This window comes from Thalassophryne amazonica, chromosome 3 (genome assembly GCF_902500255.1).
Source record: "Thalassophryne amazonica chromosome 3, fThaAma1.1, whole genome shotgun sequence".
Classification (NCBI taxonomy): Eukaryota; Metazoa; Chordata; class Actinopteri; order Batrachoidiformes; family Batrachoididae; genus Thalassophryne; species Thalassophryne amazonica.
Genome location: NC_047105.1, coordinates 126,891,081 through 127,154,011, shown reverse-complemented (window position 1 = coordinate 127,154,011; position 262,931 = coordinate 126,891,081). Strand labels below are relative to the sequence as shown.

Genomic DNA, 262,931 nt, shown 5'->3' with positions numbered 1-262,931 from the left:
AAAGAGAGATGGGGAGAAAGAGAGGCTGTGATGGAAGTCTGGTTCCCGAAACAGTGTTTTACAGACTTATCTTTGGTTTTGTGATAGTTGTCAGTTTAGCCTGTTAGCATGAGTGGTGCAAGCAACAGTCTTCAGGCTGGGAAGCATCACCGGTTTAGAACTGATTCACATAACTATAGTTACACCCATCCCGTCAAGGTGGGACGTAGCACAGGTAAACTAATGCCTCTGTGTTATTATCTTGCAAATAAGAGTTTATAACATGAAACTCTACTTTCATCAAATGCTTAGACACGGTCCTTTTCATAAATCTTTGCATAAATCAGTACACTATCTGTAATCTGGAAATACCGCATTTTATTATATAGCTATAACTGTACGCTTGCTCTGATTGGCTGATTTCTGCTCTGACATTTTCCCATATCAGACCATTACTGTGACAGTCTGTCCGGATCATGTATCAGATTTGATTTTTTTATTTGTCACATCTTAGTTTAAGATGTGTTAAGCCATAAAGTTTTGTAAATTTGGGGCTGGGGTTATTTTGAGTGACAGCTTCTGTTGGAGTGTTGCTATGTCTCGTCTTTCACTTGTCTGCTAGCTGCGACTGGTTGTGGAGACTCTGCTTCATTGGGGTATTTTATTACAAACACCTGGAAAAATAAATAAAAGTACTTAATTCTTTAACCAAAACTTCAAATCTAGGCTTGCATCATAGATGTACCTCCTGGCAAATTGTATCTGAATATTTAGATCTTCTTTTGAAGAAAATCCTTCTCTAAACACTTCCATCATGAAGCTGTATAACTGGGAATACAAAATATCCTCATAAAATCAACAATAATAATAATAATTCATAATTAGTAATAGTAGTAATAATAATAAAGCAAACAGCTCTGGTATCGGAATAGTATCAGTATCGGAAGATATCCAAATTTAGGCATCACGTTCTGATCGGAAGTGAAAAAATGTGGATCGGTGCATCCCTATTTGACACTGGTGAGTAAACAGTGTTGTGGGACTCGTGCTTCATGTTCTTCACTTGCCAGATGTAGCAAGTTCATTTTCAGCCACATATAGAATGAAATCTGCTTAAAAAGCAATGTGTTTCAGTGATGTTAATGGTGCGGCAGAAGCATTTATCTGATTCAGGGTTCGCGTTTACACTGTCCTGATGTGAAATCAATAAGACAATGTATTTGTAACACATCTCCCAGGACATGTAGCTCCAAGTTGGGGGTAAAAGGAAATGTCATTTCTCTGTGTCTCACAGCGCAGTGGTGACGTGGGTTTTACAAACATATTTACATTTGTTTTCTTTTAAACTCTGTGCCATTGACTGTGTGTATATATACTGGACAGAGGGTGTGAGATGTCACCCTTTGGTTTTCTATAGAGACCCAGAAAAGCAGAAATGACCCCTTTTCTCAGTGTCACCACATTGAGAGCCACGCCCACACTGATTCATGATAAATCCATGAATGCATAAAGGGGCGGAGTGTGGGGGTTGGGGGGGCTCTGTGTCTGACTGCAAAAAACCTGAACACGATGATTTGCTTGGTGTGGACAGAAACAGTTATGTGCCACGCATTTCTTTGGTTGCTGTGCATTAAGCCAACCTATCAACAGCTGCTAAACTTGGTAGCACCGTTAGCATACAATATTAAATAAGAGAGTTTCAGTTTGCATCAATATTGCAACAGGGATGTCTGAGACGATCCATTAGAATGTTTCACTGAACAACAAGTCGTATTATTCCAGGTGTTTGTAATAAAATACTCCAAACAGACAAGCGAGTGGCTCCATTACGGTCCGAGATTAGGAGAGGAGGAGTCAATGGACACAAACACTGTCACTCAAAGCAACCACGCCCACAATTGTAAAGAATTTTATTAATTAAAACATCTGAAACTAAGATGTTTGAAAAAAAATTCACTCAAGTAAAGGTGTCATGGAGGAGGAAACTACCTGTAGAGACCAAAACTGTTTTTTGTACTAGGCTGTAAACGTTTATTTCTGCTCTAAAGTTGGATGTTTTAAAATGGGCTTCTATGGGAACGTGCACTGTGTTTGATCCAGCCACGAGTGGGCAGTCAAGGAACTGCACAGCCTTTAAACAGTAGAAAAAAAAAACCTGTCATTTATTTATTTGAGCAAAACCAGGTGACTTGGCACCACTTTTTTTTTCTTCCTTGTCAAAGATAAAACTGCCCATTTTGAAAGTTTCCCTTTTGACAGTACGTGAGATCTTTCATCGCTCAGTCTAAAAAAGGAAACAAAACCTTCACATTCTGTGAGATACTGTCCAGTGATGACCGTATCAGCTACAAAAAATTGACAAGCCAACATTAGACACACAAGTTTTCAAGCCAGTCAAGGTGAAGTACGCGATGCAGCCGACACACAATGGCATGAGTCTGTAAGTACATGAAGAAAATGTGAAATGTGCAATGTGAAAGCAAACTATTGTGACCAAACATATACAAACATGAACCTTTTTTTCAGAGCTTGTTCCTGACTTTGATGTGTGAAAAAGCCATAGATTTATTTAGTTTGTTTAATTTCACAGGGATCTGAACATTTTTGGAAACCAGGCATGAGAGTTTAAAGTCACGGACTTGATAGCAAGGGATCTTCATTTCCCTGTCACATGAAAATCACAAAGGCTGTTAAATGCCAAATTGATCCTGTTTCATGACAGTAGGATAAGATAATTATTTAATGGTCCCACAGCAGTGAAATTTATGATGTTGAAGCAGAACAGAAACAGTCACAGAAGAACAATGCAGATATGCAAAAATAAGTTAAAAGGAAAACTAATTACCAAAATATGGAAGTCATGTTCTGTGCAGAATAACAATATATACAGTAGAATAAATTACACAAATTACACACTTTTTTTTGCCAGCTTGCACTCGGCCGAGACGGACGCACTTTTCTCTTCTCCCTCCCTCCTTATCTTTCCTGCTTCTGTGGCGTGTTGTCTGTGAGGCTGCAGCTTTGCTCTTCTGGAAAACGACAAAAATGGATCTGTTAAAGTGGTCTCTGAACGCAATTGACACTATTTTTTCTACAAGACATTCGGGGGCGGAGGACCCGACCTGTCCTGCCGGGATGCATGTGATGGGTTACGTGATGGACTCGTGGAGGAGATGGCAGGTCATGTGCCTTTACATGCTTTCTGTGGAGGACGTCGAAGATGTGTACATATTCTGCTTGGTGGTGACCGGCTTTCTGATGTGTGGAGCGGGCACTGTGCTGGTTTACCGGAAAATCAAGAAAGTGGAAGCAGCTTTGATTGGTCCTTCCAGGCTGCCCTACATGATTGATTTGATTGGGAAGGCAGTGGCTGCGCAGTCGGCGGGGGTTAACCGCGCGTTGGAAAACATCTTGAGCAGGATTGCAGCCCTGGAAACCCGCTCTGACCGTCTGTGAAGACCACATTCTACATTCAGATGCATTGAGAGCCACTCTGTTCTCAGAACTGTGGAATCTTTCAGGCGTCTGCTAATCTGGCTATTCATTTGGCTTCCCCAAATACAGCTGCACTTCAAGGTCGCTGTGATAAAACCTCCTCAGAAGATCAACACTTAAGCCTCACTCCCTGGTCTTCCCCCCTCCCCTCAGCTTCTCCAGCTCTGACGTTGACTGTGTTAGGACTGTTCAGGACTGCTCAGACTGCGCAGGGCTGCCCCCTCCCCTTCCAGGATTGTAGGACAAGGCCGTTGACGGCGCCAAACAGGCTGCCTCCGGAGTGTTCTGATAAACTGGACCTTTTCAAATCTCGGTTGTCATCCTGTGTCCTTGTTTTTGTCTGTGTGATTATTGTTTTTCTGTGCTGATGGGGATTTTTTTTTCCTCATTGCCGCTGTGTAATGCAGCGGCTATGAGGGTTTTTTTTTTCTCCTTTTCCCTTGTGTTTTGCTTTCATATATATGTTTTATGTACCGGGCTGGCCTATGTGTTGTGTGTTGTGTGTGTGTTGTTTGTTATGGGTCGGTGTTGATTTGCTCAGCCCTGCTGTTGACCAAGGCAGGGATGTACATCTGGAGCTGGTCCCTGGGCGCCTAATGGGGACTTCTGCTCCTACTGGCAATTAGGATGGGTTAAATGCAGTAGACACATTTCATTGTGCAGGGAACATGTTCTTCTGTGCATATGACAATATTGTCATATGCACAGTCAAGTCATTTCAAATGGCAACTTTCTGGCTTTAAGAAACACTATAAGAAATCAGGAAAAATAATTGTGGCAGTCAGTAAAGGTTACTTTTTTAGACCAAGCAGAGGGAAAAAAATATGGACTCACTCAATTCTGAGGAATAAATTATGGAATCACCCTGTAAATTTTCATCCCCAAAACTAACACCTGCATCAAATCAGATCTGCTCGTTAGTCTGCATCCAAGTGGACTGACATGAATCATGGCTCCAACACGAGAGATGTCAGTTGAAACAAAGGAGAGGATTATCAAACTCTTAAAAGAGGGTAAATCATCATGCAATGTTGCAAAAGATGTTGGTTGTTCACAGTCAGCTGTGTCTAAACTCTGGACCAAATACAAACAACATGGGAAGGTTGTTAAAGGCAAACATACTGGTAGACCAAGGAAGACATCAAAGCGTCAAGACAGAAAACTTAAAGCAATATGTCTCAAAAATCGAAAATGCACAACAAAACAAATGAGGAACGAATGGAAGGAAACTGGAGTCAACGTCTGTGACCGAACTGTAAGAAACTGCCTAAAGGAAATGGGATTTACATACAGAAAAGCTAAACGAAAGCCATCATTAACACCTAAACCGGGAAAACCAAGGTTACAATGGGCTAAGGAAAAGCAATCGTGGACTGTGGATGACTGGATGAAAGTCATATTCAGTGATGAATCTCGAATCTGCATTGCGCAAGGTGATGATGCTGGAACTTTTGTCTGGTGCCGTTCCAATGAGATTTATAAAGATGACTGCCTGAAGAGAACATGTAAATTTCCACAGTCATTGATGATATGGGGCTGCATGTCAGGTAAAGGCACTGGGGAGATGGCTGTCATTACATCATCAATAAATGCACAAGTTTATGTTGATATTTTGGACACTTTTCTTATCCCATCAATTGAAAGGATGTTTGGGGATGATGAAATCATTTTTCAAGATGATAATACATCTTGCCATAGAGCAAAAACTGTGAAAACATTTCTTGCAAAAAGACACATAGGGTCATTGTCATGGCCTACAAATAGTCCGGATCTTAATCCAATTGAAAATCTTTGGTGGAAGTTGAAGAAAATGGTCCATGACAAGGCTCCAACCTGCAAAGCTGATCTGGCAACAGCAATCAGAGAAAGTTGGAGCCAGATTGATAAAGAGTACTGTTTGTCACTCATTAAGTCCATGCCTCAGAGACTGCAAGCTGTTATAAAAGCCAGAGGTGGTGCAACAGAATACTAGTGATGTGTTGGAGCGTTCTTTTGTTTTTCATGATTCCATAATTTTTTCCTCAGAATTGAGTGATTCCATTTTTTTTCCCCCCTGCTTGGTCTAAAAAAGTAACCGTTACTGACTGCCACAATTTTTTTTCCTGATTTCTTATAGTGTTTCTTATGTTGTGAAGGTGTAGGAACACGGACCCACAACAGGGTGCGTTAAATGAATGTGTAACACTTAAGGTGCTTTCTTGACCCTTTTATAGTATTTGGAAGTGGCAATATATTTACCTCTACCGTATGTACCAGCAGGAAAGGGAGAAATGGGCCGGATCAGACAGATTATAGATTCATAAGAGCCTAGGGGTGTATCAACATAAGACATAAACAGCACTTTGATTTAAAGTGAAGAATTATTTATATAGAATTGATTGTCAATGAACTCATGTGAACTAACAATACAATGGCAAAAAAATAAACAAGAGCGCTCTTTACCCAAAATAAAATAAAATATACCCGGATATAGTCCTTTAGTCATTTTTCAATGTCTGTTGTAGTCTAAGTGTTTTTATATATATATATATATATATATATATATATTCATTTTTTTTTCTTCTCATTTTTAACACTGGGTTACACCTTCCCCCCCTAGAATCATGCAAGTCCCTTTGCATGGGATCGGTTGCATAGAAATAACAGGTGCTTGTGCAGTTTCAGTGCTTGTGTCACTTCCTCTGTCAGTTGAGTGTGTTTTGTTTTCCTTTATTCCACTTCCACATTTCCTTCCTCTTCACAGGTAGGTATGTCAGGTAAGTTGGTTCCACTTTCAGTTTCTTTGTCATTGCTTGATTGTTCTCCATTTGTTTCATTTTCCTCCGGGATTCCACAATCAGGTGAGATGTCGCAATCAGGTGAGTTGTCACAATCAGGTGAGATGTCGCAATCAGGTGAGTTGTCGCAATCAGGTGAGTTGTCGCAATCAGGTGAGTTGTCACAATCAGGTGAGATGTCGCAATCAGGTGAGTTGTCGCAATCAGGTGAGATGTCGCAATCAGGTGAGTTGTCGCAATCAGGTGAGTTGTCGCAATCAGGTGAGATGTCACAATCAGGTGAGTTGTCGCAATCAGGTGAGATGTCACAATCAGGTGAGATGTCGCAATCAGGTGAGTTGTCACAATCAGGTGAGATGTCGCAATCAGGTAAGTTGTCACAGTCAGCTGAGATGTCGCAATCGGGGTTTAGAATCTTTTGGGCATGCCATTGGTTTTGGAATTTCATAGACCCGAGTGAATGTCTGGGGAATTTGCACTGGTTGCTCTTTGTACCAATAGGCATCCGCAAGTTCTGGCTCTGAAAGGTCATGTTCCTCATTTTGTTCAGGACTTTGTCGAGTTTTTGGCCTGGGGCCACGTTTTGGTTTGGCAGGGGTCTCTTCGGCAGGTGCCAGAAAACTGCAGGGAAGCAAGAGATCGCGGTGGACTGTGCGGACTGGGCCTTGGTTTGTTTCAGGCTTGATAGTATAGACTGGTAAGTCGCCTGCTTGATCCACCACAGTGTGAATGTCGGCTAGTTTTTTGTGTTTACCCCTGAGCCGAACTGCACGGACCAAAACTCGGTCGCCAGGTTCCAACTTGGAGGGTTTGACACGCAAGTCAAATCTTGTCGTGTTTCTTTCAGCCATTTTGTGTGCATTTTCAGCTGCTAGTTTGTAGCTTTCTTGGAGAGTTGTCTTGAGATTTTCTATGTACTGAGAGTGTGACTTGAAATTTTTGATGTTATAGGGCAATCCGAATGCTAAATCGACTGGCAATCTTGGCTGACGCGCAAACATTAACTCATATGGGGCAAAACCAGTTGTGTCATTTTTTGTACAATTGTATGCATGTACAAGTGGTTTGACAAAGTTGTGCCACTGTGACTTATCTTTTTCTTCCAAGGTACCAAGCATGCTTAAGAGAGTTCTGTTAAAGCGTTCTACCGGGTTACCTCTGGGGTGATACGGCGTTGTTCGGATTTTGCGAATGCCCATGATTTTGCAGAGCTCTTGTATCAGGTGGGATTCAAATTCTGGCCCTTGATCACTTAGCAACTGCTCAGGAACTCCATAATGGACAAGGAAGTGGTCCCAGAGGGCTTTTTGGGCTCTTTGATTTGCAGTGGGAATGGCAAGTGAGCATTTTGTGAAGTGATCAGTTAGTACGAGCACATCCTTTGTGTTGCTGTGATCGGGTTCAATGGACAGAAAGTCCATGCACACTAGTTGGAGGGGCCTGGTGGACAATAAAATCGGGTTCTCGCAAGATCTAGGGTGCGTTCAGTGCCTAGGTGGCCCATATCACAATGGAGGCTTTTGAAGACTGTGTAACGGAGCTGTTCAGGTAAGACAAGTTGGTAAGTAACATTTCCTCCATCTTGACGTGTTCGGTACAAGATATTTTGAATTTCAAGTCTATTCAACTCTCTCAGTAACAGATTGATGTCAGGGAGTTCGGTTCGTACTGTCGGAGGTACTTTTTCACCTGTTTCAATTTGTGTTATGACTTCTCGCAAGCAAGGGTCTGTTCTTTGCTCATTTCTGATTTGTTCAAGGGACAAGTGGGGCACAATTGGAAGACCACCACAAGCTGTTTCATTGACAAAATCATCTGGGATGGCAGCTACATTAGCAGCTAGTAAGTGTATAGGTGGGCTGGTGTCGCTAGGAGAACTGACAAGGACAAGGTGTTTCTCGCAAACTGCAGACACTACTTCTGGACTTAGGCTGTTCTCTGTTGGGGACAGGTGAGTCTGTGTGAACTGCTGTATGCGGTCAAGTTCTTTTTGGGACACTGCATCATTTACTAGCTCGCCATGTGGTCGCCTGGAGAGACCATCTGCGTCGGAGTTAAGCTTTCCTGCTCTGTACTGGAGCTTAAGGTTAAACGTGGACAGAGCAGCTAGCCACCGATAGCTCATGGCATCCATCTTAGCTGTAGTCAACACATACGTCAAGGGGTTGCTGTCAGTCATGACAGTGAACTGGTTTCCATATAAGTAGTCAGCAAACTTTTCAGTGACTGCCCACTTGAGGGCTAGGAATTCTAGCTTATGAGCGGGGTAACGGGACTCGCTCTTTGATAGCCCCCGACTTGCATAGGCTATAACCCTAGTCTGACCATTTTGCTGCTGATAGAGGGCGGCGCCAAGTCCTGTAGTGCTAGCATCTGTGTGGAGCGTGGCAACTGAGGGTCAGCAAAACCTAGGACAGGCGCACTAGTGAGCTTCTCAATGATTGTGCGGAAGGCAAGTTCACATGCAGGAGTCCATCTGTCACCGAATGCCATTTTGGGATCATGATACTGCACAGATTTTGCTTTGGGCTTTGAACTTTTGCGCAAAGGTGGGTAGCCGGCAGTGAGGTCAGTGAGCGGCTTTACAATGCTAGAGTAGCCTTGGATAAATCGCCTGTAGTACCCTGAAAAGCCTAGGAAGGAGCGGAGCTGTTTAAGATCACGAGGGGCAGGCCAGGTACTCAGGGCTTTAACCTTCTCAGGGTCTGTTTCTACCCCTTGGTGGGACACAATGTGGCCAAGATATTTGACAGATCTTTGAAAAAACCTACACTTCTCAGGCGAGAGTTTGAGGCCGTACTCTTTGAGCCGATTAAAAACTTTCATCAAACGGACCTCATGTTCTTCAGGTGTCTTTGAGAAAACTATGATGTCATCGAGAAACACAATCACCTCTTTTAGGTTCATGTCACCCATACATCTTTCCATAAGGCGCTGGAAAGTGCTGGGTGCGTTTGTGATGCCTTGGGGCATTCTATTGAATTCCCAGAAGCCGATGGGACACACAAACGCCGTTTTTGGTTTGTCCAGCTCCTCTACCTCAATTTGGTAGTACGCTGACTTTAAGTCAAGGACGGAGAACCATTGCGAACCTGTCAGGGTGGAGAACGTCTCCTCTAAGTTCGGGAGGGCGTAAGCATCCTTTACAGTTTGCATATTAAGCTTTCTGTAATCTATACAGAGACGGACTTCGCCATTTTTCTTGCGCACTACTACAATGGGCGAAGAAAAAGGAGAGGTGGACTCTCTGATTACGCCAGCTCGTTGGAGCTCTTGCAAGTGCTTACGAACCGCTTCCAGGTCGCTGGGATGTATGGGGCGCATTCTGTGTTTGAATGGTGTTTCGTCTGATAGTTTGATTGTGTGTTTCACTTGATCTGTTTTACCAAAGTCAAGGTCATTTTGTGCAAAAACCTCTGGCATTTGACTTAGTTTTTGTGTTATGCGTTCTTTCCATTCAGCGCTGATAGGTGAAGACTCAAAGTTGAAAGTGATGTTTGTTTTCTGTTCAGTTTGGCCTTTTGGAGGTTTCACTGTGTGCTCTTTTGACAGGACTCTTTGGTATGCACTGATTTCACCGATTACACATTTTTGCGGGATTGTCACATCGTGTTGGGATTCGTTGGTAAGTATAACCGGGACAAGGTAAGGTGCTCGTTCAGGTAGGTCGAGGAGGCAAGACTTTACAAGGATGCCACCAGGTAAGGCAGACAATTTCGGGTGCTGTAACAGGACTGACTTCTCATTGTTGCAGGCTGATGCAACAACACAGCCTTCCAGGACTACAGTTTGACCAGCTTGGACTAACTGGGGCTCTTTGTTGTGCATGGTCACTAAGCTGAGATTACCATCTTTGGACTGATTGTGCCGTACCTCAAGTACTTTTAACACTGCCTTATAGCCATGGGACATTGTAGGCTGCAGTTCAGAACAAGCATTATAGTACATCTCATACAGTACATCCAATGTGTTCGTGCCAATTAACACCAGGGACTGTGAAGCGGCACGCACATCAGGGACAACTAAGCCAAGTGTAGGCACTTCAGCTTCGACACCCAGGAAATCTTTGGGAAAAGTAAGCTGCAACTCAATGTAGCCTAAGTACGGTACAGATTGGCCATTGGCTCCCTCAACTTCTAACAGTTCAAAGAGTGGCTTTATCTCATAAGTGGACAAATGTTGCTTGTAGTATGACTCAGGGACAGTTGTGACTTGGGAGCCAGTGTCTAACAAACAGTTCACTGAGTGGCCATTCACTTTCACTTCTGCAGTACTTTTTGTGCCAGTTAAACCAGATGGGAGCTTGAAGGTGTCTGTTTTGGTGAGTGACTTTAGTTTAGCACGTGTTTTGAAAGGCACTTTTTGGTTGGTCTGAGGGGGACGGATACAATCTTGAGCAGCCTCTGTTTGTCCCTCAACAGAGGCAGCCTTTAGTTTAAAGGGGCAAGGCTGTTTTGGCTGTCCCAGATTTGTCTTTTCACTCTTAGTTCTTTTCGTTTTGCAGCCACGAGGGCTGGGTTTGGTTCTGACCCACAGTTAGCAACTATGTGCCCGTCCTCCCCACAGCGGAAGCAATACCAGGGTTTGGGCCTTGTACTGGGACGGCTGTGTGAAGGTTCAGGGGTGGTATGGTCAGGTTTTTTATTTTCAGGTTTCGTTGTGTTGTCTTTCTTTGGAGCGTGATGTGTCTTTTGTTTCATGACTGCAGCTAATTGGCTTTTCAGATCAGCAACTTGTTTTTCAACTCTTTTATACTGCTTGACTCTGTTTCGGTTGGGTTTGTGTTCGTTTCTGTGACGGTTTGTTCGTGAGAGACTGCTTTTTGTTTGGTGGCATTGAAGTGTTTTTTCATTCGTGTGTTTTTGACTTCTTGTCTGTTTTCAGCAGTGCGAAGGAAGAGTAATAGCTCGGCAAAAGAAGGTGGATCTCTTTGTTTTAGCTCTGACTGCAGTTCTGTCAACAGGCCATCGTCCCAACAGCCTCTATTAAACTGTTTCACAAATTGTCTGTTCATGTAATTTTGTTCAATACCTCCTCTACGCATTGCAAGATTTAATGCCACCTGCAGGCGATGCAAGTAAGCTGAAGGTCTCTCACCCGGATCTTGGAGAGTGTTCATGAATCATACAGGCAGTTCTTCACCATCTTCAACTGTGCCAAAGGCTGAGTCCAAAAGCTTAAGATAGGCTTTAGGGGTCGCTTCAGGCCCAAGAGGACGGATAACATCAGAAGCAGGAGCAAGCAAACTTTCCAGAATTCTCAGAGTTTTTCCAAGTCAGAAAGAGAAGAATCTTCAATCAGGTGGTCAACATGAAAACACCACGTTTCGTAGTCAGCTTCACTGTAAGGTCTGGGTGCTTTACCAGAAAAAGCATGCAGTCTTAATGAGGAGTGAGAACTTCGTGTCTTTTCTGCATTTTTAACAACATGCTCAACTACGATTTTCTGGATTTCAGGTGGGCTAAGATTGTCTGGACTCAACATTTGAGATGTCACATTTTGTCTGAGGGGGCTTTGATATGAGTAGTGGAAGGGTTTTGGAGTGTGTGGGGCTTCAACTTGATGTGGAGGTGAGATTGAACTCTGTGCGGGCTCAATGGGAGTGTTTGGCTCAGCATCTGCAGTACCAATGGACTTTTCAATGGTAGACATAACCTCCCGCAACACATCTTCATAGTCTTTCCCACTTAACTTGGCTAAATCCTTTAGTTCACTAAGGTACGTGTTAGTAGCACAACCCCCTACTGTCCTGCTGTACACATCTTTCAAAGCCTGAATGCAGTATTTAAGATCAGGATTGTCAGTGGGTACAAATGTGTAAGGCAAAGATGGAGCTAAAGTTTGTAGAGCTCTACCGGATTCCAACTCAATAATCCTGCTGTCTTTAAATACGGATGACTCAGGAACAGTTAACACCCTAGTAATTGTACCATGCTGCTCTAGGTACTCCAAAAGCTCTTCACCTTTTTCCTGATCCAGTAAAACCACTAACAATAAGTGCATTCGGAACTTTGACACCAAGTTTTTCGTCAAACTCCATTCTGACAGTGTTTAAACTGTTTAGTCTGATTCCTGGGGGTTATTCCTATGTTACACAACTCTCTAGGCTCCTGGCTGGGCTCGCCACTTTATGTAACACTTAAGGTGCTTTCTTGACCATTTTATAGTATTTGGAAGTGGCAATATATTTACCTCTACCGTATGTACCAGCAGGAAAGGGAGAAATGGGCCGGATCAGACAGATTATAGATTCATAAGAGCCTAGGGGTGTATCAACATAAGACATAAACAACACTTTGATTTAAAGTGAAGAATTATTTATATAGAATTGATTGTCAATGAACTCATGTGAACTAACAATACAATGGCAAAAAAATAAACGAGAGCGCTCTTTACCCAAAATAAAATAAACCCGGGTATAGTCCTTTAGTCTTTTTTCAATGTCTGTTGTAGTCTGATAAGTGTTTTGTTTTTTGTTTTTTTTTTAAGAGGTTCGTTCAGTGTTCAGTGTGTTTGTAACCAGTCGGGCTACAAGCTACCAGTTCATTTGACTCTTTGGGCTGGGGCTCGCCATCCAGTACTGGAAATCTTGATCCGTTCTTCCCTTGCACGTCTGCAATTCGAACTTTGATCCAAACCATAAAACTTGACCTATGGATCAGGTCAGAATAAAGTAGCTTAAAATATGTACTATAGAACTACAATACCCATAAACTACTGTGTACATTCATTTTTCAAAAATAAAACATGTTGTACAACATTTTGAATTCCTAAGGTTTACAATTACATCATTACCATATCAATATACCAAATAAAATAGTTGGAATGTGGTAATACAGTAATCATACTAGTTCCATCCCTTACCAAAAAATAGTACTGGTAAGTATATAAAAAGTAAACTAGAAGTATACTTGAAACATGCTTGCATATACTACTTTTTGGTAAGGGATTGTTTGGAGTGCATAGTCAGTACACATCAAAAATAACACAACACACCTTTAAAGTGCATTTGGAATACTTATTGGCTTCTCGATCTAATCATATGTACCAAAAGATTAGGAAAGTGGCAGTGAATTGCACTTGTAGTTTTCCTGCTACTGTTCCCAGTGCTTAAGAACTATGTTAACAGCTTAGCTGATAGACTGTCGCTTCAAAACGAGCAGAAATATACAACCTTTTACAACAAAAACATAAAACTTTACATTGTACCTTTTAGTTACATTGCTGATTTAATAAACCAACACACAAATAATCATTTTGGCCTAATAAAATGGCATTTTTACAGTGAAAAATGCTAGCGGAGATTAGCATGCTATGTTAGCACAATTCATTGTGTATGGGACTCACCGATACAGGGCACAATGTGCTAACAAGGCTACGGGGTTTCCAGAGGCTTCCGTGGGCACTCGGCACTTCAGTATCTTAAGATTTAACAAAGGCTTTGTCACAAATATGCAACGTATGATAATTCAGGCAGTTATAGCATTGGTTTGTGCTTACCAAGCAACAACTGTATCAGTAGAAGAAAACCAATTTCCACACGTTAGCTCTTACAACACACGAGCAGGGAGTTCTCTGGTCAGCGTCTGATGAGAGACTGAGCAAGGCGCAGCATTGTGCAATGCCCCGTGGCTCAACCGTTGACCTTATTGGTTAATATCACACCAGACTTAACTGCTATTGGTTGCTCAGTGTGTCAATCAAAACAACATTTTAACTTAAGCTTACAACTTTTTAACTCTTTTTTTTAGCATGTTTATGTCAACATATTTATGAACTTATATTTGTTATTTTATCACTATTTATGCTCTTGTGATTTTTTTCTTTTTAACCAAGTGTTTATGAATATATATATTTTTTTCTCTCATTTTTAACACTGGGTTACAAACGGACAATGGATAAGCCAAACAGTAACAATTTAATGTTGTGAAGTGCACAACGGAATACAGACAAACAGTTTTGGTACCACAGACAATTATATGTAGCGTGACATGTGGGCAGGCTTGAGGATAGGAGACATCCGTCCCGAACCGAGCCGGATCCCACACGGCCTTCACCGCCAACGGATCTGAAGAACACCGGAGCTGCCAAGTCCTGGATCCCCAGGTGGCCACCGTCTCCAGCTGTCAGACCTGGTACTGCTGGCAGAGAACAGAAACAGTATTGATGAGTGTGAGTTCGCACACTCAGTAATCCCACAGTCTGTGTTCTTTTGGGAGGGAGCACCTCCACCTCCAGTCATACACTCGTGCAGCTCCTGTCTAACCACTTATCTGGTTGGAGTGTGAAGCAAAGCCGTCGCTGATCACACCAAACGCCAATCCTTCAGATAAGGCACACCACAGGAAAACAGCTGCAAAGAAGTTCAGACTCTAAGTCAGAGTTAAGTGTAGCAGAGAAATTACCTCTCTAGTGGCTGATTTCTCAGCGGGGAGGTGGAGTTGTAGTCCGGCCTTTATGGTGGTGGTGATGAACTGTGGATGAGTGACAGCTGCCACTCCCGGTTGCTCCGACGCCCTCTCCTGCTTGAAGCCCGCACTTCAAGCAGGGCGCCATCTGGTGGTGGTGGGCCAGCAGTACCTCCTCTTCAGCGGCCCACACAACATCTTAAAGCCAGAAAGTTGCCATTTGAAATGAATTTAGTTTTGTGTCATGTCTGTGATCTGCTTTTTTCTACAAAATTAAACAACTGAATGAACATCCTCCGAGGCCGGTGATTCCATAATTTTTGCCAGGGGTTGTATGTAAGTCCCACCGGAGTATAAGTTGCAGGGCCTCCCAGACTAGTGAAAAAATAAAAAGCAACTTAAACTCCAGAAAATACTGTAATTAAATTAATTGGCTTGTACGAGGGCTGTCAATAAAGTATAGGTCCTTTTTATTTTTTTCAAAAACTATATGGATTTAATTCATATGTTTTTACGTCAGACATGCTTGAACCCTCGTGCGCATGCGTGAGTTTTTCCACGCCTGTCGGTGACGTCATTCGCCTGTGAGCACTCCTTGTGGGAGGAGTCGTCCAGCCCCTCGTCGGAATTCCTTTGTCTGAGAAGTTGCTGAGAGACTGGCGCTTTGTTTGATCAAAATTTTTTCTAAACCTGTGAGACACATCGAAGTGGACACGGTTCGAAAAATTAAGCTGGTTTTCGGTGAAAATTTTAACGGCTGATGAGAGATTTTGAGGTGATACTGTCGCTTTAAGGACTTCCCACGGAGCGAGACGTCTTGCAGCATTCCCAGGCGCCGTCGTCAGCCTGTTTCAAGCTGAAAACCTCCACATTTCAGGCTCTATTGATCCAGGACGTCGTGAGAGAACAGAGAAGTTTCAGAAGAAGTCGGTTTCAGCATTTTATCCGGATATTCCACTGTCAAAGGAGATTTTTTTTAATGAAAGACGTGCGGACGGGTCCGTGCGTTGGGACGCAGCCGGCGCGGTGCGGCGGCACAGGAAAAACACCTCCGTGTTGATAACCATTTGTAAAATCCAGGCGGCTTTTGATGGCTTTCAGTGGAGTGAGTATATGAGAAATTGTTTAACAGCTGGACATGTTCCAACTTGTCCTTAAGGCTTCCAACGGAGGTGTTTTTCCTGCGGCGGAGCGTCGCAGCGGCTGCGAGCCGACGCTGCAATACGCCCGCACGTCTTTCATTAAAAAAATCTCCTTTAACAGTGGAATATCCGGATAAAATGCTGAAACCGACTTCTTCTGAAACTTCTCTGTTCTCTCACGACGTCCTGGATCAATAGAGCCTGAAATGTGGCGGTTTTTAGCTTGAAACAGGTTGACGACGGCGCCTGGGAGCGCTGCGTGACGTCCCGCTGTGTTGGAAGTCCTTAAAGCGACAGTATCACCTCAAAATCTCTCATCAGCCGTTAAAACTTTCACCGAAAACCAGCTTAATTTTTCGAATCGTGTCCACGAATGACGTCACCGACAGGCGTGGAAAAACTCACGCATGCGCTCGAGGGTTCAAGCATGTCTGACATAAAAACATATGAATGAAATCCATATAGTTTTTGAAAAAAATAAAAAGGACCTATACTTTATTGACAGACCTCGTATATGTTTTCATGAGTTGTAATGTCACTGTAGATGTGTTCATATCATATTTCACGAATTTTGGCATCTTGTTCAAGTCGTGATAATAAATTAATGAAGCATTTTAAATGGGGGAAACTCAACAAAGTGCTGCACATTTCTCCAGAAGAACATTGAACAAAAATCCCCATATCTCAAAGTAAAACCAATTAAAACCACAAAAGAAAAACTCAGCAGTGGGTCACCATTCTGACTCTGGCCTGCTTCAGGTTTCTTCTTCAGTGTCATCAGAGGGAATTTTTCCTTACCACTGTTGCCTGTGTGCTTGCTCTCTGGGTTACTAAGGTTAGACCTTACTTGTGTGAAACACCTTAAGGCAGTTTTGTTGTGATTTGGCCCAGTATCAATGTAATAATTGAATAGTAATTGAATTGAAAACTAATTTTACGCAGTAGAAAATAAATGTTTTACAAATCATCTTAAAGTTGCCTTTCTAATGTCAACAGGCAGCCTGTTCCACAAGGTACAAGCATGGCAAGAAAAGGCTCTGAAGCCAGCTGACTTCTTTTTAACATTTGAGACACAGCAAGTCTGCGTCCAAGGACACGAGGAGCCACATAAGGCTGAACAGGTTCAGCAAAATAGTTGAGTTCATGACCATTTAAAGCCTTATATGTCAGCAACAAAACCTTGAAATCTGCTCTTTGAGTCACATGGAGCCAGTGAAGCGAAGCCAGAACGGCTGTGATTAAATCTCCTGGTTTTCTTCAAAACTCAAGTGGTAGTATTCAGTGCCATCTGTAGATATCTCATATCATATTGTGGCAATCCAGAAAATAATACATTACACAGGCTGAATTAAAATGTGTGAAATGTAAAACCAGTCCTCCTGATGTACATTTCCACTTTTAGTCTAGGCAACTGGTGCAGAGGGCGACACATTTCAAAATGCCGCCACATGTGAAAATTATTAGTACTCCCTAAAATATCATTGTGCCAAGTTTCATGCTTTTGTCACTAACTGAGCAATTCTGGCACCTTCCGCCTGGACTGTTTATCAATTCCATCAGTGCAATAACTCACTGTTGTCAAGCCAAACTCACCACTCTATTTTAATGTTTTGTTCAAACATTTGTTAATTTAATTGTTTCTTTGCAGACATGCAGCCGTTGTTGGTGATTAAAGAAGAAACTCTCCCTCAACACCAGGAATGGAATCTGAGTGTTGACCAGCAGGACATTAAAGAAGAGAAGCTGTGGATAAGTCAGCAGGGAGAGCAGCTTCAGCAGCTGGAGGAGGCAGATCTCACCAAGTTTGGTTTCACTGCCGTCTCTGTGAAGAGTGAAAATGATGATGAAAAACCAGAGTCTTCACAGCTTCATCAAAGTCGAAGTAATGAGAGCACAGAGGCTGAGCCTGTAGCCAGCAGCTCATCTGTACACAGAACACTGACAGCAGAAGCTGATGAAGGACCACAACCAGCCAGCAACTCAGGTCCAAACAGTCATTTACAACCAGGAACCAGTGGTAGGAGTTCAGACAGTTCTGGAAGTGAGACTGATGACAGTTATGACTGGAAACAGTCCAGAGTATGTCAGAAAAGTTTTAACTGTCAAAAAAATGCCAATATTGTTCATTCAGGCAACACTGATGAGAAACAATTTAAAGGCTCAAAATATGGAAGAGCATCTGGTCACATGAACAACTCAGAGCAACAGAGCTGTTCTAATTGGGATAAAACACATACACAGAAAGGCACTGTGAAAATACACATGAAAAGTCATACAGTACAAAAACCATTTAGCTGTTCTGAATGTGGTCAAAGATTTGGACTAAAGGGCAACCTGAAAACACACGTGAGAATTCATTCAGGACACAAACCATTTGGCTGTTCTGAGTGTGGTAAAAGATTTGGACAAAAGAGCGATCTGAAAAAACACATGATAATTCATTCAGGACACAAACCATTTGCTTGTTGTGAATGTGGTCAAAGATTTGGACTAAAGAGCTACCTGAACAGACACATGAGAATTCATTCAGGACACAAACCATTTGGCTGTTCTGAGTGTGGTAAAACATTTGGACAAAAGAGTGATCTAAAAAAACACATGATAATTCATACAGGAACCAAACCATTTGGCTGTTCTGGGTGTGGTAAAAGATTTGGACAAAAGAGCAATCTGAAAACACACATGATAATTCATACAGGACACAAACCATTTGGCTGTTCTGAGTGTGGTCAAAGATTTGGACAAAAGGACAACCTGACAACACACATGATAATTCATACAGGACACAAACCATTTCCTTGTTCTGAATGTGGTCAAAGATTTGGACAAAAGGGCAACCTAAAAACACACATGAGAATTCATTCAGGACACCAACCATTTGGCTGTTCTGAGTGTGGTAAAAGATTTGGACAAAACAGCGATCTGAAAACACACATGATAATTCATCCAATACACCAACCATTTTGCTGTTCTGAATGTGGTCGAAGATTTGGACGAAAGGGCAACCTGGAAACACACATGAGAATTCATTCAGGACAAAAACCATTTGGCTGTTCCAAGTGTGGTCGAAGATTTGGACAAAGGGGCAACCTGAAAAGACACATGAGAATTCATTCCGGACAAAAATAGACAAAAGTTTTACAAATTGGAATTAACACCAAAGAACAAAATCGCAGCCATAAACCTATTTGCAACACCAGTGGTGACCTATGGGTTTGGCATAGTAGACTGGCCACAGCATGAGCTTAATGAGTTAGATACTAAAACCAGGAAGATGCTCACCCTCCGCAAAGTTACATAGAGAAATCAGTGCATGGACAGAATATATCTCCCTCATAGAGATGGCGGTCTGGGTCTCACTGAAATCAACCAGGCCTACAGAGCATCGATAATAAGTAATGATCAGTCCTTGAAGTGTTCTGAAGCAGAAATCATGAAAAAGGTAGCACAACAATGAGACATTTTCTCAACAACCTCCATTATAAAATTGGCAGATAACCTTGGCGGAGCCCTTGTAGAAGAGAGAGAAAGCAACAAAAGTTGGCTAATTATAGCCAGAAAAGCTACCGTAATTGAGCCTATAACTAGCCTAGCACACCTTGCTGATGAAAAATGCTAAAGCCGATAACTAGAGCATAAAGCCCAATAGTGTCGCTGCACCCTACAATAACAATCGTAACAACCAATACATATAACAACAAACTATTAACATTAACTTAAACAGAACCGGCTATGTTGTACATGCCTGGAAAAAGTCCTCACCTTGTCATTTAGGTCCAAATGACATGGTCATTTTGTGTCATTACACATGCATTTTAATTTGTTTAGGGCATTTCTAATACAAGAAATGTGAAAATATAAAAAATTCTAAAATTATCAGAGGAAACTGCTCCTTGAGTGAGGACCAGCGTCCCCCCACTCTCGAAATTAATTTCTGCTCGTGTGCAGTGGGTTTCTGCTCTCTCGCTTGAAAGTTGGGGGAGGGTTTTAGCACTGTCGAGAGGGAACAAGGGATTGGTACTAGCTCTGCTGTGCTTGGTAGTTTCTGAAGAGCAAGATTTGATTGACAGCCTATTTCTCTGACACAGAAGTCAGTCTGCTAAAATGAAGACAGTGGCATTAATCAATTATCGCCCCATTTCTGCTTAAAACTTAACTCCAGTCATCATCTATCTCAGCGACAGATCTCTGAACCTTCTGTACAAAAATCACTTCCACATAAATTCAGCATTATTGAATAATAAATTACAGAAAGTACTAAAAGTCACCTGAGGTTAATGAAACCCGGCGTGTCTGAGTCTGACTCTCTACACCAAAACTGATCAAAGGGACATCAGATCATCAGATGACAATGTCAAACCTCTTAAATCACATCAAACCATTACACCTCCACCTCCCTGAAGAAGACAACGGTATCTCCCTTTGATCAGAAACAACCAATCACAGCAGAGCTAGTACCAATCCCTCATTTCCTCCCCCAGGTTTTGAGCGAGCAAGCAGGAACCCACTGCATGTGAGCAGAAATTAACTTTGAGAGGATGGGGGGGCGCATTGGTCCTCGCTCACAGTGTGTGCAAATTATCTCTGCGTGTGCACACAGTTAACACTAGGACTCCCAGAACTTTAACACAACAAGAAATGCCAAGGCCTTCAGTTTAACATGTAGCATTCTGAAGGGTTGGAATGTGTGGGCGGTAATGGTGTCATCGCATTCCATTTGGCAGAATGCTAAAGGTATTCATGCACGCTATAAAATGATGGTTTGGAAAAGGTTGTATATTGTATATTTCTTAGCCCATTATCAGTACCTTGAATTGATGTTTCTCCAGGGCCAGTGAGCTGGAAAGCAGGGTTTATTGTGGGGGACTGGGCCCCTGCGCTGATTGTGGCATTGCTATATATAGTACATAAATCATTTTTTACTAATCTGTTGACTACAGCCTAAAATAATGTTGTTGTCCATTCGGCTGCTCCCGTTTTTGTTCAGGGTCGCCACAGCGGATAGATCCGCATTGGTACTTGGCACAAGTTTTACGCCGGATGCCCTTCCTGACGCAACTCCAATGTTACCTGGAGAAACACACACAGCCGCTGGTGTTCCAAAGAGTTCTCCCATCCAAGTACTAACCAGATGCCGTACTGCTTAGCTTCTGAGATCTGACGGGATCACTCTGACACAGAACAGACCGACTGCACTTTCTTTGCCTTGTAATTTACCCCCAAACAAAATACAGCGAAAGTGCCATGTTTCTGATGGGGACATACAGTAGTGTTCAGAATAATAGTAGTACTGTGTGACTTAAAAGATTAATCCAGGTTTTGAGTATATTTCGTATTGTTACATGGGAAACAAGGTACCAGTAGATTCTCGCAAATCCAGTAAGACCAAGCCTTCATGATATGTACACTCTTAAGGCTATGAAATTGGGCTATTAGTAAAAAAAAGTAGAAAAGGGGATGTTCACGTAGTAGAATCTGCTTTTGACGCTACAAACTCAAAACTATTATGTTCAAACTGCTTTTTTAGCAATCCTGTCAATCACTAAACTAGTATTTAGTTGTATAACCACAGTTTTTCATGATTTCTTCACATCTGCGAGGCATTAATTTTGTTGGTTTGGAACCAAGATTTTGCTTGTTTACTAGTGTGCTTGGGGTCATTGTCTTGTTGAAACATCCATTTCAAGGGCATGTCCTCTCAGGCAACATGACCTCTTCAAGTATTTTGACATATCCAAACTGGTCCATGATACCTGCTATGCGATATATAGGCCCAACACCATAGTAGGAGAAACATGCCCATATCATGATGCTTGCACCACCGTGCTTCACTGTCTTCACTGTGAACTGTGACTTGAATTCAGAGTTTGGGGGTCGTCTCACAAACTGTCTGTGGCCCTTGGACCCAAAAAGAACAGTTTTACTCTCATCGGTCCACATAATATTCCTCTATTTCTCTTTAGGCCAGTTGATGTGTTCTTTGGCAAATTGTAACCTCTTCTGCACATGTCTTTTATTTAACAGAGGGACTTTGCGGGGGATTCTTGCAAATAAATTAGCTTCACACAGGCGTCTTCTAATTGTCACAGCACTTACAGGTAACTCCAGACTGTCTTTGATCATCCTGGAGCTGATCAATGGGTGAGCCTTTGCCATTCTGGTTATTCTTCTATCCATTTTGATGGTTGTTTTCCATTTTCTTCCACGCGTCTCTTTTTTGTCCAATTTAAAGCATTGGAGATCATTGTAGATGAACAGCCTATAATTTTTTGCACCTACATATAAGTTTTCCCCTCTCCAATCAACTTTTTAATCAAACTACGCTGTTCTTCTGAACAATGTCTTGAACGTCCCATTTTCCTCAGGCTTTCAAAGAGAAAAGCATGTTCAACAGGTGCTGGCTTCATCCTTAAATAGGGGACACCTGATTCACACCTGTTTGTTCCACAAAATTGACAAACTCACTGACTGAATGCCACACTACTATTATTGTGAACACCCCCTTTTCTGCTTTTTTTTTTTTTTTTACTAATAGCCCAATTTCATAGCCTTAAGAGTGTGCATATGATGAATGCTTGGTCTTGTTGGATTTGTGAGAATCTACTGGTACCTTGTTTCCCATGTAACAATAAGAAATATACTCAAAACCTGGATTAATCTTTTTAGTCACATAGCACTACTATTATTCTGAACACTACTGTACGAGGGCTGTCCCCGGAAGTAGAATTATACCCTTTCAGTTTACCCCTTTAGCACTCACCCTCAAACGAGACTACAGTACCCAACTGAAACTGAATTGTAACCTGTGTGCAGCAGCAGCTTGACAGCCTGTGGCCCTGGTACTACAAGCTAAATACAGCGGCGTCCCGCACACCGATTCGTCCACGTCAAATTCACCTCCATGAGACAGCATCGCTTCTACACTCTGTCACCTATCCTAAAATAATATTATATCAGATACTCTTTTACTACCTTGAAAAAAAATGTCGTCATCACCACCTCCTGGTGACGGGACAACTCGTCTCTTTTTCGCTGATGCCGGACCAAGAGTTGTTCAAATCCCCCTCACCCCCAGAATCCTCCTCATCTAAATTTTGTAGCATTTCCAATGCTTCTTTTAAAGAAAATCATTGTCTAGAAGCCATTTCTTCTCAAACAGCATGCCAGAGCGGTGGTTGCTTGGCGACGCTCGTGCCCACACTCAGCCACGGGAAAAAAAAACCAATGCAAATAATAGGGCCATCAAAATAGCGGCTGTGGAAGTTAGAGGTAGAAATACTTATATCTTCTTTTTCCTTTTTTTGAAATAGAGACACAGGAACAAACGGGACAAAGGTTGAGACAAAGTCAGGATGCCAGGAAGAGAATGGTTTTAATTAACTAGTTATGACAGATCAAACTTTCAGAAACATCAAATTGACTACCCTGGTACTGTCATGTGTCGGACGCGGTCGGACCACCGACCCAGCGTTTGACAGGACCCAGCACGGTTCAAAAGATAACAGAATTTAATAATTATAATAAGTGCAGTGATAAACCAAAAATGTCCGTGGTCTGGTGAGGTGAAAACACGGCGCGCTCTCAGCAGCGCAAACGGTCTGGAGCCACAGCAGTTCGGACCCAGGGACCCCGCCGACACCCCCCAGGTGGCCGCGACAAACTGAGTCTGTGAAGAAAGAAAACATGAGGTGAGTCCAACACTCTCCACCCAGAGAGACACAGCTCAAAAGGTGCACACAATAAGCAAACACTTCATGGCTTAAATATATATCAGCTTCTCACCCTGCAGGCACGGAACAATTCAGTTCAAATCTCCACTGCAGCAGAAGCTGATTAGACAATTAGCATAACATGACAGCTCAATAACACAAGGTGTGAGGGACACTAAATCCACTGTCATTACTTCATAAAAGTCACCAAAACCAAATTACCTCAGGAAGTGTGCTGAAGAGCATGTGACCTCACCCAATCCTCCTTCACAGACTGTGGCGTCAAACCTGGAGCGGTCTCTGCGTCCGTAATGGTGAGATTGTTCTGACGTCGATCTCACACGTCTGCTCACAAGGTCGAGTCTCTGGCAATCACACACTGTGCATTCAAGGTTTAAATGCAGCAATCTCTGATCAAGACAGAATACACCACAGCTGTGAGTCCTGATGACCTGCACGTGAAAACAAGCCTCAGGTGTTCAGGGTGAGGTCCTAATGCTCAGCCACTCAGTCCTGAATGCCTACCACCTGGTGGGAGAAACAGAAAAACAAAAACCAAGCCAGCCAAACAACCCAGCACACAACAGGTACTTATATTTACGCGTGTGAAATAATATAATGCGCTTGGGTGCATTTTTTACGCGAGAGTGGTTTTGGCACCGATATGACACTGTATCCTTTTCTCTGAGTGTAATAATGTCTTGATGTTAGAATTGTAAATTTTGAGGAAAAAACACTTTTTAGGGTGAAAACTGAAATTCACCCAAATGTTCTCCTTTTTTACTTCTTGATGGATTTGGTTATTGTTTTTGTTTGCTTCATCTAAATACTGAGTTACAACCCTTACACAATATTGAACTTATGAATTGTTTTGGAAATTGTAGATATTTTTATGGTGAAAAATGTGAACTTCACCAAAACCCTATTTCTCTTTGCTTCTGATAGATTTTAATTCTGTTGGTTTGTTCTTTTAAATACTGTTCGCAGTTCATCATTGCGGATCTATGAAATAATAAATTTGAGTAAAAATATGGACTTCTTTAAGGTGAAATTCATGCAAAATGTTTCATTTTGATTGACATTAGTTTGATTAATTTAAACACTTCACAATTCTTCCTCACAAAATTTACAATTTTATTGGAAACAAATGCTGTTTGTTAGGAAAACAAGACATTTTTTTCATCCAGTTTCTAATACATTTAAATTCTGATGGTTTTGTTTGTAGTTCTGTTCTTCACTGTTAATTTTTGAATTTGGGCAAAATACTAACTTTTGGCAATGAAAACCATGAAATTCATTCAAAGTTGGACAAGTTCCCAAACTGCAAGAAAGAGAAAAAAATTCATCAAAAGAAGATGGCATTCAAGAAATTTTAAACGATCATTAAAATTTTGGAGGAGAACCTCAGCTTCCAGCAAAAATAATTCCAGCAAATTTCTGTCCCCTGATACAGTTGACACACTGCTGTCAGTATTTCAGCTGGTACTTCAGGTTTCATTCAAGTCTATTTACACAATAGTGTAAACACTTAAATGACTCTTAGAAAATTTGCAGCTGTTTGTAAAGAATTTTATTTGGGGTGTGTCATCGTTTTCTTCGCCTGCATAGTGTGGGGAAATAGTTGGGAGAAAAAGCCCGGGTGAGCTCTGGTTATTAACTAAAACCGGTTCATGATGTCTGCTGCTATACCTGTAAGGTCAGAGGTCAAACCATTAGTGGTGACAGAAGTCGATTATGCAGGAGGAACGAAGAGTGTCTTAAAGGTGAACAACATTTTTCCTGAATCAGCGGCATTTCTGATTCTGTAATGACAATTTGGCAGCAGAAATGCTGGAAGATCAACATGACAGAAGAGACGGACACAAATTGAGGACAACAGGGTGTCCAGATTTACAACGCTGCTGTTCAACTGCTCTGATCATTGTCAGTTCTGCATTTTCTGTAGTGTTAAATTGCATTAATTTACTAGTTTGGAGGTTCTGGGACTGAAACTCCGTTGTGACTTTTATACTAATAAATCACACATTTTTCACTATGAATAAAACTAAACCAAACACATAAAAATGAACCATTTTTTGTCATGAAACCTTTGTTTATTTATGTAAAAAAATATGTAAATTGTACAAAAATCTATCTGCAGAAGTGTTTGGAAGACTGTCACTTGTTCTGCCTTTATAATTATAAATACCTTTATCGGACACACGTGGGCAGCATTTCACCAAAAATAAAGGTGGTATCATGATTTTTTTTGAAGAAACCATCAATTTGTTTGAAAGTACCAAATTTGGTGTTTATGTTGATGAAACAGTTCACGAGCCGAGGAGGTTTTCTGTCCTGTTTAAGGAGAATACGTAAATTCTCTCATAAAGATTCTATAACCGTATAGTTTAGACTATTTATGAATGTTCTGGAGTTATGGGTTAAAAGCAGCAGAAAAGGTGACAAAGGTCAACTTCAGTACACACAGAGATTAAGAGGGGATAAAAATTAAAGTTACTCCAAATTTATTACAAAAGGTTTCAAATTATTATAATCAGTCAAATAATGTGGTATATGCTTCAATGTGATTGGAGTATTTTTAAATGTTGACCCCTGTGTAACCCTTGGTTGACCTCTACCTGGCTCCAACTGCCACCAAGGGACGGCTCCATGTGTTACTGAACCACAAGACAAAAGGTCACGTCGGACAGAAATGAAATTAATGGTGATGAATTTGTCTACTGTTGTCTCCAAACAACAAAGTCACTCATGTTACATGGGAAACAAGGTACCACTCACTTGACAAATACTAGGATGTTGACCTGTGGGGAATCACGGGTTCTAGATGTGGCCATTTGTACTATATACAGAGGACAGCTGACTTTTTGGAAAATCTCTTATAGTTATGCTACTTTTTTAAAGTCGACATCAAAAAATGTCTTTGCTTTTATGAAAGTCTTTATTGAAGGTTTAATCTGTTTTCAGTTGTGTTCAGTTTTCTAAAATGAATTATTGTTGTCGATAAGCTTTTCTGGAGCTGCTTAACCAGGACAATATTCCATGTAAAGAAATTACGTGTAACTGAAATTTTATATTTGCACTATGACAGTGATCAAAATTTTTTTTTCTCCACACTGTTGAAACACAATTCTACTGTTTTGTCCAGAGTGTGAACATGTTAATTCTGGGTTTGAGATCACATGCAGACAGAAAATGTCCAGATTTGAATCTGCTGTCTGGGATATTAGAGGACGGACAGACTGATGAACTGTCAGGTCTGCAGAATCCTTGAAGGCTTTTATTTTGAAATACAGGCTCTTATTGTGGAAGTGCGACATTAAACAGGCTTGCTGTTTTCAATAAATTACCGATTTCTAATAAATAAATATTGTTATAATCACCTTGCTGTTTTCACAACTTGAATTCTCATGAAAAAATACATGAGGAGGCCAAAGGACGAAAGTCAACTCTGCTCTCGATACACAAACACAGAGGACACTTGTCCACAATATGTCCATAATGTAGTCCAGGAGGTGGCGGACTTGCACATAAAAACTGGTTTGCCCTCCGCCATTAAACACAAAGAAGTCACAACAATCCAACGAAGAAGAATTTTCCTGTTGTCTTCCAAGGCTAAAGCTAGTTAGCTGGAGACGCTGGAAACTCTTCTCTGAACAGATCAAACTTCACTCTGTGATCCTCGAATATGATTTTTGAAGCGCTCCAGAAGCACAAAGATAGAAAATAAACCGGAAGAAAAGGCGAAGTTCGCGCGAAAAGGTGGAACAGCGGCTAACTGGTGCTAATGTCGAGACATTTGAGTTGGTAGAAACAGATCGCAGAGCAGCAAGAAGAAACGAGTGGATTTAAAGAAGAGAAGAAACTAGTCAACGTGCTGGATGCTGTTTTCAAGCCTGAAGTTCGCTGATCCAGAGCAGGTTTGTCCACTAAACTTTATTTCAGACCAGCTTTCTGGTTAAGTATCAAGTTGTTTTTATTTGCCCTTCAGGGGCAGTTTGTTGTGCAGCCAGCAGTAGAACACATTCATACATACGTAAACATAACACGATCTTAAATATGGCACGAAAACTCACCAAACAGTAAACATAATAAAATATAAGAAAACCTAGTTAAAAATGACTCACGTGATAATATTTCAAAATCTAGAGATAGTGGGAATAAAAGAGTTCTTGTATCTATTGGTCTTTACATCTCTTGGACATAAATCTACGACCAGACGGAAGCATTTTGAACTCGGGGTACAAGGGGGTGACTGGGATCGTCCAATATCGACCTTGCCTTCTTAATGGATCTGTTTTTATATATAGATGGAAGGTCGTTTAAGGAAACGCCAGCAGTCTTGTTGCACTCATTTACAATACGATGCAGACGGTTTTTGTTTTTCAAAGTTAAAAACCCATAACAGCAGATAAAAGAAAAGGTAAGAACAGATTCAATAAAACAACAATAAAACATAAAAGTGCTGTCTACATTAAAATGCCTGAGTTTACTGTAAAAATGCATGCGTTGGTGAGCTTTCTTCCAAAGTATTTACTTCTACAGCCAGTCCATTAATAACTACAGGAGAAATGTCACCCTAGCTTTTTCCTAAAATCAATGATCATCTCTTTAGTTTTGTTCACGTTGATATCTAAAAAGGACAATTTACACCAGCTGATAAAATCTGACACCACGGGGCCATGGTCTTGATCATCTGAATTTAACAGACACAATGACAGAATCATCTGCAAATTTAACAATAAGTCGTCCTTGAGGGTGACTTTGACACATATTAGTATAGAGAACAAATAAAAGAGGTGAAAGGACACAACCTTGTGGTGAACCAGTGGAAGAAATAAGAGCATCCGATAAAACGTCATTGACTCTAACCCATTGAATCTATTAGTTAAAAAAATCCATAAGTCAACATAAAATTACTGGGTCAATGTTGTGCTCATTTTTTAACCTCTCTGCTAGAATGTGTGGCTGCATACAGTTAAAAGCAGAAGAAACATCAATGAATAAAAGACGTACAAAGGTTTTAGCCCTCTCTAAATGTGCAATTACTGTATTCAGTAAAGTGCATAGTGCATCATCAGTTCCCCTACCTGACCTGTGTACAAATTGAAGAGAATCCAAATTATCTTTGACAAAGTCTAAAAGAGTATTTTTCACAATTTTTTCAAATGTCTTCATCACGAAGGAGGTAAGTGCAACAGGCCTATAATCATTAAGCTGCTTCGGTACACTGATTTTTGGCACAGGAACAATTAAGAAGTCTTTCCATAAACTGGGGACCTTGTAGAGATAAAGAGAACATTCAAAGATGAAAGACAAGATCTCTGCCAGCTGATCAGCACAGTTCCTAAGAATGCAGCCACCAATGCCATCTGGCCTGGACTTTTCCTCTCCTTTGTGGTCCTGAAAAGCCTCTGGACCACGTCCTTACTGACATGGATGGAGTTCTGTCCAGGAGCTGCATCCTTGACGAGGGACTGTTCTTTACTAAAATCATTAATGTTAAAACGATTATAAAAACCATTCAGTTGGACAAAGTATTGTTGGACTTATTCCCAAGGGAGATTGGGGCTGTCCTGGACTGCATTCCCATCATTGCCTTTACCCCATCCCAGGCTGGGTGGGAATTATTGTTGCAGAGAAATGACTCCACTTTCTCTTTATAGTTATGTTTAGCAAGTTTAAGTTCCCTCTAAACTTGTTTCTGTAACTCTCTGTACCTAGTGGTGTCACCTTGGTTATAACAGATATTGCACTGATTAATTATATTTTTAATAGATTTGGACACCCAGGGTTTATTATTAGGATGGATGGAGATAGGTTTACAGGGGATAACAAGTCCTCACAAAAAGTTATGGATGCAGTGACTGTCTCTGTGAGATCATCTAGATCAGGGGTGGCCAAGTTCGGTCCTCGAGAGCCACCTTCCTGACACTCTTAGTTGTCTCTCTGCTCCAACACACCTGAATCCAATGAAAGGCTCATTAAAAGTCTGCTAACGAGTCTTTCATTGGATTCAGGTGTATTGGAGCAGGGAGACAACTAAGAGTGTCAGGAAGGTGGCTCTCGAGGACCGAACTTGGCCACCCCTGATCTAGATTGTTGCATACACTTTTAGTTATTGATTTGTTCAGATGTCGGTGCGTTCGTTTAATACGTCGGACTTGAGGTTGAACGAAGATTAACAAAGTTGGACGAAACGCTAACGTTACAAAAACTAAGTACACAATAAGAAATCATCAAAAATGACAGCAAAACGAAAATGGATGAATTGAGGTTGTAGGCAGCATTCATTCAAATTTTTTGGCTGTTTAAAAATTCTGACAAAGCGCCAGCTGCAGGAACGAAGCTGAGCGAAGGTTAAATGGTGCCAACGAAAGTCCAGATTTCGAATTTGCATTTGGGCTTTGTTGTCCTTTGTTAGTGCCGCGTGACCGGGGCTTTAGCAAAACATTCATGTCAGGTGATGTCTGGGATTAGGGTTGGTGTCTCCTGCTTTAGGACGTCTGTCCCAGCACAGGGACATTTCAGTGTTGTCTCACACTTGTGATTGGTCAGCCTGGGCAGCAGCAGATGATTAAATCGGCCTGTTTTTGTCTTTCCTCCACTTGGTTGTTGACTCTCTCTTTCTTTTGTGTGTTTTAAAGTCTTTCCACAAATATGTCTGAAGTCCAACAGCTCAGTGACACGTTGAAACTACAGCTAACACCTGCTGATGAAGGAATGATCACAGACCAGGGAGAAGAAATGTGTCATTTAAAACAAGAGAACAAAAGAGGTAAAGGGCTGGATGCCAGTTTTAATCCTTCAAATCTCTTCTACAGAACAGGTTTGTTCATTCAGCTTTGTTTGTGTTACTGATACTTTATAACATGTTGTGGTGAAATATTTTCCTCATCGGGTATTCCTCCACTGATTCTGTCAATACTTACACAACAGGATGAGGAGGATTTTGATGAAAGATGCATGTAAATTTTCTCCATATTCTGTAAAATCTCTGGATAATTTATTCCTGAAGGAAAGTGACGTCACCGCCCTCAATGTTTCGACTTGTCCAAGATCAGCAGGGACTTTGAATTTGGAAATGAACAAAGGTAGCTGAAAGGATTCTGGTGGCAGTGATTTGTGTATTCTGGCACATAGAGGTTTTGATTTATTTTTATCCAACACTTGGCACTAAAAGGTCAACATCAGTAATCTGTTGTATACTTGTAAGAGCAGCTCTGATTATGAACAGACAAAGAATAATTATCTTTGCTCCCAGAATTTATTCATCACTGCAATATTCTTTCAAATCAGCATGACTTCCAATGAATAAAATCCGTTATTTTCTACAGCTCCCATCAACAACCCAAACTATGCAGTGATGAAAGTTTTCCGGAAATTACCGTAAATCCAAGTCTTTCCTCACGTGGTGAACGTTTCAGGGTTATTTTTGACAACGTACGCCAGAATCCATTCATTCAGTTTATTTCAGTTCCACGCCCAAACAGTTGGTGGCGGTAATCTGCTGTGTTGGATTGCAAGCCACCGATAATTTCCAAAGAAGAAGAAGGGTTTTTTTTTTTGTTTTTTTGTTTTTTTTGTTTGTTTGTTTAGGTTTTGAAATATCTTAAGTCATATTTTGGGGGACTGTTGATGGTTTTCCTCAAGCTTTGCTTTGTTGTGGACAATAAAAGTTATGAGTTGCATTTTTCCTCCAGTAATCATGCATTAAGTGGAGATAACAGGTGAAGCTCCCAGCTGCTAGGGATGCTGACGCCGTTAGCATACAGACGTGAGTTTAACTCTCTGCAAGTCGAAACTGTTTCAGCTTGTTCTGTCTGTCAGTGACTCCACACACTGTACGTTTGAGCATTACCCCTGCTCACAGGGAACCTTTATTCAGAGGCTGGCTCGACAATACAGCATTACTCAGCCTGTGTAACTCTAACTCATCTGGGTCCCAACCAAGAACATAAAAGCAATTCCTATTGCTACATCCCCTTTCTTTTCAAAACAAAGTATTCTTTGTAATTCATTATTCAAAGCAGTGTTGTTCTCCATTTACCTGAGCTATCAAAACAGCATATATTTGCTACTTATTTACATCATAGTACAAAACAATGTTCTTTCAGTGTTTGAAATTGAAATTGGAAATTGGAGTAGTAATCCACAATGAGTAGGTACTCTCTGTTCTCAAATGTGAACAGGTCCGTTCCAACGTTAACCCACGGTCGAGTAGTGATCACATGTGGCTGTAGTGTCTCTATTTGTTGTTTTGTGTCCACAGCTCAAAATGTGTCACAACTGGCAACATGCTTTTCGATATGGTTATTCATTCCGTGCCATTAAACACAGTCTCTTGCCCTCCTGAGTCATCCCTCCGTCCGCAGGTGAGAAGAGTGAATCTGCTGACTGATGTCCTTTTGGAGTGAGTCTGGGATTACAACTCTCTCACCCCTGAAAACTAGTCCATTTTTGGCACTCGGTTCATCCTGCAAAGAGTAAAAGTTACTTATTTCCACGGGGAGATCTTTTTAATCTTTTGGCCAGCCTTGTTGGATTGTTTTGATCAGAGTCTGTAATTTTGGGTCTGACCCAGTTGCTGTGCGTATGTCGTCCATTCTTTCAGCTGAGATTGGTACGTAATCAACCGTGTTGATACATTCAGTCTCCAATTCTGTCTGAGTTTTTTTTTGCGTTTTGCAGGTAAGCTCTACTCGAAGTGTCAGCAAGTAGCATGTCACGTCCAGGCACATAAATGATGTTCAAATCATATTTTTGTAATCTCAGTAGCATGCTTTGCAGTCTCTTAGAGCATTTATCAGTGGTTTTTTTGATGAAAGTCCATGGGTTAAAGCAATAAATTTTCATCCAACTGAAATTTTTTTCCTGGCAATGCCAGCAATTCCTTAAAATGTGGCATAGTGGGGCCACACACTTTTTTTTTTTTTTTCCTCAATAAATACAATAAACACATTATACAGTATACAAATCTATTCTAAATAGCCTCTAAGGAGAGAGAGACAAAGCATAACAAGAATGCAAAACCTAAACATAAACGTACATAAAAGGGTGGTGGGGGGTGGGGCGTAGTCTTGATTCTGGGGGGTTCTGCGGGATCTCCCCAAGAACATTTTTAAAAGAGCCAGTCAAATTTTGTGTATTCTGGTTAATTTTAATATGTATGAAGGCCTGTAAAACAAAGAAAACCCACTTCAAACTGTGACGTAAAATCACAGTATTGATTATGGGGGGTGTCGGGGATCTCCCCCAGAATTTTTTTTTTTTTTTTTTTTTAAAGACCAAGTCAAATTTTGTATATTCTGGTGAATGTTGATGGGTATGAAGCCCTCTGAAACAAAGAAAACTCACTTCGATCTGTTAAGTAAAAACACAGTACTGATTATGGGGGGTCTAGGGGATCTCCCCCAGAAATTTTTTAAGAGCAAGTCAAATTTTATATATGCTGGTGAATATTAATGGGTATGAAGCCCTCTGAAATAAAGAAAACTCACTTCAAACTGTCAAGTAAAAATTCTTTGTCTTCTGTAGTATTTTGATCGGTTCTATTCCGGTAAATGCGCCAAAAGGGTGCTGTGTTGCTGGCTGTACAGTCAATAAAATACAAAATTAGGGCCTAAAGCAACTGACAACATTGTTTTGCTGTGTACAAAGTAACACCGTCACTCGTTTTGAAAACGCATGCGCACTGAGAAACTCAAAACTGGGTTACTCATATTTAATCGGTAAAATGCTCTCACTCATAAAACAAACTCGGGCTGCAACTAACGATTATTTTAGTAATGGATTAATCGGTCGATTATTTTTTTGATTAATCGTTTTTTGTTTTTTACTTGTGAGTTTTGCCATTATTTCTTTAAGTGAGTTATGATTAAAAGGCCTTTATCACGCAGCATCAACATTTGACCTTGTAACAAAGTTATGATGTTATATTCTCGTCAAAAACATACCTGGAGTAGTGTTTTGTTTTATGTTGCACATACATACATCACAGACACACCACAAAGAGGTTTCCGTCAGGTTTCACCCTTTTATGAGCCTTTTTCGATGCCTACAGAAACCACTGACAACATATTACAGCAAGAGTCCACTAAAGTATTTTAAAGGCCTGACTAAAGTGTAATATGTGATTTTTAATAAGATATTTTCATGAAAAAATATTCTTGTGTAAAAACACAGCTTAGATGTGGTTTGACCAAAACAAATTGTCATTAAACTTAAATAAAACAGGGATGAAGTAGAGGTGTAAGAGTCACTAGGTGTTCACAGGAAACAGTTATTTATTTATTTATGTTCATTGTTAGGTTGTTTTATCTTTTCTGTTGTTTTGTTTTATCAGGTTCTTTTTGTCTGTTTCTCTAAAATTGTATTGTAGCATTATTAGTTATTATTGCTATTATTGTTGTTGCTGCTATTATTATTATTATTAATATATAAATAAAAATTACAATTTGTAATATATCTGACTCTTTTACGACAACAAACACTGAGCCATTAGTTATTATACAGAAAACAAATGCACAGAAACGTGCTGAGATGCAAACAGCTTAATGCTAACTTTAACGTTGAGAACGCCATAGACATGCTAACGTGTTAGCATCGGCCCTATTTTTAAGTTATAAAATACATCTATCAACTGTTTCAGAAGACCGTAACAGGTCGGTTTAACATAAAAAGGTAAATATTATGCCCTTGGACCCCAGAGGGTTAAATAATAATTTTTTAACTATCAAGTAATCAAAGAAAATAGCACAGTGCTGTTTCATATTTCTTTATATTTTAAGAAATATATTTCTTGTCCCACATCAGAAGTTTAAACATTTGCTGAATGAATGAATCTACCATTACTACATGTAAACATTACTAATCATGCTATTTCATTTGTCTAAATATAAAGTTTTCTAATGTAAGAAGTTTTTTTTTCCTTCAAAATGTACAGTAATCAGAAATTAATCTTAAAGTAAAAACACATTTGTAAGGAATGAGGCTCTTAACCAGATGCTTCTGTTGCCAGACAACTTCACACATCTGTAATTGGTTTGTTTACTGTCTGTATATAATTTTTCTTAAATGCATAAAAAGTTTGCAAATTTAAGAATTTGAAAACAGAGATGATCAATACCTCCAAAGCTCCTGCCAAAATGAGGAAAACTCAGAAGTGAGTGAAGATTGGACAGGTTTGTGCCATAAATACTTCTATTGTTCCATTTGAATTGACACTGAGAATCATTATTATTTGGGTTCTTTGAATTGCCATTTCTTTTAATTTAAATTTAATTAGCTTATAATGCGCCAAATCACAGCAAAAGCCGTCTCAAGGCGCCTTACATAAAACAAGTCAACATAAAATTTAATAAATAATTAAAAATTAATACAAAAATTCAAATACATAAATAAAAACAGAAGTAAAAGAATAAAACAAATAAAAATAAGAACTATTCATAAGAAAGAATAAAAATAGGTTTTGAGTCTTGACTTAAAAATGTCCACGGACTCCGACTGCCTCACGGTCGCAGGAAGACTGTTCCACAGGGTGGGTGCACGATACGAAAAGGCTCTTTGACCTGCTGACTTCTTCTTCACCCTGAGAACACAGAGAAGTCCCGCATCCTGCGACCGCAAAGCCCAGGCCGGCACGTAGAGTTCCACCAGATCAGCCAGATAAGATGCCACCAGTCCATGAACAACCTTATAAGTCAATAGCAAAACCTTAATCTGCTGTCACAGAGACAGGGAGCCAGTGCAAAGATACCAAAATGGGTGTCAGCCATGGACAGGATGGGGCGGATTCTCGCTATATTTCTCAGATGGAAAAAAGCAGTCCTAGTAACATCCCTGATGTGGACGTCAAAAGACAATGTGGGATCAAAAGTTACCCCAAGGTTCCTCATTTTGTCTGTATGATGTATGACACACGAACCCAGGCTGAGCGCCAGCTGATCAAGCTGATGCCGATGTCTCGCTGGACCAAGAACCATCATTTCAGTCTTATCAAATTTTAAAAGTAGGAAGTTACTAGACATCCAACTTCTCACTGATAGAAGACAGTCCTCCAGGGATTTTATAGAAGTGAGATTTCCCGCAGTTATCGACATGTACAACTGAATATCATCAGCATAACAATGAAAGGCAATCCCAAAACTCCACAGTATACGCCCAAGGGGTGTGACATACAGGGAGAAAAGCAAGGGGCCTAAAACAGATCCCTGTGGAACCCCAAATCTCATGTCAGCAAGGTCAGAGGTAGTGCCATTATACAAGGCACATTGAGAACGACTGGACAGATATGACGTCAACCAGACAAGGGCACTTCCAGTAATCGCAAAAAAATTCTCCAACTTATCGAGCAAAATATGATGATCCACGTTATCAAACACAGTACTGAGATGTAACAACACCAAAACCGTAGTGGTGTCTGAGTCCATTGCTCGCAGAAGATCATTCACTACTTTAGTGAGCGCTGTCTCTGTGGTGTGATATTTCCTAAAAGCAGACTGCAGCGACTCAAAAAGATCATTCTCAGTGAGGTGGTCTACAAGCTGCCGTAAAACCACCTTTTCTAAAATTTTGGAACAGAATGATAGATTTGATATCGGCCTGTAATTTTACTAACTGTTACAGTGTAGTTTTCTGAACCACCATGTATGTTTTTTCGACTAAAGGCCAGTAGCACAATACAAGTTGTGTGAAAAGACTGGGGTGGAAAAATTGACCTGACCCAACAAAAAAAAATATTTTTTGGAGCTTTTATTGGTGGGTAAATAGACCAGAAAATGCACGAGGTTGCATCTGTCATCTCTTTAGTTTGTTGTAATTTTTGTCAAAAATTTAAGCTTTTTTTATGGCCCACTTTCATCACTGACTATGGAAATTTTCCTTGGTAACTTGGTAGCACTAATAGAGGTGTAAAACTCTGGCTTTAGAAAGTAAAAGCCCTGCTATATATTGCTTCTACCTGTGCACTTAAAACGGGTGATCTCAATAATTAGCTCATACACCTATCTGAAGAATTGAACTTAACACAATCAGCTGTTTTTTAGGAAAATGGAACAAATATGTGGTTGGTCTTATACTTTCTGAAGCCAGAGTTTTACACCTCTGGCTGACTTTCCAACCACGTGTGATATGTCAACCCAAATAGTGTAAATGTGGAAGTGTGCAGAAATGTGGGTTTGCAAAAGAGAGAGAGAGGCTGTGATGGAAGTCTGGTCCCAGAAACAGTCATTGTTAACAGAAGTATCTTTGGTTCATATCAGTCCACTTAGCCTGTAACAAAAGTTGACTCGCGTCCTTGAAACTCAAGTGCGTTCCTGTTGATGTTCATAACTGAAAATGTCTGCTCACACAAATATGTGAATCTAAAAAAACTTCAGCATTTTCTTTATCTATCTGGTTCCTCTTTTTTGGTCTTGAAGGCTTTTGATGTAAAGCAGCTCTTCTGCTACGTTCATGTCATTGTCAGAGCCTTAAAAAAACTGATTGGTGTCAGATGAATCTGTGCTTTAATTTCACGTCCGCTCCTCAGTTGTCTTTTTAATATCAGGTGATGTGTCTTCAGTCCTCTGTGCCACAGTGTTATGAGCCAAACAAACATCAGAAATTTGTTGCTTCTTCTCAGGGCAAATGTTCTCCACCAATGGTGTGACACAGTTTTGGTTAAATTCCACCTGTCAAAGGTTTGTCATGTTTTGCATATGAACTTGGCCACTTCCCAGCCTGATTTGGTGATGTTTTCATAATATCTCCACTCGAGGTAAGCGGCTCTGCACCCTCACTGAAAACCGTCTGATCTATGAACTGCCTCAACTTCGTGACTCGTCTGACTGTTTGCCAAGACCACTTTCAGGCCGAATGACAGTTATTCCCTGTGGGCTCCGTTTCCTCCCACGGCCACTCAGTTTTTGTTTTGACAACCACTAAGTTTCTGAAGAAAATCAAGACAATGGATCCAACACATCTTGTTGGTTTATTGCTGGATGCTGCCTCACTGTGATGTTGATCTTAAATTTAAATCCCACTGCTCTTAAAAAGTTTTCAGTCTTCCATTCAGCGGTAGGAACCAAAAAAAAAAAAAAAAAAATTGGTCCTCCCTGCCTTCACTGCGCATGCGTCATTTTGGACCTCAGCAGCTTGTCTGAGACAAACTATCTTCACTCAAATCAATCAAATGAATTAATGGGATTATTATCCATCAGATAACAAGGTAAAACCTCTTAAATCATTCTGAAGTCAGTTTTAAGCAGAAACGAGGAGAAATTCGGTGACCCTTTGAAATGACCAGTGGTGGACACAGCTAACCAAAAAGTTAGCTTTGATAACCGTTAATCCGCTAACTCAAAAGTCAACTTTTATAAAGCTAAACCGATAAAGCCCTATAAAATTTAGCGGAAATTACAGCTAAAAGCTAAATTGATAACTTTCAGTATTGGCTCCAGTCCACTGGCAGCTATCCAGTTGTTAAGCACGTGATAAATCTGTTTCCAGGTCCAAAGACCTTCAAGTTTACAATTAAAGTTACATCTGTATGATCCTTTTTAAGGATCTACAGTTTAAGTTTAGTTTATGTTTAAAGTGTGCGCAGACCTCCGTGTGTCCTTTCTCCCCCTTTGTTAACCGCATTCACCTGTTTCTAAGTAAGATAAAACTTAAATAAATCATTATCTAAAACTCATAAACTTAAATAATAAAACTTTTTTCTTTTACTTGATATATTTTATTATGCACAGGTAAAATATACATATCTGTTAATAAAAAAAAATGAATTCAGAATTTAGAGTGATTTGGGGATTAAAATTATTTTAGTTATTTTCAATGGGGGAAATTCATTTGAAATATGAGCAGATTGGCTTACGAGCTTGGTCACGGAACAAATTAAACTCATGAATCAAGGTTCCACCGTACTACTAAAATGTTTTTATGCTTTTCATCACGTTAATAAGAGACTGCATCCATGAGACCCTGAATAAAACAAATATTACCAATGAATGACATGAACAGGAAGCGACCGCAGCTCACAGCAAGTCCCATTGAAAATAACGGAGAAACGACCTGAGCTTCTGACATTTTTACATAAAACAAATGCAGTAACAATGTCTAAAGCCCAGTTAATATATTCAGGAAAGTTTTAGGCACAATATACAAAGAGTTTTATGTTGCGATGTTAATGCTGTTGTCCGTGTGCAACAGTTTAAGTGCAGCGCAATCAGAGCATCTCAGTGCAGTTCTCAGTGTAAATGACAGCGTGCCTTTTTTTTTTTTTTTGGTGGACCCGGAAGTTGAAAATCACATGATGCGTTACATCACACTTAACAACCAGATTGAGCCAGCACTTCTATCTCAGATCAGCCTTCTCTCAGCAAAAGAGACCTAGTGACCAGAGAGAAGAGAGAAAAAAAGAAAAAAAAATGTCTTTTTCACACCATACAGACTTACATGCTATCACGGGAGTCATGCACAGGCAGACAGTTTTGACTTATGGTTAAAATTTTAAACAAACTAATTCTGAACAAGTTATTGAAATTAATGTCACCTCTGTCATTTTACAAGCTAAAATATCAGCGACATGTTTTAGTTTTAAAGTACTACAGTAATTTTGAAGGTTTTGGCATTTAAAGACACACATGCCGCAATGCATTATGGGGAAATGAGTTTCCTGACATCGGGGCGGTTGTTCGGTAACCCACAAGTAACTGTAACGTGTGTGTGTGTGTTTGTGTTACAAATAAATCTGTATTTGTAAATATGTAATTTTTCATTTGAAAAAAAGACAATTTAAAAACTGAAAATTCTGTTTGTTAAGCAATTCAGCACTAAGAGAATGCGTGACAATGGAAGGAATCGCGATTTTTTTCCTCCCTCTTCCTTTCTTTCTGGTCATCAGCTCTTCTCTGCTGGTAGAGGATTGAGCGCTGCCACTCATACATGTCTGTCTGCTACAAAGCATGTAACAGGCAGACATTAAAATCGATGATTTCAGATTTTTAAATTGTTAAGCTTTATTCACTGTGTACATAAAAATATGTTGGCTGTCTTGAAGCGATCAGAACTAAATTTATCGGAAGCTAATTGGTCTGCTGATGGTTTCAAAGTTATCTGAAAAGCTAATCCGCTAACGAAAACGTTAGCTTCGATCATTAGCGGAGCTGTGCCTACCACTGGAAATGACCGACAAGCAGTGAACGCATCAGCTAGCAGCTCATGTAGCTGCAGCGCTCTGATCACTTCCTCCGTTTTTTATTATGAAATACTGCTGAATTTATGTGGAAATGGTTGTTATACAAAAGCTTCAAATATTGGTCTCTGAGATAGATGATGACTGGAGTGCAGTTTTAAGCAGAAACGAGGTGATAATCAGTGAAACGTGGCTGATGACACGTGCAGTGAAGACAGGGCGAGTCGATGTTGAGGGGGGACCGTTTGGTTGGCGACACCGCCATTAAAAACACATCTCCAAAAACACTTCTTTCACCTAGAGCAGTGATTTTCAACCTTTTTTGAGCCGCGGCACCCTTTTTGTATTTACAAAATCCTGCGGCACACCACCAACCAAAATAATATTATAATGCTATTACCTCTGGTTTTGCGCAGAACCCAATTATTGCAGTAGAAAATTGATACAGAAAACACGGCATTTCGAAAATCCTCAAGCATTTTGCGCTCTGATCTCAAGTAGGGCTGTCACGATTACGAATTTCTGGAGACGATTAATTGTCAGACAAATAATTGCGATTGACGAATATATTGTCTATTTTTTTTTCTTTTTCCCCCTTCTTTATATTCTACTATTGTAGTATAATTACACAACTCTGGAAGAACGTTTGGCTTCTGTGAGTGGAGAAACTGGGAATAGTGCAACATTTTTATTTTTATCTTCATTTTACATACAGTCCCAACTTTTTCTGATTTGTGGTTGTTTCTGTTGCATTTCTGAAATTGTTTCTCCTCATCAGTCACGTTTTGTGCTTAAACACTGCATTAAGCTCAAGATTGAACAAATAAATACCTTTGGAAAATAACAGCTGTTAAAGTTCAGAGTTCTCACCTGCTTTTTGTGATCTCTGCGTCTGAACATTGTTTTTTGTGGCTCAGTTCATTCATATATTCTCATTTTTTAAATATGTTTTTAAAGATATTTGACCATTTATTTAAATTCAGCATACGACGCGCACATGGTGTGAACAGGACGGTAACGGCAGAATCACACCTTTAGAGAAAGTTCAGAGAGAAGTAAAGGCAGCTTCATGTTTCCGTTTTGTTAACGTTCACTTGGTTTAAAATCCTCTCTCTGCTCTGCGCTCGCTGTGCACTGAACGTGTCGCGCCTGCATTCAGGAATCTCCCTCACCCACCCCCTCCCTCACCCACCCCCTTCCTCGCAGTCTGCAGCCTGTTAACTCCGCGCGCGCGCGCACACACAGGCACTGACACACACCAACAGCTCCGCATTTTAGACGGCTTTTGAAGGAGACGGCACTGTTTTAATCGGCCGTCAGCCTCCTTGTTATTGTCCCGCCTTAAGACGAGAGCGAGGCTGCAGCACGCGAGGCTGAGTCGTTTTATGCTTTATGGATAAAATAAATAATTCATGGTAATCGCGAATATGAAAAATACCCACGGCACCCCTGACGATCGATCACGGCACCCTAGGGTGCCGCGGCACCCCGGTTGAGAATCACTGACCTAGAGGTCTTAAAATGGTCTTGTTATTCCTGCAGTATGTTGTAAATAATGTGTAACTGTGAATATGGAGTAAGGACGCTTTCAGAAAAGATGTGCACATAAAAGCAGCTATGCATGCATGTTTGTCTGTTGTTGTGCATGAATGACAATTTTGTAATTTCTTGAAAATGCCATTTCATACAGATATGTAGCGTGTATTTTGTCTGAGAATGTGATGAAATTAGTGACACATTTTAAAAATACAAATATGAAGTGTGCTTTTACGCTTGTGGTTTCTTTATAAATAGAAATCAAAGTCTGTGACTGTCAGTAATATGTCACAGGCATTATGTACAGTAGTGTTCAGAATAATAGTAGTGCTATGTGACTAAAAAGATTAATCCAGGTCTTAAGGCTATGAAATTGGGCTATTAGTAAAAAAAAAAAAAAAAAAAAAGTAGAAAAATAATAGTAGCATCTGCTGTTGACGCTACAAACTCAAAACTATTATGTTCAAACTGCTTTTTTAGCAATCCTGTGAATCACTAAACTATTCAAGGGCATGTCCTCTCAGGCAACATGACCTCTTCAAGTATTTTGACATATCCAAACTGATCCATGATACCTGGTATGCGATATATAGGCTCAACACCATAGTAGGAGAAACATGCCCATATCATGATGCTTGCACCACCATGCTTCACTGTCTTCCTGTGAACTGTGGCTTGAATTCAGAGTTTGGGGGGTCGTCTCACAAACTGTCTGCGGCCCTTGGACCCAGAAAGAACAATTTTACTCTCATCAGTCCACAGAATATTCCTCCATTTTTCTTTAGGCCAGTTGATGTGTTCCTTGGCAAATTGTAACCTCTTCTGCACGTCTTTTATTTAACAGAGGGACTTTGCGGGGGATTCTTGCAAATAAATTAGCTTCACACAGGCATTTTCTAACTGTCACAGCACTTACAGGTAACTCCAGACTGTCTTTGATCATCCTGGAGCTGATCAATGGGTGAGCTTTTGCCATTCTGGTTATTCTTCTATCCATTTTGATGGTTGTTTTCCATTTTCTTCCACACGTCACTGTTTTTTTTTTGTTTTTTTTTGTCCAGTCTAAAGCATTAGAGATCATTGTAGATGAACAGCCTATAATTTTTTGCACCTGTGTATAAGGTTTCCCCTCTCTAATCAACTTTTTAATCAAACTACGCTGTTCTTCTGAACAATGTCTTGAACGTCCCATTTTCCTCTGGCTTTCAAAGAGAAAAGCATGTTCAACAGGTGCTGGCTTCATCCTTAAATAGGGGACACCTGATTCACACCTGTTTGTTCAACAAAATTGATGAACTCACTGACTGAATGCCACACTACTATTATTGCATGGGTTAAAGTTCTCCGTCACCACGACGGATTTCCGTCATTTGGAAAATTTAACCACACATACACGCACATGTTGTCATATGTGTTTGGGGGCCGAAATATGATAGTCTCACTGTCAAAGCAACATCTCATTCTGCGCTAATCAAAGCAGCAGCAATGTCAGTGTGGACTGCGGAGGAAGGGACTGTGTGAATTTTCACTCCTCTCCGCTCTGTTTACTGCTTGCCATGAGCCACAGTCCTTGTCTTCCCTGTCCGGGGAGGGGGGGGGGGCGGTATCAGTCGGACCTGTGGCCCGGAGGACCAACACCCAGCTGCTAACTGACGGTGGCAGCAGCAGAGAACAAGTCACTTGGAAGAAAAGCGCTTAATCAGTGAAGTTCCACAAAAACCATACATGAAGGATATATATTTTTTTCTTTCCTTTTTTACACGAGGGGTCATAACTTCAGCTTATGGGTGAGCCCATGTGACACCGGTAACACCGCGCGCATTTGAAGGAACGAGTCTCGTTTCACATAACGGAGGACATTATCTTTAACTTCATTTGATGAAGTGGCAGATATTAATGATCCAGTCCGGCTCTGAGGGTTGGCTGCCCCTCGGAAAAGCCACGTTAATGAGGAACGAATAAAACTCCGGTGGGACACAGTGGACGAGCCTCGTTTATTGATCGCACCAAAGTCCTGGTTAATGACTTTAATCCACAAAAAGGTGAGTCACGATTGATATCTTTAAATGGCTTTGATGAAGTTTACGTGCGGTGCGCTACGTTTGTTTTACGAGTGACAGCATTTTACCGTTTAAATGTGAATAAGCCAGTTTCAAGTTTCTCAGTGCGCATGCAACATTTGACTTGTTCTTTTAAAGAGATCCCCCCCCCAGAATAAATACTGTGTTTTTACTTGACAGTTTGAAGTGACTTTTATGTTTCAGAGGGCTTCATACCCATTAAAATTCACCAGAATACACAAAATTTGACTTGCTCTCTTAAAAAATTTCTGGGGGAGATCCCCAGACACCCCCCCCCCTCCAGAATCAATAGTTTTTATTTCACAGTTTGAAGTGAGTTTTGTTTCAGAGGGCTTCATACCCATTAAAATTCACCAGAATACAAAAAATTTGACTTGCTCTTTAAAAAATGTTCTAGGGGAAGTACCCCCAGACCCCCCAGAATCAGGACCCCCCCACCACCCTTTTATGTACCTTTATGTTGAGGTTTTGCATTCTTGTTATGCTTTGGCTCTCTCTCTGTCTGTCCTTAGAGGCTATTTAGAATAGATTTGTATACTGTATAATATGTTTATTGTATTTATTGAGGAAAAAACAGTGTGTGCCCCCACTACGCCACATTTTAGGAAATTACTGGCATTGATTTTTGCCAGGAAAACATTTCAGTCAGATGAAAATTTATTGCTTTAACCCATGTATTATTGTGAACACCCCCTTTTCTACTTTTTTTTTTTTTTTTTTTAACTAATAGCCCAATTTCACAGCCTTAAGAGTGTGCATATCATGAATGTTTAGTCTTGTTGGATTTGTGAGAATCTGCTGAATCTACTGGTACCTTGTTTCCCATGTAACAATAAGAAATATACTCAAAACCTGGATTAATCTTTTTAGTCACATAGCACTACTATTATTCTGAACACTACTGTATAAAGTAGAAGATATATTAATTCCACATACTGTGCATGCATTCATCTCATGCAACCATTCAACTTCGTGGTGGCAGGATGGCTGATGGAAGAAATACCACCGGTGTGTTCTCTCTATCTTGCTCTCTTTTATCCTGAGGACCACAGTGGAAACAGGTTTCTATGCTTTATTCTATTCTCGGCAATTCACCAAAGTGCTGAACACAGCTGCAGATGAAGATTAAACAAAGATCCTCATATCCCAAAATAAAACCAATTAAAAACACAAAAGAATTGAAGTACAGCAAGCAGAAATTATGAAAAGATTAAAAACCATGAAAGTAATTACAGGCAATAGAAAATATGTTTTAAAAATAGTCTTGAAGCCACATTTCAAGTGCCAACAGGCACCCTGTTCCACAAGATACAAGCACGGCAAGAAAAGGTTCCGAAGCCTGCTGACTTATTTTTAACCACTGGGACACAGAGTACGTCTACATCCAAGGACCACAGGGCATGAGGAGGCACATAAGGCTGAACAAGTTCAGTAAAATATTTGAGTTTATGACCATTTAGAGCCTTTATATGTCAGCAACAAAACACTGAAATCTGCTCTTCAAGTCACATGGAGCCAATGAAGGGAAGCCAGAAGCGCTGTGATCAAGTCTCCTGGTTTTCATCAAAAGTCGAGCAGCATCCTATAATATTATGTGACAATCCAGAATATAAAGCATTACAAGTGTCAGTTGTGGAAGACAAAGATGTGAATTAAAATTTGTGAAATTTAAAACAAATCCTGATGTACATTTCCACTTTATCAGTTCCATCAGTGCAATAACTTACTGTCATCAGGTCAAACTCACCACTCTGATACTTTATTTCAGTGAGTGTTGTTCTAACATTTATTGCTAATTTGTTTCTTTACAGATATGCAGCCGTTGTTGGTGACGAAAGAACTGAGTGTTGAACAGGAGGACATTAAAGAAGAAAAGCTGTTTATAAGTCAGAAGGGAGAGCAGCTTCAGCAGCTGGAGGAGGCAGATCTCACAAAGTTTGGTTTCACTGTCATCCCTGTGAAGAGTGAAAATGATGAAAAACCAGAGTTATCACAGCTTCATCAAAGCCAAAGTGATGAGAGCACAGAGGCTGAGCCTGTAGCCAGCAGCTCGTTTGTACACAGAACACTGACAGCAGAAGCTGATGGAGAGGACGATGAAGGACCACAACCAGCCAGCAACTCAGGTCCAAACAGTCATTTACAACCAGATACCAGTGGCAGGAGTTCAGACAGTTCTGGAACTGAGACTGATGACAGTTATGACTGGAAACAGACCAGAGAATTTAGATCACATTTTAACTGTCAAAAAAATATCAATATCGTTAGTTCAAGCAATTGCAATATTGCTGAGAAAAAGTTTGTTTATTCTAAAGCATCTGGACCCATGAACAACCCAGAGCAACACAAGGGGAGGCAAACAAGCAGAAAACCATTTAGCTGTTCTGATCAAGTGAAAAGATGGAAACAAAAGGACACTCTGACCAAAGGCATGATAATTCATGCAGGACAAAAACAATTTGGCTGTGCTGAATGTGGTCGAAGATTTGGACAAAAGAATGACCTGAAAAGACACATGGTCATTCATACAGGACAAAAACAATTTGGCTGTCCTGAATGTGGTCGAAGATTTGGACAAAAGAACGACCTGAAAAGACACATGGTCATTCATACAGGACAAAAACAATTTGGCTGTCCTGAATGTGGTCGAAGATTTGGACAAAAGAACGACCTGAAAAGACACATGGTCATTCATACAGGACAAAAACAATTTGGCTGTTCTGAATGTAGTCGAAGATTTGGACAAAAGGGCAACCTGAAAAGACACATGACAATTCATGCAGAACAAAAACGATTTGGCTGTTCTGAATGTGGTCAAAGATTTGGACTAAAGAGCTACCTGAAAAAACACATGATAATTCATTCAGGACACAAACCATTTGGCTGTTCTGAATGTGGTCAAAGATTTGGACTAAAGGGCAATCTGAAAACACACATGATAATTCATTCAGGACACAAACCATTTGGCTGTTCTGAGTGTGGAAAAAGATTTGGACAAAAGAGCTACCTGACAAAACACATGCTAATTCATTCAGGACTAAAACAGTTTGGCTGTTCTGAATGTGGTCAAAGATTTGGACAAAAGAGCAACCTGAAAAAACACATGATTATTCATACAGGACAAAAACGATTTGGCTGTCCTGAATGTGCTCGAAGATTTGGACAAAAGAATGACCTGAAAAAACACATGATAGTTCATACAGGACACAAACCATTTGGCTGTTCTGAGTGTGGTAAAAGATTTGGACAAAAGAGCTATCTGACAAAACACATGATAATTCATACAGGACAAAAACCATTTGGCTGTTCTGAGTGTGGTAAAAGATTTGGACTAAAGAGCAATCTGAAAACACACATGATAATTCATTCAGGACACAAACTATTTGGCTGTTCCGAGTGTGGAAAAAGATTTGGACTAAAGAGCAATCTGAAAACACACATGATAATTCATTCAGGACACAAACTATTTGGCTGTTCTGAGTGTGGTAAAAGATTTGGACTAAAGAGCTCCCTGAAAAAACACATGATAATTCATACAGGTTCAAAAGACCAAGGAAACACAGCGAACCAATAGGTACAAACATCATCTAAATGGCTGACAGGAATTATAGCTGATGCAATTTATAAACATCTTGACTCTGGTGGCTCCTTAGAAAATGAACAGTAAGGTTGCATGAGGAAAAGATTAAGAGCCAAAGGTCAGTTATTGATAAATAAAGCTACCATGGAGGACTGCAAAAAAAAGAACAAACCTTAACACTGCTTTGATTGATTACAAAAAGGCATTTGACAGCATGCCACACTCCTTGATAATGAGGTGCCTGGAACTCTACAACATCAATGAGGAAATAAGATCTTTCCTGAGGACACAAATGAACAAGTGGAACATCACCATCACCCTAAACCACACAGAGGGACAAATAATAATCCCAGACATACGAGTTCAATCAATCAATCAATCAATTTTTTTATATAGCGCCAAATCACAACAAACAGTTGCCCCAAGGCGCTTTATATTGTAAGGCAAGGCCATACAATAATTATGTAAAACCCCAACGGCCAAAACGACCCCCTGTGAGCAAGCACTTGGCTACAGTGGGAAGGAAAAACTCCCTTTTAACAGGAAGAAACCTCCAGCAGAACCAGGCTCAGGGAGGGGCAGTCTTCTGCTGGGACTGGTTGGGGCTGAGGGAGAGAACCAGGAAAAAGACATGCTGTGGAGGGGAGCAGAGATCGATCACTAATGATTAAATGCAGAGTGGTGCATACAGAGCAAAAAGAGAAAGAAACAGTGCATCATGGGAACCCCCCAGCAGTCTACGTCTATAGCAGCATAACTAAGGGATGGTTCAGGGACACCCGATCCAGCCCTAACTATAAGCTTTAGCAAAAAGGAAAGTTTTAAGCCTAATCTTAAAAGTAGAGAGGGTGTCTGTCTCCCTGATCTGAATTGGGAGCTGGTTCCACAGGAGAGTAGCCTGAAAGCTGAAGGGGTATGACTTAAGTGGAAGCAGAGGAAGGAACAAAAAAAAAATTGTGAGCAACTATCTGCTGTACATGGATGATTTAAACATCTTTGCCGACTCCAATCAGAGACAGATTCCATAAGTTCTCCAAAGACATTGGTATGGAATTTGGACTGGATAAATATTCTAAATGCACAATCAGAATAGGTAGGCAGGACTTAAGCAGCAGAAAACATACAGTTGCATGAGGGGAGCTACATTGAAGATTTGGTTGAGGATTCCACATACAAATACTTGGGAATTCAGGAAAATGCAGCAATAAAACATAAAAAAAATGAATAAGAAAGTAACACAAGAATACCTAAACTGCTTAAAAATGATCAAATTGGAGTTAACACCAACAAACAAGATCACAGCCATAAACCAGTTTACAGTACCAGTGGTGACATATGGGTTTGGCATGGTAGACTGGCCACAGCATGAGCTTAATAAGTTGGATACGAAAGCCAGGAAGATGCTCACTCTCCACAAAGTCACATACAGAAATCAGTGCATGGACAGAATATATCTCCCTCACAGAGAAGGCGGTCTGGGTCTCACTGAAATCAACCAGATGGAGATGGAAGTAAAGGAAAACATCTGGGAGCATCAGCCAGCACCAGTCTCATCCAACAGAAAAGTAACTGTATTCTACCTGATAAGTCACCTGGAACAAGCATGAGAAAACAACCAAAATCATCAATGTGACACTCCCCAATAACTATGGCATGAATCAAGCTGAAAGGGGAAAGATCACAAAATACCAAGACGTCAACAATGACCTACGAACAACATGGTCATTGAAAGACATCGATATCATACCAGTGGTGGTGGGGGCAACAGGCCTTATGAAGATGAACCTGAAGAAATACTTTGAGGCAATCCTGGCCACCCAAGAGAGCCCTTGGATCCACTGCCAATAATGTTTAGGGTGGAACTATCGACCCCAGGTCTGGGGCCCGTTGCATTCTATTAAAATGAAATCCAACAGAAATAAAACAGGTGGCTCAGTGTGACTGAAGATTTAGACTAAAAGGTTGTGTGAAGGTGTGATGTGTTTGGATGTTCATGGTGTTTAACCTGTCAGCAAGGTGTTGCAGTAGTCGATGTGTGAGATGGTGTCTGTCAGGAGTCCTGATGCATGCTGGGATACTTTCTGATTCTATGTTTGATGTAATGTCTTATTGCTGACATTGTAAAATTTGGGTGAAATATAGACTTTTTAGGTTAATATGTCATGGACATGAACGCGCAAAGCTCTTCAGCATCTCACCATGTCATTTAGGTCCTTCAGACTTTTTTTTTTTTTTTTTGATTAAATGCTTCGGTGGAGCATGGGCATGACAAACCTTTCATCTTCTGATGACCCCCGTCTTTTTAAACATTTTTTTTTTTGTTTTTGCCTTTCATCTTCTGGGGGAGCCCCCCGGATCCCCAGTCTTTAACTTTTTTTTCTTCTTTTTTGCCTTTCAGCTGCGGGGGGGTGCTCCTCCATTTTTAAGCCCCTCGCCTTTTTAAGCATTTTTCTTTTTTTTCTGCAATATGGCCAAATTATCATATGGCAATATTGTCATATCATTATGATATATGCGATATGACTGATTTCACACAAAGTGCAGCAACAGTGAAAATTAAACATTCTTAAACAAAACTGTAATAATACCACACTCATTTTGCACTCATCATAAGCTTGGGATACAGTGCCTTCCAAAAGTATTGGAACACTTGGTATTTCACACATATTATGTTAGCAAGATTAAAAAGAAAATAAGATTATAAAATCAAACCTTCACTGTGCCTTCTGATTGAATCATGTGATGACCGGTCCAAGATGACGGCCTCTTTTCTTGCGCCCAGTGTTGTATAAAGTACCCGAATATCACACTTAAGTAAAAGTACAGATACCCATTAAAAAAATGACTTCAGCAGAAGTTCAAGTCACTGATTGACATGGTACTCAAGTAAAAGTCTTAAAGTATCTAGTATTTATTGTACTTCAATTTCAATTCATTTTCATTTACGAGGTCTGTCAATAAAGTAACAGTACTTTTTATTTTTTTCAAAAACTATATGGATTTCATTCATATGTTTTTACGTCAGACATGCTTGAACCCTCGTGCACATGCGTGAGTTTTTTGACGCCTGTCGGTGACATCATTCGCCTGTGAGCACGCCTTGGGAAGGAGTGGTCCCGCCCCCTCGTCGGATTTTCATTGTCTGGAAATGGCGGAATGAAAAGGACTTTCCATGACAAAATCTCTTGTTAAAAGTGAAATCTGCCGGAAAATGGCTGATGTCCAGCTCTTGTGATAACCAGAGAAAGAGCACACGACGGTCTTGTATCCACAGAGCCATCCGTTTATAAATGGTCCGGTGGCTTGTGCCGCGTCGTCGGAGTGCGGTGTGCCGAGCGTCCTTAAAGGGGTCCTTAAAGCTGTAGTAACAGTCCTTATTCTCTGTGAAGCCCGTAAAATTTTCACCGAAAGCCAGACAAATTTTTCGAATGGTTTCCAGGTGCCAGTCTCTAACACAGGGGTAGGCAACCTGTTCCAGAAAGAGCCATGAGGGTGCAGGTTTTCTTTGCAGCCACTGACTCCACCAGGTGATTTCACTGATTAACTGATTCCATCTGCTCAAAATGATATTAATCAGTAAAATCACCTGGTGGAGTCAGCGGCTGCAAAGAAAACCTGCACCCTCATGGCTCTTTCTGGAACAGGTTGCCTACCCCTGCTCTAACAGCTTCTGAAAAAAATCTGATGGAAAAAAAAAAAGTCCTTTTCATTCCGCCATTTCCAGACAATGAAAATCTGATGAGGGGGCGGGACCACTCCTTCCCAAGGCATGCTCACAGGTGAATGACCTCACCGACAGGCGTGGAAAAACTCACGCATGTGCACTAGGGTTCAAGCATGTCTGACATAAAAACATGAATGAAATCCATATAGTTTTTGAAAAAAATAAAAAGGACCGTTACTTTATTGACAGACCTCGTATATAGCGCCAAATCACAACAGAGTTGTCTCAAAGTGCTTCACACAGGTAAGGTCTAACCTTACCAACCCCCAGAGCAACAGTGGTAAGGAAAAACTCCCTCTGAGAAAGAAACCTCAAGCAGAACAGACTCAAAGGGGTGACCCTCTGCTTGGGCCATGCTACAAACATAAATTACAGAACAATTCACGGACGAATATACAAGAAATGTTATTGGCACACAGGACAGGAGGATCACCAACACGAATACAACTCCCATCTCTGGATGGAGCTGCACCTTAAACAGAGAAAAAACAGAATCAGGCATCAGAAAGACAAAAATACTGTATAATTTGCCAGCATTAAACAACAAGAAAAACAGAAATACTAAGGTGATCACTGGCCACTAGCCCTAAACTTCAATAAAGACTCAGAATTTAGGTAAAGTTGAGGCCGCAGCCCACTCCAATTACTAATAAATGAATTAAAAGAGTAAAAAGCGTAAAACAAAACTGTACCAGTATGCTAGCCATATGAAAGGGAAAATAAGTGCGTCTTAAGTCTGGACTTGAAAATCTCCACAGAATCTGACTGTTTGATTGACGCAGGGACATTCCACAGAACAGGGGCACGATAAGAGAAAGCTCTGTGACCCGCAGACTTCTTATTCACCCTAGGGACACAAAGTAGTCCTGCACCCTGAGAACGTAAAGCCCAGGCCGGTACGTAAGGTTTAATTAGATCAGCTAGGTAGGGAGGTGCCAGTCCACGAATAATTTTATAGGTTAGTAGCAGAACCTTAAAATCTGATCTCACTGGGACAGGAAGCCAGTGAAGGGATGCCAAACTGGGTGTAATGTGGTCGCACTTTCTGCTTTGTGTCAAAAGTCTAGCTGCAGCATTTTGAACCAATTGGAGACCCCTAATGCTAGACTGCGGTAAACCAGAAAATAGAACATTGCAGTAGTCCAATCTAGAAGAGATAAATGCATGGATCAGGGTCTCAGCATCAGCCATAAACAGGATGGGACGAATCTTCGCTATATTTCGCAGGTGGAGGAAGCAGTCCTAGTAATATTTCTAATGTGGAGGCCAAAGGACAACGAAGGATCAAAAATTACCCCAAGGTTCCTCACTTTGTCAGTGTGATGTATGACACACGAGCCTAGGCTGAGTGTTAACTGGTCAAATTGATGCCGATGTCTCACTGGACCAAGAACCATCATTTCAGTCTTTTCAGAGTTTAAAAGTAGGACGTTTCTAGACATCCAACTTCTCACTGCTGCAAGGCAATCTTCTAAGGATTTTATGTGAACGAGATTACCAGTAGTTATCGGCATGTATAACTGAGTATCATCTGTATAGCAGTGAAAGGAAATCCCAAAACGCTGCAATATGTGCCAAAGGGGTGCTATATAAAGGGAGAAAAGCAGGGGGCCTAAGACAGACCCCTGTGGAACCCCAAATTTCATGTCACTAAGGTTAGAGGTAGTGTTACTGTACAAAACACAGTGAGAACGACTGGTCAAGTATAACGTCAGCCATGCAAGGGCACTCCCAGTAATCCCAAAATGATTTTCCAGCCTATCAAGTAGAATACAACCCCTACGGAATCACCGGCCTCTGAGGATGTTCATTCAGTTGTTTAATTTAGTAGAAAAAAAGCAGATCACAGACATGACACAAAACTAAAGTCATTTCAAATGGCAACTTTCTGGCTTTAAGAAACACTATAAGAAATCAGGAAAAAAAAATTGTGGCAGTCAGTAACGGTTACTTTTTTAGACCAAGCAGAGGAAAAAAAATATGGAATCACTCAATTCTGAGGAAAAAATTATGGAATCATGAAAAACAGAACGCTCCAACACATCACTAGTATTCTGTTGCACCACCTCTGGCTTTTATAACAGCTTGCAGTCTCTGAGGCATGGACTTAATGAGTGACAAACAGTACTCTTCATCAATCTGGCTCCAACTTTCTCTGATTGCTGTTGCCAGATCAGCTTTGCAGGTTGGAGTCTTGTCATGGACCATTTTCTTCAACTTCCACCAAAGATTTTCAATTGGATTAAGATCCAGACTATTTGCAGGCCATGACATTGACCCTATGTGTCTTTTTGCAAGGAATGTTTTCACAGTTTTTGCTCTATGGCAAGATGCATTATCATCTTGAAAAATGATTTCATCATCCCCAAACATCCTTTCAATTGATGGGATAAGAAAAGTGTCCAAAATATCAACGTAAACTTGTGTATTTATTGATGATGTAATGACAGGCATCTCCCCAGTGCCTTTACCTGACATGCAGCCCCATATCATCAATGACTGTGGAAATTTACATGTTCTCTTCAGGCAGTCATCTTTATAAATCTCACTGGAACGGCACCAAACAAAAGTTCCAGCATCATCACCTTGCCCAGTGCACATTTGAGATTCATCACTGAATTATGACTTTCATCCAGTCATCCACAGTCCACGATTGCTTTTCCTTAGCCCATTGTAACCTTGTTTTTTTCTGTTTCGGTGTTAATGGTGGCTTTCGTTTAGCTTTTCTGTATGTAAATCCCATTTCCTTTAGGCAGTTTATTACAGTTCGGTCACAGACGTTGACTCCAGTTTCCTCCTATTCGTTCCTCACTTGTTTTGTTGTGCATTTTCGATTTTTGAGACATATTGCTTTAAGTTTTCTGTCTTCCTTGGTCTACCAGTATGTTTGCCTTTAACAACCTTCCCATGTTGTTTGTATTTGGTCCAGAGTTTAGACACAGCTGACTGTGAACAACCAACATCTTTTGCAACATTGCGTGATGATTTACCCTCTTTTAAGAGTTTGATAATCCTCTCCTTTGTTTCAGTTGACATCTCTCGTGTTGGAGCCATGATTCATGTCAGTCCACTTGGTGCAACAGCTCTCCAAGGTGTGATCACTTCTTTTGAGATGCAGACTAACGAGCAGATCTGATTTGATGCAGGTGTTAGTTTTGGGAATGAAAATTTACAGGGTGATTCCATAATTTATTCCTTAGAATTGAGTGAGTCCATATTTTTTTCCTCTGCTTGGTCTAAAAAAGTAACCGTTACTGACTGCCACAATTATTTTTCCTGATTTCTTATAGTGTTTCTTAAAGCCAGAAAGTTGCCATTTGAAATTACTAGTTTTGTGTCATGTCTGTGATCTGCTTTTTTTCTACAAAATTAAACAACTGAATGAACATCCTCCAAGGCCGGTGATTCCATAATTATTGCCAGGGGTTGTATGATGATCCACTGCATCAAATGAGATCTGAGCACTGAGATCTAACAGCAACAGAACCGTAGTGGTGTCCGAATCCATTGTAAGCAGAAGATCATTCACCACTTTAGTGAGAGCCGTCTCTGTGGAATGATATTTTCTAAAAGCAGACTGCAGTGGCTCAAAGAGATTATTCTCAGTAAGATAGTCTACGAGCTGCCGTGACACCACTTTTTCCAGAATTTTAGAGAAAAATGACACGTTTGATTATTTAGCTGAAAAAGTCTGGGTGGAGTAGCCTTCTACTTAAAGAGTGAAGCCACGTTATGTGTGGTGCAAACATTTGCCAGAAATGGATCACTTTTGCCGGTTCTGGATCACAACACTGTGTCACTTTGGGGTCATTCCTGGCATCTGGCTGGAGCCCTTCTAATGCAGAATGATACACACTGTGCCAGAGAATGTGTTTTGGACACTAAATGATATAAATTATACTTATTAAATGAGAATTTGCTTAGATTTGAAAGGCGCCGTTATACGTTTTTACGAGCAAAAAATTGTGTGGAGGTGAGATTTCTCCCGAATTAAAAAGTAAAAGCCCACACATTCATGCCCATTTGTGATGTTGAGATGACCCCCAAAGTCCACATGGCTCACAAGTCCTGACACGAGGCTGCTGCTTCAGTGATCCACAATTGGCAAATTTTTGCATCGGAGATAAATGCGTGCAGCAATTAAACAGCAAGACATAACACACTGACATTTGCTACGTTAAGTAAGTATTTTCCCACTCTAGAACCAATGACACTGACTGGCTAACTCACCTTTGCTATGTCTTAGAGATCGTTACTTTCAAACTTACAGGAATGAGTGAGTCATAAAACGCGCACACCACATACACCAGGATGTTTTGATTCCTATGCTGATCACAAGGATGGCTGGATCCGGTCGAGCTTGTGGTCATTTGTAGACAAAACATTAGTCTTTCCATTGGTACCAAGTATTAGTTTATTCGTGCTGATTACAAGAAACAGTGACGCAAATACTACAGCAGTGATCCGGAACTGGGCAAGTGACTATTAGTCAAAATCCTGAAAATTGTGCACATCACACAAAAACACTTCAGAAACAACGTTTCAAAACCTAAACGAGAGTAGGCTACTCACTAGGTGTTCACAGGAAACAGTTATTTATTTCTATATGTATTTATTTATTTTCATTGTTACATGGTTTTATCTTTTCTGTTGTTTTGTTTCATTAGGTTCTTTTTGCGTCTCTCTAATTTGTATATTGTAACATTATTAGTCTATTGATTATTATTGTCTATTATGTAGACTATTATTGTTGTTGCTATAATATACGAATAAAAATAAATTAAAAAAATTACAATTTGACTCTTACAACGAATGCTGAACCATTAATTACACAGAAAACAAATCAACACAAACGTGCTGATGTGAACAGCTTAATGCTAACTTTAACATTGAAAATGCCATAGACATGCTAACACATTAGCATCGGTCCCGTTTTTAAGTTATAAAATACATCTATCAACTGTTTCAGAAGACCATAACAGGTCGGTTTAACATAAAAATATTAAATATTACTCACAGACATATGCTCTTCTGGGGCGGGGAAAATTGGGATAAAGTGAAATAAAACAATCAATCCACAAATTGTAGATTGAAGCACTGCTTCGACCTGCGAATCACTGCTTCGATTGGTTCAAGGTTCAAAGCAAAGCCGCACTGCAGAAAAGTTGATTACAGACCCGCTGCAGGTCTGTAATCAATGTAGAGAAATGATCATTTTCCTGACACAAGCCCCCCAAGTGCGCAACTGCAAAAAAGCCTATCGGACATGCCTCATGACAAATCGGCCTGACTTTGTTGCAGTCACTAGTAATCAGTGGTGTCTCGGTGAAAACACGACTTTTTTCGTGTGTGTGTGTGTGTTTGTGTTTTTTTCTTTTTTTTTTTTGTAACGAGTAATGGCATGGCGCATAGAAAATGTATCGGAGTAGAAGTATGCAATTACGGTCGGAAGTGTAGTGAAGTAAAAGTGAAAGTAAGCTGAATTTAAAAAAGTAAAGTGCAAAGTCTCCCAAAGCGTACTTAAGTACAGTAGTGAAGTATTTTTACTTTGTTACTATACAACACTGCTCTTCCCCCTCCTTGAAACAATTACAGTCTGTAACAAAACCATGTCTTTCCCAACATCTGACTGTGCTTTTTCAACAAATGATAAATACAATCTTCACAAACCCATATACTTGGAGGCGGATGCCTGCTGCCTTCATGCATGTGTGAACGTCTGTCTGCCTCTTTTGACTAGAGGTGGGCGGATCGATCCTAATATCGATACCAACGCTGGTATTGATATTGAATAATCCTTGTGTAAAAATATCGATACTCAAGCATTTTTTTCTCTCCCGCATGCACTGACTGCTGTGCATGCAGATTCATCAAAGTCTACTCTCTGTCTGTAAGAGCAGCACTGCGCTGTGTCACACAACACAGAGCAGCGCACCCTTATATTGTGGTTTGTCAGCCCTCTACCTCAGGAGATTTTGTTTTAAGTTGTGTTGAGTGATATTTTTTAAACAGAAATGTTGATTGTGATAATAAAGTATTTTGTTGTCACGTACAATGTTTAGCGAAATTCTATCCTAGGTCTTTTGGATCCTTTGGATCTATGAAGCTTAAATATGAAAAAGTATTGGTATCGATATCGGCGATACTGGGCCTGTATTTATTTGGTATTGGATCAATACCAAAATTCCCGGTATCGCCCACCTCTACTTTTGACACCTCTGGCTGGTGCAAAAAAAAAACAAAAAAGAGTCTTGCTCTTTTTCATTGGTGGAAATGCATGACAACAACAATGAAAACCATCGACCCCACGTGGGTGCAGATGTCAATCAGAGAAGGGGGTGGGGGTGGAGGGGGCCTCCAAAGGCCCAGTGCTGCCTCTGGTGGACAAGAGGAGAAAGTGTCATGTCGTTTGTTGGACTGGAATTTTTTTTTCTGAGTGGTACAAATATAATTTGTGTGGCATCTGATGGTTTTATAAATAGCTGTACAAAAAAAAAAAAAAAAAAAAAAAACGCCTGAAGCATTTCTTGCATTTAATGCAAATTGTTGCATATAACTGTTTATATACAAAATTCTACATATGTTTTTTTTTGGAATTTACAATTTATATTTGCATTCTAAGATATAAAAGTGGTTTGTTACACGTTTGTGATTTTCACAGTGAAAAAAATAACCTTTTTCCTATTGGGATTTTGTTTTTTTGTGTGAAATTTGGTTTACTGTTTTGATACTGTAAGTCAGAAAAAAATGACATCAAACAAGGCAAAGTAAATGGATTTTTAAGGTAAATTGTGAAGATAAAACCCAAAGTAGTCAGAAACACCCAATTATACCCTGGACTCCAGAGGGTGAAGAATAAAGTAATGTTGCCATAAAACCAGGAGCTTCATACACCAAATACTTTAAAGTATGTGGTGTGTTATTTTAAAATGAGTATAAATTAAAAGATACATCTAGACTGGAAATCTGACTCGGATAGACTTCACATGACCTCACTATTCATAGCGGAACTGCACGGCACCATGACGGACCCCTGCGCTGTTATTATAAGGTAGACAGGAAGACAGTTAAGATAAACTGGATTTGGATAAGATTTTAGATCTACACTATAGCTTTATGTTGTTTTCTTTGCACATTCAAAAATGCTCATTGTTAACAAATACAAGTACAAAGTATTCACTGACCACAGTACCATTTCCATTTACAGTACACAGAGGGCCTGAGCTTGTACCACATCGACCTTTTGAAGATGAGAGTTTGTGGCTGAGCTGTATACAATAAAATAATCAAAGGCGGATCTTACTATGGCAGTATAGATTTGCTTCAGAGACTTCATGCTCGCTCCCCAGCAACTTTCTGTCAAACACCTCATTATATTAGCTGCCTTTTTACATATTCTCTCTGGACACAGTTTCCAAAGGTCAATTTACAATCCATCCAGACACCCAAAAACTGTTTTCTGTTGCTTGTTCCAGATGACAATATCAGGTTTTTTTTGCACCTCCTTCGATATGTCTTCCTGCTGGGATCTCTTTGTCATAGAAGACAGTTACTTTTTGGTTGGACGAGACTGGTGCTGGCTCATACTACCAGATGTTTTCCTTGACTTCCACCTCCAGTTCCTTGCATACTTTCCAGTGGTGATATTGACAGATCTTGTTGTGTCTGGATGTACCTGTATAATGTCCGTCTGCCATAAGGATCTGGCATGCTGATGTTAGATGGTTTACACTCTCAACAGCTGTATGACAGAATTTATCATTTTGTGAGATTCCTGCCTTTTTTTGAAGCCATTTGTTAGAAGTCCCTGATCTTGTGCTCCAATCAGAATTCTTTCTCCATCAAAACCAAGTTCTCCATTTTTCAGCCACTGCATTGGTCCAACTTTGTCAATGTATTCCTTTTTGAGTTCTTCTTGGTATCATCCAGTCCTTTTGTGCTGTTTCCATCTGTCCACTCGATGTTTCCCTTCTCTTTTGCTGTATTGTTCTCTGGTCTGTCTTGCAAGTTTTGCTGTAGGCGTCAGACTGTTGCTTTCTCACTCTTGTAGCAGTTCTCTGCCAAAGTTTTTTGCCAGTTTGGTGACTGAGGTCTGTTTGGATGAGGTCTTCTCGTGATCTTGTGCAACCTTTTTCATGACTTCTTCTTCAGAGGCCCTTAAGGACCAATACTTATTATCGATGCTCTGTAGGCCTGGTTGAGTTCAGTGAGACCGCCTTCTCTGTGAGGGAGATATATTCTGTCCATGCACTGATTTCTGTACATGACTTTTTGGAGGGTGAGCATCTTGGTTTTCATGTCCAGCTTATTAAGCTCACGCTGTGGTCAGTCTGCTATGCCAAATCCATAAGTCACCACTGGTATTGCAAACTGGTTAATGGCTGTGATCTTGTTTGATGGTGTTAACTCCAATTTGCTCATTTTTAAGCAGTTTAGGTATTCTTGCATTACTTAAATCTGTTCATATTTTTAATTAATTTTAAATGTAAATATTAGCATTTTAACTCAATAGCTTCTAGGTCATGTAATCAATTGACTCAATCAGTGTGGAATCATCGTACTGCACTGGCTGCATGAGATACACCTCTTGTTTTTGCATTTTAAATCTTTAAATATTTTAAATTAATTTCAAATGCAAATATGAGCCTTTTAGCTCAATAACTTCCAGGTCATGTGATCAATTGACTCAAAATCAGTGTGAAATCATTGCGATTTTTCACAAATGGCCATTTTTTAAATTATTTTATTAAAAAAAAAAAAAACAGACAAAATTGTGCACAAACGTCCATTTTTTATTATGTTGTTATTGAAATTGACATCAAAAGCCTGCAGTCGAAAATATTCAGTAGTGGTTCTACACTGAATTACTCCCTGGGTGACACTCCGCCTGAGTGCTCCCCCCCCCCCCCCCCCACCACCACCACCACCACCTAAAAAAAAACAAACAATATGTTGCACAAACGGCCATTTTTTTTAATTATTTTATTAATAATATTTTAGAAGTGCCCCTGAAATTGCAGTTGAAATTGACATCAAAAGCCTGCAGGCTGCAATATGATTTTGTTTACACAAACATATAGGCCACTTTCTTTTTTTATTATGATCTACTCCAGCAGGTGGTGGTACTGTACACATAAACTGATTTGTCAACCGTCATAATGATCGAGCGAAGAAGAATTCTTTTCTGACCTGCCTGCCAAGCAGGCTCTGAGGCAGGATTGTATCAGTGTGTTTACATCATTTCGATTCTTGGAATACTGTAGCGTGGTGGCTCGCAAGGTGTTGAGTCAGTGGCAGCGAGAGTGGGACTTTGAGAAGAGAGGGAGGCATTACCATCAGAGCAGAAGGATGTTAAAGGTAAGACACCAGTTGGGGGAAAAGCAGGTCAAAGCAAGTGATTTTTTTTTTTTCAAGATTAAGGCTGGGACATTGTGGCCTGGATCCTGATCTGTGTTTTATTGGAAAAAGGACTAATGCACTCTGTACGTGTGGAAAAGAAGAAACTGTAAATGTCTTGATGGAGTGTGTCACCTATAAAGTGGAGTGAGGGCACCTCTATTAAAGAATCACTGAGTTAAGCATTGAAAAAATCTCTCTGAAGACTCTTCTTAGCCCAGATAGACACAGAGATGAAGTTGTGGCCGCTGTTGTATCTTTTATTTATTGCACAAATCTCCATCAAAAGATTTGAGTAAATCAGCGTAGTACTGTCAGCAACCTGTGAGATGCAGCAATACGCCTGAAGGCGTCTAGTCTGCCGGAAACATGAAAGAAGAAGAAGAACTGTTTCCTGTTGTCGTCCGAGGCTAGTTAGCTGGAGACGCTGGAAAGTCTTCTCTGAACAGATTAAACTCATTGAACTCTACATTACAGTGATCAAATGTGATCCTCGAATATGTTTTTTTTGAAGAGCTCCAGAAGCACAGAGGTCGATAATAAACCGGAAGAAGAAGAAAAGGCGAAGTTGGTGCGAAAAGGTGGAACAGCTGAGAAGGTTGTTGAAACAGCGGCTAACTGCTGCTAATGTCGAGATATTTGAGTTGGTAGAAACAAACAGATCGCAGAGCAGCAAGAAGAAACGAGTGGATTTAAAGAAGAGAAGAAACTAGTCAACGTGCTGGATGCTGTTTTCAAGCCTGAAGTTCGCTGATCCAGAGCAGGTTTGTCCACTAAACTTTATTTCAGACCAACTCCACCACATCCAAATGATAGCTGTTAGTTTGTGTTGGAGGTCTTAATTTATAGACTGAACACCAAATATCAGTAAAAATAAATAAGACAAACTGTGCTTTATGATGACAAATGAAGGACACTTCAGTTTGTTGATGGACTGATGAAGCTGATCAGTCGATACTATTGATTAATTTATAGACACAAAAATGGAACTATGCACACAATTCATAAAATATGAAGCTCATGTATCAACATCATGACTACAAACTGCTGAGCTCTGAGCACAACACCATGGTTTCACTCAAAGATTGTAAATCACAGTGATGCAGACCTCTGAACATAAAAAGCATCATTTATCAAGGTTTGTTCACTTTGTTGTAGAAATACTGAGCTTCAAAACGCAGCATCCTGTTAACCAGTTAGAATCAGACAATTTATTCTGAAGGAAACTGCTGATGTTCCAACTGCACAGATAAACAAAGATACAAGTCGACATGAAGAGCAGGAGACTGCAGAAGAAAAATAACCATTGTAAGTTCTTTCAGCTTATGGACATTAATATCTATCAATCAATCAGCTGGTTGCAGCAGGTATGTAAGGAAAACGTGCATGTCAGGTGATCTCTGGGATCAGGGTTGGTGTCTCCTGCTTTAGGATGTCTGTCTCAGCAAAGGAACATTTCAGTGTTGTATCACACTTGTGATTGGTCAGCCTGGGCAGCAGCACATGATTAAATCGGCCTGTTTTTAGTCTTTCCTCCAGTTGGTTGTTGACTCTGTTTTTCTTGTGTGTGTTTTAAAGTCTTTCTACAAACATGTCTGAAGTCCAGCAGCTGAGGGAAATGTTGAAACTCCAGCTAACGCCTGCTGATGAAGGAAGGATCGCAGACCAGGAATAAGAATTGTGTCATTTAAAAGAAGAGAACAAAAGAGATAAAGGGCTGGATGCTGTTTTTAATCCTCCAAATATCTTCTTCTCTTGTTTGTGTTACTGATACTTTATAACATGTTGCTGTAATGGTCAAATGTTTTTCTCATTGGGTATTCCTCCATTTCATAGGTAACTTGGTACATTAATAACCGGCTTTGCTACCAGGTGTGACATGTTGACCTGAATAGTGTAAATGTGGAAGTGTGCAGAAATATGGGTTTGAAAAAAGAGAGATGGGGAGAAAGAGAGGCTGTGATGGAAGTCTGGTTCCCGAAACAGTGTTTTACAGACTTATCTTTGGTTTTGTGATAGTTGTCAGTTTAGCCTGTTAGCATGAGTGGTGCAAGCAACAGTCTTCAGGCTGGGAAGCATCACCGGTTTAGAACTGATTCACATAACTATAGTTACACCCATCCCGTCAAGGTGGGACGTAGCACAGGTAAACTAATGCCTCTGTGTTATTATCTTGCAAATAAGAGTTTATAACATGAAACTCTACTTTCATCAAATGCTTAGACACGGTCCTTTTCATAAATCTTTGCATAAATCAGTACACTATCTGTAATCTGGAAATACCGCATTTTATTATATAGCTATAACTGTACGCTTGCTCTGATTGGCTGATTTCTGCTCTGACATTTTCCCATATCAGACCATTACTGTGACAGTCTGTCCGGATCATGTATCAGATTTGATTTTTTTATTTGTCACATCTTAGTTTAAGATGTGTTAAGCCATAAAGTTTTGTAAATTTGGGGCTGGGGTTATTTTGAGTGACAGCTTCTGTTGGAGTGTTGCTATGTCTCGTCTTTCACTTGTTGTCTGCTAGCTGCGACTGGTTGTGGAGACTCTGCTTCATTGGGGTATTTTATTACAAACACCTGGAAAAATAAATAAAAGTACTTAATTCTTTAACCAAAACTTCAAATCTAGGCTTGCATCATAGATGTACCTCCTGGCAAATTGTATCTGAATATTTAGATCTTTTGAAGAAAATCCTTCTCTAAACACTTCCATCATGAAGCTGTATAACTGGGAATACAAAATATCCTCATAAAATCAACAATAATAATAATAATTCATAATTAGTAATAGTAGTAATAATAATAAAGCAAACAGCTCTGGTATCGGAATAGTATCAGTATCGGAAGATATCCAAATTTAGGCATCACGTTCTGATCGGAAGTGAAAAAATGTGGATCGGTGCATCCCTATTTGACACTGGTGAGTAAACAGTGTTGTGGGACTCGTGCTTCATGTTCTTCACTTGCCAGATGTAGCAAGTTCATTTTCAGCCACATATAGAATGAAATCTGCTTAAAAAGCAATGTGTTTCAGTGATGTTAATGGTGCGGCAGAAGCATTTATCTGATTCAGGGTTCGCGTTTACACTGTCCTGATGTGAAATCAATAAGACAATGTATTTGTAACACATCTCCCAGGACATGTAGCTCCAAGTTGGGGGTAAAAGGAAATGTCATTTCTCTGTGTCTCACAGCGCAGTGGTGACGTGGGTTTTACAAACATATTTACGTTTGTTTTCTTTTAAACTCTGTGCCATTGACTGTGTGTATATATACTGGACAGAGGGTGTGAGATGTCACCCTTTGGTTTTCTATAGAGACCCAGAAAAGCAGAAATGACCCCTTTTCTCAGTGTCACCACATTGAGAGCCACGCCCACACTGATTCATGATAAATCCATGAATGCATAAAGGGGCGGAGTGTGGGGGTTGGGGGGGCTCTGTGTCTGACTGCAAAAAACCTGAACACGATGATTTGCTTGGTGTGGACAGAAACAGTTATGTGCCACGCATTTCTTTGGTTGCTGTGCATTAAGCCAACCTATCAACAGCTGCTAAACTTGGTAGCACCGTTAGCATACAATATTAAATAAGAGAGTTTCAGTTTGCATCAATATTGCAACAGGGATGTCTGAGACGATCCATTAGAATGTTTCACTGAACAACAAGTCGTATTATTCCAGGTGTTTGTAATAAAATACTCCAAACAGACAAGCGAGTGGCTCCATTACGGTCCGAGATTAGGAGAGGAGGAGTCAATGGACACAAACACTGTCACTCAAAGCAACCACGCCCACAATTGTAAAGAATTTTATTAATTAAAACATCTGAAACTAAGATGTTTGAAAAAAAATTCACTCAAGTAAAGGTGTCATGGAGGAGGAAACTACCTGTAGAGACCAAAACTGTTTTTTGTACTAGGCTGTAAACGTTTATTTCTGCTCTAAAGTTGGATGTTTTAAAATGGGCTTCTATGGGAACGTGCACTGTGTTTGATCCAGCCACGAGTGGGCAGTCAAGGAACTGCACAGCCTTTAAACAGTAGAAAAAAAAAACCTGTCATTTATTTATTTGAGCAAAACCAGGTGACTTGGCACCACTTTTTTTTTCTTCCTTGTCAAAGATAAAACTGCCCATTTTGAAAGTTTCCCTTTTGACAGTACGTGAGATCTCTCATCGCTCAGTCTAAAAAAGGAAACAAAACCTTCACATTCTGTGAGATACTGTCCAGTGATGACCGTATCAGCTACAAAAAATTGACAAGCCAACATTAGACACACAAGTTTTCAAGCCAGTCAAGGTGAAGTACGCGATGCAGCCGACACACAATGGCATGAGTCTGTAAGTACATGAAGAAAATGTGAAATGTGCAATGTGAAAGCAAACTATTGTGACCAAACATATACAAACATGAACCTTTTTTTCAGAGCTTGTTCCTGACTTTGATGTGTGAAAAAGCCATAGATTTATTTAGTTTGTTTAATTTCACAGGGATCTGAACATTTTTGGAAACCAGGCATGAGAGTTTAAAGTCACAGACTTGATAGCAAGGGATCTTCATTTCCCTGTCACATGAAAATCACAAAGGCTGTTAAATGCCAAATTGATCCTGTTTCATGACAGTAGGATAAGATAATTATTTAATGGTCCCACAGCAGTGAAATTTATGATGTTGAAGCAGAACAGAAACAGTCACAGAAGAACAATGCAGATATGCAAAAATAAGTTAAAAGGAAAACTAATTACCAAAATATGGAAGTCATGTTCTGTGCAGAATAACAATATATACAGTAGAATAAATTACACAAATTACACACTTTTTTTTGCCAGCTTGCACTCGGCCGAGACGGACGCACTTTTCTCTTCTCCCTCCCTCCTTATCTTTCCTGCTTCTGTGGCGTGTTGTCTGTGAGGCTGCAGCTTTGCTCTTCTGGAAAACGACAAAAATGGATCTGTTAAAGTGGTCTCTGAACGCAATTGACACTATTTTTTCTACAAGACATTCGGGGGCGGAGGACCCGACCTGTCCTGCCGGGATGCATGTGATGGGTTACGTGATGGACTCGTGGAGGAGATGGCAGGTCATGTGCCTTTACATGCTTTCTGTGGAGGACGTCGAAGATGTGTACATATTCTGCTTGGTGGTGACCGGCTTTCTGATGTGTGGAGCGGGCACTGTGCTGGTTTACCGGAAAATCAAGAAAGTGGAAGCAGCTTTGATTGGTCCTTCCAGGCTGCCCTACATGATTGATTTGATTGGGAAGGCAGTGGCTGCGCAGTCGGCGGGGGTTAACCGCGCGTTGGAAAACATCTTGAGCAGGATTGCAGCCCTGGAAACCCGCTCTGACCGTCTGTGAAGACCACATTCTACATTCAGATGCATTGAGAGCCACTCTGTTCTCAGAACTGTGGAATCTTTCAGGCGTCTGCTAATCTGGCTATTCATTTGGCTTCCCCAAATACAGCTGCACTTCAAGGTCGCTGTGATAAAACCTCCTCAGAAGATCAACACTTAAGCCTCACTCCCTGGTCTTCCCCCCTCCCCTCAGCTTCTCCAGCTCTGACGTTGACTGTGTTAGGACTGTTCAGGACTGCTCAGACTGCGCAGGGCTGCCCCCTCCCCTTCCAGGATTGTCGGACAAGGCCGTTGACGGCGCCAAACAGGCTGCCTCCGGAGTGTTCTGATAAACTGGACCTTTTCAAATCTCGGTTGTCATCCTGTGTCCTTGTTTTTGTCTGTGTGATTATTGTTTTTCTGTGCTGATGGGGATTTTTTTTTCCTCATTGCCGCTGTGTAATGCAGCGGCTATGAGGGGTTTTTTTTTTCTCCTTTTCCCTTGTGTTTTGCTTTCATATATATGTTTTATGTACCGGGCTGGCCTATGTGTTGTGTGTTGTGTGTGTGTTGTTTGTTATGGGTCGGTGTTGATTTGCTCAGCCCTGCTGTTGACCAAGGCAGGGATGTACATCTGGAGCTGGTCCCTGGGCGCCTAATGGGGACTTCTGCTCCTACTGGCAATTAGGATGGGTGAAATGCAGTAGACACATTTCATTGTGCAGGGAACATGTTCTTCTGTGCATATGACAATATTGTCATATGCACAGTCAAGTCATTTCAAATGGCAACTTTCTGGCTTTAAGAAACACTATAAGAAATCAGGAAAAATAATTGTGGCAGTCAGTAAAGGTTACTTTTTTAGACCAAGCAGAGGGAAAAAAATATGGACTCACTCAATTCTGAGGAATAAATTATGGAATCACCCTGTAAATTTTCATCCCCAAAACTAACACCTGCATCAAATCAGATCTGCTCGTTAGTCTGCATCCAAGTGGACTGACATGAATCATGGCTCCAACACGAGAGATGTCAGTTGAAACAAAGGAGAGGATTATCAAACTCTTAAAAGAGGGTAAATCATCATGCAATGTTGCAAAAGATGTTGGTTGTTCACAGTCAGCTGTGTCTAAACTCTGGACCAAATACAAACAACATGGGAAGGTTGTTAAAGGCAAACATACTGGTAGACCAAGGAAGACATCAAAGCGTCAAGACAGAAAACTTAAAGCAATATGTCTCAAAAATCGAAAATGCACAACAAAACAAATGAGGAACGAATGGAAGGAAACTGGAGTCAACGTCTGTGACCGAACTGTAAGAAACTGCCTAAAGGAAATGGGATTTACATACAGAAAAGCTAAACGAAAGCCATCATTAACACCTAAACCGGGAAAACCAAGGTTACAATGGGCTAAGGAAAAGCAATCGTGGACTGTGGATGACTGGATGAAAGTCATATTCAGTGATGAATCTCGAATCTGCATTGCGCAAGGTGATGATGCTGGAACTTTTGTCTGGTGCCGTTCCAATGAGATTTATAAAGATGACTGCCTGAAGAGAACATGTAAATTTCCACAGTCATTGATGATATGGGGCTGCATGTCAGGTAAAGGCACTGGGGAGATGGCTGTCATTACATCATCAATAAATGCACAAGTTTATGTTGATATTTTGGACACTTTTCTTATCCCATCAATTGAAAGGATGTTTGGGGATGATGAAATCATTTTTCAAGATGATAATACATCTTGCCATAGAGCAAAAACTGTGAAAACATTTCTTGCAAAAAGACACATAGGGTCATTGTCATGGCCTACAAATAGTCCGGATCTTAATCCAATTGAAAATCTTTGGTGGAAGTTGAAGAAAATGGTCCATGACAAGGCTCCAACCTGCAAAGCTGATCTGGCAACAGCAATCAGAGAAAGTTGGAGCCAGATTGATAAAGAGTACTGTTTGTCACTCATTAAGTCCATGCCTCAGAGACTGCAAGCTGTTATAAAAGCCAGAGGTGGTGCAACAGAATACTAGTGATGTGTTGGAGCGTTCTTTTGTTTTTCATGATTCCATAATTTTTTCCTCAGAATTGAGTGATTCCATTTTTTTTCCCCCCTGCTTGGTCTAAAAAAGTAACCGTTACTGACTGCCACAATTTTTTTTCCTGATTTCTTATAGTGTTTCTTATGTTGTGAAGGTGTAGGAACACGGACCCACAACAGGGTGCGTTAAATGAATGTGTAACACTTAAGGTGCTTTCTTGACCCTTTTATAGTATTTGGAAGTGGCAATATATTTACCTCTACCGTATGTACCAGCAGGAAAGGGAGAAATGGGCCGGATCAGACAGATTATAGATTCATAAGAGCCTAGGGGTGTATCAACATAAGACATAAACAGCACTTTGATTTAAAGTGAAGAATTATTTATATAGAATTGATTGTCAATGAACTCATGTGAACTAACAATACAATGGCAAAAAAATAAACAAGAGCGCTCTTTACCCAAAATAAAATAAAATATACCCGGATATAGTCCTTTAGTCATTTTTCAATGTCTGTTGTAGTCTAAGTGTTTTTATATATATATATATATATATATATATATATATATATATATATATATATTTTTTTTTTTTCTTCTCATTTTTAACACTGGGTTACACCTTCCCCCCCTAGAATCATGCAAGTCCCTTTGCATGGGATCGGTTGCATAGAAATAACAGGTGCTTGTGCAGTTTCAGTGCTTGTGTCACTTCCTCTGTCAGTTGAGTGTGTTTTGTTTTCCTTTATTCCACTTCCACATTTCCTTCCTCTTCACAGGTAAGTATGTCAGGTAAGTTGGTTCCACTTTCAGTTTCTTTGTCATTGCTTGATTGTTCTCCATTTGTTTCATTTTCCTCCGGGATTCCACAATCAGGTGAGATGTCGCAATCAGGTGAGTTGTCACAATCAGGTGAGATGTCGCAATCAGGTGAGTTGTCGCAATCAGGTGAGTTGTCGCAATCAGGTGAGTTGTCGCAATCAGGTGAGATGTCGCAATCAGGTGAGTTGTCACAATCAGGTGAGTTGTCGCAATCAGGTGAGATGTCGCAATCAGGTGAGTTGTCGCAATCAGGTGAGATGTCACAATCAGGTGAGTTGTCGCAATCAGGTGAGATGTCGCAATCAGGTGAGATGTCACAATCAGGTGAGTTGTCACAATCAGGTGAGATGTCGCAATCAGGTAAGTTGTCACAGTCAGCTGAGATGTCGCAATCGGGGTTTAGAATCTTTTGGGCATGCCATTGGTTTTGGAATTTCATAGACCCGAGTGAATGTCTGGGGAATTTGCACTGGTTGCTCTTTGTACCAATAGGCATCCGCAAGTTCTGGCTCTGAAAGGTCATGTTCCTCATTTTGTTCAGGACTTTGTCGAGTTTTTGGCCTGGGGCCACGTTTTGGTTTGGCAGGGGTCTCTTCGGCAGGTGCCAGAAAACTGCAGGGAAGCAAGAGATTGCGGTGGACTGTGCGGACTGGGCCTTGGTTTGTTTCAGGCTTGATAGTATAGACTGGTAAGTCGCCTGCTTGATCCACCACAGTGTGAATGTCGGCTAGTTTTTTGTGTTTACCCCTGAGCCGAACTGCACGGACCAAAACTCGGTCGCCAGGTTCCAACTTGGAGGGTTTGACACGCAAGTCAAATCTTGTCGTGTTTCTTTCAGCCATTTTGTGTGCATTTTCAGCTGCTAGTTTGTAGCTTTCTTGGAGAGTTGTCTTGAGATTTTCTATGTACTGAGAGTGTGACTTGAAATTTTTGATGTTATAGGGCAATCCGAATGCTAAATCGACTGGCAATCTTGGCTGACGCGCAAACATTAACTCATATGGGGCAAAACCAGTTGTGTCATTTTTTGTACAATTGTATGCATGTACAAGTGGTTTGACAAAGTTGTGCCACTGTGACTTATCTTTTTCTTCCAAGGTACCAAGCATGCTTAAGAGAGTTCTGTTAAAGCGTTCTACCGGGTTACCTCTGGGGTGATACGGCGTTGTTCGGATTTTGCGAATGCCCATGATTTTGCAGAGCTCTTGTATCAGGTGGGATTCAAATTCTGGCCCTTGATCACTTAGCAACTGCTCAGGAACTCCATAATGGACAAGGAAGTGGTCCCAGAGGGCTTTTTGGGCTCTTTGATTTGCAGTGGGAATGGCAAGTGAGCATTTTGTGAAGTGATCAGTTAGTACGAGCACATCCTTTGTGTTGCTGTGATCGGGTTCAATGGACAGAAAGTCCATGCACACTAGTTGGAGGGGCCTGGTGGACAATAAAATCGGGTTCTCGCAAGATCTAGGGTGCGTTCAGTGCCTAGGTGGCCCATATCACAATGGAGGCTTTTGAAGACTGTGTAACGGAGCTGTTCAGGTAAGACAAGTTGGTAAGTAACATTTCCTCCATCTTGACGTGTTCGGTACAAGATATTTTGAATTTCAAGTCTATTCAACTCTCTCAGTAACAGATTGATGTCAGGGAGTTCGGTTCGTACTGTCGGAGGTACTTTTTCACCTGTTTCAATTTGTGTTATGACTTCTCGCAAGCAAGGGTCTGTTCTTTGTTCATTTCTGATTTGTTCAAGGGACAAGTGGGGCACAATTGGAAGACCACCACAAGCTGTTTCATTGACAAAATCATCTGGGATGGCAGCTACATTAGCAGCTAGTAAGTGTATAGGTGGGCTGGTGTCGCTAGGAGAACTGACAAGGACAAGGTGTTTCTCGCAAACTGCAGACACTACTTCTGGACTTAGGCTGTTCTCTGTTGGGGACAGGTGAGTCTGTGTGAACTGCTGTATGCGGTCAAGTTCTTTTTGGGACACTGCATCATTTACTAGCTCGCCATGTGGTCGCCTGGAGAGACCATCTGCGTCGGAGTTAAGCTTTCCTGCTCTGTACTGGAGCTTAAGGTTAAACGTGGACAGAGCAGCTAGCCACCGATAGCTCATGGCATCCATCTTAGCTGTAGTCAACACATACGTCAAGGGGTTGCTGTCAGTCATGACAGTGAACTGGTTTCCATATAAGTAGTCAGCAAACTTTTCAGTGACTGCCCACTTGAGGGCTAGGAATTCTAGCTTATGAGCGGGGTAACGGGACTCGCTCTTTGATAGCCCCCGACTTGCATAGGCTATAACCCTAGTCTGACCATTTTGCTGCTGATAGAGGGCGGCGCCAAGTCCTGTAGTGCTAGCATCTGTGTGGAGCGTGGCAACTGAGGGTCAGCAAAACCTAGGACAGGCGCACTAGTGAGCTTCTCAATGATTGTGCGGAAGGCAAGTTCACATGCAGGAGTCCATCTGTCACCGAATGCCATTTTGGGATCATGATACTGCACAGATTTTGCTTTGGGCTTTGAACTTTTGCGCAAAGGTGGGTAGCCGGCAGTGAGGTCAGTGAGCGGCTTTACAATGCTAGAGTAGCCTTGGATAAATCGCCTGTAGTACCCTGAAAAGCCTAGGAAGGAGCGGAGCTGTTTAAGATCACGAGGGGCAGGCCAGGTACTCAGGGCTTTAACCTTCTCAGGGTCTGTTTCTACCCCTTGGTGGGACACAATGTGGCCAAGATATTTGACAGATCTTTGAAAAAACCTACACTTCTCAGGCGAGAGTTTGAGGCCGTACTCTTTGAGCCGATTAAAAACTTTCATCAAACGGACCTCATGTTCTTCAGGTGTCTTTGAGAAAACTATGATGTCATCGAGAAACACAATCACCTCTTTTAGGTTCATGTCACCCATACATCTTTCCATAAGGCGCTGGAAAGTGCTGGGTGCGTTTGTGATGCCTTGGGGCATTCTATTGAATTCCCAGAAGCCGATGGGACACACAAACGCCGTTTTTGGTTTGTCCAGCTCCTCTACCTCAATTTGGTAGTACGCTGACTTTAAGTCAAGGACGGAGAACCATTGCGAACCTGTCAGGGTGGAGAACGTCTCCTCTAAGTTCGGGAGGGCGTAAGCATCCTTTACAGTTTGCATATTAAGCTTTCTGTAATCTATACAGAGACGGACTTCGCCATTTTTCTTGCGCACTACTACAATGGGCGAAGAAAAAGGAGAGGTGGACTCTCTGATTACGCCAGCTCGTTGGAGGTCTTGCAAGTGCTTACGAACCGCTTCCAGGTCGCTGGGATGTATGGGGCGCATTCTGTGTTTGAATGGTGTTTCGTCTGATAGTTTGATTGTGTGTTTCACTTGATCTGTTTTACCAAAGTCAAGGTCATTTTGTGCAAAAACCTCTGGCATTTGACTTAGTTTTTGTGTTATGCGTTCTTTCCATTCAGCGCTGATAGGTGAAGACTCAAAGTTGAAAGTGATGTTTGTTTTCTGTTCAGTTTGGCCTTTTGGAGGTTTCACTGTGTGCTCTTTTGACAGGACTCTTTGGTATGCACTGATTTCACCGATTACACATTTTTGCGGGATTGTCACATCGTGTTGGGATTCGTTGGTAAGTATAACCGGGACAAGGTAAGGTGCTCGTTCAGGTAGGTCGAGGAGGCAAGACTTTACAAGGATGCCACCAGGTAAGGCAGACAATTTCGGGTGCTGTAACAGGACTGACTTCTCATTGTTGCAGGCTGATGCAACAACACAGCCTTCCAGGACTACAGTTTGACCAGCTTGGACTAACTGGGGCTCTTTGTTGTGCATGGTCACTAAGCTGAGATTACCATCTTTGGACTGATTGTGCCGTACCTCAAGTACTTTTAACACTGCCTTATAGCCATGGGACATTGTAGGCTGCAGTTCAGAACAAGCATTATAGTACATCTCATACAGTACATCCAATGTGTTCGTGCCAATTAACACCAGGGACTGTGAAGCGGCACGCACATCAGGGACAACTAAGCCAAGTGTAGGCACTTCAGCTTCGACACCCAGGAAATCTTTGGGAAAAGTAAGCTGCAACTCAATGTAGCCTAAGTACGGTACAGATTGGCCATTGGCTCCCTCAACTTCTAACAGTTCAAAGAGTGGCTTTATCTCATAAGTGGACAAATGTTGCTTGTAGTATGACTCAGGGACAGTTGTGACTTGGGAGCCAGTGTCTAACAAACAGTTCACTGAGTGGCCATTCACTTTCACTTCTGCAGTACTTTTTGTGCCAGTTAAACCAGATGGGAGCTTGAAGGTGTCTGTTTTGGTGAGTGACTTTAGTTTAGCACGTGTTTTGAAAGGCACTTTTTGGTTGGTCTGAGGGGGACGGATACAATCTTGAGCAGCCTCTGTTTGTCCCTCAACAGAGGCAGCCTTTAGTTTAAAGGGGCAAGGCTGTTTTGGCTGTCCCAGATTTGTCTTTTCACTCTTAGTTCTTTTCGTTTTGCAGCCACGAGGGCTGGGTTTGGTTCTGACCCACAGTTAGCAACTATGTGCCCGTCCTCCCCACAGCGGAAGCAATACCAGGGTTTGGGCCTTGTACTGGGACGGCTGTGTGAAGGTTCAGGGGTGGTATGGTCAGGTTTTTTATTTTCAGGTTTCGTTGTGTTGTCTTTCTTTGGAGCGTGATGTGTCTTTTGTTTCATGACTGCAGCTAATTGGCTTTTCAGATCAGCAACTTGTTTTTCAACTCTTTTATACTGCTTGACTCTGTTTCGGTTGGGTTTGTGTTCGTTTCTGTGACGGTTTGTTCGTGAGAGACTGCTTTTTGTTTGGTGGCATTGAAGTGTTTTTTCATTCGTGTGTTTTTGACTTCTTGTCTGTTTTCAGCAGTGCGAAGGAAGAGTAATAGCTCGGCAAAAGAAGGTGGATCTCTTTGTTTTAGCTCTGACTGCAGTTCTGTCAACAGGCCATCGTCCCAACAGCCTCTATTAAACTGTTTCACAAATTGTCTGTTCATGTAATTTTGTTCAATACCTCCTCTACGCATTGCAAGATTTAATGCCACCTGCAGGCGATGCAAGTAAGCTGAAGGTCTCTCACCCGGATCTTGGAGAGTGTTCATGAATCATACAGGCAGTTCTTCACCATCTTCAACTGTGCCAAAGGCTGAGTCCAAAAGCTTAAGATAGGCTTTAGGGGTCGCTTCAGGCCCAAGAGGACGGATAACATCAGAAGCAGGAGCAAGCAAACTTTCCAGAATTCTCAGAGTTTTTCCAAGTCAGAAAGAGAAGAATCTTCAATCAGGTGGTCAACATGAAAACACCACGTTTCGTAGTCAGCTTCACTGTAAGGTCTGGGTGCTTTACCAGAAAAAGCATGCAGTCTTAATGAGGAGTGAGAACTTCGTGTCTTTTCTGCATTTTTAACAACATGCTCAACTACGATTTTCTGGATTTCAGGTGGGCTAAGATTGTCTGGACTCAACATTTGAGATGTCACATTTTGTCTGAGGGGGCTTTGATATGAGTAGTGGAAGGGTTTTGGAGTGTGTGGGGCTTCAACTTGATGTGGAGGTGAGATTGAACTCTGTGCGGGCTCAATGGGAGTGTTTGGCTCAGCATCTGCAGTACCAATGGACTTTTCAATGGTAGACATAACCTCCCGCAACACATCTTCATAGTCTTTCCCACTTAACTTGGCTAAATCCTTTAGTTCACTAAGGTACGTGTTAGTAGCACAACCCCCTACTGTCCTGCTGTACACATCTTTCAAAGCCTGAATGCAGTATTTAAGATCAGGATTGTCAGTGGGTACAAATGTGTAAGGCAAAGATGGAGCTAAAGTTTGTAGAGCTCTACCGGATTCCAACTCAATAATCCTGCTGTCTTTAAATACGGATGACTCAGGAACAGTTAACACCCTAGTAATTGTACCATGCTGCTCTAGGTACTCCAAAAGCTCTTCACCTTTTTCCTGATCCAGTAAAACCACTAACAATAAGTGCATTCGGAACTTTGACACCAAGTTTTTCGTCAAACTCCATTCTGACAGTGTTTAAACTGTTTAGTCTGATTCCTGGGGGTTATTCCTATGTTACACAACTCTCTAGGCTCCTGGCTGGGCTCGCCACTTTATGTAACACTTAAGGTGCTTTCTTGACCATTTTATAGTATTTGGAAGTGGCAATATATTTACCTCTACCGTATGTACCAGCAGGAAAGGGAGAAATGGGCCGGATCAGACAGATTATAGATTCATAAGAGCCTAGGGGTGTATCAACATAAGACATAAACAACACTTTGATTTAAAGTGAAGAATTATTTATATAGAATTGATTGTCAATGAACTCATGTGAACTAACAATACAATGGCAAAAAAATAAACGAGAGCGCTCTTTACCCAAAATAAAATAAACCCGGGTATAGTCCTTTAGTCTTTTTTCAATGTCTGTTGTAGTCTGATAAGTGTTTTGTTTTTTTGTTTTTTTTAAGAGGTTCGTTCAGTGTTCAGTGTGTTTGTAACCAGTCGGGCTACAAGCTACCAGTTCATTTGACTCTTTGGGCTGGGGCTCGCCATCCAGTACTGGAAATCTTGATCCGTTCTTCCCTTGCACGTCTGCAATTCGAACTTTGATCCAAACCATAAAACTTGACCTATGGATCAGGTCAGAATAAAGTAGCTTAAAATATGTACTATAGAACTACAATACCCATAAACTACTGTGTACATTCATTTTTCAAAAATAAAACATGTTGTACAACATTTTGAATTCCTAAGGTTTACAATTACATCATTACCATATCAATATACCAAATAAAATAGTTGGAATGTGGTAATACAGTAATCATACTAGTTCCATCCCTTACCAAAAAATAGTACTGGTAAGTATATAAAAAGTAAACTAGAAGTATACTTGAAACATGCTTGCATATACTACTTTTTGGTAAGGGATTGTTTGGAGTGCATAGTCAGTACACATCAAAAATAACACAACACACCTTTAAAGTGCATTTGGAATACTTATTGGCTTCTCGATCTAATCATATGTACCAAAAGATTAGGAAAGTGGCAGTGAATTGCACTTGTAGTTTTCCTGCTACTGTTCCCAGTGCTTAAGAACTATGTTAACAGCTTAGCTGATAGACTGTCGCTTCAAAACGAGCAGAAATATACAACCTTTTACAACAAAAACATAAAACTTTACATTGTACCTTTTAGTTACATTGCTGATTTAATAAACCAACACACAAATAATCATTTTGGCCTAATAAAATGGCATTTTTACAGTGAAAAATGCTAGCGGAGATTAGCATGCTATGTTAGCACAATTCATTGTGTATGGGACTCACCGATACAGGGCACAATGTGCTAACAAGGCTACGGGGTTTCCAGAGGCTTCCGTGGGCACTCGGCACTTCAGTATCTTAAGATTTAACAAAGGCTTTGTCACAAATATGCAACGTATGATAATTCAGGCAGTTATAGCATTGGTTTGTGCTTACCAAGCAACAACTGTATCAGTAGAAGAAAACCAATTTCCACACGTTAGCTCTTACAACACACGAGCAGGGAGTTCTCTGGTCAGCGTCTGATGAGAGACTGAGCAAGGCGCAGCATTGTGCAATGCCCCGTGGCTCAACCGTTGACCTTATTGGTTAATATCACACCAGACTTAACTGCTATTGGTTGCTCAGTGTGTCAATCAAAACAACATTTTAACTTAAGCTTACAACTTTTTAACTCTTTTTTTTAGCATGTTTATGTCAACATATTTATGAACTTATATTTGTTATTTTATCACTATTTATGCTCTTGTGATTTTTTTCTTTTTAACCAAGTGTTTATGAATATATATATTTTTTTCTCTCATTTTTAACACTGGGTTACAAACGGACAATGGATAAGCCAAACAGTAACAATTTAATGTTGTGAAGTGCACAACGGAATACAGACAAACAGTTTTGGTACCACAGACAATTATATGTAGCGTGACGTGTGGGCAGGCTTGAGGATAGGAGACATCCGTCCCGAACCGAGCCGGATCCCACACGGCCTTCACCGCCAACGGATCTGAAGAACACCGGAGCTGCCAAGTCCTGGATCCCCAGGTGGCCACCGTCTCCAGCTGTCAGACCTGGTACTGCTGGCAGAGAACAGAAACAGTATTGATGAGTGTGAGTTCGCACACTCAGTAATCCCACAGTCTGTGTTCTTTTGGGAGGGAGCACCTCCACCTCCAGTCACACACTCGTGCAGCTCCTGTCTAACCACTTATCTGGTTGGAGTGTGAAGCAAAGCCGTCGCTGATCACACCAAACGCCAATCCTTCAGATAAGGCACACCACAGGAAAACAGCTGCAAAGAAGTTCAGACTCTAAGTCAGAGTTAAGTGTAGCAGAGAAATTACCTCTCTAGTGGCTGATTTCTCAGCGGGGAGGTGGAGTTGTAGTCCGGCCTTTATGGTGGTGGTGATGAACTGTGGATGAGTGACAGCTGCCACTCCCGGTTGCTCCGACGCCCTCTCCTGCTTGAAGCCCGCACTTCAAGCAGGGCGCCATCTGGTGGTGGTGGGCCAGCAGTACCTCCTCTTCAGCGGCCCACACAACATCTTAAAGCCAGAAAGTTGCCATTTGAAATGAATTTAGTTTTGTGTCATGTCTGTGATCTGCTTTTTTCTACAAAATTAAACAACTGAATGAACATCCTCCGAGGCCGGTGATTCCATAATTTTTGCCAGGGGTTGTATGTAAGTCCCACCGGAGTATAAGTTGCAGGGCCTCCCAGACTAGTGAAAAAATAAAAAGCAACTTAAACTCCAGAAAATACTGTAATTAAATTAATTGGCTTGTACGAGGGCTGTCAATAAAGTATAGGTCCTTTTTATTTTTTTCAAAAACTATATGGATTTAATTCATATGTTTTTACGTCAGACATGCTTGAACCCTCGTGCGCATGCGTGAGTTTTTCCACGCCTGTCGGTGACGTCATTCGCCTGTGAGCACTCCTTGTGGGAGGAGTCGTCCAGCCCCTCGTCGGAATTCCTTTGTCTGAGAAGTTGCTGAGAGACTGGCGCTTTGTTTGATCAAAATTTTTTCTAAACCTGTGAGACACATCGAAGTGGACACGGTTCGAAAAATTAAGCTGGTTTTCGGTGAAAATTTTAACGGCTGATGAGAGATTTTGAGGTGATACTGTCGCTTTAAGGACTTCCCACGGAGCGAGACGTCTTGCAGCATTCCCAGGCGCCGTCGTCAGCCTGTTTCAAGCTGAAAACCTCCACATTTCAGGCTCTATTGATCCAGGACGTCGTGAGAGAACAGAGAAGTTTCAGAAGAAGTCGGTTTCAGCATTTTATCCGGATATTCCACTGTCAAAGGAGATTTTTTTTAATGAAAGACGTGCGGACGGGTCCGTGCGTTGGGACGCAGCCGGCGCGGTGCGGCGGCACAGGAAAAACACCTCCGTGTTGATAACCATTTGTAAAATCCAGGCGGCTTTTGATGGCTTTCAGTGGAGTGAGTATATGAGAAATTGTTTAACAGCTGGACATGTTCCAACTTGTCCTTAAGGCTTCCAACGGAGGTGTTTTTCCTGCGGCGGAGCGTCGCAGCGGCTGCGAGCCGACGCTGCAATACGCCCGCACGTCTTTCATTAAAAAAATCTCCTTTAACAGTGGAATATCCGGATAAAATGCTGAAACCGACTTCTTCTGAAACTTCTCTGTTCTCTCACGACGTCCTGGATCAATAGAGCCTGAAATGTGGCGGTTTTTAGCTTGAAACAGGTTGACGACGGCGCCTGGGAGCGCTGCGTGACGTCCCGCTGTGTTGGAAGTCCTTAAAGCGACAGTATCACCTCAAAATCTCTCATCAGCCGTTAAAACTTTCACCGAAAACCAGCTTAATTTTTCGAATCGTGTCCACGAATGACGTCACCGACAGGCGTGGAAAAACTCACGCATGCGCTCGAGGGTTCAAGCATGTCTGACGTAAAAACATATGAATGAAATCCATATAGTTTTTGAAAAAAATAAAAAGGACCTATACTTTATTGACAGACCTCGTATATGTTTTCATGAGTTGTAATGTCACTGTAGATGTGTTCATATCATATTTCACGAATTTTGGCATCTTGTTCAAGTCGTGATAATAAATTAATGAAGCATTTTAAATGGGGGAAACTCAACAAAGTGCTGCACATTTCTCCAGAAGAACATTGAACAAAAATCCCCATATCTCAAAGTAAAACCAATTAAAACCACAAAAGAAAAACTCAGCAGTGGGTCACCATTCTGACTCTGGCCTGCTTCAGGTTTCTTCTTCAGTGTCATCAGAGGGAATTTTTCCTTACCACTGTTGCCTGTGTGCTTGCTCTCTGGGTTACTAAGGTTAGACCTTACTTGTGTGAAACACCTTAAGGCAGTTTTGTTGTGATTTGGCCCAGTATCAATGTAATAATTGAATAGTAATTGAATTGAAAACTAATTTTACGCAGTAGAAAATAAATGTTTTACAAATCATCTTAAAGTTGCCTTTCTAATGTCAACAGGCAGCCTGTTCCACAAGGTACAAGCATGGCAAGAAAAGGCTCTGAAGCCAGCTGACTTCTTTTTAACATTTGAGACACAGCAAGTCTGCGTCCAAGGACACGAGGAGCCACATAAGGCTGAACAGGTTCAGCAAAATAGTTGAGTTCATGACCATTTAAAGCCTTATATGTCAGCAACAAAACCTTGAAATCTGCTCTTTGAGTCACATGGAGCCAGTGAAGCGAAGCCAGAACGGCTGTGATTAAATCTCCTGGTTTTCTTCAAAACTCAAGTGGTAGTATTCAGTGCCATCTGTAGATATCTCATATCATATTGTGGCAATCCAGAAAATAATACATTACACAGGCTGAATTAAAATGTGTGAAATGTAAAACCAGTCCTCCTGATGTACATTTCCACTTTTAGTCTAGGCAACTGGTGCAGAGGGCGACACATTTCAAAATGCCGCCACATGTGAAAATTATTAGTACTCCCTAAAATATCATTGTGCCAAGTTTCATGCTTTTGTCACTAACTGAGCAATTCTGGCACCTTCCGCCTGGACTGTTTATCAATTCCATCAGTGCAATAACTCACTGTTGTCAAGCCAAACTCACCACTCTATTTTAATGTTTTGTTCAAACATTTGTTAATTTAATTGTTTCTTTGCAGACATGCAGCCGTTGTTGGTGATTAAAGAAGAAACTCTCCCTCAACACCAGGAATGGAATCTGAGTGTTGACCAGCAGGACATTAAAGAAGAGAAGCTGTGGATAAGTCAGCAGGGAGAGCAGCTTCAGCAGCTGGAGGAGGCAGATCTCACCAAGTTTGGTTTCACTGCCGTCTCTGTGAAGAGTGAAAATGATGATGAAAAACCAGAGTCTTCACAGCTTCATCAAAGTCGAAGTAATGAGAGCACAGAGGCTGAGCCTGTAGCCAGCAGCTCATCTGTACACAGAACACTGACAGCAGAAGCTGATGAAGGACCACAACCAGCCAGCAACTCAGGTCCAAACAGTCATTTACAACCAGGAACCAGTGGTAGGAGTTCAGACAGTTCTGGAAGTGAGACTGATGACAGTTATGACTGGAAACAGTCCAGAGTATGTCAGAAAAGTTTTAACTGTCAAAAAAATGCCAATATTGTTCATTCAGGCAACACTGATGAGAAACAATTTAAAGGCTCAAAATATGGAAGAGCATCTGGTCACATGAACAACTCAGAGCAACAGAGCTGTTCTAATTGGGATAAAACACATACACAGAAAGGCACTGTGAAAATACACATGAAAAGTCATACAGTACAAAAACCATTTAGCTGTTCTGAATGTGGTCAAAGATTTGGACTAAAGGGCAACCTGAAAACACACGTGAGAATTCATTCAGGACACAAACCATTTGGCTGTTCTGAGTGTGGTAAAAGATTTGGACAAAAGAGCGATCTGAAAAAACACATGATAATTCATTCAGGACACAAACCATTTGCTTGTTGTGAATGTGGTCAAAGATTTGGACTAAAGAGCTACCTGAACAGACACATGAGAATTCATTCAGGACACAAACCATTTGGCTGTTCTGAGTGTGGTAAAACATTTGGACAAAAGAGTGATCTAAAAAAACACATGATAATTCATACAGGAACCAAACCATTTGGCTGTTCTGGGTGTGGTAAAAGATTTGGACAAAAGAGCAATCTGAAAACACACATGATAATTCATACAGGACACAAACCATTTGGCTGTTCTGAGTGTGGTCAAAGATTTGGACAAAAGGACAACCTGACAACACACATGATAATTCATACAGGACACAAACCATTTCCTTGTTCTGAATGTGGTCAAAGATTTGGACAAAAGGGCAACCTAAAAACACACATGAGAATTCATTCAGGACACCAACCATTTGGCTGTTCTGAGTGTGGTAAAAGATTTGGACAAAACAGCGATCTGAAAACACACATGATAATTCATCCAATACACCAACCATTTTGCTGTTCTGAATGTGGTCGAAGATTTGGACGAAAGGGCAACCTGGAAACACACATGAGAATTCATTCAGGACAAAAACCATTTGGCTGTTCCAAGTGTGGTCGAAGATTTGGACAAAGGGGCAACCTGAAAAGACACATGAGAATTCATTCCGGACAAAAATAGACAAAAGTTTTACAAATTGGAATTAACACCAAAGAACAAAATCGCAGCCATAAACCTATTTGCAACACCAGTGGTGACCTATGGGTTTGGCATAGTAGACTGGCCACAGCATGAGCTTAATGAGTTAGATACTAAAACCAGGAAGATGCTCACCCTCCGCAAAGTTACATAGAGAAATCAGTGCATGGACAGAATATATCTCCCTCATAGAGATGGCGGTCTGGGTCTCACTGAAATCAACCAGGCCTACAGAGCATCGATAATAAGTAATGATCAGTCCTTGAAGTGTTCTGAAGCAGAAATCATGAAAAAGGTAGCACAACAATGAGACATTTTCTCAACAACCTCCATTATAAAATTGGCAGATAACCTTGGCGGAGCCCTTGTAGAAGAGAGAGAAAGCAACAAAAGTTGGCTAATTATAGCCAGAAGAGCTACCGTAATTGAGCCTATAACTAGCCTAGCACACCTTGCTGATGAAAAATGCTAAAGCCGATAACTAGAGCATAAAGCCCAATAGTGTCGCTGCACCCTACAATAACAATCGTAACAACCAATACATATAACAACAAACTATTAACATTAACTTAAACAGAACCGGCTATGTTGTACATGCCTGGAAAAAGTCCTCACCTTGTCATTTAGGTCCAAATGACATGGTCATTTTGTGTCATTACACATGCATTTTAATTTGTTTAGGGCATTTCTAATACAAGAAATGTGAAAATATAAAAAATTCTAAAATTATCAGAGGAAACTGCTCCTTGAGTGAGGACCAGCGTCCCCCCACTCTCGAAATTAATTTCTGCTCGTGTGCAGTGGGTTTCTGCTCTCTCGCTTGAAAGTTGGGGGAGGGTTTTAGCACTGTCGAGAGGGAACAAGGGATTGGTACTAGCTCTGCTGTGCTTGGTAGTTTCTGAAGAGCAAGATTTGATTGACAGCCTATTTCTCTGACACAGAAGTCAGTCTGCTAAAATGAAGACAGTGGCATTAATCAATTATCGCCCCATTTCTGCTTAAAACTTAACTCCAGTCATCATCTATCTCAGCGACAGATCTCTGAACCTTCTGTACAAAAATCACTTCCACATAAATTCAGCATTATTGAATAATAAATTACAGAAAGTACTAAAAGTCACCTGAGGTTAATGAAACCCGGCGTGTCTGAGTCTGACTCTCTACACCAAAACTGATCAAAGGGAATAATGTGATTATTAATCATCAGATGACAATGTCAAACCTCTTAAATCACATCAAACCATTACACCTCCACCTCCCTGAAGAAGACAACGGTATCTCCCTTTGATCAGAAACAACCAATCACAGCAGAGCTAGTACCAATCCCTCATTTCCTCCCCCAGGTTTTGAGCGAGCAAGCAGGAACCCACTGCATGTGAGCAGAAATTAACTTTGAGAGGATGGGGGGGCGCATTGGTCCTCGCTCACAGTGTGTGCAAATTATCTCTGCGTGTGCACACAGTTAACACTAGGACTCCCAGAACTTTAACACAACAAGAAATGCCAAGGCCTTCAGTTTAACATGTAGCATTCTGAAGGGTTGGAATGTGTGGGCGGTAATGGTGTCATCGCATTCCATTTGGCAGAATGCTAAAGGTATTCATGCACGCTATAAAATGATGGTTTGGAAAAGGTTGTATATTGTATATTTCTTAGCCCATTATCAGTACCTTGAATTGATGTTTCTCCAGGGCCAGTGAGCTGGAAAGCAGGGTTTATTGTGGGGGACTGGGCCCCTGCGCTGATTGTGGCATTGCTATATATAGTACATAAATCATTTTTTACTAATCTGTTGACTACAGCCTAAAATAATGTTGTTGTCCATTCGGCTGCTCCCGTTTTTGTTCAGGGTCGCCACAGCGGATAGATCCGCATTGGTACTTGGCACAAGTTTTACGCCGGATGCCCTTCCTGACGCAACTCCAATGTTACCTGGAGAAACACACACAGCCGCTGGTGTTCCAAAGAGTTCTCCCATCCAAGTACTAACCAGATGCCGTACTGCTTAGCTTCTGAGATCTGACGGGATCACTCTGACACAGAACAGACCGACTGCACTTTCTTTGCCTTGTAATTTACCCCCAAACAAAATACAGCGAAAGTGCCATGTTTCTGATGGGGACATACAGTAGTGTTCAGAATAATAGTAGTACTGTGTGACTTAAAAGATTAATCCAGGTTTTGAGTATATTTCGTATTGTTACATGGGAAACAAGGTACCAGTAGATTCTCGCAAATCCAGTAAGACCAAGCCTTCATGATATGTACACTCTTAAGGCTATGAAATTGGGCTATTAGTAAAAAAAAGTAGAAAAGGGGATGTTCACGTAGTAGAATCTGCTTTTGACGCTACAAACTCAAAACTATTATGTTCAAACTGCTTTTTTAGCAATCCTGTCAATCACTAAACTAGTATTTAGTTGTATAACCACAGTTTTTCATGATTTCTTCACATCTGCGAGGCATTAATTTTGTTGGTTTGGAACCAAGATTTTGCTTGTTTACTAGTGTGCTTGGGGTCATTGTCTTGTTGAAACATCCATTTCAAGGGCATGTCCTCTCAGGCAACATGACCTCTTCAAGTATTTTGACATATCCAAACTGGTCCATGATACCTGCTATGCGATATATAGGCCCAACACCATAGTAGGAGAAACATGCCCATATCATGATGCTTGCACCACCGTGCTTCACTGTCTTCACTGTGAACTGTGACTTGAATTCAGAGTTTGGGGGTCGTCTCACAAACTGTCTGTGGCCCTTGGACCCAAAAAGAACAGTTTTACTCTCATCGGTCCACATAATATTCCTCTATTTCTCTTTAGGCCAGTTGATGTGTTCTTTGGCAAATTGTAACCTCTTCTGCACATCTTTTATTTAACAGAGGGACTTTGCGGGGGATTCTTGCAAATAAATTAGCTTCACACAGGCGTCTTCTAATTGTCACAGCACTTACAGGTAACTCCAGACTGTCTTTGATCATCCTGGAGCTGATCAATGGGTGAGCCTTTGCCATTCTGGTTATTCTTCTATCCATTTTGATGGTTGTTTTCCATTTTCTTCCACGCGTCTCTTTTTTGTCCAATTTAAAGCATTGGAGATCATTGTAGATGAACAGCCTATAATTTTTTGCACCTACATATAAGTTTTCCCCTCTCCAATCAACTTTTTAATCAAACTACGCTGTTCTTCTGAACAATGTCTTGAACGTCCCATTTTCCTCAGGCTTTCAAAGAGAAAAGCATGTTCAACAGGTGCTGGCTTCATCCTTAAATAGGGGACACCTGATTCACACCTGTTTGTTCCACAAAATTGACAAACTCACTGACTGAATGCCACACTACTATTATTGTGAACACCCCCTTTTCTGCTTTTTTTTTTTTTTTACTAATAGCCCAATTTCATAGCCTTAAGAGTGTGCATATGATGAATGCTTGGTCTTGTTGGATTTGTGAGAATCTACTGGTACCTTGTTTCCCATGTAACAATAAGAAATATACTCAAAACCTGGATTAATCTTTTTAGTCACATAGCACTACTATTATACTGAACACTACTGTACGAGGGCTGTCCCCGGCGACGCTCGTGCCCACACTCAGCCACGGGAAAAAAAAAACAATGCAAATAATAGGGCCATCAAAATAGCGGCTGTGGAAGTTAGAGGTAGAAATACTTATATCTTCTTTTTCCTTTTTTTGAAATAGAGACACAGGAACAAACGGGACAAAGGTTGAGACAAAGTCAGGATGCCAGGAAGAGAATGGTTTTAATTAACTAGTTATGACAGATCAAACTTTCAGAAACATCAAATTGACTACCCTGGTACTGTCATGTGTCGGACGCGGTCGGACCACCGACCCAGCGTTTGACAGGACCCAGCACGGTTCAAAAGATAACAGAATTTAATAATTATAATAAGTGCAGTGATAAACCAAAAATGTCCGTGGTCTGGTGAGGTGAAAACACGGCGCGCTCTCAGCAGCGCAAACGGTCTGGAGCCACAGCAGTTCGGACCCAGGGACCCCGCCGACACCCCCCAGGTGGCCGCGACAAACCGAGTCTGTGAAGAAAGAAAACATGAGGTGAGTCCAACACTCTCCACCCAGAGAGACACAGCTCAAAAGGTGCACACAATAAGCAAACACTTCATGGCTTAAATATATATCAGCTTCTCACCCTGCAGGCACGGAACAACTCAGTTCAAATCTCCACTGCAGCAGAAGCTGATTAGACAATTAGCATAACATGACAGCTCAATAACACAAGGTGTGAGGGACACTAAATCCACTGTCATTACTTCATAAAAGTCACCAAAACCAAATTACCTCAGGAAGTGTGCTGAAGAGCGTGTGACCTCACCCAATCCTCCTTCACAGACTGTGGCGTCAAACCTGGAGCGGTCTCTGCGTCCGTAATGGTGAGATTGTTCTGACGTCGATCTCACACGTCTGCTCACAAGGTCGAGTCTCTGGCAATCACACACTGTGCATTCAAGGTTTAAATGCAGCAATCTCTGATCAAGACAGAATACACCACAGCTGTGAGTCCTGATGACCTGCACGTGAAAACAAGCCTCAGGTGTTCAGGGTGAGGTCCTAATGCTCAGCCACTCAGTCCTGAATGCCTACCACCTGGTGGGAGAAACAGAAAAACAAAAACCAAGCCAGCCAAACAACCCAGCACACAACAGGTACTTATATTTACGCGTGTGAAATAATATAATGCGCTTGGGTGCATTTTTTACGCGAGAGTGGTTTTGGCACCGATATGACACTGTATCCTTTTCTCTGAGTGTAATAATGTCTTGATGTTAGAATTGTAAATTTTGAGGAAAAAACAGACTTTTTAGGGTGAAAACTGAAATTCACCCAAATGTTCTCCTTTTTTACTTCTTGATGGATTTGGTTATTGTTTTTGTTTGCTTCATCTAAATACTGAGTTACAACCCTTCCTTACACAATATTGAACTTATGAATTGTTTTGGAAATTGTAGATATTTTTATGGTGAAAAATGTGAACTTCACCAAAACCCTATTTCTCTTTGCTTCTGATAGATTTTAATTCTGTTGGTTTGTTCTTTTAAATACTGTTCGCAGTTCATCATTGCGGATCTATGAAATAATAAATTTGAGTAAAAATATGGACTTCTTTAAGGTGAAATTCATGCAAAATGTTTCATTTTGATTGACATTAGTTTGATTAATTTAAACACTTCACAATTCTTCCTCACAAAATTTACAATTTTATTGGAAACAAATGCTGTTTGTTAGGAAAACAATACATTTTTGTTCATCCAGTTTCTAATACATTTAAATTCTGATGGTTTTGTTTGTAGTTCTGTTCTTCACTGTTAATTTTTGAATTTGGGCAAAATACCAACTTTTGGCCATGAAAACCATGAAATTCATTCAAAGTTGGACAAGTTCCCAAACTGCAAGAAAGAGAAAAAAATTCATCAAAAGAAGATGGCATTCAAGAAATTTTAAACGATCATTAAACTTTGGAGGAGAACCTCAGCTTCCAGCAAAAATAATTCCAGCAAATTTCTGTCCCCTGATACAGTTGACACACTGCTGTCAGTATTTCAGATGGTACTTCAGGTTTCATTCAAGTCTATTTACACAATAGTGTAAACACTTAAATGACTCTTAGAAAATTTGCAGCTGTTTGTAAAGAATTTTATTTGGGGTGTGTCATCGTTTTCTTCGCCTGCATAGTGTGGGGAAATAGTTGGGAGAAAAAGCCCGGGTGAGCTCTGGTTATTAACTAAAACCGGTTCATGATGTCTGCTGCTATACCTGTAAGGTCAGAGGTCAAACCATTAGTGGTGACAGAAGTCGATTATGCAGGAGGAACGAAGAGTGTCTTAAAGGTGAACAACATTTTTCCTGAATCAGCGGCATTTCTGATTCTGTAATGACAATTTGGCAGCAGAAATGCTGGAAGATCAACATGACAGAAGAGACGGACACAAATTGAGGACAACAGGGTGTCCAGATTTACAACGCTGCTGTTCAACTGCTCTGATCATTGTCAGTTCTGCATTTTCTGTAGTGTTAAATTGCATTAATTTACTAGTTTGGAGGTTCTGGGACTGAAACTCCGTTGTGACTTTTATACTAATAAATCACACATTTTTCACTATGAATAAAACTAAACCAAACACATAAAAATGAACCATTTTTTGTCATGAAACCTTTGTTTATTTATGTAAAAAAATATGTAAATTGTACAAAAATCTATCTGCAGAAGTGTTTGGAAGACTGTCACTTGTTCTGCCTTTATAATTATAAATACCTTTATCGGACACACGTGGGCAGCATTTCACCAAAAATAAAGGTGGTATGATTTTTTTGAAGAAACCATCAATTTGTTTGAAAGTACCAAATTTGGTGTTTATGTTGATGAAACAGTTCACGAGCCGAGGAGGTTTTCTGTCCTGTTTAAGGAGAATACGTAAATTCTCTCATAAAGATTCTATAACCGTATAGTTTAGACTATTTATGAATGTTCTGGAGTTATGGGTTAAAAGCAGCAGAAAAGGTGACAAAGGTCAACTTCAGTACACACAGAGATTAAGAGGGGATAAAAATTAAAGTTACTCCAAATTTATTACAAAAGGTTTCAAATTATTATAATGAGTCAAATAATGTGGTATATGCTTCAATGTGATTGGAGTATTTTTAAATGTTGACCCCTGTGTAACCCTTGGTTGACCTCTACCTGGCTCCAACTGCCACCAAGGGACGGCTCCATGTGTTACTGAACCACAAGACAAAAGGTCACGTCGGACAGAAATGAAATTAATGGTGATGAATTTGTCTACTGTTGTCTCCAAACAACAAAGTCACTCAGTTTTGACAAATACTAGGATGTTGACCTGTGGGGAATCACGGGTTCTAGATGTGGCCATTTGTACTATATACAGAGGACAGCTGACTTTTTGGAAAATCTCTTATAGTTATGCTACTTTTTTAAAGTCTTGACATCAAAAAATGTCTTTGCTTTTATGAAAGTCTTTATTGAAGGTTTAATCTGTTTTCAGTTGTGTTCAGTTTTCTAAAATGAATTATTGTTGTCGATAAGCTTTTCTGGAGCTGCTTAACCAGGACAATATTCCATGTAAAGAAATTACGTGTAACTGAAATTTTATATTTGCACTATGACAGTGATCAAAATTTTTTTTTTCCACACTGTTGAAACACAATTCTACTGTTTTGTCCAGAGTGTGAACATGTTAATTCTGGGTTTGAGATCACATGCAGACAGAAAATGTCCAGATTTGAGTCTGCTGTCTGGGATATTAGAGGACGGACAGACTGATGAACTCTGTCAGGTCTGCAGAATCCTTGAAGGCTTTTATTTTGAAATACAGGCTCTTATTGTGGAAGTGCGACATTAAACAGGCTTGCTGTTTTCAATAAATTACCGATTTCTAATAAATAAATATTGTTACAATCACCTTGCTGTTTTCACAACTTGAATTCTCATGAAAAAATACATGAGGAGGCCAAAGGACGAAAGTCAACTCTGCTCTCGATACACAAACACAGAGGACACTTGTCCACAATATGTCCTTAATGTAGTCCAGGAGGTGGCGGACTTGCACATAAAAACTGGTTTGCCCTCCGCCATTAAACACAAAGAAGTCACAACAATCCAACGAAGAAGAATTTTCCTGTTGTCTTCCGAGGCTAAAGCTAGTTAGCTGGAGACGCTGGAAACTCTTCTCTGAACAGATCAAACTTCACTCTGTGATCCTCGAATATGATTTTTGAAGCGCTCCAGAAGCACAAAGATAGAAAATAAACCGGAAGAAGAAGAAAAGGCGAAGTTCGCGCGAAAAGGTGGAACAGCGGCTAACTGGTGCTAATGTCGAGACATTTGAGTTGGTAGAAACAGATCGCAGAGCAGCAAGAAGAAACGAGTGGATTTAAAGAAGAGAAGAAACTAGTCAACGTGCTGGATGCTGTTTTCAAGCCTGAAGTTCGCTGATCCAGAGCAGGTTTGTCCACTAAACTTTATTTCAGACCAGCTTTCTGGTTAAGTATCAAGTTGTTTTTATTTGCCCTTCAGGGGCAGTTTGTTGTGCAGCCAGCAGTAGAACACATTCATACATACGTAAACATAACACGATCTTAAATATGGCACGAAAACTCACCAAACAGTAAACATAATAATAAAATATAAGAAAACCTAGTTAAAAATGACTCACGTGACAATATTTCAAAATCTAGAGATAGTGGGAATAAAAGAGTTCTTGTGTCTATTGGTCTTTACATCTCTTGGACATAAATCTACGTCCAGACGGAAGCATTTTGAACTCGGGGTACAAGGGGGTGACTGGGATCGTCCAATATCGACCTTGCCTTCTTAATGGATCTGTTTTTATATATAGATGGAAGGTCGTTTAAGGAAACGCCAGCAGTCTTGTTGCACTCATTTACAATACGATGCAGACGGTTTTTGTTTTTCAAAGTTAAAAACCCATAACAGCAGATAAAAGAAAAGGTAAGAACAGATTCAATAAAACAACAATAAAACATAAAAGTGCTGTCTACATTAAAATGCCTGAGTTTACTGTAAAAATGCATGCGTTGGTGAGCTTTCTTCCAAAGTATTTACTTCTACAGCCAGTCCATTAATAACTACAGGAGAAATGTCACCCTAGCTTTTTCCTAAAATCAATGATCATCTCTTTAGTTTTGTTCACGTTGATATCTAAAAAGGACAATTTACACCAGCTGATAAAATCTGACACCACGGGGCCATGGTCTTGATCATCTGAATTTAACAGACACAATGACAGAATCATCTGCAAATTTAACAATAAGTCGTCCTTGAGGGTGACTTTGACACACATTAGTATAGAGAACAAATAAAAGAGGTGAAAGGACACAACCTTGTGGTGAACCAGTGGAAGAAATAAGAGCATCAGATAAAACGTCATTGACTCTAACCCATTGAATCTATTAGTTAAAAAAATCCATAAGTCAACATAAAATTACTGGGTCAATGTTGTGCTCATTTTTTTAACCTCTCTGCTAGAATGTGTGGCTGCATACAGTTAAAAGCAGAAGAAACATCAATGAATAAAAGACGTACAAAGGTTTTAGCCCTCTCTAAATGTGTAATTACTGTATTCAGTAAAGTGCATAGTGCATCATCCGTTCCCCTACCTGACCTGTATACAAATTGAAGAGAATCCAAATTATCTTTGACAAAGTCTAAAAGAGTATTTTTCACAATTTTTTCAAATGTCTTCATCACGAAGGAGGTAAGTGCAACAGGCCTATAATCATTAAGCTGCTTCGGTACACTGATTTTTGGCACAGGAACAATTAAGAAGTCTTTCCATAAACTGGGGACCTTGTAGAGATAAAGAGAACATTCAAAGATGAAAGACAAGATCTCTGCCAGCTGATCAGCACAGTTCCTAAGAATGCAGCCACCAGTGCCATCTGGCCTGGACTTTTCCTCTCCTTTGTGGTCCTGAAAAGCCTCTGGACCACGTCCTTACTGACATGGATGGAGTTCTGTCCAGGAGCTGCATCCTTGACGAGGGACTGTTCTTTACTAAAATCATTAATGTTAAAATTATAAAAACCATTCAGTTGGACAAAGTATTGTTGGACTTATTCCCAAGGGAGATTGGGGCTCTCCTGGACTGCATTCCCATCATTGCCTTTACCCCATCCCAGGCTGGGTGGGAATTATTGTTGCAGAGAAATGACTCCACTTTCTCTTTATAGTTATGTTTAGCAAGTTTAAGTTCCCTCTAAACTTGTTTCTGTAACTCTCTGTACCTAGTGGTGTCACCTTGGTTATAATATATGTTGCACTGATTAATTATATTTTTAATAGATTTGGACACCCAGGGTTTATTATTAGGATGGATGGAGATAGGTTTACGGGGGATAACAAGTCCTCACAAAAAGTTATGGATGCAGTGACTGTCTCTGTGAGATCATCTAGATCAGGGGTGGCCAAGTTTGGTCCTCGAGAGCCACCTTCCTGACACTCTTAGTTGTCTCTCTGCTCCAACACACCTGAATCCAATGAAAGGCTCATTAAAAGTCTGCTAACGAGTCTTTCATTGGATTCAGGTGTATTGGAGCAGGGAGACAACTAAGAGTGTCAGGAAGGTGGCTCTCGAGGACCGAACTTGGCCACCCCTGATCTAGATTGTTGCATACACCTTTAGTTATTGATTTGTTCAGATGTCGGTGCGTTCGTTTAATACGTCGGACTTGAGGTTGAACGAAGATTAACAAAGTTGGACGAAACGCTAATGTTACAAAAACTAAGCACACAATAAGAAATCATCAAAAATGACAGCAAAACGAAAACGGATGAATTGAGGTTGTAGGCAGCATTCATTCAAATTTTTTGGCTGTTTAAAAATTCTGACAAAGCGCCAGCTGCAGGAACGAAGCTGAGCGAAGGTTAAATGGTGCCAACGAAAGTCCAGATTTCGAATTTGCATTTGGGCTTTGTTGTCCTTTGTTAGTGCCGCGTGACCGGGGCTTTAGCAAAACATTCATGTCAGGTGATGTCTGGGATTAGGGTTGGTGTCTCCTGCTTTAGGACGTCTGTCCCAGCACAGGGACATTTCAGTGTTGTCTCACACTTGTGATTGGTCAGCCTGTGCAGCAGCAGATGATTAAATCGGCCTGTTTTTGTCTTTCCTCCACTTGGTTGTTGACTCTCTCTTTCTTTTGTGTGTTTTAAAGTCTTTCCACAAATATGTCTGAAGTCCAACAGCTCAGTGACACGTTGAAACTACAGCTAACACCTGCTGATGAAGGAATGATCACAGACCAGGGAGAAGAAATGTGTCATTTAAAACAAGAGAACAAAAGAGGTAAAGGGCTGGATGCCAGTTTTAATCCTTCAAATCTCTTCTACAGAACAGGTTTGTTCATTCAGCTTTGTTTGTGTTACTGATACTTTATAACATGTTGTGGTGAAATATTTTCCTCATCGGGTATTCCTCCACTGATTCTGTCAATACTTACACAACAGGATGAGGAGGATTTTGATGAAAGATGCATGTAAATTTTCTCCATATTCTGTAAAATCTCTGGATAATTTATTCCTGAAGGAAAGTGACGTCACCGCCCTCAATGTTTCGACTTGTCCAAGATCAGCAGGGGCTTTGAATTTGGAAATGAACAAAGGTAGCTGAAAGGATTCTGGTGGCAGTGATTTGTGTATTCTGGCACATAGAGGTTTTGATTTATTTTTATCCAACACTTGGCACTAAAAGGTCAACATCAGTAATCTGTTGTATACTTGTAAGAGCAGCTCTGATTATGAACAGACAAAGAATAATTATCTTTGCTCCCAGAATTTATTCATCACTGCAATATTCTTTCAAATCAGCATGACTTCCAATGAATAAAATCCGTTATTTTCTACAGCTCCCATCAACAACCCAAACTATGCAGTGATGAAAGTTTTCCGGAAATTACCGTAAATCCAAGTCTTTCCTCACGTGGTGAACGTTTCAGGGTTATTTTTGACAACGTACGCCAGAATCCATTCATTCAGTTTATTTCAGTTCCACGCCCAAACAGTTGGTGGCGGTAATCTGCTGTGTTGGATTGCAAGCCACCGATAATTTCCAAAGAAGAAGAAGGGTTATATTTTTTTTTTGTTTTGTTTGTTTGTTTGTTTAGGTTTTGAAATATCTTAAGTCGTATTTTGGGGGACTGTTGATGGTTTTCCTCAAGCTTTGCTTTGTTGTGGACATTAAAAGTTATGAGTTGTATTTTCCTCCAGTAATCATGCATTAAGTGGAGATAACAGGTGAAGCTCCCAGCTGCTAGGGATGCTGACGCCGTTAGCATACAGACGTGAGTTTAACTCTCTGCAAGTCGAAACTGTTTCAGCTTGTTCTGTCTGTCAATGACTCCACAAACTGTATGTTTGAGCATTACCCCTGCTCACAGGGAACCTTTATTCAGAGGCTGGCTCGACAATACAGCATTACTCAGCCTGTGTAACACTAACTCATCTGGGTCCCAACCAAGAACATAAAAGCAATTCCTATTACTACATCCCTTTTCTTTTCAAAACAAAGTATTCTTTGTAATTCAGTATTCAAAGCAGTGTTGTTCTCCATTTACCTGAGCTATCAAAACAGCATATATTTGCTACTTATTTACATCATAGTACAAAACAATGTTCTTTCAGTGTTTGAAATTGAAATTGGAAATTGGAGTAGTAATCCACAATGAGTAGGTACTCTCTGTTCTCAAATGTGAACAGGTCCATTCCAACGTTAACCCACGGTCGAGTAGTGATCACATGTGGCTGTAGTGTCTCTATTTGTTGTTTTGTGTCCACAGCTCAAAATGTGTCACAACTGGCAACATGCTTTTCGATATGGTTATTCATTCCGTGCCATTAAACACAGTCTCTTGCCCTCCTGAGTCATCCCTCCGTCCGCAGGTGAGAAGAGTGAATCTGCTGACTGATGTCCTTTTGGAGTGAGTCTGGGATTACAACTCTCTCACCCCTGAAAACTAGTTTATTTTTGGCACTCGGTTCATCCTGCAAAGAGTAAAAGTTACTTATTTCCACGGGGAGATCTTTTTTAATCTTTTGGCCAGCCTTGTTGGATTGTTTTGATCAGAGTCTGTAATTTTGGGTCTGACCCAGTTGCTGTGCGTATGTCGTCCATTCTTTCAGCTGAGATTGGTACGTAATCAACCGTGTTGATACATTCAGTCTCCAATTCTGTCTGAGTTTTTTTTTGCGTTTTGCAGGTAAGCTCTACTCGAAGTGTCAGCAAGTAGCATGTCACGTCCAGGCACATAAATGATGTTCAAATCATATTTTTGTAATCTCAGTAGCATGCTTTGCAGTCTCTTAGAGCATTTATCAGTGTTTTTTTGATGAAAGTCCATGGGTTAAAGCAATAAATTTTCATCCAACTGAAATTTTTTTCCTGGCAATGCCAGCAATTCCTTAAAATGTGGCATAGTGGGGCCACACACTCTTTTTTTTTTTTTTTTTTTTTTTTTTCCCCTCAATAAATACAATAAACACATTATACAGTATACAAATCTATTCTAAATAGCCTCTAAGGAGAGAGAGACAAAGCATAAAAAGAATGCAAAACCTAAACATAAACGTACATAAAAGGGTGGTGGGGGGTGGGGTGTAGTCTTGATTCTGGGGGGTTCTGCGGGATCTCCCCCAAGAACATTTTTAAAAGAGCGAGTCAAATTTTGTGTATTCTGGTTAATTTTAATATGTATGAAGGCCTGTAAAACAAAGAAAACCCACTTCAAACTGTGAAGTAAAATCACAATATTGATTATGGGGGGTGTCGGGGATCTCCCCCAGAATTTTTTTTTTTTTTTTAAAAGACCAAGTCAAATTTTGTATATTCTGGTGAATGTTGATGGGTATGAAGCCCTCTGAAACAAAGAAAACTCACTTCGATCTGTTAAGTAAAAACACAGTACTGATTATGGGGGGTCTAGGGGATCTCCCCCAGAAATTTTTTAAGAGCAAGTCAAATTTTATATATGCTGGTGAATATTAATGGGTATGAAGCCCTCTGAAACAAAGAAAAGTCACTTCAAACTGTCAAGTAAAAATTCTTTGTCTTCTGTAGTATTTTGATCGGTTCTATTCCGGTAAATGCGCCAAAAGGGTGCTGTGTTGCTGGCTGTACAGTCAATAAAATACAAAATTAGGGCCTAAAGCAACTGACAACATTGTTTTGCTGTGTACAAAGTAACACCGTCACTCGTTTTGAAAACGCATGCGCACTGAGAAACTCAAAACTGGGTTACTCATATTTAATCGGTAAAATGCTCTCACTCATAAAACAAACTCGGGCTGCAACTAACGATTATTTTAGTAATGGATTAATCGGTCGATTATTTTTTTGATTAATCGTTTTTTGTTTTTTACTTGTGAGTTTTGCCATTGTTTCTTTAAGTGAGTTATGATTAAAAGGCCTTTATCACGCAGCATCAACATTTGACCTTGTAACAAAGTTATGATGTTATATTCTCGTCAAAAACATACCTGGAGTAGTGTTTTGTTTTATGTTGCACATACATACATCACAGACACACCACAAAGAGGTTTCCGTCAGGTTTCACCCTTTTATGAGCCTTTTTCGATGCCTACAGAAACCACTGACAACATATTACAGCAAGAGTCCACTAAAGTATTTTAAAGGCCTGACTAAAGTGTAATATGTGATTTTTAATAAGATATTTTCATGAAAAAATATTCTTGTGTAAAAACACAGCTTAGATGTGGTTTGACCAAAACAAATTGTCATTAAACTTAAATAAAACAGGGATGAAGTAGAGGTGTAAGAGTCACTAGGTGTTCACAGGAAACAGTTATTTATTTATTTATGTTCATTGTTAGATTGTTTTATCTTTTCTGTTGTTTTGTTTTATCAGGTTCTTTTTGTCTGTTTCTCTAAAATTGTATTGTAGCATTATTAGTTATTATTGCTATTATTGTTGTTGTTGCTATTATTATTAATATATAAATAAAAAATTACAATTTGTAATATATCTGACTCTTTTACAACAACAAACACTGAGCCATTAGTTATTATACAGAAAACAAATGCACAGAAACGTGCTGAGATGCAAACAGCTTAATGCTAACTTTAACGTTGAGAACGCCATAGACATGCTAACGTGTTAGCATCGGCCCTATTTTTAAGTTATAAAATACATCTATCAACTGTTTCAGAAGACCGTAACAGGTCGGTTTAACATAAAAAGATAAACCCCAGAGGGTTAAATAATAATTTTTTAACTATCAAGTAATCAAAGAAAATAGCACAGTGCTGTTTCATATTTCTTTATATTTTAAGAAATATATTTCTTGTCCCACATCAGAAGTTTAAACATTTGCTGAATTAATGAATCTACCATTACTACATGTAAACATTACTAATCATGCTATTTCATTTGTCTAAATATAAAGTTTTCTAATGTAAGAAGTTTTTTTTTTTAACTTCAAAATGTACAGTAATCAGAAATTAATCTTAAAGTAAAAACACATTTGTAAGGAATGAGGCTCTTAACCAGACGCTTCTGTTGCCAGACAACTTCACACATCTGTAATTGGTTTGTTTACTGTCTGTATTTAATTTTTCTTAAATGCATAAAAAGTTTGCAAATTTAAGAATTTGAAAACAGAGATGATCAATACCTCCAAAATGAGGAAAACTCAGAAGTGAGTGAAGATTGGACAGGTTTGTGCCATAAATACTTCTATTGTTCCATTTGAATTGACACTGAGAATCATTATTATTTGGGTTCTTTGAATTGCCATTTCTTTTAATTTAAATTTAATTAGCTTATAATGCGCCAAATTACAGCAAAAGCCGTCTCAAGCGCCTTACATAAAACAAGTCAACATAAAATTTAATAAATAATTAAAAATTAATAAAAAAAATTCAAATACATAAATAAAAACAGAAGTAAAAGAATAAAACAAATAAAAATAAGAACTATTCATAAGAAAGAGAATAAAAATAGGTTTTGAGTCTTGACTTAAAAATGTCCACGGACTCCGACTGCCTCACGGTCGCAGGAAGACTGTTCCACAGGGTGGGTGCACGATGCGAAAAGGCTCTTTGACCTGCTGACTTCTTCTTCACCCTGAGAACACAGAGAAGTCCCGCATCCTGCGACCGCAAAGCCCAGGCCGGCATGTAGAGTTCCACCAGATCAGCCAGATAAGATGCCACCAGTCCATGAACAACCTTATAAGTCAATAGCAAAACCTTAATCTGCTGTCACAGAGACAGGGAGCCAGTGCAAAGATGCTAAAATGGGTGTCAGCCATGGACAGGATGGGGCGGATTCTCGCTATATTTCTCAGATGGAAAAAAGCAGTCCTAGTAACATCCCTGATGTGGACGTCAAAGGACAATGTGGGATCAAAAGTTACCCCAAGGTTCCTCATTTTGTCCGTATGATGTATGACACACGAACCCAGGCTGAGCGCCAGCTGGTCAAGCTGATGCCGATGTCTCGCTGGACCAAGAACCATCATTTCAGTCTTATCAAATTTTAAAAGTAGGAAGTTACTAGACATCCAACTTCTCACTGATAGAAGACAGTCCTCCAGGGATTTTATGGAGGTGAGATTTCCCGCAGTTATCGGCATGTACAACTGAATATCATCAGCATAACAATGAAAGGCAATCCCAAAACTCCACAGTATACGCCCAAGGGGTGTGACATACAGGGAGAAAAGCAAGGGGCCTAAAACAGATCCCTGTGGAACCCCAAATCTCATGTCAGCAAGGTCAGAGGTAGTGCCATTATACAAGGCACATTGAGAACGACTGGACAGATATGACGTCAACCAGACAAGGGCACTTCCAGTAATCGCAAAAAAATTCTCCAACTTATCGAGCAAAATATGATGATCCACGGTATCAAACACAGTACTGAGATGTACCAACACCGTAGTGGTGTCTGAGTCCATTGCTCGCAGAAGATCATTCACTACTTTAGTGAGCGCTGTCTCTGTGGTGTGATATTTCCTAAAAGCAGACTGCAGCGGCTCAAAAAGATCATTCTCAGTGAGGTGGTCTACAAGCTGCCGTGAAACCACCTTTTCTAAAATTTTGGAACAGAATGATAGATTTGATATCGGCCTATAATTTTACTAACTGTTACAGTGTAGTTTTCTGAACCACCATGTATGTTTTTTTGACTAAAGGCCAGTAGCACAATACAAGTTGTGTGAAAAGACTGGGGTGGAAAAATTGACCTGACCCAACAAAAAATATATATTTTTTGGAGCTTTTATTGGTGGGTAAATAGACCAGAAAATGCACCAGGTTGCATCTGTCATCTCTTTAGTTTTTCGTAATTTTTGTCAAAAATTTAAGCTTTTTTTTATGGCCCACTTTCATCACTATGGAAATTTTCCTTGGTAACTTGGTAGCACTAATAGAGGTGTAAAACTCTGGCTTTAGAAAGTAAAAGCCCTGCTATGTATTGCTTCTACCTGTGCACTTAAAACAGGTGATCTCAATAATTAGCTCATACACCTATCTGAAGAATTGAACTTAACAAAATCAGCTGTTTTTTAGGAAAATGGAACAAATATGTGGTTGGACTTATACTTTCTGAAGCCAGAGTTTTACACCTCTGGCTGACTTTTCAACCACGTGTGATATGTCAACCCAAATAGTGTAAATGTGGAAGTGTGCAGAAATGTGGGTTTGCAAAAGAGAGAGAGGCTGTGATGGAAGTCTGGTCCCAGAAACAGTCTTTGTTAACAGAAGTATCTTTAGTTCATATCAGGCCACTTAGCCTGTAACAAAAGTTGACTCACGTCCTTGAAACTCAAGTGCGTTCCTGTTGATGTTCATAACTGAAAATGTCTGCTCACACAAATATGTGAATCTAAAAAAACTTCAGCATTTTCTTTATCTATCTGGTTCCTCTTTTTTGGTCTTGAAGGCTTTTGATGTAAAGCAGCTCTTCTGCTACGCTCATGTCATTGTCAGAGCCTTAAAAAAACTGATTGGTGTCAGATGAATCTGTGCTTTAATTTCACCTCCGCCCCTCAGTTGTCTTTTTAATATCAGGTGATGTGTCTTCAGTCCTCTGTGCCACAGTGTTATGAGCCAAACAAACGTCAGAAATTTGTTGCTTCTTCTCAGGGCAAATGTTCTCCACCAATGGTGTGACACAGTTTTGGTTAAATTCCACCTGTCAAAGGTTTGTCATGTTTTGCATATGAACTTGGCAACTTCCCAGCCTGATTTGGTGATGTTTTCATAATATCTCCACTCGAGGTAAGCGGCTCTGCACCCTCACTGAAAACCGTCTGATCTATGAACTGCCTCAACTTCGTGACTCGTCTGACTGTTTGCCAAGACCACTTTCAGGCCGAATGAAAGTTATTCTCTGTGGGCTCCGTTTCCTCCCACGGCCACTCAGTTTTTGCTTTGACAACCACTAAGTTTCTGAAGAAAATCAAGACAATGGATCCAACACATCTTGTTGGTTTATTGCTGGATGCTGCCTCACTGTGATGTTGATCTTAAATTTAAATCCCACTGCTCTTAAAAAGTTTTCAGTCTTCCATTCAGCGGTAGGAACCAAAAAAAAAAAAAAAAAAAATTGGTCCTCCCTGCCTTCACTGCGCATGCATCATTTTGGACCTCAGCAGCTTGTCTGAGACAAACTATCTTCACTCAAATCAATAAAATGAATTAATGGGATTATTATCCATCAGATAACAAGGTAAAACCTCTTAAATCATTCTGAAGTCAGTTTTAAGCAGAAACGAGGAGAAATTCGGTGACCCTTTGAAATGACCAGTGGTGGACACAGCTAACCAAAAAGTTAGCTTTGATAACCGTTAATCCGCTAACTCAAAAGTCAACTTTTATAAAGCTAAACCGATAAAGCCCTATAAAATTTAGCGGAAATTACAGCTAAAAGCTAAATTGATAACTTTCAGTATTGGCTCCAGTCCACTGGCAGCTATCCAGTTGTTAAGCACGTGATAAATCTGTTTCCAGGTCCAAAGACCTTCAAGTTTACAATTAAAGTTACATCTGTATGATCCTTTTTAAGGATCTACAGTTTAAGTTTAGTTTATGTTTAAAGTGTGCGCAGACCTCCGTGTGTCCTTTCTCCCCCTTTGTTAACCGCATTCACCTGTTTCTAAGTAAGATAAAACTTAAATAAATCATTATCTAAAACTCATAAACTTAAATAATAAAACTTTTTTATTTTACTTGATATATTTTATTATGCACAGGTAAAATATACATATCTGTTTGTTAATAAAAAAAAATGAATTCAGAATTTAGAGTGATTTGGGGATGTTTTACAAGGAACGGATTAAAATTATTTTAGTTATTTTCAATGGGGGAAATTCATTTGAAATATGAGCAGATTAGCTTGGTCACGGAACAAATTAAACTCATAAATCAAGGTTCCACTGTACTACTAAAATGTTTTTATGCTTTTCATCACGTTAATAAGAGACTGCATCCATGAGACCCTGAAAACTTGATAAAACAAATATTACCAATGAGCCGTGTGTGCTGCATTTGACCTGCGTGGAATTTAAAAAACCACAAACCAAATTTCAGACATCTTATATATATTACTCTGGAACAAAGAGGAAAAATGGTGTAAAGGACAATAAACAGGACGTTAAAGTGGAAACTTCACTTTCTCCCGGAATGACATGAACAGGAAGCGATCGCAGCTCACAGCAACTCCCATTGAAAATAACGGAGAAACGACCTGAGCTTCTGACATTTTTACATAAAACAAATGCAGTAACAATGTCTAAAGCCCAGTTAATATATTCAGGAAAGTTTTAGGCACAATATACAAACAGTTTTATGTTGCGATGTTAATGCTGTTGTCCGTGTGCAACAGTTTAAGTGCAGCGCAATCAGAGCATCTCAGTGCAGTTTTCAGTGTAAATGACAGCGTGCCTTTTTTTTTTTTTTTTTTGGTGGACCCGGAAGTTGAAAATCACGTGATGCGTTACATCACACAACCAGATTGAGCCAGCACTTCTATCTCAGATCAACCTTCTCTCAGCAAAAGAGACCTAGTGACCAGAGAGAAGAGAGAAAAAAGAAAAAAAAAAAGTCTTTTTCACACCATACAGACTTACATGCTATCATGGGAGTCATGCACAGGCAGACAGTTTTGACTTATGGTTAAAATTTTAAACAAACTAATGCTGAACAAGTTATTGAAATTAATGTCACCTCTATCATTTTACAAGCTAAAATATCAGCGACATGTTTTAGTTTTAAAGTACTACACTAATTTTGAAGGTTTTGGCATTTAAAGACACACATGCCGCAATGAGTTTCCTGACATCGGGGCGGTTGTTCGGTAACCCACAAGTAACTGTAACGTGTGTGTGTGTTTGTGTTACAAATAAATCTGTATTTGTAAATATGTAATTTTTCATTTGAAAAAAAGACAATTTAAAAACTGAAAATTCTGTTTGTTAAGCAATTCAGCACTAAGAGAATGCGTGACAATGGAAGGAATCGCGATTTTTTTCCTCCCTCTTCCTTTCTTTCTGGTCATCAGCTCTTCTCTGCTGGTAGAGGATTGAGCGCTGCCACTCATACATGTCTGTCTGCTACAAAGCATGTAACAGGCAGACATTAAAATCGATGATTTCAGATTTTTAAATTGTTAAGCTTTATTCACTGTGTACATAAAAATATGTTGGCGGTCTTGAAGCAATCAGAACTAAATTTATCGGAAGCTAATTGATCTGCTGATGGTTTTCAAAGTTATCTGAAAAGCTAATCCGCTAATGAAAACGTTAGCTTCGATCATTAGCGGAGCTGTGCCTACCACTGGAAATGACCGACAAGCAGTGAACGCATCAGCTAGCAGCTCATGTAGCTGCAGCGCTCTGATCACTTCCTCCGTTTTTTATTATGAAATACTGCTGAATTTATGTGGAAATGGTTGTTATACAAAAGCTTCAAATATCGGTCTCTGAGATAGATGATGACTGGAGTGCAGTTTTAAGCAGAAACGAGGTGATAATCAGTGAAACGTGGCTGATGACACGTGCAGTGAAGACAGGGTGAGTCGATGTTGAGAGGGGACTGTTTGGTTGGCGACACCGCCATTAAAAACACATCTCCAAAAACACTTCTTTCACCTAGAGGTCTTAAAATGGCCTTGTTATTCCTGCAGTATGTTGTAAATAATGTGTAACTGTGAATATGGAGTAAGGACGCTTTCAGAAAAGATGTGCACATAAAAGCAGCTATGCGTGCATGTTTGTCTGTTGTTGTGCATGAATGACAATTTTGTAATTTCTTGAAAATGCCATTTCATACAAAGATATGTAGCATGTATTTTGTCTGAGAATGTGATGAAATTAGTGACACATTTTAAAAATACAAATATGAAGTGTGCTTTTACGCTGGTGGTTTCTTTATAAATAGAAATCAAAGTCTGTGACTGTCAGTAATATGTCACAGGCATTATGTACAGTAGTGTTCAGAATAATAGTAGTGCTATGTCAATCAATCAATTTTTTTTTTATATAGCGCCATATCACAACAAACAGCTGCCCCAAGGCGCTTTATATTGTAAGGCAAGGCCATACAATAATTATGTAAAACCCCAACGGTCAAAAGGACCCCCTGTGAGCAAGTACTTGGCTACAGTGGGAAGGAAAAACTCCCTTTTAACAGGAAGAAACCTCCAGCAGAACCAGGCTATGTGACTAAAAAGATTAATCCAGGTCTTAAGGCTATGAAATTGGGCTATTAGTAAAAACAAGAAAAAAAAAAAGAAAAATAATAGTAGCATCTGCTGTTGACGCTACAAACTCAAAACTATTATGTTCAAACTGCTTTTTTAGCAATCCTGTGAATCACTAAACTATTCAAGGGCATGTCCTCTCAGGCAACATGACCTCTTCAAGTATTTTGACATATCCAAACTGATCCATGATACCTGGTATGCGATATATAGGCTCAACACCATAGTAGGAGAAACATGCCCATATCATGATGCTTGCACCACCATGCTTCACTGTCTTCCTGTGAACTGTGGCTTGAATTCAGAGTTTGGGGGTTGTCTCACAAACTGTCTGCGGCCCTTGGACCCAGAAAGAACAATTTTACTCTCATCAGTCCACAAAATATTCCTCTATTTTTCTTTAGGCCAGTTGATGTGTTCTTTGGCAAATTGTAACCTCTTCTGCACGTCTTTTATTTAACAGAGGGACTTTGCGGGGGATTCTTGCAAATAAATTAGCTTCACACAGGCGTTTTCTAACTGTCACAGCACTTACAGGTAACTCCAGACTGTCTTTGATCATCCTGGAGCTGATCAATGGGTGAGCCTTTGCCATTCTGGTTATTCTTCTATCCATTTTGATGGTTGTTTTCCATTTTCTTCCACGCGTCTGTTTTTTTTGTTTTTTTTGTCCATTCTAAAGCATTAGAGATCATTGTAGATGAACAGCCTATAATTTTTTGCACCTGTGTATAAGGTTTCCCCTCTCCAATCAACTTTTTAATCAAACTATGCTGTTCTTCTGAACAATGTCTTGAATGTCCCATTTTCCTCAGGCTTTCAAAGAGAAAAGCGTGTTCAACAGGTGCTGGCTTCATCCTTAAATAGGGGACACCTGATTCACACCTGTTTGTTCAACAAAATTGATGAACTCACTGACTGAATGCCACACTACTATTATTGCATGGGTTAAAGTTCTCCGTCACCACGACGGATTTCCGTCATTTGGAAAATTTAACCACACATACACGCATATGTTGTCATACGTGTTTGGGGGCCAAAATATGATAGTCTCACTGTCAAACTAACATCTCATTCTGCGCTAATCAAAGCAGCAGCAATGTCAGTGTGGACTGCGGAGGAAGGGACTGTGTGAATTTTCACTCCTCTCCGCTCTGTTTACTGCTTGCCATGAGCCACAGTCCTTGTCCTCCCTGTCCGGGGAGGGGGGGTATCAGTCGGACCTGTGGCCCGGAGGACCGACACCCAGCTGCTAACCGACGGTGGCAGCAGCAGAGAACAAGTCACTTGGAAGAAAAGCGCTTAATCAGTGAAGTTCCACAAAAACCATACATGAAGGATATATATTTTTTTCTTTCCTTTTTTACACGAGGGGTCATAACTTCAGCTTATGGGTGAGCCCATGTGACACCGCTAACACCGCGCGCATTTGAAGGAACGAGTCCTGTTTCACATAACGGAGGACATTATCTTTAACTTCATTTGATGAAGTGGCAGATATTAATGATCCAGTCCGGCTCTGAGGGTTGTCTGCCCCTCGGAAAAGCCACGTTAATGAGGAACGAATAAAACTCCGGTGGGACACAATGGACGAGCCTCATTTATTGATCGCACCAAAGTCCTGGTTAATGACTTTAATCCACAAAAAGGTGAGTCACGATTGATATCTTTAAATGGTTTTGATGAAGTTTACGTGCGGTGCGCTACGTTTGTTTTACGAGTGACAGCATTTTACCATTTAAATGTGAATAAGCCAGTTTCAAGTTTCTCAGTGCGCATGCAAAATTTGACTTGTTCTTTTAAAGAGATCCCCCCCCTCCCCCCCAGAATAAATACTGTGTTTTTACTTGACAGTTTGAAGTGACTTTTATGTTTCAGAGGGCTTCATACCCATTAAAATTCTCCAGAATACACGAAATTTGACTTGCTCTCTTAAAAAATTTCTGGGGGAGATCCCCAGACCCCCCCCCCCCCCCCCTTTCCAGAATCAATAGTTTTTATTTCACAGTTTGAAGTGAGTTTTGTTTCAGAGGTCTTCATACCCATTAAAATTCACCAGAATACAAAAAATTTGACTTGCTCTTTAAAAAAATGTTCTGGGGGAAGTACCCCCAGACCCCCCAGAATCAAGACCCCCCCACCACCATTTTATGTACCTTTATGTTGAGATTTTGCATTCTTGTTATGCTTTGGCTCTCTCTCTGTCTCTCCTTAGAGGCTATTTAGAATAGATTTGTATACTGTATAATATGTTTATTGTATTTATTGAGGAAAAAACAGTGTGTGCCCCCACTACGCCACATTTTAGGGAATTACTGGCATTGATTTTTGCCAGGAAAACATTTCAGTCAGATGAAAATTTATTGCTTTAACCCATGTATTATTGTGAACACCCCCTTTTCTACTTTTTTTTTTTTAACTAATAGCCCAGTTTCACAGCCTTAAGAGTGTGCATATCATGAATGTTTAGTCTTGTTGGATTTGTGAGAATCTGCTGAATCTACTGGTACCTTGTTTCCCATGTAACAATAAGAAATGTACTCAAAACCTGGATTAATCTTTTTAGTCACATAGCACTACTATTATTCTGAACACTACTGTATAAAGTAGAAGATATATTAATTCCACATACTGTGCATGCATTCATCTCATGCAACCATTCAACTTCGTGGTGGCAGGATGGCTGATGGAAGAAATACCACCGGTGTGTTCTCTCTATCTTGCTCTCTTTTATCCTGAGGACCACAGTGGAAACAGGTTTCTGTGCTTTATTCTATTCTCGGCAATTCAACAAAGTGCTGAACACAGCTGCAGATGAAGATTAAACAAAGATCCTCATATCCCAAAATAAAACCAATTAAGTATTGAAGTACAGCAAGCAGAAATTATGAAAAGATTAAAAACCATGAAAGTAATTACAGGCAATAGAAAATATGTTTTAAAAATAGTCTTGAAGCCACATTTCAAGTGCCAACAGGCACCCTGTTCCACAAGATACAAGCACGGCAAGAAAAGGTTCTGAAGCCTGCTGACTTATTTTTAACCACTGGGACACAGAGCACGTCTACATCCAAGGACCACAGGGCATGAGGAGGCACATAAGGCTGAATGTAGTCGAAGATTTGGACAAAAGGGCAACCTGAAAAGACACATGACAATTCATGCAGGACAAAAACGATTTGGCTGTTCTGAATGTGGTCAAAGATTTGGACTAAAGAGCTACCTGAAAAAACACATGATAATTCATCCAGGACACAAACCATTTGGCTGTTCTGAGTGTGGTAAAACATTTGGACTAAAGGGCAATCTGAAAACACACATGATAATTCATTCAGGACACAAACCATTTGGCTGTTCTGAGTGTGGAAAAAGATTTGGACAAAAGAGCTACCTGACAAAACACATAATGATTCATTCAGGACTAAAACAGTTTGGCTGTTCTGAATGTGGTCAAAGATTTGGACAAAAGAGCAACCTGAAAAAACACATGATTATTCATACAGGACACCAGTCTCATCCAATGGAAAAATAACGATCTTCTACGACAAAGAGATCCCAGCAGGAAGACACATAGAAGGTGCAATCAAACCTGATATTGTCATCTGGAACAAGCAAGAGAAAACAGCCAAAATCATTGATGTGACAGTCCCCAATGATTACGGCCTGAATCGAGCTGAAAGGGGAAAGATCTCAAAATACCAAGACCTAAAAAATGACCTAAGAACAACATGGTCATAGAATGACATCAATATCATTCCAGTTGTGGTAGGAGCAACAGGCCTGATGAAGAAGAACCTGAAGAAATACCTTGAGGCAATCCCCGGTCACCCAAGTGCACATGAGGTGCAGTTGTCTGCGATTAAGGGAACGATCACCATCTTGAAGAGAGCCCTCGGATACAATGCCAGATCTGGTTAAGATAACTATAGAACCTAGGATGCAACTTTAGACCCCAGGTTTGGGGCCCATTGCATTCTACTAAAAAGACATCAAAGATAAATGAAAAAACAAAAGACAAAAACGATTTGGCTGTCCTGAATGTGCTCGAAGATTTGGACAAAAGAATGACCTGAAAAAACACATGATAGTTCATACAGGACACAAACCATTTGGCTGTTCTGAGTGTGGTAAAAGATTTGGACTAAAGAGCAATCTGAAAACACACATGATAATTCATTCAGGACACAAACTATTTGGCTGTTCTGAGTGTGGAAAAAGATTTGGACTAAAGAGCTCCCTGAAAAAACACATGATAATTCATACAGGTTCAAAAGACCAAGGAAACACAGCGAACCAATAGGTACAAACATCATGTAAATGGCTGACAGGAATTATAGCTGATGCAATTTATAAACATCTTGACTCTGGTGGCTCCTTAGAAAATGAACAGTAAGGTTGCATGAGGAAAAGATTAAGAGGTAAAGGTCAGTTATTGATAAATAAAGCTACCATGGAGGACTGCAAAAAAAAAAGAACAAACCTTAACACTGCTTTGATTGATTACAAAAAGGCATTTGACAGCATGCCACACTCCTTGATAATGAGGTGCCTGGAACTCTACAACATCAATGAGGAAATAAGATCTTTCCTGAGGACACAAATGAACAAGTGGAACATCACCATCACCCTAAACCACACAGAGGGACAAATAATAATCCCAGACATACAAGTTCAAAGATGAATATTCCAGGGAGACAGCTTCTCGCCACTTTTATTCTGCTTAACCATGGACCCGCTTTGCCAGATCTTGAAGGAGTATGACATTGGGTATGACTTAAGTGGAAGCAGAGGAAGGAACAAAAAAAAATCTAAAAATTGTGAGCAACTATCTGCTGTACATGGATGATTTAAACATCTTTGCCGACTCCAATCAGAGACAGATTCCATAAGTTCTCAAAAGACATTGGTATGGAATTTGGACTGGATAAATATTCTAAATGCACAATCAGAATAGGTAGGCAGGACTTAAGCAGCAGAAAACATACAGTTGCATGAGGGGAGCTACATTGAAGATTTGGTTGAGGATTCCACATACAAATACTTGGGAATTCAGGAAAATGCAGCAATAAAACATAAAAAAATGAATAAGAAAGTAACACAAGAATAAACCAGTTTACAGTACCAGTGGTGACATATGGGTTTGGCATGGTAGACTGGCCACAGCATGAGCTTAATAAGTTGGATACGAAAGCCAGGAAGATGCTCACCCTCCACAAAGTCACGTACAGAAATCAGTGCATGGACAGAATATATCTCCCTCACAGAGAAGGCGGTCTGGGTCTCACTGAAATCAACCAGATGGAGATGGAAGTAAAGGAAAACATCTGGGAGCATCAGCCAGCACCAGTCTCATCCAACGGAAAAGTAACTGTATTCTACCTGATAAGTCACCTGGAACAAGCAAGAGAAAACAACCAATCATCAATGTGACACTCCCCAATAACTATGGCCTGAATCAAGCTGAAAGGGGAAAGATCACGAAATACCAAGACGTCAACAATGACCTACGAACAACATGGTCATTGAAAGACATCGATATCATACCAAAGGTGGTGGGGGCAACAGGCCTTATGAAGATGAACCTGAAGAAATACTTTGAGGCAATCCTGGCCACCCAAGAGAGCCCTTGGATCCACTGCCAATAATGTTTAGGGTGGAACTATCGACCCCAGGTCTGGGGCCCGTTGCATTCTATTAAAATGAAATCCAACAGAAATAAAACAGGTGGCTCAGTGTGACTGAAGATTTAGACTAAAAGGTTGTGTGAAGGTGTGATGTGTTTGGATGTTCATGGTGTTTAACCTGTCAGCAAGGTGTTGCAGTAGTCGATGTGTGAGATGGTGTCTGTCAGGAGTCCTGATGCATGCTGGGATACTTTCTGATTCTATGTTTGATGTAATGTCTTATTGCTGACATTGTAAAATTTGGGTGAAATATAGACTTTTTAGGTTAATATGTCATGGACATGAACGCGCAAAGCTCTTCAGCATCTCACCATGTCATTTAGGTCCTTCAGACTTTTTTTTTTTATTAAATGCTTCGGTGGAGCATGGACATGACTAAAACCTTTCATCTTCTGATGACCCCCGTCTTTTTAAACATTTTTTTTGTTTGTTTTTACCTTTCATCTTCTGGGGGAGCCCCCCGGATCCCCAGTCTTTTACTTTTTTTTCTTCTTTTTTGCCTTTCAGCTGCAGGGGAGGTGCTCCTCCATTTTTAAGCCCCTCGCCTTTTTAAGCATTTTTCTTTTTTTTTTCTACAATATGGCCAAATTATCATATGGCAATATTGTCATATCATTATCTTGCTGCTTGCCTCTACTGGTGGTTGGCTCTCACTGCGGTATTGTATCACTTCCTGTTCCGGAGCACAGCGGTGTTTTTCTGTATCTGTTAGCTGTTTAATCTGCGCAGTTAGATTGATCTAGTTATCTAGATTACGATTTGTTTCCCAGTGTAATCTTTACGTGCCTTAACTAAAGCACTCCTTCTGCTGAATCACCTCTAAATTATTTACACATTATTCACTTTGCGTGTTTTTAGGAATCCGCTAGCTACTAGCCCTTAGCTGATTTAGCATGGCGGCTTCTCCTGTCTCTCCCGCACTTTTCTGCTGTGGGTGTGAAATGTTTAGTTATTCCTCGGCCTCCTTTAGCAGTAACGGTACTTGTAATAAGTGTAGCTTATTCATAGCTTTGGAGGCCAGGCTGGGCGAATTGGAGACTCGGCTCCGCACCGTGGAAAATTCTACAGCTAGCCAGGCCCCTGTAGTCGGTGCGGACCAAGGTAGCTTAGCCGCCGTTAGTTACCCCCTGGCAGATCCCGAGCAGCCGGGAAAGCAGGCCGACTGGGTGACTGTGAGGAGGAAGCGTAGTCCTAAACAGAAGCCCCGTGTACACCGCCAACCCGTTCACATTTCTAACCGTTTTTCCCCACTCGACGACACACCCGCCGAGGATCAAACTCTGGTTATTGGCGACTCTGTTTTGAGAAATGTGAAGTTAGCGACACCAGCAACCATAGTCAATTGTCTTCCGGGGGCCAGAGCAGGCGACATTGAAGGAAATTTGAAACTGCTGGCTAAGGCTAAGCGTAAATTTGGTAAGATTGTAATTCACGTCGGCAGTAATGACACCCGGTTACGCCAATCGGAGGTCACTAAAATGAACATTAAATCAGTGTGTAACTTTGCAAAAACAATGTCGGACTCTGTAGTTTTCTCTTGGCCCCTCCCCAATCGGACCGGGAGTGACATGTTTAGCCGCATGTTCTCCTTGAATTGCTGGCTGTCTGAGTGGTGTCCAAAAAATGAGGTGGGCTTCATTGATAATTGGCAAAGCTTCTGGGGAAAACCTGGTCTTGTTAGGAGAGACGGCATCCATCCCACTTTGGATGGAGCAGCTCTCATTTCTAGAAATCTGGCCAATTTTCTTAAATCCTCCAAACCGTGACTATCCAGGGTTGGGACCAGGAAGCAGAGTTGTAGTCTTACACACCTCTCTGCAGCTTCTCTCCCCCTGCCATCCCCTCATTACCCCATCCCCGTAGAGACGGTGCCTGCTCCCAGACTACCAATAACCAGCAAAAATCTATTTAAGCATAAAAATTCAAAAAGAAAAAATAATATAGCACCTTCAACTGCACCACAGACTAAAACAGTTAAATGTGGTCTATTAAACATTAGGTCTCTCTCTTCTAAGTCCCTGTTGGTAAATGATATAATAATTGATCAACATATTGATTTATTCTGCCTTACAGAAACCTGGTTACAGCAGGATGAATATGTTAGTTTAAATGAGTCAACACCCCCGAGTCACACTAACTGTCAGAATGCTCGTAGCACGGGCCGGGGCGGAGGATTAGCAGCAATCTTCCATTCCATCTTATTAATTAATCAAAAACCCAGACAGAGCTTTAATTCATTTGAAAGCTTGACTCTTAGTCTTGTCCATCCAAATTGGAAGTCCCAAAAACCAGTTTTATTTGTTATTATCTATCGTCCACCTGGTCGTTACTGTGAGTTTCTCTGTGAATTTTCAGACCTTTTGTCTGACTTAGTGCTTAGCTCAGATAAGATAATTATAGTGGGCGATTTTAACATCCACACAGATGCTGAGAATGACAGCCTCAACACTGCATTTAATCTATTATTAGACTCTATTGGCTTTGCTCAAAAAGTAAATGAGTCCACCCACCACTTTAATCATATCTTAGATCTTGTTCTGACTTATGGTATGGAAATAGAAGACTTAACAGTATTCCCTGAAAACTCCCTTCTGTCTGATCATTTCTTAATAACATTTACATTTACTCTGATGGACTACCCAGCAGTGGGGAATAAGTTTCATTACACTAGAAGTCTTTCAGGAAGCGCTGTAACTAGGTTTAAGGATATGATTCCTTCTTTATGTTCTCTAATGCCATATACCAACACAGTGCAGAGTAGCTACCTAAACTCTGTAAATTAGATAGAGTATCTCGTCAATAGTTTTACATCCTCATTGAAGACAACTTTGGATGCTGTAGCTTCTCTGAAAAAGAGAGCTTTAAATCAGAAGTGCCTGACTCCGTGGTATAACTCAGAAACTCGTAGCTTAAAGCAGATAACCCGTAAGTTGGAGAGGAAATGGCGTCTCACTAATTTAGAAGATCTTCACTTAGCCTGGAAAAAGAGTCTGTTGCTCTATAAAAAAGCCCTCCGTAAAGCTAGGACATCTTTCTACTCATCACTAATTGAAGAAAATAAGAACAACCCCAGGTTTCTTTTCAGCACTGTAGCCAGGCTGACAAAGATTCAGAGCTCTATTGAGCTGAGTATTCCATTAACTTTAACTAGTAATGACTTCATGACTTTCTTTGCTAACAAAATTTTAACTATTAGAGAAAAAATTACTCACAGCCATCCCAAAGACGTATCGTTATCTTTGGCTGCTTTCAGTGATGCCGGTATTTGGTTAGACTCTTTCTCTCCGATTGTTCTGTCTGAGTTATTTTCATTAGTTACTTCATCCAAACCATCAACATATTAGACCCCATTCCTACCAGGCTGCGGAAGCCCTACCATTATTTAATGCTTCGATCTTAAATATGATCAATCTATCTTTGTTAGTTGGCTATGTACCACAGGCTTTTAAGGTGGCAGTAATTAAACCATTACTTAAAAAGCCATCACTTGACCCAGCTATCTTAGCTAATTATAGGCCAATCTCCAACCTTCCTTTTCTCTCAAAAATTCTTGAAAGGGTAGTTGTAAAACAGCTAACTGATCATCTGCAGAGGAATGGTCTATTTGAAGAGTTTCAGTCAGGTTTTAGAATTCATCATAGTACAGAAACAGCATTAGTGAAGGTTACAAATGATCTTCTTATGGCCTCGGACAGTGGACTCATCTCTGTGCTTGTTCTGTTAGACCTCGGTGCTGCTTTTGATACTGTTGACCATAAAATTTTATTACAGAGATTAGAGCATGCCATAGGTATTAAAGGCACTGCGCTGCGGTGGTTTGAATCATATTTGTCTAATAGATTACAATTTGTTCATGTAAATGGGGAATCTTCTTCACAGACTAAAGTTAATTATGGAGTTCCACAAGGTTCTGTGCTAGGACCAATTTTATTCACTTTATACATGCTTCCCTTAGGTAGTATTATTAGACGGTATTGCTTAAATTTTCATTGTTACGCAGATGATACCCAGCTTTATCTATCCATGAAGCCAGAGGACACACACCAATTAGCTAAACTGCAGGATTGTCTTACAGACATAAAGACATGGATGACCTCTAATTTCCTGCTTTTAAACTCAGATAAAACTGAAATTATTGTACTTGGCCCCACAAATCTTAGAAACATGGTGTCTAACCAGATCCTTACTCTGGATGGCATTACCCTGACCTCTAGTAATACTGTGAGAAATCTTGGAGTCATTTTTGATCAGGATATGTCATTCAATGCGCATATTAAACAAATATGTAGGACTGCTTTTTTGCATTTACGCAATATCTCTAAAATCAGAAAGGTCTTGTCTCAGAGTGATGCTGAAAAACTAATTCATGCATTTATTTCCTCTAGGCTGGACTATTGTAATTCATTTTTATCAGGTTGTCATAAAAGTTCCCTAAAAAGCCTTCAGTTAATTCAAAATGCTGCAGCTAGAGTACTGACGGGGACTGGAAGGAGAGAGCATATCTCACCCATATTGGCCTCTTTTCATTGGCTTCCTGTTAATTCTAGAATAGAATTTAAAATTCTTATAAGGTTTTGAATAATCAGGTCCCATCTTATCTTAGGGACCTCATAGTACCATATCACCCCAATAGAACGCTTCGCTCTCAGACTGCAGGCTTACTTGTAGTTCCTAGGGTTTGTAAGAGTAGAATGGGAGGCAGAGCCTTCAGGGTTTGTAAGAGTAGAATGGGAGGCAGAGCCTTCAGCTTTCAGGCTCGTCTCCTGTGGAACCAGCTCCCAATTCAGATCAGGGAGACAGACACCCTCTCTCCCACCCGCTTTGGAAGCGAGTTTGGACATGTCCAGCTCTCCACAATTTCATTGATACTTACTGGACTAGTAAGCATTGAAAGCCGAGATAGACATGTCCAAACTTGTCCTCTGACACGCCGAAACGGAGGTGTTCCTTTGTCTCGCTTCCAAAGCGAATCGGTCTTTACGCGCGAAGCCTCTGCGCGGCTTTCCATGACAAAATCTCTTGTTAAAAGTGAAATCTGCCGGAAAATGGCTGATGTCCAGCTCTTGTGATAACCAGAGAAAGAGCACACGACGGTCTTGTATCCACAGAGCCATCCGTTTAGAAATGGTCCGGTGGCTTGTGCCGCGTCGTCGGAGTGCGGTGTGCCGAGCATCCTTAAAGGGGTCCTTAAAGCTGCAGTAACAGTCCTTATTCTCTGTGAAGCCGTAAAATTTTCACCGAAAGCCAGACAAATTTTTCGAATGGTTTCCAGGTGCCAGTCTCTAACAGCTTCTGAAAAAATTCTGAAAGTCCTTTTCATTCTGCCATTTCCAGACAATGAAAATCTGACGAGGGGGCGGGACCACTCCTTCCCAAGGCGTGCTCACAGGTGAATGACGTCACCGACAGGCGTGGAATAACTCACGCATGTGCACTAGGGTTCAAGTAGGTCTGACGTAAAAACATATGAATGAAATCCATATAGTTTTTGAAAAAATAAAAAGGACCGTTACTTTATTGACAGACCTTGTATATAGCGCCAAATCACAACAGAGTTGCCTCAAAGTGCTTCACACAGGTAAGGTCTAACCTTACCAACCCCCAGAGCAACAGTGGTAAGGAAAAACTCCCTCTGAGAAAGAAACCTCAAGCAGACCAGACTCAAAGGGGTGACCCTCTGCTTGGGCCATGCTACAAACATAAATTACAGAACAATTCACGGACGAATATACAAGAAATGTTATTGGCACACAGGACAGGAGGATCACCAACACGAATACAACTCCCATCTCTGGATGGAGCTGCACCTTAAACAGAGAGAAAAAACAGAATCAGGCATCAGAAAGACAAAAATACTGTATAATTTGCCAGCATTAAACAACAAGAAAAACAGAGAAATACTAAGGTGATCACCAACCACTAGCCCTAAACTTCAATAAAGACCCAGAATTTAGGTAAAGTTGAGGCCGCAGCCCGCTCCAATTACTAATAAATGAATTAAAAGAGTAAAAAGCGTAAAACAAAACTGTACCAGTATGCTAGCCATATGAAAGGGAAAATAAGTGCGTCTTAAGTCTGGACTTGAAAATCTCCACAGAATCTGACTGTTTGATTGACGCAGGGACATTCCACAGAACAGGGGCACGATAAGAGAAAGCTCTGTGACCCGCAGACTTCTTATTCACCCTAGGGACACAAAGTAGTCCTGCACCCTGAGAACGTAAAGCCCAGGCCGGTACGTAAGGTTTAATTAGGTCAGCTAGGTAGGGAGGTGCCAGTCCACGAATAATTTTATAGGTTAGTAGCAGAACCTTAAAATCTGATCTCACTGGGACAGGAAGCCAGTGAAGGGATGCCAAACTGGGTGTAATGTGGTCGCACTTTCTGCTTCGTGTCAAAAGTCTGGCTGCAGCATTTTGAACCAATTGGAGACCCCTAATGCTAGACTGCGGTAAACCAGAAAATAGAACATTGCAGTAGTCCAATCTAGAAGAGATAAATGCATGGATCAGGGTCTCAGCATCAACCATAAACAGGATGGGACGAATCTTCGCTATATTTCGCAGGTGGAGGAAGCAGTCCTAGTAATATTTCTAATGTGGAGGCCAAAGGACAACGAAGGATCAAAAATTACCCCAAGGTTCCTCACTTTGTCAGTGTGATGTATGACACACGAGCCTAGGCTGAGTGTTAACTGGTCAAATTGATGCCGATGTCTCACTGGACCAAGAACCATCATTTCAGTCTTTTCAGAGTTTAAAAGTAGGACGTTTCTAGACATCCAACTTCTCACTGCTGCAAGGCAATCTTCTAAGGATTTTATGTGAACGAGATTACCAGTAGTTATCGGCATGTATAACTGAGTATCATCTGCATAGCAGTGAAAGGAAATCCCAAAACGCCGCAATATGTGCCCAAGGGGTGCTATATAAAGGGAGAAAAGCAGGGGGCCTAAGACAGACCCCTGTGGAACCCCAAATTTCATGTCACTAAGGTTAGAGGTAGTGTTACTGTACAAAACACAGTGAGAACGACTGGTCAAGTATGACGTCAGCCATGCAAGGGCACTCCCAGTAATCCCAAAATGATTTTCCAGCCTATCAAGTATAATACAACCCCTGGCAAAAATTATGGAATCACCGGCCTCGGAGGATGTTCATTCAGTTGTTTAATTTTGGAGAAAAAAAGCAGATCACAGACATGACAAACTAAAGTCATTTCAAATGGCAACTTTCTGGCTTTAAGAAACACTATAAGAAATCAGGAAAAAAAATTGTGGCAGTCAGTAACGGTTACTTTTTTAGACCAAGCAGAGGGAAAAGAATATGGAATCACTCAATTCTGAGGAAAAAATTATGGAATCATGAAAAACAGAACGCTCCAACACATCACTAGTATTCTGTTGCACCACCTCTGGCTTTTATAATAGCTTGCTGTCTCTGAGGCATTGACTTAATGAGTGACAAACAGTACTCTTCATCAATCTGGCTCCAACTTTCTCTGATTGCTGTTGCCAGATCAGCTTTGCAGGTTGGAGCCTTGTCATGGACCATTTTCTTCAACTTCCACCAAAGATTTTCAATTGGATTAAGATCCAGACTATTTGCAGGCCATGACATTGACCCTATGTGTCTTTTTGCAAGGAATGTTTTCACAGTTTTTGCTCTATGGCAAGATGCATTATTATCTTGAAAAATGATTTCATCATCCCCAAACATCCTTTCAATTGATGGGATAAGAAAAGTGTCCAAAATATCAACGTAAACTTGTGTATTTATTGATGATGTAATGACAGGCATCTCCCCAGTGCCTTTACCTGACATGCAGCCCCATATCATCAATGACTGTGGAAATTTACATGTTCTCTTCAGGCAGTCATCTTTATAAATCTCACTGGAACGGCACCAAACAAAAGTTCCAGCATCATCACCTTGCCCAGTGCACATTCGAGATTCATCACTGAATTATGACTTTCATCCAGTCATCCACAGTCCACGATTGCTTTTCCTTAGCCCATTGTAACCTTGTTTTTTTCTGTTTCGGGGTTAATGGTGGCTTTCGTTTAGCTTTTCTGTATGTAAATCCCATTTCCTTTAGGCAGTTTCTTACAGTTCGGTCACAGACGTTGACTCCAGTTTCCTCCCATTCGTTCCTCATTTGTTTTGTTGTGCATTTTCGATTTTTGAGACATATTGCTTTAAGTTTTCTGTCTTGACGCTTTGATGTCTTCCTTGGTCTACCAGTATGTTTGCCTTTAACAACCTTCCCATGTTGTTTGTATTTGGTCCAGAGTTTAGACACAGCTGACTGTGAACAACCAACATCTTTTGCAACATTGTGTGATGATTTACCCTCTTTTAAGAGTTTGATAATCCTCTCCTTTGTTTCAATTGACATCTCTCGTGTTGGAGCCATGATTCATGTCAGTCCACTTGGTGCAACAGCTCTCCAAGGTGTGATCACTTCTTTTGAGATGCAGACTAACGAGCAGATCTGATTTGATGCAGGTGTTAGTTTTGGGAATGAAAATTTACAGGGTGATTCCATAATTTATTCCTCAGAATTGAGTGAGTCCATATTTTTTTTTCCCTCTGCTTGGTCTAAAAAAGTAACCGTTACTGACTGCCACAATTATTTTTCCTGATTTCTTATAGTGTTTCTTAAAGCCAGAAAGTTGCCATTTGAAATTACTAGTTTTGTGTCATGTCTGTGATCTGCTTTTTTCCTACAAAATTAAACAACTGAATGAACATCCTCCAAGGCCGGTGATTCCATAATTATTGCCAGGGGTTGTATGATGATCCACTGCATCAAATGAGATCTGAGCACTGAGATCTAACAGCAACAGAACCGTAGTGGTGTCCGAATCCATTGTAAGCAGAAGATCATTCACCACTTTAGTGAGAGCCGTCTCTGTGGAATGATATTTTCTAAAAGCAGACTGCAGTGGCTCAAAGAGATTATTCTCAGTAAGATAGTCTACGAGCTGCCGTGACACCACTTTTTCCAGAATTTTAGAGAAAAATGACACGTTTGATTATTTAGCTGAAAAAGTCTGGGTGGAGTAGCCTTCTACTTAAAGAGTGAAGCCATGTTATGTGTGGTGCAAACATTTGCCAGAAATGGATCACTTTTGCCAGTTCTGGATCACAACACTGTGTCACTTTGGGGTCATTCCTGGCATCTGGCTGGAGCCCTTCTAATGCAGAATGATACACACTGTGCCAGAGAATGTGTTTTGGACACTAAATGATATAAATTATACTTATTAAATGAGAATTTACTTAGATTTGAAAGGCGCCGTTACACGTTTTTACGAGCAAAAAATTGTGTGGAGGTGAGATTTCTCCCGAATTAAAAAGTAAAAGCCCACACATTCATGCCCATTTGTGATGTTGAGATGACCCCCAAAGTCCACATGGCTCACAAGTCCTGACACGAGGCTGCTGCTTCAGTGATCCACAATTGGCAAATTTTTGCATCGGAGATAAATGCGTGCAGCAATTAAACAGCAAGACATAACACACTGACATTTGCTACGTTAAGTAAGTATTTTCCCACTCTAGAACCAATGACACTGACTGGCTAACTCACCTTTGCTATGTCTTAGAGATCGTTACTTTCAAACTTACAGGAATGAGTGAGTCATAAAACGCGCACACCACATACACCAGGATGTTTTGATTCCTATGCTGATCACAAGGATGGCTGGATCCGGTCGAGCTTGTGGTCATTTGTAGACAAAACATTAGTCTTTCCATTGGTACCAAGTATTAGTTTATTCATGCTGATTACAAGAAACAGTGACGCAAATACTACAGCAGTGATCCGGAACTGGGCAAGTGACTATTAGTCAAAAGCCTGAAAATTGTGCACATCACACAAAAACACTTCAGAAACAACGTTTCAAAACCTAAACGAGAGTAGGCTACTCACTAGGTGTTCACAGGAAACAGTTATTTATTTCTATATGTATTTATTTATTTTCATTGTTACATGGTTTTATCTTTTCTGTTGTTTTGTTTCATTAGGTTCTTTTTGTGTCTTTCTCTAATTTGTATATTGTAACATTATTAGTCTATTGATTATTATTGTCTATTATGTAGACTATTATTGTTGTTGCTATAATATACGAATAAAAATAAATTTAAAAAATTACAATTTGACTCTTACAACGAATGCTGAACCATTAATTACACAGAAAACAAATCAACACAAACGTGCTGATGTGAACAGCTTAATGCTAACTTTAACATTGAAAATGCCATAGACATGCTAACACATTAGCATCGGTCCCGTTTTTAAGTTATAAAATACATCTATCAACTGTTTCAGAAGACCATAACAGGTCGGTTTAACATAAAAATATTAAATATTACTCACAGACATATGCTCTTCTGGGGCGGGGAAAATTGGGATAAAGTGAAATAAAACAATCAATCCACAAATTGTAGATTGAAGCACTGCTTCGACCTGCGAATCACTGCTTCGATTGGTTCAAGGTTCAAAGCAAAGCCGCACTGCAGAAAAGTTGATTACAGACCCGCTGCAGGTCTGTAATCAATGTAGAGAAATGATCATTTTCCTGACACAAGCCCCCCAAGTGCGCAACTGCAAAAAAGCCTATCGGACATGCCTCATGACAAATCGGCCTGACTTTGTTGCAGTCACTAGTAATCAGTGGTGTCTCGGTGAAAACACGACTTTTTTCGTGTGTGTGTGTGTGTTTGTGTTTTTTTTTCTTTCTTTTTTTTTTGTAACGAGTAATGGCATGGCGCATAGAAAATGTATCGGAGTAGAAGTATGCAATTACGGTCGGAAGTGTAGTGAAGTAAAAGTGAAAGTAAGCTGAATTTAAAAAAGTAAAGTGCAAAGTCTCCCAAAGCGTACTTAAGTACAGTAGTGAAGTATTTTTACTTTGTTACTATACAACACTGCTCTTCCCCCTCCTTGAAACAATTACAGTCTGTAACAAAACCATGTCTTTCCCAACATCTGACTGTGCTTTTTCAACAAATGATAAATACAATCTTCACAAACCCACATACTTGGAGGCGGATGTCTGCTGCCTTCATGCATGTGTGAACGTCTGTCTGCCTCTTTTGACTAGAGGTGGGCGGATCGATCCTAATATCGATACCAACGCTGGTATTGATATTGAATAATCCTTGTGTAAAAATATCGATACTCAAGCATTTTTTTCTCTCACGCATGCACTGACTGCTGTGCATGCAGATTCATCAAAGTCTACTCTCTGTCTGTAAGAGCAGCACTGCGCTGTGTTACACAACACAGAGCAGCGCACCCTTATATTGTGGTTTGTCAGCCCTCTACCTCAGGAGATTTTGTTTTAAGTTGTGTTGAGTGATATTTTTTAAACAGAAATGTTGATTGTGATAATAAAGTATTTTGTTGTCACGTACAATGTTTAGCGAAATTCTATCCTAGGTCTTTTGGATCCTTTGGATCTATGAAGCTTAAATATGAAAAAGTATTGGTATCAGTATCGATATCGGCGATACTGGGCCTGTATTTATTTGGTATTGGATCAATACCAAAATTCCCGGTATCGCCCACCTCTACTTTTGACACCTCTGGCTGGTGCAAAAAAAAAAAACAAAAGAGTCTTGCTCTTTTTCATTGGTGGAAATGCATGACAACAACAATGAAAACCATCGACCCCACGTGGGTGCAGATGTCAATCAGAGAAGGGGGTGGGGGTGGAGGGGGCCTCCAAAGGCCCAGTGCTGCCTCTGGTGGACAAGAGGAGAAAGTGTCATGTCGTTTGTTGGACTGGAATTTTTTTTTCTGAGTGGTACAAATATAATTTGTGTGGCATCTGATGGTTTTATAAATAGCTGTACAAAAAAAAAAAAAAAAAAAAAAACCGCCTGAAGCATTTCTTGCATTTAATGCAAATTGTTGCATATAACTGTTTATATACAAAATTCTACATATGTTTTTTTTGGAATTTACAATTTATATTTGCATTCTAAGATATAAAAGTGGTTTGTTACACGTTTGTGATTTTCACAGTGAAAAAAATAACCTTTTTCCTATTGGGATTTTGTTTTTTTGTGTGAAATTTGGTTTACTGTTTTGATACTGTAAGTCAGAATGAAAGAAAAACTGTAAAGTCACACAGGTGAGGATGTGCTGAAAAAAATGACATCAAACAAGGCAAAGTAAATAGATTTTTAAGGTAAATTGTGAAGATAAAACCCAAAGTAGTCAGAAACACCCAATTATACCCTGGACTCCAGAGGGTGAAGAATAAAGTAATGTTGCCATAAAACCAGGAGCTTCATACACCAAATACTTTAAAGTATGTGGTGTGTTATTTTAAAATGAGTATAAATTAAAAGATACATCTAGACTGGAAATCTGACTCGGATAGACTTCACATGACCTCACTATTCATAGCGGAACTGCACGGCACCATGACGGACCCCTGCGCTGTTATTATAAGGTAGACAGGAAGACAGTTAAGATAAAATGGATTTGGATAAGATTTTAGATCTACACTATAGCTTTATGTTGTTTTCTTTGCACATTCAAAAATGCTCATTGTTAACAAATACAAGTACAAAGTATTCACTGACCACAGTACCATTTCCATTTACAGTACACAGAGGGCCTGAGCTTGTACCACATCGACCTTTTGAAGATGAGAGTTTGTGGCTGAGCTGTATACAATAAAATAATCAAAGGCGGATCTTACTATGGCAGTATAGATTTGCTTCAGAGACTTCATGCTCGCTCCCCAGCAACTTTCTGTCAAACACCTCATTATACACTCAACAAAAATATAAACGCAACACTTTTGGTTTTGCTCACATTTTGTATGAGATGAACTCAAAGATCTAAAACTTTTTCCACATACACAATATCACCATTTCCCTCAAATATTGTTCACAAACCAGTCTAAATCTGTGATAGTGAGCACTTCTCCTTTGCTGAGATAATCCATCCCACCTCACAGGTGTGCCATATCAAGATGCTGATTAGACACCATGATTAGTGCACAGGTGTGCCTTAGACTGTCCACAATAAAAGGCCACTCTGAAAGGTGCAGTTTTATCACACAGCACAATGCCACAGATGTCGCAAGATTTGAGGGAGCGTGCACTTGACATGCTGACAGCAGCAATGTCAACCAGAGCTGTTGCTCGTGTATTGAATGTTCATTTCTCTACCATAAGCCGTCTCCAAAGGCGTTTCAGAGAATTTGGCAGTACATCCAACCAGCCTCACAACCGCAGACTACGTGTAACCACACCAGCCCAGGACCTCCACATCCAGCATGTTCACCTCCAAGATCGTCTGAGACCAGCCACTCGGACAGCTGCTGAATCAATCGGTTTGCATAACCAAAGAATTTCTGCACAAACTGTCAGAAACTGTCTCAGGGAAGCTAATCTGCATGCTTGTCATCCTCATCGGGGTCTCGACCTGACTCCAGTTCGTCGTCATAACCGAATTGAGTGGGCAAATGCTCACATTCGCTGTTGTTTGGCACGTTGGAGAGGTGCTCTCTTCACGGATGAATCCCGGTTCACACTGTCCAAGGCAGGTGGCAGACAGCATGTGTGGCGTCGTGTGGGTGAGCGGTTTTCTGATGTCAATGTTGTGGATCGAGTGGCCCATGGTGGCGGTGGGGTTATGGTATGGGCAGGCATCTGTTATGGACAAAGAACACAGGTGCATTTTATTGATGGCATTTTGAATGCACACTGATACCGTGATGAGATCCTGAGGCCCATTGTTGTGCCATACATCCAAGAACATCACCTCATGTTGCAGCAGGATAATGCATGGCCCCATGTTGCAAGGATCTGTACACAATTCTTGGAAGCTGAAAATGTCCCAGTTCTTGCATGGCCGGCATACTCACCGGACATGTCACCCATTGAGCATGTTTGGGATGCTCTGGACCGGCGTATACGACAGCGTGTACCAGTTCCTGCCAATATCCAGCAACTTCGCACAGCCATTGAAGAGGAGTGGACCAACATTCCACCTGCCACAATTGACAACCTGATCAACTCTATGCGAAGGAGATGTGTTGCACTGCATGAGGCAAATGGTGGTCACACCAGATACTGACTGGTATCCCTCCCAATAAAACAAAACTGCACCTTTCAGAGTGGCCTTTTATTGTGGGCAGTCTAAGGCACACCTGTGCACTAATCATGGTGTCTAATCAGCATTTTGATATTGCACACCTGTGAGGTGGGATGGATTATCTCAGCAAAGGAGAAGTGCTCACTATCACAGATTTAGACTGGTTTATGAACAATATTTGAGGGAAATGGTGATATTGTGTATGTGGAAAAAGTTTTAGATCTTTGAGTTCATCTCATACAAAATGGGAGCAAAACCAAAAGTGTTGCGTTTATATTTTTGTTGAGTGTATTAGCTGCCTTTTTACATATTCTCTCTGGACACAGTTTCCAAAGGTCAATTTACAATCCATCCAGACACCCAAAAACTGTTTTCTGTTGCTTGTTCCAGATGACAATATCAGGTTTTTTTGCACCTCCTTCGATATGTCTTCCTGCTGGGATCTCTTTGTCATAGAAGACAGTTACTTTTTGGTTGGACGAGACTGGTGCTGGCTCATACTACCAGATGTTTTCCTTGACTTCCACCTCCAGTTCCTTGCATACTTTCCAGTGGTGATATTGACAGATCTTGTTGTGTCTGGATGTACCTGTATAATGTCCGTCTGCCATAAGGATCTGGCATGCTGATGTTAGATGGTTTACACTCTCAACAGCTGTATGACAGAATTTATCATTTTGTGAGATTCCTGCCTTTTTTTGAAGCCATTTGTTAGAAGTCCCTGATCTTGTGCTCCAATCAGAATTCTTTCTCCATCAAAACCAAGTTCTCCATTTTTCAGCCACTGCATTGGTCCAACTTTGTCAATGTATTCCTTTTTGAGTTCTTCTTGGTATCATCCAGTCCTTTTGTGCTGTTTCCATCTGTCCACTCGATGTTTCCCTTCTCTTTTGCTGTATTGTTCTCTGGTCTGTCTTGCAAGTTTTGCTGTAGGCGTCAGACTGTTGCTTTCTCACTCTTGTAGCAGTTCTCTGCCAAAGTTTTTTGCCAGTTTGGTGACTGAGGTCTGTTTGAATGAGGTCTTCTCGTGATCTTGTGCAACCTTTTTCATGACTTCTTCTTCAGAGGTCCTTAAGGACCAATACTTATTATCGATGCTCTGTAGGCCTGGTTGAGTTCAGTGAGACCGCCTTCTCTGTGAGGGAGATATATTCTGTCCATGCACTGATTTCTGTACATGACTTTTTGGAGGGTGAGCATCTTGGTTTTCATGTCCAGCTTATTAAGCTCACGCTGTGGTCAGTCTGCTATGCCAAATCCATAAGTCACCACTGGTATTGCAAACTGGTTAATGGCTGTGATCTTGTTTGATGGTGTTAACTCCAATTTGCTCATTTTTAAGCAGTTTAGGTATTCTTGCATTACTTAAATCTGTTCATATTTTTAATTAATTTTAAATGTAAATATTAGCATTTTAACTCAATAGCTTCTAGGTCATGTAATCAATTGACTCAATCAGTGTGGAATCATCGTACTGCACTGGCTGCATGAGATACACCTCTTGTTTTTGCATTTTAAATCTTTAAATTTTTTAAATTAATTTCAAATGCAAATATGAGCCTTTTAGCTCAATAACTTCCAGGTCATGTGATCAATTGACTCAAAATCAGTGTGACATCATTGCGATTTTTCACAAATGGCCATTTTTTAAATTATTTTATTAATATTATTTTAGAAGTCCCCCTGAAATTGCAATTGAAATTGACATCAAAAGCCTGCAGCCTACAATATTCAGTGGCGGTTCTACGCTGAATTCCTCCCCAGGCGACAAACCATCTGAGCACCCCCCCCCCCCCCACCTAAAAAAAAAAACTGACAAAATTTTGCACAAACGGCTATTTTTAAAATTATTTTATGAATAATATTTTAGAAGTGCCCCTGAAATTGCAATTGAAATTGACACCAAAAGCCTGTAGGCTACAATATTACTCCAGCACATCCATGAATTGCAAGTTTGAATCAATATGCCTTACATTAGACCAGTGGCGGTTCAACACTGAATTACTCCCCGGGCCACACTCCATCCGAGCACCCCCCCCCCCCCCCCCAATATCTTGCACAAACAGCCATTTTTAAAATTATTTTATTACTAATATTTTAGAAGTGCCCCTGAAATTGCAATTGAAATTGACATCAAAAGCCTGCAGGCTATAATATTACTCCAAAACATCCATGAATTGCAAGTTTGAATCAATATACCTTACATTAGACCAGTGGCGCTTCTACACTGAATTACTCCCCGGGTCACACTCTGTCTGAGCACCCCCCCCCCCACCACCACCACCTAAAAAAAAAAAAACAATATGTTGCACAAACGGCCATTTTTTTTAATTATTTTATTAATAATATTTTAGAAGTGCCCCTGAAATTGCAGTTGAAATTGACATCAAAAGCCTGCAGGCTGCAATATGATTTTGTTTACACAAACATATAGGCCACTTTCTTTTTTTATTATGATCTACTCCAGCAGGTGGTGGTACTGTACACATAAACTGATTTGTCAACCGTCATAATGATCGAGCGAAAAATAATTCTTTTCTGACCTGCCTGCCAAGCAGGCTCTGAGGCAGGATTGTATCAGTGTGTTTACATCATTTCGATTCTTGGAATACTGTAGCGTGGTGGCTCGCAAGGTGTTGAGTCAGTGGCAGCGAGAGTGGGACTTTGAGAAGAGAGGGAGGCATTACCATCAGAGCAGAAGGATGTTAAAGGTAAGACACCAGTTGGGGGAAAAGCAGGTCAAAGCAAGTGATTTTTTTTTTTTCAAGATTAAGGCTGGGACATTGTGGCCTGGATCCTGATCTGTGTTTTATTGGAAAAAGGACTAATGCACTCTGTACGTGTGGAAAAGAAGAAACTGTAAACATGTCTTGATGGAGTGTGTCACCTATAAAGTGGAGTGAGGGCACCTCTATTAAAGAATCACTGAGTTAAGCATTGAAAAAATCTCTCTGAAGACTCCTCTTAGCCCAGATAGACACAGAGATGAAGTTGTGGCCGCTGTTGTATCTTTTATTTATTGCACAAATCTCCATCAAAAGATTTGAGTAAATCAGTGTAGTACTGTCAGCAACCTGTGAGATGCAGCAATACGCCTGAAGGCGTCTAGTCTGCCGGAAACATGAAAGAAGAAGAAGAACTGTTTCCTGTTGTCGTCCGAGGCTAGTTAGCTGGAGACGCTGGAAAGTCTTCTCTGAACAGATTAAACTCATTGAACTCTACATTACAGTGATCAAATGTGATCCTCGAATATGTTTTTTTTGAAGAGCTCCAGAAGCACAGAGGTCGATAATAAACCGGAAGAAGAAGAAAAGGCGAAGTTGGTGCGAAAAGGTGGAACAGCTGAGAAGGTTGTTGAAACAGCGGCTAACTGCTGCTAATGTCGAGATATTTGAGTTGGTAGAAACAAACAGATCGCAGAGCAGCAAGAAGAAACGAGTGGATTTAAAGAAGAGAAGAAACTAGTCAACGTGCTGGATGCTGTTTTCAAGCCTGAAGTTCGCTGATCCAGAGCAGGTTTGTCCACTAAACTTTATTTCAGACCAACTCCACCACATCCAAATGATAGCTGTTAGTTTGTGTTGGAGTTCTTAATTTATAGACTGAACACCAAATATAAGTAAAAAATAAATAAGACAAACTGTGCTTTATGATGACAAATGAAGGACACTTCAATTTGTTGATGGACTGATGAAGCTGATCAGTCGATACTATTGATTAATTTATAGACACAAAAATGGAACTATGCACACAATTCATAAAATATGAAGCTCATGTATCAACATCATGACTACAAACTGCTGAGCTCTGAGCACAACACCATGGTTTCACTCAAAGATTGTAAATCACAGTGATGCAGACCTCTGAACATAAAAAGCATCATTTATCAAGGTTTGTTCACTTTGTTGTAGAAATACTGAGCTTCAAAACGCAGCATCCTGTTAACCAGTTAGAATCAGACAATTTATTCTGAAGGAAACTGCTGATGTTCCAACTGCACAGATAAACAAAGATACAAGTCGACATGAAGAGCAGGAGACTGCAGAAGAAAAATAACCATTGTCAGTTCTTTCAGCTTATGGACATTAATATCTATAAATCAATCAGCTGGTTGCAGCAGGTATGTAAGGAAAACGTGCATGTCAGGTGATCTCTGGGATCAGGGTTGGTGTCTCCTGCTTTAGGATGTCTGTCTCAGCAAAGGAACATTTCAGTGTTGTATCACACTTGTGATTGGTCAGCCTGGGCAGCAGCACATGATTAAATCGGCCTGTTTTTAGTCTTTCCTCCAGTTGGTTGTTGACTCTGTTTTTCTTGTGTGTGTTTTAAAGTCTTTCTACAAACATGTCTGAAGTCCAGCAGCTGAGGGAAATGTTGAAACTCCAGCTAACGCCTGCTGATGAAGGAAGGATCGCAGACCAGGAATAAGAATTGTGTCATTTAAAAGAAGAGAACAAAAGAGATAAAGGACTGGATGCTGTTTTTAATCCTCCAAATATCTTCTTCTCTTGTTTGTGTTACTGATACTTTATAACATGTTGCTGTAATGGTCAAATATTTTTCTCATTGGGTATTCCTCCATTTCATAGGTAACTTGGTACATTAATAACCGGCTTTGCTACCAGGTGTGACATGTTGACCTGAATAGTGTAAATGTGGAAGTGTGCAGAAATATGGGTTTGAAAAAAGAGAGATGGGGAGAAAGAGAGGCTGTGATGGAAGTCTGGTTCCCGAAACAGTGTTTTACAGACTTATCTTTGGTTTTGTGATAGTTGTCAGTTTAGCCTGTTAGCATGAGTGGTGCAAGCAACAGTCTTCAGGCTGGGAAGCATCACCGGTTTAGAACTGATTCACATAACTATAGTTACACCCATCCCGTCAAGGTGGGACGTAGCACAGGTAAACTAATGCCTCTGTGTTATCTTGCAAATAAGAGTTTATAACATGAAACTCTACTTTCATCAAATGCTTAGACACGGTCCTTTTCATAAATTTTTGCATAAATCAGTACACTATCTGTAATCTGGAAATACCGCATTTTATTATATGGCTATAACTGTACGCTTGCTCTGATTGGCTGATTTCTGGTCTGACATTTTCCCATATCAGACCATTACTGTGACAGTCTGTCCGGATCATGTATCAGATTTGATTTTTTTATTTGTCACATCTTAGTTTAAGATGTGTTAAGCCATAAAGTTTTGTAAATTTGGGGCTGGGGTTATTTTGAGTGACAGCTTCTGTTGGAGTGTTGCTATGTCTCGTCTTTCACTTGTTGTCTGCTAGCTGCGACTGGTTGTGGAGACTCTGCTTCATTGGGGTATTTTATTACAAACACCTGGAAAAATAAATAAAAATACTTAATTCTTTAACCAAAACTTCAAATCTAGGCTTGCATCATAGATGTACCTCCTGGCAAATTGTATCTGAATATTTAGGTCTTCTTTTGAAGAAAATCCTTCTCTAAACACTTCCATCATGAAGCTGTATAACTGGGAATACAAAATATCCTCATAAAAACAACAATAATAATAACAATTCATAATTAGTAATAGTAGTAATAATAAAGCAAACAGCTCTGGTATCGGAATAGTATCAGTATCGGAAGATATCCAAATTTAGGCATCACGTTCTGATCGGAAGTGAAAAAATGTGGATCGTGCATCCCTATTTGACACTGGTGAGTAAACGGTGTTGTGGGACTCGTGCTTCATGTTCTTCACTTGCCAGATGTAGCAAGTTCATTTTCAGCCACATATAGAATGAAATCTGCTTAAAAAGCAATGTGTTTCAGTGATGTTAATGGTGCGGCAGAAGCATTTATCTGATTCAGGGTTCGCGTTTACACTGTCCTGATGTGAAATCAATAAGACTGAATGTATTTGTAACACATCTCCCAGGACATGTAGCTCCAAGTTGGGGGTAAAAGGAAATGTCATTTCTCTGTGTCTCACAGCGCAGTGGTGACGTGGGTTTTACAAACATATTTACGTTTGTTTTCTTTTAAACTCTGTGCCATTGACTGTGTGTACGAGGTCTCTTAGATAATAAACCGACCCTTTTATTTTTTTTTTTAACTATATGGATTTGAATGACATGCGATTACACCAATCATGCTTGAACCCTCGTGCGCATGCGTGAGTTTTTTCACGCGTGTCGGTGATGTCATTTCCCTGTGGGCAGGCCTTGAGTGAGATGTGGTCCCGCCCTCTCGGCTGAATTCCTTTGTTTCACACGCTGCTCGAGACGGCGCGCGTTGCTTTATCAAAATTTTTTCTGGACCTGTGAGGAATATCCGAGTGGACACTATTCGAGAAATTAAGCTGGTTTTCTGTGAAAAGTTTAACGGCTGATGAGAGATTATGGGGTGTTTCTGTCGGTGTAAGGGCTTCCCACGGAGCGGGACGTCCTGCAGCGCTTCCAGGCGCTGTCGTCGGCCTGTTTCGATCTGAAAACATCCTAATTTAAGGCTTAATTCACCCAGGACATCGTGAGAGAACAGAGAAGATTCAGAAGAGGCCGGCATGAGGAATTTATGCGGACATTCCACTGTTTAAGGACATTTTTTTAATGAAAGACGTGTGCGCAAATTCGCCGAGTCGTTTCCGTGACGACTCGGCAAATCTGTGTGCGCCGCGACAGGAAAAACGCCTCCGTGTTGAAAACCATTTGTAGAATTCAGGCGGCTTTTAATGGCTTTCAACAAGTGAGTAACTGAGAAATTGTTTAACAGCTTGGGCATGTTCCAACTTGCCCGTTAAGATTTCCAACGGAGGTGTTTTTCCTGCCGCGACCCCCCGCGGTCGGGTCCAGCCCGACATGCGACTCTGCCCGCACGTTCTTTCATTACGGAATGACCGTTAACAATGGAATGTCTGAATAAACTCCTCATGCCGACTTCTTCTGAAAGTTCTCTGTTCTCTGACGACTTACTGCGTCAACAGAGCCTGAAATGTGGAAGTTTTCAACTTGAAACGGCGAGACGCTGCCGCCTCGAAGCGCAGATCGCCGTCAGGCGCCATGGATCGTCCTTAAAGCGACACTACCAGACCAAAATCTCTCATCAGCCGTTAAAATTTTTACCGAAAACCAGCTGAATTTATTGAATGGTGTCCACTCAGTTGTGCCTTACAGTTTTGAAAAAATTTTTATCAAACAAAGCAACAGTCTCTGAGCCATTCCTAAACAATGAAAAAAATCGACGAGCGGGTGGACGACTCCTCACTCAAAGACTGCCCACAGGCGAATGACGTAACCGACAGGCGTGAAAAAACTCTCGCATGCCCACGAGGGTTCAAGCATGTCTGATGTAATCACACGTGATTCAAATCCATATGGTTTTTGAAAAAATAATAAGGTCGGACACTTTTCTAATAGACCTCGTATATATACACTGGACAGAGGGTGTGAGATGTCACCCTTTGGTGTTCTATAGAGACCCAGAAAAGCAGAAATGACCCCCCTTTTCTCAGCGTCACCACATTGAGAGCCACGCCCACACTGATTCATGATAAATCCATGAATGCATAAAGGGGCGGAGTGTGGGGGTTGGGGGGGCTCTGTGTCTGACTGAAAAAACCTGAACACGATGATTTTCATAATGATTTGCTTGGTGTGGACAGAAACAGTTATGTGCCACGCATTTCTTTGGTTGTTGTGTATTAAGCCAACCTATCAACAGCTGCTAAAATTGGTAGCACCGTTAGCATACAATATTAAATAAGAGAGTTTCAGTTTGCATCAATATTGCAACAGGGATGTCTGAGACGATCCATTAGAATGTTTCACTGAACAACAAGTCGTATTATTCCAGGTGTTTGTAATAAAATACTCCAAACAGACAAAAGCGAGTGGCTCCATTACGGTCCGAGATTAGGAGAGGAGGAGTCAATGGACACAAACACTGTCACTCAAAGCAACCACGCCCACAATTGTAAAGAATTTTATTAATTAAAACATCTGAAACTAAGACGTTTGAAATGAAAAAAAATTCACTCAAGTAAAGGTGTCATGGAGGAGGAAACTACCTGTAGAGACCAAAACTGTTTTTTGTACTAGGCTGTAAACGTTTATTTCTGCTCTAAAGTTGGATGTTTTAAAATGGGCTTCTATGGGAACGTGCACTGTGTTTGATCCAGCCACGAGTGGGCAGTCAAGGAACTGCACAGCCTTTAAAGAGTAGAAAAAAAAAAAACCTGTCAAATTTATTTGAGCAAAACCAGGTGACTTGGCACCACTTTTTTTTTTCTTCCTTGTCAAAGATAAAACTGCCCATTTTGAAAGTTTCCCTTTTGACAGTACGTGAGATATCTCATCGCTCAGTCTAAAAAAGGAAACAAAACCTTCACATTCTGTGAGATACTGTCCAGTGATGGCCGTATCAGCTACAAAAAATTGACAAGCCAACATTAGACACACAAGTTTTCAAGCCAGTCAAGGTGAAGTACGCGATGCAGCCGACACACAATGGCATGAGTCTAAGTACATGAAGAAAATGTGCAATGTGAAAGCAAACTATTGTGACCAAACATACAAACATGAACCTTTTTTTCCAGAGCTTGTTCCTGACTTTGATGTGTGAAAAAGCCATAGATTTATTTAGTTTGTTTAATTTCACAGGGATCTGAACATTTTTGGAAACCAGGCATGAGAGTTTAAAGTCACGGACTTGATAGTAAGGGATCTTCATTTCCCTGTCACATGAAAATCACAAAGGCTGTTAAATGCCAAATTGATCCTGTTTCATGACAGTAGGATAAGATAATTATTTAATGGTCCCACAGCAGTGAAATTTATGATGTTGAAGCAGAACGGAAACAGTCACAGAAGAACAATGCAGATATGCAAAAATAAGTTAAAAGGAAAACTAATTACCAAAATATGGAAGTCATGTTCTGTGCAGAATAACAATATATACAGTAGAATAAATTACACAAATTACACACATTTTTTTTTTGCCAGCTTGCACTCGGCCGAGACGGACGCACTTTTCTCTTCTCCCTCCCTCCTTATCTTTCCTGCTTCTGTGGCGTGTTGTCTGTGAGGCTGCAGCTTTGCTCTTCTGGAAAACAACAAAAATGGATCTGTTAAAGTGGTCTCTGGACGCAATTGACACTATTTTTTCTACAAGACATTCGGGGGCGGAGGACCCGACCTGTCCTGCCGGGATGCATGTGATGGGTTACGTGATGGACTCGTGGAGGAGATGGCAGGTCATGTGCCTTTACATGCTTTCTGTGGAGGACGTCGAAGATGTGTACATATTCGGCTTGGTGGTGACCGGCTTTCTGATGTGTGGAGCGGGCACTATGCTGGTTTACCGGAAAATCAAGAAAGTGGAAGCAGCTTTGATTGGTCCTTCCAGGCTGCACTACATGATTGATTTGATTGGGAAGGCAGTGGCTGCGCAGTCGGCGGGGGTTAACCGCGCGTTGGAAAACATCTTGAGCAGGATTGCAGCCCTGGAAACCCACTCTGACCGTCTGTGAAGACCACATTCTACATTCAGATGCATTGAGAGCCACTCTGTTCTCAGAACTGTGGAATCTTTCAGGCGTCTGCTAATCTGGCTATTCATTTGGCTTCCCCAAATACAGCTGGTCACTGTGATAAAACCTCCTCAGAAGATCAACACTTAAGCCTCGCTCCCTGGTCTTCCCCCCTCCCCTCAGCTTCTCCAGCTCTGACGTTGACTGTGTTAGGACTGTTTAGGACTGCTCAGACTGCGCAGGGCTGCCCCCTCCCCTTCCAGGATTGTCGGACATGGCCGTTGACGGCGCCAAACAGGCTGCCTCTAGAGTGTTCTGATAAACTGGACCTTTTCAAATCTCGGTTGTCATCCTGTGTCCTTGTTTTTGTCTGTGTGATTATTGTTTTTCTGTGCTGATGGGGATTTTTTTCCTCATTGCCGCTGTGTAATGCAGCGGCTATGAGGGGTTTTTTTTCTCCTTTTTCCTCGTGTTTTGCTTTCATATATATGTTTTATGTATCGGGCTGGCTTATGTGTTGTGTGTGTGTGTTGTTTGTTATGGGTCGGTGTTGATTTGCTCAGCCCTGCTGTTGACCAAGGCAGGGATGTACATCTGGAGCTGGTCCCTGGGCGCCTAATGGTGGCTTCTGCTCCTACTGGCAATTAGGATGGGTTAAATGCAGTAGACATTTCATTGTGCAGGGAACATGTTCTTCTGTGCATATGACAATAAAATGTCTTTGAATCTTTGAAATTGCACAAGCAGAAAGAATGTTTTGTGATATTGCACGAGTGTTCAAGTGATGCTGTACACGAGTGTACAATTACAAGCACAAAGTGTGTGGTATTATTGCAAATAACTGAAAAACTGTTACTATAACGATATTAATGATTTGAGTGATCTGAGTGGTCTACTGGGAACAATGCTGGTTGTGGAGTCTGACAGCAGCAGGAAGGAAGGACCTGGTGTATCGCTCAGAAAAATGGCTGATGCCACTACAGAGTCAAAGATGGTCCTCAAAAAATATTACCATATTTTTCAGAGTGTAAGTCGTACCTGAGTGTAAGTTGCACCTGTCAACAAATGCCTCTTGAAGAGGAAAAAAAAACCATATGTCGCACTGCACTGTAAGTACCACCTTTTTCTGTGTTAACTTGACTTCTTTACTTTGGGATTTTTTCATAGTTAGAGTATTTTTTTTTTATACTGGCAGTTCTTTTATTGTTAGAGTTCATTGTTAGTGCTTTGATTCTTGAGAATATTTAACATAAATAGTCATTTTAATTACTCTTATGAATAACAAACTTGTGAGTTTTCAGTACAACCCCTGACAGTAATTATGGAATCACCGGCCTCAGAGGATGTTCATTCAGTTGTTTAATTTTGGAGAAAAAAGCAGATCACAGACATGACACAAAACTAAAGTCATTTCAAATGGCAACTTTCTGGCTTTAAGAAACACTATAAGAAATCAGGAAAAATAATTGTGGCAGTCAGTAAAGGTTACTTTTTTAGACCAAGCAGAGGGAAAAAAATATGGACTCACTCAATTCTGAGGAATAAATTATGGAATCACCCTGTAAATTTTTATCCCCAAAACTAACACCTGCATCAAATCAGATCTGCTCGTTAGTCTGCATCCAAGTGGACTGACATGAATCATGGCTCCAACACGAGAGATGTCAATTGAAACAAAGGAGAGGATTATCAAACTCTTAAAAGAGGGTAAATCATCACGCAATGTTGCAAAAGATGTTGGTTGTTCACAGTCAGCTATGTCTAAACTCTGGACCAAATACAAACAACATGGGAAGGTTGTTAAAGGCAAACATACTGGTAGACCAAGGAAGACATCAAAGCGTCAAGACAGAAAACTTAAAGCAATATGTCTCAAAAATCGAAAATGCAACAAAACAAATTAGGAACGAATGGGAGGAAACTGGAGTCAACGTCTGTGACTGAACTGTAAGAAACCGCCTAAAGGAAATGGGATTTACATACAGAAAAGCTAAACGAAAGCCATCATTAACACCTAAACCGGGAAAACCAAGGTTACAATGGGCTAAGGAAAAGCAATCGTGGACTGTGGATGACTGGATGAAAGTCATATTCAGTGATGAATCTCGAATCTGCATTGGGCAAGGTGATGATGCTGGAACTTTTGTTTGGTGCTGTTCCAATGAGATTTATAAAGATGACTGCCTGAAGAGAACATGTAAATTTCCACAGTCATTGATGATATGGGGCTGCATGTCAGGTAAAGGCACTGGGGAGATGGCTGTCATTACATCATCAATAAATACACAAGTTTATGTTGATATTTTGGACACTTTTCTTATCCCATCAATTGAAAGGATGTTTGGGGATGATGAAATCATTTTTCAAGATGATAATGCATCTTGCCATAGAGCAAAAACTGTGAAAACATTCCTTGCAAAAAGACACATAGGGTCAATGTCATGGCCTGCAATAGTCCGGATCTTAATCCAATTGAAAATCTTTGGTGGAAGTTGAAGAAAATGGTCCATGACAAGGCTCCAACCTGCAAAGCTGATCTGGCAACAGCAATCAGAGAAAGTTGGAGCCAGATTGATGAAGAGTACTGTTTGTCACTCATTAAGTCCATGCCTCAGAGACTGCAAGCTGTTATAAAAGCCAGAGGTGGTGCAACAGAATACTAGTGATGTGTTGGAGCGTTCTTTTGTTTTTCATGATTCCATAATTTTTTCCTCAGAATTGAGTGATTACATATTTTTTTTTTCCCCCTGCTTGGTCTAAAAAAGTAACCGTTACTGACTGCCACAATTTTTTTCCTGATTTTTTTTATAGTGTCTCTTATGTGAAGGTGTAGGAACACGGACCCACAACAGGGGGCGTTAAATGAAGGTGTAACACTTAAGGTGCTTTCTTGACCCTTTTATAGTATTTGGAAGTGGCAATATATTTACCTCTACTGTATGTACCAGCAGGAAAGGGAGAAATGGGCCGGATCAGACAGATTATAGATTCGTAAGAGCCTAGGGGTGTATCAAAATAAGACATAAACAACACTTTGATTTAAAGTGAAGAATTATTTATATAGAATTGATTGTCAATGAACTCATGTGAACTAACAATACAATGGCAAAAAAATAAACGAGAGTGCTCTTTACCCAAAATAAAATAACATATACCCAAAATAAAATATACCCGGGTATAGTCCTTTAGTCTTTATTCAATGTCTGTTGTAGTCTGATAAGTGTTTTTTTGTTGTTGTTTTTTTTTAGAGGTTCGTTCAGTGTTCAGTGTGTTTGTAACCAGTCGGGCTACAAGCTACCAGTTCATTTGACTCTTTGGGCTGGGGCTCACCATCCTTTACTGGAAATCTTGATCCGTTCTTCCCTTGCACGTCTGCAATTCGAACTTTGATCCAAACCATAAAACCTGACCTATGGATAAGGTCAGAATAAAGTAGCTTAAAATATGTACTATAGAACTACAATACCCATAAACTACTGTGTACATTCATTTTTCAAAAATAAAACATGTTGTACAACATTTTGAATTCCTAAGGTTTACAATTACATCATTACCATATCAATATACCAAATAAAATAGTTGGAATGTGGTAATACAGTAATCATACTAGTTCCATCCCTTACCAAAAAATAGTACTGGTAAGTATATAAAAAGTAAACTAGAAGTATACTTGAAACATACTTGCATATACTACTTTTTGGTAAGGGATTGGAGTGCATAGTCAGTACACATCAAAAATAACACAACACACCTTTAAAGTGCATTTGGAATACTTGTTGGCTTCTCGATCTAATCATATGTACCAAAAGATTAGGAAAGTGGCAGTGAATTGCACTTGTAGTTTTCCTGCTACTGTTCCCAGTGCTTAAGAACTATGTTAACAGCTTAGCTGATAGACTGTCGCTTCAAAACGAGCAGAAATATACAACCTTTTACAACAAAAACATAAAACTTTACATTGTACCTTTTAGTTACATTGCTGATTTAATAAACCAACACACAAATAATCATTTTGGCCTAATAAAATGGCATTTTTACAGTGAAAAATGCTAGCGGAGATTAGCATGCTATGTTAGCACAATTCATTGTGTATGGGACTCACCGATACAGGGCACAATGTGCTAACAAGGCTACGGGGTTTCCAGAGGCTTCCGTGGGCACTCGGCACTTCAGTATCTTAAGATTTAACAAAGGCTTTGTCACAAATATGCAATGTATGATAATTCAGGCAGTTATAGCATTGGTTTGTGCTTACCAAGCAACAATTGTATCAATAGAAGAAAACCAATTTCCACACGTTAGCTCTTACAACACACGAGCAAGGAGTTCTCTGGTCAGCGTCTGATGAGAGACTGAGCAAGGCGCAGCATTGTGCAATGCCCCGTGGCTCAACCGTTGACCTTATTGGTTAATATCACACCAGACTTAACTGCTATTGGTTGCTCAGTGTGTCAGTCAAAACAACATTTTAACTTAAGCTTACAACTTTTTAACTCTTTTTTTAGCATGTTTATGTCAACATATTTATGAACTTATATTTCTGTTATTTTATCACTATTTATGCTCTTGTGATTTTTTTTGTTTCTTTTTAACCAAGTGTTTATATATATATATATATATATATATTTATTTTTTTTTTTTTTTCTCTCATTTTTAACACTGGCTTACAAACGGACAATGGATAAGCCAAACAGTAACAATTTAATGTTGTGAAGTACACAACGGAATACAGACAAACAGTTTTGGTACCACAGACAATTATATGTAGCGTGACGTGTGGGCAGGCTTGAGGATAGAAGACATCCGTCCCGAACCGAGCCGGATCCCACACGGCCTTCACCGCCAATGGATCTGAAGAACACCGGAGCTGTGTGAGTTGGTTGGCTCTCACTGCGGTATTGTATCACTTCCTGTTCCGGAGCACAGCGGTGTTTTGCTGTATCTGTTAGCTGTTTAATCTGCACAGTTAGATTGATCTAGTTACCTAGATAACGATTTGTTTCACAGTGTTATCTTCACGTGCCTTAACTAAAGCACTCCCTCTGCTGAATCACCTCTAAATTATTTACACGTTATTCACTTTGCGTGTTTTTAGGAAGCCGCTAGCTTAGCGCAGCTACTAGCTCTTAGCCGGTATAGCATGGCGGCTTCTCCTGTCTCTCCCGCACTTTTTTGCTCTGGGTGTGAAATGTTTAATTATTCCTCGGCCTCCTTTAGCGGTAATGGTACTTGTAATAAGTGTAGCGTATTCGTAGCTTTGGAGGCCAGGCTGGGCGAATTGGAGACTCGGCTCCACACCGTGGAAAATTCTACAGCTAGCCAGGCCCCTGTAGTCGGTGCAGACCAAGGTAGCTTAGCCACCGTTAGTTTCCCTCTGGCAGATCCCGAGCAGCCGGGAAAGCAGGCCGACTGGGTGACTGTGAGGAGGAAGCGTAGCCCTAAACAGAAGCCGCGTGTACACCGCCAACCCGTTCACATTTCTAACCATTTTTCCCCACTCGGCGACACACCCGCCGAGGAACAAACTGTGGTTATTGGCGACTCTGTTTTGAGAAATGTGAAGTTAGCGACACCAGCAACCATAGTCAATTGTCTTCCAGGGGCCAGAGCAGGCGACATTGAAGGAAATTTGAAACTTGAAAAATTTGAAAAATTCACGTCGGCAGTAATGACACCCGGTTACGCCAATCGGAGGTCACTAAAATTAACATTGAATCGGTGTGTAACTTTGCAAAAACAATGTCGGACTCTGTAGTTTTCTCTGGGCCCCTCCCCAATCGGACCGGGAGTGACATGTTTAGCCGCATGTTCTCCTTGAATTGCTGGCTGTCTGAGTGATGTCCAAAAAATGAGGTGGGCTTCATAGATAATTGGCAAAGCTTCTGGGGAAAACCTGGTCTTGTTAGGAGAGACGGCATCCATCCCACTTTGAATGGAGCAGCTCTCATTTCTAGAAATCTGGCCAATTTTCTTAAATCCTCCAAACCGTGACTATCCAGGGTTGGGACCAGGAAGCAGAGTTGTAGTCTTACACACCTCTCTGCAGCTTCTCTCCCCCTGCCATCCCCTCATTACCCCATCCCCGTAGAGACGGTGCCTGCTCCCAGACTACCAATAACCAGAAAAATCTATTTAAGCATAAAAATTCAAAAAGAAAAAATAATATAGCACCTTCAACTGCACCACAGACTAAAACAGTTAAATGTGGTCTATTAAACATTAGGTCTCTCTCTTCTAAGTCCCTGTTAGTAAATGATATAATAATTGATCAACATATTGATTTATTCTGCCTTACAGAAACCTGGTTACAGCAGGATGAATATGTTAGTTTAAATGAGTCAACACCCCCGAGTCACACTAACTGCCAGAATGCTCGTAGCACGGGCCGAGGCGGAGGATTAGCAGCAATCTTCCATTCCAGCGTATTAATTAATCAAAAACCCAGACAGAGCTTTAATTCATTTGACAGCTTGACTCTTAGTCTTGTCCATCCAAATTGGAAGTCCCAAAAACCAGTTTTATTTGTTATTATCTATCGTCCACCTGGTCGTTACTGTGAGTTTCTCTGTGAATTTTCAGAACTTTTGTCTGACTTAGTGCTTAGCTCAGATAAGATAATTATAGTGGGCGATTTTAACATCCACACAGATGCTGAGAATGACAGCCTCAACACTGCATTTAATCTATTATTAGACTCAATTGGCTTTGCTCAAAATGTAAATGAGTCCACCCACCACTTTAATCATATCTTAGATCTTGTTCTGACTTATGGTATGGAAATTGAAGACTTAACAGTATTCCCTGAAAACTCCCTTCTGTCTGATCATTTCTTAATAACATTTACATTTACTCTGATGGACTACCCAGCAGTGGGGAATAAGTTTCATTACACTAGAAGTCTTTCAGAAAGCGCTGTAACTGTTTAAGGATATGATTCCTTCTTTATGTTCTCTAATGCCATATACCAACACAGTGCAGAGTAGCTACCTAAACTCTGTAAGTGAGATAGAGTATCTTGTCAATAGTTTTACATCCTCATTGAAGACAACTTTGGATGCTGTAGCTCCTCTGAAAAAGAGAGCTTTAAATCAGAAGTGCTTGACTCCGTGGTATAACTCACAAACTCGCAGCTTAAAGCAGATAACCCATAAGTTGGAGAGGAAATGGCGTCTCACTAATTTAGAAGATCGTCACTTAGCCTGGAAAAAGAGTCTGTTGCTCTATAAAAAAGCCCTCCGTAAAGCTAGGACATCTTACTACTCATCATTAATTGAAGAAAATAAGAACAACCCCAGGTTTCTTTTCAGCACTGTAGCCAGGCTGACAGAGTCAGAGCTCTATTGAGCCAAGTATTCCTTTAACTTTAACTATTAATGACTTTCTTTGCTAATAAAATTTTAACTATTAGAGAAAAAATTACTCATAACGATCCCAAAGACGTATCGTTATCTTTGGCTGCTTTCAGTGATGCCGGTATTTGGTTAGACTCTTTCTCTCCGATTGTTCTGTCTGAGTTATTTTCATTAGTTACTTCATCCAAACCATCAACATGTCTATTACACCCCATTCCTACCAGGCTGCTCAAGGAAGCCCTACCATTATTTAATGCTTCGATCTTAAATATGATCAATCTATCTTTATTAGTTGGCTATGTACCACAGGCTTTTAAGGTGGCAGTAATTAAACCATTACTTAAAAAGCCATCACTTGACCCAGCTATCTTAGCTAATTATAGGCCAATCTCCAACCTTCCTTTTCTCTCAAAAATTCTTGAAAGGGTAGTTGTAAAACAGCTAACTGATCATCTGCAGAGGAATGGTCTATTTGAAGAGTTTCAGTCAGGTTTTAGAATTCATCATAGTACAGAAACAGCATTAGTGAAAGTTACAAATGATCTTCTTATGGCCTCAGACAGTGGACTCATCTCTGTGCTTGTTCTGTTAGACCTCAGTGCTGCTTTTGATACTGTTGACCATAACATTTTATTACAGAGATTAGAGCATGCCATAGGTATTAAAGGCACTGCGCTGCGGTGGTTTGAATCATATTTATCTAATAGATTACAATTTGTTCATGTAAATGGAGAATCTTCTTCACAGACTAAGGTTAATTATGGAGTTCCACAAGGTTCTGTGCTAGGACCAATTTTATTCACTTTATACATGCTTCCCTTAGGCAGTATTATTAGAAGGCATTGCTTAAATTTTCATTGTTACGCAGATGATACCCAGCTTTATCTATCCATGAAGCCAGAGGACACACACCAATTAGCTAAACTGCAGGATTGTCTTACAGACATAAGGACATGGATGACCTCTAATTTCCTGCTTTTAAACTCAGATAAAACTGAAGTTATTGTACTTGGCCCCACAAATCTTAGAAACATGGTGTCTAACCAGATCCTTACTCTGGATGGCATTACCCTGACCTCTAGTAATACTGTGAGAAATCTTAGAGTCATTTTTGATCAGGATATATCATTCAAAGCGCATATTAAACAAATATGTAAGACTGCTTTTTTTGCATTTACGCAATATCTCTTTATTTCCTCTAGGCTGGACTATTGTAATTCATTATTATCAGGTTGTCCTAAAAGTTCCCTGAAAAGCCTTCAGTTAATTCAAAATGCTGCAGCTAAAGTACTGACGGGGACTAGAAGGAGAGAGCATATCTCACCCATATTGGCCTCTCTTCATTGGCTTCCTGTTAATTCTAGAATAGAATTTAAAATTCTTCTTCTTACTTATAAGGTTTTGAATAATCAGGTCCCTTCTTATCTTAGGGACCTCATAGTACCATATCACCCCAATAGAGCGCTTCGCTCTCAGACTGCAGGCTTACTTGTAGTTCCTAGGGTTTGTAAGAGTAGAATGGGAGGCAGAGCCTTCAGCTTTCAGGCTCCTCTCCTGTGGAACCAGCTCCCAATTCGGATCAGGGAGACAGACACCCTCTCTACTTTTACGATTAGGCTTAAAACTTTCCTTTTTGCTAAAGCTTATAGTTAGGGCTGGATCAGGTGACCCTGAACCATCCCTTAGTTATGCTGCTATAGACTTAGACTGCTGGGGGGTTCCCATAATGCACTGAGTGTTTGTTTCTCTTTTTGCTCTGTATGCACCACTCTGCATTTAATCATTAGTGATTGATCTCTGCTCCCCTCCACAGCATGTCTTTTTCCTCGTTCTCTCCCTCAGCCCCAACCAGTCCCAGCAGAAGACTGCCCCTCCCTGAGCCTGGTTCTGCTGTAGGTTTCTTCCTGTTAAAAGGGAGTTTTTCCTTCCCACTGTTGCCAAGTGCTTGCTCACAGGGGGTCGTTTTGACCATTGGGGTTTTTACGTAATTATTGTATGGCCTTGCCTTACAATATTAAGCGTCTTGGGGCAACTGTTTGTTGTGATTTGGCGCTATATAAATAAAATTGATTGATTGATTGAGTTCGCACACTCAGTAATCCCGCAGTCTGTGTTCTTTTGGGAGGGAGCATCTCCACCTCCAGTCACACTCGTGCAGCTCCTGTCTAACCACTTATCTGGCTGGAGTGTGAAGCAAAGCCGTCGCTGATCACACCAAACGCCAATCCCTCAGATAAGGCACACCACAGGAAAACGGCTGCAAAGAAGTTCATACTCTAAGTCAGAGTTTAGTGTAGCAGAGAAATTACCTCTCTAGTGGCTGATTTCTCGGCGGGGAGGTGGAGTTGTAGTCCGGCCTTTATTGTGGTGGTGATGAACTGTGGATGAGTGACAGCTGCCACTCCCGGTTGCTCCGACGCCCTCTCGTGCTTGAAGCCCGCACTTCAATCAGGGCGCCATCTGGTGGTGGTGGGCCAGCAGTACCTCCTCTTCAGCGCCCACACAACATCTTAAAGCCAGAAAGTTGCCATTTGAAATGAATTTAGTTTTGTGCCATGTCTGTGATCTGCTTTTTTTTCTACAAAATTAAACAACTGAATGAACATCCTCCGAGGCCGGTGATTCCATAATTTTTGCCAGGGGTTGTATGTAAGTCCCACCGGAGTATAAGTTGCAGGGCCTCCCAGACTAGTGAAAAAATAAAAAGCAACTTAAACTCCAGGAAATTCTGTAATTAAATTAATTGGCTTGTACGAGGTCTGTCAATAAAGTATAGGTCCTTTTTATTTTTTTCAAAAACTATATGTATTTCATATGTTTTTACGTCAGACATGCTTGAACCCTCGTGCGCATGTGAGTTTTTCCACGCCTGTCGGTGACGTCATTCACCTGTGAGCACTCCTTGTGGGAGGAGTCGTCCAGCCCCTCGTCGGAATTCCTTTGTCTGAGAAGTTGCTGAGAGACTGGCGCTTTGTTTGATCAAAATTTTTTCTAAACCTGTGAGACACATCGAAGTGGACACGGTTCGAAAAATTAAGCTGGTTTTCGGTGAAAATTTTAACGGCCGATGAGAGATTTTGAGGCGATACTGTCGCTTTAAGGACTTCCCACGGAGCGAGACCTCGTGCAGCACTCCCAGGCGCTGTCGTCAGCCTGTTTCAAGCTGAAAACCTCCACATTTCAGTCTCTATTGATCCAGGACATCATGAGAGAACAGAGAAGTTTCAGAAGAAGTCGGTTTCAGCATTTTATCCGGATATTCCACTGTCAAAGGAGATTTTTTTTAATGAAAGACGTGCGGACGGGTCCGTGCGTCGGGTCGCAGCCGGCGCGGTGCGGCGGCACAGGAAAAACATCTCCGTGTTGATAACCATTTGTAAAATCCAGGCGGCTTTTGATGGCTTTCAGTGGAGTGAGTATATGAGAAATTGTTTAACAGCTGGACATGTTCCAACTTGTCCTTAAGGCTTCCAACGGAGGTGTTTTTCCTGTGGCGGAGCGTCGCAGCGGCTGCGAGCCGACGCTGCAATCCGCCCGCACGTCTTTCATTAAAAAAATCTCCTTTAACAGTGGAATATCCGGATAAAATGCTGAAACCGACTTCTTCTGAAACTTCTCTGTTCTCTCACGATGTCCTGGATCAATAGAGCCTGAAATGTGGAGGTTTTTAGCTTGAAACAGGTTGACGACGGCGCCTGGGACCGCTGCACGACGTCTCGCTCCATGGGAAGTCCTTAAAGCGACAGTATCACCTCAAAATCTCTCATCAGCCGTTAAAATTTTCACCGAAAACCAGCTTAATTTTTCGAACCGTGTCCACTTCGATGTGTCTCACAGGTTTAGAAAAAATTTTGATCAAACAAAGCACCAGTCTCTCAGCAACTTCTCAGACAAAGGAATTCTGATGAGGGGCTGGACGACTCCTCCCACAAGGAGTGCTCACAGGCGAATGACGTCACCGACAGGCGTGGAAAAACTCACGCATGCGCACGAGGGTTCAAGCATGTCTGACGTAAAAACATATGAATGAAATCCAAATAGTTTTTGAAAAAAATAAAAAGGACCTATACTTTATTGACAGATCTCGTATATGTTTTCATGAGTTGTAATGTCACTGTAGATGTGTTCATATCATATTTCACGAATTTTGGCATCTTGTTTAAGTCGTGATAATAAATTAATGAAGCATTTTAAATGGGGGAAACTCAAAGTGCTGCACATTTCTCCAGAAGAACATTTAACAAAAATCCCCATATCTCAAAGTAAAACCAATTAAAACCGCAAAAGAATTAAGTACATCAACAAAATATAATGAAAAGAAGATTTAAAAACTCAGCAGTGGGTCACCATTCTGACTCTTGCCTGCTTGAGGTTTCTTCTTCAGTGTCATCAGATGGAGTTTTTCCTTACCACTGTTGCCTGTGTGCTTGCTCTCTGGGTTACTAAGGTTAGACCTTACTTGTGTGAAACACCTTGAGGCAGTTTTGTTGTGATTTGGCCCAGTATCAATGTAATAATTGAATAGTAATTGTATTGAAAACTAATTTTACGCGGTAGAAAATAAATGTTTTACAAATCATCTTAAAGTTGCCTTTCTAATGTCAACAGGCAGCCTGTTCCACAAGGTACAAGCATGGCAAGAAAAGGCTCTGAAGCCAGCTGACTTCTTTTTAACATTTGAGACACAGCAAGTCTGCGTCCAAGGACACGAGGAGCCACATAAGACTGAACAAGTTCAGCAAGATAGTTGAGTTCATGACCATTTAGAGCCTTATATGTCAGCAACAAAACCTTGAAATCTGCTCTTTGAGTCACATGGAGCCAGTGAAGGGAAGCCAGAACGGCTGTGATCAAATCTCCTGGTTTTCTTCAAAACTCAAGTGGTAGTATTCAGTGCCATCTGTAGATATCTCATATCATATTGTGGCAATCCAGAAAATAATACATTACACAGGCTGAATTAAAATGTGTGAAATGTAAAACCAGTCCTCCTGATGTACATTTCCACTTTTAGTCTAGGCAACTGGTGCCTCCACATGTGAAAATTATTAGTACTCCCTAAAATATCATTGTGCCAAGTTTCATGCTTTTGTCACTAACTGAGCAATTCTGGCACCTTCCGCCTGGACTGTTTATCAATTCCATCAGTGCAATAACTCACTGTTGTCAAGCCAAACTCAGCACTCTATTTTAATGTTTTGTTCAAACATTTGTTAATTTAATTGTTTCTTTGCAGACATGCAGCCGTTGTTGGTGATTAAAGAAGAAACTCTCCCTCAACACCAGGAATGGAATCTGAGTGTTGACCAGCAGGACATTAAAGAAGAAGAGAAGCTGTGGATAAGTCAGCAGGGAGAGCAGCTTCAGCAGCTGGAGGAGGCAGATCTCACCAAGTTTGGTTTCACTGCCGTCCCTGTGAAGAGTGAAAATGATGATGAAAAACCAGAGTCATCACAGCTTCATCAAAGTCGAAGTAATGAGAGCACAGAGGCTGAGCCTGTAGCCAGCAGCTCATCTGTACACAGAACACTGACAGCAGAAGCTGATGAAGGACCACAACCAGCCAGCAACTCAGGTCCAAACAGTCATTTACAACCAGGTACCAGTGGTAGGAGTTCAGACAGTTCTGGAAGTGAGACTGATGACAGTTATGACTGGAAACAGTCCAGAGAATGTCAGAAAAGTTTTAACTGTCAAAAAAATGCCAATATTGTTCATTCAGGCAACACTGATGAGAAACAATTTAAAGGCTCAAAATATGGAAGAGCATCTGGTCACATGAACAACTCAGAGCAACAGAGCTGTTCTAATTGGGATAAAACACATACACAGAAAGGCACTGTGAAAATACACATGAAAAGTCATACAGTACAAAAACCATTTAGCTGTTCTGAATATGGTCAAAGATTTGGACTAAAGGGCAACCTGAAAACACATGTGAGAATTCATTCAGGACACAAACCATTTGGCTGTTCTGAGTGTGGTAAAAGATTTGGACAAAAGAGCGATCTGAAAAAACACATGATAATTCATTCAGGACACAAACCATTTGCTTGTTGTGAATGTGGTCAAAGATTTGGACTAAAGAGCTACCTGAACAGACACATGAGAATTCATTCAGGCCACAAACCATTTGGCTGTTCTGAGTGTGGTAAAAGATTTGGACAAAAGAGCGATCTGAAAAAACACATGATAATTCATTCAGGACACAAACCATTTGCTTGTTGTGAATGTAGTCAAAGATTTGGACTAAAGAGCTACCTGAACAGACACATGAGAATTCATTCAGGACACAAACCATTTGGCTGTTCTGAATGTGGTCGAAGATTTGGACGAAAGGGCAACCTGGAAACACACAAGAGAATTCATTCAGGACAAAAACCATTTGGCTGTTCCAAGTGTGGTCGAAGATTTGGACAAAGGGGCAACCTGAAAAGACACATGAGAATTCATTCCGGACAAAAATAGACAAAAGTTTTACAAATTGGAATTAACACCAAAGAACAAAATCGTAGCCATAAACCTATTTGCAACACCAGTGGTGACCTATGGGTTTGGCTTAATGAGTTAGATACTAAAACCAGGAAGATGCTCACCCTCCGCAAAGTTACATAGAGAAATCAGTGCATGGACAGAATATATCTCCCTCATAGAGATGGCGGTCTGGGTCTCACTGAAACCAACCAGGCCTACAGAGCATCGATAATAAGTAATGATCAGTCCTTGAAGTGTTCTGAAGCAGAAATCATGAAAAAGGTAGCACAACAATGAGACCTTTTGTCAACAACCTCCATTGTAAAATTGGCAGATAACCTTGGCGGAGCCCTTGTAGAAGAGAGAGAAAGCAACAAAAGTTGGCTAACTATAGCCAGAAGAGCTACCGTAATTGAGCCTATAACTAGACTAGCACACCTTGCTGATGAAAAATGCTAAATAAAGCCGATAATTAGAGCATAAAGCCCAATAGTGTCGCTGCACCCTACAATAACAATCGTAACAACCAATACATATAACAACAAACTATTAACATTAACAAACAGAACCGGCTATGTTGTACATGCCTGGAAAAAGTCCTCACCATGTCATTTAGGTCCAAATGACATGGTTATTTTGTGTCATTACACATGCATTTTAATTTGTTTAGGGCATTTCTAATACAAGAAATGTGAAAAATACAAAAAGAAAATATAAAAAATTCTAAAATTATCAGAGGAAACTGCTCCTTGAGTGAGGACCAGCGTCCCCCCACTCTCTCGAAATTAATTTCTGCTCGTGTGCAGTGGGTTTCTGCTCTCTCGCTCGAAAGTTGGGGGAGGGTTTTAGCACAGTCGAGAGGGAACAAGGGATTGGTACTGTCAGTCTGCTAAAATGAAGACAGTGGCGTTAATCAATTATCGCCCCATTTCTGCTTAAAACTTAACTCCAGTCATCATCTATCTCAGCGACAGATCTCTGAACCTTCTGTACAAAAATCACTTCCACATAAAATTCAGCATTATTGAATAATAAATTACAGAAAGTCCTAAAAGTCACCTGAGGTTAATGAAACCCGGCGCGTCGGAGTCTGACTCTCTACACCAAAACTGATCAAAGGGAATAATGTGATTATTAATCATCAGATGACAATGTCAAACCTCTTAAATCACATCAAACCATTACACCTCCACCTCCCTGAAGAAGACAACGGCATCTCCCTTTGATCAGAAACAACCAATCACAGCAGAGCTAGTACCAATCCCTCATTTCCTCCCCCAGGTTTTGAGCGAGCAAGCAGGAACCCACTGCATGTGAGCAGAAATTAACTTTGAGAGGATGGGGGGGCGCATTGGTCCTCGCTCACAGTGTGTGCAGATTATCTCTGCGTGTGCACGCAGTTAACACTAGGACTCCCAGAACTTTAACACAACAAGAAATGCCAAGGCCTTCAGTTTAACATGTAGCATTCTGAAGGGTTGGAATGCGTGGGCGGTAATGGTGTCATCGCATTCCATTTGGCAGAATGCTAAAGGTATTCATGCACGCTATAAAATGATGGTTTGGAAAAGGTTGTATATTGTATATTTCTTAGCCCATTATCAGTACCTTGAATTGATGTTTCTCCAGGGCCAGTGAGCTGGAAAGCAGGGTTTATTGTGGGGGACTGGGCCCCTGCGCTGATTGTGGCATTGCTATATATAGTACATAAATCATTTTTTACTAATCTGTTGACTACAGCCTAAAATAATGTTGTTGTCCATTCGGCTGCTCCCGTTTTTGTTCAGGGTCGCCACAGCGGATAGATCCGCATTGGTACTTGGCACAAGTTTTACGCCAGATGCCCTTCCTGACGCAACTCCAATGTTACCTGGAGAAACACACACAGCCACTGGTGTTCCAAAGAGTTCTCCCATCCAAGTACTAACCAGATGCCGTACTGCTTAGCTTCTGAGATCTGACGGGATCAGGCTGACACAGAACAGACCGACTGCACTTTCTTTGCCTTGTAATTTACCCCCAAACAAAATACAGCGAAAGTGCCATGTTTCTGATGGGGACATACAGTAGTGTTCAGAATAATAGTAGTGCTATGTTACTTAAAAGATTAATCCAGGTTTTGAGTATATTTCGTATTGTTACATGGGAAACAAGGTACCAGTAGATTCTCGCAAATCCAGCAAGACCAAGCCTTCATGATATGCACACTCTTAAGGCTATGAAATTGGGCTATTAGTAAAAAAAAACAGTAGAAAAGGGGGTGTTCACGTAGTAGAATCTGCTTTTGATGCTACAATCTCAAAACTATTATGTTCAAACTGCTTTTTTAGCAATCCTGTCAATCACTAAACTAGTATTTAGTTGTATAACCACAGTTTTTTATTGATTTCTTCACATCTGCGAGGCATTAATTTTGTTGGTTTGGAACCAAGATTTTGCTTGTTTACTAGTGTGCTTGGGGTCATTGTCTTGTTGAAACATCCATTTCAAGGGCATGTCCTCTCAGGCAACATGACCTCTTCAAGTATTTTGACATATCCAAACTGGTCCATGATACCTGATATGCGATATATAGGCCCAACACCATAGTAGGAGAAACATGCCCATATCATGATGCTTGCACCACCGTGCTTCACTGTCTTCACTGTGAACTGTGACTTGAATTCAGAGTTTGGGGGTCGTCTCACAAACTGTCTGTGGCCCTTGGACCCAAAAAGAACAGTTTTACTCTCATCGGTCCACATAATATTCCTCTATTTCTCTTTAGGCCAGTTGATGTGTTCTTTGGCAAATTGTAACCTCTTCTGCACATCTTTTATTTAACAGAGGGACTTTGCGGGGGATTCTTGCAAATAAATTAGCTTCACACAGGCGTCTTCTAATTGTCACAGCACTTACAGGTAACTCCAGACTGTCTTTGATCATCCTGGAGCTGATCAATGGGTGAGCCTTTGCCATTCTGGTTATTCTTCTATCCATTTTGATGGTTGTTTTCCATTTTCTTCCACGCGTCTCTTTTTTGTCCAATTTAAAGCATTGGAGATCATTGTAGATGAACAGCCTATAATTTTTTGCACCTACATATAAGTTTTCCCCTCTCCAATCAACTTTTTAATCAAACTACGCTGTTCTTCTGAACAATGTCTTGAACGTCCCATTTTCCTCAGGCTTTCAAAGAGAAAAGCATGTTCAACAGGTGCTGGCTTCATCCTTAAATAGGGGACACCTGATTCACACCTGTTTGTTCCACAAAATTGACAAACTCACTGACTGAATGCCACACTACTATTATTGTGAACACCCCCTTTTCTGCTTTTTTTTTTTTACTAATAGCCCAATTTCATAGCCTTAAGACTGTGCATATGATGAATGCTTGGTCTTGTTGGATTTGTGAGAATCTACTGGTACCTTGTTTCCCATGTAACAATAAGAAATATACTCAAAACCTGGATTAATCTTTTTAGTCACATAGCACTACTATTATTCTGAACACTACTGTACGAGGGCTGTCCCCGGAAGTAGAATTATACCCTTTCAATTTACCCCTTTAGCACTCACCCTCAAACGAGACTACAGTACCCAATTGAAACTGAATTGTAACCTGTGTGCAGCAGCAGCTTGACACAGCCTGTGGCCCTGGTACTACAAGCTAAATACAGCGGCGTCCCGCACACCGATTCGTCCACGTCAAATTCACCTCCATGAGACAGCATCGCTTCTACACTCTCTGTGTCACCTATCCTAAAATAATAATATCCTTATATCAGATACTCTTTTACTACCTTGAAAAAATGTGTCATCACCACCTCCTGGTGACGGGACAACTCGTCTCTTTTTCGCTGACGCCGGACCAAGAGTTGTTCAAATCCCCCTCACCCCCAGAATCCTCCTCATCTAAATTCTGTAGCATTTCCAATGCTTCTTTTAAAGAAAATCATGTCTAGAAGCCATTTCTTCTCAAACAGCATGCCAGAGCGGTGGTTGCTTGGCGACGCTCGTGCCCACACTCAGCCACGGGGAAAAAATACAATGCAAATAATAGGGCCATCAAAATAGCGGCTGTGGAAGTTAGAGGTAGAAATACTTATATCTTCTTTTTCCTTTTTTTGAAATAGAGACACAGGAACAAACAGGACAAAGGTTGAGACAAAGTCAGGATGCCAGGAAGAGAATGGTTTTAATTAACCAGAGTTATGACAGGTCAAACTTTCAAAACCATCAAATTGACTACCCTGGTACTTCTATTTACGCGTGTGAAATAATATAATGCACTTGGGTGCATTTTTTACGCGAGAGTGGTTTTGGCACCGATATGACACTGTATCCTTTTCTCTGAGTGTAATAATGTCTTGATGTTAGAATTGTAAATTTTGAGGAAAAAACAGACTTTTTAGGGTGAAAACTGAAATTCACCCAAATGTTCTCCTTCTTTACTTCTTGATGGATTTGGTTATTGTTTTTGTTTGCTTCATCTAAATACTGAGTTACAACCCTTCCTTACACAATATTGAACTTATGAATTGTTTTGGAAATTGTAGATATTTTTATGGTGAAAAATGTGAACTTCACCAAAACCCTATTTCTCTTTGCTTCTGATAGATTTTAATTCTGTTGGTTTGTTTTATTCTTTTAAATACTGTTCGCAGTTCATCATTGCGGATCTATGAAATAATAAATTTGAGTAAAAATATGGACTTCTTTAAGGTGAAATTCATGCAAAATGTTTCATTTTGATTGACATTAGTTTGATTAATTTAAACACTTCACAATTCTTCCTCACAAAATTTATAATTTTGTTGGAAACAAATGCTGTTTGTTAGGAAAACAATACATTTTTTTCATCCAGTTTCTAATACATTTAAGTTCTGATGGTTTTGTTTGTAGTTCTGTTCTTCACTGTTAATTTTTGAATTTGGGCAAAATACAAAGTTTTGGCCATGAAAACCATGAAATTCATCCAAAGTTGGACAAGTTACCAAACTGCAAGAAAGAGAGAAAAAAATTCATCAAAAGAAGACGGCATTCAAGAAAACGATCATTAAAATTTTGGAGGAGAACCTCAGCTTCCAGCAAAAATAATTCCAGCAAATTTCTGTCCCCTGATACAGTTGACACACTGCTGTCAGTATTTCAGATGGTACTTCAGGTTTCATTCAAGTCTATTTACACAATAGTGTAAACACTTAAATGACTCTTAGAAAATTTGCAGCTGTTTGTAAGGAATTTTATTTGGGGTGTGTCATCGTTTTCTTCGCCTGCATAGTGTGGGGAAATAGTTGGGAGAAAAAGCCCGGGTGAGCTCTGGTTATTAACTAAAACCGGTTCATGACGTCTGCTGCTATACCTGTAAGGTCAGAGGTCAAACCATTAGTGGTGACAGAAGTCGATTATGCAGGAGGAACGAAGAGTGTCTTAAAGGTGAACAACATTTTTCCTGAATCAGCAGCATTTCTGATTCTGTAATGACAATTTGGCAGCAGAAATGCTGGAAGATCAACATGACAGAAGAGACGGACACAAATTGAGGACAACAGGGTGTCCAGATTTACAACGCTGCTGTTCAACTGCTCTGATCATTGTCAGTTCTGCATTTTCTGTAGTGTTAAATTGCATTAATTTACTAGTTTGGAGGTTCTGGGACTGAAACTCCGTTGTGACTTTTATACTAATAAATCACACATTTTTCACTATGAATAAAACTAAACCAAACACATAAAAATTAACCATTTTTTGTCATGAAACCTTTCTGTTTATTTATGTAAAAAGGAAAATATGTAAATTGTACAAAAATCTATCTGCAGAAGTGTTTGGAAGACTGTCACTTGTTCTGCCTTTATAATTATAAATACCTTTATCGGACACACGTGGGCAGCATTTCACCAAAAATAAAGGCGGTATCATGATTTTTTTTGAAGAAACCATCAATTTGTTTGAAAGTACCAAATTTGGTGTTTATGTTGATGAAACAGTTCACGAGCCGAGGAGGTTTTCTGTCCTGTTTAAGGAGAATACGTAAATTCTCTCATAAAGATTCTATAACCGTATAGTTTAGACTATTTATGAATGTTCTGGAGTTATGGGTTAAAAGCAGCAGAAAAGGTGACAAAGGTCAACTTCAGTACACACAGAGATTAAGAGGGGATAAAAATTAAAGTTACTCCAAATTTATTACAAAGTGATTCAAATTATTATAATCAGTCAAATAATGTGGTATATGCTTCAATGTGACGAGTATTTTTAAATGTTGACCCCTGTGTAACCCTTGGTTGACCTCTACCTGGCTCCAACTGCCACCAAGGGACGGCTCCATGTGTTACTGAACCACAAGACAAAATGTCACGTCGGACAGAAATGAAATTAATGGTGATGAATGTCTACTGTTGACTCCAAACAACAAAGTCACTCAGTTTTGACAAATACTAGGATGTTGACCCGTGGGGAATCACGGGTTCTAGATGTGGCCATTTGTACTATATACAGAGGACAGCTGACTTTTTGGAAAATCTCTTATAGTTATGCTACTTTTTTAAAGTCTTGACATCAAAAAATTTCTTTGCTTTTATGAAAGTCTTTATTGAAGGTTTAATCTGTTTTCAGTTGTGTTCAATTTTCTAAAATAAATTTTTGTTGTCGATAAGCTTTCCTGAAGCTGCTTAACCAGGACAATATTCCATGTAAAGAAATTAGGTGTAACTGAAATTTTATATTTTAAATTTTATATCAAAATTCTTTTTTCCCCACATTGCTGAAACACAATTCTGCTGTTTTGTCCGGAGTGTGAACATGTTAATTCTGGGTTTGGGATCACATTTAGACAGAAAATGTCCAGATTTGAATCTGCTGTCTGGGATAAGATAATTATAGTGGGCGATTTTAACATCCACACAGATGCTGAGAATGACAGCCTCAACACTGCATTTAATCTATTATTAGACTCTATTGGCTTTGCTCAAAAAGTAAATGAGTCCACCCACCACTTTAATCATATCTTAGATCTTGTTCTGACTTATGGTATGGAAATAGAAGACTTAACAGTATTCCCTGAAAACTCCCTTCTGTCTGATCATTTCTTAATAACATTTACATTTACTCTGATGGACTACCCAGCAGTGGGGAATAAGTTTCATTACACTAGAAGTCTTTCAGAAAGCGCTGTAACTAGGTTTAAGGATATGATTCCTTCTTTATGTTCTCTAATGCCATATACCAACACAGTGCAGAGTAGCTACCTAAACTCTGTAAGTGAGATAGAGTATCTCGTCAATAGTTTTACATCCTCATTGAAGACAACTTTGGATGCTGTAGCTCCTCTAAAAAAGAGAGCTTTAAATCAGAAGTGCCTGACTCCGTGGTATAACTCACAAACTCGTAGCTTAAAGCAGATAACCCGTAAGTTGGAGAGGAAATGGTGTCTCACTAATTTAGAAGATCTTCACTTAGCCTGGAAAAAGAGTCTGTTGCTCTATAAAAAAGCCCTCCGTAAAGCTAGGACATCTTTCTACTCATCACTAATTGAAGAAAATAAGAACAACCCCAGGTTTCTTTTCAGCACTGTAGCCAGGCTGACAGAGTCAGAGCTCTATTGAGCTGAGTATTCCATTAACTTTAACTAGTAATGACTTCATGACTTTCTTTGCTAACAAAATTTTAACTATTAGAGAAAAAATTACTCATAACCATCCCAAAGACGTATCGTTATCTTTGGCTGCTTTCAGTGATGCCGGTATTTGGTTAGACTCTCTCTCTCCGATTGTTCTGTCTGAGTTATTTTCATTAGTTACTTCATCCAAACCATCAACATGTTTATTAGACCCCATTCCTACCAGGCTGCTCAAGGAAGCCCTACCATTATTTAATGCTTTGATCTTAAATATGATCAATCTATCTTTGTTAGTTGGCTATGTACCACAGGCTTTTAAGGTGGCAGTAATTAAACCATTACTTAAAAAGCCATCACTTGACCCAGCTATCTTAGCTAATTATAGGCCAATCTCCAACCTTCCTTTTCTCTCAAAAATTCTTGAAAGGGTAGTTGTAAAACAGCTAACTGATCATCTGCAGAGGAATGGTCTATTTGAAGAGTTTCAGTCAGGTTTTAGAATTCATCATAGTACAGAAACAGCATTAGTGAAGGTTACAAATGATCTTCTTATGGCCTCGGACAGTGGACTCATCTCTGTGCTTGTTCTGTTAGACCTCAGTGCTGCTTTTGATACTGTTGACCATAAAATTTTATTACAGAGATTAGAGCATGCCATAGGTATTAAAGGCACTGCGCTGCGGTGGTTTGAATCATATTTATCTAATAGATTACAATTTGTTCATGTAAATGGGGAATCTTCTTCACAGACTAAAGTTAATTATGGAGTTCCTCAAGGTTCTGTGCTAGGACCAATTTTATTCACTTTATACATGCTTCCCTTAGGCAGTATTATTAGACGGTATTGCTTAAATTTTCATTGTTACGCAGATGATACCCAGCTTTATCTATCCATGAAGCCAGAGGACACACACCAATTAGCTAAACTGCAGGATTGTCTTACAGACATAAAGACATGGATGACCTCTAATTTCCTGCTTTTAAACTCAGATAAAACTGAAGTTATTGTACTTGGCCCCACAAATCTTAGAAACATGGTGTCTAACCAGATCCTTACTCTGGATGGCATTACCCTGACCTCTAGTAATACTGTGAGAAATCTTGAGTCATTTTTGATCAGGATATGTCATTCAAAGCGCATATTAAACAAATATGTAGGACTGCTTTTTTGCATTTACGCAATATCTCTAAAATCAGAAAGGTCTTGTCTCAGAGTGATGCTGAAAAACTAATTCATGCATTTATTTCCTCTAGGCTGGACTATTGTAATTCATTATTATCAGGTTGTCCTAAAAGTTCCCTAAAAAGCCTTCAGTTAATTCAAAATGCTGCAGCTAAAGTACTGACGGGGACTAGAAGGAGAGAGCATATCTCACCCATATTGGCCTCTCTTCATTGGCTTCCTGTTAATTCTAGAATAGAATTTAAAATTCTTCTTCTTACTTATAAGGTTTTGAATAATCAGGTCCCATCTTATCTTAGGGACCTCGTAGTACCATATCACCCCAATAGAGCGCTTCGCTCTCAGACTGCAGGCTTACTTGTAGTTCCTAGGGTTTGTAAGAATAGAATGGGAGGCAGAGCCTTCATCTTTCAGGCTCCTCTCCTGTGGAACCAGCTCCCAATTCAGATCAGGGAGACAGACACCCTCTCTACTTTTAAGATTAGGCTTAAAACTTTCCTTTTTGCTAAAGCTTATAGTTAGGGCTGGATCAGGTGACCCTGAACCATCCCTTAGTTATGCTGCTATAGACGTAGACTGCTGGGGGATTCCCATGATGCACTGTTTCTTTCTCTTTTTGCTCTGTATGCACCACTCTGCATTTAATCATTAGTGATCGATCTCTGCTCCCCTCCACAGCATGTCTTTTTCCTGGTTCTCTCCCTCAGCCCCAACCAGTCCCAGCAGAAGACTGCCCCTCCCTGAGCCTGGTTCTGCTGGAGGTTTCTTCCTGTTAAAAGGGAGTTTTTCCTTCCCACTGTAGCCAAGTGCTTGCTCACAGGGGGTCGTTTTGACCGTTGGGGTTTTACATAATTATTGTATGGCCTTGCCTTACAATATAAAGCGCCTTGGGGCAACTGTTTGTTGTGATTTGGCGCTATATAAAAAAATTGATTGATTGATTGATTGATGTTAGAGGACGGACAGAATGATGAACTCTGTCAGGTCTCAGCATCCTCGTAAGCTTTTATTTTGAAATACAGGCTCTTATTGTGGAAGTGCGACATTAAACAGGCTTGCTGTTTTCAAAAAAAAAAAAAAGATTTCTAAAAAATAAATATTGTTCCAATCACCTTGCTATTTTCACAACTTGAATCCTCATGAAAAAATACATGAAGATGCCAAAGGACGAAACTCTGCTCTCGATACACAAACACAGAGGCCACTTGTCTACATGTCCATAATGTAGTCCAGTAGGTGGCGGTCGTGCAGAAAAGCTGGTTTGCCAACCGCCATTAAACACAAAAGAGGGCATAACGATCCAACGAAGAAGAATTTTCCTGTTATGTCCGAGGCTAAAGCTAGTTAGCTGGAGACGCTGGAAACATTTCTCTGAACACATCAAATTTGACTATGTAATTCTCGAATATGATCTTTGAAGAGCTCCAGAAGCACAAAGATCGACAGTAAACCGGAAGAAGAAGAAAAGGCGAAGGTAGCGCGAAAAGGTGGAACAGCTGCGAATGTTGTTGAAACAGCGGCTAACTGATGCTAATGTCGAGATATTTGAGTTGGTAGAAACAAAAGACATCGCAAAACAGCGAGAAGAAACGAGTGGATTTAAAGAAGAGAAGAAAGTAGTCAACTTGCTGGGTGCTGTTTTCAAGCCTGAAGTTCGCTGATCCAGAGCAGGTTTGTCCACTAAACTTTATTTCAGACCAACTTTCTGGTTAAGTATCAAGTTGTCTTTATTTGCCCCTCAGGGGCATTTTGTTGTGCAGCCAGCAGTAGAACACATTCATACATACGTAAACAACACGATCTTAAATATGTTCGTAAATATGATCTTAACTCACCATGAAAACTCACCAAACAGTAAACATAATAACAATTTAAGAAAACCTAGTTAAAAATCACTCACGTGATAGTGTTTAAAAATCTAGTGACAGTGGGAATAAAAGAGTTCTTGTACCTATTGGTCTTTACCTATTGGTGCTCTTGCTTGCCTCTACTGGTGGTTGGCTCTCACTGCGTGTTTTGGAAATATGTCTCCCGAGGCGTCAGCGCACATCCACCGGCGCGGCTTTACCGAGGCGCCAGCGCGGAGTTATCTGACCATGGGTCCGAAGAAGGCACTGACTGCGGAGGAGGGAGACGATATCAAGAAGTCCCTGGACTTTTTGTCTGAGGAAATCTCTGTTGTTAAAATGCAGCAGAAAAGCATTATGGAGCTGGTGGAAGAAGTGAAGGCTCTCCGGATCCAGAATGCCGAGAAAGACCGGCGTCTGGTGTACCTGGAGAACCGTGTTGCGGAGTTGGAACAGTACACAAGGATGAACGACGTTATTATTACAGGAATTCATATTAAACCTCGATCCTACGCACGGGCGGTGTCAGAAGACAGCGGAGGGGAGGCCAGCGAGCAGGAGGCCAGCTCAGTGGAACAACAGGTGGCTGACTTCCTGCAATCTAAAGGTATTCAAATGGACTGTAATAACATTGAAGCGTGCCACCCCCTGCCCAGGAGAGAGGATGGAGACAAGTGAGCAGTTATGAGGTTTGTCAACAGAAAACATAAAATGGCATTGTTAAAACAGGGACGGAAACTTAAAGGAACAAACGTATTCATCAATGAACATCTGACCAAAAGAAACGCAGACATCGCCAGGAAAGCTCGTTTCTTAAAAAAGCAGGGAAAAATTCAACAGACATGGACATCCAACTGCAAAACATTTATCAAATTGAATGGAACACCAGAACAAGCGAAGGTTATGGTAATCAGGAACATCGAGGATCTGGACAAATACGACCAATAAGGTATGAGGACACAAACACATCACAACACCATGACACAGACCAGAGGAACCTATTTATCTACTACATCATCTACATCTGGAGACGAGAAGGATATAACTCAAAGGATTGCTGATCATGGAAAAGTAGAACTGAGAACATTTAAATACACAGACCACAATGTACTGGACTTGGAGCACGATATAGACCCGGACAATAATTTCTTCTCAAATATCAATGACAGTTGTTGCTATTATACAGATGAACAGTTTAATCGGATCATTAAAACGGATAACAAATTATCAATAATTCATTTCAACAGCAGAAGTCTATATGCAAACTTTAACAACATTAAAGAATATTTAAGTCAATTTAAAAAAATATTTAACATAATTGCTATATCAGAAACATGGATCAATGAAGATAAAGGAATGGATTTTGAACTGGATGGATATGAATTTAATTGTGTAAACAGAAGGAATAAGAGTGGAGGAGTGGCTGTGTATGTGGATAAGAACATGGATTATAAAATAGTAGACAATATGACAACTGTGATTGATAACTTATTAGAATGTATAACTATTGAAATATGTGAAGAAAAAAGCAAAAATGTATTAGTCAGCTGTATATATAGAGCACCAGGATCTAGTATTGAAACATTCACTGACTGTATGGGGAAAATGTTCTCAAAAACTAATCAAAAAAACTGTGTTCATTTGTGGTGACTTAAATATTGATCTGCTCAATCCAAATAAGCATAAAATAACAGATGAATTTATCAGTATAATGTACAGTATGAGTTTATATCCAAAAATCACCAGGCCAAGCAGAATTACATCCCATAATGCTACCTTAATTGATAATATATTCAGCAATGATATTGAGAATAACACTGTGAGTGGATTATTAATCATTGACATTAGTGATCATCTACCAGTTTTCATCGTTTATAATAGAAACCATCGGCGGAATCAGCCAGAGGAGAAAATAAAATACAGGCGAGTGCGGACAGAGGAAAACATGAACACACTAAAGAAGCATTTACAGGAGCAAAACTGGGAAAAGGTATACAGTGAAAGTGATGTTGATAGTGCATATGAAACTTTTTTACAAATATTTACATCATTATATGATAAAAATTGTCCAATTAAACAAGACTAAAGAAAACAAAAAATCCAAGCTCGACCATGGATGACGAAAGGGTTACTCAATGCATGTAATAAGAAAAATACACTGTATAGAGAATTCATAAAACTAAAGACTAAAGAGGCAGAAAATAGATATAAGAAATACAAAAATAGATTAACTAATATTATACGGGTATGTAGGAAGGAATATTATAGTAACATATATAATAACAAAAACAATATTAAAGGAATATGGGATATATTAAATAGCATTATCAAAAATGGTAATAAAAAACAGAGTTACCCTCAGTATTTCATTGATAATAATGTCAAGAAGGAAAATAAGGATGAGGTAGTCAACAGTTTTAATAATTTTTTTGTAAATATTGGACCAAGCTTGGCAGAAAAAAATTCCTGATTCCCAACCTGAGGATTGGGATAATAATCTCATAGAAAGAAATCCCTGTTCAATGTTCCTCACAGCAGTGGATGGAAAAGAAATTATAGACATTGTGAATAATTGTAAATATAAAACATCTACCGATTTAAATGAAATTGATATGGTGGTGGTAAAACAGGTCATTGAATGGATTGTAGAACCATTAACATACATCTGTAACTTATCATTTCAAACCGGTAAATTTCCCAATCAAATGAAAATAGCTAAGGTTGTGCCACTGTATAAGACTGGGGATAGACACCACTTCACAAATTATAGACCTGTTTCTTTGCTTCCACAATTTTCCAAATTATTAGAAAAGTTATTCAATAATAGATTAGACAAATTCATAAATAAACATAAATTACTTACTGATAGTCAATATGGATTCAGAGCACATAGTTCAACATCACTTGCATTAATAGAATCAGTTGAGGAGATTACAAACGCCATAGACCACAAATTACATTCAGTTGGAATATTTATAGACCTTAAAAGGCTTTTGATACAATCAATCATGACATATTAATCAGTAAACTTGAACAGTATGGGATTAGGGGGTTGGTGTTGCACTGGGTGAGAAGCTACTTAAGTAACAGAAAACAGTTTGTGAAGTTGGGGGAATATACATCATCATGCTTGGACAATGCTTGTGGCGTCCCACAGGGGTCAGTATTGGGTCCAAAACTGTTTCTAGTTTATATAAATGATATTGTCAATGTTTCCAAAATATTAAAATTAGTATTATTTGCAGATGACACAAGCATTTTTTGTTCAGGGGGGGATTTGCAGGAGTTAGTGAGGAGGATCAGTATAGAAATGGGAAAATTGAAAATATGGTTTGACAAACAAATTATCATTAAACTTAAGTAAAACAAAATACATGTTATTTGGCTATTGTAATACAGACATACAGGTTCAGTTACAAGTCGAGGGGGTATATATTGAAAGGGTACATGAAAATAAGTTTCTGGGGGTGATAATAGATGATAAGATAAACTGGAAGACTCATATAAAACATATACAAAGTAAACTGTCAAGAAGCATTTCAGTTCTAAACAAAGCGAAACATATTCTGGACCACAACTCACTCCGCATTCTTTACTGCTCACTGGTTTTACCATATTTACAGTACTGTGCAGAGGTATGGGGTAATACTTATAAAGGTACAACACAATCACTATCAGTAATGCAGAAAAGAGCTATAAGAATTATTCATAATACTGGCTATAGAGATCATACAAATCCACTATTTTTACAATCCAAATTCTTAAAATTCACAGACTTGGTTTATTTTCAAACAGTACAAATTGTGTATAAAGCAATAAACAATTTACTTCCAGCAAATATTAAAAATATGTTTTTTAACAGATCAGGGGATTGCAGTCTGAGGGGGAAATTTAATTTAAAGCATCAGTGGGCACGAACAACATTAAAAGGTTTCTGTATTTCTGTCTGTGGGGTGAGGATGTGGAACAGATTGGGAGTGGGGCTCAAGCAATGTCCAAGCATGAACCAGTTCAAACAGCGGTACAAAAATGTGTTTTTTTCTAGGTATAGGGAGGAGGAAGGGTAATGAGGGTTAGGGTGTTTTTGTTTTTTTGCTTCGGCTTGTAAATATATAGTATTTTGTATGTAAGTAGGTATGTGTAGGTGTATATTTATGTTTGTGTATATATATGTGTATATATGTGTGTATGTATGTTGAGATATATATATATATATATATATAATATCGGTTTAACTGAAATTTTTTCCTGGCAAAAATCAATGCCAGCAATTCCATAAAATGTGGCGTAGTGGGGGCACACACTTTTTTTTTTTCCTCAATAAATACAATAAATACATTATGGAGTACACAAATCTATTCTAAATAGCCACTAAGGAGAGAGAGACAGAGAGAGAGAGACAAAGCATAAAAAGAATGCAAAACCTGAACGTAAAGGTACATAATAGGGTGGTGGGGGCGGGGTGTAGTCTTGATTCTGGGGGATCTTCCCCAGAACATTTGTAAAAGAGCAAGTCAAATTTTATGTATTCTGGTGAATTTTAATGGGTATGAAGCCCTCTGAAGCAAAGAAAACTCACTTCAAACTGTTAAGTAAAAATACTGTACTGATTATGGGGGGTTAAAAGAGCAATCAAATTTTGTATATTCTGGTGAATTTTAATGCTATGAAGCCCTGTGAAACAAATAAGTCACTTCAAACTGTCAAGTAAAAATTCTTTGTCTTCTGTAGTATTTTGATCGGTTCTATTCCGGTAAATGCGCCAGAAAGGTGCTGTCAGTCGCTGTACAGTCAATAAAATATAAATTTAAGGCCTAAAGCAACTGACAACATTGTTCTGCTGTGTACAATGTAACATTGTTACCCGTTTTGAAAACGCATGCGCACTGAGAACCTCAAAACTGGCGTATTCACATTTAATCGGTAAATTGCTCTCACTTATAAAATCAATCAATTTCAATCAATTTATTTATATAGCGCCAAATCACAACAAAGAGTTGCCCCAAGGCGCTTTATATTGTAAGGCAAGACCATACAATAATTACGTGAATGAGTCTGTCACTCCAATTGCGCATCTCACCACTGTCACACTATTCTTGTACATGTCCTGCACTACCCTAACATACTTCTCTGCCACTCCAGACTTCCTCATACAATACCACAGCTCTTCTCTTGGCACCCTATCATAACCTTTTTCTAAGTCCACAAACACACAATGTAACTCTTTCTGTCCTTCTCTGTACTTCTCCAACAGTATTCTCAGAGCAAACTTTGCATCTGTTGTGCTCTTTCTTGGCATGAAACCATATTGCTGTTCACAGATCATCACCTGTTTTCTAAGCCTAGCTTCTACTACTCTTTCCCATAACTTCATGCTGTGGCTGATCAGCTTTATGCCTCTGTAGTTACTGCAGCTCTGCACATCACCCTTGTTCTTGAAAATAGGAACCAGCACACTTCTTCTCCACTCCTCAGGCATCCTTTCTCTTTCCAAGATTTTATTAAACAATCTGGTTAGAAACTCTACTGCCATCTCTCCTAGACATTTCCATGCCTCCACTGGAATGTCATCTGGACCAACTGCCTTTCCACTCTTCATCCTCTTCATGGCAGCCCTCACTTCTTCCTTACTAATCTCTTGTACTTCCTGATTTACTCTCACCACATCATCCAGCTTTTTCTCTCGCTCATTTTCTTTATTCATCAGCTCTTCAAAATATTCCCTCCACCTTCTCAGCACACACTCCTCACTTGTCAGCACATTACCATTTCTGTCTTTTACCACCCTAACCTGCTGCACATCCTTTCCAGCTCTGTCCCTTTGTCTGGACAATCGGTACAAGTCCTTTTCTCCTTCCTTATTATTCAACTTCTTGTACAGCTCACAATTTGCCACTTCTCTTTTCACCTTACACCGCATCTCCTTGTACTCCTGTCTACTTTCTTAATCTCTCTGACTATCCCAAAACTTTTTCACCAACCTCTTTCTCCTTATGCTTTCGTGGACGTCTTCATTCTACCACCAAGTCTCCTTGTCTTCCTTCCACTGTCCAGATGTCATACCCAGTACTGTCCTAGCTGTCTCCCTCACCACATCTGCAGTACTTTTCCAGTTGTCCAAAATTGCTTCCCCTCCAACCAGTGCTTCTCTCACCTGCTCGCTAAATTTCACACAACAGTCTTCCTCCTTCAGCTTCCACCATCTGATCCTTTGTTGAGCTCTCATGCTCTTCTTCTTCTTTACCTCTAAAGTCATCCTACAAACAACCATCCTTTGCTGTGTAACGACACTCTCTCCTGCCACCACCTTACAGTCTCTGATTTGTTTTAGTTTGCATCTCCTATAAAGAATGTAGTCCACCTGTGTGCACCTTCCTCCACTCTTATGTTACCCTGTGCTCCTCCCTTTTCTTAAAGTAGGTGTTCACCACAGCCATTTCCATCATTTTCACAAAATCAACTACCATCTGTCCTTCCCCATTCCTATCCTTGATACCATATCTACCCATTACTTCCTCATCACCTCTGTTCCCTTCACCAACATGCCCATTGAAGTCCGTGTGGTTAAAGTTTCCAAATGACGGAAATCCATCGTAGTGATGGAGAACTTTAACCCATGTGATAGTCTCTAGAGGCTTATGGTCTGACTGGATCCTGACTAGACGGCCATAGGTGTATTGGTGAAACTTTTCCATGCTGAAGACTATAGCCAGACATTCTTTTTCGATTTGTTCATTTCCTCTTTCTGTTATTGTCAAAGCTTGACTTGCATATGCTACTGGTTTGCCTCCTTGAGTTAGGGCGGCTCTTAGCCCTGTTTCACTTGCATTGCACTGTAATGTCAACTCATGTTCTGGGCTGTAGTATTTCAATACTGACTTGTCTTTGATTCTTTTGAATGCCTTTTCCTGTACATCTGTCTATTCCCAGACACTCTCTTTGTGTGTGAGTTGTCTTAGTATTTCACAATCATCTGACAGGTGCTCGTAAAACTTGGACAAATAGTTCACTAGTCCTACTACAGGAAAAAAAATTGTGGCAGTCATTAACGGTTACTTTTTAGACCAAGCAGAGGGAAAAAAATATGGAATCACTCAATTCTGAGGAAAAAATTATGGAATCATGAAAAACAAAAGAACGCTCCAACACATCACTATTATTTTGTTGCACCACCTCTGTCTTGTATAACAGCTTGCAGTCTCTGAGGCATGGACTTAATGAGTGACAGACAGTACTCTTCATCAGTCTGGCTCCAACTTTCTCTTGCTGTTGCCAGATCAGCTTTGCAGGTTGGAGCCTTGTCATGGACCATTTTCTTCAACTTCCACCAAAGATTTTCAATTGGATTAAGATCCGGACTATTTGCAGGCCATGACATTGACCCTATGTGTCTTTTTGCAAGGAATGTTTTCACAGTTTTTGCTCTATGGCAAGATACATTATCATCTTGAAAAATGATTTCATCATCCCCAAACATCCTTTCAATTGATGGGATAAGAAAAGTGTCCAAAATGTCAACGTAAACTTGTGCATTTATTGATGATGTAATGACAGCCATCTCCCCAGTGCCTTTACCTGACATGCAGCCCCATTTCATCAATGACTGTGGAAATTTACATGTTCTCTTCAGGCAGTCATCTTTATAAATCTCATTGGAACGGCACCAAACAAAAGTTCCAGCATCATCACCTTGCCCAATGCAGATTCCTTAGCCCATTTTAACCTTGTTTTTTTCTGTTTAGGTGTTAATGATGGCTTTCGTTTAGCTTTTCTGTATGTAAATCCCATTTCCTTTAGGCGGTTTCTTACAGTTCATTCACAGACATTGATTCCAGTTTCCTCCCATTCGTTCCTCATTTGTTTTGTTGTGCATTTTCGGTTTTCGAGACATATTGCTTTAAGTTTTCTGTCTTGACGCTTTGATGTCTTCCTTGGTCTACCAGTATGTTTGCCTTTAACAAGCTTCCCATGTTGTTTGTATTTGGTCCAGAGTTTAGACACAGCTGACTGTAAACAACCAACATCTTTTGCAACATTGCATGATGATTTACCCTCTTTTAAGAGTTTGATAATCCTCTCCTTTGTTTCAATTGACATCTCTCGTGTTGGAGCCATGATTCATGTCAGTCCACTTGGTGCAACAGCTCTCCAAGGTGTGAGCACTCCTTTTTAGATGCAGACTAATGAGCAGATCTGATTTGATGCAGGTGTTAGTTTTGGGGATGAAAATTTACAGGGTTATTCCATAATTTATTCCTCATAATTGAGTGAGTCCATATTTTTTTCCCTCTGCTTGGTGTAAAAAAGTAACCGTTACTGACTGCCACAATTTTTTTTTCCTTGATTTCTTATAGTGTTTCTTAAAGCCAGAAAGTTGCCATTTGAAATGACTTTAGTTTTGTGTCATGTCTGTGATCTGCTTTTTTTTCTACAAAATTAAACAACTGAATGAACATCCTCCGAGGCCGGTGATTCCATAATTATTGCCAGGGGTTGTCGTCTCTGAACACCTTTCACATCGGTCGGTGCAGGCATTTCTGTGACAGCACACACACACACCTTCTCTGGGTCAAATTTGAGTCCCTCTGCTGTAAGCAAATGACCAGTGTATGGGACTTCCTGTTTCCTGAGCTTGAGCTTGTCCACATTTAGTTTGTTTCTCTCTTTTAGTTTGTTTCTCTCTCATCTTTCCAGAAAAAGTCTCAAGTTTTTGTCATGGTCTGTGACTGCATCTTGTTTTGTGTCACCTTCACCTGTGATCAGGATGTCATCCGCAATGATATAAGTGCCAGGTAAGTTCTCTAGTGCCTGCGTGAGTTTGTTGAAAAACCTCCGGTGCTGGACTGATGCCCATTGGCATTCTCAACCACCGAAATCAACCAAAGGGAGTTGCAAATGTCGTTAGGTCGACTCCTCATCTAGCTTCACATGCCAGAAGCCATGCTTCACATCGCATGCTGTGAAAACTTTTGCCTTTCCTAGGTCTGTTTGAATGTCATCAATTGTGGAAAGCGGCTTCTCTTTAACGTTTTGTTGAGTGGTCTTGGGTCAATACAAATTCTAGGTCTGCTATTTGGTTTCTGTGCTGACACCATGCCACTGATCCATTCAGACCCGCTTTCCACAGACGCTATTGTCTGTCTCTGTCCACCAGACTGGTTAATTCCTCTTTATGTTTTGGGAGTTTGATAGGCTGCACAGTCGTGTCAATTTCCAGTTTATATTCACCTTGCAAACAGCCGTCGCCCGTAAACACATCTTGAAACTCTGTCTTTATTTCTTCCATCTGCCATGTGTCACTGGTCCCTTTTGTCACAATACTGTCCAGTGCATAAATGTTGTCGTATTGGACCTGAATGAGTTTCATTGCTTCATTTGCACTGTGGCCTAGTAGAGGTGTTTTACAGTCTTCTCCAACAACTTGAAAGTCCACTCTGTACGTTTTCTGATTCCTTGGATTGTCATTTTAACTTTGCACTTGCCTATTGGACACAGCTTTGACTTAACATAACTTGTACTTTGTCCATGTGCTCCATTTTCACATCTGGATTCAGCAGGTTGATTGGAATGACATTGCATGTTGCACCACAGTCAATCTGGAAGTTCACAATATTTTCATGAATCATCATCCCCACAAACAGTTGTTCAGTTTTACCGTTGCGTTGCTCTCTGATCTGGTTCACTTCTGCCACTGTTGAGGTTACTGCTGTGACTGTCATTATGTCCTCACATGAATTTGAATCGGTCTCTACTATAGTGTGAACTGTTTTTTGTGTCCTTTTACTCCTGTCTTGCTTCTGCATGTAACTGCAAAATAGTTGTCTTTGCCACAGTTCTTGCATTTTTTTTCCCCCAAGTTGGGCACTTTTGCTTGAGCCTTTCATGTATTTGCAGGATATTTCACCGACTCTGACTTTTATTGTTGCATGTTTGATCACATGTACGTCCTAAGTGGTATGTCCTTCTATTTTCTTCTTGTACTCACGTGAAATCTCCATTGGCCTACAAATCTGTAGACACTTGTCCAGATCCTCTTCTCTGAGTAGTCTTTCCCTCCAACTTGAGTTGTATGTACCGCAAACAATCCTGTCCGTTATTAGTGAATCTTTTAATTGCGCAAAATTGCAGGTACTTGCCAGCATTCTCAAGTCAGTCACATATTTGTCGATAGATTCTCCTGGAGCTTGGTTTCATGCAACAAACCTGTCTGTAGCTTAGCATCAGACTGGTAACAGTCATTCTTGCTTCTGAGCCTATTAACGTCCCACAGAGTTTTCTGCCCTGTTCTCCAGTGAGGTAGTAAAAAAGTTTTACTTCTGATTCCGGCATTGCTAACTCAATATACAGTGTAAATTCTTCCTTCCAAGTTTTCCATGACTTGGCAAGATTAGCAGAGTCCATACACCACTGCTGAGACGGTTTTAATCCATCCATTCTTGTACTTCTAGTGCTTCTATTTTCTTCCTGTCCAGAGCTCATGCCTGCAGCATACTGTTATGCTAGCTGCGTTAGCTTCAGTCAGCCTCATTCAAACGTTTCGTGTTGCAGCACCTTTGGTGTTCTTACCGTTCAAAATGCACCGCTGCCATCATGTTTCAACTTGTTCTATCTGTCAGTGACTCTACAAACTGTACGTTTGAGCATTACCCCTGCTCATAGGGAACTTTTATTCAGAGGCTGGCTTGACAACACAGCATTACTCAGCCTGTGGAACACTCTAACTCGTCCAGGTCCCAACCAAGAACATAAAATTAATTCCTATTGCTAAAAAACAAGATTAATGAGTTTGAGTAACAGACAAAAATTCTCTGAGGTGAGTGAGTGAAAATAATACGTGACGTTTGGGTTCTGCTAAAGTTTATCAACTAAATTAGCTTTTTAGCTGCAGCTGATGTTGAATCAGTCACTGTTTCAAGCTGAGTGTACAAACTATTTTTATTTTTACCAAATAAAACGAGAGTTACGAATGTAACTATGGTTCTATGAATTCCGGATGACCGCCAGAGGGCGGTGCTTTAGCACCTGGATAACTACATGTGCGCAGCACAGAGGTTGAGAATATATACCAACAAAGTCACACCATTGAATGTGACCTGGGTGACGTCACTGGTTGTCTTTATATACCAGACGCACCCAGCGCTCGCTTTTTTTCAGAATGAACTCGCAAGACTCTGAGTGACAAGCAACTCTGGTGGTCATCCGGAATTCATAGAACTATAGTTACATTTGTAAATCTCGTTCAATTTCATTCCTCCTGACCGCCAGAGGGCGGTGCTTTAGCACCTGGATGACTTAATACCAACAAGGTCACAAAGAGTCACACTCACCTCGCATCAGCAGTGGGGAGTGGAGGCAGACAACACCGCCGAAGTCACTGCAGGAGGAGCGGCCACATTCAGTCTGTAATAGTGGGCGAAGGTACAGGACGAAGCCCACGTAGCAGCAGCACAAATATCACTCAAAGGGACACCTCTCAGTGCACGTAACCTTAGGAGGCTGAAGACCTCTGGACCTGTATACTTCCACGACCCAATGCGAGAGTCGCTGCTTTGAGACAGCACAGCCTCTTTTGTGATCACCGTAACCCACAAACAGGGCATCCATTTTCCGGATCCCGGCAGTCGCACTAATGTACTGCTTCAACATTCGGACAGGACACAGGGAACCTGAAACAGATAATCGTGGATCAGAATGCGGGACATACACAGCCAAGGAAACTGGCTGGTTAACATGAAAAGTTGAAATTCTCTTGGGTAAAAAGGACGGATTAGGCCACAGCGTAACCCCAGATCCGTCAGAATTCCATCGCAAACAGTCCCCAGCGACTGAGAGGGCATGGAGCTCTCCCACCCGCTTAGCCAAAGACAGTGCAAGTAGAAAGGCAGTCTTCACTGACACCCATTTAAGATCAGCACTTTCAACTGGTTCGAAAGGGGATAAGCTTAAACCTTCCAGGACTAGAAGAAGGTCCCATGAAGGTACGCGTGCAAGCCTTGGAGGCCGCAAACGTAGAGCACCTTTCAAAAAACGACACACTAAGAGGTGTGAACCCACTGACCGGCCATCAACGTAGACGTGCCGGGCAGAGATTGCAGCAACATAAACCTTCAAGGTAGCGACAGAAAGTCCTTTCTCCAGCAGTTATTGTAAATATGTGAGGAGAATAGGCACAGGGTAATGCTCCGGGTCTAAGTTTTGTTTCTCACACCACCGCGCAAACAGCTTCCATCTGTTGTCATACAAAGCCCTGGTAGAAGCAGCACGTGAATTAAGGATAGTCTGAACAACAGCCTGGTCACAAGAACTTAACAAGGAGTCTGGCCCCTCAACGGCCACACATACAGTTGAAGGTGTTCTGGGTGAGGGTGCCAAATCCTCCCCTGTAGCTGTGACAACAAATCCTTCCTCTCCGGGAGAGCCCAAGGTTCTCCCTCGAGTTTGTAAATCATGGGAAACCAAATCCTCCCAGGCCAGAATGGAGCAACCAGCAGCACCCTGTGGCTGCTCTGATCTATCCTGTGCAGTGTCAACATCAGCAGCGGGAGAGGAGGGAAGGCATAAAGGAGGCAATCCGGCCACGGGTGAGCCAATGCATCCTGCCCCAGCGGGCTGTCTGGTTCCAAGAGGGAGTACCATCGTGGGCAATGTGTCGAGGTGCTTGAAGCGAAAAGGTCCACTTCCGCTGCACCATATTTCTGCCAGATCATTTGGACCACAATCGGGTTCAGTCTCCACTTTCCCGGTGGTGGTTTCTGTCTGGAGAGTAAATCCGCTGCGCTGTTCTGTACACCGGGCAGATGAACTGCTCTGACACTCTGAAGGCGAGGCAACGCCCATAAGAGAAGCTTCCGAGTTTCTGCCAGTGAGTGATTGGAGCTGGTGCCCCCCTGATGGTTTATGTGATAGACTGTTGACGTGTTGTCCGACCGGACAAGAACATGTCTTCCTCTCAGAGCTGGGAGGAAATGCTTGAGAGCCAGTCGCACAGCGCGAAGCTCCAGCACGTTTATGTGTTGGAGTCTCTCCTGGGGACTCCAGACACCCCTCACCATCCTGTGATTCCACACGGCCCCCCAACCTTTGAGTGATGCATCTGTAACAACCACCTCTCGGCGAGAAGGAACAGAGCCTAGAGGGACACCCTTGCAGATGAAGTCCACGTTCCCCCAGGGTTTGAGGTGCAGAAGGCACTGGTTGGAGAGTCGTACAAGCCTGTGCTGATGCAACTTCGAGTTGAGGCCTAGGTTGTTGATCCAAATCTGTAGGGGACGTAAGAACAGAAGTCCCAAAGGTACCACTAGCGACATTGCAGTCAGTTTGCCCATCAACCGGAGCAGCAAACCAAAAGGCAGCGTCACAGCCCGTTGAATGTGTGAGACGAGACAAATTACATTGTCCACTCTCTGCGGGGATGGCGATGCAGTCATAGTCAGGGAGTTGATGGCAATGCCGATGAAGGTCGTTTGTTGACTGGGAACAAGAGAACTCTTTGCAAAGTTCACTGTGAGTCCTAAATGAGAGACATGGTTCAGTAGAAGAGCTGTGTCGTTGTGCGCCTGCTCCTGAGTCGGAGCGCAGACAAGCCAATCGTCTAAGTAGGGTAGGATTCTTAATCCAAGAGCTTGCAGTGGGGCTAGTGCTGCAGCCATACATCTGGTAAATGTACGTGGGGCAAGAGAGAGGCCGAAAGGAAGCACCCTGAACTGGTATGCCTGACCTTCGAAAGCAAAGCGGAGAAACTGCCTGTGATGAGGCGCCACTGGCACATGGAAATAGGCGTCTTTTAAGTCGACACTTGTGAACCAGTCTCCTGGTGTGATAGTTTGAAGGACGTCTACTGTGCGGAGCATGTGAAACTGCAGCACTTTGATATAACGATTCAGACGTCGGAGATCGAGGATAGGACGAAAGCCGCCATCCTTCTTTGGAACAAGGAAGTAAATTGAATAGAACCCCCTGACCTGGTCTGATCTGTGAACTGGCTCTATGGCCCCCTTCTCCAGGAGTTCCAAAATCTCCCGTTGTAGGGCAGCAGACTGCACCGAGTTGGAAACAACAGTCATCCTCACCCCATTGAACTTTGGAGGACGACATCCGAACTGAATTCTGTAACCGTCGAACAAGGTTGAAATGACCCATGGGTCTTGAACTTGAGCCTCCCAGTGGCTGAGTTGATTTCGTGAAAAACGGCTGGGGGCCAAACATTTGCAGTCAGACCCGACCACCTCTGCCTCGCATCCCTGAGGACCTCTGGGTGCGATTACTGGAAGCTCTGCGAAACCGTTCAGTTCTCGGGGTCTGCCCCTAGGCTCACGAAAGGCAGGCTGCTGGGAGAGCTGGCCCTCAACTGCAAAAGCACGTGCAGCTCTGGGAGTCGGCGGAAGCCTGGATGTAGAGTGAAAAGCTGTAGCACGTCTGACTGGCTGAGGTCTGGAAGACCGGTGTAGGTCAACAAACTGTTGCCAAGATTTACTAGCCTCGACAGCACGCTCTAAAGTTTGTTGGGCCGCAGGTCCAAATACTTGGCCTGGAAGAACCGGCAGCGAACGGAGTGTGCCTCTCCAGGATTCGGAAAGGGGGGACTGCGCAAGCCACACCTGACATCTAGTGATGGTAAGGGTTGACATCAGTCTGCCAAGCTCTCTGGACATATAAGCAAAGGTTTGGAGTGAGGCATCACTAAGACTTTGCGTAGCATCATCAACCTCTGCCTCCCTCAAAGACTTTGAGAGGGCAAGGGCTAAATGGGACAGTGAGTTGCCTAGGCGACCGATGTGAGCAGCTATGTCATAGCTTTTGGTGAGGAGGTCATCAGTGACCCTACACGGAGGGCGTGGGCATCCGGCCGAGCAGCATCAGCTGGAGCCACAACCAGGTTCGCAATAATGCTGTCAACGGCGGGCATACGGTTCAGACCATACTGCGCTGAATCACACATAGAGCTAAGGGCTCTGCAGTCCTGTGATAGATGGGTCAATGATTTGGGGTCCGCCCAACATCGGTGGAGCTCCTCGATATATGGTTGTGAAACTGGAACGTTGAACTCAGGCTTCTGAGTGACTTTGAAAAAGGCACTTGAAGCGGTGGTTTCCGCAGGGGGATTGTCGACCTCAAGCCTGGATAAAGCCAACTGAACAGCTTGCTTGACAAAGGATAGTCCAGGTTCAGTTTGCGGCATGGACTCTGCCTTGGACGTATGAGAGCCCACTAATGAATGGCTTGGAGAAAGACTCCTCTCATCCTCATCCTCCACACAGTTTATATCACTTGTCATGTCCAAGGAATCAGTTGCAGCAATAGACACGACATCGTCCTCCTGCTGAGTAACTACATTGGTCTGTCAGCCAACATGTTTATTAGACCCCATTCCTACCAGGCTGCTCAAGGAAGCCCTACCATTATTTAATGCTTCGATCTTAAATATGATCAATCTATCTTTGTTAGTTGGCTATGTACCACAGGCTTTTAAGGTGGCAGTAATTAAACCATTACTTAAAAAGCCATCACTTGACCCAGCTATCTTAGCTAATTATAGGCCAATCTCCAACCTTCCTTTTCTCTCAAAAATTCTTGAAAGGGTAGTTGTAAAACAGCTAACTGATCATCTGCAGAGGAATGGTCTATTTGAAGAGTTTCAGTCAGGTTTTAGAATTCATCATAGTACAGAAACAGCATTAGTGAATGTTACAAATGATCTTCTTATGGCCTCGGACAGTGGACTCATCTCTGTGCTTGTTCTGTTAGACCTCAGTGCTGCTTTTGATACTGTTGACCATAAAATTTTATTACAGAGATTAGAGCGTGCCATAGGTATTAAAGGCACTGCGCTGCGGTGGTTTGAATCATATTTGTCTAATAGATTACAATTTGTTCATGTAAATGGGGAATCTTCTTCACAGACTAAAGTTAATTATGGAGTTCCACAAGGTTCTGTGCTAGGACCAATTTTATTCACTTTATACATGCTTCCCTTAGGCAGTATTATTAGACGGTATTGCTTAAATTTTCATTGTTACGCAGATGATACCCAGCTTTATCTATCCATGAAGCCAGAGGACACACACCAATTAGCTAAACTGCAGGATTGTCTTACAGACATAAAGACATGGATGACCTCTAATTTCCTGCTTTTAAACTCAGATAAAACTGAAGTTATTGTACTTGGCCCCACAAATCTTAGAAACATGGTGTCTAACCAGATCCTTACTCTGGATGGCATTACCCTGACCTCTAGTAATACTGTGAGAAATCTTGGAGTCATTTTTGATCAGGATATGTCATTCAAAGCGCATATTAAACAAATATGTAGGACTGCTTTTTTGCATTTACGCAATATCTCTAAAATCAGAAAGGTCTTGTCTCAGAGTGATGATGAAAAACTAATTCATGCATTTATTTCCTCTAGGCTGGACTATTGTAATTCATTATTATCAGGTTGTCCTAAAAGTTCCCTAAAAAGCCTTCAGTTAATTCAAAATGCTGCAGCTAGAGTACTGACGGGGACTAGAAGGAGAGAGCATATCTCACCCATATTGGCCTCTCTTCATTGGCTTCCTGTTAATTCTAGAATAGAATTTAAAATTCTTCTTCTTACTTATAAGGTTTTGAATAATCAGGTCCCATCTTATCTTAGGGACCTCGTAGTACCATATCACCCCAATAGAGCGCTTCGCTCTCAGACTGCAGGCTTACTTGTAGTTCCTAGGGTTTGTAAGAGTAGAATGGGAGGCAGAGCCTTCAGCTTTCAGGCTCCTCTCCTGTGGAACCAGCTCCCAATTCGGATCAGGGAGACAGACACCCTCTCTACTTTTAAGATTAGGCTTAAAACTTTCCTTTTTGCTAAAGCTTATAGTTAGGGCTGGATCAGGTGACCCTGAACCATCCCTTAGTTATGCTGCTATAGACGTAGACTGCTGGGGGGTTCCCATGATGCACTGTTTCTTTCTCTTTTTGCTCTGTATGCACCACTCTGCATTTAATCATTAGTGATCGATCTCTGCTCCCCTCCACAGCATGTCTTTTTCCTGGTTCTCTCCCTCAGCCCCAACCAGTCCCAGCAGAAGACTGCCCCTCCCTGAGCCTGGTTCTGCTGGAGGTTTCTTCCTGTTAAAAGGGAGTTTTTCCTTCCCACTGTAGCCAAGTGCTTGCTCACAGGGGGTCGTTTTGACCGTTGGGGTTTTACATAATTATTGTATGGCCTTGCCTTACAATATAAAGCGCCTTGGGGCAACTGTTTGTTGTGATTTGGCGCTATATAAAAAAAATTGATTGATTGATTGATTGATTAGGGACAGCAGGAACTGTCACTGCATCCTTAGGCTGTAGATTCAGAAGCAAGGACTTAATCTGAGCAAACTCAAAAGTCAACGTTTCGACCTTTTCAGCCAAAGCATGGTCATGAGTAACCTTCTTAGCAGAAGGGGCTCCTGCATGTGGGTGTTTACGGTGCTTTGGGTCCTTCCTGGGGCTGGAGGCCAAAGTCGCACTAGATAATCCACTTTCCAATGCCGCAAGTCTAGCAGATCTCTCTGCCAGTGGCATGCTGGCACAATTAAGGCAGGCATCGCCAGTCAGGGCTTCCCTCAGGTGTCCGATCCTAAGACAGGAGGGGCAAAACATATGTCCATCATCTGGGCTCAAGGGAGCCAAACAGGTACTACAGCCATGCAACAAAGGCCCTGTCAACATTGTGGACTGCGTGCAGATGGCTAACGCAAGCCCTGATGGTTACAAATGGAAAGACAAGGCGTGAATCACACGCAGTGTAAATAGTAACACGAGGCACGGAACGTGAAGCACTCACAGCCGTCGGCTTGACACGAGGCACGGAGCGTGAAGCACTCACAGCCGTCGGCTTGACACGAGGCACGGAGCGTGAAGCACTCACAGCCGCAGACTCGACACGAGGCATGAAGCACTCACAGCCGTCGGCTTGACACGAGGCACGGAGCGTGAAGCACTCACAGTGTAAAAGCTAATACAAGGCCCGGGGGCACGGCCGAAAAAACTCACAGCCCAAGTGCTAAGTCACTTAGAGCAACGACGACAACACTAGCTGCTAGCGAACCTGTTAAACTTAGCAAATGGCAGCAGTGCAGACAAAGTACTTCAAGGAGTGGAAAACACTCACGGCAAGCCCAACACAGTACTCTATACTGGTTCTGATACACACACTACCACGTAGTTAACGGGGTTAGCGACAAACAACACAGCTAATGTGCACAGAGGAAAATATCCAGCAGGGCAGCGGCAAGGCGCGCACCCGGCGTTTAGGAAGGTGTACTCACGACAGGCGTCAAAGAATACAAAAAACGGTGAAGCCGTGTTTCGCAGCCTCTGGAGGACGTGTGCAGTGCACGTAGCTTCAACCAAAGGTGGGTTGCGAGGCTACAAGCGAGAGCGGCAATCGCAGCTAAATGCGTTCTCAACCTCTAAGAATGCGAGAATGTAGAAAAGAAGCGAGCGCTGGGTGCGTCTGGTATATAAAGACAACCAGTGACGTCACCCAGGTCACATTCAATGGTGTGACTTTGTTGGTATATATTCTCGACCTCTGTGCTGCGCACATGTAGTTATCCAGGTGCTAAAGCACTGCCCTCTGGCGGTCAGGAGGAATGAAATAGAACTAGTTTTTAATTGTTACTGCCGTAACTGTAAGAAAAGTCTCCAGTTTAAATAACTTAGATTTATTTTTTTTAACTATAAAGTAATCAAAGAAAATAGCACAGTGCTTTTTTATATTTCTTTATATTTTAAGAAATGTGTCTTGTCCCACATCAGAAATTTAAACATTTGCTGAATGAATGAATCTACGATTACTACATGTAAACATTACTTGTCATGCTATTTAATTTGTCTAAATATAAAGTTTTCTAATGTAAGAAGTTATTTGTTTTAACTTCAAACTGGACAGTAATCAGAAATTAATCTTGAAGTAAAAACACATTTGTAAGGATTTTAAGGTGACCAAGAATTTGAAAACAGAGATTATCAATAGCTACAAAGCTCCTGCCAAAACTAGGAAAACTCAGAAGTGAGTGTAGTTTTCTGAACCACAATGTATATTTTTTGGATTAAAGGCCAGTAGCACAATACAAGTTGTGTGAAAAGACTGGGGTAGAAAAATTGACCTGACCCAACAAAAAAAATATTTTTTGGAGCTTTTATTGGTGGATAAATAGACCAGAAAATGCACCAGGAGGCATTTGTCATCTCTTTAGTTTTTTGTCATTTTTGTCAAAAATTTAAGCTTTTTTTTTTTCTTTTTTTTTTCATGGCCCACTTTCATCACTGACTGTGGAAATTTTCCTTGGTAACTTGGTAGCACTAACAGAGGTGTAAAACTCTGGCTTCAGTGTTTTAATTATTGAGATCACCTAAAACAGGTGATCTCAATAATTAGCTCATCCACCTATCTGAAGAATTGAACTTATTACAGTCAGCTGTTTTTTAGGAAGACGGAACAAATATGTGGTTGGACTTATACTTTCTGAAGCCAGAGTTTTACACCTGTGGTCGGCTTTCCAACCACATGTGATATGTCGACTCAAATACTGTAAATGTGTGTGTGAGAGACAGAGAGAGAGAGAGAGAGAGAGGTCTTATCCCAGAAACAGTCTTTGTTAACAGAGCTATCTTTAGTTCATATCAGTCCACTTAGCCTTTAACAAAAGGTGACTCAAGTCCTTGAAACTCAAGTGGGTTCTTGTTGATGTTCATAACTGAAAATGTCTGCTCACACAAATATGTGGATCTAAAAAAAACTTCATTTTCTTTATCTATCTGTTCCTCTTTTTTTGGTTTTGAAGGCTTTTGATGTAAAGCAGCTCTTCTGCTACGTTCATGTCATTGTCAGAGCCTCAAAAAAATCAGTAACTGATTGGTGTCAGAAGAATCTGTGCTTTAAATTCACCTCCACCCCTCAGTTGTCTTTTTAATATCAGGTGATGTCTGTTTTAATGAGCCATATTGCAGCCCGAACAGTCCCCCCCAAAAAATTGGTCCTCCCTGCCTTCACTGCGCATGCGTCATTTCAGACCTCTGCCGCTTGTCTGAGATGAACTCTCTTCACTCAAAGCGATCAAATGGATTAATGGGATTATTATCCATCAGATATAGGTAAAAGGTAAAACCTCTTAAATCATTCTGAAGTAAGTTTTAAGCAGAAACGAGGCGAAATTCGGTGACCCTTTGAAATGACCAGTGGTGGGCACAGCTAACCAAAAAGTTAGGATCTCAGATATCTTATGTACCTGAACACTGCGTATGGAAAACAGGGTTACTTCTACTTCAATTTAAAGAAAAGAGTTCCTTTAGACATTCAAGTGATAACAAAATAAGGCATATTCACAATTTTTCCAACAACATCTTATATATATATTACTCTGGACAAAGAGGATAAACGGTGTTAAGGACAATAAACAGGACGTTAAAGTGGAAACTTCACTTTCCCCTGGAACAACATGAACAGGAAGCGATTGCAGCTCACAGCAACTCCCATTGAAAATAACGGAGAAATGACCTGAGCTTCTGCCATTTTTACATAAAAAAAAACGCAGTAACAATGTCTAAAACCCAGTTAATATATCCAGGAAAGTTTTAGGCACAATATACAAAGAGATTTATGTTGCGATGTTAATGCTGTTGTTCATGTGCAACAGTTTAAGTACAGCGTGATCAGAGCATCTCAATGCAGTTCTCAATGTTAATGGTAGCGTGCCTTTTTTTTTTTTTTTTTTTTTGTGGACCCAGAAGTTGAAAATCACATGATGCGTTACATCACACTTAACAACCGGATTGAGCCAGCGCTTCTTTCTCAGATCAGCCTTCTCTCAGCAAAACAGACCTAGTGACCAGAGAGAAAAGAAGAAAAAAAATGTATTTTTCACACCATACAGACTTGCATGCTATCACGGGAGACATGCACAGGCAGACAGTTTTGACATATGGTTAAAATTTTAAACAAACTAATTCTAAACAAGTTATTGAAATTAATGTCACCTCTGTCATTTTACAAACTTAAATATCAGCTACATGTTTTTGTTTTAAAGTATTGCACTAATTTTGAAGGTTTTAGTATTTAAAGACACACATGCCACAATGGATTATGGGGAAATTAGTTTCCTGACATCAGGGGCAGTTGGTTGGTAACCCACAAGTAACTGTAACGTGTGTGTGTGTGTGTGTGTGTGTGTGTGTGTGTGTGTGTGTGTGTGTGTGTGTGTGTGTGTGTGTGTGTGTGTGTGTGTGTGTGTGTGTGTGTGTGTGTGTGTGTGTGTGTGTGTGTTGGTGACAAATAAATCTGTATTTGTAAATATGTCATTTTTAATTTAAAAAAAAAGGCAATTTGAAAACTGAAAATTCTGTTTAAGCGATTCAGCACTTAAGCGAATGCGCTGGGAGGGGCCCACATTGGTCCGCAAAAAAACTTGTGCAGCCATTTTTTTCCTCCCTCTCCCTTTCTTTCTGGTAGCCAGCTCTCCTCTGCTGGTAGAGGCTTGAGCACTGCCACTCATACCTGGCTGTCTGTTACAAAGCATGTAACAGGCAGACACTAAAATGTATGATTTCAGATTTTTAAATTAAGCTTTTTTCACTGTGCCCATAAAAATATGTTAGCGGTCTTGAAGTTATCGGAACAAAATTTATCAGAAGCTAAGTGGTCCTCTAATGGTTTTCAAAGTCATCTGAAAAGCCAGTCTGCTAACGAAAACATTAGCTTCGATAATTAGCGGTAAGCGGATTAGCTGAGCTGTGCCCACCACTGGAAATGATCGACGAGCAGTGAATGCATCAGCTAGCAGCTCATGTAGCTGCAGCGCTCTGATCGCTGCCTCTGTCTTTTATTATGAAATAATGCTGAATTTATGTGGAAATGATTGTTATACAAAAGCTTCAGATATCTGTCTCTGAGATAGATGATGACTGGAGTGCAGTTTTAAGCAGAAACAAGGTGATAATCAGTGAACCGTGGCTGATGACACGTGCAGTGAAGACAGGGCGAGTCGATGTTTAGGGGGGACCGTTTGGTCGGTGTCCCGGCATTAAAAACACATCTCCAAAAACACTTCTTTCACCTAGAGGTCTTAAAATGGTCTTGTTATTCCTGCAGTACGTTGTAAATAATGTGTAACTGTGAATATGGAGTAAGGACGCTTTCAGAAAAGATGTGCGCCTAAAAGTAATGATGCGTGCATGTTTGTCTGTTGTTGTGCATGAGTGACAATTTTGTAATTTCTTTAAAATGTTATTTCATACAAAGATATGTAGCGTGTATTTTGTCTGAGAATGTAATGAAATTAGTTACACATTTTAAAAATACAAATATGAAGTGTGCTTTTACGCTTGTGGTTTCTTTATTATCAATACAAATCAAAGTCTGTGACTGTCAGTAATGTGTCACGGGGTCACAGGCATTATGTACAGAGTAGAAGATACATTAATTCCACATACTGTGCATGCATTCATCTCGTGCAACCATTCAACTTTGTGGTGGCAGGATGGCTAATGCAAGAAATACCACCGGTGTGTTCTCTCTCTATCTTGCTCTCTTTTATCCTGAGGACCACAGTGGAAACAGGTTTCTATGCTTTATTCTATTCTCAGCAATTCAACAAAGTGCTGAACACAGCTGCAGATGAAGATTAAACAAAGATCCCCATATCCCAAAATGAAACCAATTAAAAACACAAAAGAATTGAAGTACATCAAGCAGAAATTATGTAAAGATTAAAAACCAGAAAAGTAATTACAGGCAATAAAAAATATGTTTTAAAATAGTCTTGAACCCACATTTCAAATGCCAACAGGCACCCTGTTCCACAAGATACAAGCAGGGCAAGAAAAGGTTCTGAAGACTGCTGACTTATTTTTAACCACTGGGACGAGGAGGCACATAAGGCTGAACACATTCAGCAAGATATTTGAGTTTATGACCATTTAGAGCCTTATATGTCAGCAACAAAACACTGAAATCTGCTCTTCGAGTCACATATGGAGCGAGTGAAGGGAAACCAGAACGGTTGTGATCAAGTCTCTCGTTTTCATCAAAACTCGAGCAGCATCCTATAGTATTTTGTGACAATCCAGAATATAAAGCATTACAATAGGCACTTGTGGAAGACAAAGATGTTAATTAAAATTTGTGAAATTTAAAACAAATTCTGATGTACATTTCCACTTTATCAGTTCCATCAGTGCAATAACTGAGATGAACTCTAGTAATACTGTGAGAAATCTTGGAGTCATTTTTGATCAGGATATGTCATTCAAAGCGCATATTAAACAAATATGTAAGACTGCTTTTTTGCATTTACGCAATATCTCTAAAATTAGAAAGGTCTTGTCTCAAAGTGATGCTGAAAAACTAATTCATGCATTTATTTCCTCTAGGCTGGACTATTGTAATTCATTATTATCAGGTTGTCCTAAAAGTTCCCTGAAAAGCCTTCAGTTAATTCAAAATGCTGCAGCTAGAGTACTGACGAGGACTAGAAGGAGAGAGCATATCTCACCCATATTGGCCTCTCTTCATTGGCTTCCTGTTAATTCTAGAATAGAATTTAAAATTCTTCTTCTTACTTATAAGGTTTTGAATAATCAGGTCCCATCTTATCTTAGGGACCTCATAGAACCATATCACCCCAATAGAGCGCTTCGCTCTCAGACTGCAGGCTTACTTGTAGTTCCTAGGGTTTGTAAGAGTAGAATGGGAGGCAGAGCCTTCAGCTTTCAGGCTCCTCTCCTGTGGAACCAGCTCCCAATTCGGATCAGGGAGACAGACACCCTCTCTACTTTTAAGATTAGGCTTAAAACTTTCCTTTTTGCTAAAGCTTATAGTTAGGGCTGGATCGGGTGACCCTGAACCATCCTTTAGTTATGCTGCTATAGACTTAGACTGCTGGGGGGTTCCCATGATGCACTGAGTGTTTCTTTCTCTTTTTGCTCTGTATGCACCACTCTGCATTTTATCATTAGTGATTGATCTCTGCTCCCCTCCACAGCATGTCTTTTTCCTGGTTCTCTCCCTCAGCCCCAACCAGTCCCAGCAGAAGACTGCCCCTCCCTGAGCCTGGTTCTGCTGGAGGTTTCTTCCTGTTAAAAGGGAGTTTTTCCTTCCCACTGTTGCCAAGTGCTTGCTCACAAAGGGTCGTTTTGACCATTGGGGTTTTTACGTAATTATTGTATGGCCTTGCCTTACAATATAAAGCGCCTTGGGGCAACTGTTTGTTGTGATTTGGCGCTATATAAATAAAATTGATTGATTGATAATGTACTGTCATCAGGTCAAACTCACCACTCTGTCAGTGAGTGGTGTTCTAACATTTATTTCTAATTTGTTTCTTTACAGATATGCAGCCATTGTTGATGAAAGAAGAAACTCTCCCTGAATACCAGGAATGGAATCTGAGTCAGAAGGGAGAGCAGCTTCAGCAGCTGGAGGAGGCAGATTTCACCAAGTTTGGTTTCACTGTCATCCCTGTGAAGAGTGAAAATGATGAAAAACCAGTCATCACAGCTTCATCAAAGCCAAAGTGATGAGAGCACAGAGCCTGAGCCTGTAGCCAGCAGGTCATTTGTACACAGAACACTGACAACAGAAGCTGATGGAGAGGACGATGGAGGACCACAGCCAGCCAGCAACTTGCGTCTACACAGTCATTTACAACCAGATACCAGTGGCAGGAGTTCAGACAGTTCTGGAAATGAGACTGATGACCGTTATGACTGGAAAGAGACCAGAGAACTTAGATCACATTTTAACTGTCAAAAAAATATCAATATCGTTAGTTCAAGCAATTGCAACATTGCTGAGAAACAATTTGTTTATTCTAAAGCATCTGGACACATGAACAACCCAGAGCAACACAAGGGGAGGCAAACAAGCAGAAAACCATTTAGCTGTTGTGATCAGGTTAAAAGATGGAAACAAAAAGACACTCTGATCAAAGGCATGATAATTCAGACAGGACAAAAACAATTTGTCTGTTCTGAATGTGGTCGTAGATTTGGACAAAACAGCGTCCTAAAAAGGCACATGGTTGTTCATACAGGACACAAACAATTTGGCTGTTCTGAATGTGGTCAAAGATTTGGACAAAAGAACAACCTGAAAAGACACATGGCCCGCTCTTGTCCCTGTGAATGGACTGACTCCTCGGCCCCTGGATTTTTCTCCGCTCTTCTACTGACTACAAGACATGCAGCCGTTGTTGGTGATTAAAGAAGAAACTCTCCCTGAACACCAGGAATGGAATCTGAGTGTTGACCAGGAGGACATTAAAGAAGAAGAGAAGCTGTGGATAAGTCAGCAGGGAGAGCAGCTTCAGCAGGTGGAGGAGGCAGATCTCACCAAGTTTAGTTTCATTGCCGTCCCTGTGAAGAGTGAAAATGATGATGATAAACCAGAGTCATCACAGCTTCATCAAAGCTGAAGTGATGAGAGCACAGAGGCTGAGCCTGCAGCCAGCAGCTCATCTGTACACAGAACACTGACAGCAGAAGCTGATGGAGAGGACGATGGATGACCACAACCAGCCAGCAACTCAGGTCCAAACAGTCATTTACAACCAGATACCAGTGGCAGGAGTTCAGACAGTGATGACAAAAGCTCGAAATATGGAAAAGCATCTGGTCACATTAACAACTCAGAGCAACAAAAGGAGCAGCAAGCAAGAAGAAAACCATTTAGCTGTTCTGATCGGCGAAAACGACTGAAACAGAAGGACACTCTGAAGCCACAAAGGACAAACCATACAGGACAACTCTCCTGTGGAAGCACTCAGCTGGATAATCCACCAGATCAGCATAGTTCTGATCTGCAACAACAGCAGATCAACAACAGCATCAATGGGCCAAAAGAAACCAACGAAACTACGCCACAGTAAATTGGACCATTGAAGAGAAGAAAAAGATATTTCACTGCTTCACTTACTCAAGGCATGAGAAGTGGGGCAGAAAGAAAAAGGCAGTATTTGAGGAGTGCATAAAAGAAGCAGACTTACCATCAGAAAAAAAAGAAGCCACCACAACTGCAAAACTGCAGTTGATTGCCTCTCAAATCACAAAATATCTGACAGCAGAGGAAATACAAAAAATAAAGGAAGATGCCCAAAAAGAAGCGATAAAGGATCATCAATTGATGGAAAAAGGGAAACAACTTGAGTTTGAAGGAGTCACTGGAAGAGGGAGGAAGAGTGGATACTGCTGTGGGCAATGGAGTATGCCAAAATAAAATACACCAACAGCCAGAGAGAAAGATGTGGAGAATGGCAAAGAATATTCCACCACCACTGCCCAAGTAAGAAAGGCATCCCAAGAAAGCAACTCACCACCCAAAGACACAACTTTATCGCACAAAAACATTTCCCGGATGCTGAAATACAAGTGATACAACAGGAGGTTGGGCAAATGATCAGAGACGGCATCTTCCCTCTGACACAACCCATTGCACCACCAAGAAATGACTGTCCTCAAAAAACATACATCCTACAAAGAACACCAGACCAAGCCAGCCTCTCACACCAAAGAAAAAGTAGGAGTCAAATACAACCCCACCAAAAAAGAATCAGGCACTACCCCACCAAAAAACGAGCCATTCACTGCTCCCCGAAAAAACGAGCCGTTCACCAGCTCATCTACAAAACAATATACAGGTGCACACAGACCCAGAACAGCAGGAACTAGAAAAGGAATTGGCAAATATGATTGACGAAACAAGAAAAATGGACACGAAAGAACGTCCAAAACTGACTAAATTGAAGGAAAATTAAAAAATACAAAACTATCCTGAAAAAAGTTAACCTGGGACTGGCTAAACTGGTCCCAGAAGGAACCACATTGACAGAGTTAAACTCTGTAAGTTATGGAGCAGCATGGTACATACAAAGTAAATTAGCCCCACAAGATTTGGAGAGAAAAGGAACCACAATTAAGAAAAAGAATACCGTGGCACAATGGAAAAAGAAATTTAGAACAAAAAATCAACCGCTTAAGAGCAGAGATCTCCCAAATGGCCACATTTTTGGGAAGCTAAAACCACAAAAAGAATCTTCTTAAAAAAGTAAATCACATTAAAAGAAAATACAATGTTGAAGATAAACAGCTGGGTGGGAGGCTGGCTGAACATCAAGCCTTAGTAAAAGCTTTCGCAGTACAAATTAGGAACAAAGACAAGAAAATACAAGCAAAACAGATAAACAAAGAATTTGCAAAAAACTCCATACTAGTGTACAGGAAGTTGGCAAATGACACAATAGAAGAACAACAGCCAGAGAGAAGAAATTGAACAATTCTGGAGACCACTCTTTGAAGACCCAAACCAACACCAAGAGGCTGAGTGGATTGAAAAAATAAAACAGAAAAACAAAGACAAACAACAAGTGCCAGCAACTGTAATCACTAAATAGGAAATCAGAAAGAAAATGAGTGAATACAGTAACTTCAAGGCACGTGGCATCAACAAAATGAAAAAAAGACTGACAGCATTGCACCACCATTATGTCGTGCTTTCACAAAAATATTGAACGAAGAGGACACACCAGACTGGCTAATGACTGGGAACACATGCCTACTTCCAAAGACCAAGGAAACACAGCTTCCCAACAAGTACAGATCCATCTGCTGCCTAACAACAACGTACAAATGGCTGACAGGAATCAGAGCTGATGCCATTTATGAACATCTTGACACTGGTGGCTATATCAGCTAAAGACCAGTTACTGATAGACAAATCTATCCTGGAGGATTGCAAAAAAAGGAGGAGGAACCTCAGCATGGCTTGAATTGACTACCAAAAGGCATTTGACAGCGTACCACACTCCTGGACCATGAGGTGCTTAGAACTCTACAAAATCAATGAGGAAATAAGATCTTTCCTGAGAGCACAAATGAACAAGTGGAACACCACTGTAACAAATAGCCAATTTGTTACTAAGTGACTTCATACGTACTTGCACATTTACTCTGTTCACTAAGCACTTCAGCAATGGACTGCACTCAGCACTTGAACAACTTTTTGGACATTTGAATAATTTGCACACGATTGGTTTTAAAGAAATATAAATTTTAGTGAATAATGTCTTTCTTTCATCCATTGTTTAGATTTGGAGGCAGTGGGCCCTAGAGGAGAGAGGGAGACATTAGGTCACCAATCAATTGTAATTGGGAAGTGCAAAAATGTTGTGCAGTATGTTTTAGGTTGTTTGTGTTTGGTGTATGTGTTGATGTGTATTGGCAAAGAGGTCCCACCAGAAACACATCCCCATGATAAAGGTTCCCACTCAGACCAGGGCAGGAGAATGTGAGGGGGGGGAGACAGGTTAAGGCGTTTATTGGCTTATGGATTTTAGTTAGCAGGGGTGTTTGGTTTCAGGGTTTTATGTACAGAGATGGTGTGCTTTTAAATGGTTTTGGTTTAGTTAAAGTTATGCATGTTTTTCAAACAGGTTTTGTGAGTTAGTTTTTTTTTTGTTTTTGTTTTTTTTTCAGTTCTTACCTTGTTAGATTCTAATGGTTCAACCCAATCAGCCAGACCAGATAAAAAGGCGCCTAGAAGATCACTCTGGTGGGCTGCTGGGAAAAAGACTACTTCACCCACCTCTCTGGGCACTTTGTACTTTATGCACTTTCTTTTTTTGGAAAAAACAAATATAGTAAAAATTAAAATTGTGGACCACGCCATCTTGCCTCTGCCTCACCTATATTCGATCGCTAACGGCCAGATGGCTTCACAACCACCATCACCCTCAATCACACAGAGGGACAAAACAATCCCAGACGTACGAGTTCAAAGAGGGATATTTCAGGGAGACAGCCTTTCGCCTCTTTTATTCTGCTTAATCATGGACCCGCTCAGCAAAACCCTGAAGGAGCATGACACCGGGTATGACTTAAGTAGAGACAGAGGAAGGAAAAACCAAAAACTTGTGAACCATCTGCTGTTCATGGACGATTTGAAAATCTATGCCAACACAAAAAAGGGACTCAGTCAGCTCGTGGAAACTGTCCATAATTTCTCAAGACATTGGTATGGAATTTGGACTGGATAAATGCTCAAAATGCACAATCACAAAAGGTAAAAAGACAAAAACCGAAAACATACAATTGGATGGAAGGAGCTACATTGACGATCTGGCTGTAGACTTCACATACAGTAGTGTTCAGAATAATAGTAGTACTAGTATGTGACTAAAAAGATTAATCCAGGTTTTGAATATATTTCTTATTGTTACATGGGAAACAAGGTACCAGTAGATTCTCGCAAATCCAACAAGACCAAGCATTCATGATATGCACACTCTTAAGGCTATGAAATTGGGCTATTAGTAAAAAAAAGAAGAAAGGGGGTGTTCACAATAATATTAGCATCTGCTGTTGACGCTACAAACTCAAAACTATTATGTTCAAACTGCTTTTTTAGCAATCCTGTGAATCACTAAACTAGTATTTAGTTGTATAACCGCAGTTTTTCATGATTTCTTCACATCTGCGTGGCATTAATTTTGTTGGTTTGGAACCAAGATTTTGCTCATTTACTAGTGTGCTTGGGGTCATTGTCTTGTTGAAACACCCATTTCAAGGGCATGTCCTCTTCAGCATAAGGCAACATGACCTCTTCAAGTATTTTGACATATCCAAATTAATCCATGATACCTGGTATGCGATATATAGGCCCAACACCATAGTAGGAGAAACATGCCCATATCATGATGCTTGCACCACCATGCTTCACTGTCTTCACTGTGAGCTGTGGCTTGAATTCAGAGTTTGGGGGGTCATCTCACAAACTGTCTGCAGCCCTTGGACCCAAAAAGAACAATTTTACTCTCATCAGTCCACAAAATATTCCTCCATTTCTCTTTAGGCCAGTTGTGTTCTTTGGTAAATTGTAACCTCTTCTGCCCATGTCTTTTATTTAACAGAGGGACTTTGCAGGGGATTCTTGCAAAGAAATTAGCTTCACACAGGCGTCTTCTGTCACAGCACTTACAGGTAACTCCAGACTGTCTTTGTTCATCCTGGAGCTGATCAATGGATAAGCCTTTGCCTTTCTGGTTATTCTTCTGTAACCGCAGGACCTTTGTGGCCGGGACGGTGGTGGGATCGAACCCACGCGGCTCGCACTAAAGACCATTCCTCTGCCAGGTCAGCCAAAGGGGAAATCCCTGTTAGTCAAGCTAGCGGGAACGTCTTTTCAATCAGGACCCAGGACCTTCATCCCGCTACACTTCTATCCATTTTGATGGTTGTTTTCCATTTTCTTCCATGCATCTCTGGGTTTTTTTTGTCCATTTTACGCATTGGAGATCATTGTAGATGAACAGCCTATAATTTTTTGCACCTGCGTATAAGTTTTTCCCTCTCCAATCAACTTTTTAATCAAACTACGCTGTTCTTCTGAACAGTGTCTTGAACGTCTCATTTCCTTCAGGCTTTCAAAGAGAAAAGCATGTTCAACGGGTGCTGGCTTCATCCTTAAATAGGGGACACCTGATTCACACCTGTTTGTTCCACAAAATTGATGAACTCACTGACTGAATGCCACACTAATACTGTGAACACCCCCTTTTCTACTTTTTTTTTTTTTTTTTTACTAATAGCCCAATTTCATAGCCTTAAGAGTGTGCATATCATGAATGCTTGGTCTTGTTGGATTTGTGAGAATCTACCAACTCTACTGGTACCTTGTTTCCCATGTAACAGTAAGAAATATACTCAAAACCTGGATTAATCTTTTAAGTCACATAGCACTACTATATTATTCTGAACACTGCTGTACAAATACTTGGGAATTGACCAGAATACTACAATCAAGCACAAGAAAATCTAAACCGCTTAAAAACGATCTGTAAAACAGAGTTGACACCAAAAAACAAGATCACAGCCATAAACCTGTTTGCAATACCAGTGGTGACCTATGGGTTTGGCATAGTAGACTGGCCACAGGGTGAGCTTAATAAGTTGGACACAAAAACAAGGAAGATGCTCACCCTCCACAAAGTCACATACAGAAATCAGTGCATGGACAGAATATACGAGGTCTGTCAATAAAGTAACGGTCCTTTTTATTTTTTCAAAAACTATATGGATTTCATTCATATGTTTTTACGTCAGACATGCTTGAACCCTCGTGCACATGCGTGAGTTTTTCCACGCCTGTCGGTGACGTCATTCACCTGTGAGCACGCCTTGGGAAGGAGTGGTCCCACCCCCTCGTCAGATTTTCATTGTCTGGAAATGGCGGAATGAAAAGGACTTTTTTTCCATCTGAATTTTTTCAGAAGCTGTTAGAGACTGGCACCTGGAAACCATTCATCTGGCTTTCGGTGAAAATTTTACGGGCTTCACAGAGAATAAGGTCTGTTAGTACAGCTTTAAGGACGCTCGGCGCGCCACGCTCCGAGCTGCAATGACGCGGCACAATCCACCGGACCATTTCTAAACGGCTGGCTCTGTGGATACGAGACCGTCGTGTGCTCTCTCTGGTTATCACAAGAGCTGGACATCAGCCATTTTCCGGCAGATTTCACTTTTAACAAGAGATTTTGTCATGGAAAGCCGCACGGAGGCTTCGCGCGTCACGACCGATTCGCTTTGGAAGCGAGACAAAGGAACACCTCCGTTTCGGCGTGTCAGAGGACAAGTTTGGACATGTCCAGCTCTCCACAATTTCACTGATACTTACTGGACTAGTAAGCACTGAAAGCCGAGATAGACAAACAAAATGTCAGTCAAGAAAATCGTAACTTATTAAAATGAACCTCAACTTCCAGCAAAAATATTTTTACTAACTTTCTGTCCCCTGATACAGTTGACGCTCTGCTGTAAACATTTCAGCTGGAACTTCAGGTTTCATTCAAAAGTCTGTTTACACAATAGTGTAAACACTAAAATTGCTCTTATAAAATTTACAGCCATTGGTAAAGATTTTTATTTCTGGTATGTCATCATTTTCCTCTCCTGCATAGTGCGGGGAAATAGTTGGGAGAAAAAATCCCGGGTGAGCTCTGGTTATTAACTAGGTCCGGTTCATGATGTCTGCTGTACCTGTAAGGTCAGAGGTCAAACCATCAGTGGTGACAGTCGGTGGAGGAGGAACGAGGAGTGTCTTAAAGGTGAACATTTTTCCTGAATCAGCAGCGTTTCTGATTCTGTCAAAGACAATTTGGCAGCAGAAATGCTCAAAGATCAACATGACAGAAGAGACGGACATGAACTGAGGAAAACGGGGTTCCAGATTTACAACGCTGCTGTTCAGCTGCTCTGATCCAGGTTTCTGACAGATTCAGTCAGCTGGATGTTGGCTCCTCCTCCTCTGCATAGACAGACACACCCACCATCATGTGTCAGCTGTGTTCTGTGGTCATTCCGTAAAGGAACTCTCATTCCCCTATTCGCCCGGCAAGAAGTGTGAGACGTTTTCACTTTGATGCTGCGCCACGCTGTTTTTGTTGTATGTATGATGAAATCGATTAGTGTACTGTACAGAAGACATCTTCAAAATAATAATTTAAAAAAATCATAAAAATCGGACAAATATTAAAGGAGTTATGACATCTTAAATGCAGTACATTTGTTTCTATAAGTAGTTCCAAGTATGAGTTATGGACACGGCCGCCGTGTGAATAGGGTCGGCTTTCTGTAAAACACTCCTGCATTACATTGATGCGTCTCTGACATTAAAATGTTATCAATCAAGCCTCTGTGGGAGCTGCTCACCTTTGACCTTTACATTGTATTAGAAAAATCAATATATCAAAAAGAAATTCTTGGTGTTCGGGTTCAGCAGTGGTCAGTTGCAATGGCAGAAAAGCAGCTGATCCTTTAAATGTATCCATGATCCATTTAAAGTTTGTTACATCTTACAAATTAATTCATGGACAAAAAGGAAATTATTTATTTAAACTTGGATGATCTGTAAAATGTGTTGCCAGAGTCACGTTTCAGTTTTACGGAAGCGTATTGCATCGAAGGGATCACTGTTATTGTTTACTTACGCCTTTCCCGCACATGCGCACACAGACAGGAGGCAGAAAACTCCAGACTCCAAGCAGATGCACTGAGAAAACATACGGGAAGATGACTTCAGACTACATGTCAGCTCTTGATCCCGACGATTGAAAGCGAGATTGTGAGAAAATCGTGGAGACGACGACCATGAAGGATTTCATGTTTTTGGAGGCATATAATTATTTTATCAGTGAGGGATCGCCGTTATCAGCCTGTTGCTGCAGACGATGTCTGTCTGTGATCTTTCTGCTGTCTGGTTCTGTCTGTATGGGCTGAGTGCAGCAGCAGGACATCCTCTGAAGTTGAGGAACTTTTTAAACGCGGTCCAAAAAACACACTTGTGCACAGTCCGGCCGGTGTCCGCATCGTGCATCAGGCTGCAGTTCACCTGTGTTACAGAGTCATTAAATGCTGTTGTGTGTGCGTCCATGGTTGAAAAATGATGGAGAAAAAACAACGAACCAAATGTTTCTCTTTGAACAATTAAAAAACGCCACCATTAGGAGGTGGCAGCTTTAATTATAGGCCATGGCTATTCGCACTGCCGCCGTGTCCATAACTCTCTTTTGGCTATTCGCCTGGCAAGACCCTGGTGGTGAAGTCGGGAACTAAAATGTCTCATCATTTTATACTAAGGAAGTTTCAAACCAAAAAAACTAGAACTTTTAAGATTAGGCTTAAAACTTTCCTTTTTGCTAAAGCTTATAGTTAGGGCTGGATCAGGTGACCCTGAACCATCCTTTAGTTATGTTGCTATAGCCTTAGACTGCTGGGGGGTTCCCATGATGCACTGAGTGTTTCTTTCTCTTTTTGCTCTGTATGCACCACTCTGTATTTAATCATTAGTGATTGATCTCTGCTCCCCTCCACAGCATGTCTTTTTCCTGATTCTCTCCCCTCAGCCCCAACCAGTCCCAGCAGAAGACTGCCCCTCCCTGAGCCTGGTTCTGCTGGAGGTTTCTTCCTGTTAAAGGGAGTTTTTCCTTCCCACTGTCTCCAAGTGCTTGCTCACAGGGGGTCGTTTTGACCGTTGGGGTTTTTCTGTAATTATTGTATGGCTTTTGCCTTACAATATAAAGCGCCTTGGGGCAACTGTTTGTTGTGATTTGGTGCTATTTAAATAAATTTGATTTGAGATATATATATATATGTGTGTGTGTGTGTGAGTGTACATAGCATTATGTACATTACATAGCACTAATCCTGGAAAGAGGATTTTACAGGACTGATGGGAACATCAGCAAACTGATTAATACATTTTAACAACCTTGAAAGCCACCAGACCAGCTAGAACTGAACCATGGGTTTTTGGAAAGTCACCTCTGCATTTCTTCCCGCTGGTTTTATTTCTTCTGCGGCTTATACTCATTTTGACGCCGGTGAATCCAACTTTACACTTTGTGTTCATCCGTTTGTCTGCAAAATCGCTCTTTTGCGCGTGTTAAACTGTTTGATTTCAAAATGAACCGAAAATCAGATCATTAGTTTACACCCCTCATAATAACTTCAATCAGAACTTATCACCTAAATGTGGAGCTGCACAGAGAAAACCAAAGGAAAAAAGAAAAAAATACAGAAGGGGAGGTTTGTTTTTAATGTGATGTGTTGGAACCATCTATGTCTATTGGAACACACTGGAACTCGTGCAGTGGCGGCTCCAGAGATATTTTTCTGCAGGCGCTTCATAACACCTTCAGAAAAATATGGGACAGATCTTCAACGGCAACGAGGCAGCCTATAGAGATGAAGTTGAAAAGCTAGTTGAATGGTGCACAGAAAATAATTTGACCCTGAATGTCAAGAAAACCAAAGAGATTATAGTTGACTTCAGGAAGCGCAAGGATGACCCCTCTCCCTTAACCATCAAAGGTGAGGTAGTAGAGAGGGTCTCTTTAAATTTCTGGGCACCTGGATCACTGAGGATCTTAAATGGGAAGTTAACACATCTGCTGTGCTCAAAAAGGTGCATCAGAGGCTTTATTGTCTACGAGCACTGAAGAAGAACAACCTGTCAGCTGAGCTGCTCAAGGCCTTTTATCACTGCTCCAGCGAGAGTGTTTTAACATATTGCATTACAGCATGGTTTGCAAACTGCTCTGAAAACAACAAGAAATCTATCAGACGAGTCATAAGAACGGCAGAAAATATCATTGGTCTCCCTCTGCCCTCATTGGATGATGTTTTTAGGACTCACTGCCTCCGCTGAGCAAGCAGTATTCTGCAGGACGGAACACACCCCTCACACCACCTTTTTCTTTGCTTCCATCCGGTAGGCGTTATCGGGCCTTTAAAGCCCACGCCACAAGGCTGAAAAACAGCTTCTTTCCTAGAGCTATTACAGAACTGAACAGACACACCCAAGCTCCAGTTAGAACAATTGCATTATTCTAATTAAAACAAGGGAGGATGTGCAATAATTGTTTTTAACTATTTTTAATTTTAGGTATATTTATTACTGTTTTTAAGCTATTTAAGGGGTTTTATTAAGTTGGGTATTTTTACTGTTGATGTTTTAGAGGGATATGTGCAATATGGGATAAGTGTAATATGGGACACTGACAATGTGGGATCAGTGCAATCTCCTGATATTTTTTAACATTTATTGAAGTATGTGTATGGGTGAGTGTGTTTGAGGGTGATCATTGTTTTTGAGAATGCACAAGCAAATTTTGTTGTGTTGATTGCTGTGCAATGACAATAAAGGTGATTCTGATAACAGTACAATGCACCTGTTGTGGTTAAGAGCAAAAGAATCAATGATTTGGTTCCTGTTGTTAGGGAAAATAACCTTTTCTCAAAACACAGAAAATCTCAGGTTTCCCTCATGAGTCCATGGGCAGTGCAAGATAGAATACACAGACAACAAGAATTTGAATTCAAGTTAATCCTACCAGGTTTATTAAAACAGCAGAACAGATCAGTCATCAAAAATCATTCATCTTTGTGCAAAAATGGGTTCAGAATGCATACACATCTTTAATAACGCCACAAAAGTAGCACAGCATTCTGCATCAAAATGAACACTCTTAAACTTGCAGTCCAGAAATCTGTCCGGGTGGGGCTCCCAGTCCCAAACGTCCTCGGTCTGAGTACAAAAATGTAGTAGTGTAACTCCATGATAGAGAAATAAAGTTAGTCCATAAAGCAGGCATTGTTGTTAATCCTTAATCGTCCAACGTTGTGATGTAAACAGATCTGATAATCACCCTGGGTGCAGAGGTTTACCAGCACATACACCCCCACTTTGGCTTCATGACAAGTGTAACTAATTAATAGATCAGTGTTTAAGAATCACTCTCTTCAGTTTGTTGTTACAACTCCATATGAGAACCGGTCCATGTTCAGTTCAGTTCAGAGTGACCTTATTGTATTTCTCCAGACACTCTCAAGGTTGGTTTCAGATAAGAAATAACCCAGTCATTGTTTCTCTCGGGAAGCAAAATTCTTTCACACAGTCAAATATGAGATCACTCACATTTTACAGAATACAGCACGCAGCAATTAATTTTGAACAGTACAATCATTAGCTGTACATTATTGATCAGCATAGTTCAAACATAAATGTACAAACCCTTTGATAAGAAACAGGCAACAACAATATTATTTGCAGTACACATCTTGACCTCATGACCTTTGAACATATCGTGAAACATGTCAGGCATAAGTCATGACTTTATTCAAAATGGTCAATGTCTGACATGTTTTAAACCAACATGTTACGCCCTACTTAAGCATATGTTATTTATAAAAACCTTAAACCAAAACACTTTACTGATTTGAGAGTCAAATCTGTCAGCAGTTCCACATGTTCAATATAATTCATCATAAGCACATATTTCAATCATTAATTAAACCATATCATATTGTATCATTTCAAAGCCATCATAAATCAGTTGAACACCTATCAAAGCAAAGGTATACACATTTTCATTCATGTGACATCATGATAAAACCCTTAAACACATTATGGCACAAGTATACACTCTATTCAACTTCATTCATTCAATACAATACCTAGTTCATTTAAACCAGCATGGTGTACATACTTCTAAACATTTGTTACTTTTTGAAAATAATGAACACAAAACCTTTTATTCAGTTTGGTAACTTTTAGCATTGTTAGCATGCAAAGCTAATTATGAGTAAAATAGCATATATTTTCATTTATTCTTTACACTGTCCAGAGGCCGTGTTCTCTGAGGGTTAAAATTGCCAGTAGTGACACCTGGTCACTGGTTTGTCTGTGCCTACTGCTGTTCCTCAGGTAGTTCTTTTGGCCACCCATGGATATTTTGACAGCAAAAACTGAACCATTTTAGCAACTTGAAACTACACTCACTACAGTACAATGTCATCATTGATGCTGGAAAACTTAGCTATGCCTTTGTCTCCTCGAGGCTTGACTACTGTAAGTCCCTGCTCTTTGGGATCTCTGGAAAAAACCTTCAAAAGCTTCAGTACATTCAAAACAGTGCGGCCAGAATTCTGATGAGAGTACGTAAACAAGAGCACATTACACCTATACTCCATAACCTTCACAGGCTCCCCATCACCTACAGAATCAATTTTGTGTGACCAAAAAGGGGTGAGCAGAAGCAAAGCTTATAAACGCCCACCCCCTATATACATACATACATATATACACATTACCTACCCCCAGAGCAAGCACACAGGCAACAGTGGTAAGGAAAAACTCCCTCTGATGTATCGAGGAAGAAACCTCAAGCAGACCAGACTCTAAGGGGTGACCCTCTGCTTGGGCCATGCGACAAACCATTTAACACAACACAAACTCAAATCCCATTATCATAAACATATCAAGTGAACACAGTGTCTTCATCTACATACATATTTACATACATATACAGTTTCTGTGTAGGCTCTCAGTTGTCCAGGTGGTTTCCATAGTAGAGAAGCTTGACTCTTCGACTGGACTGGGTTGCTTGACGCGAGGACGTTTCGCTTCAAATCGCAGAAGCTTCCTCAGCTAAAATTCTTGCTCTGGAAGTCTGACTTCTGTCTGACTCTTGTAGAGAAGAATAAAACAGAAGCCAACAAAAGCTGGAGGTTTAAAGTCTACCCTAAGCTCCCATGCCTGGGCAGACTGCAATAAGCTGGAGCTGGACATACTAGCCCCTGATAGCTTTGACCCCTCCTTAACAAAGGCTATAGCTGGGGCCGCCTTCCCCTTGTATTGACGTTTCCTTGTTCTCTCCTGCTCCAAAATGTCAGCAAGGACTGTCAACACTTTGTCGTGGCGCCATCTATACCTGCCCTGGGTGAGAGCTGTATGACACCCTGACAGAATGTGAGCCATTGTTCCTTTCTGCCCACAAAGCTTACATAGTGGGTCATCTCTCAACCCCCACCTATGGAGGTTGACAGGGGACGGAAGAGTGTCATAAACGGACCTCAGCATAAAGGAGATTCGGTATATCTCCAGCCTCCAGAGCTCTCTCCACGACACTTTCCGCTTAGGGAGATCCCACCGCGTCCAAGTGCCGTGGGAACCAAGCTCAACTGCTTTTGCTTTCCTTCGCTCCTCTTCCAGGTCCCTTACTTCCGCCTGGATCATGGCTCTTTTTTCCGCTGGATTGGCTTTCCCCCAAGTTTGAAAGTGGGACATTCCCAAACCCTGTCGTCCAATGCAGGGTGCTCCAATGATATCTTTGAGCATCAGATTTCCTTCCGCTAAGGCCAGAGAGGCAGAGGCCTCCCAATTACGTCCTGACCTTGTTTTTATTCCTGCTTCTCTGACCTTGCTGTCTCTAGATTCTTTGTAAATCATGGCCACTCTACATTTGGCTACATGAAACTCCTCTACCAGGGAAGAAAGGGGTAATTGCAATTGCCCTGACCTGATGTACAGCCCCACTGATGTAAAGCTTGGTGGAATACCTAACCACTTTCTCAGATGGGAGTTGATCTTCCGCTCAACCCCCACTACAGCAGTAAGGGGGGCGTCATACACCGTCAGATGCCACATCAGTCTGGGGAGCAGGCCATGTTGATATACCCATGCTTTAAATTTCCCTGGAAGTCCACATGTATCTATTTTCTCCAGCCACAGTTGTGCTTGCTTCTCAGTGGTATGGACATGATTGTGGTCCTTTAATGACTCATCATACCATTTCCCAAGATACTTGATAGGGTTATCTTTGATGGTAGGAATAGTCTCCCCTTGAATGGCCAGATTGTACTTGAAGGTGATATTCCCCTTTCTGATAATCAAGCTCCTGGATTTCTTTGGCTTGAATGTCATTTTGGCCCATGTTGCCATCTCTTCAAGCTTTACTAAGACCCACCGAGCCTGGACATGGGAGGATGTAGTGATTGTAAGGTCATTCATGTAACCTCTGATAGCTGGTTGGCGAATCCCAGAATCTATTATTGGACCTCTGGTTTCTTTTCCCCCTGCCTTGATGATGAGGTTCATGCCCATGACGAACAGGATTGGAGAGACTGTGCACCCTGTGACAATCCCTCATCCAAGGTGCTGCCACTGAGTGATGTAGTACTTTATCTTAAAGTGAAGTTTGATTCTCCCCAGGTAGGTATTAACCATTACACTAATATGCTCTGGGGTACGGTAATGTTTGAGAGCGGTCCGGATTAGATCATGGGGGATCGTCCCAAAGGCATTAGTCAGGTCCAGCCAGACCAATGTTAGATCTCTTTTCTTTGTGCTGGCCTCATGTATCAACTGACTGAGGACTCCAGTGTGTTCCAGGCACCCTGCAAAGCCTGGGATTCCTCCCTTTTGGATAGAGGTGTCAACATATCCATTATCGATCAAATATGAGGACAATCTCTTTGCCACCACAGAGAAGAAGATTTTACATTCGGTGCTGAGTAAAGAGATGGTTCTGAATTGGCCTATACTTTCTGAATCTTCCTCTTTAGGAACAAAGCAACCTTCTGCCCTCTGCCAGCTTGATGGAACAGAGCCTTTCTTCCAGACCCTCCTGAGCAGTTTCCAGAGGCGCCGAAGAAGCTTTGGACATCTCTTGTACACCCCATAAAATATTCCGCTGGGGCCAGGGGCCAAGGCAGATCTTGCTTTTCTAACCACCTCTTGGACTTCCTTCCAAGTTGGTTCGATGGTACGGAACATAATGGTAGGAGGGTCAGCTACTCCAACTTCTGGATTATCATTTAGTTGTAGGCTACTGTACGGATCACTATGTGTCTCTTTGAGGAATGCCTCCACCTCCTCTTTGGGACTAATCAGGCTCCCAGATCTTGCTTCACCAAGTTAAGTTCTGGTGAAGTTGTAGGGGTCTTTGGTAAACTGAGCCCTCCTCTTCTCTTTCTCCTTTCTCAGTTTCTTTGTTCTTTCGATCCTCCTTAACCTTTTGAGGTGTTCTCTGAGACTGCTTGTGATTTCCTTAATCCCTTCTTTTTCCTCAGGACTACTCACTTTGTATTGCCTTCTCAGATTTTCATTTCCTTTCTTAAACTGTGGATCTCCCTCTCTTGTCTATTTGTGTGCTTAATTGACTTAGTGCCCCCTTTCCTTTCCACTGTACCAAAACGCTCTTTTGCCAGATTATATGTAATCTCTATGAGAGTATTTATCTTGCGCTCAACGGTGCCTGTTGATGTGACTTCAAGAATATGATTTAGATCCGCATCAAAGGTGGCCCAAGCCTTGGTGTCTGACATTTTTGGCCACCTGACCCTCTCCTTTATGGGATCATACTCGAGTGGGTTATCTAACAATTTGGTCCTTACGAGTACACTTGGTCTTGGCCTGATGTATTTTAAGGCCCCTCAAGTTTTTACAGATTTTACCGCAGGAGCACTTTACCTCTGGTAACTTTCCAGAAAGGGTTGTTTGGATAAGCCTTCTCTGTATTGTTGGTCCTGTCCTAGCCGTAACCGTAAGATCCGTCCCATTGAGTCTCTCATCCTCCCCCCCTCTCGGGAGACTCTGGGGGTGTTGCTCATGTGTAACTTCCGTAGCTTGTTTGGTGCCCTCTTGCGAGTATTGTGCATAGGGTAGCTGGCCCAATGCACCCACGCCGGTCTTTCCCGGAGGTCAACTGTCTCTCCAGTGTCACCAACCTTTCTTGGTTGTCATCCAGCCTTTCCTGGAAGTCACTGGATTACCAGAGGTTCAGCGATAACATACATCCAAAGATGCAACTCTTCGAGTCATCTTACAATGACCGGAGCTCTCAGCCAGGGGCGGTCCTGGAGGCGGGCCGACTGGGCAGCCGCCCGGGGCGGCATCGCGGGGGGGGGGGGGGGGGGGCAGCACAACTGTGCAGGGGAAGAAAAAAAAACGGTAAAAAAAAATCCTGTCCCAAAAAAAAAAAAAAAAAAAAACCGGGGTGGGGGGGGTTGTCCTGACGGGGGGGTTTGTGGTTACAATACGCTCAACTTTTGTTCAGAATCAGCTTCTTATCACTGGTAACAACACGGCTTTCCTCTCACTCATTCTCGCAGCTTCACAGTGCTTTAAACAGTGTGGACACTGAGCGTCCACAGAGTTCAATAGCGAAGCAAAGAGTGCAGTGAACATTGGATAAATGCTGGGCTTTGTCCCGCCCATCGGACGCTCAGCGTGTCTGGGGGTGTATGGGGCAGTGGGCGGGACTTGGCTGGGCCGAACGCTCAGCTTCTGCATGATGATTGGATGATCTGTCTGAGGCTGAATCCCTTTTTGATTGACAGCGAAATGAGCGAATCAGCGATCTTTTGGTGTAAACATCCGTGGGAGCATTTTTTAATTTTCATTCTGTTCTGAGTTGAACCGGAGACTTTCCTAATCCTCTTAGCGGCATTTTCTTTGTTAAAAACGACTAGCGACAAATCTGGTGGTTGGCTCTCACTGCGGTATTGTATCACTTCCTGTTCCGGAGCACAGCAGTGTTTTTCTGTATCTGTTAGCTGTTTAATCTGCGCAGTTAGATTGATCTAGTTATCTAGATTACGATTTGTTTCCCAGTGTAATCTTTACGTGCCTTAACTGAAGCACTCCCTCTGCTGAATCACCTCTAAATTATTTACACATTATTCACTTTGCGTTTTTTTAGGAATCCACTAGCTTAGCGTAGCTACTAGCTCTTAGCCGATTTAGCATGGCGGCTTCTCCTGTCTCTCCCGCACTTTTCTGCTCTGGGTGTGAAATGTTTAGTTATTCCTCGGCCTCCTTTAGCAGTAACGGTACTTGTAATAAGTGTAGCTTATTCATAGCTTTGGAGGCCAGGCTGGGTGAATTGGAGACTCGGCTCCGCACCGTGGAAAATTCTACAGCTAGCCAGGCCCCTGTAGTCGGTGCAGACCAAGCCTTAGCCGCCGTTAGTTACCCCCTGGCATATCCCGAGCAGCCGGGAAAGCAGGCTGACTGGGTGACTGTGAGGAGGAAGCATAGCCCTAAACAGAAGCCCCGTGTACACCGCCAACCCGTTCACATCTCTAACCATTTTTCCCCACTCGACGACACACCCGCCGAGGATCAAACTCTGGTTATTGGCGACTCTGTTTTGCGAAATGTGAAGTTAGCGACACCAGCAACCATAGTCAATTGTCTTCCGGGGGTCAGAGCAGGCGACATTGAAGGAAATTTGAAACTGCTGGCTAAGGCTAAGCGTAAATTTGGTAAGATTGTAATTCACGTCGGCAGTAATGACACCCGGTTACGCCAATCAGAGGTCACTAAAATTAACATTAAATCGGTGTGTAACTTTGCAAAAACAATGTCGGACTCTGTAGTTTTCTCTGGGCCCCTCCCCAATCGGACCGGGAGTGACATGTTTAGCCGCATGTTCTCCTTGAATTGCTGGCTGTCTGAGTGGTGTCCAAAAAATGAGGTGGGCTTCATAGATAATTGGCAAAGCTTCTGGGGAAAACCTGGTCTTGTTAGGAGAGACGGCATCCATCCCACTTTGGATGGAGCAGCTCTCATTTCTAGAAATCTGGCCAATTTTCTTAAATCCTCCAAACCGTGACTATCCAGGGTTGGGACCAGGAAGCAGAGTTGTAGTCTTACACACCTCTCTGCAGCTTCTCTCCCCCTGCCATCTCCTCATTACCCCATCCCCGTAGAGACGGTGCCTGCTCCCAGACTACCAATAACCAGCAAAAATCTATTTAAGCATAAAAATTCAAAAAGAAAAAATAATATAGCACCTTCAACTGCACCACAGACTAAAACAGTTAAATGTGGTCTATTAAACATTAAGTCTCTCTCTTCTAAGTCCCTGTTGGTAAATGATATAATAATTGATCAACATATTGATTTATTCTGCCTTACAGAAACCTGGTTACAGCAGGATGAATATGTTAGTTTAAATGAGTCAACACCCCTGAGTCACACTAACTGTCAGAATGCTCATAGCATGGGCCGGGGCGGAGGATTAGCAGCAATCTTCCATTCCAGCTTATTAATTAATCAAAAACCCAGACAGAGCTTTAATTCATTTGAAAGCTTGACTCTTAGTCTTGTCCATCCAAATTGGAAGTCCCAAAAAACAGTTCTATTTGTTATTATCTATCGTCCACCTGGTCGTTACTGTGAGTTTCTCTGTGAATTTTCAGACCTTTTGTCTGACTTAGTGCTTAGCTCAGATAAGATAATTATAGTGGGCGATTTTAACATCCACACAGATGCTGAGAATGACAGCCTTAACACTGCATTTAATCTATTATTAGACTCTATTGGCTTTGCTCAAAAAGTAAATGAGTCCACCCACCACTTTAATCATATCTTAGATCTTGTTCTGACTTATGGTATGGAAATAGAAGACTTAACAGTATTCCCTGAAAACTCCCTTCTGTCTGATCATTTCTTAATAACATTTACATTTACCCTGATGGACTACCCAGCAGTGGGGAATAAGTTTCATTACACTAGAAGTCTTTCAGAAAGCACTGTAACTAGGTTTAAGGATATGATTCCTTCTTTATGTTCTCTAATGCCATATACCAACACAGTGCAGAGTAGCTACCTAAACTCTGTAAGTGAGATAGAGTATCTCGTCAATAGTTTTACATCCTCATTGAAGACAACTTTGGATGCTGTAGCTCCTCTAAAAAAGAGAGCTTTAAATCAGAAGTGCCTGACTCCGTGGTATAACTCACAAACTCGTAGCTTAAAGCAGATAACCCGTAAGTTGGAGAGGAAATGGCGTCTCACTAATTTAGAAGATCTTCACTTAGCCTGGAAAAAGAGTCTGTTGCTCTTTCTACTCATCACTAATTGAAGAAAATAAGAACAACCCCAGGTTTCTTTTCAGCACTGTAGCCAGGCTGACAAAGAGTCAGAGCTCTATTGAGCTGAGTATTCCATTAACTTTAACTAGTAATGACTTCATGACTTTCTTTGCTAACAAAATTTTAACTATTAGAGAAAAAATTACTCATAACCATCCCAAAGACGTATCGTTATCTTTGGCTGCTTTCAGTGATGCCGGTATTTGGTTAGACTCTTTCTCTCCGATTTTTCTGTCTGAGTTATTTTCATTAGTTACTTCATCCAAACCATCAACATGTTTATTAGACCCCATTCCTACCAGGCTGCTCAAGGAAGCCCTACCATTATTTAATGCTTCGATCTTAAATATGATCAATCTATCTTTATTAGTTGGCTATGTACCACAGGCTTTTAAGGTGGCAGTAATTAAACCATTACTTAAAAAGCCATCACTTGACCCAGCTATCTTAGCTAATTATAGGCCAATCTCCAACCTTCCTTTTCTCTCAAAAATTCTTGAAAGGGTAGTTGTAAAACAGCTAACTGATCATCTGCAGAGGAATGGTCTATTTGAAGAGTTTCAGTCAGGTTTTAGAATTCATCATAGTACAGAAACAGCATTAGTGAAGGTTACAAATGATCTTCTTATGGCCTCGGACAGTGGACTCATCTCTGTGCTTGTTCTGTTAGACCTCAGTGCTGCTTTTGATACTGTTGACCATAACATTTTATTACAGAGATTAGAGCATGTCATAGGTATTAAAGGCACTGCGCTGCGGTGGTTTGAATCATATTTGTCTAATAGATTACAATTTGTTCATGTAAATGGGGAATCTTCTTCACAGACTAAAGTTAATTATGGAGTTCCACAAGGTTCTGTGCTAGGACCAATTTTATTCACTTTATACATGCTTCCCTTAGGCAGTATTATTAGACGGTATGCTTAAATTTTCATTGTTACGCAGATGATACCCAGCTTTATCTATCCATGAAGCCAGAGGACACACACCAATTAGCTAAACTGCAGGATTGTCTTACAGACATAAAGACATGGATGACCTCTAATTTCCTGCTTTTAAACTCAGATAAAACTGAAGTTATTGTACTTGGCCCTACAAATCTTAGAAACATGGTGTCTAACCAGATCCTTACTCTGGATGGCATTACCCTGACCTCTAGTAAATACTGTGAGAAATCTTGGAGTCATTTTTGATCAGGATATGTCATTCAAAGCGCATATTAAACAAATATGTAGGACTGCTTTTTTGCATTTACGTAATATCTCTAAAATCAGAAAGGTCTTGTCTCAGAGTGATGCTGAAAAACTAATTCATGCATTTATTTCCTCTAGGCTGGACTATTGTAATTCATTATTATCAGGTTGTCCTAAAAGTTCCCTAAAAAGCCTTCAGTTAATTCAAAATGCTGCAGCTAGAGTACTGACGGGGACTAGAAGGAGAGAGCATATCTCACCCATATTGGCCTCTCTTCATTGGCTTCCTGTTAATTCTAGAATAGAATTTAAAATTCTTCTTCTTACTTATAAGGTTTTGAATAATCAGGTCCCATCTTATCTTAGGGACCTCGTAGTACCATATCACCCCAATAGAGCGCTTCGCTCTCAGACTGCAGGCTTACTTGTAGTTCCTAGGGTTTGTAAGAGTAGAATGGGAGGCAGAGCCTTCAGCTTTCAGGCTCCTCTCCTGTGGAACCAGCTCCCAATTCAGATCAGGGAGACAGACACCCTCTCTACTTTTAAGATTAGGCTTAAAACTTTCCTTTTTGCTAAAGCTTATAGTTAGGGCTGGATCAGGTGACCCTGAACCATCCCTTAGTTATGCTGCTATAGACGTAGACTGCTGGGGGGTTCCCATGATGCACTGTTTCTTTCTCTTTTTGCTCTGTATGCACCACCCTGCATTTAATCATTAGTGATCGATCTCTGCTCCCCTCCACAGCATGTCTTTTTCCTGGTTCTCTCCCTCAGCCCCAACCAGTCCCAGCAGAAGACTGCCCCTCCCTGAGCCTGGTTCTGCTGGAGGTTTCTTCCTGTTAAAAGGGAGTTTTTCCTTCCCACTGTAGCCAAGTGCTTGCTCACAGGGGGTCGTTTTGACCGTTGGGGTTTTACATAATTATTGTATGGCCTTGCCTTACAATATAAAGCGCCTTGGGGCAACTGTTTGTTGTGATTTGGCGCTATATAAAAAAAAATTGATTGATTGATTTCTGGTGGGGGGTTTTTTTTTGTAGCTGCTTGTGTTTGGAGACTGACTTCTATCACTCTTTCAGACTTCTATTGCAGTTTCTGTCCCTACCGAGCAGCGGGTGCTGCTGAGCTCCTCCACCGTCACAAAGCACTCACAGGCGGACACACTTCACACTAGCCTCGCGCCAGTCCCAGCTAGCGAGCTAGCTAGGTAGCAAGCTGCACATAATGGCAGACAATTTGAATGTTGTGGACCGGATTTTGGCGAAGCCATTTGATAGTCTTCCTTACGAAGAAGCCATGGCTGCTGTCATGGCTTCAGCTCTCAATGGTTTGCAGGCCAAAGTTAAAGCAATAGCCCCCAGTGCAATGTTTGTGCATTGCTATGCACACAGACTGAATCTGGTTCTGTCTCATGGGGCTAAATGCTTATCTGAGTGCAGAATATTTTTTGCATCACTCTCTGGGTTTGCCACATTTTTCTCAAAATCCACAAAGATGATGTCTTGAGTCTGCAGGCTGCTCAAGGTTGCCCAGAAATGCTCCTACTCGATGGAATTTCACATCACGGATAGTGAGCACTGTGGCAAACAATTATGATGCCCTCCTGCAAACTTTTGAGATGATCATTGCAGATAAGTCCATGGATGAAGACACATTAGACTGTGCCAATTTCTTTGTGTTTGTTATTGCAGTAGTCATTAAAACCGGAAATTTGTTCTTGAAAATAGCTGTTGTGAGTTAATTTGTGGGATTGTGGGTGTTCTGGACGAAGTTAGTGTTTTCATGGGTGGTGGGGCGGAGGTGGTGGCCATGTTAGTGTGCGCGTGGGGGTGGGGGGGGGGGGCGCAAGCAGGGGGTTTCGCCCGGGGAGTAAATCACTCTAGGACCACCACTGCTCTCAGCCAGGAGGTTGTGTCCTCAGATGGTTACCAACAATCATTGAGTGTCCTGTTGTGTGGGCCGCTGAAGAGGAGGTACTGCTGGCCACCACCACCAGAGGGCGTCCTGCCTGGAGTGCGGGCTCCAGGCACTAGGGGGCGCTGCCGCCTTGCAGGAGCAGCCAGAGTGACAGCTGTCACCCATCACCTGCGACAGCTGTCATCAATCATCTGCAGGGGTATATCAGCAGGACGGTATCTCCACCTCATCGCCGAGATATCGTTTCTACTGAGAAGGTAACGTGCTCAGCTGACTGTTTAACAGTGATCTTTGTGACTTTTGTGCTTTGCTCTGAGAGTATTTTCCAACGAGAGGTGGAGGTAACTTACCTGCCGTTCGGATTCCTGGATGCGAACGCGCCCTCCTTTAATTGTCCTTTGTTCCTCGCCAGCAGTACCAGGTCCGACACGCGGAGGCAGTGGCCACCTGGGAGTTCGGGACTTGGCGGCTCCAGTATACCCGGGGTCTGGTGGCGGAGGAAACCGTGTGGTTCCGGTTCTACTTTGGAGAGGCGTCTCCTATCTTCGAGCCTGCCCACACGACACCTGTGTGAATTTGACTTTGTCCATTATTGTAATCTGTTGTACTTGTTGTGCATATTCACAACAGTAAAGTGTGTCATTTGACCTATTCCATTGTCCGTTCATTTGTGCCCCCTGTTGTGGGTCCGTGTACTTACACTTTCCCAACATGTCCAACATTAAAAGAAATCGCTGTAAGACGTTTATTAAAAAAGAAAACGCTGTAAGACATTTATGATCGCACCACTGTCAAGATAATTCAGTGATTTTCACTCTTTCTTCAGTTCAGTTCGTTCATTCGAGATTAAAATATGAACAGTTACAAACTGTACACTCTTGTACTTGTCTGTGACTTTTTCTGTTTTAAATAAAAGATAAGCAGACAAACGTGATGTTGGTGATAGTTGTTTTGGTTTACAAGAAATAAAATTCAGCTTTTACACCAAAACAAATCCAGTTGTTTTTACAGAAAAATTCTGTCATCTGTGGTTTCCAGGGGAATTCTGTCAAAATTACAATGTATATGTAAATGGTTTTACACATACATATTTATGTAAATTTTACATATACCTGTAATTAAAAAATATTAATCTGTAATTTTGATGGCCTTTTTCATGTTGAATTGGTATGGCCATGCTGATATTACACCTTTTTTTTTAACAAATATATTAAGTCCCTTTGGCTGCTCCCATGATTTCACTCAGGGTCACCACAGCAGATGCAAGGAGGATCTGCATATTGATTTGGCACAAGCTGGACACCAGATGCCCGTCCTGCTGCAACGCCATGTTGCAGTGAAATGTGGCAGGGGTGAGGTTCAAACCAGGAACCTTTGTTACTGAAACCAAGTGCACTAAACACTTGGCCACCACCCCTGATATCTTATAGATTAATAAGCACAATAGCTTTGTGGTTAGCGCATGTTACCTCAGAGCAAGAAGGTCATTGCTTCTATCCCCACCTGTGGCCTTTCTGTGTGGAGTTTGCATGTTATCCCCATGTTTGTGTGGGTTTCCTCCGGGTGCTCCGATTTCCTCCCACATTTAAAGACATGCAAGTTAGGTGAAATGGAAACTTTAAACATGTTCAGGTCTCCCTTGCAAAAGAGATCTTGATCTCAATGGGACTAACCTGGTTAAATAAAGGTTAAATTAAAACTGCACCCTACCATCAGATATATCAACTTCATATACGTATACCTTAGCTTATCCACAATTACTACAGTAAATCTGAGGATGTTTTGTCTTTATTTAGTAGAGTTGCATAGGGGATACATTTTCTGGCAGCCACCATCTCGGCCTGCCAGAATTTGTATCCCCTATCTTTATAGCTGGTATTGCACCCTACCATCAGGTGTTTTATCTTCATTTATACTTTAGCTCTTACCCAATTCCTACAGTAAATTTCACGAAGTTTTGTCTTTATTTAGTAGAGTTGCATAGGAGATACATTTTCTGGCAGCCACCATCTGTCAGCCTGCCAGAATTTGTATCCCCGATCTTTATAGCTGATATTGCACCCTACCATCAGGTGTTTTATCTTCATTTATACTTTAGCTCCCAATTCCTACTTGAGTTAACACAGTTTTAAAAAGGAATAGTTTGGACCATGTATCATCCTTACTTATCATGTTACGGGGTAACATATGTCCCATGTCATAAAATCCAATAGATGTAGACCTTGTTTGACCTTTACTTTGGAGACTAAGCATTCACCACTGTCAAAACTATTCCATTTATTAATCCTATTAGCTCAACCAATAATTTGCATCACTTTTTACCAAAATTGGAGCAACTTTAACTTTTGACCCCTTTACAAATTGAAACTGAGCTTCACCATTCTTGCTGTTTTTATCCCGTAACGCCATATAATTCAGTCACAGATAGTCCAAACTATACCTTTTAGGAATCTTTATGATCAGGCAAATAATGTGGGATATTTTTCAATATGATTGGAGCATCTTTTAATTTTGACCTCTGTGTAATTCTTCAATTGACCCCTACCTGACCACCGACTGAAAAGTCAAGTGCCAATTTAAAAAAAAAAAAAAAAAAAAAAAAAGAGGAGTGTCTAAGGAGTATTTCTGCCGAATTTGATGCTTTTATCACCATTTGCATGATTCTGCTGCACTAGTCTGTAAGCGCTGCACTGAGTCAGTGCATGATCCCATGCCAGGGGATACAAATTCTGATGGGGATAAGTACTTTGGCACGACACTGGCGGGCGTACCGTGCCAGATCCATCTCAAGGTTCTCTCATATGCGCTCAAATCATTTTGGATCCTGTTTTGCCACCATCAGAATATGTAAATTGTGGTAAGATGGTCCACAGATAACACACGGACCGCCATCAGGTAGGTGTCCCATCTCAATGGCGCCCAGAGAATTATGAACATGTGTGTCACACTCAGGGCCGCTGGCCGATTTTGACCAACTGTGTGGACCTCTGCAGATGGCTGTCAGAACGTTTTGGAACTGAAATCCAACACCTTTCGGATGTGCGTCAATTCACAAGTCCGACACCACTCTGTGTGATTCAAACTATGTGTGACAGGGGTGTAAAAGTGGTGACTTATGTGAACAAAAAATCCACATATTTGGTGTATTTTATTACTTAAGTCCCTGTCAACACATGGCAAGAATGTGCAGGAGCCAGCCTGACATGGTAAATATTGCCAGAATCGGACACAGTCGGGAGGGAAAGAGGCGTGGTCAGCAGTGTCAGAAGTAATCCCATCTTCCACCTGTACTGGACGCAATTCTGAGCCAAATCGCATCTGATCCTTGAGACTAAATGCTTGAAACGGATTGTCATCCATCTGGCTGTGATGTTTTTTTATGCACGGCGCTGATCTGTCAGCGCGGTGGATCATCATCATGGATCACCGAGTGCACCGTCAGTGGCTGCATCAGTTTTCTGCCTACCGATGTGGCCTCACCCGGCCTGTGACATCAACGCATGGCGTCATCGCAATTCCTGCTATTCACTGGATTTAAAAAAAAAAATGACCGCTGATCCTGTAATTACAAGAAAAGATCTCATAATTACATCAGGATCTCGTAATTACGAGATCGGGCTACAGTCACTTGCCCAGTTCTGGATCATTGCCGGTTCCAGATCACTGCTGTAGTATTTGCGCCGGCATTTCTCGTAATCAGCGCGAATAAGCTAATACTTGGTACCAATGGAAAGACTGATGTTTTGTCTACAAACGACCACAAGCTCGACCGGATCCAGCCATCTTTGTGATCAGCAGAGGAATCAAAACATCCCGGTCTCCGTAGTGTGCGCGTTTCCTCACTCACTCATTCCTGCAAGTTTGAATGTAATGATCTCTAAGACATAGCAAAGGTGAGTTAGCCATTGAGTGTTTTTGATTCTAGAGTGGGAAAATACTTACTTACGTGGGTAGAAAATGTCAGTGTTATGTCTTGCTGTTTAATTGCTGCACGCATTTATCTCCGACGTGAAAATTTGCCCGTTGTGGATCACTGAAGCAGCAGCCTCGTGTCAGGACTTGTGAGCCATGTGTACTTTGGGGGTCATCTCAAAATCACGAATGGGCATGAATGTGGGAGCTTTTACTTTTTAATTCGGGAGAAATCTCACCTCCGCACTTCATTTTTTGCTTGTAAAAACTTGTAACAGTGCCTTTCAAAACGAAGTAAATTCTCATTTAATAAGTATAATTTATATCATTTTGTGTTCAAAACACATTCTCGGGCACAGTGTGTATCATTCTGCATTAGAAGGGCTCCAGCCAGATGCCAGGAATGACCCCCAAGTGAGAGTGTCGTGAACCAGAACCAGGCAAAGTGATCCATTTCCGGCAAATATTTGCACCACACATAATATGGCTTCACACTTTAAGTAGAAGGGTACTCCATCCAGACTTTTTCAGCTAGATAACATCCAAATACCCAATACAACAATACACAATAAAGGACATTCAGTTGTATTATGGCTCCGTATAGCGGGACTTTAAAAAAGGTGATCCGGAACTGGGCAACTGTCTGTATATTTATTTATTTATTTTGTGTGCGTGTACGGAAGCGTATTGCATTCACTGGATAAATAAAAAAAAAAAAATTGGACTGCTGATGTCGTAATTACGAGAAAAGATCTCGTAATTATGAGATCAGGCTATTTTTATTTATTTATTGTGTGTGTGTGTGTGTGTGTGTAATTGCTTCTGTACTTCCAGTCTCTTGGTAAAGACAAGTGTGCAAATTCCAGAGTCATAATCGAAAATCGCCCAATTTGTAACCTCCGATGCTGCACTGTGATCACACACCATGGTGCACTGAAAGTGTTGAATGAAAGTCCTCCAGTGAGGCGGGGCACGGGGCCCACAGACTGTCATGTGCCCGGGTGGGAGTGAGCCACGCTTTGTCCCTCAGTGGTCGGTGGGGCTGTGTGAGTGAAAACTAGAAGATGCCCCGCCCCGTGCTCCTCCCTGGACATTCATCCGGGAGCACTTCAGGGGAAAATCCACACGTTGTGTTTAATTCCAGTGTGGCATATGAGTAGTTCTTTTTACATATTTCTACTGTTAAATTCACAGTTCAGTTTCATTCCACATTTTACAAATTATTGTTGCTATTGAAATACTACTCTATTGTTTTTAGTTTTTGTTGTCATTTTACAATTTCACACTTTTTTTTTTTAGTGTTGTTTCACTGATTGGATCTGATTTTTACTTATTCTCGTCATTGCTGGCACCCTGGAATAGCCCTGGCGTTTTTTTAATACTTGTATTTTTATTTTTTCATCTCTGGTCTGTTTATGGTTTTACATGTACACATCAAATAAATAAATCAACTGAAAACACCGGCATCTGCCTCGGCAGGTAAATAAAAGATGAGCATCTGCTACAGTACAAAGATGCCACCGCAAGTGCTACGAGAAATACAAAAAAAACACCATCTGCTGTGACATAGATGCTACAGGAAGTGCTGAGACAAGATGCTGCTGCTACAAAATGCACCTGCTGTCTCTCCAGAGACCTGGATCAGAGCAGGTGAACGGCAGCGTTGTAAATCTGGACACCCTGTTGTCCTCAGTTTGTGTCCGTCTCTTCTATCATGTTGATCTTTCAGCATTTCTGCTGCCAAACTGTCTTCATGACAGAATCAGAAACGCCGCTGATTCAGGAAAAATGTTGTCCCCCCCCTTTAAGACACGCCTCGTTCCTCCTCCACCATCGACCTCTGACCTTACAGGTATAGCAGCAGACATCATGAACCTGTTCTAGTTAATAACCAGAGCTCATCCAGGTTTATTCTCCCACTTATTTCCCCGCACTGTGCAGGTGAGGAAAATGATGACAAACCCCAAATAAAATTCTTTACCAATCGCTGTAAATTTTATGAGTCATTTTAGTGTTTACACCATTGTGTGAATAGACTTTTGAAAGAAACCTGAAGTTCCAGCTGAAATGTTGACAATAATCTGTCAACTGTATCAGGGGACAGAAATTTACTGGAAATATTTTTGCTGAAGTTGAGGTTCTACTCCAAAATTTTAATGAGTTTAAATTTTCTTGAATGCTGTCGTTTTGGTGAATTTTTTTTCTCTCCTGCAACTTGAAAACTTGCCCAACTTTGGGGGTATATCATGAAAATTCAGTAAGGTATGTCTTCTATAATACATTCCAATTCTAAGGTAGAACTCTACTAGTGTACTCGTATATTAAGGTATTTCTAAATAGCTAAAAAAAAAAAAAAAAAAAAAAAAGAACCAGGGATGGGAGGTTGAAAAGCTTTTTTTTATCCCATGGGAACTCTCCCTACCCACCTAAGCAGCTCAAGAAAATGGACATCATGTATTTACGTGATATTTACACAATAAGGGTAATAAACAACATATATAAGAAATATAGTTACTACATAATATTACAGGAGCTACCTCCTAAAACCTAAATATTAATACAGGAGAAGATTGTAGTATGCGTATACCATGGTTTTTATTTTATCAAGGTTTTATGACCAAAAGTTAGTCTTTTGCCCAAATCTGAAATTGTGCCGTTTAGAACAAAGTTGTGATGAATCAAATAAAACCATCAGAATTAAAAATTCCAAACAAACAATGACAACAAAAATTCTAAATTTTGTGAAGAATTATGAAGTGTTTAAATTGCATCCAAAATAAGTCCATATTTTTACACATTATTAACAAGGAAGACCTGAACAGTGATTTGATCAAGCAAACAAAAAAATAATTAAAATCCATCAAGAACTAAAGAAGGGGAAAAAAAAAAATCTGAAGTGCAGTGCAGCAGCGCAGTGCAAAGCTCGCTCTGCGGTAGACGGAGGCACAAACCAGAAATGGCACAAAAACTCAGTCCCAGTGGAGAAAAAGCCACAAAGCTGACAACATTGTCATCAAAAGCCATAAAAGGCCACAAACTGGCGGTAGATGAACATAGACATAATAAGTAGATGCTGCACTGGTTGCTGAGGCGCAAGAAAGGAGGCCGTCATCTTGGACCGGTCATCACATGATTCAGTCAGAAGACACAGTGAAGGCTTGATTTTATAATCTTATTTTCTTTTTAATTTTTCTAACATAACATGTGTGAAATACCAAGTGTACCAATACTTTTGGAGGGCACTGCATCCTAAGTTTATGATGAGTGCAAAATGAGTGTGGTATTATTACTGTTTTGTTTAAGAATGTTTAATTTTCACTGTTGCTGCACTTTGTGTGAAATCAGTCATATTGTATATATCATACTGATATGACAATATTGCCATATGATAATCTGGCTGTATTGTAGAAAAAAAAAAGAAAAAAGCTTAAAAAGGCAGGGAGTTAAAAAGGGTGGAGTGCCCCCCTGAAGCTAAAAGGCAAAAACAACAATAACAAAAAATGTTTTAAAAGGCGGGGGGCCTAGGGGGGCAGAGCTCCCCCAGAAGCTGAAAGGTTTTAGCCATGCTTATGCTCCACCGAAGCATTTACTCAAATAAGTAAATAAATAAATAAAATAAGTCTGAAGGACCTAAATTACATGGTGAGATGCTGAAGAGCTTTGCTCGTCATGTCCGTGACACATCAACCTAAAACCTCCATATTTTCCCCAAAGATTACAATGTCAGCAATAAGACATTACATCATACACAGAATCAGAAAGTATCCCAGCATGCATCAGGACTCCCGACACAGACACCATCTCACACCTCGACTACTGCAACACCTTGCTGACAGGTTAAACACCATGAACATCCAAACACATCACACCTTCACACAACCTTTTAGTCAAAATCTTCTGTCACATTGAGCAACCTGTTTTATTTCTATTGGATTTCATTTTAATAGAATGCAATGGGCCCCAGACCTGGGGTCGATAGTTCCACCCTAAACAATACTGGCAGTGGATCCGAGGGCTCTCTTGGGTGGCCGGGGATGGCCTTGAGGTATTTCTTCAGGTTCTTCTTCAAAAGGCCTTTTGCCTCTAGACATGGGCCGATAACCAGTTTCCCGGTATACCGCGATATGAAAAAGCCACAGTATCAAAACCACTAAAATTTTCCATTATACCGTCCCTACGGTATGAGCGGGTTATGAGAATTCTTGACAGGCAGAGCGGAGGAAGCCGGTGCTGCCCTTTCCCTGGCACGCACCTCTGTCTCTGTTTACAAACAGGCAGCTAACGTTGGCTAGCTCTGCATCATGGCTGAAGGAGGCAAAGCTCGCACTGAACTTTTCCCTGTCTAAAAGGACCAAGTCGGCTTTTCGTTTTACAACCCCTGGCAAAAATTATGGAATCACCGGCCTCAGAGGATGTTCATTCAGTTGTTTAATTTTGTAGAAAAAAAGCAGATCACAGACATGACACAAAACTAAAGTCATTTCAAATGGCAACTTTCTGGCTTTAAGAAACACTGTAAGAAATCAAGAAAAAAATTGTGGCAGTCAGTAACGGTTACTTTTTAGACCAAGCAGAGGGAAAAAAAAAATATGGACTCACTCAATTCTGAGGAATAAATTATGGAATCACCCTGTAAATTTTCATCCCCAAAACTAACACCTGCATCAAATCAGATCTGCTCGTTAGTCTGCATCTAAAAAGGAGTGATCACACCTTGGAGAGCTGTTGCACCAAGTGGACTGACATGAATCATGGCTCCAACACAAGAGATGTCAATTGAAACAAAGGAGAGGATTATCAAACTCTTAAAAGAGGGTAAATCATCACACAATGTTGCAAAAGATGTTGGTTGTTCACAGTCAGCTGTGTCTAAACTCTGGACCAAATACAAACAACATGGGAAGGTTGTTAAAGGCAAACATACTGGTAGACCAAGGAAGACATCAAAGCGTCAAGACAGAAAACTTAAAGCAATATGTCTCAAAAATCGAAAATGCACAACAAAAAAAATGAGGAATGAATGGGAGGAAACTGGAGTCAACTTCTGTGACCGAACTGTAAGAAACCGCCTAAAGCAAATGGGATTTACATACAGCAAAGCTAAACGAAAGGCATCATTAACACCTAAACAGAAAAAAACAAGGTTACAATGGGCTAAGGAAAAGCAATTGTGGACTGTGGATGACTGGATGAAAGTCATATTCAAAGATGAATCTCGAATCTGCATTGGGCAAGGTGATGTTTGGTGCCGTTCCAATGAGATTTATAAAGATGACTGCCTGAAGAGAACATGTAAATTTCCACAGTCATTGATGATATGGGGCTGCATGTCAGGTAAAGGCACTGGGGAGATGGATGTCATTACATCATCAATAAATGCACAAGTTTACGTTGATATTTTGGACACTTTTCTTATCCCATCAATTGAAAGGATGTTTGGGGATGATGAAATCATTTTTCAAGATGATAATGCATCTTGCCATAGAGCAAAAACTGTGAAAACATTCCTTGCAAAAAGACACATCATCGTCATCGCCTGCAAATAGTCCGGATCTTACTCCAATTGAAAATCTTTGGTGGAAGTTGAAGAAAATGGTCCATGACAAGGCTCCAACCTGCAAAGCTGATCTGGCAACAGCAATTAGAGAATGTTGGAGCCAAATTGATGAAGAGTACTGTTTGTCACTCATTAAGTCCATGCCTCAGAGACTGCAAGCTGTTATAAAAGCCAGAGGTGGTGCAACAAAATACTAGTGATGTGTTGGAGCGTTCTTTTGTTTTTCATGATTCCATAATTTTTTCCTCAGAATTGTGTGATTCCATATTTTTTCCCTCTGCTTGGTCTAAAAAAAGTAAGCATTACTGACTGCCACAATTTTTTTTCCTGATTTCTTATAGTATTTCTTAAAGCCAGAAAGTTGCCATTTGAAATGACTAGTTTTGTGTCATGTCTGTGATCTGCTTTTTTTTCTACAAAATTAAACAACTGAATGAACATCCTCCGAGGCCGGTGATTCCATAATTTTTGCCAGGGGTTGTATTTTCTGCAGAATAGCCCTTCAAGCCAATAACAGTGGCAACAAAGCACCGTAGCTTTGGCCTGTTGGACACATAGCGAATCAAGACACCCGCAAAGGATTACATCAAATAAACTTTATCCCATCCTTGAAACCACTGAGAAGTACAAGCGGTGGACTCGAGTCGTGCTTGTGGTCGACCAAATTTCTCCCACAAACATGTCAAGAAGGACAAATACATCTATTCCAAGCACTTTTTTGGTGAAGCTGGGCCAATATTGAGCATCCGGAGTTCTGGACCTTATTCCAGCCACGTTTCTCGCTAAGCAAGTAATGTTTCCCACGGGGCAGAAGCTACATGTCTAAAAGAATGACTATTATTTTGGTATTTTGTCTAAAGTTATCAGTGGTTTTGTGCTCATAGCAGTAGACAGCGCGTCAATTAGTGCGCCTGAACCACGCGCGCTTCATATGCAAATAGCCATAATGTTGTTAAAGCACACTTGAAAGCTTCATAATACTGTGAAACCGCGGTATTTTTGCCCACAGTTATCATACCGCCCAAATCTCGTACCGGCCCATGCCTAGTTGCCTCCACAACTGGTATGATATTGACGACTTTCAAGGACCATGTTGTTCGCAGGTCATTTTTGAGGTTTTGGTATTTCATGAACTTTCCCCTTTCAGCTCGATTCAGGCCATAGTCATTAGGGACTGTCACATCGATGATTTTGGTTGTTTTCTCTTGCTTGTTCCAGATGACATATCAGGTAGAAAACAGGCACTTTTCCATTGGATGAGACTGGCGCTGGATCATGCTCCCAGACGTTCTCCTTTATTTCCATTTCCAGTTCCTTGCATACTTTCCAGTGGAGATATTGACAGATCTTGTTGTGTCTGGATGTATAATGTCCGTCTGCCATGAAGATCTGGCATGATGAAGTTAGATGTTTTACACTCTCAACAGCTGTATGACAGAATCAGCAATGATCATTTTGTGAAATTCCTGCCTTTTTTTTTTACCATTTGTCAAAGGTCACTGATCTGATGCTCCAACTATAATTGTTTCTCCACTGAAACAAAGTTCTCCATACAGTAGTGTTCAGAATAATAGTAGTGCTATGTGACTAAAAAGATTAATCCAGGTTTTGAGTATATATCTTATTGTTACATAGGAAACAAGGTACCAGTAGATTCAGTAGATTCTCACAAATCCAACAAGACCAAACATTCATGATATGCACACTCTTAAGGCTATGAAATTGGGCTATTAGTAAAAAAAAAGTAGAAAAGGGGGTGTTTACAATAATAGTAGCATCTGCTGTTGAGGCTACCAACTCAAAACTATAATGTTCAAACTGCTTTTTTAGCAATCCTGTGAATCACTAAACTAAGTATTTAGTTGTATAACCACAGTTTTTCATGATTTTTTTTCACATCTGCGAGGCATTAATTTTGGTGGTTTGGAACCAAGAGTTTGCTTGTTTAATAGTGTGCTTGGGGTCATTGTCTTGTTGAAACACCCATTTCAAGGGCATTGTTGGGAAGGTGTCGTAACACGGACCCACAACAGGGGGCGCAAGTGAACGGACAATGGATAAGAAAAGGAGTAACAATTTAATGTTGCGAAAGTACACAACGGAATACAAACAGAAATAACAGGTGCCAATTGTATACAAGAGGACAGTGGGCAGGCTCGAAGATAGGAGACCTCTGATGAACGAGGAGCCGGGGCCCACACCGCTTCCACCACCAACGGCCTGAAGAACACCGGAGCCGCCAAGTCCTGAATCCCCAGGTGGTCTCTGTCCTCCGTTGTCGGCCCTGGTACTGCTGGCAAAGAAGAAACAGAAGGAGGTGAGTGTGAGTCCTCACACCCAGCAACCTTTACACTCAAAGTCTCTGGGAGGGAAAACCTCCACCTCCAGATACGTTTCTCTCGTGCAGCTCCTGTTGGTCCCTCTTCTGGATCACCACAGGAATGCGGCTGCACACAGAACAAAGTTTAGACAATCGATAAGTCAGCAGAGAAATTACCTTTGTGGTAGATGATTTCTCGGCGAGGAGGTGGAGTTGTGATCCGCTTCTTGTAAGGAGGTTAATGAGAGACAGCTGGTGAGGTTGACAGGTGACAGCTGTCACTTCCAATAGCTCTGGCGCCCTCTCATGCTTGAAGCCCGCACTCCAAGCAGGGCGCCGACTGGTGGTGGTGGGCCAGCAGTACCTCCTCTTCAGCGGCCCACATAACAGGCATGTCCTCTTCAGCATAAGACAACATGATCTCTTCAAGTATTTTGACATATCCAAAGTGATCCATGATACCTACAGCCTAAAATAATGTTGTCCATTCGGCTGCTCCCGTTTTTGTTCAGGGTCGCCACAGCAGATAGATCCGCATTGGTACTTGGCACAAGTTTTACGCCGGATGCCCTTCCTGACGCAACTCCAATGTTACCTGGAGAAACACACACAGCCGCTGGTGTTCCAAAGAGGTCTCCCATCCAAGTACTAACCAGATGCCATACTGCTTAGCTTCTGAGATCTGACGGGATCAGGCTGACACAGAACAGACCGGCTGCACTTTCTTTGCCTTGTAATTTACCCCAAACAAAATACAGCGAAAGTGCCATGTTTCTGATGGGGACATACAGTAGTGTTCAGAATAATAGTAGTGCTATGTGACTTAAAAGATTAATCCAGGTTTTGAGTATATTTCGTATTGTTACATGGGAAACAAGGTACCAGTAGATTCTCGCAAATCCAGCAAGACCAAGCCTTCATGATATGTACACTCTTAAGGCTATGAAATTGGGCTATTAGTAAAAAAAAGTAGAAAAGGGGGTGTTCACGTAGTAGAATCTGCTTTTGACGCTACAAACTCAAAACTATTATGTTCAAACTGCTTTTTTAGCAATCCTGTGAATCACTAAACTAGTATTTAGTTGTATAACCACAGTTTTTCATGATTTCTTCACATCTGCGAGGCATTAATTTTGTTGGTTTGGAACCAAGATTTTGCTTGTTTACTAGTGTGCTTGGGGTCACTGTCTTGTTGAAACATCCATTTCAAGGGCATGTCCTCTCAGGCAACATGACCTCTTCAAGTATTTTTACATATCCAAACTGGTCCATGATATCTGGTATGCAATATATAGGCCCAACACCATAGTAGGAGAAACATGCCCATATCATGATGCTTGCACCACCGTGCTTCACTGTCTTCACTGTGAACTGTGACTTGAATTCAGAGTTTGGGGGTCGTCTCACAAACTGCCTGTGGCCCTTGGACCCAAAAAGAACAGTTTTACTCTCATCGGTCCACATAATATTCCTCCATTTCTCTTTAGGCCAGTTGATGTGTTCTTTGGCAAATTGTAACCTCTTCTGCACGTCTTTTATTTAACAGAGGGACTTTGCGGGGGATTCTTGCAAATAAATTAGCTTCACACAGGCGTCTTCTAACTGTCACAGCACTTACAGGTAACTCCAGACTGTCTTTGATCATCCTGGAGCTGATCAATGGGTGAGCCTTTGCCATTCTGGTTATTCTTCTATCCATTTTGATGGTTGTTTTCCATTTTCTTCCACGCGTCTGTTTTTTTTTGTTTTTTTTGGGCCATTTTAAAGCATTGGAGGTCATTGTAGATGAACAGCCTATAATTTTTTGCACCTGCGTATAAGTGTTCCCCTCTCCAATCAACTTTTTAAATCAAACTACGCTGTTCTTCTGAACAATGTCTTTAACGTCCCATTTTCCTCAGGCTTTCAAAGAGAAAAGCATGTTCAACAGGTGCTGGCTTCATCCTTAAATAGAGGACACCTGATTCACGCTATTTGTTCCACAAAATTGACGAACTCACTAACTGAATGCCACACTACTACTATTGTGAACACCCCCTTTTCTGCTTTTTTTTACTAATAGCCCAATTTCATAGCCTTAAGAATGTGCATATCATGAATGCTTGGTCTTGTTGGATTTGTGAGAATCTACTGGTACCTTGTTTCCCATGTAACAATAAGAAATATACTCAAAACCTGGATTAATCTTTTTAGTCACATAGCACTACTATTATTCTGAACACTACTGTATGTAAGCCACTGTATAGACCCTTCTTTGTGTTCTTTTTCCAGTTCTTAGAATCATCCAGCCCCTTTGTACTGTTTTGATCTGTCCATTCAATGTTTTCTTTCTTTTGCTGTATTGTTCTCTGGTCTGTCTTCTCTGTTGCAGGTGTCAGATCATTGCTTTCTCTCTCTTCTAAAAGGTTTTCTGCCAATTTAATAATGGAGGTCTATTGTGACAAGGTCTTACTGTGATGCTGCGTTACCTTTTCATAATTTCTTCTTCAGAGCTCTTTAAGTACTGTCCAATACTTATTATTGATGCTCTGTAGGCCTGATTGATTTCAGTGAGACATGGTCTGGGATTATTATTTGTCCGTCTGTTTGGTTTAGGGTGATGGCGGTGTTCCACTTGTTCATTTGTGTCCTCAGGAAAGATCTTAGAGTCCAAAGCACCTCATGATCCAGGAGTGTGGCACGCAGTCAAATGCCTTTTTGTAATCAATCAAAGCAGTGTTAAGGTTTCTTCTCCTTTTTTTCAGTCCTTCAGGGTAGCTTTATTTATCAATAACTGATGTTTCATTCTTAATCTTTTCTTCATGCAACCTTACTGTTCATTTTCCAGGGAGCCACCACTGTCAAGATGTTCATAAATTGCATCGGCTATAATTCCTGTCAGCCATTTAGATGATGTTGTTTGGCAACAGATGGGTCTGTACCTATTGTTTCGATGTGTTTCCTTGGTCTTCTGAACCTGTATGAATTATCATGTGTTTTTTCAGGTTACTCTCTTGTCCAAATCTTCAACCACATTCAGAACAGCCAAATCGTTTTTGTCTTTTTTTTTTTTTCATTTGCCTTGAATTTCCTTCTACAAGAGTGCAGTGGGCCCCAGACCCGGGGTCTAAAGCTGCACCCTTAACATTACTGACTTTGTATCCGAGGGGCTCTCTTCAAGATGGTGACCTTTCCTCTCCTCAAATACTGCCTTTTTGTCCTGTATGAATTATTATGTATCTTTTCAGATAGCTCTTATATCCAAATCTTCGACCACATTCAGGACAAACAAATTGTTTTTGTCTTTTGGTTTTTCATTTATCTTTGATGTCTTTTTAGTAGAATACAATGGGCCCCAAACCTGGGGTCTAAAGTTGCACTCTAGGCTCTATAGTTATCCTAACCAGATCTGGCATTGTATCCGAGGGCTCTCTTCAAGATCGTTCCCTTAATTGCAGACAACTGCACCTCCTGTGCACTTGGGTGACCGGGGATTGCCTCAAGGAATTTCTTCAAGTTCTTCTTCATCACGCCTGTTGCTCCCACCACAACTGGGATGATATCGATGTCTTTCAATGACCATGTTGTTCGTAGATCATTTTTCAGGTCTTGGTATTTTGAGATCTTTCCCCTTTCAGCTCGATTCAGACCGTAGTCATTGGGGACTGTCACATCGATGATTTTGGCTGTTTTCTCTTGCTTGTTCCAGATGACAATATCAGGTTTGATTGCACCTCCTTCAATGTGTCTTCCTGCTGGGATCTCTTTGTCGTAGAAGATCGTAACTTTTCCGTTGGATGAGACTGGTGCTGGCTCGTGCTCCCAGACATGTTCTCTGACTTCCATCTCCAGTTCCTTGCAGACCTTCCAGTGGAGATATTGACAGATCTTGTTGTGTCTGGATGTATAACGCCCATCTGCCATGAGGATCTGGCATGCTGAAGTTAGATGGTTTACACTCTCAACAGCTGTATGACAGAATCGGCATTTATCATTCTGTGAGATCCCTGCCATTTTTTTTGAAGCCATTTGTTGAAGTCCCTGATCTTGTGGTACAATCAGAATTCTTTCTCCATCAAAACCAAGTTTTCCATTTTTTGGCCACTGCAGTGATCCAACTTTGTCGATGTATTCCTTTTCGAGTTCTTCTTGGAAACGTCCGGCTCTTTTGTACTGTTTCCATCTTTCCACTCGATGTTTTCCTTCTCTTTTGCTGTATTGTTCTCTGGTCTGTCTTGCAAGTTTTGTTGCAGGCATGAGACTGTTGCTTTTTCTCTCTTGTAGAAGTTCTCCGCCAAAGTAGAGAAGCTTGAATCTTGCTTGACGTGAGGACGTTTCGCTTCAAATCACAGAAGCTTCCTCAGCTAAAATTCTTGCTCTGGTAGTCTGACTTCTGTCTTGACTCTTGTAGAGAAGAATAAACCAGAAGCCAACAAAAGCTGGAGTTTTTTAACCTAACCAGACCCCACCTACCGAGAGGCTGACTGCTATAGGCTAGTGACTAAACAATAGCTCTAATTAGCACCTATTGTGCTCTAGTTAGCACTCTCCTAATGACAGGACGGAAGCCTCCCCTGATGGCTCCCTTGACGACTCTCTCCTGATGACGTGAATGACTCATTACCATGAAGAAAAGACTGAAACTGCTTTGACCCGAGTACCACATTGTAAACAGGGGACAAAGCGTGTCTGAGACCCGCTCCGCGGTTAAGGCTGGGTTTCAACTGTTTTACAAAGAATGCTTCCTTGACACGTCTCTCAAACCATTTCTTCTCTCTGGCTAAGATTTTAACTTCCTTATCCTCAAACATGTGGTTAGTGTCTTTCAGGTGGAGATTAACTGCAGACTGAGGTCCACTGGCGACCTCTCTGCGGTGCTGGTATAGCTTCTTGTGTAAAAGTTGCTTCGTCTCACCTATGTAGTGTTCATTACAGTTTTCCTGACATCTGATATGATACACTACATTGCTCTGTTTGTAACTAGGGATCCTGTCCTTAGGGTGAACTAATTTCTGTCTCAAAATGTTGACTGGTTTAAAGTAAACTGGGATTTTGTGCTGTCTGAAGATCCTCTGTAGTTTTTCCCCTACTCCTGCTAAATAAGGGAGAGACACTCCTCTTCTTCTTGTCTCCGTCTCCTGTCTATCTGGTCTCTTTGTTTTCTGGGACTTCTGCACTTTGTCCAGGGACCAACGTGGGTACCCACATACTGTGAGGGCTTTCCGTACAAGTTGTTGCTCTTTAGCCCTTCCCTCTGCAGTTGTGGGCACCTGTAGGACTCTGTGTTGAAGAGTCCTGATCACCCCGAGCTTGTGATCAAGGGGGTGGTTTGAGCCAAAGAGCAGATATTGGTCAGTGTGAGTGGGTTTTCTGTAAACCTCTGTCTGGAGCTGCCTGTTCTCTCCAATCGTAACATCACAGTCCAAGAAGGCTAAATGGTTGTTTCTGGCATCCTCACGTGTGAACTTGATATTGGAGTCCACCGAATTGATGTGTTCTGTAAAGTCCTCGACCTCCTGTTGCTTGATTTTAACCCATGTGTCATCGACATATCTGAACCAGTGACTGGGAGAGATGCCCGTGAAAGACGTCAAGGCTGTCTTCTCCACTCGCTCCATGTACAGATTGGCCACAATGGGGGATACCGGAGACCCCATCGCACAACCATGGATCTGCCTGTAGTAATTCCCCCTAAACAGGAAATACGTGGTGTTAAGACAGATCTCCAAGAGTTGGCAGATGTGGTCTGGTGTAAGTTTGGTCCTTTCAGGTAGAGACACATCTTCCAGCAGTCTCTGCCTCACAGCTGAGATGGCCTCAGCGGTGGGGATGCAGGTGAACAACGAAGTCACATCAAATGACACCATAGTTTCATCTGCCTCCAGCTGCAGGTCCTTGATTTTGTTCACAAAATCTTGTGTGTTCTCCACATGGTGGTCTGAGTGACCCACTAGAGGAGCCAAAATCCACTTGAGGTGCTTGGCCAAATTGTATGTGATGGAATCTGTGCTACATACAATAGGCCTGAGTGGCACGTCCTGTTTGTGGATTTTAGGCAGTCCATAGATGCATGGAGTGGCGTCCCCCAGGTACAGTCTGTAGTATGTCTGCCTGTCGATGAGTCCCTCTTTCTCCAGGTTTTGGAGGCAGCTAATGATTTTCTTCTTATAGCCACTCGTGGGGTCTCTCTTCAGACGTTCGTATGCACTGGAGTCATTGAGCAAGTTGTTGATCTTGGCCTCATAGTCCGATGTGTTCAGGACCACCGTGCATCTGCCTTTATCTGCTGGCAGGATAAGGATGCTTTGGTCCTTCTGCAGTGCTGCCAAAGCTTTCTGTTCTTCTCCTGTGATGTTGGACGGAGAAGGCTTAGCACTGTTAAGCGCTGCTGTGACTCTTAGTCGGAGGTCCCCAGCTTCTGACTCTGACAAACTGTTGTGTTTAATGGCTGACTCTACTGCAGTGATGTAATCTACTGTCGGTATATGTTTAGGGGTCACTGAGAAATTTAGTCCTTTGGTGAGCACATCCTTTTCTGTCTAAGAACCCTGTCGGACAGATTCTTTACCCAATTTTCCCTGTTGTCACTAATTTGTCTGGGTGTATCTTTAAAACTACTCCCACTGAAAGTACACCTTTTCTGCACTAAAAGGTTGTGAAACTTGCTGATTTGCCGCTCCTTACTTTTTAAATGCTCAGCCATTTAAATTTTAACTATGAACTTTGTGATCTTATCATGGGCCTCTTCCCCCACTAAGGTTTCTAACATTTTGTGCAGACTATCAAGATTATTTTGGAGGTCTAATATTTTAAAATGAAGCCTTCTAATTCTAAGACCCAAAATCCTCCTAAGGTAACTGTGCTGGATCTTTTCTGCTGTGTGGCCTGCTTCTAGTGCCTTTTGCTTCATGCATTTGGGAATAACATTGTTTTGTTTGCATCTTAGGTTAAATCTTAAGTGGTTTCTAAAGTTAGCTATCTTTTTAGCAGTCCTTTCCAGCTTATGTACCAGTGCCAGGGCCTCATGCCCACAGTTGGTCGCAATGTTTCTGTGTAGGCTCTCAGTTGTCCAGAAGGTTTCCATAGTAGAGAAGCTTGAATCTTCAACTGGACTGGGTTGCTTGACATGAGGACGTTTTGCTTCAAATCACAGAAGCTTCCTCAGCTAAAATCTAATATTAGTCACTAGCCTATAGCAGTCAGCCTCTCGGTAGGTCTGGTTAGGTTAAAAAACTCCAGCTTTTGTTGGCTTCTGGTTTATTCTTCTCTACAAGAGTCGAGACAGAAGTCAGACTATCAGAGCAAGAATTTTAGCTAAGGAAGCTTCTGTGATTTGAAGCAAACGTTCTCACATCAAGCAACCCAGTCCAGTCGAAGATTCAAGCTTCTCTACTATGGAAACCACCTGGACAACTGAGAGCCTACACAGAAACTTCTCCGCCAAAGTTTTTTGCCAGTTTAGTGATTGAGGTCCGTTCAGTTATGGCCTCATGGTGTTGTGTGACCGTTTTTATGATTTCTTCTTCAGAGCTCTTTAAGTACTGTCCAATACTTATTATCGATGCTCTGTAGGCCCAGTTGATTTCAGTGAGACCCATACCACCTTCTCTGCAAGGGAGATATATTCTGTCCATGCACTGATTTCTGTATGTGATTTTGTGGAGGGTGAGCATTTTCCTGGTTTTTGTGTCCAACTTATTAAGCTCACATTGTGGCCAGTTCACTATGCCAAACCCATAGGTCACCACTGGTATTGCAAACTGGTTTGTGGCTGTGATCTTGTTTTTTGGTGTCAGCTGTGTTTTGCAGATCTTTTTTAAGCGGTTTAGGTATTCTTTTGTTGTTTTTGTTCTCATTTTCTTGTGCTTAATTGTATTACTTTGTTCGATTCCCAAGTATTTGTATGTGGAGTCTGCAGCCAGATCTTCAATGTAGCTCCCTTCATCCAATTGTATGTTTTCGGTTTTTGTCTTTTTACCTTTTGTCATTGTGCATTTTGAGCATTTATCCAGTCCAAATTCCATACCAATGTCTTTTGAGAACTTATGGACAGTTTCCACGAGCTGACTGAGTCCGTTTTTTGTGTTGGCATAGATTTTCAAATGTTCCATAAACAACAGATGGTTCACAAGTTTTTGTTTTTCCTTTCCTTTGTCTTTACTTAAGTCATATCCGATGTCATGCTCCTTCAGGATCTTGCTGAGCGGGTCCATGATTAAGCAGAATAAGAGAGGCGAAAGGCTGTCTCCCTGAAGTATCCCTCTCTGAACTCGTACGTCTGGGATTGTTATTTGTCCCTCTGTGTGGTTGAGGGTGATGGTGGTGTTCCACTTGTTCATTTGTGCTCTCAGGAAAGATCTTATTTCCTCATTGATGTTGTAGAGTTCTAAGCACCTCATGATCCAGGAGTGTGGTACACTGTCAAATGCCTTTTTGTAGTCAATCCAAGCCATGCTGAGGTTCCTCTGCCTTGTTTTGCAGTCCTCCAGGATAACTTTGTCTGTCAGTAACTGGTCTTTAGCTCCTAATCATCTTTTGGAACATTCCTTTCTGTTCATTTTCCAGGTAGCTACCAGTGTCCAGATGTTCATAAATGGCATCAGTTATGATTCCTGTCAGCCATTTGTACGTTGTTGTTAGGCAGTAGATGGGTCTGTACTTGTTGGGAAGCTGTGTTTCCTTGGTCTTTGGAATTAGGCTTGTGTTCCCTGTCGTTAGTCAGTCTGGTGTGTCTTCTTCTCCGTTCAATATTTTTGTGAAAGCCACAGCATAATGTTGGTGTAATGCTGTCAGTCTTTTCAGCCAAAAATTTGGGATTTTGTCGATGCCAGGTGCCTTGAAGTTACTGTATTCATTCATTTTCTTTCTGATGTCCTCTTCAGTGATTACAATTGCTGGCATTTGTTGTTTGTCTTTGTTTTTCTGTTTTATTTTTTCAATCCACTCAGCCTCTTGGTGTTGTTTTGGGTCTTCAAAGAGTGGTCTCCAGAATTTTTCAATTTCTTCTCTCTCAGGTGGCTGTTGTACTTCTATTGTGTCGTTTGCCAGCTTTCTGTACACTAGTCTGGGATTTTTTGCAAATAGTTCGTTTATCTGTTTTGCTTGTATTTTCTTGTCTTTGTTCCTAATTTGTGCTGCGAAAGCTTTTACTAAGGCTTGATGTTCAGCCAGCCTTCCACCTAGCAGTTTGTCTTCAACATTGTATTTTCTTTTAATCAATCAATCAATCAATTTTTTTATATAGCGCCAAATCACAACAAACAGTTGCCCCAAGGCGCTTTATATTGTAAGGCAAGGCCATACAATAATTATGTAAAACCCCAACAGTCAAAACGACCCCCTGTGAGCAAGCACTTGGCTACAGTGGGAAGGAAAAACTCCCTTTTAACAGGAAGAAACCTCCAGCAGAACCAGGCTCAGGGAGGGGCAGTCTTCTGCTGGGACTGGTTGGGGCTGAGGGAGAGAACCAGGAAAAAGACATGCTGTGGAGGGGGGCAGAGATCAATCACTAATGATTAAATGCAGAGTGGTGCATACAGAGCAAAAAGAGAAAGAAACAGTGCATCATGGGAACCCCCCAGCAGTCTACGTCTATAGCAGCATAACTAAGGGATGGTTCAGGGTCACCTGATCCAGCCCTAACTATAAGCTTTAGCAAAAAGGAAAGTTTAAGCCTAATCTTAAAAGTAGAGAGGGTGTCTGTCTCCCTGATCTGAATTGGGAGCTGGTTCCACAGGAGAGGAGCCTGAAAGCGGAAGGCTCTGCCTTCCATTCTACTCTTACAAACCCTAGGAACTACAAGTAAGCCTGCAGTCTGAGAGCGAAGCGCTCTATTGGGGTGATATGGTACTACGAGGTCCCTAAGATAAGATGGGACCTGATTATTCAAAACCTTATAAGTAAGAAGAAGAATTTTAAATTCTATTCTAGAATTAACAGGAAGCCAATGAAGAGAGGCCAATATGGGTGAGATATGCTCTCTCCTTCTAGTCCCCGTCAGTACTCTAGCTGCAGCATTTTGAATTAACTGAAGGCTTTTTAGGGAACTTTTAGGACAACCTGATAATAATGAATTACAATAGTCCAGCCTAGAGGAAATAAATGCATGAATTAGTTTTTCAGCATCACTCTGAGACAAGACCTTTCTGATTTAGAGATATTGCGTAAATGCAAAAAAGCAGTCCTACATATTTGTTTAATATGCGCTTTGAATGACCTATCTGATCAAAAATGACTCCAAGATTTCTCACAGTATTACTAGAGGTCAGGGTAATGCCATCCAGAGTAAGGATCTGGTTAGACACCATGTTTCTAAGATTTGTGGGGCCAAGTACAATAACTTCAGTTTTATCTGAGTTTAAAAGCAGGAAATTAGAGGTCATCCATGTCTTTATGTCTGTAAGACAATCCTGCAGTTTAGCTAATTGGTGTGTGTCCTCTGGCTTCATGGATAGATAAAGCTGGGTATCATCTGCGTAACAATGAAAATTTAAGCAATACCGTCTAATAATACTGCCTAAGGGAAGCATGTATAAAGTGAATAAAATTGGTCCTAGCACAGAACCTTGTGGAACTCCATAATTAACTTTAGTCTGTGAAGAAGATTCCCCATTTACATGAACAAATTGTAATCTATTAGACAAATATGATTCAAACCACCGCAGCGCAGTGCCTTTAATACCTATGGCATGCTCTAATCTCTGTAATAAAATTTTATGGTCAACAGTATCAAAAGCAGCACTGAGGTCTAACAGAACAAGCACAGAGATGAGTCCACTGTCCGAGGCCATAAGAAGATCATTTGTAACCTTCACTAATGCTGTTTCTGTACTATGATGAATTCTAAAACCTGACTGAAACTCTTCAAATAGACCATTCCTCTGCAGATGATCAGTTAGCTGTTTTACAACTACCCTTTCAAGAATTTTTGAGAGAAAAGGAAGGTTGGAGATTGGCCTATAATTAGCTAAGATAGCTGGGTCAAGTGATGGCTTTTTAAGTAATGGTTTAATTACTGCCACCTTAAAAGCCTGTGGTACATAGCCAACTAACAAAGATAGATTGATCATATTTAAGATCGAAGCATTAAATAATGGTAGGGCTTCCTTGAGCAGCCTGGTAGGAATGGGGTCTAATAAACATGTTGATGGTTTGGATGAAGTAACTAATGAAAATAACTCAGACAGAACAATCGGAGAGAAAGAGTCTAACCAAATACCGGCATCACTGAAAGCAGCCAAAGATAACGATACGTCTTTGGGATGGTTATGAGTAATTTTTTCTCTAATAGTTAAAATTTTGTTAGCAAAGAAAGTCATGAAGTCATTACTAGTTAAAGTTAATGGAATACTCAGCTCAATAGAGCTCTGACTCTTTGTCAGCCTGGCTACAGTGCTGAAAAGAAACCTGGGGTTGTTCTTATTTTCTTCAATTAGTGATGAGTAGAAAGATGTCCTAGCTTTACGGAGGGCTTTTTTATAGAGCAACAGACTCTTTTTCCAGGCTAAGTGAAGATCTTCTAAATTAGTGAGACGCCATTTCCTCTCCAACTTGCGGGTTATCTGCTTTAAGCTACGAGTTTGTGAGTTATACCACGGAGTCAGACACTTCTGATTTAAAGCTCTCTTTTTTAGAGGAGCTACAGCATCCAAAGTTGTCTTCAATGAGGATGTAAAACTATTGACGAGATACTCTATCTCACTTACAGAGTTTAGGTAGCTACTCTGCACTGTGTTGGTATATGGCATTAGAGAACATAAAGAAGGAATCATATCCTTAAACCTAGTTACAGCGCTTTCTGAAAGACTTCTAGTGTAATGAAACTTATTCCCCACTGCTGGGTAGTCCATCAGAGTAAATGTAAATGTTATTAAGAAATGATCAGACAGAAGGGAGTTTTCAGGGAATACTGTTAAGTCTTCTATTTCCATACCATAAGTCAGAACAAGATCTAGATATGATTAAAGTGGTGGGTGGACTCATTTACTTTTTGAGCAAAGCCAATAGAGTCTAATAATAGATTAAATGCAGTGTTGAGGCTGTCATTCTCAGCATCTGTGTGGATGTTAAAATCGCCCACTATAATTATCTTATCTGAGCTAAGCACTAAGTCAGACAAAAGGTCTGAAAATTCACAGAGAAACTCACAGTAACGACCAGGTGGACGATAGATAATAACAAATAAAACTGGTTTTTGGGACTTCCAATTTGGATGGACAAGACTAAGAGTCAAGCTTTCAATGAATTAAAGCTCTGTCTGGGTTTTTGATTAATTAATAAGCTGGAATGGAAGATTGCTGCTAATCCTCCGCCCCGGCCCGTGCTACAAGCATTCTGACAGTTAGTGTGACTCGGGGGTGTTGAGTCATTTAAACTAACATATTCATCCTGCTGTAACCAGGTTTCTGTAAGGCAGAATAAATCAATATGTTGATCAATTATTATATCATTTACCAACAGGGACTTAGAAGAGAGAGACCTAATGTTTAATAGACCACATTTAACTGTTTTAGTCTGTGGTGCAGTTGAAGGTGCTATATTATTTTTTCTTTTTGAATTTTTATGCTTAAATAGATTTTTGCTGGTTATTGGTAGTCTGGGAGCAGGCACCGTCTCTACGGGGATGGGGTAATGAGGGGATGGCAGGGGGAGAGAAGCTGCAGAGAGGTGTGTAAGACTACAACTCTGCTTCCTGGTCCCAACCCTGGATAGTCACGGTTTGGAGGATTTAAGAAAATTGGCCAGATTTCTAGAAATGAGAGCTGCTCCATCCAAAGTGGGATGGATGCCGTCTCTCCTAACAAGACCAGGTTTTCCCCAGAAGCTTTGCCAATTATCTATGAAGCCCACCTCATTTTTTGGACACCACTCAGACAGCCAGCAATTCAAGGAGAACATGCGGCTAAACATGTCACTCCCGGTCCGATTGGGGAGGGGCCCAGAGAAAACTACAGAGTCCGACATTGTTTTTGCAAAGTTACACACCGATTTAATGTTAATTTTAGTGACCTCCGATTGGCGTAACCGGGTGTCATTACTGCCGACGTGAATTACAATCTTACCAAATTTACGCTTAGCCTTAGCCAGCAGTTTCAAATTTCCTTCAATGTCGCCTGCTCTGGCCCCCGGAAGACAATTGACTATGGTTGCTGGTGTCGCTAACTTCACATTTCGCAAAACAGAGTCGCCAATAACCAGAGTTTGATCCTCGGCGGGTGTGTTGTCGAGTGGGGAAAAACGGTTAGAGATGTGAACGGGTTGGCGGTGTACACGGGGCTTCTGTTTAGGGCTACGCTTCCTCCTCACAGTCACCCAGTCAGCCTGCTTTCCCGGCTGCTCGGGATCTGCCAGGGGGTAACTAACGGCGGCTAAGCTACCTTGGTCCGCATCGACTACAGGGGCCTGGCTAGCTGTAGAATTTTCCACGGTGCGGAGCCGAGTCTCCAATTCGCCCAGCCTGGCCTCCAAAGCTACGAATAAGCTACACTTATTACAAGTACTGTTACTGCTAAAGGAGGCCGAGGAATAACTAAACATTTCACACCCAGAGCAGAAAAGTGCGGGAGAGACAGGAGAAGCCGCCATGCTAAATCGGCTAAGAGCTAGTAGCTACGCTAAGCTAGCGGATTCCTAAAAACACGCAAAGTGAATAATGTGTAAATAATTTAGAGGTGATTCAGCAGAAGGAGTGCTTTAGTTAAGGCACGTAAAGATTACACTGGGAAACAAATCGTAATCTAGATAACTAGATCAATCTAACTGCGCAGATTAAACAGCTAACAGATACAGAAAAACACCGCTGTGCTCCGGAACAGGAAGTGATACAATACCGCAGTGAGAGCCAACCACCAGTAGAGGCATGTGATTTACTTTTTTAAGAAGATTCTTTTTGTGGTTCTTGTTTCCCAAAGATGTGGCCATTTGGGAGATCTCTTAGGTGGCTGATTTTTTGTTGTAATTTCTTTTTCCATCGTGGCATGGTATTCTTTTTCTTATTTGTAGTGCCGTTTCTCTCCAAATCTTGTGGGGCTAATTTACTTTGTATGTACCATGCCGCTCCATAATTTATAGAGTTTAACTCTGTCAATGTGGCTCCTTTTGGGACCAGTTTAGTCAGTCCTATGTTAACTTTTTGAAGGATATTTTTGAATTTTGTATTCTCCTTTAGTTTAGTCAGCTTTGGGCGCTTTTTCATGTCCATTTTTCTTGTTTCTTCAATCTTATTTGCCAATTCCTCTTCTAGTTCCTGCTGTTCTGGGTCTGTGTGCACCTGTATATTATTTTGTAGATGAGCTGGTGAACTGTTCATTTTTTCAGGGAGCAGTGAGTTGCTCGTTTTTTCGGGGGGCAGTGAGTTGCTCGTTTTTTCGGGGGGCAGTGAGTTGCTCGTTTTTTCAGGGGGCAGTGAGTTGCTCGTTTTTTCGGGGGGGCAGTGAATGGTTCGTTTTTTGGGGGGGCAGTGAGTTCATTTTTTCGGGAGGCAGTAAATGGTTAGTTTTTTGGGAGGGAGTGAATGGTTCGTTTTTTCGGGAGGCAGTGAGTTGTTCGTTTTTCGGGGGGCAGTGAATGGTTATTTTTTTTTAGGAGGCAGTGGATGGTTTGTTTTTTCGGGGATGTACTTTTTTTTTGAGGGCAATCATTTTTTGGTGGTGTAATGGGTTGCGTCAGAGGGCAGATGCCGTCTCTTATCATTTGCTAAACCTCCTGTTGCATCATTTTTATTTCATTATCCGAGAAATGTTTTTGTTTGATAAAGTTTGATTTTTGGGTTGTGAGATTCTTACAAGTGATGTCTTTCTTATTTGGGCAGTGGTGGTGGAATATTTTTTGCCATTCTTTGGATCTCTTTGTTTGATTTTTGGGGTATTTTATTTTGGCATATTCCTTTGCCCACAACAGTATCCACTCTTCCTCCCTCTTCCACTGACTCCTTTTAAACTGGAGTTGCTTCCCTTTATCCAGCAACTGATAGTCTTTTATCGCTTCCTTTTGGGCTTCTTCCTTTATTTTTTTATTTCCTCAGCCATCAGATATTTTGTGATCTGTGAGGCGATCGATTCCAGTTTTGCGGTTGTGGTGGCTTCTTTCTTTTGTATAGGTAAATCCGCTTCTTTTATGCATTCATCAAATACTGCCTTTTTCTTTCTGCCCCACTTCTCATGCCTTGAGTAAGTGAATCAGTGAATGATGTCCTTTTTAGGCATCACTGGCTACTGCCGTAGCTGGATTCCAGATTATGCGCAAATTACGTCTCCTCTCTTGAAATTAATGTATGACGAAAGTATATCCATGTCAACAGCATTGAAGTGGACCCCAGAGGCAGAAGCGGCATTTGTGCAAATCAAACAAAGTCTGGTGTCTAGCTCGGCTCTAGCCCTACCAAATTATGACAAACCATTTGTTCAAACTGTCGATTGCAAAGGTCATTTTATGACTTCTGTATTGACGCAGCAATATGGAGAAAGGCTTCGCCCGGTTGCCTACTATTCTTCCAAATTAGACAGTGTTGCTTGTGCACTTCCTCCGTGCATACGTGCAGTAATAGCAGCCTCTATGGCTATAGAGAGTTCTGCCGGAGTTGTGCTTTTCCATTCATTAATACTAAAAGTACCCCATGCAGTGTCAGCATTGCTGCTACAAACAAATATGACATTTCTGTCTCCAGCACGTCATCTTTCTTGTATGGCTACGCTCCTATCTCAACCCCATTTGACTATTGAACGCTGCACAACATTAAATCCTGCCACACTCTTGCCCATCCCAGTGGATGGAGAACCACATGACTGTGTGGAGGAAGCCCAACGAGTATCTAAATGTAGACCCGATTTAAAAGATACATCTCTTTCAGAGGCCACAGTGGTATTTGTGGACGGCTCCTCAAAGAAAAATCATCTAGGAGAAACGATGACTGGGTACGCGGTAGTGACACATGATAGTGTCCTACAAGCTGTCAAGCTACCTGCTAACATGTCGGCACAAGCGGCCGAACTGGTAGCTCTCACCGTAGCCTGCCAAATTTTCAGAGATCAATCTGTCACAATCTATACTGATAGCCAATACGCATTTTCCACGGTGCATGTGTTCGCTCAACATTGGAAAAATCGTGGAATGGTCACTTCAACAGGGAAGCCTGTCACACATGCCACTCTGCTCACCAAATTATTAGAAGCAGTCCAGCTACCCAGTCAATTGGCTATTTGTAAATGTGCAGCGCATACAAAAGGGATTGATCTTATTTCCCAAGGTAATGCGTTCGCTGATGAATCTGCAAAAGCTGCTGCTGAAGGCCATCTTCATGTGGTTGCTGATCCTAACACATTTACAATTGATAAAGCAACTGAAGTAACACCTGATCTCTTGGTAGAAATGCAAAATAAAAGCCCGAACAGTGAGAGGAAATTATGGGAAAAACATGGAGCCGTCAAAAACAAGGACGGTCTCTACATGTGACCCCTTAACAAACCTGTGTTGCCCAAACATTTGTATAAATGGGCAGCTATTTCAAGCCATGGTGTTTCCCATGTCTCGACAGGGGGGATGATTAAACAAATCGAAACAGTGTATACAACATTTGGATTTAATAATTTTTCAAAACAATTTTGTAAAGCATGCATGATATGTGCAAAACACAATGTGCAAGGGAATTTGAGACCTCTACGAGGACAGTTCCCTGAACCACAATATCCATTTCAGACCATACACATGGATTATATTCAATTGAACAAAAGTGAAGGGAAAGAATTTTGTTTGGTCATTATTGATGCATTTTCAAAATGGTCGAGATCTTCCCCACAAAACATGTAGATGCATTAACAGTGGCAAAAGCACTGTGCAAAGACATAGTACCTAGGTATGGTATACCAGAAAAAATATATAGTGACAATGGACCGCATTTTGTAAACCAAGTTGTGAGAAACATTGGACAACTGTTTTGCATAAACCTAAAAAACCACTGTGCATATCACCCGCAAAGCGCAGGACTAGTGGAAAGAATGAATGGGACAATTAAAAATAGGCTAAAGAAGGCGATGGAAGAAACAAACAGACCATGGACACAGTGCGTGGACTTAGTAAAAATGTATAGAAACATCACAAGTACAGCAGGATTAACACCATATGAGACCCTTTTTGGCCGACCGTACAGATTACCTCAGTTCAGAAATCCATGGGAAATACCAAAAGAAGCAAACCTAGCTGATTATATGAGAAAGATGCTGGAAAAGCAAAAGGACAGTACCTCAAACATTGATGATCCCATCTCTCCACAGGACGACCCTAAAGTGGTACCTGGAGACTGGGTACTGATAAGAAGCATCAAGAGGAAACACTGGCACTCACCTAAGTGGGAAGGTCCATTCCAAGTACTGCTCACTACACCCACAGCCTTAAAAATAGGAGAAAGACAAACGTGGATACATTTAACACATTGTAAGAAAGTGATCTCTGTAAACCCAGTGTAAGTACGGAAAGTGAGCAAGTCTGATAATAGTGTGTGGCTCTGGTGTTAAGATCCAGGGCAGACACGAAAATCAGCAGAAGAAATTACAAGCCACTGACCAGAAACTTAGGACACTGACTTTAGGGAGATCCTGACTATGTCGCGCCATACACCATTATGGATGAAAACAGCATTGTGCTGCTGGGCATTAGTGTTAGGAGCCATAACAGTCACTATATGGGGAATGCACGTGTGGACACCATTAATGAAAAAGGGAATTGACTTTGGGGAAGTAGAGAACATCACAACCAGAACAGACGAAACTACAAGTGGAAATTCAATCCGCCACGTTAAACGATATGTGGTTACCTCAAAGGGAGTAACCTGCTACAATCATGGGAGGCAGATACTATGCGGACTAAATCCTTGTGAAGACCAGGAAACATCCTACCAATGGTTTTATGCCTGTTACACCACGCCCAGGATCTATTATGTTGTACAGATACCCTTTTTGGCCCTCAGACAAGATAGCTGGATTGGTGATCCTGGACAATGGCTGGCTTATGATTTCTACATGACTACGGGTTTTCCCCGTGCCAGTCATTGGTGGGGAAATACCTTTCTGACAAATGGCTACCCGTCCGCCTGGCCACAAAATTCCTATGGGTGGACAGACGAAGCGTATAGTTGGAAAAATATCATATCAAACCTAACAGTCAGCGGCCGAACCAAAACAGTGACATTCACAATAAACTCGTTAAAATTCCCGATAAGCAGGCCAATCGAATGGATATGTCACACGTTTGCACTGTGTGCATACAAAGCGGGGTATGATCCTTGCTGGAAGATTGTGCTATGCCCAAAGACACCAAATACAAATGCCTCAAGAGACACCACGAATCAAACAATACTGGGTGACCTTCTCCCCGGACCGGGGTCTGTAAGAGCCAAGCAGGCCCGCTTGCATAAAGGGCCTCTGTCAGCAGATGATTGGTTTTTGGTAACTACGGGAATTAGCAGACAAAATAACAATTGGCTCCTGATGGCGGAGCAAGCAGTAAAATCCACAAAACAGGATTGCGTAGTATGTATGGGGCCCCGACCAATTTTACAGGTGATTCCAGCAACGATATCGGACGACTGCCTATTGGTGGTAATGAAAAATACAACAATACACCGAAACCACAATTGTTACCCCGTTGCGGCTGCGGTAAAAAACAAACCAATATTCTCAGAAAAGGTAGCTTTGGGAAATTTCTCCTGTATCAAACTGCCCGGAACAGGGAAACCACTGGGAAATCTGAACGAGACTAAGTGGTGTAGTCGAATAATACAGATAAACGGTTCATTTGTACCAGTCAGCCGAAGTGACGTGTGGTGGTGGTGTGGAGATAATAGAATTTTTGACAGATTGCCTAGGAATGTGTCAGGCTACTGTGCTTTAGTGTCCCTACTCCTCCCAGTAAAAGCCATTCCCATTTTAGTCAAGGACTTGCTGACGCACCTAAAGTCTGTGGTGCCTGAAAATTGGCATAGAGTAAAAAGAGATTGGAAAGGAGTGGGAGATCCAACATATATTGACGCAATAGGAGTCCCCAGAGGAGTGCCTGATGAGTACAAACTGGCTGATCAGATAGCAGCTGGATTTGAATCCTCCATCTGTTGGTGGTGCTCAATTAATAAGAACGTAGACAGAATAAACTACATCCACTACAACGTGCAGAAATTGGGAAATTGGACAGAGGAAGGTTTTAAAGCGGTACATTCCCAACTGGCAGCCACCTCACTGATGGCCTTCCAGAACCGCATAGCCCTGGACATGCTACTCACTGAGAAAGGAGGAGTCTGTGCAATGTTTGGAGAACAGTGTTGCACATTCATACCGAACAACACAGCAGCCGATGGAAGCCTGACCCAGGCCGTTGAGGGCCTGCGGACACTGAACAAGAAGATGAAGGATCACAGCGGCGTTAATGCCGAATTCTGGGACTCGTGGCTGGACGTGTTTGGGAAGTATCGCACTTTGGTCTCCTCTGCGCTTATATCTATATCAATCAATCAATCAATCAACTTTTTTCTTATATAGCGCCAAATCACAACAAACAGTTGCCGCAAAGCGCTCCATATTGTAAGGCAAGGCCATACAATAATTATGAAAAACCCCAACGGTCAAAACGACCCCCTATGAGCAAGCACTTGGCAACAGTGGGAAGGAAAAACTCCCTTTTAACAGGAAGAAACCTCCAGCAGAACCAGGCTCAGGGAGGGGCAGTCTTCTGCTGAGACTGGTTGGGGCTGAGGGAAAAAACCAGGAAAAAGACATGCCGTGAAGGGGGGCAGAGATCGATCACTAATGATTAAATGCAGAGTGATGCATACGGAGCAAAAAGAGAAAGAAACAGTGCATCATGGAAACCCCCCCACAATCTACGTCTAAAGCAGCATAACCAAGGGATGGTCCAGGGTCACCCGATCCAGCCCTAACTATAAGCCTTAGCGAAAAGGAAAGTTTTAAGCCTAATCTTAAAAGTAGAGAGGGTATCTGTCTCCCTGATCTGAATTGGGAGCTGGTTCCACAGGAGAGGAGCCTGAAAGCTGAAGGCTCTGCCTCCCATTCTACTCTTACAAACCCTAGGAACTACAAGTAAGCCCGCAGTCTGAGAGCGAAGCGCTCTAATGGGGTAATATGGTACTACGAGGTCCCTAAGATAAGATGGGACCTGATTATTCAAAACCTTATAAGTAAGAAGAAGAATTTTAAATTCTATTCTAGAATTAACAGGAAGCCAATGAAGAGAGGCCAACACGGGTGAGATATGCTCTCTCCTGCTAGTCCCCGTCAGTACTCTAGCTGCAGCATTCTGAACCAACTGAAGGCTTTTTAGGGAACTTTTAGGACAACCTGATAATAATGAATTACAATAGTCCAGCCTAGAGGAAATAAATGCATGAATTAGTTTTTCAGCATCACTCTGAGACAAGACCTTTCTGATTTTAGAGATATTGCGTAAATGCAAAAAGGCAGTCCTACATATTTGTTTAATATGCGCTTTGAATGACATATCCTGATCAAAAATGACTCCAAGATTTCTCACAGTATTACTAGAGATCAGGGAAATGCCATCCAGAGTAACGATCTGGTTAGACACCATGCTTCTAAGATTTGTGGGGCCAAGTACAATAACTTTAGTTTTATCTGAGTTTAAAAGCAGGAAATTAGAGGTCATCCATGTCTTTATGTCTGTAAGACAATCCTGCAGTTTAGCTAATTGGTGTGTATCCTCTGGCTTCATGGATAGATAAAGCTGGGTATCATCTGCGTAACAATGAAAATTTAAGCAATACCGTCTAATAATACTGCCTAAGGGAAGCATGTATAAAGTGAATAAAATTGGTCCTAGCACAGAACCTTGTGGAACTCCATAATTAACTTTAGTCTGTGAAGAAGATTTCCCATTTACATGAACAAACTGTAATCTATTAGACAAATATGATTCAAACCACCGCAGCGCAGTGCCTTTAATACCTATGACATGCTCTAATCTCTGTAATAAAATTTTATGGTCAACAGTATCAAAAGCAGCACTGAGGTCCAACAGAACAAGCACAGAGATAGTCCACTGTCCGAAGCCATAAGAAGATCATTTGTAACCTTCACTAATGCTGTTTCTGTACTATGATGAATTCTAAAACCTGACTGAAACTCTTCAAATAGACCATTCCTCTGCAGGTGATCAGTTAACTGTTTTACAACTACCCTCTCAAGAATCTTTGAGAGAAAAGGAAGGTTGGAAATTGGCCTATAATTAGCTAAGATAGCTGGGTCAAGTGATGGCTTTTTAAGTAATGGTTTAATTACTGCCACCTTAAAGGCCTGTGGTACATAACCAACTAACAAAGATAGATTGATCATATTTAAGATTGAAGCATTAAATAATGGTAGGACTTCCTTGAGCAGCCTGGCAGGAATGGGGTCCAATAAACATGCCGATGGTTTGGACGAAGCAACCAATGAAAATAACTCAGACAGAACAACCGGAGAGAAAGAGTCTAACCAAATACCGGCATCACTGAAAGCAGCCAAAGATAACGATACATCTTTGGGATGGTTATGAGTAATTTTTTCTCTAATAGTCAAAATTTTGTTAGCAAAGAAAGTCATGAAGTCATTACTAGTTAAAGTTAATGGAATACTCAGCTCAATAGAGCTCTGACTCTATAGCAGTTTTTGTTGCAATTCTGACCTTGTGTGGATGCTGTTGTATTCCTTGTCTACGTGGTCTAGTCAATAGAATGATAACCACTGCTATCTCACCAGCCAGACAGGATTCAGCTCAGGCATACCCCCTTCTGGGTAACCATCCAGGCGATGACGATGATGAAACTGATGAAGAAGACGACTACGACCACTATCTTCCAGATCTGTTCCCTGATCCAGGTGATTATGGTGAACCTGACGATGACCTCAACACCAACGATAAGACCTCCCGAGTGTAAATGTATTCTTACCATTGTTTAATGACCCTGCAGCTGAAAATCTGAATAAGAAGTGGTTGCTTAGTAACAATTGTTTACTTTTAGGTGAAGATGTAATACCGTTGGAATGCATGATAAACAGGAGGGAAATGTTGGAGTTATTCTGTAGATACACTGTTTTATTTTATCATGCATGTTTTGTGTTCTCTGCTCTGGTAGAATGTAGTTCTCTCTGCTCTGATAAAGTGTATTGTACTGATGTGATGGGTGAAGGTTACTTAAGATATGTGACATGACGTGTTTCTGCAAGTTGTGGTATCTCTGTGTGCACGCTAAGCTCTTTTTAGGACATGTGAAGATGACTCATGCAGGACGCAGCCGAAGCTGAGCAGTAAGATAAAGAATAGAGAATTGAATGTTCCAACCACAGTGTGATTGTGATACATCAGTCCTTTTGTCAGAAGAAGTGTGATTAATAGTTAGATGTCTTAAACACATCTTAACCGAGCCCAAGATTAAAAAGGTTCTGAACATCCTGAATGTATTGTGCAATCAGCAGTTCTGCGGCAACAGCTCACGCGCTATCACTCTTCCCCTCAGGAGCTGTACCGCCCATGTATGTAGGGAAGTCCTAAATAAAAAGAGCGGGAGCGCAGGCCAGACTTTAGTGTAGCTTTGGTGTACAGCCTGACTGCACTCCTCGCGAGCTTAAATTTAATTCTATCTCTCACTTGTTTTATTGCCTGGTTGTCTCTTCCTCTTATCAAAGGTACAGTATTCTAAACCCGACAACTTCAGTAAACATAAATACTTGTTTTATAAAAATAAAATAAAGACATCTTTCTTGGCCTCATATTTAACTGTTGACAGCACTGTAACTGTAAAACTTGCTATTTCTAACTCAACAAAAATATAAACGCAACACTTTTGGTTTTGCTCCCATTTTGTATGAGATGAACTCAAAGATCTAAAACTTTTTCCACATACACAATATCACCATTTCTCTCAAATATTGTTCACAAACCAGTCTAAATCTGTGATAGTGAGCACTTCTCCTTTGCTGAGATAATCCATCCCACCTCACAGGTGTGCCATACCAAGATGCTGATTAGACACCATGATTAGTGCACAGGTGTGCCTTAGACTGTCCACAATAAAAAGCCACTCTGAAAGGTGCAGTTTTATCACACAGCACAATGCCACAGATGTCACAAGATTTGAGGGAGCGTGCAATTGGCATGCTGACAGCAGGAATGTCAACCAGAGCTGTTGCTCGTGTATTGAATGTTCATTTCTCTACCATAAGCCGTCTCCAAAGGCGTTTCAGAGAATTTGGCAGTACATCCAACCAGCCTCACAACCGCAGACCACGTGTAACCACACCAGCCCAGGACCTCCACATCCAGCATGTTCACCTCCAAGATCGTCTGACACCAGCCACTCGGACAGCTGCTGAAACAATCGGTTTGCATAACCAAAGAATTTCTGCACAAACTGTCAGAAACCATCTCAGGGAAGCTCATCTGCATGCTCGTCGTCCTCATCGGGGTCTCGACCTGACTCCAGTTCGTCGTCGTAACCGACTTGAGTGGGCAAATGCTCACATTCGCTGGCGTTTGGCACGTTGGAGAGGTGTTCTCTTCACGGATGATGCGAAGGAGATGTGTTGCACTGCATGAGGCAAATGGTGGTCACACCAGATACTGACTGGTATCCCCCCCCCCCCCCAATAAAACAAAACTGCACCTTTCAGAGTGGCCTTTTATTGTGGGCAGTCTAAGGCACACCTGTGCACTAATCATGGTGTCTAATCAGCATCTTGGTATGGCACACCTGTGAGGTGGGATGGATTATCTCAGCAAAGGAGAAGTGCTCACTATCACAGATTTTGACTGGTTTGTGAACAATATTTGAGGGAAATGGTGATATTGTGTATGTGGAAAAAGTTTTAGATCTTTGAGTTCATCTCATACAAAATGGGAGCAAAACCAAAAGTGTTGCGTTTATATTTTTGTTGAGTATAAATGTAACTATTAAATTATTTAACATTTTTTTAACATTTACATTCTCTCTAAATATTTTCTTGAAATTATTCTTATTATAAGTAGTATTAATAGTAAAAAAAAAAAAAAAAGAAAGAAAAAAAAAAGGTGGGCCTTTATTCTAGTGGAGTTGTGGGAGGCTGCATCCCTACCCCTATCCCCCTTTCCATCTGGATTCATCCCTCTGTTTAAGCACAAAGAACGGATAACATTTATTTAGAAAACACAACCAGATTGACAGGTAAGAAAGTTTTATCAACTTTTTTTTTTTTACATCATGTCATCCTCAGAGAGTTTAGGTGCATTTGACTGGAAAAGGTTAACATGTTGCGGATCAGCTGTTTTTAGTGAGGATACACAAAGCGGCTCAGCGTTAAATAAAAATGAAAAAAGCGTGAAAATAAGCTCTGGCCAGGTGTGCTGCTGTTACCGGCATCACTGCTTGTCAGGACAAGTAAAGACATGCCTCGACAACTCAGAATGTGAAGACAAACAAATCTCTCACGTGAAAATCTTGCAACTGCGAGTACTGCGGAAATGAGGACAAGGCTGGTTGCGTGCAGCTTTATAGTTGCTGTCGGTCACATGATAGGTCAACATTAGTTTTGGTTTCATTTCATTCTTTGTTGCACTCTTGATTCGCAGGCTTTTCAGAGATGTGAAAGGTGCAGGATGTTTTGTCCATCTTTTCTTGACGATTTGTGACTTTTGAGTTTTTATCCTTCATTCAGTCATCACTGTGTGACCAGGGCATTACGTACCTGCTATAACCAGCTGATTAGAGAGAGATGATGTTAATGTCCATAAGATGTTTGTTTAACCCTCTGGGGTCCGAGGGCATTTTTTTGGACAGTTCACTCGCCTGGCATTAGGGCTGTCATGATTAGGAATTTCTGGAGACAATTAATTGTCAGACAAATAATTGCGACTGACGAATACATTGCCTATTTTTTTTTTTCTTTTTTCCCCTTCTTTATATTCTACTATCATAGTATAATTACACAACTCTGGAAGAACATTTGGCTTCTGTGAGTGGAGAAACTGGGAATAGTGTAACATTTTTATTTTTATCTTCATTTTACATACAGTCCCAACTTTTTCTGATTTGTGGTTGGTTCTGTTGCATTTCTGAAATTGTTTCTCCTCATCAGTCACGTTTTGTGCTTAAACACTACATTAACCTCAAGATTGAACAAATAAATACCTTTGGAAAATAACAGCTGTTAAAGTTCAGAGTTCTCACCTGTTTTTTGTGATCTGTACGTCTGAACATCAGCACAGCTTCTCCACGTCAGGGTTTTTGTTTTGCTCAGTTCATTCATATATTCTCATTTTTTAAATGCATTTTTAAAGATATTTGACTGTTTATTTCATCTCATAAATTCAGTATACGACGTGCACATTCGTCTTGAACAGGACGGTACCGGCAGAATCACACTGGGAGAGAAAGTTCAGAGAGAAGTAAAAGCAGCTCCACGGTTTGGTTTTTTTTTTTTTAACATGTTCACTCGGTTTAAACTCCTCTCTCTGCTCCGCGCTCGCTGCGTGCACTGATGGTTCTCAGCAGACTAAAGGGCCTGTCACAGTGGCGTATTCGTAGAGCTGCTCATTGCAGCATTGTGTTTCATTTAAATACGCCCGAAATATGCGCGTACTCAGCCTTTAACAGTGTTCGTTCATACTTGCTGCGCCTCCATGTTGAAGTCTCAGAGGACATGCTGTGACATGCTGTGACATGCCCACCTCTTCCACAATTTCTCGGACAGCCATCTGAATCATCCGAATGGTTTCCACCTGGCTGTCGCCCAGTTTCTGACAAAATTTGATGCGGCGCTGCTCCAGTCGTTCCGTCTTTTTCCCTGAAATGAAATCTGCCGAGCGCACAGCACACGTCCCACACAAAAGCTGCTTACCAGGAAATGACGCAATCGACAGGTGTGAAAAAGTTCATGCATGAGCATGAAGGTTCAAGGTTTGCTCATGCAAGTACACGTGATTCAAATCCATCAGGTTTTTGCAAAAAATAAAAAGGTCCGATATTTTCTAACAGACCTCGTAAACAACTGTTTTGATACTTAATAAAGGTAATTTGAGGTCTTGTGTGAAAGACCGTACAACAAAAAGGTTCAAACAATAAACACAAATGCACATTTTGAACAATATATACAAAATGGTCTATGCGTTTTGTTGTCCATTGATATGGTAAACAGTGCTTTACGCAGAGAAAGCAACAGAGTTATCCAGTAACATTCAAATGCAAACTAGTGGAGAAATCCTGATAGTTCCACACTCTTTGTTTGAGCACGTGAGATTGTCATCAGAGGCTCTCCATCTGCTCCTCTGCTTTCACTTTCGCTGTGCGTAATGGCGCAGGGCACACCAATGTACCAATAGTATGTACTCATTGGAGCACCCAGGGGGCTATTCAAATGGGCCAACTAGTAACATATCACTCCTGAAAACGATCTTTGGCTTTTCACGTGAGGTAAATCTGCCCTACGATTGGATTTTGGAAAACCATGTGATGGTGAACTAATTCCGATTGGACACTCACATTGCGCACGTCATCACACAGCTTCTATGAGGAGTACAAAGATGGCCGATGGCTGTCTCGAAAGTCCGCGTATTTAAAGGTATTTAACTTTTCAACTTTTTTTTTTTTTTTAAAGTAAGTTTCTATCTCCTATCATTCAAAAGTTATTTATAATTTAGTAAAGCTTGGTCTTCGGCGTCGGCCCCAGAGGGTTAAATAAAACTAAGCTAGTGATAAAATAAAGTGTTCTCAGTGTGATCAGGAAGAGGAAAGAAGACAATGAGACGTTGCCCCCATTTTTGGGCAAAGTAATGGGACATTTGCCAAATATTGTGACAACAAATTTCTAACTTTAATTTTAAACACAAAACTCTGTTTAGTTTCCATTTAGATATATTTTTTATATGTTTAGGTATCTCAATGGTGAAACTTTCAGCCTTGTTGAGGGAATTTAACTTTCTAGGTTTGTTGTAAAATAACTCAAAAGCTCAATTCAAACTGGACCATATAACAACAACAAAAAAAGGATTAAAATGTTTTTCCCCCATATTGATTCATTTTGATTTTTGCTGTGACACATAATGTGACCGAAGCCTGAAGAAACCATGTCAGATTGAAAAATAAATTATTATCAATAGATTAAAATAATGTCATGCTGCAGTAAATGCACTCTCAAAAATATTTTGTAATTTAACAATGATTTGGTACCAGTGTCAGAGATGAGGAAAAATACTCTGAAGCTCTGATCTTGTTCAAACATCAGGGGGACTCCCCCTGATAAGGGTCTAACAGAGATAGATGTACATACAGTACAGTACATCAAACAGCACAGTAACATTCAGGAGCATCAAAACAGCCGAAGCTCACAAAAAAACCTACAGCCATAAAATGCAGCAGCCAATCACATCTACTGCTCACACCGAGCAAAAACAAATACAACTGATGATGTCATGTAGCCTGGCGGAGGGGGATGTAGCCTCAAAATTAGCCATTAGACTCTATATGTTATGTGCCGACGCGGGTTGAGGAGCGGACCTGCGTCTGACTGAACCCAGCGCTAAATAACCAGAAAGCGGTTCCAAAAACAAAACATTTATTTCCCTTTCTGTGCAATAATTGTGTACAACATAATATATGGTTTGTCTGGCAGAGTGAAGGACGGCGCGCTCTCCAGCGCCCAAAGGGATCGAAGCCCGGCGCTTCTGGACTCAAATTCACCGCCAAACACCCCGCAGGTGGACACGACAAACTGACTCTGTGAAGGATACAAGAGGTGAGGTAAGTCAACAGCTACAACTAATATCCTTCAAAGGCACACGCTATCAGCAACACATTCAGGTCTGAATTTAAGCTCTATGTAAATGAGCAGCTTCTCACAACAGGTGGAGGATCATCAGTCCACACGCCACGGCAGTGAGAAGCGAGCTGCACAATTCTCATCAATGTTCAAATATACTGCGTAACAAAATACCAAATTACTATTAACACTTATTCAGACAATCAATCACCTCTGATGTGTGCTGACAGCATGTGTCCCTCACCCGTCCTCCTTCACAGGCACGATGTGTCAAACCCAGGCGCGGTCCTCAGCGTCTCACAAACGAACATCACAAGGTCGAGTTCCCGGCAATTCTGCTTGAATCACTCATGGCTTAAATGCAGAACGCCATCTCATTATCTGCCCCAGCTGAAAGTCTTTAAGTCTGCAAGTGAACATCCTCCACAAGTGCAGCCAATAATGCTGATGAGGGTCAAGGATTCTTCTGCCAGCACCTTCTCCACAGACAAAAACCAGTTTGCATACCACCTGGAGAGCAAAGAAAAGAAAACAACACAAAAACATCCAGCCAAACCCCCCAACACACAACACTATAACTCCTCCATCTGACACTCATTAACATAACAGCCGTTCCCATCCTGTCTCACTGTGTCTCATCAGTCCTCCTTTTTTATGATGCTCAAATGTCCAATAATAACATGTCTGCAGCTGCTCACATGTCCAAGAACTCTTTCACTCTCTAAATGTGAAATAAATCATTTGTATGTGTGATATTATCAACACTATCAGGAGCCATAATTCACCCTCAGTGTTAAAGAGGTTTTTAAAGTCGTCTTATCTGAACAGATCTTCAATTTTATTTTCTTCTCATATGGCTATTTTTATTTTTGGGCAACAAGGGGTTAGTGTGCTTGCTTCCAAACCAGGACACCGGTTCAACACAACCCATGCGGAGTTGTGTCAGGAACAGCATTGCCACGGTTACTTTAAAAAGTAATCAATTACTGATTACTCCTTGAAAAAGTAACTTAATTACTTCACTGATTACTCAATTTTAAAGTAACAAAGTTTGGTTATTAGTTACTTTCTGCAGCTGCCAACAACACCCCCCGTTTCTTGAATGCATATTTAACTGTTGACAACACTGTAACTGTAAAACTTACCATTTCTAACTGACATTGTTTATAAATGTAACTATTAACATATTATATAATAATAACTATCAATTATTACATTGTAACAATTAATTAAGCTTTGCATTTTGCATCACTACTCTTAGCTTCATAGTGGAGTAGAGCAGAGAAGGATTTTCTTTCACCAAAACAGATCAAATCCAGGCTTGCATCTCAGGTGTACCTTCTGGCAATTTGTAGCTAAACGTTCAGGTCTTTTTAAGAAAATCCTCCTCTATACCACTTCATCATGAAGATGGATAACTGGAGATACAAAATGCAAAGCTTGCACTGTGCATAATTTCTCCAATCACAGCCGCGTAAACCTATAACTTCTTCTGGGTTGTCTGGGTGTCTTGGTGGCTTTCCTCACTCTTCTACTTCTTGCACAGTCACTCAGTTTTTGAGAACTGTCTACTCCATGCAGATTTACCATAGAGTGCCATATGTTTGTATTTCTTTGTAATTGATGTAAATAAAGTCCAAAACATATTCAGTGGCAGCTTTATCATCAGAGAGCCTCGTCCACAACCACCACAAAAGACTCCAAGTTGTCAGTGATGTTAAAGGGGGCAATACATGTTCATAAGAACAGGGGTATGCAAACTTTTGATCAGGGTCATTTGGGTAGTTTGTGTTGTCATTATGATTTAATAAGAGTAAAACTGGTTGTTTGACAATAAATCGCTGCACCCAACCACTAACCGTGAGTGAAAAAAAAAGTTTTTGTGTTATCAATCAATCAATCAACTTTTTTCTTATATAGCGCCAAATCACAACAAACAGTTGCCCCAAGGCGCTCCATATTGTAAGGCAAGGCCATACAATAATTATGAAAAACCCCAACGGTCAAAACGACCCCCTATGAGCAAGCACTTGGCCACAGTGGGAAGGAAAAACTCCCTTTTAACAGGAAGAAACCTCCAGCAGAACCAGGCTCAGGGAGGGGCAGTCTTCTGCTGAGACTGGTTGGGGCTGAGGGAAAGAACCAGGAAAAAGACATGCCGAGAAGGGGGGCAGAGATCGATCACTAATGATTAAATGCAGAGTGATGCATACGGAGCAAAAAGAGAAAGAAACAGTGCATCATGGGAACCCCCCCACAGTCTACGTCTAAAGCAACATAACCAAGGGATGGTCCAGGGTCACCCGATCCAGCCCTAACTATAAGCCTTAGCAAAAAGGAAAGTTTTAAGCCTAATCTTAAAAGTAGAGAGGGTATCTGTCTCCCTGATCTGAATTGGGAGCTGGTTCCACAGGAGAGGAGCCTGAAAGCTGAAGGCTCTGCCTCCCATTCTACTCTTACAAACCCTAGGAACTACAAGTAAGCCCGCAGTCTGAGAGCGAAGCGCTCTAATGGGGTAATATGGTACTACGAGGTCCCTAAGATAAGATGGGACCTGATTATTCAAAACCTTATAAGTAAGAAGAAGAATTTTAAATTCTATTCTAGAATTAACAGGAAGCCAATGAAGAGAGGCCAACACGGGTGAGATATGCTCTCTCCTACTAGTCCCCGTCAGTACTCTAGCTGCAGCATTCTGAACCAACTGAAGGCTTTTTAGGGAACTTTTAGGACAACCTGATAATAATGAATTACAATAGTCCAGCCTAGAGGAAATAAATGCATGAATTAATTTTTCAGCATCACTCTGAGACAAGACCTTTCTGATTTTAGAGATATTGCGTAAATGCAAAAAGGCAGTCCTACATATTTGTTTAATATGCGCTTTGAATGACATATCCTGATCAAAAATGACTCCAAGATTTCTCACAGTATTACTAGAGATCAGGGAAATGCCATCCAGAGTAACGATCTGGTTAGACACCATGCTTCTAAGATTTGTGGGGCCAAGTACAATAACTTCAGTTTTATCTGAGTTTAAAAGCAGGAAATTAGAGGTCATCCATGTCTTTATGTCTGTAAGACAATCCTGCAGTTTAGCTAATTGGTGTGTGTCCTCTGGCTTCATGGATAGATAAAGCTGGGTATCATCTGCGTAACAATGAAAATTTAAGCAATACCGTCTAATAATACTGCCTAAGGGAAGCATGTATAAAGTGAATAAAATTGGTCCTAGCACAGAACCTTGTGGAACTCCATAATTAACTTTAGTCTGTGAAGAAGATTCCCCATTTACATGAACAAACTGTAATCTATTAGACAAATATGATTCAAACCACCGCAGCGCAGTGCCTTTAATACCTATGACATGCTCTAATCTCTGTAATAAAATTTTATGGTCAACAGTATCAAAAGCAGCACTGAGGTCCAACAGAACAAGCACAGAGATAAGTCCACTGTCCGAAGCCATAAGAAGATCATTTGTAACCTTCACTAATGCTGTTTCTGTACTATGATGAATTCTAAAACCTGACTGAAACTCTTCAAATAGACCATTCCTCTGCAGGTGATCAGTTAGCTGTTTTACAACTACCCTCTCAAGAATCTTTGAGAGAAAAGGAAGGTTGGAGATTGGCCTATAATTAGCTAAGATAGCTGGGTCAAGTGATGGCTTTTTAAGTAATGGTTTAATTACTGCCACCTTAAAGGCCTGTGGTACATAACCAACTAACAAAGATAGATTGATCATATTTAAGATTGAAGCATTAAATAATGGTAGGACTTCCTTGAGCAGCCTGGCAGGAATGGGGTCTAATAAACATGTTGATGGTTTGGATGAAGTAACTAATGAAAATAACTCAGACAGAACAATCGGAGAGAAAGAGTCTAACCAATACCGGCATCACTGAAAGCAGCCAAAGATAACGATACATCTTTGGGATGGTTATGAGTAATTTTTCTCTAATAGTCAAAATTTTGTTAGCAAAGAAAGTCATGAAGTCATTACTAGTTAAAGTTAATGGAATACTCAGCTCAATAGAGCTCTGACTCTTTGTCAGCCTGGCTACAGTGCTGAAAAGAAACCTGGGGTTGTTCTTATTTTCTTCAATTAGTGATGAGTAGAAAGATGTCCTAGCTTTACGGAGGGCTTTTTTATAGAGCAACAAACTCTTTTTCCAGGCTAAGTGAAGATCTTCTAAATTAGTGAGACGCCATTTCCTCTCCAACTTACGGGTTATCTGCTTTAAGCTACGAGTTTGTGAGTTATACCACGGAGTCAGACACTTCTGATTTAAAGCTCTCTTTTTCAGAGGAGCTACAGCATCCAAAGTTGTCTTCAATGAGGATGTAAAACTATTGACGAGATACTCTAACTCCCTTATAGAGTTTAGGTAGCTACTCTGCTCTGTGTTGGTATATGACATTAGAGAACATAAAGAAGGAATCGTATCCTTAAACCTAGTTACAGCGCTTTCTGAAAGACTTCTAGTGTAATGAAACTTATTCCCCACTGCAGGGTAGTCCATCAGGGTAAATGTAAATGTTATTAAAAAATGATCAGACAGAAGGGAGTTTTCAGGGAATACTGTTAAGTCTTCTATTTCCATACCATAAGTCAGAACAAGATCTAAAATATGATTAAAGTGGTGGGTGGACTCATTTACTTTTTGAGCAAAGCCAATAGAGTCTAATAATAGATTAAATGCAGTGTTGAGGCTGTCATTCTCAGCATCTGTGTGGATGTTAAAATCGCCCACTATAATTATCTTATCTGAGCTAAGCACTAAGTCAGACAAAAGGTCTGAAAATTCACAGAGAAACTCACAGTAACGACCAGGTGGACGATAGATAATAACAAATAAAACTGGTTTTTGGGACTTCCAATATGGATGGACAAGACTAAGAGACAAGCTTTCAAATGAATTAAAGCTCTGTCTAGGTTTTTGATTAATTAATAAGCTGGAATGGAAGATTGCTGCTAATCCTCCGCCCCGGCCCGTGCTACGAGCATTCTGACAGTTAGTGTGACTCGGGGGTGTTGACTCATTTAAACTAACATATTCATCCTGCTGTAACCAGGTTTCTGTTAGGCAGAATAAATCAATACGTTGATCAATTATTATATCATTTACCAACAGGGACTTAGAAGAGAGAGACCTAATGTTTAATAGACCACATTTAACTGTTTTAGTCTGTGGTGCAATTGAAGGTGCTATATTATTTTTTCTTTTTGAATTTTTATGCTTAAATAGATTTTTGCTGGTTATTGGTGGTCTGGGACCAGGCACCGTCTCTACGGGGATGGGGTAATGAGGGGATGGCAGGGGGAGAGAAGCTGCAGAGAGGTGTATAAGACCACAGCTCTGCCTCCTGGTCCCAACGCTGGACAGTCACAGTTTGGAGGATCCAAAAAAATTGGCCAGATTTCTAGAAATGAGAGCTGCTCCATCTAAAGTGGGATGGATGCCGTCTCTCCTAACAAGACCAGGTTTTCCCCAGAAGCTTTGCCAATTATCAATGAAGCCCACCTCATTTTTTGGACACCACTCAGACAGCCAGCAATTCAAGGAGAACATGCGGCTAAACATGTCACTCCCGGTCTGATTGGGGAGGGGCCCAGAGAAAACAACAGAGTCCGACATTGTTTTTGCAAAGTTACACACCGATTTAATGTTAATTTTAGTGACCTCCGATTGGCGTAACCGAGTGTCATTACTGCCGACGTGAATTACAATCTTACCAAATTTACGCTTAGCCTTAGCCAGCAATTTCAAATGTCCTTCGATGTCGCCTGCTCTGGCCCCCGGAAGACAATTGACAATGGTTGCTGGTGTCGCTAACTTCACATTTCTCAAAACAGAGTCGCCAATAACCAGAGTTTGATCCTCGGCGAGTGTATCGTCGAGTGGGGAAAACAGTTAGAGATGTGAACGGGTTGACGGTGTACACGGGGCTTCTGTTTAGGGCTACGCTTCCTCCTCACAGTCACCCAGTCACCCTGCTTTCCCGACTGCACGGGATCTGCCAGGGGGGAACTAACGGCGGCTAAGCTACCTTGGTCCGCACCGACTACAGGGGCCTGGCTAGCTGTAGAATTTTCCACGGTGCGGAGCCGAGCCTCCAATTCGCCCAGCCTGGCCTCCAAAGCTACAAATAAGCTGCACTTATTACAAGTACCGTTACTGCTAAAGGAGGCCGAGGAATAACTAAACATTTCACACCCAGAGCAGAAAAGTACGGGAGAGACAGGAGAAGCCGCCATGCTAAACCGGCTAAGAGCTAGTAGCTGCGCTAAGCTAGCGGATTCCGAAAAACACACAAAGTGAATAATGTGCAAATAATCCAGAGGTGATTCAGCAGAAGGAGTGCCCCAATCAAGGCACCAAACAGGCCATGAAGCAGCACAGGCAACGCACAACAACAGCGAACGCACGACAACGGTGCTAAAATAAAATAAAAAAAATAATAATAATAATAAAAACGAAAGCGTTAGCAAGCTAGTTAGCTTGCCAACGCTAATGAAAGTTAGCTGATAAAAGTGCTCCGTCGCGATGTTTCGACCGTTAGAGGTCTTCCTTAGGCGTTGGAGCACAGTAAAAAAGTTAAAAAAAGTAAAAAGGTAAAAAAGTCTTGAAAAAGACTGTTAGTTCAAGTCCAAAGCAGCAGGTAGCAGTCTCTGTGTAAACTGAGTAACCGAGGTAACCGAGTAGAGGTCTACGGACCTCGGTGTTATCATTCATATTCTCTGAAAAATGGCCAAAAAAAAAATAATAATCCACCAGGGTATGTAAAGTTTTGAGCTCAACTGTATAAACATATTTTTGTAACATTTAAATTATTTCTAAACATTTTAGTTGCTGACATTATTATTATCATTATTATAAGTAGCAGTAGTAGTATGAAAAAAAAATGTCATCAAAAGTGGACCTTTAATCCACAGGTGTTGTGGGGAGCCGTGCTCCCCCACACCCACATCCATCTGGATTTATCCCTGCATTGGCATCTGAGCAGGAAGAATTGGTAACATGTATTTATGGAGAAAGCACAGCCAGACTGACAAGGAGGAAAGTTTTATCAGCCTTTATGTTATCCTCAGAAAGAGACTTTAGGTGCATTTGGATGGAAAAAAAGAACGTCAGTATTAGTTGATAAAGCGTCTGTTATGTGTTGGGGGGTTTGGCTGGCCAAGATACTGTTTGTGTTTTGTGTGCACTCCAGGTGGTTTGTGGGGGGCGTGTCTGAAGCTGTGATGATGGATGAAGTGTCTCTCACCCTCCACTGTCATCACGCCAAACCAGCTGAAGAGGATGCACCTGATGAGCAGTTCACGTGCAGAGTTAAAGGACTACCAGCTGAAGTAGATATCCTAATGATGTACTACATATAAGCCATGACTGCTCTGTGTAAGGTGCTGGGGACTCAACCTTGTTGCCGCTGTGAGACAGTTGTTTGTCTAACACTGTGACGCCGAGGATCGTTCCAGGTTTGACGCACCGTGCCTGTTAAGGAGATGGGTGAGGGACATGCTCCATCAGCACACTTCAGAGGTAACTAAAGCTGTGAATGACTTTGAGTAATTAACAATAGTAATTTGGCGTTTTGTACGCAGCTATATTTGAGCTACTCTGATAATTGTGTAAATTCGCTCTTCACAGCTGTGGCGTGCGGATTGATGGTCCTCCACGGGCTGTGAGAGCTGTTTCTGTAATTTGAGTCTGAATTAGAACCTGAATGTGTTTGCTGATGGTGTGAACCCTAAACAGTATTTGTGTGAACAGAGTTGACTTACCTCACTTCTCATCCTTAACAGGCGCTGTCTGATTCATTAACCACCTGGGGGGTGCCGGCGGGAATTTCTGGGTCCAGAACTGTCGGGCTTCAATCTCTTGGGCGCTAGGAAGAGCGTGTCGTCCTCCACCCCGCCAAGCCGTTAATTCACTTTTTGTTTATACATTACACTTGAAATAAATCTGTTATGTTCTTTGGAACCGCTCTCTGTTTCTTTAGCGCTGGGTCCTTGTCAGACGCTGGTTCGCTCCTCTAACCTGTGTCCAAACATAACAGCGTCACGGCTTTTCAGCTGTTTTTAGGGACGACACACACAGTGCCCAGGTTTTAAAGAAAAAAGTATAAAAATATCTTTGTAAAGCTCAGTGCAGGTGTGCTGCCATCACTGTGCTTTCAGAGACAACTGTTTTTTCAACTTGGAGCTGCTACACAAATCCGCAGATGGAAAAGCTTGCAGCTCGCTGAAAGAATCAAATCAATTTTATTTATATAGCGCCAAATCACAAACAGTTGCCCCAAGGCGCCTTATATTGTAAGGCAAGGCCATACAATAATTACGGAAAAAACCCAACGGTCAAAACGACCCCCTGTGAGCAAGCACTTGGCTACAGTGGGAATGAAAAACTCCCTTTTAACAGGAAGAAACCTCCAGCAGAACCAGGCTCAGGGAGGGGCAGTCTTCTGCTGGGACTGGTTGGGGCTGAGGGAGAGAACCAGGAAAAAGACATGCTGTGGAGGGGAGCAGAGATCAATCACTAATGATTAAATGCAGAGTGGTGCATACAGAGCAAAAAGAGAATGAAACACTCAGTGCATCATGGGAACCCCCCAGCAGTCTAAGTCTATAGCAGCATAACTAAGGGATGGTTCAGGGTCACCTGATCCAGCCCTAACTATAAGCTTTAGCAAAAAGGAAAGTTTTAAGCCTAATCTTAAAAGTAGAGAGGGTGTCTGTCTCCCTGATCTGAATTGGGAGCTGGTTCCACAGGAGAGGAGCCTGAAAGCTGAAGGCTCTGCCTCCCATTCTACTCTTACAAACCCTAGGAACTACAAGTAAGCCTGCAGTCTGAGAGCGAAGCGCTCTATTGGGGTGATATGGTACTATGAGGTCCCTAAGATAAGATGGGACCTGATTATTCAAAACCTTATAAGAATTTTAAATTCTATTCTAGAATTAACAGGAAGCCAATGAAGAGAGGCCAATATGGGTGAGATATGCTCTGTCCTTCTAGTCCCTGTTAGCACTCTAGCTGCAGCATTTTGAATTAACTGAAGGCTTTTCAGGGAACTTTTAGGACAACCTGATAATAATGAATTGCAATAGTCCAGCCTAGAGGAAATAAATGCATGAATTAGTTTTTCAGCATCACTCTGAGACAAGACCTTTCTAATTTTAGAGATATTGCGCAAATGCAAAAATCAGTCCTACATATTTGTTTAATATGCGCATTGAATGACATATCCTGATCAAAAATGACTCCAAGATTTCTCACAGTATTACTAGAGGTCAGGGTAATGCCATCCAGAGTAAGGATCTGGTTAGACACCATGTTTCTAAGATTTGTGGGGCCAAGTACAATAACTTCAGTTTTATCTGAGTTTAAAAGCAGGAAATTAGAGGTCATCCATGTCTTTATGTCTGTAAGACAATCCTGCAGTTTAGCTAATTGGTGTGTGTGCTCTGGCTTCTTGGATAGATAAAGCTGGGTATCATCTGCATAATAATGAAAATTTAAGCAATGCCGTCTAATAATACTGCCTAAGGGAAACATGTATAAAGTGAATAAAATTGGTCCTAGCACAGAACCTTGTGGAACTCCATAATTAACCTTAGTCTGTGAAGAAGATTTCCCATTTACATGAACAAATTGTAATCTATTAGATAAATATGATTCAAACCACCGCAGTGCAGTGCCTTTAATACCTATGGCATGCTTTAATCTCTGTAATAAAATTTTATGTTCAACAGTATCAAAAGCAGCACTGAGGTCTAACAGAACAAGCACAGAGATGAGTCCACTGTCTGAGGCCATAAGAAGATCATTTGTAACCTTCACTAATGCTGTTTCTGTACTATGCTGAATTCTAAAACCTGATTGAAACTCTTCAAATAGACCATTCCTCTGCAGATGATCAGTTAGCTGTTTTACAACTACCCTTTCGAGAATTTTTGAGAGAAAAGGAAGGTTGGAGATTGGCCTATAATTAGCTAAGATAGCTGGGTCAAGTGATGGTGTTATGTGTCGGACACGGTCGGAGCACCGACCCAGCGTTTGACAGGACCCAGCATGAAATAAGCAGTGCACGGTTCAAAAGATAACAGAATTTAATAATCATAATGAGTGCAGTGATAAACAACCAAAAATGTCCGCGGTCTGGTGAGGTGAAAACACGGCGCGCTCTCAGCAGCGCAAACGGTCCGGAGCCACAGCAGTTCGGACCCAGGGACCCCGCTGACACCCCCCAGGTGGCCGCGACAAACTGAATCTGTGAAGAAAGAAAACATGAGTCCAACACTCTCCACCCAGAGAGACACAGCTCAAAAGGTGCACACAATCAGCAAACACTTCCTGGCTTAAATATATATCAGCTTCTCACCCTGCAGGCACGGAACAACTCAGTTCAAATCTCCACTGCAGCAGAAGCTGATTAGACAATTAGCATAACATGACAGCTCAATAACACAAGGTGTGAGGGACACCAAATCCACTGTCATTACTTCATAAAAGTCACCAAAACCAAATTACCTCAGGAAGTGTGCTGAAGAGCGTGAGACCTCACCCAATCCTCCTTCACAGACTGTGGCATCAAACCTGGAGCGGTCTCTGCGTCCGTAATGGAGAGATTGTTCTCCTGACGTCGATCTCACACGTCTGCTCACAAGGTCGAGTCTCTGGCAATCACACACTGTGCATTCAAGGCTTAAGTGCAACAATCTCTGATCAAGACAGAATACACCACAGCTGTGAGTCCTGATGACCTGCACGTGAAAACAAGCCTCAGGTGTTCAGGGTGAGGTCCTAATGCTCAGCCACTCAGTCCTGAATGCCTACCACCTGGTGGGAGAAACAGAAAACCAAGCCAGCCAAACACCCCAGCATACAACAGATGGCTTTTTAAGTAATGGTTTAATTACTGCCACCTTAAAAGTCTGTGGTACATAGCCAACTAATAAAGATAGACTGATCATATTTAAGATCGAAGCATTAATTAATGGTAGGGCTTCCTTGAGCAGCCTGGTAGGAATGGGGTCTAATAGACATGTTGATGGTTTGGAGGAAGTAACTAATGAAAATAACTCAGACAGAACAATCGGAGAGAAAGAGTCTAACCAAATACCGGCATCACTGAAAAAAAAAACTAAGTTTTTATCTCATATCATTAAAAAGTTTTTATAATTTAGTAAAGCTTGGTCTTAATTGTTGTATACGACGGCATCTGCCCCAGAGGGTTAAACCCTTAGATCTTCAGCAAATATATTTATAAAGAGAAACTGCATGAACAAGTTTTTTATTTTCTAATAACAACTTTATTCAATGAGGAGAAACAAATGCTAAATTATTGTTGTGTCGTAACTTCATTTTTGTTCAGCCTTTGTGACCCGTCTTCATGAAGTTCGATACAAAAATGTTGAAATTGGCCCTATCCTGCAATGATAAAGAATCCTTTAAAAAAATTTGCTGGATCAGGATCGTGTTCCGGATCATTACCAAAATTTAATGGCTTCTAAGTTAGGCCAAGATACACCCCAGGTAAAAAATTCATTGAAATCCGTTGAGGATTTTTTGAGTAATCCTGCTAACAAACCAACCAACAAACAAATGGACGCGACCGAAAACATAACCTCCTTGGTGGAGGTAAATATAAAAGCCAAGATTGCATAAGTCATGGAACACTTTGGTATAATACCTGTAAACACAGTTTTATTGCCAGTTTTCTTCAGACAAGTCAGGGGATGGATACATGAACATTTTCATGTCACTGATTATGTCTTTGACTGTATTTACCTCAATTATTAAAAAATACAAACATGGTAAATCTGAAGTGGAGTAGACAGTTCTCAAAAACTGACTGTGCAAGAAGGAGAATAGTGAGGAAAGCCACCAAGACTCAGAGGAAGTTATATGTTTCTGTGGCTGTGATTGGAGAAATTGTGCACAGTGCATGTTTTGCATTTTGGATCCACAGTTATACAGCTTCATGATGAAGTGATATAGAGGAGGATTTTCTTTCACCAAAAGATCAAATCTAGGCTTCATCTCAGATGTACCTTCTGGCAAATTCTAGCTGAACTTTCAGGGTTTTTTTTTTAAAGAAAATCCTGGCTGCCTCGAGGCTTTTTCCTTATGGATTTATATCAGAACAACGAGACATAAATATTACACACATATGTGAAATACATTACACAACACTGGGAAATTAAAACATAAAAAGTGTCTTCAAACATTATATTGGCAGCATACAGAGAAATGGCAACAAGCACACGCTCAGTCCACTTTGTGAGGGATTGTGCAGTCTGGGGCTCAACTCATCACTGCCTCCTCTCTTGTCTTTTTGTTGTATTTCAACAGGAAATACAGGATTTCAGTGATTTTGTCTATAAAAATGATCAAAACTCATTTGTGCAACCACATCAAAATTGCATTTAAAGCATCCTCATGTGAAGCACCTTGAGGAAGACCTATTGTGGTCAAGGGGGAGGGGGTCATAGGCAGAGAAGCAGTGGGGGGTTGCTGTTGTGAGCAGGCTGTACTGGGGGGAGGAGTGTGGGGGGAGGGAGCCTGTGAGGCCACACAGGCTGCAAAGTACATTTGGGGCTTAAATTACTGAGACCACAAGTTTCTTTTTTGCTCTATCTAAAGTTTTTCCTGCAAATGACCAAACATTCCTGTTTTGACCTTTGACCCCACTACCGCTGCTATCTCTTCGGAGAGTTCAGTAACAGCTCAACAAAATTATTCCATTGAAGGTGCTGTGGTATTGAAAAGGTGCCCTGATACTTGCACGACTTTGATTCATGCACTTGTGTGCCGTCATGCAGGGGAGTAAACTCGTCTTTAACGGGTGTAGACTGAATGTGAGAGGAGCGCTGGTGTAAAGCCCCTTTCACACCGGGCCTGCGGGGAGAGAGGAGGTGAGGATGCAGCCTGCAGGTTCTCTGCACAGAGAAATGTACAGCCAGACTGTGCACTCTGATTTCTCTTCTAGTTTAAATTTTATTCTTGTGCTGGGCTGCAGGTCTGTGCCGTCAGTTCTGTTATAGTTTATCTTTCTTCCTTTGACCACGAGCTGCATGTGTATGCGCAAATGGACTGTCCGTGTGTAAATGTGGAAATGTCTGGAGTTATACTTGATGTGGACATGTCCTGTCTCTGGCAATCAGTCTGTGAGCAGGACTTATGTCCTTTTTTGTCCTTTATTTAAAGCCCCTTTCACACTGGCGTATTCGTAGACCTGCTCATTGTGGCGTATTGTCTACGCTGAGTTGAGCAGCTCTATGCCCACTTTTAGCAGCTCTACGTCGAGTTTTTGCTCCCTACGCAGCAGTATGTTGAGGGCTACACGCGTAGGACGGAAGAAATTAGACATGTTTAATTTTCTTCAGCATAGAGCGCTGGACACAGTTTTAAGCAGGTCTGCGCAGCACAGCGTTACTGCATGCAAGTCTGTGCAACACGGTGCTCCTGTACACAACCAAAAACTGAGTGCGTGAATCCAGAGGAATCAACTGGAGAACATGAGAACATGATCACACAGCCCACAGCACCTGTGTGTGCTCAGAACAGGGAATCAAACCTCAACTCAGAAATCCAGAAACAGCAGGTTGCGCGCCCACTCTCTCTCTCTCTCTCTCTCTGTCTGATCAAACAATAAGAGCTGTACTCTTTAAAATTAAAGCCTCGTTGCTGCATGTCGGTGCGCTCATCAGATGCCCCGATCGATCAGGTCTGATCAATCAGCCGACCTGATCGGAGCAACTGGAGCTTTAAAAGTTTAGAGTCACAGCGCTTCATTCACAGCAGCCTTTACCACAGCCAGACACAGCAGCATCTGTACACAATGAAAATGATCCACCAAGACAAAAAATAATATAAAAAAGTAATAATAATAATGTTAAATGACTGTTTCTGAGTCGCACCACACTGTGCAGTAGAGAACAGAGCGCCCTTCCACAGAGGCAGAAAATAGCAGCTTTGACTACATATGTGGCAATAATGAAACTGTAAAACCTCATGATACAGTCCACTGTTTTACAAGTGCAACGATGTGTTCTGCACAGCCGGCAGGAGTGAACTGGTTTTAAATAGGGAACTGGCTATTCACATGGCAGCCATGCGAATAACTCTCATTCCACTATTCGCCCGGCAAAAAGTGTGAGACATTTTTGCTTTGACGCTGCGCCACCCTCTTTTCGTTGTATGTATGATGAAATCGATTAGTGTACTGTACAGAAAATAATAAAAAAAAATCATCAAAATTGGACAAATATTAAAGGAGTTATGACATCTTGAATGCACTATGTTTGTTTATACAAGTAGTTCCAAGTTTTGCCACCAGAGTCTTGCCGTGCGAATAATGAAATGACAGTTATGGACATGCGAATAGGGTCGTCCTTTAAATAGCGGCAAGGGCTACACACAACTGTGTGCACACATTAAAAAGCGAACACACGCAGCTGCAAGCAGATCTACGAACACGGAAAAAGGTTGAGTACGCGCACATTTCAGGCATGCTGAAATGAAACACAACACCGCAATACGCAGCTCTATGAATCCGCCAGTGTGAAAGGGGCTTTACACAGTGATGAGAGAGTTTGGGGGGAGAGCTGCCTCGGACTGATAATCTGTGATTTTGGACATTTGCCCGGTGGGCCGCTGCACGTTTAGACGTGCGTGGGCCGGTCCTCCCATATTTATAGAGATTATGGAAATATACAGTGTTCTCGAACCGCGCGCTGCTGTCAACACGTGGAAAGTCCGTGATGGGTGAAGCTACAGCATTTAATCGGTGCAGCTGCAGAACCACTTCCTGAATTTGTGTCAAAATAAAAGTTCTGTAGTGTTTCATACACGGCGCAGTCTTATTCTAGGTTTCAGTTTTATTTCTGTTTGATCACACAACGGAGACTTACATCGAGCACAATAATTGACATGACCAACAGCCAATGACAATTGGAGAAGCATACAGGGTGGCCAATCAGATTGCCCCTGTGAATGGACTGACTCCTCGGCGTCTGGACTTCTCTCAGCTCTCCTACTGATTACAAGGTTGGAATCGTTTCTTTTATCTTAATTAACTGTGCTTTACTTTTGTTAATCTTTAAATGCAACGTGTATATATATATATATATATATATATATATATATATATATATATATATATATATATATATATTAAGGGGGCGATGAGTTTATCATCACCCCCCCCCCCCAAAAAAAATAGTGCACACCGGAGGAGACGTGCGCTCCTGGAAAGCTCGTGTATTTACGCTGCACCGTTGTAAGAGACTGACTAAGAGTGATGACAGTATTTTTTTAAATTATTATTTGAACGTATAGACCCTCGGTCAAGTGATCTCCTGCATACCACACAGAGCCGGTGTTCTGTCGAGATGAGGTGCGCCAACTTTCGACACTCTGAGCTGTGACGTACCTTGGCATTGTCCAATAGGAATGACGCGTCGGGCCAAAACACGGAAGACTCGTGGCAGAAACCACTGATCTCTACAAAATGGATTGGACCAATCCGATTGGTGCAGAAACCACTGATCTGTACAAAACATTAACGTGTGACAGGACTGCTCATTTATAGAGCAGTTTTCTGAAAAATCATTGGAAATGTTTTTTGTTGCTGTTACCTCAAAATTTGTAATTAAAATAGGTAAATAAATCAATAAATGGTTCTTTAGAAACCTTTCATCTGTATTAAAACCACGTGTTATTTCAGATTAGATAATTTCTTGTTTAACATAAGGAACCTCAGACATTTATTTTTAGACAAATAAAATAACATGGAAACTTGTATATTTTTGAAGTCTGGTAGATTATTTATATCTTATTTCAACCAGAAAAACAAACACTAAATAAATACAAATGTTTATTATAAATGCAAAAGGAAATAATTTAACAATGACTGCAGTGTGATTGTAAAGTAGGATTTCTGTGACATAAACCTCATGATGTTTTATATGTATATATATATATATATATATATATATATATATATATATATATATATATATATATATATATATATATATATATATATATATAGTCATTTAAACTTGTAATTGTAATTTTGTTAAAATATGGAATTGCCTTTAATGTTATCAGGATGCCCCCTCGTGGCGCCGGGAATGCGTTTTGTACTATGATCAAGGTGAAATGACAGTGAAAATGTGTGTTTAGGTGTGTGTTCATGGTGTTTAGGTGTATAGTATTTGTTCATTGGGGGTTTGGTATGGACGGGTGGGTGTGCGTGTTTGGGGGTGGATTCGTCGGGCCAATAGTGGGCTGGTCCAGAGGAAAAATGCCAGGGCCGAAATTTGTTCCCAGTCTGACCCTGGGGGAGAGTGAGGAACTGCAGCTGACATTTCTTTTTTCTTTTAATTGTTCACATGTGCGCGTGTGAACAAATCATCTGTGAGTGGACTGGAGATGTCTGGACTTTCTGCTGGATGTGGACATGTCCTGTCTCTGGCAATCAGCCTGTGAGCAGGACTTTTATGGACTTTATTTAAACACATTTGTGAGAGAATTTAAGAGCGAGGAGCTGCAGCAGCTGTCAGGCTGCAGTCAGCAATTTTTTTTCTGTGCTCTTTTTGAGCGTGTAGTTTTACTGCATTGTGTACATGGTATAAAAACAATCCTGCATGATTTATACTGCGGGAACAATGGAACACAGCAGGAATCATAAATTGGCATCGGGTAATGTTATATTGTGAGGGTGTGTCTTCCAGTTACCTTGAGTACCATCGCGTTGCCCTGACTTGCGCTGAAACCACTTGATTTCTGCGTCGAGCACAGGAAGCAAATAAATTAAATGTTTAATTGTTTCTGTGAAGGCTCTCAGTTGTCCAGGTGGTTTCCATAGTAGAGAAGCTTGAATCTTCGACTGGACTGGGTTGCTTGACGCGAGGACGTTTTGCTTCTAATCGCAAAACTTCCTCAGCTAAAATTCTTGCTCTGGTAGTCTGACTTCTGTCTTGACTCTTGTAGAAAAGAAATTTTAGCTGAGGAAACTTCTGCGATTAGAAGCGAAATGTCCTCGCGTCAAGCAACCCAGTCCAGTCGAAGATTCAAGCTTCTCTACTATGTTTAATTATTGCCATCTGATTCGCTTCGTCCTTTGTGTCCCTCGCACTGTTGTGGCCTTGAGCTACATCGTCTCGGCACTGGGTTGCTTCCACGTGGCTTTGTCATGATGCCACACGACGCAACTCAAAGTGGGCCTTGTGTGAAAGGGGCTTAACAGTAAAGCTTCCCCCTGGGGAGGGGGGGTATCCTAGGAAATCTTTCCCCCCCCACCCCTGACAGGCAACATTCCAACATTCCACTTTGGAATTAACAGCCCAGACTGAAAGAGCTAGTGCCACTTTTATCACTCTTGATGGCTCTGACCTGTACATGTTTTACCTAATTGTATTTTCTCTTTCAAGTGTCTGTTTTCTATGTAAATGTAACTGTGTATGTAAATCTGCCCTGCCTCTTGGCCAGGACACTCTTGAAAAAGAGATTTTATCCTGGTTAAATAAAGGTTAAAAAAAAAATCCTACAGGGCAGCATTGATTAACCCAAACCTTGATAAGGCCCAGTCAGGATAGAGCAACCTTTAACTCTATATTTCATGGATGTTTTATGGTCCCAGATGAAGGCATATGATTGATGATGAATGATATTGGTATTCCTTCTGTACGTATCTATAGGTATCTACAATAGTAATATTTCACATTCTGAAGTATCTGTGGCCAAGTGGTTAATGCGCTTGGTTTCAGTTCAGAAGGCTCCGGGTTCAAATCCCACCCCTGCCATATTTTTCCATGTAATGTGGAGTTGAGTCAGGAAGGGCATCTGGCGTAAAACCTGTGCAAATTCAACATGCAGATTCACCTTGGATTTGTTGTGGTGACCCCAAGTGCAGCCAAGGGACTTACTTTTTAAATTCCCCTTCCAAATATACTCTACAAATATATGGACCTGACTGACAACCTGAAATATGTGATGTGATGGAAAATACCAATTTAGTTTTGCATAAAATATCCACAGTATATGTATAGAACACACAGTAGTGTGTGCGCACACACACATAGATACAATAGCATGCAAAGAAACGTATGTTTAAACCCCTTTCACACTGGCGTATTTGTAGAGCTGCGTATTGTGGCATATCGTCTATGCGGAGTTAAGCAGCTCTCCGCCCACTTTTAGCAGCGCTACGTCGAGTTTTTGCTCCCTACGCAGCAGTATGTTGAGTGTTACGTGCGTAGGATGGAAGAAATTAAACATGTTTAATTTTCTTCGGCGTGGAGCGCTGAACACAGTTTTAAGCAGGTCTGCGCAGCACAGCGTTACTGCAAGTCTGTGCAACACAGTGCTCCTGTACGCAACCAAAAACTGAGTGCGTGAATCCAGTGGAATCAACTGGAGAACATGAGAACATGATCACACAGCCCACAGTGCCTGTGTGTTCAGAACAGGGAATCAAACCTCAACTCAGCAATCCAGAAACAGCACTCACTGCATGTTGGTACGCTCATCAGACGACCTGATCGATCAGGTCTGATCAAGTCAGCGGACCTGATCGGAGCAACCAGAGCTTTAACAGTTTAGAGTCACAGCGCTTCATTCACAGCAGCCTTTACCACAGCCAGACTCAGCAACATCTGTACACAATGAAAATGATCCACCAAGACAAAAAATAAAAATAATAATAATGTTAAATGACTCTGTTTCTGAGTCGCACCACACCGTGCAGTAGAAAACAGAGCGTACTTCCACAGAGGCAGAAAATACCAGCTATGACTACATATGTGGCAGTAATGAATGAATGAATGAATGAATGAATGAATTTATTCAGCACACACACACAAATCCGAAAGAACAAAAACATACAAATAACATGAATATTATATAAACAAAGCCTGTGAGTCCGAAAGGGTGTGGGCAGGAGCAAAGCTTATCAACCGCTGCTAGTACAAGTCCAACAATTATAACAGTCATAATAACATAAACACAAATTCACAACACACTACATATCAACACACAGACATACACTTCAATATTCAATTACACTTCATGTATAATTATATTATGTGTATATATATATAAAGCGCCAAATCACAACAAATTTGGCCCAAGTCACTTTACTCAAATAAGGACTAACCTTACCGACCCCAGAGCAAGCACAAGGCAACTGTGGTGAGGGAAAAACTCCCACTTAGGAAGAAACCTCAAGCAAACCAGGCTCTAGGGGGTGACCCTCTGCTTGGGCTGTGCCATATATACCTATATACGTACATATACGCACACACACACACATATATATATATATATATATATATATATATAGATATATATATATATATATATATATATATATATATATATATATATATATATATATATATATGAGGTATGTGAGAAAAGTATCGTACCTTTTTATTTTTTTTCAAAAACTATATGGATTTGATTCATATGTTTTTACGTCAGCCAAGCTTGAACCTTCGTGCGCATGCGTGAGTTTTTCCACGCCTGTCGGTTGCATCATTCGCCTGTGGGCAGGCTTTGAGTGAGCACTGGTCCACCCCTCTCGTCGTTGTTTCATTGCGAGGAAATGGCGGAATGATTTGGGCTTTTTTTCCATCAGAATTTTTTCAGAAACTGTTAGAGACAAGCAGCTGGAAACCATTTGAAAAATTTATCTGGCTTTCGGTGAATACAGGCTTCACAGAGAATAAGGAGTGTTACTACAGCTTTAAGGACAACCCACAATGGCGCACGGCGCGCCGCACTCCGAGCTGCCATCGAGAAGCAAAAAACACCACATCATTTCTAAACGGATGGCTGTGTGGAGCCGGGACCGTCATGAGCAATTTCTCTGGTTATCACAAGAGCTGGACATCAGCCATTTTCTGGCAGATTTCACTTTTAACAAGAGATTTTGTCATGGAAAGCCGCGCGGAGGCTTTGCACGTCAGGACCGATTCGCTGATCGAGCGAGACAAAGGAACACCTCCGTTTCTGAGTGCCAGGGGACAAGTTGGGACATGCCTATCTCAGCTTTCAATGCTTACCAGCCCAGTGAGTATA

The 262,931-nt window shown here is 41.0% G+C and overlaps 2 protein-coding genes, 6 long non-coding RNA genes and 1 other non-coding gene across 9 annotated transcripts; 6 read left to right on the top strand and 3 right to left on the bottom strand.

The window, feature by feature from the left end:
• The first annotated feature begins 17,763 nt into the window (after positions 1-17,763).
• LOC117507829 (gastrula zinc finger protein XlCGF8.2DB-like) lies at positions 17,764-19,102 on the top strand. The gene is made up of 2 exons (XM_034167617.1): positions 17,764-18,769; positions 19,002-19,102. Exons 1-2 carry the CDS (start codon positions 17,989-17,991, stop codon positions 19,100-19,102), a joined length of 882 nt encoding a protein of 293 aa, XP_034023508.1. The 5' UTR covers positions 17,764-17,988.
• Positions 19,103-27,273: 8,171 nt separating this feature from the next.
• LOC117507572 lies at positions 27,274-45,277 on the top strand. The gene is made up of 3 exons (XR_004559756.1): positions 27,274-27,427; positions 30,155-30,285; positions 45,113-45,277. It is a non-coding gene; the product is annotated as an uncharacterized LOC117507572 (long non-coding RNA).
• A 740-nt stretch (positions 45,278-46,017) lies between these two features.
• Positions 46,018-47,231, bottom strand: LOC117507573. The gene is made up of 2 exons (XR_004559757.1): positions 46,309-47,231; positions 46,018-46,056 (listed from the first exon to the last, which is right to left on the bottom strand). It is a non-coding gene; the product is annotated as an uncharacterized LOC117507573 (long non-coding RNA).
• Positions 47,232-60,691: 13,460 nt separating this feature from the next.
• On the top strand, positions 60,692-61,702 carry LOC117507565. The gene is made up of 2 exons (XR_004559749.1): positions 60,692-60,765; positions 61,580-61,702. It is a non-coding gene; the product is annotated as an uncharacterized LOC117507565 (long non-coding RNA).
• Positions 61,703-79,713: 18,011 nt separating this feature from the next.
• On the top strand, positions 79,714-80,691 carry LOC117507562 (gastrula zinc finger protein XlCGF8.2DB-like; the record flags this gene model as incomplete). Its single annotated transcript, XM_034167425.1, has 1 exon — positions 79,714-80,691. A coding segment is annotated over exon 1 (753 nt), but the record flags the coding sequence as incomplete, so codon positions are not given.
• A 26,927-nt stretch (positions 80,692-107,618) lies between these two features.
• Positions 107,619-211,083, top strand: LOC117507598. The gene is made up of 3 exons (XR_004559783.1): positions 107,619-108,015; positions 184,261-184,264; positions 210,975-211,083. It is a non-coding gene; the product is annotated as an uncharacterized LOC117507598 (long non-coding RNA).
• On the bottom strand, positions 115,762-115,846 carry LOC117508063. Its single transcript, XR_004559973.1, has one exon. It is a non-coding gene; the product is annotated as a small nucleolar RNA U83B (small nucleolar RNA).
• Positions 125,445-126,456, top strand: LOC117507568. The gene is made up of 2 exons (XR_004559752.1): positions 125,445-125,518; positions 126,334-126,456. It is a non-coding gene; the product is annotated as an uncharacterized LOC117507568 (long non-coding RNA).
• Positions 208,546-217,710, bottom strand: LOC117507590. Its single transcript, XR_004559775.1, has 3 exons — positions 217,628-217,710; positions 216,437-216,448; positions 208,546-208,558 (listed from the first exon to the last, which is right to left on the bottom strand). It is a non-coding gene; the product is annotated as an uncharacterized LOC117507590 (long non-coding RNA).
• Between the last annotated feature and the right edge of the window lie 45,221 nt (positions 217,711-262,931).

Bases quoted from the DNA above. Each gene is read 5' to 3' on its own strand.
- LOC117507829 (XM_034167617.1), top strand. From the start codon at position 17,989: ATGAACAACTCAGAGCAACAGAGCTGTTCTAATTGGGATAAAACACAT. The intron at 18,770-19,001 runs GTTCTGAATGTG...TTGCAACACCAG, and splicing joins AATACACCAACCATTTTGCT to TGGTGACCTATGGGTTTGGC.